The 288,358-nt window shown below is 45.6% G+C and overlaps 2 protein-coding genes, 1 long non-coding RNA gene, 1 other non-coding gene and 1 pseudogene across 6 annotated transcripts; 3 read left to right on the top strand and 2 right to left on the bottom strand.

Annotated features, from left to right (window-relative positions):
* Positions 1-36,947: 36,947 nt before the first annotated feature.
* Positions 36,948-45,478, top strand: RPL30 (ribosomal protein L30). Its single transcript, XM_088442705.1, has 5 exons — positions 36,948-37,010; positions 37,137-37,181; positions 38,693-38,838; positions 42,899-43,029; positions 45,381-45,478. Exons 2-5 carry the CDS (start codon positions 37,161-37,163, stop codon positions 45,431-45,433), a joined length of 351 nt encoding a protein of 116 aa, XP_088298831.1. The 5' UTR covers positions 36,948-37,010; positions 37,137-37,160; the 3' UTR covers positions 45,434-45,478.
* Positions 43,098-43,230, top strand: LOC148510662 (small nucleolar RNA SNORA72). The gene has a single exon (XR_015869384.1). It is a non-coding gene; the product is annotated as a small nucleolar RNA SNORA72 (small nucleolar RNA).
* Positions 45,479-61,710: 16,232 nt separating the features above from the next.
* Positions 61,711-182,568, bottom strand: MATN2 (matrilin 2). Of its 3 annotated transcripts, none has more exons than XM_088442617.1 (17): positions 182,396-182,568; positions 156,443-156,550; positions 129,435-130,004; positions 120,495-120,617; positions 118,154-118,276; positions 109,577-109,699; positions 109,091-109,213; positions 103,361-103,483; positions 93,342-93,464; positions 86,122-86,244; positions 79,339-79,461; positions 73,005-73,418; positions 71,574-71,726; positions 67,261-67,302; positions 64,995-65,081; positions 64,389-64,478; positions 61,711-62,540 (listed from the first exon to the last, which is right to left on the bottom strand). In XM_088442617.1, the coding sequence occupies exons 2-17, from the start codon at positions 156,546-156,548 to the stop codon at positions 62,485-62,487; spliced, it is 2,502 nt and encodes an 833-aa protein (XP_088298743.1). In that variant the 5' UTR covers positions 156,549-156,550; positions 182,396-182,568; the 3' UTR covers positions 61,711-62,484. The 3 variants fall into 3 exon arrangements, with proteins under 3 accessions (XP_088298743.1, XP_088298744.1, XP_088298745.1); XM_088442618.1 differs by lacking the exon at positions 182,396-182,568 and adding an exon at positions 182,253-182,358; XM_088442619.1 differs by lacking the exon at positions 182,396-182,568 and adding an exon at positions 182,223-182,358.
* LOC148510664 (uncharacterized) lies at positions 83,340-160,503 on the top strand. The gene is made up of 3 exons (XR_015869378.1): positions 83,340-83,445; positions 95,930-95,974; positions 160,329-160,503. It is a non-coding gene; the product is annotated as an uncharacterized LOC148510664 (long non-coding RNA).
* Positions 88,670-88,787, bottom strand: LOC148510665 (5S ribosomal RNA; annotated as a pseudogene).
* Positions 182,569-288,358: the final 105,790 nt, after the last annotated feature.

Here is a 288,358-nt window from a genome sequence, read left to right on the forward strand (position 1 = left end):
TTTATTGTCCCCATTGGCACAGCATGCCTCAGTCTTGGCAGTGCCCATGGCTCATATACCACCTTAGGCTTTTTTTCCCCATGTATTCCAGCACAATTTATGTTTCTATGTTCTTGTTGACTAATTATCCTAATCTAATGTCAGATTTACTCTCCAGCAAACTGTTATTTTACATTATTGCAATTTATTAAAGATAATGGTCAATATGTGAGATATCAATAGTTTCTAATCTGCTAAAACAAACATACACTCTAGGTAGTTATAACGTCCACGTGTCTGGAGTTGTGCATATCTGGGATAACATTGTGGAACAATAACAATGAGTAAGTGTTGGTGCTGCTGTATACACTTGGGGACCCTGTCCCCCATTACCACCTCTACCCCCGAAAATACCAACTATAGTTCTTACTAATTGTTCTTCCCATGTCTCAGTCTGCTCCTTTACAGTAACTATTTCCACTCAGTTAGTTTGTCTCTGGTTGACAGTAAAGGACTAATTGTCAGCTGTATTCCTAACAGTTTTCAAAACCCAGAGGTTGGACATGTTGTAATAGGAATAGATGGCAGCGATCAACTGCATTTAATTGTGCAAACGTTTTTACAAAAGTTCCATCGGGTTGGGTATGATACCCCGGCAGTCGGGATGCCTGCTGTTAAAATGCAGACAGCGGCATCCCGATGCTCGAAATCCCGACAGGGGTCGAGTAAGTATACTATCCCTCCCCTCTACTCTTCCTAACCCTAACCCTACCTTCTTGCACCCTAACCCTCCCCACCCCGCACCCTCCCCCTTCCCGTTAGTGCCTAACCCTAACCCTCCCCCCTTGGTGCCTAAACCTAACCGTCCCCCCTTAGTGCCTAACCCCCCCCAGTGGTGCCTAACCCTAACCTCCCATCCCCATAGCCTAAGCCTAACCCCCCTGTGGTGCCTAATGCTAACCTTCCTCCCTCCCCACGGCTAACAGACAAGGGCACCCCACTTACCTTCGATCGGGATGCCGTCTGTCGGGATTCCGGCGTCGGTGTGTAGGCTGGTTTTCGGGATTTAGCAGCCTATGTTTGGTCCCGGGTCGGGATTCCAATGCCGGGATTTCAACAGACAGCATCCCAGCCATAGGTATTTTGACTACATCCCATTCCATCCAGTAGCAGTGTGTCAGTAACTGGACGGGGTGACAGCAACATAGATTTTAGCCTTCAGTCCTTTGGAGTGTGGATTAGTGACCTTCAGTCTTATTTCCAAGGTCACTGTAACCTGTACCATTATCTGAAGACCAGACAGGATATCTCAGAGTTTTCAAAACATGAACATATAAAAATGCCAAACACATAGCTGAAAGGATGACAAATACATATTTATTTATAAGCTTATATACCTTAGTTCGGCTTTATTTTACTGCCCGTATTTTTGCCAAAGTCATCTTTGCGCTTGTAGCCCATTAATCCGGTGGGATTACACCATCTAAACATATGAACGCTGTCTCAGCAAATCTCAACTTTTATCGAGGCTCCAGATTTGGAATATGCTGTGATGAACAATGAGATAGATTTGTTTCCCTGACAAAACGGGGATAAGACGGTGTATGACCCTGTAACAAAAAGAGAGAAGTGCTTGCTGGTTATTCAATGTCATCACGTTCATTATCAAACAACAGGGCCTGTCACATTTAATATAAAGTGCAGAAGTAAAATGTGAAAGTGATTTAGTGAGGAGGACGCCCTGTGAAATTCCTGTGTATCTATCACAATCGTTTGGTTGCAGGAAACAAATTGTGAGAGACAGGCGCAGACCACACCTTACATTCACGGGAGCCAGTTTAATAGGATTGACAGATGCTTGTTGAACAGGTGAAACTCTGATTTTCCTCCAGGCATATTATTATTATTATTACATTTTATTTATAGGGCACAACAAGTGGTCTACAGCACCACACATACGTCAACAGTAGGACAGTACAAGGTACACAGAACATTACAATACAGTAACCAAAACATAAACAGAGCACAAGTAACAATTAGCACCACAATTCTCCATACACAATACAGCTGGGAATGTGAAGGCTGTCATTGAAGTGCTAGAGGAGAGGGCTGTGAGACAGTAGGGAGGAGGACCCTGCTCCTATGAGTTTACAATCTAGGAGGGCATATCTATGTTAATAAAACAGAAAAACAATAAGCATAGATTAAATATACATTTTATTTTATACACAGAACTGGCCACATGTGTGCCCATCTTTCTGCTTGGCCACGAGCTCCAAGTGATAGGGTCAGTGTCATATTTGGTCACCTAATAAAGTAAACTGGTTGCACATTTTCTTTCTCATCTTAGTTTATGGTTCATCTCATCCAATAAGAATGGGATTGAAATCCCAACAGTGAATGCCCGACACGATCAAGATCCCGACAGAGGCAGGTAAGTACCCTAACCTCCCCTGTGCTCATTCTAACCCTCCCTTAGTGGTGCCTAACCTTAACCTCCCCCTGTCACAAACGTGGAATTTAGGAGCTGTGTTCCCGGACTGGGCCTTGGATCTGTATTATTTGGCGCAGACGCTCGCTGGAGGAGGCTTGGCTTAATGAAGTTTCTCCGCATGAGAGGGTGCAGCGAACTGACAGGAGTTTGAGGAATGCGGCAGTAACGAGATAGCTGGGAAGCTACGTGGAGCGGCTGGATAGCCTAGGGTAGACGTTGGTAGCTGAGTGGCTATGTGGAGCGGCTGGATAGCAGTGGGTAGATGTAGGTAGCTGAGTGGCTACGTAGAGCGTCTGGATAGCCGTGGGTAGACGTTGGTAGCTGAGTGGCTACGTGGAGCGGCTGGATAGCCGTGGGTAATTGTTGGTAGCTGAGTGGCTACGTGGAGCGGCTGGTTAGCCGTGGGTAGACGTTGGTAGCTGAGTGGCTACGTGGAGCGGCTGGATAGCCGTGGGTAGACGTTGGTAGCTGAGTGGCTACGTGGAGCGGCTGGATAGCCGTGGGTAGACGTTGGTAGCTGAGTGGCTACGTGGAGCGGCTGGATAGCCGTGGGTAGACGTTGGCAGCTGAGAGGCTACGTGGAGCGGCTGGATAGCCGTGGGTAGACGTTGGCAGCTGAGTGGCTACGTGGAGCGGCTGGATAGCCGTGGGTAGACGTTGGTAGCTGAGTGGCTATGTGGAGCGGCTGGATAGCCGTGTGTAGACGTTGGTAGCTGAGAGGCTACGTGGAGTGGCTGGATAGCCGTGGGTAGACGTTGGTAGCTGAGCGGCTACGTGGAGCGGCTGGATAGCCGTGGGTAGACGTTGGTAGCTGAGCGGCTACGTGGAGCGGCTGGAGCGCAGTGGGAAGGCTACTTAGCTAAACTAAGAAACTAGTTGCACTGGCAACTTGTGTGAGCATTGGGGATCCTTTTATAGTGGACACTGGGAGCTGACAGGCTGAGAGAGAAGGAGAAGGCTCCTCATTGGTGGAAGTGGGGTCACATGGGCAATCCAAGATGGCCGCGCCCATGGACCAGAGGACAGCGCTTCCTGGAGGTAGTCAGCGGGGACCAGCGGTGAGCAGGAGCCGGCGTGGGAGCAGCACAGCAGCGGGACCCTCCAGAGGACAACAGCGTACAGCGCGGGAGCCGGAAGACAGCGCGGGTCAGCGCCCGCACAGGTAAGCGACAGGGTCTGATTCTGGGGTCTCCAGGCCGGCGTGTGACAGTACCCCCTTCTTCAAGAGTGGCCACCGGACACTTCCTTGGTTTATGAGGAAATTTCACATGGAACGCTTTGACCAGACGGGGTGCATGGACATTGGAGGCATTTATCCAGATTCGTTCCTCCGGACCATAATTCTTCCAGTCGATAAGGTATTGAAGACGGTTGTATCGACAACGGGAATCTAAGATTCTGTCAACTTCGAACTCCTCTCCCTGCTGTGTTTGAACACTAGAAGCTTTAGGCAGGACCTTCTGAAATCGGTTTAAGACTAGTGGTTTTAAAAGAGAAATATGGAAGGAACTTGGAATGCGAAGAAATGGAGGAAGCTTTAACTTGTAAGCCACAGGATTCAGGACTTTGATGATTGGGAATGGACCAATGAATCGCGGAGCAAATTTCATCGAGGGTACTCGGAGTCTTAGGTTTCGGGTAGAGAGCCAGACCATATCCCCAGGTCGGAAATTTGGAATCGCTCGTCTTTGGCGGTCAGCAAATCTCTTGTACCGGGCTGACGTTTTAGTCAGAGAGGAACGAACCTTTTCCCAGATGTTGGAGAATCGTTGAAGGGACATTTTGGCCGCAGGCACATCTAATGTGGGAAGAAGAGGGAAATCTGGCACTCGAGGATGTTGACCAAAAACTGTAAAAAAAGGAGTTGAGCTGGTGGATGTGTGATAATGATTATTGTGGGCAAATTCGGCCCAAGGAAGAAGTTCAATCCAGTCATCTTGGGAGGAGGAGACAAAAGTGCGCAGGAACTGTTCCAGGTCTTGATTGACCCTTTCGGTCTGACCGTTGGTCTGGGGATGATAAGCGGTAGAAAATTTGAGTTTTACCTGAAGGGCTGAGCAGAGTGACCTCCAGAACTTCGCTACGAACTGTACTCCCCTGTCGGAGATGATCTCTTGAGGAAGGCCGTGGAGCTTGAAGATCTCTTTTATAAAGCTCTGGGCGAGTAGAGGTGCAGACGGAAGCCCAGTAAGTGGTACGAAATGAGCCATTTTAGAAAAACGATCCACGATAACCCAAATTGTGTTGTGGCCCCGAGATGGAGGAAGATCAGAGATGAAATCCATAGATAGGTGAGTCCATGGCTTAGATGGAATTGCAAGAGGTTGGAGTTGACCGTGTGGAACCCGCCGAGGTATCTTGTGTTGGGCACATTTGATGCATGAAGACACATAAGACCTGACGTCCTTTTTCATCGAAGACCACCAATAGGACCGCTGGATAAATTCTAGGGTTTTATCCATACCCAGGTGACCAGAGAACCGGGAAGCATGAGCCCAATGCAGTAACCTCTTGCGGAGTTCCGGAGCGACGAAAGTCTTCCCAACCGGGGGTATAGAAGATAGTTGAGTAGAGGCGAAGGAAGCGGAATTCAAGATTGGTTGGGGCTGCTCCATGGGTAGGTCAGGGTTGCTCGTCATGGAACGGGAGAGTGCGTCGGCTTTGAGGTTTTGTGAACCGGGGCGATAGGAGACTTTGAAATTAAATCTGGAGAAAAACATTGCCCACCGGGCTTGACGAGGGTTCAAGCAATTTGCAGATTTAAGATAAAGGAGGTTCTTATGGTCAGTAAAAATGGTAATGGGGTAATGAGCTCCTTCTAGAAGATATCGCCATTCTTCGAGGGCTAGTTTCATGGCGAGTAACTCTTGATCTCCAATGGTGTAGTTCTTCTCTGCAGGCAAAAACTTCCGGGAAAAGAAACCACAGGGATGAAGTTTTTCATCTTTAAATCGCTGGGAAAGCACTGCACCGATACCTTCAGAGGATGCATCCACCTCCAGGATAAAGGGCCGGGTGGAGTCTGGTTGCTTTAAGATGGGAGCGGAGATGAAGGCTTGCTTAAGAAGTTGAAATGCAGAGGTAGCTTCGACGGGCCATATAGTTGGATCTGCTCCCTTGCGGGTGAGGGCTGTAATCGGAGCTACCAGAGTCGAGAAACCTTTTACAAACTTGCGATAGTAATTGGCAAATCCTAGGAATCTTTGTATGGATTTTAAGGAAGAAGGAAGAGACCAATCAAGAATGGCTTGTAGTTTTGACGAATCCATTTGAAGGCCTGTTCCGGAGATAATGTATCCCAGGAATGGTACACTCGAGACCTCAAACAGACACTTCTCTAATTTGCAAAACAGTTGATTGGACCGCAACCTCAGAAGGACTTGTTTGACCTGGTCTCGATGAGTTTGGAGGTCTTGAGAAAAAATCAAAATGTCGTCTAAGTAAACGACCACACACTTGTACAAGAGGTCCCGGAAGATTTCATTGACGAAAAACTGGAAGACGGCAGGAGCATTACAGAGGCCGAAGGGCATAATGAGATACTCGTAGTGCCCATCCCTGGTGTTGAAGGCCGTTTTCCATTCATCGCCTGGACGGATACGAATTAAATTATAGGCTCCTCTTAGGTCGAGTTTGGAAAAAACTGTGGCTCCCTTAACTCTATCAAATAACTCTGTAATGAGAGGAAGAGGGTAGCGATTCTTAATAGTTATTTCATTAAGACCCCGGTAGTCAATACACGGGCGCAAGCCACCATCTTTTTTTTTTACGAAGAAAAATCCAGCCCCTGCTGGAGACGTGGAAGGTCGAATGAAGCCTTTAGTTAAGTTTTCCGTAATGTACTCCGACATGGCCTGAGTCTCAGGGAGAGATAGAGGATAGGTTCGGCCCCTAGGAGGATTCTTCCCGGGAATCAGATCTATGGGACAGTCCCAATCACGATGGGGAGGTAACAGGTCTGCGCTCTGTTTGCAAAAGACATCCTGAAACCCATCGTAGGCTTTGGGCAGGTCTGTAGAATCCCGTACAACGGAAGATCTGATAGGTATTACCCGCTGAAGGCAACCTTTGAAGCAATTGGAACCCCAGGAGATTATTTGCATGGTGGTCCAATTGATTTGAGGTGAATGTCTCTGTAGCCAGGGTAATCCGAAGACTAAAGAATGAGAGGCTTTGGGAATCACTAGGAAGGATAGTTGTTCGGAATGGAGCACCCCAATGGTAAGTTTAAGTGGTGTTGTACGATGGGTGATGGTTCCACTAGAAATGCGACTACCATCGATGGCGGTTAAAGTGATGACTCGAGGCAACGCTTCCATGGGGATTTGATGCTTCTGGACAAATTCAGTAGTGACAAAGTTCTCTGCCGCTCCAGAATCCAGGAGAGCTAATACAGCTTTGGAACCTCGAGGACACTTTAAATGAGCCTGGATGGTGGAATCAGACTTCCTTTGTGATTCAATGGCAACTCCTAACTTAACTTCTCTTTCATAAGTTAGGAGGAGGCGTTTCCCGGATGAATGGGACAAGTTTTAACTAAATGTTGAGGAGATCCGCAGTACATACAGAGGTTCTGCCTCCGCCTTTTCTGACGCTCCTCAGCCGATAAATGAGAGCGGTTGACCTGCATGGGTTCTTCGCCCAGAGGAGGAGAGGGTAAGCGGGAAACTGGACGTGGCCTTCCACGATCAAATCTGCCTCTTTCCAAGGCACGCTCCCTGTGACGGAGATCCACCTTGTTGCAGAGGGAGATTAACCCATCCAAACTGGTTGGAAGGTCACGGGAAGCTAGGTCGTCTTTGAGCCTTTCAGAAAGGCCACTCCAGAAGGCAGCGATGAGGGCATCCTCGTTCCAATTGAGTTCTGAAGCCAGAGTCTGGAACTGGACTACGTATTGGCCGACGGTCCTGCTGCCCTGACGGAGGCGTAGAATATCAGCTGATGCGGAGGTGGTTCTTCCGGGTTCATCAAAGATTTTGCGAAATGTAGCAACAAATTCGGGGTAGTTGGAGAGCAGGGGATCCGACTTCTCCCAAAGGGGCGAGACCCAATCGAGTGCTTGGCCAGAGAGTAGAGAGATGATATATGCCACCCTGGTTCTGGCCGTCGGAAAGTTGGCGGATTGTAGCTCGAATTGGATTTCGCATTGATTTAAAAAACCCCTGCATAATTTGGGGTTGCCATCGAACTTGCTCGGAGGGGAGAGCTGAAGACGAGCAGGAGGTAGAACCGGAGGAGCAGGTGACACCACAGGAGGAGAGGCGGCTTGGGAGCCAGCGGGAGCGGGATGAGCCAGTAAGGACTGGATGTTGTCCAGGCGTGACGACATATCTTGGATAAATTGGATCAGCTGAGCCTGAGAGGTCTCCTGTCTTTCCAGACGGGATAGTACATCCTGCGAGGCTTCTATCCCAGATCCTTGACCACTTGCCGAGTCCATCTGGCCAGTGCAAACTGTCACAAACGTGGAATTTAGGAGCTGTGTTCCCGGACTGGGCCTTGGATCTGTATTATTTGGCGCAGACGCTCGCTGGAGGAGGCTTGGCTTAATGAAGTTTCTCCGCATGAGAGGGTGCAGCGAACTGACAGGAGTTTGAGGAATGCGGCAGTAACGAGATAGCTGGGAAGCTACGTGGAGCGGCTGGATAGCCTAGGGTAGACGTTGGTAGCTGAGTGGCTATGTGGAGCGGCTGGATAGCAGTGGGTAGACGTAGGTAGCTGAGTGGCTACGTAGAGCGTCTGGATAGCCGTGGGTAGACGTTGGTAGCTGAGTGGCTACGTGGAGTGGCTGGATAGCCGTGGGTAGATGTTGGTAGCTGAGTGGCTACGTGGAGCGGCTGGTTAGCCGTGGGTAGACGTTGGTAGCTGAGTGGCTACGTGGAGCGGCTGGATAGCCGTGGGTAGACGTTGGTAGCTGAGTGGCTACGTGGAGCGGCTGGATAGCCGTGGGTAGACGTTGGTAGCTGAGTGGCTACGTGGAGCGGCTGGATAGCCGTGGGTAGACGTTGGTAGCTGAGAGGCTACGTGGAGCGGCTGGATAGCCGTGGGTAGACGTTGGCAGCTGAGTGGCTACGTGGAGCGGCTGGATAGCCGTGGGTAGACGTTGGTAGCTGAGTGGCTACGTGGAGCGGCTGGATAGCCGTGGGTAGACGTTGGTAGCTGAGAGGCTACGTGGAGCGGCTGGATAGCCGTGGGTAGACGTTGGTAGCTGAGCGGCTACGTGGAGCGGCTGGATAGCCGTGGGTAGACGTTGGTAGCTGAGCGCCTACGTGGAGCGGCTGGAGCGCAGTGGGAAGGCTACTTAGCTAAACTAAGAAACTAGTTGCACTGGCAACTTGTGTGAGCATTGGGGATCCTTTTATAGTGGACACTGGGAGCTGACAGGCTGAGAGAGAAGGAGAAGGCTCCTCATTGGTGGAAGTGGGGTCACATGGGCAATCCAAGATGGCCGCGCCCATGGACCGGAGGACAGCGCTTCCTGGAGGTAGTCAGCGGGGACCAGTGGTGAGCAGAAGCCGGCGTGGGAGCAGCACAGCAGCGGGACCCTCCAGAGGACAACAGCGTACAGCGCGGGAGCCGGAAGACAGCGCGGGTCAGTGCCCGCACAGGTAAGCGACGGGGTCTGATTCTGGGGTCTCCAGGCCGGCGTGTGACACCCCCCTAGTGCCTAACCCTAACCTACCCCCGGGGGTGCCTAACCCTAACCCCCCCTTACCGCTCCCTATAACTCCCAGGGGGGGTGCCTAACCCTAACCCTCCCCCCTAGGGGTGCCTAACCCTAATCTCCCCCCCCAAAAAAAAACCTAACCCTGACCCCACTAGACTCCCTAATAGTAATCCTCACCCCCGCGGCTAATGCTAAGGGCACCCCGGATTTGATTTCGTTCGGGATGTCGGCCTTGGCGTTCCGGTGTCAGGATTATGATAGGCGTCAGTATTTCGACGCCTATCACAAATCCCTAGCGGGCATTCCGCTGTTGGGATTGTCACATGACTACATCCCCATCTAATCACATTTTAACTTTCATTTATCAGTACATTCTGTAAAATAATAGGTAGAAGCTAATTGCTTGCTTTGGGTAACTTATCCACCTGTCCTATCTCCCCTTGAGAGAGAATGATACTTAAGGTCTGAGTGATCTCGCAGGGCCCAGGCAGTGTCATGGCTTCTGCATATGAACCCATTCAAAGCAAGATGGCGGAACCCTCGGATTGAGCAGATTACAGCAGTACAGTGCTTATAATTAAAGTATATTTCCAAATATAACTGAAAATCCCTCTTGATTCAGCAAGTTTCTTCTCGCTCCTTCTGAGGTGGCCCGCTCTACAAATACTCAGTGCATGCTACATGACGATCCTTCCACTGGTATGTGTTCAGCATCCCGGCAGTCGGTATGCCGATGCTTACATTACCGGTGCCAGAATTTCAACGCCGGCATCCTGACAGACAGGATACCAAAGGTAAGCAACGGGGTGGGGGGAGGGTTTGGGTTATTGGCTAGGCACTAGGGGGAGGAGTAGTGTTAGGCACTAAAGGGGGAGGGTTAGGTTTAGGGTGCGGGGAGGGGGAGGTTAGGTTCAGGCACTAGGGGGGGAGGTTAGGATTAGGCACCAAAGAGGGAGTGTTAGGGTAGGGAGAGGGGTAGGGTTAGCATACCAACCAACAAGTGTCAGTATATTAACCCTATTGGGATCCCGGCATCGGGATTCTGTCCGCCGGGATCCCAATTGTCGGTATTTCAAACCAATTCCCTTCCATTTGCCTTAGTGGAAAGTTCCGGAAGGATGGGCATTGAATATATTGCTGCTTGTTTGAAACAAGCTCCAGAAGAAGCACGGAGAGCATTGTTTAACAATAGAAAATATTGGGAATATTAATTATTGTCAAATTTATTTATCTAAACACAAAACTAAGGGCCTGATTCAGAGGAGGACGCAAATCCTGTTACTGCTGTGTTTTTGTGTGCAGCGGAATTGACATATGCTAATGTTGTAGCCGCTGGGATTTGTACAGAGGGGCCTATTGGCTGCGTCTCTGTTCTGCCACTTGCGGAGAAAGAGGCACCATCATCCGCACATCAGTCGCTTCATTAATCCCCTGGGCGACCGTACAGTTGCTCGAAATGTTTGTCGGAACTAAGACACTGAGACTAGTACCTCAGCGTACAGGTCTCTCCACCCCTCCCTCCGAAAAAGGTCGCGACTGTCTCACCACACCCCGTGTACTCCCACAAATGCTCTCTACCTGTCAATCATTCTGCATCCAAAGCCACACTATGACTGCCATCTTAAATCCCTTATGGCACATACGCAGTAACATTCAGACACATGCGCAGTAGAAAAAACATTGGCCAACTTCTAAAACATTGCATGCACCTCTGAATCAGGCCTTCAATTTTTGCTTCTGAGTAGGGATGGCCAATTACCGGTCCCATATCAATATTCTAAATTAATACAAGATCGGCTTGTGTGAATTCATTCAGTAAAAATATCCAGCTGACAATATCAGTATTGTGCATTAACGATATTGCAATATTGCACATGTGCAATGGCAATCTGCAGCTGGTCTGGGACTGGCACTGCTGCTGTGAGAGGCTGAAAGAACCTTCTTGGTGTCTTCTGATAGATGCTCCCAGAGAATCTCAGGACAGCCTGTCAAAACTGGATTATTGGCTGAGACAAGATCAGTTTAAAATTGAATCGCAGCGACACCATCTTGAGACTGGCCGCAAGACGCTATTTTGCGAAATGGCCGCCTAAGCGCCATTTTAGATAAACTCACATTTTAGTACATGTGGCGATAATACTATTAGCATCATGCAAATGCATCTGTGACTTTTGTCCAGGAATGATGATGTTCGTCCATGTAAGATGACGTTTTGCCTCTTTCTGAGTTCCGTTTTTTGGGAGGGAAAAATCCGAACTCAACGTGCAAACTCGAACCTATCCGAGCCTGCACATCCCTAGTTCAAGTATAGATTCATTAGTTGGGGGCTCGTCGAGTGAAGTCACTTACCTACTCACACGGCACATACGTCTAGCGATATCTCAGCAAAGGGTGGAGTGGCCACATACAGGGTTTTCCTGTAACCGCTTTGTGCTGAAAGATCACTATCCGTTTTCGTGTGAGCCAAGGAAGCTGGCTAGAAACCAGGGACAAGAAAGGAAAAAGGGCCTGATTCAGACCCACTTGCGAGCGGCTGTCCGCTCGCAAGTGGGTCGATGGTCTGCACTGAGCATGCGCACGACGGAGGGAGCTCCGTCGTGCGCATGCGCCAGACACGACGAGCGAAGGACTTTCCTTCGCTCGTTGTGTCCGATCAAAGGGGGCGTGCTGTCAATGTTGATTGACAGCACGCCCCCTTTGGTGGGCGTGCCGGGGGCGTGCCTCCCTGACGGGGGCGTTCCCACGGGAACGCCTCCCGTCAGAAGCCGGCCCACTGACATCACTAGTGATGTCAGTGGGAGTGATTTTGGCTCTGATAGAGCCAAAATCACTCCGGAGCTTGCGGTTGAAAACCTCAACCGCAGGCTCCGGCTCGCAATTTCGATGGTCGCGATGGTCACGACCATCGCGGCCATCAAAATGCACGCTCGTATAGCCTGTGGGTGGTGACCCACAGCTATACGAGCGTCCAGGAGGACGCTCCATGAAAATGGAGCCCGGCCCTCATGCAGAGCGTGCGCTCTGCTCAGAGCGTACGGCTCTGAATGAGGGCCAAAGTTTGTTTTCCTTTGTTGATAGAACCGAACGTTTAGAGGGGTGCCGCAGTATTGAGTACGCGGCTGAGACGCACTTTTGCGTACGCAGTTAAAAAGTCATTATACGGTTGTGTGGTAGTCGCATTATTGTGTATGCGGCTGGTCGCAGAATAGCGTATACGTACTTCCGGTTCTGCTGCCACGTGTTTAAACAAAGCCGTTGGGGTTTACCTTTTTCAATTGTTATCAATATCTGGGTTAACGTGTATTTTTCTGCGCAGGAAAAAAGTGTGTAACAGTGAATATTTGTTGGACAAAGTTAAGGGTATCGTATGATCCTTAAGGGCTAGGTGCAAGAGTTAGTCTAGGCGCTCGGTAAGTAGCTTTACCTTTCTATACCCAGTAGCAGGTGTACATGTTGTCTTTGTTGTAGAGAGGTGCATGGGAGCGGCCGACATACAAACTCCCATAGGTGTGGAAGTTGCCTTACTAAATCTTATCCGGGTGTGGAAGTTGCCTTTTTCAAATCTTATCCAGGTGTGTGGGCGCCGCCGACTTAAATCGTCCACAGGTAAGTGAAAGTATCTTGATTGTCTTTCACCAGTTTAAATCTGTATTGAAAAGCGTAGGATTTTGTCTCAGAATGGGAGCCATGCAAACAGTAGAGATGTTAGACAATGATGTGCTGCTAATGGAGGCGCCGATCGGATCGGCCCATCGTATTATGCATACTAAGTATGGTACTTATGCAATAAGGTATTGTGATGTATGGTTTAAAATGATGATGAAGAGTGTTAGACCATTTCCCAGAATTGGTAGTTTTGATAAGGATGTATTAGATAATGTCCGGGATCACATCAGTCGGATGCGCTCCCGAGAGAAAAAGGTCAAATATTTTGAATGTTTAAAATTGTGGCAGCATGAAGGGGATGCATGTCTTAAAAATGTGCAAGCGACGCAAACTAGTGTTGCGAGCGCATTGCCAGAAAATACATCCGCGACGCTAAATTGCAATACGGGCGAGCCTCAAATTGGCGCGCACGTGCAGCAATGTAGCGTTGTGGAGAGTATTGCCAGCAGTTCACGCTCACCTCCCCCACCTTATGTGGATGGAGGTGCAAGTACAGTTACCAAAAATACCCATAAAAATGTAACAAGCAATTTGTACCCCCTCTTAAGCAACCATAAAGAAAATGTTTATGATGTGGATGATGAGCCTATTGTAATGTCTGCCATTTCCCATGCTGTGCAGATGATGGATGCTGCATCACCACAATCACGAGTGGTGCCGCCATCTCCATCGGTAACAGCAAGGGAAGTGTTAACACACTCTGCACCCGTAGAGGAAGTTGTTAATACCATACATAGCAGCAGCAGTTTAAACCCCCAGCGAGGTAACCAGGTCAGAGGTAGCAACGCTACCGGTCTGCATCCCATTCGGACAATAACTGTTCCGAACGGAAATGCAGATGTGAACGGTGTAGTGCCCACGAGGGAAGTAGTAATGAATTGTCCTTGGACAAGAGCGGAACTAAATTCCATCATAAATGATTTCCCCGATCCCAAAAAGGAACTAGCCAAATGTCAAAGATTTTTGAGAAATTTGGGTAGTTCTCATGAGCCAACTAATAAAGATTGGCGTGTGGTGTTAAGGGCCTGTCTGCCACGCAATACCGACGTGACAAAATTTATCACGGATTGTGTATTGGATGGTGATGTTCCCTTAACAGAACAAGTAAACCAAGGTAACATTTCCCGCATTGTGACTCAATTGGGTATATATTTTCCAGTAGTAGTTAACTGGAACAAAATTTTCACAATCAAACAAAAGGAGAGTGAAACTGCAGAAGACTATTGCGATCGGGCTCTGCAGGCTATCATCCAGTACACTGGGATAGAAGATATTAAAGATAGCACTCACCACAGGGGAATGATAGTCACGGTACTCATGGACGGTCTAAAAGAGAATTTAAAGACTCGGGTTCAGGCCTCACAGCCTGGCTGGAGGGGACTTACAATAGATAACCTCATAGAGTCTGCCATAGAACATGACAAAAACATCTCAAAAAAGAGGGAGATCCAGAGCGAAAAACTAATGGCTGTCAGTATCCAAGCTCTGGAAGGAATGACTGTAACATCACAGCCAACAGACACACTCGCACCTGCACACACACTTACACCCCACACAACAACAAACACAGCTCTATTCCGCTAACCCAATACAACCACAGGACCCATACTCATATCCCCCACAATACCCTTACCCTCCCTATCCTTATCCATATCCACCACCTTTACCCTCTGCTCAAACTTCACAACAACACATGTTTTCACGGACATGTTTCAATTGTAAACAAACAGGACACTTAAGTAGAAATTGTACAGTAAAATGAGTAGGAATCCCAAATCAGGGGAGATCTGGATAACCCCATAAGGGATATGCACAGAGGCCAGCAAATGTTGAACAGGCACCAGCTCCAATTGTGGCCGTAAATGCCTTATTGGAGAATGGTAGCCAACGCTAGGGGTCAGGTCATACCTGTAGTCTACAGATTCTCAGGTTAACGTGAAGTACTAGGGAAGAACCGGTCTTGATGGCTGATGTAGCTGGTACTGAATATCCTTTTCTTGTAGACACAGGGGCGACCAGGTCAGTGATGAAATCCCCCGTTAATTTACAGGTGACCAACGAGACAATACCAACAATGGGTGTAACAGGTAAAGTGGAACGTTATCCTTTAACAAAGTCCACAGAGGTTAGTATTGGGCCGTTGCATACCGGACATTCTTTCCTTCTGGCTGCTGTGACTCCTACTAACCTGCTGGGGAGAGACTTGTTATGTAAAATGGGATGTGTTATATATTGCACCCCTGATGGTGTATATTTAGATATCCCAGAGAGAATGGTATACGAGGTGCGGGATATGTTAGACACTCCTCAAAGGATAATGTATCACTCTACTGTTGTAAAAGAAAATCCATCACAGGTAGATGAAATGTTGTCAAAAATTCCAAATTCCCTTTGGACTAAGGATGGACAGGACACTGGTTTAATGGCAAATGTAAGCCCTGTAATGGTAAACTTAAAAAGCGGTAGGCAAGCTCCAAAAATTCCCCAGTACCCACTAAAACAGGAGGTAGAATTAGGGGTGTTTCCAATAATTGAGCGATTATTGCAACAGGGAAATTTAGTTTGTACAGCTAGTGTAGCCAACAGTCCCATCTTTCCAGTAAAGAAGAGTGGTGGGAGGGGTTATAGGCTGGTGCAAGACCTTAGAGGTGTTAATAAGGTAGTAGAGAGCCAATTCCCTGTAGTGCCAAATCCAGCTGTCATCCTGATGCAGATCCCACCAAATGCAACCCATTTCACTGTCATTGACCTCTGTTCTGCTTTCTTCTCTGTGCCTCTCCACCCTGACTGTCAGTACCTAGTCGCATTCACATACAGAGGTGTGCAATATACATGGACACAATTATCCCAAGGTTTCATAGACAGCCCCAGTATCTTCTCCCAGGCATTGCATGACTGTTTACAATCTTTTCAACCAGCCAATGGATCTGTTCTAATCCAATATGTGGACGATTTATTGCTATGTTCTGACTGGTTTATGTCATGTTTGAATGATACTAAACTTTTGTTACTTCATCTCTCGCATACAGGACACAAGGTGGCTAAGGACAAGTTACAGCCGTGCCAATCCAGAGTAAAATATTTGGGAATTATTTAACCGCTGTTACTGGAGGGTATTGCGTAACGTTAGCCACCCAATTTGGAGTAAAATGTTGCCCCTATGTCACCAATGATACCAGCGACCCCAAGGAGGTGATAGACCGGAAGATGGATGAAATTCTGCAGCTAAAGTGGGAATTTCGCAAGAACCATAACACTTCAGTGGCTGAAGTAGGGGAGAAGATAGAAGGATGGGTTTCATGGCTGAACCCAGTGAAATGGTTCTCAGGTCTAGGGAAATGGGCCCAGGAAGTGATCGCCCGCATAGACAAATTCTTAATCCTTATACTGATTGTCATCATAATAATTGGCATATGTGTCCGGTGTGTTCCTATTGTGTTGAAGTGTGGAAAATATAAAAATAGAGTTAAACGAAAGAATGAAATTATGATGGTGGCCAGTATGAATACCGAGGTAAATACAGAACTGCATTACAACCCTGAGCTGGGAAATACCATCATTTAATGTATTATATTTAGCCATGCATAAAAATGTATTATTGAAATGTTATTTTAAAAACACCTCAAATAATGTAAAGTCTCAATTCCCCTTCAAGACTGCTTTTATAAGACTGGTGCATTCCCACACCTTTCACATGATCTTCCAAGATCCACGGTGTGTATATAATAGTAGTTTTATGTCCCCACTCAAAGACACATTATTGATGGATTAAGAACCACCTTGTGCCATCCCATAATAACACTAAATAATATGTAAATGTAAGCCTAAATTAAATTCTAATAGCAGATTGTGATAGCATGTTGTTCGCTATCAAATGGTGGACTGTCAAAACTGGATTATTGGCTGAGACAAGATCAGTTTAAAATTGAATCGCAGCAACACCATCTTGTGACTGGCCGCAAGACGCCATTTAGCGAAATGGCCGCCTAAGCGCCATTTTAGATAAACTCACATTTTAGTACATGTGGCGATAATACTATTAGCATCATGCGAATGCATCTGTGACCATCGCCATAGGTTACGGCGATTCACCAAAAGACCATTTAATTACTTACTAATTATTACGTATTATAAAGGATATATATTTCAGAAATGGCTTTACAGTATGCCAAAATTGATTGCATTAGATGAATAGAGCAAATGGCCACGTCACAACTAGCTTGTGTAGATAAGCTTCCTGGATAGTGTTTGCCCTCACTACAGGCTCGAATACACACCTTACATTAGCAAGCTTCCTGCAATGACATGATTTCAAAGACTAGAGTGTCATCTTAGGTCTGTCTCTTGTAGCTGGGCTATTTGCATTTCACACAAGAGACTGGGAGAATAAAGAGTTTTTCTTTTGAAGTCTGGGACAGGTGGGGGGGACTGCTGATGGGGTGGGCATGTGGAGCTATCTGGCTCAGCATGTCACACTGCTGAGATGTTCACTTGGTGAGAGTTAGGTGCACCCTTCCTCATACACACATTGATACGTCTTTATGTCAGGCCCCGAGTACTCACACATTGCATATTCACACGTAAGGTTTGATAGGCTTTGGGGTATGTGATTTGGGTTGGTTCAGTTGGTTTAAATGCTGTGGAATAAAGATATTTGGTGGCTGGGGTTCTATACTTGTTGGGACAGCAGTGTTTGGGTTCGTACTGATGCATACTCTTTCAAAAGAATTCCGGTGCTATCGGTGTGGAGATCGCATCATGCATTCCCAACTTGTGGACCGCAGGGACTATGGGCAACAAGGTGTGTATTTTAGGAACAACTGTTAGGATGTAGCATGGGGGCGGGGAGGCGGAGACCCTCAGTTATTAGAGGCTGGGCGAGTCTATTTGAACCAGCCTGTTAAATGCACTGTAACATATGCTTCTCCCCTGGGAACCAATGATATCAGCGACAAACGTCTCTGTTGTCGTGTCTATTCTGGGGGGGTATAAATATGTGTGCTCAAACGCTGGGATTTTAGTCTTCTTGCTGAATGCTGAATGACAACGGGGTTTCTTGCTGATGCCTATCATCTGGTCCAGAAGTGCTTCGTATGTATACTGTACTTGTGGTCTGTATAATTCCTTTTGCGTCTAATTGTGTCTGAATCAATAGCGTGTAACTGACTGTACTTTTTACTTTAATAATACTTTGTGTTTTGGAACCACATGTTCTAAGTCTGGAGTCTCTATTTACTGTATGATTGCGTACGCAAATAAGCGTCATCCTTAGAGGTTTATAGGAAGGATTTTAGAAGGTATAGGCAGGGGTATATAGAGGTTCAAGTATAGATTCGTTAAGCCCTAAACCATACTTGCCTATGCTCCTGACCCCTGGAAGAGTAGGCAAGTCTCCCAGCTGGCGCCACCTGCCCGCCGTCCCTCCCATCGGCATCCACTTCTCCCCACCGCCACTGGCATTTGCTCCCCAATTGTATAAGTGGACGGACCAGGGGTGTGGGGGGAGATGATGCAATTTGTGCTGAATCGCATCATCGTGGACCCACCCCTGTTGCAATGACACGTTTGCACAGTCCCACCTCCCAAAAACCGCATCACGCCCTTCCCCCCACTGTGCCGACCTGGCTACCTCCTTGATGGCAAGTATGCCCCAAACAGATGCAGGAAAGAGGTGGAGGGTAGAAAGCACCCGGGTGGCGGTTAAAGATATATCTCAAAATTGGATTCAATCCACCCGATATTTCGCATGAAGCAAATAATTACAAATATAACTAATATATTGGGGAATTGCAGGGCTAAAAGTTTAAAATTTGCAATGTGGGCAGTTTTCTCTCTCACAGTACTGGCGTGATCTCCCCAGTCTGACTTTCGGTTTGCTACATGATTACACATCAACAGCATAGGTCACAAACTGTACAGAGGGTATTTATGTAAAGTTGGACATAGGTACAGTAGCTGCTAAAATGTGCTCTCAGGCTGACATTTATAAAAAGAAAAAAGAAAGAAAGCATTTGTGCTTTGCTCTGGTAGACTTTTACTAACAGATATATTCAGGCTATTGTTTTAATAAGTAGGATTATACAACATAAGGTCAGGTGCTTTCGATATTGAACAGAACATTTAATTACACATGAGTGGAAACAAACATACACTTGATTAAATTGCTAATCAAGGAACATGTTACTGAGGTAGCAGGGTGTTGCCATTATAAACTCCTTACATTCAGTGACCGTACATAACAAGGGTCCTGAAACAGAATGGATGTTTTTGCAGCTTACAGAGCTGCTCTGATTGGTCAGATCATGTATATTACATGGAATGTATGATCTGCACATCTAGGGGCTGATTCTGAGGTGTGAGTACAGAAAAAGAAAGAGCCAGTAACTGTGGGCTACATGCAAGAGCCAGTATTTACCCTGCATGTAAAAAATGAATTTATTTCCACCCCTTGCATAGCAACTTGGTTTATTCCAGATACAAAGGGCCTAATGCAGAGATGTACGTTCATTCGAGGATGAACGCATATCTCCAGTGTTCATGGGTCTGCATCTGCTCAGGACCATACTTACCTACTTTTAATATCTGCCCCCTGGGAGATGTCTGGGGAGCAGACACAGGTGGCCACTTTGAGGGGCGGGGACAGATTCCTATGTCATTAGGCCCCGCTCCATCATGGCAGACTGCCGCAAATCGGACTAAATGACGCAAAAACACATCAGTTAGCCCGCCCCCTCTATACGGAGCCGTGACCGTGATTCCCGGCGGTCATCTCCCCATCAAGCCATCTTCATTAGCAAGTGGGCGGGATGCGGGAGATGCAGATACTCTTCTGGCGGTGCAGGGGCTCCCCGACTCTTCTGGGAGCGTAGGTAAGTATGCGCCGCAGGAGCCGTTCTGCGCATGTGTAGAATGGGTCCTGCTATCTCGCTCGCAGACGGAGAAGGGGCGTGCCTGGTCGCCGTTAATGGAAACGGGGGCATGTCACCTCATTGTTCTGGGAGGGATGAGGCCAGGGTCTGTGTCGGCGGACGCAGCTTCCTGGCCTCTTGCATGACCGGGCACTGGCCAGGCTGCGGGAAGCTTCAGCTCTCGAGGGTCACAATGGTTCCAATGGTGAACCCAGCCTGCGACGTCGGTCACAGTGCTGGGATCACAACGGCAGCAGGCAGGTGCCTGACACCTGTATTTGCATCTGAGATGGATGGATTTGCACAGCCGCTTGTGTAAATTTGTCCATTTCTGAATCAGGCCTAAAGTTACTTGCTTATTTCACATTAGAAGATACCCCCTAGTACCTAAAGAATCACTTTTGTCTTTTCAGCCAGTGACTTTGGGCTCTATTTATCACAATCCACATCTAAGATGCGGATTGGCTGTGATAATATCGCAAATTTGCATTGCGATATTTGAATAGGATGTATCAAATATCGCATACAGGGACAGAGCTTGGGATACAGCTCTGGGCCTAATTCAGACCCACTCGCGAGTGCTGAGTGCTCGCAAGCGGGTCGATGTTGGCCAAGTGCGCATGCGTGAGACCCGAATAACGACGGCCAAGCCGTCATTATGGGTCTCGCACCAAAGGGGGCGTGCTGTCGATGGTGAGTAACAGCACGCCCCCTTTGGTGGGCGTGCCGGGGGCGTGGCTGCCCAGACGGAGGCGTTCCCATGGGATTGCCTACGGTCTGGGGCCGGCCCCACTGACATCACTAGTGATGTCAGTGGGAGTGCTTTTGGCTCTGATAGAGCCAAAAGCACTCCAGGGCTTGCGGCCACGACACCCTACCGCAAGGGTCTCGTCGCAAGCCCAATGGTCACGATGGTCTTGACCATCGTGACCATCATCATGGACACTCGCATAAGCTGTGGGTGGTAACCCACAGCTATGCGAGCGTCCAAGAGGCCGCAAAAAAAACCAAAAAAACGCCCCGATTCAGAGTGGGCGCTCGTTCAGAGCGTCCGGCTCTGAATCAGGCCCTCTGTCCCTGCGAATCCACTTCACACACTTCACACAGGTGTTCCATGGTGCTTGGTGCTCTGGTGAGCTCGGAGACCAGCTGACCGGAAGCAAAGAGGACCTCACCGGAGCACCGATTAGCAGTCTCTGGATGTAGGTATGTGTTTAAGTTTTATTTTAACTATTTTGTTTTTCTAAGTGATCAGCTTGTGGTTTATTAGACCACACAGCTGATCACAGGCTCCTGGCTCTGATCTGCCTGTTAGAGCAGAGCAGGAGTTGGGGAAACAGGGGAAAGCCTGGATGGCATTATTACCACAGGGCTTCCCCCGGTATTTTTTCACAATATATTTTTAGTAAATCTAAGCAGATCACATTTCCCATTACAACTATGGGAAATGCGATCTGCTTACTAAAAATATGCAAATTGCAGGGCTTGGAGTAGTTTTTCATGAATATATTTATGTGATACTAAAATAATGTGAAATGGGTGTGAAAATACCCTTTTTTAAAAAAAAATTTAGTAAAAATAATACTGATAAATGGGGCCCTGTGAGAGGACGATGCCAGAAAAACTGGCTAAGGCCAGTATCCAATTAGCCGTGGAAAATTACCGGGGCTATCCAATTAGCCCTGATGCCGGCACTTATCAAGGATTTTGTTTTGCCTTCCTCCGTGACAAAAAGCTCTCTACAAAAGGGGCGGCTGTCGATGTTGATCGACAGCTCGCCCCTTTTTGTAGGCGGGTCGGGGAATTGGTTTCCAAAACGAAGGCGTTCCTTAACGAACACCTACCGTTTTGTGGGCGGCCGCACTGACATCATCAGTGATGTCAGGGTGGAGTTTCCTGCTCTTTATCCATCGCGACCATCAACCTGGTCGGTCCTTAAGTTGTGGGTGGTAACCCACAGCTTACCGATTGACAAGGAGGCGGTCGTTCAGGATGCAAGCGGCCGCACAGATTCAGTGCGACCGCTTGCAACTAACGACCGCCTCTGAATAATGTCCTTTATCTTTTTTATTACTTATTATTTTTATACTTCACTACAAGTGACCCATTTTTGAGGGTTTATATATATTATTGAATTCAAATATCTGGAATTTATAAGCAACAGTCAGGATATTCACTATCATATGGATACTAAGGGCCTGATTCAGAGCCACTCGTAAGCGGCAGCTCGTTCGCTCTGAGCGATGTTTGCCCAACTGCGCATGCGTAAGGATCGTTATACGCATGCGCGAACCAGTCAGTGCGGCCGAAATTCATGTGCTCGCAAAATAGCGAATGCCTGCTAATTTGAGTGACAGAAAGAGGCGTATGTGGGTGGTAACAGGGGAAGGTGCTTGAAAACGGGGAGTGGAGATCCGATCGCAGGCGTGCTTAAAGGTCAAAACGGGCGTTTTATGGGTGTGCATATTTAAAACAGCAGCGTCATTGACCACGTCACTGGGTTATTTTATAGCCAGAACTGCTCGCAAAATTGTGGTAGTAAAAACCAACCACAAGAATAGCGAGCAGTTCATACCCTGTTCGATGTACTCGATTAATCTAATAAATAGCGGACATGACGTAGGATGCGAGCGGCCAGGGGGCGTAGTTTCCTAAAAAACTACCGCAAGTTTTGTACGCTCGTTCAGACCTAGAGGCGTGAACAGACCGCAAACAGCGAACGGTTCATTTGAATAGCCACCCCTATTTTCTGGACGAGCGAGCGCTAATTGCGTCCGGCTCTGAATCAGGCCCTAACTTACCTGCCTTTTAATGCATATCAAATAAAGAATTGGTTTTAAATGTATAATTCTGTTAAGGGAATAAGGGCCTGATTCAGACCCGCCTGCGAGCGCTATGCGCTCACAAGCGGGTCGATGGTGGCCCAGTGCGCATGCGCACGACAGAGCCAGCTCCGTTGTTTGCATGCGTACGACAGAGCCAGCTCCGTTGTGCGCATGCGCGAGACCCGGATAGTGACGGGCAATCCGTCGCTCCGGGTCTTGTACCAAAGGGGGCGTGCTGTCGATGTTGAGTGACAGCATGCCCCCTTTGGTGGGCGGGCCGGGGGCGTGGCTGCCCAGACGGCGGCGTTCCCATGGGAATGCCTACCGTCTAGAGCCGAAAGCACTCTGGGGCTTGCGGCAACGAGACCCTACCACAAGGGTCTCGTCACAAGCCCGATGGTCGCTATGGTCTTGACCATCGCGACCATCTTCCTGGCCGCTCGCTATAGCTGTGGGTGGTCACCCACAGCTATGCGAGCGGCCAGGAGGCCGCTCTAAAAAACCAGAGGGCCAGCCCTGATTCAGAGCGAGTGCTCTGTCAGAACGTCCGGCTCTGAATCAGGGCCTAAGAGTGCACCTAATACTAACTAACGGATTCCTTTCTTTCTCTTTTGAACCATGAAAAAAAACCTTGAAAACATGCAAGGCAGCTGGTTTTATTATTAATAAAGTGATAATCATATAGTTTAAAGTCCTACATTATACTAACACAGATAGCATGAACAACTTATTTGTGGTATCCTTGGTGTTCGTACTGCTCATGGTGTTTGATTAATTTAGGAGTCTGAAATGCATGATTATTGATTAAAATACTCCCTGATTTGCTAACAAGGCCTATTCAAAACATTTTATTTTCTGGTGATGAAAAAATCTTTTTAGCACAGTCATCTGTATAGTTGCCTATTCTGCCAAATTTGCAGGCATCTGAGAGAGTAGACCAGCATCCGGGATCCACCCACTTTCCTGGAGTGTCATGGATCGCGTCATTGTGGACCCATTTTCAGGGCCGTAGAGAGCTCAGACGGGCCCGGGTACATCCGGGAGGCCTCTCACCTGGTTCTTTCACAGCCTATGTGAATGTCCCCACCTTTGTGATTTGAATGTGGGTACAGCCCACTGAAAGGTCAGGAGGAATTCAGGCCAGTATAGGCCTGCACACATTTTCAAGGGAAGATTGATAGGTAAAATTTTACTTTGCGGGAACAATGCATATAATTATGGAACTATGGGCCTGATTCAGACCTGCTCGCGAGCGCATAGCGCTCACAAGCGGGTCGATGGTCGGTCAGTGCGCACACGCGGCGTGCGCAATGCGCTCGCCCCATAGCGAGTGAGAACTTCACTCGCTCCGGGGATCGCTACAAAACGGGGCGACTGTCGATGTACATACTGTCGTTAAGGGGATATAGGGCCTGATTCAGAGCCGGATGCTATTTGCGCTCGCTCGTTCAGAAAAAGGGGCCGGATATTTAAATAGAGCGCTCGCTCTTTGCGGTCAGTTGACGCCTCTATGTCTGAACGAGCGAACGAAACATGCGCTCGCTATTTTGTAAAAAACGCTTCCTGGCCGCTTGCATCCTACGTCATCTCCGCTATTTATTAGATTAATCGAGTACATCGAAAGGCGTATGAACTGCTCGCAGTGCTTGTGGTTGGATTTTCCTACCGCAATCATGCGAGCAGTTCAGGCTAAAAGAGAACCAAGTGACGTGGTCGATGACGCTGCTTTGTTAATTATGCACACCCTTAAAACGCCCGTTTTGACCATTTGACACGCCTGCGTTCGGATCACCACTCCCCGTTTTCAAGCACCTTCCCCTGTTACCACCCACAAACGCCTCATTCTGTCACTCAAATTAGCAGGCATTCGCTATTTTGCGAGCACACAATTTCCGACCGCAATGACTGGTTCGCGCATGCGTATTACAACCCATACGCATGCGCAGTTGTGAGAACATCGCTCGGAGCGAACGAGCAGCCGCTTATGAGCGGCTCTGAATCAGGCCCATAGTCAGGATCCCAGTGGTGACCATCGCGATGGTCACAATATTGGCTCCGACATCCCGACAGTCATCACAATACTGGCTCTGGAATCCCGATGGTCAGAATTCCAACGGTATTAGGGTTAGGTTTAGGCAGAAGGAGAAGGGTTATGCTGTGAGTGGGGATGGTTAGGGTTAAGCTGCCAAAGGGGACGGTTACAGTCAGGCTGCGGGAGGGGTGCATTAGGGTTAAAATACTTAACATTCGTCGGGATTCTGCTGCCGGTATTGGTACTGTCAGGATGGTCACTCGCGGGTTTTCCATGTCCAACCCTCATTAAGGTATGACCCTGTTATGTTCTCTAATTGTCCTTTCATTTTGAGAAACCATTCACACTTCTGGATATCCAAAAATTCAAGGAAAGTATAAAAGAAATACTTTTAATTTGTTTCCTTTCTAAAAATAGTCATACCTTACTAATTTGAGGTCAAGAAAAATGAATATGACTTCAGAATGTTTTTATTAGCTACAGTTTTTCAGCTACACTACTTATGTGCATCAGTCATATAGTTATTGTGAAAAGCAATTTTAAAATAATCCAATATTTTCTTGATACAACATAATTAACAGTGGTTTCAATTAAATCAATTGCAAACAGGAAAACAAAAGAAAATGACCTACAGCAACTGAAAGTACTATCTCACATAGGGCTCTGTTCATCATCACAATTTCTACAAAAGCAGGTGAAAATTAACATTCTCACCAGGTATTGTAGAAATTAAGTTATCCGATCATTCATCATAAAGGTAAAGCAGGAGATACCACAGATATCTCCTGCTTACCGGAATGGCCCGCTGTCCCCATACACTAGTATGGGGATAGAATTCATCAAGCTCCGAAAATACAATATTTTCAGAGCTTGACTGCGGGAGCATTCGCCATCTTCATATAGCGAGTGCTCCTGCTACCTTCCGGGTTGCGAAGAATGATCCTTTCGGATCCCTCCGCCCCTGTCTGGCTCCTTCTGCCGGACGCCGAGGCTCTTGTGTGCATGCGTGACCTGTAGGTCACACATGTGCACTAGTTTCACTGCTCTGAAAGGAGCAGGTAAAAAACTTGTGGAGACAGCTGATTTTCGGATCAGCTATCTATGCACCAGAGCAATGATGAAATGCTCCAGTGTTCACGTAGGATAATTAATTACCGCATGTTGAATAGAGCCCATAGTGTCCTATTCAGGAGGGAGCTTTCTCTTTGTCACTTGTGCTCCTCTTCTGGAGCATCTCTGGTCACTGCCCAGCAGTAGTCAGCAAGCATAGAAGCGATCCACCTACCCGGATATCTACCTTTCATTGCTGAGATGTCTTGATGGCATTGCCCACCATGCTCCTCACTCCCTGCACTGTAGCTGTCAGGGAAGAGTCCAGAAAGTGAATTTTGAGTGACATGTTGCAGCCTCATTGATGATACTTTTCTAGAAGGACGTTCACAATCTCAACATAGTTTCCAGCTATTCTGTTCCCCAAGAAGCCACGTACAACACCTTTACAGGCTTCCTAAGCCACTTTCTCATTAACCTGGAGGACGAGGTCAAAATTTTCATCCTTAAAAAGTTGACAAATTCGTGGACCAACAAAGCTTCGTTACCTTTAGGTCACTCAGAAGTAAAAATTCTCCTCTCAGGTCAGACTAGCCGACTCTCCCGCAATAGCTGAGAGGCCCCCAAAAATCGTGCGACGCTCCCAGCCCCCCACAAAAGAGGGCAAATCTCTCAGTTCAGGGGCCACTGGAGAAAATTCCCTCCCACCCTCCCGGCAGCCGTCCACTTAAGAGTGATAGTGGGCGGCCCGGGGGTGGGGGCGATGACGCAAATCGTGCTGAATCGCGTCACTGTATTTCCGCCCCGTGCTTTACAATTCCAGAAATCTTGGCATTGTATATTTGGGGACGATAACGCGATCATGCCACCACTCCCCCACCATTGCCACCGCCAAGCTCCCTGCAACGCCGAATGGGCTGCCACCTCCAGGAGGGAGCACCCAGAAAGTATGCATGTATGTCTCAGGTACTTGAAAGCTTTTCCATCTTTGTTCATCCCCTTTACAAAGTTCTTCATAAGTCTGAGTTTGATGTGTAAAGGGGCAGAAGAATTTTACTTCGATCAACCAGAGGACTGTGATGGGCATTTATTTCCATGGCCTGCAATGACTTAGCATTCCTGTATTCAGGTGTGCCAACCTGTATGTGCTCTAGATGCTAAGATTCTCTAGTATTTAACAAAATACCCCTACATCATCATCAATGGGCTATATCTCGGAACCGAGAGCTAACTGAGAGTTTTAATGTCATATTGGTTCTTCACATGCTGAAATCAATTAGAAGTCACTATTTTCACGTCAGAAACATTCTCACTGTTGCGCAGTGTTATCCGCTACGTATCTCTTTATCCACCTTTCCTATTCCCCCCGATCGTCCACTGCTCATTACCACCTTGTTTTCCCAGTCTACCATTGGCTGCTCATTTTGTGTGCTCGGCTGCCTTGTTCTGTATCACTGTTGAGCCTGAATCGTCAGTGTTAGTGCGCATGAGTGAACTGAAGTTCCTGCATGTGCACGAAGATCACAGTGTCTGGCAGAAGGAGCCAAACAGGGGCAGAGGGATCCGTATGGAACTGTTTTCGCAACAAGGACCTGCAGGGTTCCGGGAACAACCACCATCTGGCGTAGGTTCCGCTGTCAAGTTCCAAAAATTTTGTATTTTCAGAGCTTGATGAAATTAAGTTCCCTTACTATTGTATTGGGACATAGGGCGATTGACATATCCTGTATTAAGTTTGTAATAAATGGCCCGATACTTAATTTCTACAAAAGTGGGTGAAAATGTTAAGGGATAATGAATAGACACCATAGACTAATAAGTTCAGAAAATGCGTGAATACTGTAGATTCACTAGATACAAGTTTACCACTGCCTACATTTATCCCTGAGAGATGCAGAGACATCTAGTGGGCAAGAGAATGTAGCACAGATGACATTCATAAATCTAGGTTCGGGATTTATATTATTTTGACATTCATAATATCAGCATTGAACATGTTGACACAATCACCATGTCAACATTTAGCATGTCATCATTCAGAATGATGACATGGTCATAATGTCTTGTTAATGTAAGTGTAACCTAGTGTAAGTGTAACCTAATCCTAACCCTTAACCCTAACGTTTATCCTAATTCCTAAAGCTATCCCTAAACCAAAGCCTACCCTTAACCCTAATGGTCATGATGACATCAGAAACAGGTGGGCGGAGTTGGGGGCAGGGTCGGATGGTTAGCGCCATTAAGCCCCGCCCCCACACTGCAATTTGCCGCAAACTGCGCATTTTTTTATATGGGGCGGGAGGCCAAATTACGCGATTCTCATAGAATTGTGTCATTAGAGCCGTCCCCTACCTCTGGATCCACCGATCACCGGGAATATTTTCCCCATTCTGCCCACTTACCAGAAAGAATCGGGAGCCTCCTGCGACTTCCGGGAGGGTAGGCAACCCTGCCGTGATGATGACGTGATTTGCTAAGAGTCACTTCATCGCTGCCTTATCCCAGATGTTGATTAGACATTGTTGAAGGTAAAAAGGGCCGGTGCAAGGTTTACGGGTGCCCTAGGCAACATTTTGCCAACCAACCCTGCTCCCTCCAATTTATAATATGCCACACATCAGTCTCCCCAGTTAAATAACATGCCACACAGCAGTGTCCCAAATTCATAATATACTATATAGAATATTACACACAGCAGAGCACCAAAATCATAATGTACCTCATAACACTGCTGCAAATTCATAATATGCCACAGAGCTGTGCCATAAATTCATTATATGTCACTCAGCCATGAATTATGCCATTCAATTTTTTTTATGGACTCAGCGGCGCCCTGCAGTGCCCGGTGCACTTAGGCAGCTGCCTAAGATTGCCTAATGGTAGCACTGGCTCTGAAGGTAAACCATCACAGGATACAGATCCGCGAGGACACAATTTGCATTGCTCTGCCCCGTTCCGTCCACACGAACCTGGGAATACCGGCAAACCTTTGAGTGGGCGGGGCCGCGATGATGCATATCGTGGTGCTCTGCTTCCACCCCACCCACCTGCCTTCTTCTCTCTGTTGATATTAAAATGAACCTCTATATACCTGTACCTTCTAAAACCCTTCCTATAAACCTCTAAGGATGACGCTAATTTGCGTACGCAGTCATACCATAAATAAAGACTTTGACGTGGAATCTGTGGTTCCAAAGCACAAGTGATATTCAGGTAAAGTTCAGACAGTTACACGCAATTGATCAAGACACAATTTAGGCGCAAAAGAAAATTATACAGACCCCAAGTACAGTATACATACGCAGGCGCTTCCGGACCCGGAGATAGGCATCAGCAAGAGACCCCTAGTTATACAGCGTTCAGAATGAAGACTGAGAACCAGCGTTCGTGCACTCATATTTATACCCCCCCAGAATAAACAGGACAATAGGGAAGTCTGTTGCTGATATCATTGGTTCCCAGGGTAGAAGCATCTGTTACAGCACATTTAACAGATTGGTTCAAACAGACTCTCCCTGCCTCTAACAGCTGGGGATCTTCCTCTTCACGCCCCCTGCAACATCCTAAACAGCTGTTCCTAAAATATACATTTTGTTGCTTGTAGGCTCTGCGATCCATAACTCGAGAATGCATGATGCGATCTCCTCACCGATAACACCGGAATACTGTAAAAAGAATACGCATCAGTACAACTCCAAACACGACTTGTTTAGCATGTATAATACCTTAGTTATCAAATATCTTTATTTCTCAGCATTTAACTAACTGAACCAACTTAAATCATACACTTTAGAGCTTATTGAACCTTATGTGTGAATATGTAATGTGTGGGTATTCGGGGTTTGATATAAGGACGCTAGTTATTAATGGGTGAGATTTAAGTGCATAATTTCTCATACACGAAGTGAACATCCAGCAGTGTGGATTGCTGAGAGTTGTAGTTCCACATGCCCTCTGTCAGCAGGCCCCCACCTGTCCTGTGTTCAAAGGAAAAAAAAACCTCTTTTGTTCTCCCAGACTCTTGTGTGAACTGTGAATCAAGCTGTGAAGTTGGGGCCATCCTGTCTGTGTGTGGGGCTAAGACCTGTTTAGGAGTCAGACAAATCCAATTGTGTAGATCAATGCCTGGATTATATTACAATTGCCACAACTATACTTTATCTGCATCCAGGGATTCCCAATTTGTATGTAAAAATACCCATTGTCTATTCTACTTACTTTTACTCAGAAAGCTTGTTTTTCCAGTTGCCCTTGGTAGATTAACAAAAACATTGCCGTCTGTTCTTAGCTCCCGAGTTGTAACTTGAATTGACGCTGGTCACAAAATGGCGTCTTGCGATCTCATTTCCAAAATGGAGTCTTGCGGCCATTCGCAAGATGGCGTCGCTGCGATTAAATTTTAAACTGAACTTGTCTCAGCCAATTATTCAGCTTCGACAGTCCACCCTTTGATAGCAAACAACATGCTATCACAATCTGCTATTAGAATTTAATTTAGGCTTACATTTACATATTATTTGGTGTTATTATGGGATGGCAAAAGGTGGTTCTTAATCCATCAATAATGTGTCTCTGGGTGGGGACATAAAACTACTATTATACGCACACCGCGGATCTTGGAAGATCATGTGAAAGGTGTGGGAATGCACCAGCCTTATAAAAGCAGTCTTGAAGGGGAATTGAGACTTTACATTGTCTGAGGTGTTCTATAAATAACATCTTAATAATACATTCTATGCATGTCTAAATATAATACATTAAATGATGGTATTTCCTAGCTCAGGGTTGTAATGCAGTTCTGTTTCTACCTCGGTATACATATTGTCATTTCTGACCACCATCATAGTTTCATTCTTTCGTTTTACTCTATTTTTACATTTTCCACACTTCAACACAATAGGAACACACCGGACGCATATGCCAATTATTATGATGACAATCAGTATAAGGATCAAGAATTTGCCTATGCTGGCGATCACTTCCTGGACCCATTCCCCTAGACCTGAGAACCATTTCACTGGGTTCAGCCATGACACCCATCCTTCTATCTTTTCCCCTACTTCAGCCACTGAAGTGTTATGGTTCTTGCGAAATTCCCATTTTAGCTGTAAAATCTCATCCATCTTCCGGTCTATCACCTCTTTAGGGTCGCTGGTATCATTGGTGACATAAGTGCAACATTTTACTCAAAATTGGGTGGCTAACATTACGCAATACCCTCCAGTAACAGCAGTTAAATAATTCAACACCAGCCTGTGTTGCACCAGTTCTTTCTTGTACGCCTGCAACTCTCTCCCTGTATACCTGAATGTGTCATCGTACATCTCGGTGATATTATCTATCAATTTAGCAAGTTCCTGGATATATCTAAAATTTAATGTTCCCCGAGCGATCCTGGTGGGATCTAGTGCGACTAAAACTTGAAAGCCAGTTGTGTCACTGATTAACTGAGTGGCTTTATGTATATCACCAGGTACCATATTTCTTTTGCCTCTGTATTCATATTGTGTGTGAAGATATGGTGATGGTGTGTTTTTATGTATTCCCAGCATTTCAACATGTGTGAGGGTCATAACTTCTGGAAGTATTCTTCCCAAATAACATAACAATTACAATACTAAAATTGGTCAGGTACTCCCCTGATTGGCATTGCACTCCTCCTGACTCCACTCCATCAGCACTGCCATCAGCTCCCATTTCCTCAATCGGTCCCCCATCACAGACACAGAGTATCCCCAAACAGATCATCACGACAAAACTCTGGAAAGAAACAGAACTAGGATGACCACAGCAGACCACTCCATTGCTGGAAGCACTGATCTACACATTTCTTTAGCTCAGGTATCTCACCGTCACCTTTTTAATCCTTCCGGCACAATCTCGCAATCGACAGGTCCACGTTATCGGCCTAGTCTCTGCCTTGTATCTCCACCGGTTGGTTAACCTCCCTATAGTGAGTGGAATGGACCCACGTATCTTCCCCGGCCACCCTTTGAGGATGCTGTATCGTCAGATACGGACCTTTCCACCGATCAGTCAAACGACCTGAGCTAAAAAATGTTTGGATCATAACAAATTCTTCCAGATTTGACATCATGACAGTTTGCATTAAATATGTTACTTAATAATGGAAAATGAAGGAGGGTACTGCGCTCGAATGAAGGGGTATTTTGTGAGTGTTCCCAAAAAAAAAGAAGGTTAACAATCTGTCTGTTTTAGACTATTTATTAGGAGTCACACTGCTCCTATGTTGAACAATGGATATATGTCCATAGGTATATGTATATTAAGGGTACAGTTTGTGGATGAATGTCTGTAACGTTGGTGGTTACCGCTAACTGGTCTGACTGTCCCAAACCTAGGGTAGTTCCTTAGATAAATACAGTGTTTCAGTATATAGCATGCAGTGTGGTACGTGCTGTTTGCTCAAAAAAGGGTGAATCTGGCTTCAAAAGTTTAAGTTCTCTACGCGCGGTATGTAAGCAGTGTCTGGTGGGGCGGCGTCCCGTGTCCCCCAGGTGCACTTACTTACCCTCTGCGTCCTTGTTGTACACCTCCAGGTGTATTTGATCTCTTCCGCTGTGTCCTCCTGGTCTCCGATGTTCCTATAATGTTAGTTAATAACACTTTCAATTTCGGTTATTCTCATTCATCTTCGTGAGACCCTGCACAGTAACCTCATTATCATATTTTCACATGAGGCTGCCTGTTTGAACAGTATCTCAAAGGGGGGAGCAAATAAAGGAAAAGACAGTCTGGGATAATCTTAGTGTTATTGGTAATAGATATTGGTAATAGAAAAAAATGTAAACCTCAATGGCTTTGTTTAAACACCATGACAGGACAACCGGAAGTACGTATACGCAATTGTGCGACCAGCCACATAAAAAATAATGCGACTACCACACAACTGTATAATGACTTTTTAACTGCGTACGCAAAAGTGAGTCTTTTCTGTGCGCAAAACTGCGACTCAGCCGCATACTCAATACTACGGCACCCCTTTAAACGCTAGGTTCTATCAACAAAGGAAAACAAACTTTTTCCTTTCTTGTCCCTGGATTCTAGTCAGCTTCCTTTGCTCACACGAAAACGGATAGCGATTTTTCATAACACAGCGGTTGCAGGAAAACCCTGTATGTGGCCACTCCACCCTTTGCTGAGATATCGCTAGACGTATGTGCCGTGTGAGTGACTTCACTCGATGAGCCCCCATCTGTTGATATTAAAATGAACCTCTATATACCCCTGCCTGTACCTTCTAAAACCCTTCCTATAAACCTCTAAGAATGACGCTAATTTGCGTACGCAGTCATACCATAAAGACTTAGACGTGGAATCTGTGGTTCCAAAGCACAAGTGATATTCAGGTAAAAGTTCAGTTACACGCAATTGATCAAGACACAATTTAGGCGCAAAAGGAAATCATACAGACCCCAAGTACAGTATACATACGCAGGCGCTTCCGGACCCAGAGATAGGCATCAGCAAGAGACCCCTAGTCATACAGCGTTCAGCATGAAGACAGAACCAGCATTCGTGCACTCATATTTATACCCCCCCAGAATAAACAGGACAATAGGGAAGTCTGTTGCTGATATCATTGGTTCCCAGGGGAGAAGCATCTGTTACAGCACATTTAACAGGTTGGTTCAAACAGACTCTCCCTGCCTCTAACAGCTGGGGATCTTCCTCTTCACACCCCCTGCAACATCCTAAACAGCTGTTCCTAAAATATACATTTTGTTGCTTGTAGGCTCTACGATCCATAACTCGAGAATGCATGATGCGATCTCCTCAGCATTTAACTAACTGAACCAACTTAAATCATACACTTTAGAGCTTATTGAACCTTATGTGTGAATATGCAATGTGTGGGTATTCGGGGTTTGATATAAGGACGCTAGTTATTAATGGGTGAGATTTAAGTGCATAATTTCTCATACACGAAGTGAACATCCAGCAGTGTGGATTGCTGAGAGTTGTAGTTCCACATGCCCTCTGTCAGCAGGCCCCCACCTGTCCTGTGTTCAAAGGGAAAAAAAAACTCTTTTGTTCTCCCAGACTCTTGTGTGAACTGTGAATCAAGCTGTGAAGTTGGGGCCATCCTGCCAGTGTGTGGGGCTAAGACTTGTTTAGGAGTCAGACAAATCCAATTGTGTAGATCAATGCCTGGATTATATTACAATTGCCACAACTATACTTTATCTGCATCCAGGGATTCCCAATTTGTATGTAAAAATACCCATTTTCTATTCTATTTACTTTTACTCAGAAAGCTTGTTTTTCCAGTTGCCCTTGGTAGATTAACAAAAACATTGCCGTCTGTCCTTAGCTCCTGAGTTGTAACTTGAATTGATGCTGGTCACAAAATGGCGTCTTGCGATCTCATTTCCAAAATGGAGTCTTGCGGCCATTCGCAAGATGGCGTCGCTGCGATTAAATTTTAAACTGAACTTGTCTCAGCCAATTATTCAGCTTCGACATCTCCCAGGCACAGACTTGCTAAGCAAGTATGCCTGAGGTAGGGACATGGAGATATACAGTACACACTGGTAATTGAGGGAAGGGGAGGACAGGCAGACGACACTGGCATGCATGTTGTGGGATTCGTTGAGGCCTCACTGTCATACTTGCCAACTCTTCCCGATTGTCAGGGAGACTCCCTGAAACAGTAGCAATCTCCCTGACTCCCTGAAGAGTCTAGTAATCTCCCTGATTGCACCTTACCTACATTCAAATAGGATCATTAGTATAATGTCCCTGCATTGGTTTATAAGGCACAATGATCCCTATGGCTACATGTATTTTCTGAAAAGTTTCAACTATTTTCATCAACAAGTAGATCTTACTAACTGCAGTGGGGCTCATTTACATTTGGATATAAATACATTTTATGTCACGCCTCTCAGATGTAGAAGTACACGGCCATTTTATCGCTGCGCTTATAGGTGTTGCTTTCACAATCTCATTGCTGAAGCGCTGCAAGAGCAATGAGTTAAGAGGCACTGCTAAGATGCTGCAGAAGCAGTGAGTTGAGAGGCACTGCATGGACTGAGGTGAGAGGCACTGTTGAGGTACTGCAGGAGCAGTAAGGTGAGAGGCACTGCTGAGATGCAGGGGCAGTGAGGTAAGAGGCACTGCAAGGGCAGCAAGGTAAGAGGCACTGCCAAGATGCTGCAGAAGCAGTGAGTTGAGAAGCGCTGCAGGGGCAGTGAGGTGAGAAGCACTGTTGAGGTGCTGCAGGGACAGTGAGGTGAGAGGCACTGCTGTGATGCTGCAAGGGCAGCCAGGTGAGTGATACTGCTGAGGTGCTGTAGTGGCAGTGAGGTGAGAGGCACTGCTGAGATGCTGAAGAAGCAGTGAGATAAGAGGTACTGTAAGGGCAGCGAGGTGAGAGGCATTGCAGGGATGGTGAGATGAGAGGCACCGAAGGGTCAGTGAGGTTAGAGGCATGGTTGAGACGCTGCAAGGGAAGCGATGTGAGAGCCACTGCTGAGATGCTGCAGGGGCAGCCAGGTGAGAGGTACTGTTGAGATGCTGCAGTAACAGTCAGGTGAGAGGTACTGCTAAGGAGCTGTAAGAGCAGTGAAGTGAGGGGCACTGCTGAGGCACCACATGGCGAGGTGAGAGGCTCTGCTGAGGCTGAGCATAGAACAGGAACCACACACAAGGTAGTAGGAACTAGCAGATAGTAATAGTGGCATTGTATAGCGGGGGCAGGGCTACGATGACGCATCCGCATCACCAGGCCGTCAGCACCGGAATAGACCCTCACCGAGGGGGCAGCCCTAAGGTTGGCATGTAGGATCTACTGCATGAAGCGACTATGATGGCCTTACTGCATAATATGTATAGCTGCCATTAGCACCAGACAGTTTTTAAGACACTGGGGGAAATGCATTCAGCCTTCTAAAGAGTAGAGAAATGGGCAAGTGGAGAAGTTACCCATAGCAACCAATCAGCTTCCAGCTAGCATTTGTCAAGTACGTTCTATAAAATCATAGGTAGAAGCTGCTTGGTTGCTATGGGCAACCTCTCCACTTGCTGACTCTTCACTCTTTAGGAGGTTTGATGCATCTTCCCCCCATTTCCTATACACATAAAAGCAGGAATAGGAAAGCCTGGGCTTTGTCCCTGGCACTAGGGTTACAACTAGATCCCTTTTAGTCTCTGTACCCTGACACATGCATGCCGACATTTAGCTCCCTTTCGGGAGGGAGCTGTCGGGCTCTCACATCGGGGAGGGCGTGTCACTGTAAAAGGAGGCATGGCCCTGCAGATGGCGATGTTATTGGCATAGTGAAGCAGGTGGTGGGGCCACGATGACACGAAACGCGTCACCGCCCTCCCTGCTGCCGGGATTTATACTGTAACTGCAGTGAGGGGGGGGGGGGGGGTCGCCAGCGTCCGAGAGGCTTGCCTGCCTTTCGGGGGGGTGGGAGCGACAACCGATTTTCGGGAGGCTACCTGCCGAATCGTGAGGGTGGGGAAGTATGCCCTGACGTCATCAGCTACTGTCCGTCATTTCCTACCATCCACGTGGACATAGAGAGGGAACAAGTTTCTTCTCTAGATGGACTTTATAGGCACTTCCCTCACGGTTGGCTGTATTTCCCCTTCGTGCTAGGGACCTGGAAGTGACGTGAGTGTGGGCGGAAGTGCAGTTCCTGCCCATGACAGCCAGCTACAGAAGTACTTTGTTTGCCACGCTTCGGGCACGGTGGCTCACTACATGGTTATATTCCCCCTCTAATGCCCACTTTGATGGCAGGGAATGACGCTGGACACTGGCTGATGACGTCAGGGTCCTCTCCGTGGAGGAGATTTAGACATTACCCTTCCCTCACTGTATGTCACTCCCGAGTCCCTAGCGAGAAAGTAGAGCTTATTTCCCCTTTATGCTAGGGACCTTATAGTGACGCGAGTGAGGGCGGAAGTGCAGTTCCATGCCCATTAAGGCCACCTAAAAAAGAAAGTTGTCTGCTCGCCACGCTTTGGGCTTGGTGGCTCGCTACGCTTGCCACAAGGTTATATTCCCCATCTGTGCCCACTTGGATGGTAGGGAGTGACGCTAGACACCGGCTGATGACGTCAGGGTCTTCTCCGGGAAGGGGATTTAGACATTACCCTAGCGCGAAGGGAAAATAAATTCAACCCGGATTAGTAGTGGTTAAACTAAACGCACACCTGTCATACCGCTTGTCCCCGCCCCCCTGCAGTAACGGTGCGTTCCATCAGTGCGTGCGTCCCACCCGGGCCGTGCGTCTCACTCAGCCACGCCCATTCCCCCTCTCTCAGTGAGCCAGGCGGACCCAGTGTGAAAAGCGGTGCATTGTGGGCCCTCCTTCCTTTCTCGGTCCCCGGCCATCTTGGAGAGACACCTCTGGTGAGTGGGGCTCCGGGTAATGCCGGGTGTTTCCCGAGCTCAGGGCTCCGGCGTGGGTCACTGACAGCTCAGGGGGGTAACGCTGCCTGACCGCCTCCTGACCGTGTGTTTTACTGTCCTGTGCAGGTCCGGGATCCCCGCGCTGCAGTCATGGTGGCCGCCAAGAAGACGGTGAGTGCGGCCTGGCCTCTCACGTGGAGCCCCGGCGGGGTCTGGGCTGCTCCAGCGTGGACTGTCCGGGCTTCTGTCAGCGCATCTCCCTTTACTCTGTGCAGATCGCTGGGGCACAGGAGGATCACTGTATATTTATACCATGTGCCAATATGTCAGCTGCCAGCCACACATCACTGCATGCTGAGAGATGCTCAGATAGCGGCTTATACTATATGTGTGTGTGTATAATATATATGTATGTATGTGTGTGTGTGTATATATATATATATATATATATATATATATATAATTTTCTGTCTCTCTTGTGCATGATTAATAGGCTGCCAGACTTGTCACACTATATATTGCGCTCAATTCTATTCTGTGAGAAGTGAATAGCGCCGGGCATCAGTTCCTAGAGCCATTTAATACACCGTGCTGCTAAGCCCGACTGAGGATTTCTTCTCGCACCCTTTCGGGGATGCGAGCAGAAATCTGACAAAAGTCCAGGCGCTATGCTGTTTTCTGACCCTTGCGCTGGGATGTTAGGTTGGGGAATGCCCCTTCTCTCACCTTAAACAGGGTGTTTAGTCGCGAGAACGGGCATTCTCCGACTAAACACCGTGCTGAATTGAATAGCTCCGGGGGCTATCTCCCGGTGCTATTAACTTTGCGGGCAATTGAATCGAGCCCATAGTGGAAAATGCTAAAGACTGGTTAACCGGTAGTAGTTAGAATATGAAGTGTTTGGAGCGATGGAAATTGCACATAGTCTGATGGTCCTTAAAATTGTTTTATTTTTTTGTTGTTTTTTTTTTTTACTTTTGGGAGTCTTGAGTGTAGGGAGTTGCGTTTTTATATTGGGGATCCTTTATACGTCTTTGATCCCTATTTACCAGCCTAAAGCTGGCTATACACTAGTTAAATGACTGTAATCTGCCAGTCTATGGTACTGAATGATGGATCACAGCCAGAAAATAGCTGGAAATACTGTCGGGGATTATTTGGTGATCAGACCTGTCCGATCCACCTGACTTTCATTCAGCTGACTTCGGGCTGTGAATATAGATCGCCGCTATACTTAGTGTAGCGTATGGAGGTCCTGCTTCTGTCTGCTGCGTGATGTGGGGTATTGCACAGGCTCATTTTATCCCATTAACTATATATTTTGTTTATGCATCCATGGCTTGTAGTAGTAATCTGCCCTTTTTTGTCAAAATTATAGATTTATCAGGAGAAGGATTTTATTCTGACAAATTATTATTATTATTATCCTTATATGGCGCCACAAGGGTTCCGCAGCACCTTACAATGTACATAAACAAATGAGCACACAAGAAAACAGTTATTAACAGTACAAACAATGCAGGACAGATACATGATGAATACATTGCTGCATAACACTTAGATAAGCAGCATGGTGTAAGCAACCAAGGGTGGGGTACTGTTGTATAATTGAGGGAAGAGGGCCCTGCTCGTGAGAGCTTACAACATACTGATTTATTTTAACACAACTCCTTGTATTCTAGAAAAAGTCCCTGGAGTCTATTAACTCACGGCTTCAGCTTGTTATGAAAAGTGGTAAATACGTGCTTGGGTACAAGCAGACTCTGAAGAGGATCCGTGAGGGCAAGGCTAAACTGGTGATCCTCGCCAACAACTGCCCGGCTCTGAGGTGGGTTCTATATCTGTTATTATAAAATTGTATTTATAGGGCACAAAGTGTTCTGCAGCGCTGTACAGAGGCCAAGACCGTACAGGCTAAAACAGAATAGTACAAATGGCACTACAAATCTGATGCAATGTGTGACATTGAATTGTACAGTGTCAGCTGAGACCTGTAGCTGTCGGCGTGGGTGTCAATGAGTTCTAGGTAGTCTGAAAAAACCAACAGATGACCGTCCAGGGGCAGAGCCCAAGGAGGATGTGTAGCAGGTGGACCAAAGAAGTAGGTGACAGAACTGGAGGGAGGAGAGCCTTGCTAAAGCATATACTTACAATCCTAAATTGTTGCAATTTCTGTGAAACAGGCTTAACTGTATGCTGTGCCGGTGTTACCAAAACTAGGGATGGCCAACGATGACTAACAAGCAATAATATGCCATCGATGTTGGTGATCCAATACAGGTTGAGTCTCCCATATCCAAATATTCCAAAATACGGAATATTCCGAAATACAGAATATTTTTAGCATGACTGAGAAAGTGAAACTTTTTGCTTTCTAATAGTTCAATGTACACTTGCAGTTCCTCTTGCAAACTGGCTGAACATCATAGAAGATGTTGTGGCTGGTCATTCTGCCTTCTCCACTGCAATTTTAAAGCATTAATTTGCCTGTTCTGTTTTGCATTGATAAACAGCTGGGACTCCGGGTAAGGGAGGGAGCACTTTAGAAAAATCTTATGGTTCATGTTAGATTGTCTTTAAAGCTGTGGACACTGGGTCTTTTAGGAACTATGGTTTAGTGAATGTCTGTATAGCAGATTTTCATGGAAACTATTTATAGATGAAAATGAAAGATCGGTTGTCAGTCGGAGGTAGAAATTTAGCTTGCGAAGTTCTGTGTATTCTGTAGCCCAGGGGTGGCCAACCAGTCAGAGGCAAAGTGCCAAAAATTATATGTAGTGAAGTTAGAGCCAATATCATGCGCCTGTGTAAAAATGGGGCGTGACCTAGCTGTCATAAGGCCATGCCCCTTTTTTTTGTGCGCATGCCTTTGGTATGACATTTGCAGGAGTATGGCATTGTCACACCCCTGTGGTAGTGCCCCTTGTGCAGTGCCCCCTGTGGCAGTGTCCCCCGTTATGCAGTGCTTTCTGTAGTAGTGCCCTTTATGCAATGCTCCCAGTACTTACCTGCCTTAACTCTGGGCACCTCTCCTGCCTGCGCTGACTACCGGATCCAGCAGACGCGCAGGCTCCTCACATCGCAGGTGACTTCACCCGAACACTGCATGGCTGGGAGCGCTGGCCTCTGAAGTGATCGGAGGTTTCTTTAGCTCTGATAGCTTCAGGGGCCAGCATTCACAGTTGGAGTGGTGTAGCAAAAGGCCCCTGAACCACCGTGGGGTCTATGGGGGCAGTTGTGAGTCGCAGATTCATTAGCATCTACGCATTCACTGGGTGCTGAATTCTGCCGAGATTCTTCACAAAATAGATGACTATTTCCATGTGTCAGTCTTAGCAAATGCCTTGAACTGTTTTGACAGTCACTTAATGGGAGAGGCTTAAGTCCCTGTAATACAGGTGCATGCAACATGTGGCCTTCCAGATGTGCAGTTGCATATCCCAGCATGCCCTGCCAAAGCTTGCTATTAGGCCATGCTAAGACTTTGGCAGGGCATGCTGGGACATATAGTTCCATAGCGGCTGGGGCTGCATGTCGCGTACCTCTGCGTGTATTAGATATTCAGCTACTGAAAGTTTAAAGGGTGAAAGAAGTTCCTGTGAGCTCAGCTGATGCTATACCATGTGGATGTGCTATTCCAGCAATAAAGCATGAGAAATTCTGAAATGTGTTTTTTAAACATGTTTCCCACATGTAGACCTATGTATTATAATGCGATGTGGTTTCCTACTGCTGGATAGATATTTGCCATTTGTCCACTGATGTGTTAGACTTGTGTGCTACACAATGTTGATAAAGACAAGAGGGGCTGGTTAAGCTTTGCATGCAAGTGCAATGCTGAACGCAGATTCCCGATCATCAGGGATATGCACGTGCGCAGGACCCATTATGTGAGTGTGCAGAATGGGCACTGCATAGTCGCACGCAGCCCCTGCTGTGTCTCTGCCTGATAGGCAGAGGCATTCAAGGGACGGGGGCAGTCGGCGTTCCCGAAACAAGGGAGTGTCCACCCTGTTTTCCAGGAGTGGTAAGGCCAGGGACTGCATCGACCGACGCAGCTTCCTGGCCTCACAAGTTGGCCAGTTTAAGTAAGCTGATGGATGCGATGGTGTTCCCAGCCTGCGACCTCCATCACAGTGCTAGGATTGCAAATGCAGCAGGGGGTGTCATACACCTCCTGCTGTATTTGCTATTCGCAAGGACCGAATTGCAATCCTTTGGTATAGACTGCAGTAATTGTTACATGGTAACAGACTATTGTTCGTGGCTGGTTGTTCAGCTATGAAAACGAATTGTGTTCACACTGCTGGGCTCATTAATTGACGGTGATGTCCCAGGGGCATCTAGTACCTGTGCAGGGTTGTACGTAACCAATGCCTTTGGTGGGCGTGCTAGGGGCGTGGCTGCCCAGACAGGCGTTCCCATGGGAACGCCTACCGTCTGGGTCCGGCCCCACTGACATCACTAGTGATGTCAGTGGGAGTGTTTTTGGCTCTGATAGAGCCAAAAGCACTCCGGGCTTGCGGCAGACGAGGCCCTACCGCAAGGGTCTCGTCGCAAGCCCGATGGTAGCGATGGTCTTGACCATCGCGACCATCTTTTTGGCCGCTCGCATAAGCTGTGGGTGGTCACCCACAGCTATGCGAGCGGCCAGGAGGCCGCTGCTATATTAGGTAGGACGGCCCTGATTCAGAGCGAGCGTTCTTGTCAGAGCATCCGGCTCTGAATGAGGCCCTATGTCCCCAAAGGCACCTTAACTGTTCAGGTTTTAAAGTTATCCATACTTGAGCATAGGGGTCTTAGTTAATTCAACATTAATGGTGTGCTTGTTATCTGTACCCAGATTTAGCACTGGGTTAAGCAACTTATATTTTTTTTTTTTTAGTGACTTTAATTTTTAAAATTTTATTTTCCCCCTAAACACTGTAAAGTGGCCATACACTCAGAGTTTTGGTTTGGTTGTGTCCTTGGCTATCGGATCATTAACACATTTAAGCCCAGATGCAATGGTTCTGCTTTTTTTTTTTTTAAATAGCTTTTAGTGGTTCACACCTCAGTGTCTGAACAAAGCTATCAAACCCACAGTCTTGTAACCTATTGAACTGGTATGTGGGATTAGCACTTGTGGAGGTGCAGTAGGATTAAAATGGGAACTTAATACAGTGGGTACACAAGATTTTGTGATTCCATTAAACATTACACTGTCTATACAGGAAAGAATCTGCACATAATAGGTTCCATACTGTGACAAACCTTGGGATTTATGCTATGCAGCTATTATAGGCTACTATGATTTGCACAGGAAGTCTGCTGTGATTGGGGAAAAAAGTATTCCACCTCAATAACTGATGTAATCTCAGGTCTGATAACCTGAAAGGTTTACATATATATTTATGAATGTTAGGAGGTGGAAGGAACTGGGACACATACTCTAATATGACTGTAAAGAAAGGGGATGTGCTCTTTCTATGAGGCTTCAACTGTCTAAAGTCTGAGATGTGATCCTATGTCTCCTCCATTTACCTGTCAGACTATTCTATTGTGCACATACCCTCACCCAGGCTCCATAGTTGGTATCTGGCTTTGCTTAGATCTGTCATGGCCAATATCTTTTCACTAGAGTTTTTTGGCCTTATTTTTTTGGTGCATAGTGGGGGGTTAATAAATATGTGGAAGCAAAGTTTTAAAAACACTAATTTAGTTTACAGGAATGCTTTCCTACACTAGAATAATTCATTCATATGTGTTTTGTAAGTCTGAGTGGTGCCAAGGCTTTCTTACATTTGGGAGGGTCCTCTCTCTTTAGGTGTGTGTTTTTTTTTTTTTTTAAAGTCTTAATCATTGAAATATTGGAAGACAATTTTAATTGTAAGATGTTTCTTCCACAGAAAGTCAGAGATTGAATACTACGCAATGTTGGCAAAGACTGGAGTCCACCACTACAGCGGCAACAACATTGAACTTGGTACAGCCTGCGGTAAATACTACAGAGTCTGCACACTGGCTATTATTGATCCAGGTAAATACATGTCTGATGCTTCTCTATTGTTGCTACTTCCTCCACTGTGGCTGTTCGTGAAAGGTCCCGTGCGAATTTATTCTCGCTGGATTGATCTGTCTGTGATCAGCTCCGGGCTAGACGTTCGCTAGATGAATACTAGGCCGTGTCCTCAGTACTGGCCCTTTATCCAGTTCTGATGCTTAAAGGCTAGTTACACTTTGGCAGGAGGGTATATAGCAGTGAAAGGCCTATAGTAACTCTGTATGTGCACATTAGCCACCACTTCATCATTGACTTGTCAGGAGTTAGAAAACCTTGCCGTGCCCGACCATCCGTTTAACAAATCCTACAGCTTCATAAAAACACTTACAGACAAAGCTAACAGTAACTGCAGAGGTGTGAGAGAGGATGTGCTCATAAGCTCACAGTCTGCTTTGCAGTATACATCGTCTCTCAAACTATTGCTACTCAATGTTTCTTGTTGAGTTAATTGGACAATGGCTAAGAATCATCCAGTCGTTTTACTATTGCGGCATTGCTTGTGCAAAGTGCATTAAATATCTTGATGGAGATGAGACCTAAGGGCCACAATCTTTGAAACCTTTTCTTATTGCAATACTGTACAATCCCTTTTTATAAGGCTGCATTTCCATGGGGTGTAAGACATTGTAGACCAGGCATGTCAAACTCAAAATACCAACCGGGCCGAATATTCAAGGTCTAAAGGGGCCTATCCATTCGCAGATGTTTTTCTGAGCGATTAAAGACAAAAGATATCTATTGAAAATTCCGGTGGCTGTGCTGAAAGATATCGGTCATGTACATGACAGATTTTGGCAAGATGAACGATATCGCATGACATCATTCAGGGATTGGATTTTATTTTTCTCTGCAGCTGCTGCTAATCTTTTGTCGTTCGTCGTTTACCGCATATAAACTGCCAGAAATTTCTAATATCTGGCAGCGATATGCGATAATTGACCAACATGTTGGAGAGATGAAAGATTCAATTTATCGGCTGCGGGAGTGCGCATCTGTCATCGTTCAGGGCCTATCCATAGCAGATAAATTGAACGACTGAACAATATATCGTTCAATTTATCTGCTAATGGATAGGCCCCTTAAGAGTGTGGGTCGCAACAGTCTTATATGCAGTTTTGAAAGGTGTTTTTTTTTTTTTTTTTTTAAACAAAAACCAATGCAGTACCCCTTATGCAATTCCACCCTGTATTAGAGCCCCTTTTGCAATGCCCCATGAATTTGTGCCCATTATGTAGTGGCCCCACTCACCTGTCTGAGCAGTACTTGCCTTTCTTCACAACAGCCGCTGGGCACCGCTCCAGTCCATGCCGTCCCGTGAGGATGCTGCCGCTGACTGGATCTAATTAGATCCAGAGCGGCAGGCTCCGCTCGTCGCGAGTGACTGCATGAAGTCACCCGCGTGCTGCATCACTGAGAACGCTGGCTCCTGAAGCGATCAGAGGCTTCTGATCACTTCAGAAACCACGGTTGCCAGCCTGTAAAGAAAATGTTGCTATATATATATAATATATATATATTGTGTGTGTGTGTGCGCCCACACTCTGGAGCCGCAGAAAATGTTTATTTGGGCCGCATGTTTGACATGCCTGTAGACCTTCCTTTCATGGCACATCTGTAAGCATTGCTGCCTCGTGCCATGTTTTCAGCTCTGGTGAGGATGCTATCTGTGGATTGTGCGTTTCTGTGTTTATATGGCTTTCTTCTGAGTGTTCTAGATTCTGCCCACAGTCCAAAAAGTTACAAGGATTAATTGGCTTTTCATGAATTGGCCCTAGTGTCTGTGGTAGAGGCAGTGACTGATATAATAACTAAGCATTCTATGTAATGATGCTGTGTAATATGGGTTATATTTATCCCAACTGTTCTGGATCAATGATTCCTGACTTGTGGATATTTCCATTTACTTTGCAGAATACCAATATATAACACTATATAAAAGATAGATGGAACTGTTAGTCCTGCTATAGGGGAGACCAACCAATAACCTATATCGCTGACTGAATGTGAGCACCCTGCTTGCTAGAGCTTGAAGGAAAAGTAGCATTTGAAGTGTAATGAGTGCTTTAAGAACAATTTAAAATTCTTCCAATAGTCCATCCTCCTGGTGGTATGTGTGGTTTTGGGTTTTATTTCAAGTACAAATAGATTTACTGCTTTAAACAAATTGCATCGGTTTCAGGGGCTGATCCAATATTAATGTAGGCACAACCCATTAAGTCGCGCAGCATATATTTACTTGGTACAGACCACTAAATAATATACATTGACTATTAGATCTGTTATTCTATAATGTGAATGCTTTATTTACAGCCAATTCTCTCTTGCAGGTGACTCTGATATCATTAGGAGCATGCCAGAGCAACAGCCCACTGAGAAGTAAATTTGTGTTCCAAACTGTTAATAAATGACTGGTTTTCCCAGACAAGTCTCCTGTGTAATCTGTTCTATATGACTAATGCTGCTGCTCCTCTACATCTTTCCCATGTACTTGATGTCACACACCATCACCTGAGGCATCTGACCATGTGTGCACAGCGTGTAACATTGCAGTATAGCAGTCTTGCTTCATACTGGTCCTCCTGATTTCACCCCTCGTATGATGAGATTCTGGCTAGCGATGTTCAGGCTCGGATGTTTCAGAACCAGGGGCAGCTCTTTAGAAAGGTCTGAACTATATCATCCAACAACCCAAACTGTGTCCCATTGAGCATTGCAGACCGGGTGCATAGGTGAAACTCACTGATTTATGGGGGGGAGAGAGCAAGTTTAAATGAGATATTTACCTGTGACCTCTGTTCCCAATATTTGGGCTCTGCATTTATTTTTTTAGGCTCCAGAATGTGCAGTGATGCACCATCTTTATGGCCTAGCCCAATTTATCCACATTTCTCCATGTGCTTATTCATTTACCTCCTTGTCTCCTGCTCCCATCATTGTGTTCCCCAACTACTGTCCTCCATGCTAGTTTGCATTCATTGCTTTGCTTATTGCACTTGCCTTGGTCTCTAGCTACACAAGTGGCAACACCTCAGAACTGCAAATCATCCTTATGTTCTCTTTCATAAGAGAACAGCACTTATTCCAATTGCAAAACTAGATGTATCTAGCACAGTCAAAAGTATGAGTAATATTTTGATCACGCTATCTTAAGCTAACGTCACGTCGTCCAAATATGATAGAGCAGGACTTGCATCAATGAGAACACCTTTGGAATGTTATCAATTGACTGCACAACTATCTCTAGACCTAAAGTGCGCTGTTGGAGTTATCCTGGACTCTTCCCTCTCCTTCAAACCACACATTCAGCACGTCTCAGTCCTGCCGTTTCATCTCAAAAGTATTTCCAATATCAGACCCTTTCTCACCCAGGATGCAACTAAAACACTCATCCACTGACTGGTCTCTCCAGATTGGACTACTGTAACCTCCTGACTCCCACCTCTCTCCACTCCAATCTGTCCTCAGCGCTGCTGCTCATCTTCCTCTCCAAACTTTATACATTTGCCTCCCCTCTCCTACAAGCCCTCCACTTGCTTTCCCCTTCAAAGCCCAATTCAAGGTTCTTATACTCACAAAGCCCTCACCTAATACTCTCCCATTTACATCTGACCTTTCACACTTCTGCCAACTGATTACTTCCTCCCACTCCCGCCTCCAAGATTTTGTCCTTGCTGCTCCCTACCTTTGGAACTCTCCCTCTTCCTATAGGATGTTCCACCTCTACAAATTTTTCAAACTGGCTCTCAAGACCCACTACTTCATCAAAGCCTTCCAGCTCTCATCCTAACCTGCTCGTTCCTCCCTGTCTACCCCATCTGTGTCACACCCTTTTGTCTGCCCTGCCCCTTTAAAATGTAAGCTCTCACGAGCAGGGCCCTGTATCCTCTTGTGCTTCTCCTTATACTATCATCTGCTCCTCACTCGGGCACCTAACACCTGGTTGCTTACGGCCTGTTGCTGCTTTGAGTTATGATCACTAATACAGCAACGTATATAAGCCTTGTCCTGCATTGTATTGTACTGTTAGTCACTTATTTAAGGTGGCGTGGAACACTTGTATTGCCATATAAATAAAGGATGAAAATAATAATTGTAGTAAAATGCACTCACCTCACATATTCAATTCACACTTGTGCACTAACACCGGCAAGTCAGACTGGGCAGTGTAAGGTTCAGCCACTAAGTAATCTCTCCATGACCCTCTCCCATATTACAGTGCACCCAGGAGCAAGAGATGTTTGTAACAAGATCACATCTATGCATTTCACAATCTTTGCTGTCTAATGGTACATACACATGGTCAGACGAACTATTTTACCAACTACAAATTAATTTTGACAGTATTAAAATGAATGAAAATCTGACAGCAAACACATCAGATGTCAGATTGTTGCAGGGGGACGTCAGATTTTCTTTAAAATTTGAAGGAAAAATCTGACCGTGTATGCACCATTAAGGGTCCCATACATCAGGCGGCTGTTTCACTGATTGGGCTGGAAATGCTGATTGGCGGCCATCGAACGCTGGTCCGTTGGGGAATTTCATAAAAATCCCAGATTTGCTGATCGTGATCACATTTTGATGCCCTGAGGTCTAGGAATTGGGCATTAGCCCATTCCATTGCATATGTATGGGTGCCACTTGTCCCTCTGACTATCTTCCTATATAGATCTCCTATGAAGGGCTGTCAAGACTAGGTGGCTGTGTTTAGAGATACTTTATATGTTTTGCCTTCTGAGTTCAACCTCCAGGTTGAAGCCCACCACATCTATGCTCCACATTCATGTTGCTGCCCTGTATCATCCCTTAACTTATTGCCTATACTTTTGACTGACTTAAACTCTTCCATTGACAACCCCACTATATTTCCTGCCATAGAGCTCCTGTTACTGGGTTCCTCTATACAACTCGCACTGGTACAGCCTCACACCTACCTTACTCCCATCTATACTACTCACACTGGTACAGTCTCACATCGACCCTAGTCCTAACTATACTACTCGCATTGGTACAGCCTCACACCTATACTACTCACATTGGTACAGCCTCACACCTACCAGACTGTATTGTTGCATCATATCTGACCAGGTCCAGAGGCGTTGCCATTGTATTTCGCAGGTCTCTTCCTTTCCTCATACTAAATCAAGTAATTGAGCCAGGTGGAAGATATATAATATTAGATGTGACCATACATGGCACTAATTATACTCTGGCTAATATATATGCACCCAATGTAGAAACTCCATCCTTCTTTAAGACATTGCTCCAAACTTTAAAGCAACGTGACAATTTTCCATTAATAGTTGGGGGGGGGGGGGGACTTTAATACAGTAGCTGAACCCCCCTCCTCCCGGTGCTCCGACCTCACCTTTGTGGGACACTTTTCTGGCTTTTACTTCAGCCCTACAGATATCAGACCCCTGGAGACTAATTAATCAATCTGATCTTATACTTTTTACTCGGGAGTTCTTCGCTCCTTCTCGAGGTTAGATTGTTAACCAATGTATCAGAAATTAGTAAATAATGTCCTCGTTGCTAAGTTACACGATATCATTATTTCAGACCATGCTCCGGTCTCTATGGTGCTTGGTTTCCCCCATGCCCCCTCTGCGGATCATCTTTGGAGATTCCCATCTCATTTGGCTTCTGAAGATATCAAATTATTTCTTAATGCACGTTGGTTAGAATTTGTTGATGCCAACACTGAACATTGGCACTCTTCCCTATTGTTCTGGGAGTCGAAGACAGTCATGAGGGGCCATATTATTGGCTACGTTGCCAAAAAGAAAAGCGAATCTGAGGCCACATATCATTCACTCAGGGAGGAAGTTAATACAATCTTCGCGGCATATTCCTCTTCTCCGAGGGATCTCACAATGGCTTCCTATAAGCAGGCACGGCAACTTTTAGAGAATTTTCTGTTAGCGCAAGTCAAAAACGCCGTAAGAGATTCAAAACAAATACTATAGGTGGGGGGAACAAGGTCGGAAGACTATTGCGTCTGTCTCGCCCATGGAAGACTAAGACCCATATTACGGCCATTAGACATCCTCTCACTTGTAATTTGGTAACTAATTCAAGATGCATTATGGATCTTTTTCAGGATTATTTTGAAAATGTATTTCTACATCAGGGTCCATAGGGTATCCACAGGATACCTTGGGTATAGGTGATGACGTCAGGCATCGGGCACCATAGTTAAAGTTTTCAGCCTCCCAGGATGCACTAGGGTTCCCCTCCTATACCCCTCCCCCGAGCCAAGGCATCTGTTTCGTTTGGTGCCCGGCCGGAGTCTGATGCACCTGTTTAGAGGGGGGCTAAGAAGAACCCCTGAAGTTTTTCTACAATGCAGCTGTGGCTGCACATCTGGAAGTACAGCATGGACAGTCAGTTCTGACGTCCATGCTGTCTTTCTTACACCCCCGCTGGTACCAGAACGCCGGTACCGATCCGGTGATGCTGGTAAGCATCTGGGGTCACAGCTAGCTGTGACCCCAGATGTTTGGGACCATGGGCGGATCTAAGGGGGACAGCAAGGTAAGCAGCGGGGTCCCGCGGTTGGGACCCTGCTGAACATGGTCCAGAGTCCCCAGGCATGGGGCTCCCTGGGGACTGGCTGCAGCGTGGAGCCAGGTACTAACCTGCGCTTCCACTACCCCACTGGGACAGCGGACCGTGGCAGAGCGGTAGCGCTGCGGCGTCCCAGGGGTTAAATGCATGCCAGGGGAGCATGCCTTCCCTGTCTCACAGCCGGCGCCTCCCCCGCTGCACACAGCCCACTCTGCACACGCCGACTGGCCCTGTGGCAGCGCTCCTCCCACAGGCCGGCCTCTATGCTCGGTGGCCATCTTTACAAGCGCATGGTGAACGCTGCTGGAAGGGGTGGCATCGCGGTCTGGGTCCCCCAGCATACCTCTCCTCCGTTTGGTTCAGGTCTGTGTATGCAGCGCTGTGTCCTACCAGGCTCTGTGTCTGCGTAGTTGATTATCAGTGCTGATAGTGCAGGAATTGATTTTCTTTGCATTGTATGTGACTTCTGCTAGCGCTGCTGTCTGTACTTTAATTTTCTTCTGTCAGCCATTTCAACTGTCCCTGATCTTTTCTGCTAAAGCCCTTGCGGTGCGGTGATTGCAGGGTGGTCTCACACTATACTAACAAGTATCAGTGAGAGGGGTCACATACTTACCATCATGTCTGAGAGTGACTTTCCAGCTTCTGTGTACTACGTGCAAGGTACCGTTAGCGGAGGGGGAGGGTAGTGCGGAGGGGCTATGTCGGCAGTGTTATTTATTGGCGCGGCCAATTACTGTCACGGCACCGGTACAGGAGCCGCCCTGGGCTTGTTTCGCCAAAGCGCTTACAACCCTGGTGGGCCAGTTAGCTCCGCAGCCTGCGTTCTCACAGATGGGATTGTCCCAGCAGTCAGTGGTGTCGTCACCCATGCAGGGTTTCCCGAGTCAATTGATGGTACCCCACAGTCCCCCTATTTCTCCTCCCCAGGTCTCTCAGGAGCCTGCGTGGGTTAATTCGCTGACAAGTTCTGTACAGCACTTGTCGGACGTTTACAAGGGGAGTCTGTGTTGCGGCCGGTGGCGTCTCTGTCCGCTCCTTATGAGGATGACGAAGTGACGTCTGATGATGGGGAGATTCTGGATCTTCCGGACCAGGAACCTCTCCGCAATAAAGAGTCGGACGCTAGGTCCAAGGTATATATTCCTGGACTCATTCGGGCAGTCCGCACAGCTTTAGTGATTGAGGCCGAAGATCCTCCGGTGTCCACATCTAAATATGCCTTTTTTAAGGATATTAAGGGTGACTCCACAGTGTTTCCTCTTTCGGGTCAGTTAGTGGACCATTTAGAGGAGGCGTAGAAACAGCCTGGCAAACGATAGCCGCAGAGACGCTTGGCGGTGGCTTATCCGTTTGTGGATAATTATTTTTCTAAGTGGGAATCCCCTCCACAGGTGGATTCTCATGTGACACGCCTAGTCCGTAGTGCCACATTGCCCATGCCCTCCATGTCTTCCCTGAAGGATGCTACGGAACGTAAGGTGGAGATCTGCCTAAAGTCCGTTTATTCCCTTGCGGGGGGGGCAGCTAGGCCGGCTATGGCCATTTGTTGAGTAGCCAGAGCCATGGGCTGATAGTTTGGAGGCGTCTTTCGATTCCGACTGTTCGGCTGATCGAGTTGATAGGCAATCTCCGGGATTTGGCCACTTATATCAATGAGGCAGCCTTGGATATCAGTACCCTGGCGTCTCTGGATTTCTTCGGCAGCTGTAGCTGCTCGTCGCACCTTATGGTTGCGATCTTGGAAGGCGGACGCTGATTCCAAAAAGGGCTTGGAAGCTTTGCCTTTTAATGGAGAAGTCCTGTTTGGTCCAGACCTGGACAAAATTGTAGCCACGCTGGCGGCAGCCAAATCTGCATGTCTCCCGTCTGCTGCAGTTCCTTCCAGTTCCGGTACGTCGGCCTTATAGGGCCCAGGGTAGGCCTAAAGCACAGTCCTTTCCTCGACAGGCTGGCCTCAAAAAATCGGCCAAGCCCCGGAAGCAGGCCTGGAGTACCAGACGTCCGGCCCCTAAGCCAGATGACAAGCCTGCGGCCTGACGGTCCGGGCCTCCCTTTGGGGGATCCCAGAGTGGGAGGCCGCCTGCTGCAGTTCGCCCAGAGTTGGTTAGTTACCACGACAGACACTTGGGTTCTCGAGGTGGTTTCTCACGGGTACGCCTTCTCCTTTCGGCACAGGCCCCCGTCTCGATTCTTCACCATGGGTCTTCAATCAGACCTGAACAAAGCCTTGGAACTGCGGAAGGTTTTGCACGCTATGCTCCAGGCTGGAGTTATAGTGCCTGTTCCATTCTCCCAGAAGGGCCTGGGTTTCTATTCCAATCTGTTTTTGGTGCAGAAACCCAATGGGTCGTTTTGTCCGATCCTCAACCTCAAAGCACTCAAGTCTTTGCGGGTGCCGAGGTTTTGGATGGAGACCCTGCGGCCCATCATTCTGGCGCTGGAACCTGGGGATTACATGGTGTCGTTGGACATACAGGACGCATACCTGCACGTCCCTATTCTTTTACGCCGTCAACAGTTCCTCAGGTTTGCAATCCGCAGCGACCACTTTCAGTTCCGGATGTTACCTTTTGGGCTGGCGACAGCACCACGGGTATTCACCAAGGTGATGGCGGTCATGGCGTCCTCTCTGCGGCTGCAGGGAGTCCGCATGTTACCGTACTTGGACAACCTTCTGTTGGTGGCAGGATCTCCAGAGCTCCTCCGCCACTTGGACCTGACCATTGCGGTACTGCAACGGCATGGCTGGTTGATAAACTGGCAGAAGTCCACCCTGATCCCGTCTCAGAGGATTCTGCACCTCGGAGCCTTATTGGACTCCGGACAGCAAAGGATCTTTGTGATGGGGGAAAAGATCTCTGCCTTGCAGTTGAGGGTGCGTAGTTGTCTGCAGAATCGCCGTGTGTCTGCACTCAGCAATGAGGTTACTGGGCTCCATGGTGTCAGTATTCGACATGGTGGAATATGCCCAGTTTCACACCAGACCTTTGCAGCAATTGATCCTGTCCAAATGGAATGGACTGCCTCAGAGTCTAAAATCCCAGACGATGGTGCTCACTCCGGAGGTTCGCCTGTCTCTAGCCTGGTGGTTGCAGACGACCCATCTCAACAAGGGTCGTCCGTTCTGGGTGGCGAATTGGGTCCTGTTGACAACGGACGCCAGTCTTCGGGGCTGGGGAGCAGTCACTGGTCCACGCTTGTTCCAGGGCAGGTGGACTCGGGCAGAAGCGGAGCTTCCAATAAATATCTTGGAGCTCCGCGCGGTTTTCAATGCTCTCCAGCAGGCACATCGGGTTCTCCAAGGTCACCCAGTGCAGGTCCAGTCCGACAACGCTACCACTGTGGCCTACATAAATCGGCAAGGAGGAACCCGAAGTCGGGCGACTCTCGTAGAGGTGTCCCAGATCCTGGTTTGGGCGGAGCGCAATCTTCCTTCCATATCAGCAGTCTTCATCCCGGGAGTCCTAAACTGGGAGGCGGACTTTCTCAGCCAGGACGTTCATCCGGGGGAATGGTCTCTGCACCAGGACATCTTTCAACTTCTGGTGGACTCTTGGGGTCTTCCAGAGATCGACCTCATGGCGTCACGGCACAACAACAAGTTGCCGGTGTACGGGTCTCGCACAAGAGACGAAAAGGCGTCTCTGGTGGATGCTCTGTCCGTCCAGTGGACGTTCCGGTTTGCTTATCTCTTTCCTCCGTTTTCCCTTCCACGGGTAATCCGGAAATTCAAACAGGAAGGAGGGACGCTCCTGTTGATAGCTCCCGCGTGGCCCAGATGGCACTGGTTCCCAGAGCTTCAGGGTCTGTCCGTGGACATTCCTCTGCGGTTACCGTTGCGACCGGACCTCCTGTCATAGGGTCCTTGTCTTCACCCAGACCTGACTCGGCTGTTTTTGACGGCGTGGCTGTTGAGACGGCCATGTTAAGGTCCAGGGGGTTTTCCAGCTCTGTAGTGCAAACAATGCTAAGGGCTCGGAAACCATCCTCTGCAAGGATATACCATCGAGTGTGGCATACGTTCTTCCAGTGGTGTCGACCGAGAGGCTATGCCCCTCGGGAGTTCCGTCTGTCTAGAGTGTTAGCCTTCCTGCAGGCGGGACTGAACCATGGGCTTCGCCTTGCGTCTCTGAAGGTGCAGGTGTCTGCCCTGTCCTTCTGGTTCCATCGTAGGATTGCTGCAATCCCTGATGTGCGCACCTTTATGCAAGGTGTTCTCAGAATTCAGCCACCTTTTGTTCCACCGGTGGCGCCTTGGGATTTAGCTGTGGTCCTGAGGGCTCTCCAGGGACCGCCATTTGAACCACTGGGCCCAGTGGACCTCAAGTGGCTGACAGCTAAGACAATTTTCCTTCTGGCCATTGCTTCGGCCAGACGTGTTTCTGACTTAGGGGCTCTCTCCTGTAGACCCCCTTTTCTGATTTTTCATAGGAACAGGGCGGTGCTGCACACTCGTCCTGGTTTCTTTCCTAAAGTTTCCAGCTTTCACATCAACAAAGAAATTGTTGTGCCGGCTTTTAACTCACCCGATCTTTCAGTGGGTGAGGCCACTTTGGACGTTGTGCGGGCCTTAAGGATCTATGTTGACCGCACTTCTTCGTTTAGGAAGTCGGACGCCTTGTTTGTCCTCTATGGCTTCCGGAAAAAAGGGTTGGCCTGCTTTAAAACAAACTTTGGCGGCCTGGATTCGTATGGCCATTTCAGAAGCTTATCTTCATGAATGCCTTCCGGTTCCTTCCTCTGTGAGGGCTCATTCCACTAGGTCTGTGGGTCCTTCGTCGGCTGCTTGACGTGGTGCCCCTGCAGTCCAGATCTGCAAGGCTGCCACTTAGTCCTCGGTCCATACCTTTTGTGAGGTATTACGCGTTTGACACCTTTGCCTCTCAGGATGCTTCCTTCGGGCGGCGGATTCTCCAGCACAGGAGCGTCCACACCCTTAAAGGATACTGCTTTGAGACATCCCCAAGGTATCCTGTGGATACCCTATGGACCCTGTTGTAGAAAATATGAGATATGGTAAGAACTTACCTTTGTTATCTCTATTTCTACGAAGTCCGTAGGGTTCCACAGGACTCCCACCCTGTCGTACCTGTGCTGCAGATGGGCTTTGCTCTGGTCACCGGTTTTTCCGTCTCCCTCTGGTGAGAATGTGATTCTTGTGTGTGTCCAGATCTTTTTTCGCTCTCTTCCTTCTCCGGCCTATGGCTCAGTACGTAACTGAGATGCCTTGGCTCGGGGGCGGGGTATAGGAGGGGGACCCTAGTGCATCCTGGGAGGCTGAAAACTTAACTCTATGGTGCCCGATGCCTGACGTTATCATCTATACCCAAGGTATCCTGTGGAACCCTATGAACTTCGTAGAAATAGAGATAACAAAGGTAATTTCTTACCATATCTCATATTATTCAGGCCAACCGGTAGACCCAGACATCCAAAACAGTATATTACGGGAGGCTCATCTTCCACAGTTATTCCAAGATCAGAGAGATCAATTAAGCGGTGAGGTCACATTGGAAGAAATTTCACAGGCAATTAAAGGACTTGCCTCTCGAAAAGCACTAGCCCCTGATGGTATGTCTGGCGATTTATTACAAAATACTCCATGTTACATAGCGTTCTTCTGGCTTTGCAAGAACTCTTAACAATATACAAAGATTCCCGCCAATATCCTACTTTTAATGAATCGCATACCATTTTGTTACCCGAGATGGGAAGGGAGCCCCAACTTTTATGGTCATATAGGCCAATCACATTAGATAATATTTTGAAGTCCACATTTAATAAAGTCACGGCCAATCGCCTACAAACAATTTTGCCGGGTCTGCTTACGGATCACCAGTTGGGATTTGTAACTGGGAGACACTCAGTTTGGGCTATTCGATCGGCAATTGCAGCGACTGTGTCTTCAATGCATTCCTCACATTCAGATAACATGTTGTTAAGTCTGGATACGCACAAAGTGTTCGACGCGGTACTTAGCCCCATCTAATCTCCATTCTGGAACATAGAGCGTTTGACTCCGACTTTATTTTTTTACAGTTCCCCAACTACTGCACTATTAATTAACGGATTGAAGGGTGGTAAACTGGCTATGTATAGAGGGACGCGCCAGGGCTGTCCACTCTCCACTACTTTTTAACTTGTCACTGGACCCATTATTACGAATCCTCCAAACTTGGCCCACCTTTCACGGGATCCAAATTGGCTCACATGAAATAAAAATCTCAGTTTTTGCTGATGGTTTACTGCTTTTTAATAGAAATCCTCAGAATTCTTTACCGCTTATGGATAAAATGAATGCTTATGGTGGCGTCTCTGGTCTGGTGGTAAACGCAGACAAGTCTGTGGGGATGTTGTTTGGTCCAGACCGCTCCATTCCTTGGTGGGGAGACTCGGTCCCTATACAATGGGCCACCTCTGACTTATTTGGGTGTTACCCTCACCAGGAATCCTACTGATCTTTATAGCCATAATATAACTCGGGCAACCCAACACATAACCGAGGAGCTCAGGGGATGGGACTATTTTAGTATCTTGGCCGGACGAATTTGATCAAAATGATGACGTTTCCCAGACTACTCTACCTTTTACAAGTTTTACCCCTTCTCACCCAAAGGGATGCAAAATTGATTAACACAAGATTCCGCTCTCTCACATGGCTTGGGAAAAGACCACTTTAGCATGCAAAAACTATGCCAGACTAGATCCGGTGGGGGTATCAATTTTCCCGACATAATACGATATAGTCATGCAGCTCAGATGCGATATCTAATTGATTTGGTTACATGGAAGGGACTTCTATGCAAATACTCATCTCAATTTTTGCCCAATATGGGCATATCTAGTTTTCTACACATACTTGACCAAAATATACCAGGGAAACTTCAGGACAATCCTCTTCTTTGGACTACAAGAAGAGTCCTGCATATAATACGACATTGAAATGGGCTTAACGCTCACCAATCTTTACACATTCCTTTTTGTAAGAATCCAGAATTCCAGGGCAGCATGGCCTTCACCATTTGGAGGACAAGGGGAATAAACTCTTTAAATAGCTTGGTCCACCATGAGAAGAAGAGACCTCTTTTATATTCGGAGGCAGTGGATACATTTGAAATACATCGGGCCTTTCCGGTGACGTTTTTACAAGCACAGCATTATATCTCTACTGTTATAAGGAATATTGGGGATTCTGATTTGGGACAACTCCTTTGAGAAATTATTGAGTCGGGGACCTATCTGTCGGAAAGCTTATTATTACGTGTCCCTGGAAAATCCTGTAGACCATACTGCTTCTCAAACAGGAATGGGACAGTGGCTTGTTAATTTTCCCACTCTTTCCACCCAAGATCTCCTGCGTTTTCTCAACAACTCCTGTAGACTTTTGTCCTCCAAGTATGTATCAGCAATTGTTTTATAATGTGATTCATAGAACCTCTCTCCCTCCCAATAGACAATATCTCATGGGATTGACTTCCTCGTATAGTTGTCCTAAATGCCGTAATTCTGTGGCAGATTTGTATCACTCCCTCTAGGATTGCCCAATAATTAGAGGTTTCTGTTTGCAGGTGAAACGAGACGCAGAGAAAATGCTGATTAATTATGTCCCCTTTATGCCAGAATATTTGGATTTCCGCCTAAATCCCAACGTGTCTCTAAGGAAGGTAGAAAGCTCTTGTTGGCTATAAGCTCTGCAGCCAAGAGAACCATACTTCAAAATTTGGTAAACCCATGCCCACCTGTATTTAAGAGAAGCTTTACCACATCTTCCAGATGGACTGGGTGACCATGGGGGATATTCAATTGGTTGCAAGGTTTAGCGAAGCAAAAATCTTGCGCCCAAATTAGAAATACCGTGGGTATGCGCACGCCTGCTACCCGCTGTATTCAATTTTAAAACCCTGCGTTGCGTAAATTTAAATAAAAACAAAACTTCACTTACCTGGCCGGGGGTCTCCGCGGCTCATGGTGGCCTCCCCTCTTACTGGAGAGGGGGGTGCTGGGAGTCCCGAGGGCTCAAGGGGCTGGTGGGAGGGGCAAGGGCTCCTGAGATGTAGTTCTTTTGAACTTACTATACTATAAGCATTTTGTTTGTTTTATTTTTATGTCGTCGGAGATACGATCTTGACTGAACGGGAACATCTATATAGAGACGATGATCAGAGTTCAAGGAGGGTAATTTTTGGTATATCACATTTATATATACATCCTCCTACCTTTTATATACCCCTACTACAGAGCGCTGAAAAATGTGATTGTTTTTATTGTAGTTCTCCCAGCGCCCATTAAAGGGGGGCCACACATACCACGGGGTTCACACTCATGCACACACAGCCACTCATACACACTTACAAGCACCACACACACTACATACCTTGCTGCAGAAGAGTCGGCTCCCGACGCTGGATGAAGAAGACAGCACTTCGGAAGATGAGTTATTAAGGACTAATTAAGCTAATTGGAAACTTCCAATAGCTTAATTAGTCCTAAGGGGGGGTGTCGCCGGGTGCCAGAGCAAGTCCCACTGATTTTTCCTAAAAATATTTTAAATATTTTTATGGTCCGGGAGGCGGGTGACACATTCCATTCATTGTTCACTTTCTAAGTGAACATGTATATTAAACATATTGTCATAGTCACCCGCCCACAAAACCTTCATAGCTTCCATGTCTAATTACATCCCCTTTCACAGTCCACACATAACCTCACACATTGTCTTTCTTTCACATCCTCATGACGTTTGGCCGACATTCCTGTGTGACTGGATCATGCAGCCAACCAAGAATCTCTGCAGTCTGGATGGAGCAAAATGCAATATATAGCACCTATCCTTGTGTATCAATGCCTATTTCCCTGTAGATTGTAAGCTTGCGAGCAGGGCCTTCCTACCTATATATCTGTCTGTTATTACCCAGTTTTCTATTAATGTTCCAATTGTAAAGCGCAACGGAATATGCTGCTCTATATATGAAACTGCTAATAAATAATTCATAAATAGTTTGTGAAATACACATTATAACTTTTGAATGTTTTCAATACAGTGATTTGTATCCCTTGAAAAATTTTAAAATATTTTTCTTTGTTTTTGTTAGTACTGTAAAAGAATTGTACAAATGATTATGTAATGATTTCTCTTGCTTCAATAAAAATATAAAAAATAAATATGATCACCAATAAGTAAAACTTATAATGTAAGACAGTATACCACGTGACAGATATGTCATATCCAATATATATATATAAAAATTTATATAAGTCACTAGTCTTAGCAGATCCAAGTTCTATCACACGCTGACAGAGAATTTAGGTTCTGTTCATATGTAGATCTTTCATTCCTCCCTGGAAAGGTTTGATCTATATCTGGTATTCCTCGAGAAGGGGGAGAACGATGGTTATCACAGTCTAAGTTGTGTAGGTTCCCAAGTGTGGTCTTATATTAGTGACTATGTTTCTCCTTTTAGCTGAAAAAAGTGTAGATGGTCGTACCATACTCACAAAATAACAGTAGTTGCCACACATAAAAGTATCTTTTAATCACCGTTCCTTGATTCCAACATTCTTATGCAGGGAGATGGAGTGTTCACTCGTGTGCGTAACACCAGTAGAAAATAATGGGCATACCCGACTCACACTGGGAAGCATAGGGATGTGCATATAAAGGTATCTCTATAACTCCTCCCTTCTGATCTCTGTTCTCCCTGTGCCCCGTAGGGGATACCTGGGGTATATAAAGTGTATTGTCAGAAATGGGATAGAGTTACAACAATTTTATTGCATCATAAATACTTAAATCAACATAAAGTCAATACTGGTCAACATGGAGAAGGTGTAAAAATAGTATATAACCTGAGGCGTTACGATGAGCTTGGACTGTCACGCTTTAGGCAATAGGTCTCCAGGTAGACCAGTGTTCCACAGCCAACGCGTTTCGACCTTATGTCTTTATCAAGGTGTACAGGCTTGGGCTAGGGAGCTGACTTATACACCCTGGGATGCCCTCCCACCCAGTAGGGGTCGGGGTAAGGATAATTTAGCTGTCTTGCCAGGATATATACATTTATAAAATAGTACCTGCTGGTGTAAGCACATAAAAAAAGTTTATTTTAAAATTGTTAGTCACATACAGAAAAAGCGCTGCTAAACGATTTGTCCTGAGGGTACAATTAATAAATTACTAGTATACAAACGCTATGCGTTACAGCTTACGGAACGCATAGACTTCAGCCGGAAATGGAGTTCTTCCATTCCGATTTGTGTAGGTGAGCAGAACCAGGAATCCGGATACGGGTGGTTAACCCAGGAGGGAGGCTTGGCTCTCGTCTAGTGGAAGGATGGCATCCGTCCTTATAAGGAGGAGTGACACGCATGTCCTCCTTTGCGCTTCCGCGATGTCGGCCGAAGTGCGCATGGTCATCAACTTTGACCGTGCGTTCCACACTGATGGGAGCAATATAAGTTACTAGCGAATTCTGCGTTCCACTCCGTTAATGCTGTAGTATGCACACAGAGCCATTTCATTTTTCACAGTCATATAAAACTACTCACACTGATACAGCCTCACACCTATACTGCTGACACTGGTACAGCCTCACACCTATACTGCTGACACTGATACAGCCTCACACCTATACTGCTGACACTGATACAGCCTCACACCTATACTGCTGACACTGGTACAGCCTCACACCTATACTGCTCACACTGGTACAGCCTCACACCTAATCTACTCACACTGGTACAGCCACACACCTACAGTATACTGCTCACACTGGTACAGCCTCCCACCTATACTGCTCACACTGGTACAGCCTCCCACCTATACTGCTCACACTGGTACAGCCTCCCACCTATACTGCTCACACTGGTACATCCTCACACCTAATCTAGTCACACCTATACTGCTCACACTGGTACAGCCTCACACCTAATCTACTCACACTGGTACAGCCTCACACTGGTACAGCCACACACCTACAGTATACTGCTCACACTGGTACAGCCTCACACAATCTACTCACACTGGTACAGCCTCACACCTATACTGCTCACACTGGTACATCCTCACACCTATACTGCTCACACTGGTACAGCCTCACACCTATACTGCTCATACTGGTACAGCCTCACACCGATACTGCTCACCCTTGTACAGCCTCACATCTAATCTACTCCCATCTGTATTACTCACACCTGTTGTACATGTAGATTGCGCACAGATCTTTCTTCTACAGGAACAATCAAATTCTTGGATTTTTAGCCTTGCTTTGCCTTTGTGGAAACCCGCATGTGGCTAATGTTGATCTTAGCTTAAGTCAATGAGTGGTGATTCTGAAGCACTAACGGACTTGACAGAGGTGGGCTGGGGGCAGCAGATAGATAGGTGGTCCCTTCACTAGTATATAATCGTTTACATAAGTCCTTGGCCTGTGCCACACAAACTTACTAGGGCACAATGTGTCAGCAGCCGACTATTAGTATGTTTTGGCCACCTTAAATGTATGTTTGTATGTACAGTATGTATGGCGTTTTCATATTGCTATGGAATTTGTATATGACTTAATGTACCAAATTAACTTATTTGGTTCTCAATTTGGTAGTTTTTGAGATAATGTGCCCATCAAGGCTCTCTGTGTGAGCCACAAATGAAATCCAATCGGCATCAACCTGGTTATGATTGGGGTGGCAGGTAAATGTGGGTTGACAGTAGCTACACCGGTCTATGTTTACTATTATACATCAACAGCATACGGGGATCCTTGTGAAACTGATTTCCCGGGTGGGTGTGTGTGGGTGTGTGTGTGTGGTCAAATTGGCAACAGATTTCATGATCTAGCTAACGAACCCTTAAGCGGTAAGTGTGGCCTTGTTTAGCTTAGGAGGTAGGTATATTGTTCAAGCTATATTTGGCAAGTACACTTGTTGTATTATAATCTACACAGTAAATGTGGTATAGAAAATCTCCTTGGTGTCACTGATGAATATAATATGTCACCTGGGCCATGCAGAAATGCCAATTAAACAAATAAATGGAGCCACACTTCATATAACAAATAGTTTAATATTTATATTTCATAAAACGTTGTGACATCATGAGCTCAATTTTGAATTGACAAAACTAGATTTGGTCTCCGAATGGGTTTTTTTGTTTCCCGTTGTTTTGCTTCCAATGGAATTTCACAAATCTTCAGTTTCAGAACAAAATGGCACAAACTCTTCTGTGTGCTCTTGTATTTGGAGTCAAACATGCAATTACAAAAAGATATAAATAAAACAAATATTTGTACATTATACATTTCCGATGGTGTCCAGGTGGCCGTTATTTATATTTGTTTCCATCAGTAGGGCTGGTAAGGGGTCACGCTTGGTTTTATTTTCAGATGCGGACCAGTACTACAGGCTTGTTGGGGCCCCTTTAATGTGTCAGAACTGCAGAGTCATGAAATGGTCATAGCTATGACAAACCTGCAGGTAGATACAAGCACCAATTATTTATAACTAACTACATTCCTCCCCCGTAATAACCTATTGCACAGGTTCTCGAACTCGGTCCTCAGGACCCCAAACAGTGCATGTTTTCCAGGTCTCACAGAATCGTAAGTGCAATAATTAGCTCTACCTGTAGATCTTTTAAAATGTGTCAGTGAGTAATGAATACACCTGTGCACCTGCTGGGTGACCTGGAAAACCTGACCTGTGTGAGGTCCTGAAGACCGAGTTTGAGAACCTCTGACCTATTGTAAATATGCAGCTGGTGCTATGATAATTTTGGGCCACTTCTGCTTCCCTCCTTGCCCCTCAACGTCCATCCCACCAATGCCCTTAGCTTATCCTCTGTGCACGCAGCGGAGATCAAGTCTGTTATCTTTGTCCCACACGATTCTCCAGGTCCTCCATTCGTCGGGTGATCTGCTCCAGTGAGTTTACGTCAAGGAATAAACGACTATTAGTATCTCATATCTCTGCAACAGGAATGGGGTTATGCGTGTGTACAAAAGAAGGAACTTACTCATCCTCCTTTGAATTTATATCAGTAGCTTGTTTACCAATCAGTTACTTACATACCAGTGCTTCCTCAGATCACTCACTAGCCAGTGTCTTCCTATACTTTTACCAGTTAAGCAGAAGCTCTTAATTCTCTTATAGATTTTCATGTTGGAATCACAGTAGTATCTGGACAGTTACTTTGCCCGACTGCGTGATCGCTAAGCCTTGCCTCCTGGTGTGCTGCGTATATACACCCTGTGACTGGACTCGCCTATAAACCTCTTACTGTTCATGCTTTGTGTGTCCCAGAACATCAGGTGTAGAATATGAGGTGATATTCACAATGATGCTTTTATCGGGGGTGCAGGATTATTGTAAAATAATGTTTGTATACTGTAGACAGATATTGGTATGTATGCGAGACATGATATTACAGGGATGGGCAACCTGTGGCACTCCAGCTGCTGTGGAACTACACATTCCAGCATGCCCTGCCACAGTTTTGCTCTTAGGGCATGCTAAAACTTACAGGGCATGCTGGGATGTGTAGTTCCACAGCAGATGGAGTGTCACAGGTTGCCTACCCCTGCAATATTAGACAGCAGGGTAAGAAACAAAATAGAATTAAAAATTATAATGTCCCTGTACTTCACATGTAAAATAAATTGTTCACTTTTATTTAAAGGTGTTTAATGTGGGTATTGAGTTTTTGTTATTAGCATTCAACTCCCACCAGTCCAGTTTCGAAGAAAAACCCAGGCCTAGCCAACCTGTGGCTCTCCAGCCTGTTGTGAAACTACAAGTCCCAGCATACCCTCCCACCAATTAGCTGGTAATGCATGCTGGAATTTGTAGTTTCACAACAGCCGGAGAGCCACAAGTTGGCCAGGCCTGGAATAACCTGCGAATTAGCAGATCATCAGTACACAGAAGAACAGAGCATAAAGCTAAAACATTCCTCATCTTCCGTTAAAGAGGAACAAGGATGGAAAAAATGGCTGAACATATTTACGAATACACTTGAACATAAATACATTTTATATATTATAGCAGAAGAGTGCTAAAAATGATGTCATTGTGTTGACATGTAATTAGTGCCAGCTCCAGACGTGGGGCAGCGCAGTCCAGTCCAGTCCAAAATTCAAATAGGGGAGCCACACCAACTGCCAGTGAGCCCCAGCCAGTGATGTCTGGAAGGGCTGTTGGTGTGGCTCCCTTATTTGAATTTTGGACTGTGCTGCAGCCCCGCCTCTGGAGCCACCACTGCATGCAATGAGAAGTGGTCCTGACTGTGACCCCTCCCATCAGTGATATCACTTCCTAAGAGACCAGTAATAAGTAACACACATCTGCAGCCTCCAACACTTCTGTTACTTCCCATACTTATCACATACCAACCCAAGATGGAATCAAAGGCACCCCTGAAAATCAACCAATAACAGCATCACAACATCACCCACAGCCTAAATATGTAACTGTACAGACAAAAGGAGGGATGCGCAGGCCACATACAGAAAGAAAGAAAAACACTCAGTAGAGGGTAAAAGGACGTCTCAAGAACTAAATAGTATCATAAACTAAATAGTATAGAAAAATGGTAATGCTGAGGATAATCTATAATAAAATAAAGTGCTGATAAGAGAAAAAGAGATAGAGTGTAAATGATAGGGAGAGAAAAAGATAGGTAGGGGGGGTGCGCTGAAGAGAGAGAACCCAGACAGCGCCAGGGACATCTATTGTATATGAAATATAAAGTTAGAAATAATATAAAAGGATATATTGCTGAGTTAGCCTTTTGACTTCTTCCTTTGAATTGTACTGAAACTCCATTATATTCCTGCACTGGCATTGGTCTTCCGTGGGGTTTTCTGGTACATTAAATACATTTATGAAAAAAAAAAGTGAGAACATTTAGATTCCGTATCTGTATTCCAGAGAGGTTGACTTAATAAAGACAGATGATTACACAATTCACCATTACACAATGCCTGGGCAATTCAAAATGTGGGGACTTGAATAACTGGAACTCAGAGGTCACCTGCAGTCCTGCTAATTGGGGTCCTTATATAGAATACTTTAATACTACAGCTAGGAAGACTGAAGACGTAACATAAAACTTAAAAAAAGACTTTTGCTATGGGAAGAGGGATGGACCCAACTGCATGACGGCCAGCATACGGCCATGTTTAACCTATCCTGGTCTAGATGGACCCATAGATTATTTTCTACCATCAACTTCTGTGCTCCTAATTGAGAGCTCCATGTTGATAGGTAGAGTCCCGAGCCCCCTGTCGATGTAACAGAGGAGATAAAACATTGAAGGATCAAGAAACGACCCAGGAATTTTATGGAGTAGATGGAGAGAAGCCTCAGTGAAATCTCACCTTCTGCTTGTGTGGTGAATTTGACGGCGGACATGGAACAAGAGACTGTGATTTCACTATTCTCTCCTTTTAATTCGGAAGTATATTCTGAAAGATACAGAATTTTCCAGTGATGACGACATGGCAATAATGTAGGTCACAGCAATAAAATGTAAGTAAGATATATTTAAACACTTTAAGGTGATCTAAGAATTGTCTAGCGGTAGAATTGTCTGTTCCTGGTTCTTGTGGCTTAATACATTGCAGGCCTCACTTACAGTTGGACACCTTTTGCATCCTAATCGTATATATGTAAAACTTCTGAGACGGGTGAATGTTGAATCTCATAAATTTTTAGATACTTACAACTCAAAACACAGCAGTATTTTTGCATCAGCCATACAAGTGCATATACTTACGCCGCACAATGGGGTACAGAGACGGCTTGCCAGTACTTATGTCTAATCCAGCACAATATAATGTCATGAAATGTCACTTACACAAGAGAGAATAGAGTATTCATAATGCTATTAATAAGTGCACAAGTCATATTTTCCTTTTACATCTTGGGGGGGTTACAATGAGCCGCAGGGGGGAGGTGATGCATGGCCTAATCGCAGGCGGAATAGCCGCACCCCATTAAAAAAATAAATAAATAAATACACCAGCACTATGCGGGCTGAGGAGGGGGCGCAATCAGGGTGATTGCTCCCCCACACCCCAACACAGGGAGAGTAGGCCGCTGCTGCTCAACGCCAGCAGTCTCCCTGGTCATACTGCAGCCCGGAGCACAGCACGGCTGCTGACCGGTAAGGGGGGCGTCGGCGGCACAGCACCGGGCATCTCCAACAAGCCAGGGTAATTCCTGCCCCTCTCGGCGCCCCTGCTTATCGGGCACCTTTTTTTCAGGAGCTCAGCAGGCTCCAGAAAAAAAAAAAATGCCCGATACCTGTCTGTTTTTGGGCAGGCGCCGGCATTAACACATAGAATCTCCGAACTTATCACGGATCCTATGTGTATTCGCCTGAAAACAGATATTTTTGGGGGCAACTAAGACGGGACCTAATTGGATTGCTCAAAGGCGATTCATTAGTTAAAATCCCGTTTTATTTGCCCCGAAAAAATATTTCGGGTCTAATTGAATTCCCCCCTTAATATCAAATGAAAAACGCTCCGAGATCCATTATTTAGTATTATAAATCCAACGGTAACCTCCTCACCAGCAGTAGTCTAAATGAAAATAACATGTAAGTTACCTGCACAGACAGGTGGGACATGAAACAATACACTATCATAGACCAATGTGCAAACTGCCAATCAGAAGCAGCAAGATAGCCGCCACTGTCATCATCACCATGTATCTTTACACCGAGGCGCCAGTACATACACATAAGTAGTATCTGGCAATGCCTCCAAGTCTCCTTAGGTCCTGTCCCTCGGGCATGTGCTATATTTACCTGTTTGCATTATTACTATACTGAACTTATGCTTGGCTGCCTCTGTTCTAATACTGCAGGTGTAAGGGCCACACATTTCAGATCTGCACAAACCCAGATGCTGATACATGTAGGAACACGTGCATTACAGAAATATGTACATTTACAATAATTGCCGTATGACCAACTCTATATGAGGTCCGTCCTCAGTACATAGATATCATGAAAACTTATTCCCCAACTAGCAAAGGCAGCACTTGGGACCTGTAGACACCTGCATTAATTCCAGGTACTCTAGTATCATCCTGTGAGGGTGACAGTACTGCTATGGTTAGGTTGAATGCACAGTTGTCACTACTGGGAGTAATGTAATGTTGAGCCCAGGGTGTATGTTGCAGAATCCTTCATAGGAGGATAAGACAGATAAGTGTCAGTATTACATGCTGGGTGAGAGACCGTGATCTTCATCGTCACAGCCAGAAGCGTGAAGTAACTTCGTCAGTAGTAGAGGGCATCCTATTTAGCTGGAAGGTTTGGCAATGGAGTCTGTGTGGGATTAATATAATGTTCTCATCTGGGACTGCTGTTACAACCCAATGTCAGAAGCATTTAGAAGGCTAAGTCCAGGCCCCTGGCCAGCACTACTACTCCCTCCGACAGAATATTACAATATATATGTCACCAATCAAATATATTACGTAAAAATGCAGTAAAAGAGAATTAAACAGAAAGGCTGCCGCAACGGGCAGTGATTCAGGGACTATCATGCAGGTGGAACCACTGTAAAGAGGACAACCCCTATATTAAGTATTAGTAGTACTTATTTGAATACACCACTATACAGTTCTTACCTTGGTTGTAGATATCAGTAGTCTCTTTCCAATTGCTCCACCCTGAAAAGAGATTTGTGTTATCAATTGTCAGCAATCTGCACATGCTAAATGTCATTATATGTTGGATCAAGAACCTGAAAAATGAGGCAAATCTTATTTTAACAATTGATTTTTTCCCAATATGTCCCAATAATATAATATAATGTTCTCATCTGGGACCCCAGTATGTCCCTTTCACAACCCCAGGCCAAGCTTTTTAAATATATTGTGGGAAATTCATTTAGGAACTAGTTAGTGGTATATATGTGTCAAAGATTTTTGTCTAGGAAATTTGAGATTGTTATTGTCCATCTTGTCTTTCCCCATCTGTTCAGTGAAGAGCCGGTCTTCAGTGTCCCTGGGGTGAATGGAGGAGAGTGTGTAGGTCTCCAAATGCTTTAGGACAAATCAAGGAATAGGCTCCTCGCTAACAGATTGCAAGTGTGGTGCCAAAATAAAAGCATAGGGCAGCCTTCTAGCTGGGTCTCATTGCCTCGGGAATATCAGGAAAGGAGAACCGAAGAGGCCGAATGAGAGACAGTGGCTGAACAGGGAAAGTGAGAGGAGACCTGAATATAAACAGGTTCTTGGGGGTTTATATACTAAGCAGAAAATTCCAAACCCCAGTGCTTCCGATCATGTTTATGCCAAAAATTTAAAAGGACAATGCTTTTACTAGTCGTGTTTTGCCCTCGTCATTGCCCTTTTAACTTTTGTACATATACACTATTGGGAGCACCGGATTTTAGAACTCTACATTTTCAGGGTTTGCCTGCGTGAACCAACGACACCGGCTTGTGTAAGTAACACTGCTACGTCAGTAGCAGTCTTAGGGATCATAGGGACAACAGCTTTTCGGAGTAGCTGTCCCTGCACCAGAGCAATTCGGAATTACTCTACTAGTTAAGTATCCACGACCATTACTTTAGGCGAGTTGGATACTTAATTATTGGGTTGCAATTTTGGAACAGTGAATTATTACTGAAGCAAGAACTACAAAGTTCATAAAAAATGTTTTCAATAAAAAACAAAAAACACTTTTGCCCATTTTAGTTACACTTTATTTGAAGTATTACAATGAGCAAAAAGACTAACAAAGTACAATTTCAGTGGTTACTGCATAAAAACTTATCAGTGATAATTGTGTTGGAAAGTGATGAGAACGAACGTTGAAAAATGGCCTCAGCACAAGGCTGAGAAGAACCTCAGCAGCAAAGCGGTTAAAAATTCCCAATGCTTTGTGCAGCTCTTGTTGGAAAATCTGAATTAAGTTACGTGAGAGTGTGTATCAGGTTTTATACCCCTGGACTCAGGTAAATCCTCTTTCCAGGGGGCCAGATTCGGATGGTGGTGGGGATGGAGTTAGACCCAGTTTTTCTTTCTTTTTGAAAAGCTGTCCTGGGTGCTCTTTTCTTTCTGTGAGACATCTGCAGTTCTGGCGTAGTAGTGCTGTCTATTATTTACTGCTGCTATTTGTGTTCAACAGGAAATAATGCAAGTTACATATACATGTGGAATGCATTGCTGTCTTAAGCTGGGTACACACTGACAGATATATTGGCCGATCAATTGATGGGCCAATATATCTGGTGCCCGTCAGCCAGTGTGTACCCGCGATACGTCTGTGAACGACGTCGTTCGCAGACATATTGCGTCGGCTGTGCTGTACGGCTGATGGACAGATATATCTGCAGACATATCTGTCCATCGGCAAGTGTGTATGGGCGGTCTGCCAACCGCCCGTGCAAATACAGCGGCAGCCGAGGGGAGGGGGCAGACCTGCCCCCTGGCCAGCGGAACCCGAGGCTGCCTGGAAGATGATGGCCGTTCAGTGTATATAAACGACCATCATCTACAGATATATCTGCTAGGTGTGTAACCAGGGAGAATTGCTGAGAGCATCGATGTGGAGGAGTGAGTCACTTGTGTCAGAGACCAAACTCTTCCCAGGTCTAATCAGGACATTATCATATCACGTTGTATCACTAATGTTTTGGGCTGTAAGTGAAGTCAGAGATCTGCCCGGCTACTCAGTTACACGCTTGGCATGTTATTTCATGAAGTGGGGCTCCTGTGAAAACATTCAGGATCTTTATTTGAAAATAATAAATCCATAGGAGGGAGGTATTCAATTAGCCTGATCATTTTTCAGGGGAGAAAAACTGGACTTTTCCCAGTTTTTTAGCTTCGGGCAATTCACTTAGCAGGGACTGACAAATTTTTCTAAAATCTAGGAGCCAGGATGAAAGTGTAGGAGCCAGACCACCGTCCCCCCAGGTGTGAGTAAGGAGCACAGCTCTGTGTATTATGCAACCTTTATACACACTATACTAGTCCACAAAATGGTCACAGTTGAATGGATACAGTAAAATGGAGGCCCCCTCACTGCTCTGCACAGCTCCCCTGCTCCACCCCCCACCCACCAGTAATAACGGACCACATGTCACATAAAATAATGGTGGCAGAAAGTACAACAAAACCCCCCCTCCCCTCGTGGTCACACAACTATCCCTCTGAAGCCGCTCCGCAATCCCTGGCCACGCATAGACCCTACTAACGGAGAGCTCTATGCAGACGGAGATAGGAGACAGTAGAAAGCCGGGACGTACAGGAGGAACAGCGTAGACTGGGTCAGACAGCAGGGATCAGAGCAGGCCAGAATGGAGAGGAGTCGTCACTGCAGGCTGGGACGGACACAGGCACAGCAGTCACCGCAGGCAACACTCAGCACATGCACTCCTGTGCATGATATGAACATCGCAATACTATAGGCAGGAATCTCCACCGGAGCTAATGAGGATCTGCTGCCTCCCTCACTGCAAAATCTAGTAGCCAGGCAGCAAAATCTGGTAGCCATGGCGACCTGCCCCCGGTATTTGTCAAGCCCTGAATTAGAGCCTGTTTATTACCCCCCGAAAAATGATCTGTTCCCGGGCAAATGCACATAGAATCCATGGTAAGTTCATGGACCTGTGTGTTTTTGCTGGCGGCTTCCTGGAAAGGCTAATTATCGGGGATTTTTTTCTGGAGACTGCCGAGGTCCTGAATATAAAATCCCAGATGCAGCCGCGCTTCTTAGCTAACTGAATAGCTCTGGAGGATCAATTAACGCGCAGTAATTTACCACAGAATTCCCCCCATAGCGCAACAAGCACAAGTCGCTTTAAAAGAATTACAGTTTTGTTCATGTTTATACATTATTCCAAGGATTAAGCATAGATGTAGCTCTATTTTATACCAGGTCTATAAATGCATAAAATAAATATATGGTAAAGGCGCCAACCCAATAGATTTCCACTCTATACAACAAGACTGTTATAAATGTGTGTGGCAACCGCACTCCCTTTAAATATCAGGTGTCAGCTAGACTAAAGGTCAGATATAGATATTATCTGCAGATGATGGTCTTTCATACACACTGAACGGCCATCATCTGCTTGTGCTCTCGGGTCCCGGTGGCCAGGTAGGGGGTGTGTCCCGTCCCCCTCCTCGCGGCTGCCGCTGTGTGGGTACGGGCGGTCTGCAGACATACATATCTGTCCATCGGCTGTGCAGCACTGCCAATGTGATATGTAGGTGAATGCCGACGTTCACAGACATATCGCGGGTACACACTAGCCGACGGGCAGCAGATACATTGGCTGATCAAATGATCGGCAAATGTATCTGTCAGTGTGCACCCACCATAACTGAAGTAGCTGCCTTCTCCTGCCTTATGAACTTTGAACTGTTTTAGCAGATAAGCATTTTTTTTTTTTTAAATAATTCTTATTACTTTTAAATATGTCATTTCTTTTCCCCTGTGTATTTTTATGACTGACCTATAGTTTAGTGTAAGCTTTTTGTGGTATTTATTAAGTATATTAATTATCTGAAAGCTATATGAAACAACAAAAGGATTGTTTATATATTTGGCACAGCACATAGCACTTTTTAGCACTGTTTGCACAATTGGAGAGTAACTAGCTGCTGCTATAATTAATCTGTGCAGATTTATTGATTTTGATTATGTTGATATATGTTTGGCCCTTCTTTTTTTATACATGTGAATAAATTGTTTTAAAGCTATTTCTGGAAGCTAAAACTAATTATTTTATGTGCTTTATTTCACTATATATTTATTGATTAATATAGCACGTATATATATATTGCACATTTTTGCACTTTATTTTGCTAAACAAGTGGATATAGATTACCTATGGTTTGATTTTTCAACACGCCAGCCGCTTGGATTGACTATATGTAACTATAAATACAGAAAGTGAGAGGTGCATATGTTCTGCAAGCGTTACCTTCACAGATGCTGGATTTTAATTTCTCAGTGATATACCCCATTGAGCTGAAGTCGTCAGTATAAATAACATGTTTCTCTTGCGGAGCTGAAGCAATTTCTTGTAACTCCTCGTCGATCGCCTTTCCCACCCCGACGGCGTAGATGGTGATGCCTGAGAACGAGACAGAAAGAGTGCTGCATAATTACGTCATGGTTATTAATTCCTCAGCAACCTCCAAGTGCCCCGACATGACACCACTGTGAGCAATGAAAGAGCTGTAGAGAGAGGAGAGGCTTCTATAGCTACCGGCACTGTCAGAGACACACAGTAATATGCATTAAATGCCTGCTGCTCTCATATCATAACCATTTCACTGCAGCTACATGCAAACATAAGGTTAGAAAGTGCACCTGGCCCATAGCAACCAATCAGCTTCTGGTTATCATTTACCTGGCACAATCTATAAAACAGGAGCTTACTGGTTGCTATGGGCAACTTCTCCACTTTGTCGGTCAGGAAGGTTTGATACATCTCCCCCAAAGAGTGAAAGTTTTTGCCTTCCAGTGTTGACCTCTCTGTGGCAGCGATACAGCAACAGAGCGACTTGCTGTACACTCATTTTCTCCTCATACTGCGCAGCGGCAGAGGCCAGACCGCAAGTCGTGACTAACTGTCTGCTGGGACAAACACAGTCCTTATATAAGGAGCCCAGTTTCCCATTTTTTTTTTTTTATTGAATGGCCATAACTTTTCCTCACAAATAGATGACATCGGGTTAAGTAGTTCTCTCAGGGCCCTGCCAAATATCTCAGCCTACGGATGGATCTGCCCCCTGCAGCTTAATGACGTGAAATATTAAACATTTGCCGCTAATACGAAAACATACACCTGAAAGACGCATCCGGCCTGCCATGACTTGGGCAGAGATCGTAAATATACAGCTGGCAAGCAACGGTTCAGCAATTAGTGTCTTTATACATAGAAGTCGTGGGCTGCTTGGGGACAGGGGATCCACTGGTGGCTGCCTCAATGTGCTGAGACTTTCATCACAGCCAAGGAAAAATATATTTGGTGGATTTATTTGATATACATAAAACTATAAAACAACATGGATCAGAACTGAATTGAAATGCCAAATATACCTTTTGAAAAGAGGATTGCTAGTCATGTTCTAGAAATTAAACTACAGTATAAATACCACAATCTCAACTTTTGTAGGATAACAGGTTGCCATGACAATCTCGTTAAAGTGAGCAGTACCTAAGCTTTATTTGCTGATATAAAATGACAGGGTAATAAATGCCCTCAGTAAACATACCTGCTGCTATATAAGGAAGGGAAAATATTACAGCTCATCTTGTACTATAAAATATTATTTGAGGCCTGTTAAAAATCTAAGACAAGGAAAATAAAACATAGTTATTCCAAATAGTAATAGAGGAATATTACCGCTCTGCTTCGACCGGCCTGCCCAGTCTGAGACTTCATCTTGCGCCCGGCCGTCGGTAAACACGATGGCCACTCTTGGGACACCCAAGGATCGTTGTCTGGCGCCCTGTGCCTCGGTAAAACTTTTTTCATACATAAGCTTCAGGGCAAGTCCAGTCATGGATCCTCTGCCCATGTATTTCATTTGGGAGACGGCTTTCTTCATGTCTTTGGCAGAGCTGTACTGGGCCATTGTGAATTCTGTGCGGACGTGTGTGGAATATTGGACCAGCCCCACGCGGGCGGCTTTCTGCGAGATCTCTAGTGAGTCTATGATCCCATTTACAAACTGTTTCACAATTTCAAAGTTGTCCTCCCCGAGGCTTTTGGAGCCGTCAATAACAAACACCAAGTCGACTGGTCCTTCTCCGCACCCTGAAAATCAGCAATAAATAGAAAAAAAGAAAGCATAGATCAGAAAGTAATGAGGCCATAAATCTAGCCTGTGCTGGGGCAATTCTCCGTTCTGCCGACGCCGAGGGATCGGAAATATCCAACATGTTGGACAATCTCAATTCCCTGATTTTGACCCAAAAATGGTCGGAATCGGCAAGTTGGGGATTTTTAACATGTTGAATTCCTCAGATTCCCTGGTGGATTGCCGATTGATATTCGGCAATCAGCGTTTTTGATCACCGGATGGCGGATCGGCATAACAGGGAATCGGACCATAGATGTATGACTTCTGTCCAGGACTGAATGGAATGTATCACTTCAGTTTTGTACATTATATTATAGTGTAGCATAATAGATTTTCTAAGCATTCTTCAGGATATATAATGTTTTGGGGGGGATTTTTTTCTCGCGTCCGCAGGTCCCATCTAAAGCATAGGGCGATATTCAATTGTTTATGCCACTGGGCGCGAGTACCGAAGGGCCCATCACTTATCACTGCAAAAAATACAGGGGATTAGATTAAAGAGCCCAAAAGCCCTACTTTGGGTGGATTTCTGCTCGCACCTCAGGAGGCTTCGAGCAGAAATCTGTGATAAGTGATGGGTGCCCACGGGACTCGTGCCCAGCGGCTCCAACAACTGAATAGCGCCTGACGTGCTACAAACAATTGAAATCCCACCGTTGAGTTTTTACTGTAATACCAGCTTCTGCCACCAGAGTGTACTGCTGAGACATTTTTCTTATATATTTGTGTACAGTAAATAATAATAAAAAACATTCTACACTTTTTTTTGCCAGATAGCATAATAAGGTGGATGCAGCTGTAAAAATCAATTTAAAGCAATTTAAGCAGATTTAGTGATGTAGTATTGTACAATAGGTGATATTTCATTGTTCTATTTACAAAGACAAGCAATGAAGATATCCATTCTCTTTCATCAGGCCAAGCAATGCAAAGATAATAATGAAAGTTATACAATATGGTGAGAATTGTTTTCACTGTGTGGTTAGAGATCACCAGTCTCTTTGGCAGTTCTTGTACTTACTTAAATACAGGGCACATAAGTATCACTGCATGTTGGCTTCATCCAGTGTTTAATTACAGCATAAAGGAATACAAAATGTGCATTTACCATAGAGATCAAGGATATTTATTATACTACCTGTGTTCTAGCCGGATTTATTATGTACTTACTGCACTGCAGGTGAAGCACAAATAATTTATCTTGTGTGTATAAACTTTAGGATCTACATTTACTAAAGTGAGAGTTTGCCCATAACAACCAATCAGATTGTAGCTATTATCCTCTAGAAGCTGCTATTTAAATGTGAAGTAGAATATGATTGGTTGCTATGGGCAACATCTCCACTTCTAAAAACTCTCACTTTAGTAAATATACACCTAGGAGTAATTAAGTATCCGTCTGAGTAAAGGGCCCCATACATCTGCAATGGATTGATGCGATCCAGCGATGCTGCAACCCGGCATCGCAGGATCACAGAAATCCAACATGTTGGATTTTCCCGATTTGACGATCCCGATCAAAAAATGATCGTGATTGTCTAATCGGGGAAATTTAACATGGAAAAATTCAGCGATCCTGTGATGGATTGCTGAACATCGATGGTGGGCGGTCGGCGTTTCCACCCAGAAACGCCGGCATTTCCTATCGCATCGCTGGATCGTGACAATCAGTCGCTGATGTATGGGCAGCTTAATGTAGTGTTGTATTTGTACTAACAACTCGTTTTCCCAGAGCTTTTTAGAGGGCCGCTCCCTTCTTCTGGGCTGAGAGGAGAAAACGCAGTATTAGCACCTATCCAGACAGACAGTAGCCAGACATCAATTGTCTGTGGCTGTCACCAGTTTGCTGCATGGAAGCAGCCACGATGGCTATAAATGGAGAATGAAAAAGAGCGAAAGCAGATCCTATGACAACTGCGACACTTTGGTTTTTGCTGACAGTTTACAATCTTTCAAATATAAGAGTGCGGTGTCATTGGCCCCTAAGTCAAGGGAGGCCCGACCGCACACCCTGCACTCATTGAATAGACTTACCCTGTGACCTCCCCTGTAGAAGTCTCCAAGAAAATGACACAGGTGTGCGCATATGCAGCAGGGAAACCATCAGGGAAATGGCACCAGTGCCAATGTTCCGAAGGTATGCTCATGGGCAGGAGACTCTGCTCCAGTTATAGGGTATTCACTGTGCATTCACTGGCGGGAGAGAGAGAGACGCTCAGAGTTTGCACATGGGCCCTCTCCCATACTCGCCAACCTTATTAATTTCCTCTCCGGGAGAAGCCTGGAGAGGAGACCCAGGTGGGTGGTGATGGGGGTGGGTCTAGACAATGCGTGTCATCAGCCCCCGCCCCCTTGTTGTAATATTGCATGCTTAAAAAGGGGGAGGGCCAAATAACGAGATCATAGAATGGCCCCCTCCTCACAGAGCAGCGGATTGCGGTATTATTCTCCCCACTTCACTAGGAAGTGGGCAGGATGCGGGAGGAGTGCCTACTCTTCCAGAGTGCGGGAGGCTACCCAAAAAATCTAAAGCCTCCCGCAGGATCCGGGAGTGTATGCAAGTATGCCTCTCCTCCAACTGGGATGGTTGCCCAGCCCCCCCCTCCCCCATAAATACACCACCAATGTGGGTGCACTATGGCATAGGAGAACTTGGGATACTGTGTGGCATAACGTGAACTGGGGGCACTACAGTGTGTTAAATACATTTGTGGTGCTGGGAGTATTTACACATTATAGTTTTTAAAAACATTCAAGCATAGAATATTGACATTATTATTAATAGGGCCCCCCACAAGTTAGTTACCCTGGGTCCCCCACAAACCTTAATCTGGCCCTGTTCATCTGATACTACAATAGAAACGTTCGAGTCTGACTATGTAATAAGGCTTTTGAGGATGTGACTACTGACCAAATAAAGAAATAATATAAAATACTATAATGTACAGCCCTTGCTGGCTGCACAACGTACTGTGCTCTGCGGAAGGAGCCTCAAGTCTCCATTGTGCTGAGTATGACAATGTAGTGCCCTCCATAGCCCACACTTGTTACAAATGATTCCCAACCCCAATGTAATTATTTGCAATGCCTGTATAGTGTTATGTAATCACACAGATTCATCTGGGCAGCAGAGCATTAAGCTGGACACAGAAACAGATTATGTATCTAACATTTCTCACCAACTGTTCCGGTCTGATTTGTATTCTTTGTGGCGTCTGATTTGCTTGCACTGCCTAATCCTATTGTGCAATTTGTGGTTAATCAGTTTATGTTACTTAACCCCTTCTATTCTGTGGGAATAGGTGGTGCTGATGGAGAATGATGCAGAGATTGGGAGTGTACCTAGCATTAACCCCTGGGCCTGCTATCGTACATTCCTACATGTCCTTCCTAGATACCAATGTTCACTTTCTTAACACGGATGAATGAAATCTGCCTGTTCTCTGTCTGCTTTTTACTGAAAATGTGTCATTTGGTGTAGCGGTTAGTATTACTGCCTCACAGAACAGAGGTCATGGGTTCAATTCTCAGTCATGGTCCATATGTGCAGAGTATGTATGTTCTCCCTGTGTTCTGACAAAATTAACACTAGTGTGTATGTGCTTGTATGTTAGGGAATTTAGGGCCTGATTCAGAGGCGCACGCTATTTGTGTGTGCGCTCGCTCTGAATCAAGGTGTCCCTTTTTTAAAAAATTCCAGCCGCCAGGCCGCTCGCACAGCTGTGGGTGACCACCCACAGTTTGTGCGAGCGGCCAGGCGATGGTCGCGATTATAGCAACTATCGGCATTGCAAGGAGACCCTTGTGGTAGGGTCTCAGAACTTGCAATGCCAAGTGGACTTCCTGCTCTAATAGAGCAGATAGTCCACTACTGACATCACGAGTGATGTCAGTAGGGCCGCCCACAAACCGCAGGCGTTCCTCCGGGTATGCCTCAGTTTGTACAGCCACCCCCCCTCCCCGCCTACAAAACCGGGCGAGCTGTCGATCAACATCGACAGCCGCCCCGTTTTGTTGCGAGCCCCGTAGCGAGTGATTAGTCACTCGCTACGGGGCTTGCGCACGTGCGTGCGCATTGGCCCACCATCGACCTGCTTGCGAGCGCAATCAGGCCCTTAGATTGTAAGCTCCAATGTGGCAGGGACTGGTATCAATGATATATAGGGGTATATCTACTAAAGGCCAATTTTAATCGATTTAATAAAAAAAAATCGATTAACACTGATGTTTTGTATCTGGCGCTAAATCACGCAGTTACGAATGCTTAAAAATCCAGATAAAAAATTGTCTGCTAGTAAATGTGTTATTTAGCCCCAGAAACGCAACATCAATTTCTGCATCGATTTTAAATCGATTAAAATCGACCTTTAGTAAATATACCCCATAGTCTCTGTACAGCTGTATGCAAATTGATGGTGCTATATAAATGCTAATAATAATTATAATATTATTGGGTAGATAAAATGATGGGATGGATTGCAAGTTCTGACCAACAAAAGCAGTTTCTGTATAAATAGTCCAAAGATTCTGATCCTCTGCAGCCATTTCCCTGTCAGCATGGGGTAATACAGAAGAATATGGGGTATATAGTTTTATATAACACATCTGATTTATTAAGGTAAATCAGCCGCTGCCTATAAAGAATAATACATTTCCCCATGCCTGTTCTCAGAATAAATCATTATCAGGAGGGTTCCAGTATAAAGAAATGCCTCATTCATTGCCACCACTGACGTCTTGGATGTGCAAGGTGAGAACCAAGGGGTTTGGGGGATGTGGTAGGTGATCAGGGAAGATCTGAGGAGGAAGCACAACAGCTAAGCACGGGAGAAGTCTTGTATGTGGGAGAGGGAGGGGGTAACTAGTGCAGGGGGAAGACTACACAACAACCAATTAGCAAGAAAGAAACATAAAGAAAAGGGGCATTAATGCCCATCTGTACTAGTAAAACACCTACCATTGCGTATGAGCCGCCATGAGAATGTGATAGCCAGTTCCGAATATATAACGAAGATCTCTGTGACCAGGCTTTTACATGAGAGTTGTGATTACATTGCTGTAAAAATGACTGACGTCCTCACAACGCAGCCGAATGTCCATCCTGGGAGTAAGTAGGTACTACCGCCGGCCGCATGGCCCCAAGTGCCTAACCCTAACCCCCCTCTAAGTGCCTAAACCTAAGCCCCCCTTCCCCGCAGCCTAAACCTAAGTCTCCCGGGGGGTGCCTAACCCTAACCTACCCTCGGGGGTGCCTAACCCTAACCTACCCTCGGGGGTGCCTAACCCTAACCCCCCTTCCCTTAGCCTAAACCTAACCCTCCCTTCCCCTAGCCTAAACCTAACCCTCCCGGGGGGGGGGGAGTGCCTAATCCTAACCTACCCTCGGGGGTGAATAACCCTAACCCCCCTTCCCTTAGCCTAAAGCCTAACCCTCCCTTCCCCTAGCCTAAACCTAACCCTCCCGGGGGGTGCCTAACCCTAACCTACCCTCGGGAGTGCCTAACCCTAAACCCCCTTCCCTTAGCCTAAATCTAACCGTCCCTTCCCCTAGCCGAAACCTAACTCTCCCGGGAAAGGGGGGGGGGTGCCTAACCCTAATTGCCCCAGGGAGCCCTAAAACCTAACCCAACCCCCCTGCAGCTGTCCGCGCCCGGCTTACCTTCGTTCGGGTATCCGGGCGTCGGTCTTCTGGCGTAGGTCTAATTACAGGCGTCGACTTTTCGACGCCTGTCTTTAGTGCCTTGCCAGGATTTGACAGTCGGGAAGCCGGCGGTTGGCATTTAGACCGTCGGCTTCCCGACTACATCCCTCCATCCTAGCATGTATGTGTACTTTGCTAGACAACGCAAAACATTGCTGTTATACAGTACTTACTTCTGCATTTTTTCCCATCTTCTGCCAAGTTGTAACCTTCAGAGCATTTACAGAAGTAGGAGTTCTCCTTAGTTACACAGATATGCTCACAGCCATGCTCAGAGGTTCTGCACAGGTCTCTACCTGTGAATGAAAGAGCTTTTAGTTACCACAAGGCAGCTATAAAACGATAAAACAAACAATCTATATAATAATTCTGTAAGGTTCATACCGTCTCCTACATGCATACGCAGTGGGAGATGGGACGCCTGTTGTCCCTACAAGCGCCCCCACTGCAGGAGAGTTGGGACTAGACCTATCAGGGAAGGGGGTCCGATGCAGCGTATTATTGCACATTTTAAGGGGACAATTCAAGAAGATGTGCACTCATTTTGTCTTTTTTAAATCCATCTTATCCAGTAGATCATTGTTATCAATCTTGGTCCCCAGGACCCCAAACAGTTCACATTTCCCAATTTTAAAAGATCAACAGGTGGAGCTAAGTATTTCACTTGTGTTTCTGTGAGGATACCTGGAAAACATGCACTGTTTGTGTTCCTGAGGACCAATTTTGAGAACCTTGCGCAGTAGATTATAGGACCATTTGCAGATATTTGTGTTAGTTCAGTGTTTCCCAAACTCGGCCCTCAAGGCATCCTAACAGTCCAGGTTTTAAGAATAGCCATAGTTAAGCACAGGTGGTTTAATTAGTCCCTCGGTCAGCTTGATTTAACCATCTGTGCTCAAGCATGGATATCCCTAAAACCTGGACTGTTAGGGTGCCTTGAGGACCGAGTTTGGGAAACCTTGTGTTAGTTGTACAGCTGCCATGACTGGAAATAATATTTCACATGATTGGCTTCTCTGCAGCACGATTGTAAGAGAATAGTGAAATTATATTCATCTGATATCTCCAGCTCACGAGTAGATAGGTTAAAAACAACTGCACTATATATGCTAGCTTTTCTACCAGTGGGTAGCAGAGAAGTTAAAAACAATTAAAGGTTAGGGACAGATTAAAGTTTCCCACCTGACTTCCAAATTCCCAGGAGACTCAAGCTCTCCCTATCCTTTCCCATTGCAGGGGGAGCACAGTGTGATGTCATGTGTTTCCGCCTACAGCCACTAGAGAGCAGTGAATCAGAGCGAGAGTAGAGTCTTCTCAAGCTGGCAGACACTACAGTGGTTTGATCCCCAACACATTACCTCCTGCAATCAATGAAGAACAGATAGCCTCTGTGGAATGGTTCTTGAGGAAGGTGCAGAGCAGAGAAGCCACCTATGGTGTGACAGAGGTGAGGAATGCCAGCGAGTCTATCATTATTACATGCAACATCTACAAGTCTGGTACAAGCTGACTCCCTCAGTATCTGAATGATGGCCCCCCATACTAAGAATCAGCTGAGGTATTGTAACATTATTTATTAGCATCTATAAAAGAGGTAAGAGGTCCCTGCTCGCAAGCTTTGCAGTCATCTTTGCCATGTACCAGGTACCCTTCCATTCATAGACAGTTTTTTTTATAAAATATATTTTACTTCCATTGCAGCAACAGCACAAGGGACTCGCACATAACGGGTCTAAAAAGGTGTCGCTATCATCTGAGACCAGCCGCAAGCATTGCACAGATTCCTCCTGCACACCATGCACAATGTATAGGAGCACACCTATCTTCAGGGCTGTTGAGAGATCAACGGAGCTGGGTACTAGGGAGGGTGTGTGGCCAAATCGACAAAAACAAGATTCTCTGGTGGTAACTCATTCTGCCCCACTTACCTCTGTTCCCATAGACCTCTATGGTGGTGGTGGACTGTGCCAATTTATCAAGAATCCAAGATTTTATCCACAAACTAATGACATACCAGGATGGCTTTAGCTTAACTTGAAAAATGTGGTACAGGAAAGTCAGTGAGATGTAGCCGGGTCAAATCACTGTGCCCGCCTGCACAAATCACTATGCCCACCTGCACAAATCGATGTGCCCGCCTGCACAAATCACTATGCCCGCTTGCACAAATCGATGTGGCCGCCTGCACAAATTGCTTCCTCCTTTGCTCACAGAGCACCCCAGCATGATAAATAGTGATGATACATCACTGCGATATTCAGCAATACATAATGATAGTCACTGCAGCCAAGGTAAATCCACCCCTAACACTCACCAGCACAAATTAGCCACTACATGGATCTATGAGCCGAGCCAAGCAGGGACAACACTGGAGCCATGCAACATACATTTGTCTACTTAGTAGCTAGAGGAAGTGGAGCGGGCAAGGACAGATGAAGGTGGGCTTCCTTTCATAGGTGACGGTATAAATGCTCAGCCCTTGTGCTCAGAAGGTATAATGAAGACACTAAAGTGCTTTATATCCTTGTAATTGAATTAATCTAAAGGGCATGCAGTCACTATGTCATCATTTAAAATGCTGACAATCATGTAGACACCCCAATGTAGATATGATTTCAACACTGTAGAAATGTCGACTTAGAATGTGTCGGCATCTCCAGAATTTTTTTTTTTGCGGAGATTCTGGGATACTACAAAGAACCGATGAGGACGTGACCTAGGGCTTTCTCCTCTGCTGCTGCCCTTTAGCCCCCCGATGGCCCTCTCCGTTCCCTCACTGACAACGCACTTGTTTTTCTCTTCTTCGCTGTAAGACACTTTAGATCACAACCAGCAGCTAGCTCATCTCCCTCCTCTATACTCTTCCTCTCTCCCCCCCTCACCGGATATAGGGGGCTCCTTGCAGTAAGGTACCTCCACACAAACTCTTCCCTCTTCTTCGTCAGGGGATTACCTGCTGGTAAGCGTACTAACCTGTGGCAGCTTCTGTAGGGGTCTCACACATGCGCAGTGAGGCACTAGGCTGATGCGCTGTTGGTCTTGCACGAATCGCTGGAGGGGGGAGTTTTCTCTCCCCGACTCCTGCGGCCAATATGTTGATACATCTCAGCGTCATTGCCTCCTGCTTGCTTCCACGCTATTGTACATCTGCCCCACTGTGACTGATACACATACAGGGTTCGGATCCACAAGGATCCCCAGACAGTGCAAACACCTCAACCTCACCCCCCCCCTTAATTTTGCAAATAGAACATTTGATTAAAAAAAATTGTAACATCATTATCTTGCATGTTTCTTGATTTTATTCTTGTTTTTCTATTCCACTATTTCTAGTTCTAATTTTACATTGTTGTACTTCTGATTCTTACAACAGACATCTGTATATACCATGCATTCAGTCCTGGACTGTGTGTCACCTCTCTTTCCTTTCCTCTGAACTATGGGCCCGATTCAGAGATGGACGGATTTGCAGAGCCGCACACAAGCAGCTGTGCAGTTCTGTCCATCTCACATGTAAATGCAGAAGGAGGTGTCAGACACCTCCTTGCTGCATTTACAGTCGCAGGCTGGGATCACTATCGCGACCATTTAGCCAGGCTGCGGGAGGTGAAGCTTCCCGCAGTCTGACCGGGTGCTGGTCACTTAAGAGGCCAGGAATCTGCATCCACAGACGCAGACCCTGGCCTCGTCCCTCTCAGAAAACAGGGCAACACCCTCAGGGCCGGCCAGCCCATTATGCTAGGTACGTAGCCGCGTAAGGCGCCTAGCTGTAAGGGCGCCATCTCCTGAGTCCCGCTGCTGTCCCCTGCAGCAGCCGGCATTACAATAAGTCACACTGACTTATTATATTGTATGTCGCTCCGCTGAGCTGCCCGCTGCCAGTGCCGCAGCCAGTGAACACTGTCAGTGATTTACACTGACAGTACAGATACGGATGGAGGGGGAGGAGGGACCACTCTCTTTTCTCCTCCCCTCTCCTCAGCTCCTCCCCCAGAGTGACACAGCCAGGCTACTGGAGTCCGTGCCCGGCTGGAGGGGGAGGAGGGGCCGGGCTCTCCCCTTTCCACCTTATGTTCCCCGCTTTCCTCCCCTCTCTGATGCTGTGCTTGGGTGCAGGGGATCTGACGTCACGATCTTGTGACCGTCCCCGGCGTTACGTCTAACGAGGAGCTGCCATCCATACGCTTGCAGGGTAATGTCTAAATCCCCTTCATGGAGAGGACCCTGACGTCATCAGCCAGTTTCCAACTTTATTCTCTACCATGCAGTTCTGGGCCCAGGTAAGAAAATGGAAACACTGTACATCCACTGGCTGTCACCCTCTCCCGATCACCCACTGCTGTCACCCACTGCTGTCACCCTCTGCTGTCACCCTATCTCTGTCACCCTCTCTAATATGTATCTTTGGGTATAATTGTAGCTCAGCACCCAGGGTGGTCCTGCTGCATAAAGACTTCATACATTTTCATGTGGGGGCCTATGTGTGGTTTTCTTTTTTTCCAGCAAAGCGCTAAGTGTTTTATTTTCACATGGGGGCTAATGTGTTCTTTTTTCATGCGGAGCCTATGTATTTTATTAGTTGCATGTGGGGGCATATATGTTTGATTTTTCCATGTTGTGGCCTGTGTGTGTGTGTTTATTTTTTATCATGTGGGCCCCCCCACAGTGGGGGTTATTGTGTGTGTGTGTTTTTGGGGCCATTGTAAGGACTCTGTATGGTCTGAACCGGCGTCTAGCGGCAGCTCTCGAGGCTGCTCCCGGAAAGGATAACTAGAAAGTAGGTAAGTATGCCTTCAGTGTGTATGACTCATGACATTTTATAGACGTGTGCCTCTGTGCCAGCAGGCCCAATCAGGCCCATACACGTTAAACTCCTGGGGGTAAATTTACTAGAGGTTGATGCTAATCGATTAAACATCGATGTTGTGTTTCAGGGGCTAATTCACACATTTACAATAGACGATTTTTTAATATCGATTTTTAAGTGTTAGTAAATGTGTGATTTAGCCCCTGAAACACATCGATTAGAATCAGCCTTTATTAAATTTACTCCCTGATGTCCTTCCTGTTATGTTCTGAAGCCCTCAGTTTATTAATCTCTATGGAGGTCTAGGTTCTCTATTACCTGAGGGTTTGCCAGCAACCAATAAAGTTGTAATATAACCTCCATCTTCCCGCTACTAATACCTCTCCCTACACAGCCGAGACATCTGCTAGCTCTTCCCCGATTCACAGCACTGCTCTCTGCCAGTACTGTCTCCTGGAACTCTCTCTCTCCTAGCTCATTTTCCTGTAACTCTTGAGGTAAAATCCCCTTGTATTCTGTATTCATATCACAGTAAGGCTGCTGGCACATAGACACACGTCTATAAAATGTCATGAGTCATACACACTGAAGGCATACTTACCTACTTTCTAGTTATCCTTTCCGGGAGCAGCCTCGAGAGCTGCCGCTAGACGCCGGTTCAGGATGGGGGTGTCAGACTGATGATGCAGTAAGGCCCCCCCGGGGCTAAATGATGCAAATTTCTTTGTTTAGCCCCGCCCCCTACTCGCAGACCCGCAAATTTCCCATTAAATTCACTAGGAAGTGGGCGGGATGCAGGAGATCTGCCTATACTTCCGGGGATGCGGGGGGCTACCCGGAAAATCAGGAGCCTCCCGCGACTTCCGGGAGTCTAGGCAAGTATGACTAAAGGCCTGATTCAGAGCTGTGCACAAGTCTGTATTGCAGGCAAAACTTATTCACACTGCGCATGCATCCAAACTGAGCATTGAAGAAACTAGGGGTGTGGGAGTGGTGCCGTCGCGCCGTTGCTGCCCCACGGCAACTCCCTGGTACAGGACCCTGCAGCCAGTAGTGCTACTGCAGAGCAGCCTGGACGCTCCACCGTGCTCCCTGCCTAGCTGCCTGGACCATCCTTAGGACACTCTGGGCAGTGCTCTACTTCCTAGTGACCGCGGCGCCCCTCCCTACACGGGACATCATGGGTTCAGGGGATGGCACAGGGCGGCATAAAACCTTGCTCTAGCCCTGAAGCTGAGCATAAACAGCTCCAAGCAACTCATAATCGTATGTACCTCAGCTGTGTTGGCAGAATGGGTGTAATCTAGCTGGAACTCAGCGTTTGCACATAAGTGTTCGGAGGGCACGTGGCGTGCGTGTAGGGGGAATTGTTGGCTATTCGGAGGTCAGAGTCAGCAGTGATCTATTTGATTTCTGACGGATCTCCTGCACCAGGTAAAGGGCTAATTTAAATGCATGAGATAATGATGGATGCTACTTTACCAAGCGGATGAACGGGGCAGCGCAGCTGCATATAATATAGAGAATATATAGATCCACATTCATTTCCGAGCACGCAATGTCGCAGCATCTACATGCAACGCTGAATCAGGCCATAATTATATTCAGAGGAAGGCAAAACAACACTCCCAGCATGACAGCTGCCAATCACAGGGCAGATTCTAATTACCCTACAGAAGAATTCAGGCCAGGTAATTAATGTATCTAAATACTGGTCTGCAAAGGTAAGCTGTTTGTCTTTTAATTGAAAATTATGCAATAATAATACTAATTAATGTAAATAATATTGTTGTAATGTTTTACTATTAAGAATTCTATAATATTTCCTTTAAAAATCACAGACGAAACCGCCGATATAAACTTCTCCAATCTAATAATACTCCACAACTTGCGCAGTCTCAAAATATTTGCGGTGCAGCTTTAACCCCTGATTCTGTCGGCAAAGAGACTTGAAATGATTACGCTGACAGCTGGTTTTACTACATGGATATGTGCATGTCAGATCTCGGTGACCACAGGGATCTGCCTATGCCAGAACATTTAGTAATGATTCCTTGCGGACAGATTTATGCAGACAATAAACATTCTGGAGAAGTTATGAACGGCCCCCCCTCTCTGGCATGTCTGAGAACATATGAGAGCCTCTTACTTTGACATGTCTTCTTATCATCCCGCAGTAAATATCCCTCGAAGCACTGACACGTGTAGGAACGTTCTACGTTAACACACAGGTGCTCACAGGCGTGTTCATTCAAGGCACAGTGATCCACAGCTGAAATGTGAAATAGTTTTTTTTATTAAAAAGAAATGTGAAGAAAGCTAGCCTAAGCCACAAGGCCAGGATGTTATGTAAAGAAGCATTGTCAAAGAAAAATTGGGTTGTATACTGGTGATGGGCTGACAGTTGGCCACCATCTCGGGCTTGAGTTGTTGGTGATGGGCTTGCAGTTGGCCCCCACCTAGACCTTGAACTGTTTGTGACGGACTGGCAGTTGGACACCATCTAGGGCTTGAGTTGTTGGTGAGGGGCTGGCAGTTGGTCCCCACCTAGACCTTGAGCAGTTGGTGATGGGCTGCCAATTGGCCCCCACCTAGACCTTGAGTTGTTGGTGATGGGCTGCCAATTGGTCCCCATCTAGGCCTGTTTGGTTTGTGTTTGCACATGGTCTCACTGTGTTCGGCCCATTCTTTCTTTGCCACAATACCTTATTAACATGGAGGATAAACTGGAAGATGCTGTGAAATATTTCTATTACAATAAAGACCTATTACACAGTGCCACCTACTGTCCCTCCAGTACAGCTTCCAATTAAAACGTAGCCTTTATCTGTTGCTATACTCTGATCGCTATGTGGTATGTCTGTTTACATGCCTTATGAATAAACCTGTGGATTCATCTAAACGTGAGTGCTGTTTTTTTGTTTACTCTGCAGGCGATTAGCTTGCTAAGTGACAGGGTGTTTATATTACAACTTGTTTTGGACCTACTGTTGCACCCCCCTATACATATAGTTCCCACTTAAGACCAGTAGCACCTGCTAACATACAGGAGTACAGAGTGCTCGGCACATAAATGGTTGCAACAGGAAAAAAGACGCCAGCACATCCTTTATGCAAAAAATAGTGTTCTTTATCCGAGAATAATCACAAACTTCTAAAGAGCATGAATTCCATGAAATAACCAACAAAGGTGTTATGGCAATGGGTTAAGGCGTGAAGGGATAATCATCAGTGCAATCCATATTATTAGAGCATGTCAGCCACATGTAGTCAGGCCACAATATATACTCATCCATTATCACAGGGTCCCCATGCGGCATAGCACGCCCGACAGCAGCCGTTTCGGTGTTAACCTAACACCTTCATCAGGAACACTATTTTTTGCATAAAGGATGTGCTGGTGTTTTTTTTCATATATATATATATGCAAAAAACAGCGGCACTCACAGGACTTGTAAAGAAGACTCCAGACTCCCAAGGTCAAGTTCAACGTTTCAGTCAAACGACTTTTATCAAGAACCATAGAACAGTTAAATGGTACATACCTATATACCAGAGTACATCCCATAATGACAAATCGTGCAGCCTGCCCAGCGTCTCCCGCCGGATGAAGTGGCGTCATCAGTGCGGGACCCGCCTCCTAAGGATGACGCGGCTGCCGGGTGCATCGCTCCCATGGTGATGCTCCATAGCAACAGAGCTCACAGCGTGCGAGCGTCCAGCCGATCATGTGACCTCCCTCTTACATGCCGAGTGTGAACAGCATGCTGTGTGTTAGATGCCGTGATGACGGCAGACCTGACAACACAGCCTAAAATAGCGCATGTGCCAGACAATCAAGGACTGAATGTGATAGAATGTCTCAAACTTGGATAACGCTAGAGACAAGGTCCGCACATATAGATGTACTTTGAACAAAAGCGCAAGAGAGGTATACATATATGTAGGATCGGGTGCCTGGGCAGGATGTCATAATATATAAAGAACAAAGTGATATTATAATGATGATGGGTGCCAATGAACTATAATGGTACAAAACAAAAAACATATACACCAATGTGACAAGGTGTGCAAAAGTGAGCATAATACCTACAATGAAGCTGCGATAAAAAACAGATAATGAATGTAAATGGAACTAAAAAACATATAATAAAAAATGACAAATGCTGGGAACATAAGGATAGGATCACAAAGAGCAAAAATGCTCAATCTAAGCTAATTGAGCACGTAGAGAACAAATAACCAGATGTATGAAGTGTATACCAACTGAATGCATCTAAATGGGCTAAGCATGTGAAAATATATAACACAATGTATAAGGATGCAATAAAGCCAGAGACATCCAAATAGGCTCCCTAAGGCCATGCAATGAATCATATGCACACCATGCCAGTGTACCACAGGTATTACAAATATTAGAAGTGGATGCACCAATCTCGTTGCGTTATACCAATGTGAAATATAACCTGTATCAACAGGTCAATCATGAAACGAACTGTGCCACATAAATGGGGCAAAGATAAATGTCCATGCCACAACAAAGGTGGCTGATCAGCCTGTGGAAAAATTATTTTTTGTAATTAATCAGAACAAGAAAAATAAAAAATGAGAGTAAAAAGATTAGATCAGAAGGACAAGGCAAAAGACAAGAGGTAAGTGATGGATGGATCAGATGAGGCACAACTGTGGATCTCAGTATGTTACAGCACCAGGTATTCCCTGGGGGTCTCCCACCCAAGTACTAAACTGGCCTACACTGCTTAGCTTCAAAGATCTGACGGTATAAGGCGTATCCAGTGTAGTATGACTGTAACAAAAATGTATACAATCCAGATTATCAAGTCCTGGATCACTCTAAACATACCATCAAGAATAACAAAGACAGTGAAAAAAAATAAAATAAAATATCAAGTAAAAACAACACAGAGAAGAAACCAAAGTAGAAAAGGACAAACTAGATAGTGGGCCACTGAGAGAAAGAACATATGATGATGGGTAATAAATGCCCAATAAGTAATTGCAGGGTCAATTGACTCTGACAAGTGATAAAAATAATCTCACTTTCAAAAGAAACATGAGAAAGATAATTGTTCGTTAAGTCCATGGGGAGATACTGTGTTCATCTTTTGGATCCAGAACACCTCACGCTGAAGAAGTTTCTTTTCTCGGTCTCCTGCCCTCTTGTTAGGTGGAATATGATCAATGAATTTGTACACCAAACTGGATAAAGGATGTCTTGAATTCTTAAAATTACGAGCCACGGGCTCTCCAAAAAGCTACAGGTGGTACAACCAGTGCACCGGTAACATCCCGTTTTTTTGGCCAGAAAAAGCTGTTCAATTTTGTGTGGACCATAATTAACATCATTATGGACCAACCAGTCCTTAAGGTTCTTACCGCGTTTGTATCCAAGCATGATTCTAGAGTTCCTCAAAGGTTTAATGGAGTTATCGGTGTTAATAATGGGCCAAAGACGTTTTGAAGTAGAATGTTATGTTGATTTATGAATAACATAGTATTCATGTTCTTTGTTGTGGAGACATTTGGTGTAGTAGTCTGTTTGTTGCGTACGATGGCTCTCTGTTTGGCTAGATGAAGATCCTTGTATTTGTATGCTCGTTGTACGAATTTTTCAATCATGTTCTCGATTTCTTTATCAGCCAACTGTGGATCACTGGTGATTCTAAGTGCTCTTAGGAACTGCGAATATGGTAGACTCCTCTTAAGTGAAGTGGGATGGTGGCTCTGTGCATGTAACCAAGTGTTGCTGTCCGTTGGTTTATGACCAATCCTTATGGTTTGTGATCCTATCCTTATGTTCCCAGCATTTATCATTTTTTATTATATGTTTTTTTAGTTCCATTTATTTACATTCATTATCTGTTTTTTATCGCAGCTTCATTGTAGGTATTATGCTCACTTTTGCACACCTTGTCACATTGGTGTATATGTTTTTTGTTTTGTACCATTATAGTTCATTGGCACCCATCATCATTATAATATCACTTTGTTCTTTATATATTATGACAGCCTGCCCAGGCACCCGATCCTACATATATGTATACCTCTCTTGCGCTTTTGTTCAAAGTACATCTATATGTGCGGACATTGTCTCTAGCGTTATCCAAGTTTGAGACATTCTATCACATCCAGTCCTTGATTGTCTGGCACATGCGCTATTTTAGGCTGTGTTGTCAGGTCTGCCGTCATCACGGCATCTAACACACAGCATGCTGCTCACACTTGGCATGTAAGAGGGAGGTCACGTGATCGGCTGGACGCTCGCACGCTGTGAGCTCTGTTGCTATGGAGCATCACCATAGGAGCGATGCACCCGGCAGCCGCGTCATCCTTAGGAGGCGGGTCCCGCACTGATGACGTCACTTCATCCAGCGGGAGACGCTGGGCAGGCTGCACGATTTGTCATTATGGGATGTACTCTGGTATATAGGTATGTACCATTTAACTGTTCTATGGTTCTTGATAAAAGTCGTTTGACTGAAACGTTGAACTTGACCTTGGGAGTCTGGAGTCTTCTTTACAAGTCCTGTGAGTGCCGCTGTTTTTTGCATGTGTACATTTTGGCCTGTTTGGACCATCAGAGGGCACCCAGGCATTTGGATGTTATTTAACCTGTGGAGTGCCGGCGTTATTTTGAGATATATATATATATATATATATATATATATATATATATACACACACACACAGTCAGGTGCATAAATATTGGGACATTGACAGAGTTTTCATATTTTGGCCTCTACTCACCACCACAATGGCTTCGAAATGAAACAAAAAAGATGTGCTTTAACTGCAGACTTTCAGATTTAATTTGAGTGCAATTACATCCAAATCAGGTGAACGGTGTAGGAATTACAACGGTTTCTATATGTGCCTCCCACTTTTTAAGGGGCCAAAAGTAATGGGACTATCAACTCAAAAGCTATTTCATGGACAGGTGTGGGCTATTCTCTTGTTTTGTCATTATCAATTAAGCAGGTAAAAGGTCTGGAGTTGATTCTAGATGTGACATTTGCATTTGGAATCAGTTGCTGTCGACTCTCAATATGAGATCCAAAGAGCTGTCACTATCAGTGAAGCAAGCCATCATTAGGCTGAAAAATCAAAACAAACCCATCAGAAAGATAGCAAAAACATTAGGTGTGGCCAAATCAACTGTTTGGAACATTCTTAAAACGAAAGAATACACCGGAGAGCTCAGCAACACCAAAAGACCCGGAAGACCACGGAAAACAACTGTGGTGGATGACAGAAGAATTATTTCCCTGGTGAAGAAAAACCCCTTCACAACAGTTGGCAAAATCAAGAACACTCTCCAGGAGGTAGGTGTATATGTGTCAAAGTCAACAATCAAGAGAAGACTTCACAAGAGTGAATATAGAGGGTTCACCACAAGATGAAAATCATTGGTGAGCCACAAAAACAGGAAGACCAGATTAGAGTTTGCCAAACAACATCTAAAAAAGCCATTACAGTTCTGGAACAACTTCCTATGGACAGATGAGACAAAGATCAACTTGTACCAGAGTGATGGGAAGAGAAGAGTATGGAGAAGGAAAGGAACTGCTCATGATCCAAAACATACCACCTCATCAGTGAAGTATGGTGTTGGTAACGTCATGGCGTGGGCATGTATGGCTGCCAATGGAACTGGTTCCCGTGTATTTATTGATGATGTGACTTCTGACAAAAGCAGCAGAATGAATTCTGAAGTGTTTTGGGCAATATTATATGCTCATATTCAGTCAAATGCTTCAGAACTCATTGGGCGGCACTTCACAGTGCAGATGGACAATGGCCCGAAGCATACTGCAAAAGCAACCAAAGTGTTTTTTTAAGGCTAAAAAGTGGAATGTTATGCAATGGTCAAGTCAATCCCCTGACCTGAATCCGATTGAGCATGCATTTCACTTGATGAAGACAAAACTGAAGGGAAAATGCCCCAAAAACAAGCAGGAACTGAAGGCATTTGCAGTAGAGGCCTGGCAGAGCATCTCCAGGGATGAAACCCAGCGTCTGGTGATGTCTATGCGTTCCAGACTTCAGGCTGTAATTGCCTGCAAAGGATTTGCAACAAAGTATTAAAAAGTGAAAGTTAGATTTAGGATTGTTTAGTTTGTCCCATTACTTTTGGCCCCTTAAAAAGTGGGAGGCACATATAGAAACCGTTGTAATTCCTACACCGTTCACCTGATTTGGATGTAATTACCCTCAAATTAAATCTGAAAGTCTGCAGTAAAGCACATCTTGTTTGTTTCATTTCAAAGCCATTGTGGTGGTGAATAGAGGCCAAAATATGAAAATTCTGTCAGTCCCAATATTTATGCACCTGACTGTATATATGCAAAAAAAGTAAGATGATGCTTACAAATGACAAAATTTGTCTTTGAAAGTGCAATTTGTATAAGGGCAGCAAAATCCCTACTCACTGCCATGACTTACTCTCCACATAGTTCTCCACAGATGAAAGCCCATACTCTGGTGTCACGTCTGCATTGTTTCTTTAATGGGTGGATAGAAAATTGTGAAAACACATGCTTTACTGGCGGAAAGGGTGGTGTTAACTTAATACCTGGCACATACTGATTGGGGAGGGGGGTGTATATCTGGGTGATTATTGCTCAGGAAGGTGGCTCATTGAGGTCACAGATTACTGGTGTATTGTAAGGAATATTGATTAAGCCCCAAAATGGCGGCCTCCAGTGCTATTTTTCTGGAAAATAGATTCAGGAACTGTAGGTGGAGCAAGGGTGTATTTAAAATGGGTGCAGGGTGTGCGGTGCACACGGATCACAGGGAGGGTCGCACACCGCACACCCATATCTTCTAATACTTACCGCTCCGAGGTCCCGCGCCAGGTGTCTTAGCCCTGCACAAAACACCGGAAAGTGGCTGCCATGGCCATTTTCCCGCATTCGCAGTGAGGAAATCGCAGTAGACTAGTTTGTGCCCAGAGTTTACTGCTGCTGCGGTCAGCCGTTAGTCTACTGCCGGCCGCTGTGGAGAGAGGAGGGGCCCCTGTATGACGAATGAACACGGGCCCCCTCCTCTCTTAATACGCCCCTGAGGTGGAGCTACTCGGGGTGAAGCTATAGAAAAACAATTATATATGTATATAAACATATTATATACATATATTGGTTGTAGTATTTCAATAGGAAGGTGCTCAAAAGGGACTTTAAAATAAAACTCATCTTATGGAAAATACACTTTGGCTCAGGACATTACGTCATAGTTAATGAGAGGTTCCTCCTGAAAAATAGCACTGTGTGTAAGTGAAAGATGCTCTTTGAGGGCGTATTTATACGCTCTGGCCTATACTACAAATATGTAATACAAACATCTTACCACTACAGGTCCTCATGTCTTTGTTCAGGACAAATCCCTCGTTGCACTGGCACATATATGAATCCTCCGTGTTAGTACACACATGCTGACATCCATGATCTCTCTCAGAGCAGTGATCTACTTCTGGTAACAAAGACAACAGAAAGACATAATGTAAGGGCGGAAGTTACAAAGCCCTGAGTTATTGGCTGAGTGTCACCTTTTTCTCAGATATATTTTCACTTTAAAAACAATTGTTCAAATCGTAAAGATTAATAACTAGTCAGTCGCAGATAAAAGTACATCTTTTTATATTGTAAATGATGCTTAAATAATTCATGCATGCGATTATCCTGCCTTCTTAATAGTAAGTTCTTTTAAAATAAGTTTCTGGATCTATTAATGCCTTAACGTTTTTTAAACACTAAATAAAGTAACATGCTCAATCTACCCTCTCTAAGTGATGAGAGCCAAAGACATTTTCAATTATCATGATTGAAATGGAAGAGGTCAACTCAGTTCATGAGGTCACCCCTGGTAGGCGAGTGCCTGATGGAGTGTCAGTGCATTGAGCACAAACATATTGCACTGTGGTGGCTCACACTTAGGGCCGGATTCAGAGCTGGATGCTCTGAAAGAGCGCTCGCTCTGAATCAGGGCATTTTATTTTTTGTGCGGCCTCCTGGCCGCTCGCATAGCTATGGGTGACCACCCACAGCTATTGCGAGCGGCCAGGTGATCGTCGCGATGGTCAAGACCATCGCGACCATCGGGCTTGCGATGAGAACCTTGTGGTAGGGTCTCGTGGCCACAAGCCCCAGTGGACTTCCTGCTCTAATAGAGCAGGAATTTCACCTACTGACATAATTCGTGATGTCAGTAGGGCTGCCCACAAACGGCAGGCGTTCCTGCAGGAACACCTCCGTTTGACCAGCCACACCCCCCTCCCCGCCTTCCAAACGGGGCGAGCTTTCGATCACCAATTGACAGCCGCCCCTTTTGGATGTGAGCGCTAGAGCTCGCTCCGGGCTCGCGCGTGTGCACTGGCCCACCATCGACCCGCTTGCGAGCGGGTCTGAATCAGTCCCTTGGCACGATGGGGAGTTTATTTCCATGTATGCATTTTATTATGGGACTTTTTTCCATCTATTAGATTAAAAATGACAGTAAAAGTTGTATATTGCATATTGTAAGAGTATGGGGCAGCAAAGTTGGCAGAGTGGTTAGCATTAAAGACTCACAGCGCTGAGGTCATTCGTTAAAGTCCTGACCACTACACTATATGTGTGGAGTTTATATGTTCTTACCCGGTTTGCATCCAGGTGCTTCACTTTCCTCAAAAGTTCCAATAACATGGTAGGTTAGTAAACCATAGTGTGTGTGTGTGTGTGTGTGTGTGTGTGTGTGTGTGTGTGTCCTTCTTCCACGGTATGACGTGAATATGGTCTGCTGTAATTCTTCTGCTACATTTACCTAATTCTGCATCTTAAGCTGGGTACAGGTACACCCAATACGACTGTGTACCCAGCCGATGGGACAATGCGATGCAAAGATACATTGCGCCGTCTGTACACACTGCACGCTGTGGTGTAGGATGGAGCAATGTGCATGTAGCAGCATGGCGTAATTTATCACAGCGTCGCTGTACAGCACAGCAGATGGGACGATGCGATGCAAAGATACATTGCGCCGTCTGTACACACTGCACACAGTGGTGTAGGATGGAGCAATGTGCATGTAGCGGCATGGCGTCATTTATCACAGCGTCGCTGTGCAGCACAGCAGATGGAACGATGCGATGGACGCATGCACGCGCAATCGGGCATACACACTACACGGTCCACACAATATATCGTTCCGATCCGTGTTGGAACTATTGTGTGATGGATCGCATTCAGTTTACACAGCTTTAGTTTGCTTACTGTGTATGAGGTACTTAGGATGAGTGTCTTGGTGCGGCTAAGTCACATATTTCGTGACGCGCTAAACGTGACTATTTGGTGCGATTTGATGTGTTTTTAGAAACAAACGGGAGTAATTTACCCAAAACTGTCAAAATATGAGACACCAACTGAGATCTCTGTGAACTTGTATCTGCATATGGCTGCACCTTTTATTATAATTATAATGTCACAGTAATAATAGATTATTCCACAAGTTATATGACATGATTCTTATAGCAGGATTTCACTGCACTGACAGCTATTCATTCCATCCGGAGCACTTAAAAAAGAGTCATGTGCTACAAGTGACATCACAATTCTCTAAATATAAGAATATATATCACAATAATATCAGCATGTATTCATGTCACTTGTATAAGATTAATGTACTGTTTCTGTGCTTGTACCCTGCATACTGCTCTCCCACACTGATCCATATTACATCATTTTTGTTATCTGCAATACTCCCACCAAGCTGTATTCAATGATGCATGGAATTACTACACAACATTGGTAAATGTAAGGATATTTAAAAAAAAAATTAAAAAAAAATCGAGCCCTGGATTGAATAACATGAATGTAACTGGATCAACAACTTTTTTTCCAGGTTGGTTTCCTTTACAGAGATTCCAAACTGAACTGTTCTTTTAATTTTTCCACTCCCAGGTTTGAAATCGCTATGGGACATGATTACAGAGGTCATCCTACCATGTAAGTAACTGCTGCAAATCAGGCATTCACAGCTATAGGGCGGTGGTGGGACCTTTCCATCACTACAGCAGCACTGTAGCTCTCTGGAGAATAACCCAGTTGGGGGTAACTGATTACAGCATGAACTACTTATGTATGTGTGTGTGTTAATGCCCATTATTCAATTTAATAAAAAAATATATATATACTTTTCTGTGATATGAATGTGCATGGTTTGCAGAACTGAAAAAAACAATCTAGGCACAAGTATGCTGCAAAACTGTGACACCACCTCTAGGACGCGGTACATGAGCTGGGTAAGGTTTGGTCTATCTAAAGGTACCCATCTACTAAACGATTAAGTTGAGCGATTGAACGATAACGATATCATTATCGTTCATAAATTGTTTGCAAATCGTTTTCAAAAATGTCTAAAATAACCAGTGATGCGCGCTCCCGCTGATCGTATAGATATCTATCATCGGGCAAACATGCTGGACAACCCGACAATAACGTCAGGTTCAGCATGTTTGCAGATGATTGATGTTCCTACACTGAATGACTGCTCATTCAGTGCAGGCTCATCACAGACTGACAAACGACTGCACGATTACAGTGTCAATAATCGTGCTGTCGTTTTCATGTCTTTAAGTGGATGTGTGCCTTTAGTGCTACTTAACACTTAACAGGGCCAGATTAAGGTTTGTGGGGGCCTCGGGGCAACAATCTTATGACGGCCCCTACCAATAAAATTGTCAGTATGATATGTTGGCAATGTTATTGAAAAGTAGAATGTGTTTATCTACGCCATTTTCTACTTTTTGGGGCAACCCTTAATTTACACCCGGTTTGGAGAACAGTCTATTTTTGAAATGAAGGTCTGGGGGCATCTCAGCCATTTGGGATGTATTTGACCCTGGGGGCGCCTTGATGTCTTTTTTTAGCACTTCGTGAAAAATACTCTCATGTACCCAGTTTTACTGGCATTTGTAAGTCCGGCTTTACATTCAGGCTCTTCCCGCTGCCGTGGCCCCTCCCACTGATGACCTACCGGCTCTGCCGTGTTTCCTTGGCGTTAACCCCTATAGAACTCGTTATTTGTCATCTGATTTTCTACGCCATTCTGCTGAAACCATGCAGCAAGCTAGCTGCCATTGAGCAGAATGATTTATGCATAGACCTATCCCCTCTATAACTTCACACTTTATGTAAATAGTACATTCCGCTATACTTCTAGAGGTCCATTTCAAAACTATACATAGTCTTTTTGTCCCAGGGCCAGAGAAGGTACATGGTGGCGGGTAATTACGTTTTTTGCTTGAAGTGTCGACACCCGACAGCTAGATTCTTTCACCAATTTTGGGGGCGTAGAAAAATACATAAATCTGGGAATAAAATACTTTAATTCTTATTTTAGTTACCCACCTACATCTTTGGCGGGATCCTAGCAATGCTTTGTTGCAATTATGACAATTGGGATTTTGGCTCCGAGAAAGTCTTGCTTATTCCTTTGCTCACGATCATATAGACGGTGGCTCAAAATGTTATTTTTGAAACAACGACCTCTATAGGCAACTCTCCTAAGGAAACATTGTCTCTGTATTCAGTTTGACCGTTTGTGGGTTGTGGGGGGGTTTACCGGAGACTGTCACCGTATCTTGTCCATTATCTATTCTATTAATGACTAAGGGGCCCATTTATCAATGAGTTTTATCATACACAAAAAGTTTTAAAACTTGGTGCGTATGATAATGGTGCTCCAGGCAATCAGCTCCTAACTGTCATCTGTTTGAAAAATTATAGTTGGTAGCTGATTGGCTGGAGCACCATTTATCATATGCAACGAGTTTTAAAACTTGTAGCTTATGATAAAACTCATTGATAAATGGGTCCCTAAGAGAGCATTGTAATGTTTTGTATTGTTACTTTTTCATATAAGTATGTTGTTTGCTTTTTTATGTCTCTTTTCTTGCTGTCAATTTACAGATTATTTATTTTTTTGTTTTCATTTCTCACACCATGCATGAAGCTTTTTTGCAAAAATATATTTCCCTTTCTTTCAATATAGAACACTGGTGGGAGTCTAACCCAACCACCTCAGCACTGCAGCAATACTAAAGGTGCGTACACACGGGACGATTTTCTCCTTGAACGAAAATCATCCTGTGTATCCCCGGGAGGGGTGTGCTCAGTGTTATTAACAACGATTAACAATAATAATTAATAATTAATAACGATTTTGTTTAGTGCCGGGCTCCCTCCCTCATCCCCGAACATGTTCAACCTGACATTATCGTCAGGTTGGACAGGAGGTTCAGGCGATGAACGAAAACTACTAACTGCAAACGGGAGCGTGCATTTGTGATTTACGTTCATCATTTTAACTCAGAAACTAAATGATTTTTTGAACAACTGAACGATAACGACGTCGTTATCGTTCAGTAGTCCTAAAAAATCTTCCCGTGTGCACGCACCTTAACACTGGGCTGCCCACATTACAATCCACACCTGGGATCCCCTCATGTGACCAACTTGCTCTATTCCAAATTCGGCATTTTAAGAATGTCCTCCCTATTGGATATAGGTGCACATTACAACTTTTCACATCCGCTGAACCTGACACCGTAGGGTATATTTAGTGAGAGTTTTTAGAACTGAAGATGCTGCCCATAACAACCAATCAGATTCTACTTAACATGTAACTAGCACCTTCCAGAATATCGAGATCAGGTGACCAAGCCTCCCGGCGAAAAGCGCGTCCATGCTCCCGCTATTTGCAGACTACTTGCCACCCGCTACACACCCGCTCTGCAGTTAACTACATTTTGGACCACGGAGCCAAGGTATCTCTCTATCCTCTCTATCAGGCTGCCATGTCTGAGCACTCCAGCGAGTAGCTCCCCCTGCTATGCCGCTTGGTAACAGGGGAGAGCTGCAGCTGATTCCTCTATGAATGGTAGCGCTGCTCTTTTCTTCTCTCCCTGGATTTCACGCGACACTCCCCATCCTCTGATCCCCTGTTTGATCTAGACGGGGGAGATTAGAGGGGACCCCGCGATCTTGAACTCCAGCTCTTACTTCCTTCCCCACACATACAGTGCGCATTTCAGTCTCTTTTTTTAGATTCGACCCTCAGTGACAGCACTCCTTTTCAGGTGTGTGTCCAGGGCCAATTGTATATTTCCATTATACAATACACAGTTTACAGCCTATGAAGGGACATTATTCCCCCATGTGACCACACTGTTACTTTGTACCATAGGTATTTAATTTCCTTGAGCTGTATTTTGCCTGCAACCATAAAGATTTAATTGGAATACATCCCTATATTTACCTCATCTTTTCTTTTCCTCTATCAAGCTCTCTCATCTGGGTTTCCCTTCTGTGACCCCCCCTGCAATGTTTTGACAACAGGGGAGAGACACAGCTGACATCCCAGAAAGCAGAAGCATTGCTTTGTGTTTCCTCCGAGACTAACATACCAGTCACTCTCTCATCCCGTTTGATCTAGACAGGCGACAGCAGAAGTGAATGTGCGCAATTGTTTCTCACGTCTTACTTCCTTCGATGGTCCAAATGTATTATTCTGTCCTCGAGTACTTGTTTATAAGGTCCTACTCCCAGTCTCCCTAGACTTGACCTTGTTTTTTCACGTGAATTATCTAACCTATGATCATTCATTTATCTGAGTACAGATTAGCACTTATATTAATGTCTCTATACTTTGAACCATTCTGCTGACCTAACTCGTGGATCATTACTGCATCATACGTGTATAATTGAGTGTGTTGTGTTTTCCCTACTAATCAAGATCATCTAATTATTAATCAGCGATTAGGGTGTTGCATTACAATCTAAATTAAGTTTCGCCACATGCTTTATCTTCAGACAGAATTTTCTTTGAAACAACGTATTATATATCTGAATTGATTGATTTGTATTATAAATGTGATCAGCTTACTGACTCTATTTGACTTTAATTAGATACTCCGCAATATGAAAATGCTAATTTATTGTTAAGACTGAGCCCCATATCAATTAAGATCACGTATTGACTGTTATAATCCCCCGTGGAGTCTGACTTATATGTTGTTCTATCATGTACATTAATAATTCGTGATTTTTGTACACGTTTGTGGTCAATATTCGACTTCATAATTTGTTCAATTTATTTGACCACTTTTGTATGTGTCCTTTGATGTATTTTATGTATTTTGTAGAATCTACCTATATGGTATAATACTCTTTTTTAAGGTTCTACATTAAATATTAAGTTAATTATTATTAATTACCCCTCTACCTTCTAGAATATAATAGCTAGCATCTGATTGGTTGCTATGGGCAACACCTCCACTTCTAAAATCTCTATTTTATTAAATTTACCCCCTTGACTGGGCCCAAAGCACCTTAAAAATTCTCCAGGGTGGAGATCGCCTTAAGGTGCATACACACGTAAAGATTTTTTGTCCAACTATCCAACTAGTTGATTGGTTGGAATGAAATGAAAATCTGGTAAGGTATGGGAGTATCTGATGATCAGCAATTTGCTCCTAAATGCCCGAAAACAGATGAAAATGGTCGTCAGACAAGTTTGTTAAAAAATTTTTTATAAATTCTTTATTTTCAAAACAAAGACAGATTTTTGTATTATTGTGTTTTTTGTTTTCTATACAGTTCTATGTTTTGTACTTATTTTTTTGTTTGTTAAATGTTTGATCTAGGAATGTGCAGGCTCGGATAGGTTAGAATTTTCCCACCAAGTTCAAATTTTTCCCCGTCAAGAATCGGGTCTCAGAAAGAGGCAAAAAAGTCATCTGTGATGGACAAACATCATCTTCCATGGACTTTTCTCCAGGGATGATGATGTTTGTCCATGAAAGATGACGTTTTGCCTCTTTCTGAGACCCGATTTTTGGCGGGAAAAATCAGAACTTGGCGGGATAATTCGAACCTATCCGAGCCTGCACATCCCTAGTTTGATCTAAACAATTTGTTCAAACAATAGTTTTTGTCCATTTTCCGGCATTTGGGAGCAAATTGCTGATTGTCATTTGTTTTCATACCTTACCAGATTTTCAAAATCTTTACGTGTGTATGCAGCTTTACAATGAATTAAAACGTTCATTGAAACCAATCTGACCAGAGGCTTGTTCATGTTGACAGCTGTTTACAATTAAAGTTGACATTGTACTAAATGTGCACTGGCTGGTTTACAAACATCCTTATCACTTGTTTATGCTTCTCCCATGTTAAGCTGCAGTTTGCTTAAGAATCATATATTCCCAAACGCTAATTGGCTGCAGGTACAAATTCACCGGGAAATGTATCATAAATTGGGGCCAAACAGCTGTTTGTAAAGGACTTTTTTCTTTCAAGAAACCTTTGCATCTGTTATCCCATAAAAAGTGTTTTGGCTCAGAATAATGGCTCTTGAAACTGACTGGAGATTAAAGAACTGCTGGGTTATGATAACATCTTGATTATAATAAATTTAGCCTAGTTATTAAGTTAAATCTGTCACTATAAATACATACAGATGTGTCCACATACATCTATCCTCCGTGCACTACAAGTCATGTTGCAAATAACGCAAGAGCACCATGTGACTCTGCAGCGCTAAACGTCTTTTTGTGTGACTTCTTCCCTTTAAATGCGTCTTATTCGCACAGCAATGCGAATAGGACGCACGAGCAGCTTCTGCTGAATAAAATGATATGCGGCATGGCTATGTTCTGTGTGTGACTGCGGATATATCTGTACGCGAAATGCTACGTTACAGCAGTGTCACAGCCGCACACAGAATATAGGCATGCCGCATATCATTTTAATCAGCATAAACTGCTTGTGCTCGCATCGCTGTGCGAATAAGACGCATTTGAAGGAAGAATGTTGCACGAAAAGACGCTTGGTGCTACAGAGTCACGGCACGGCATGGCGTGACTAAGAGAGCTATTTAACATGCAAAGAGGCTAGATATATGTGGAGGGTGCAATCGGGAAGCCAAGTGCCTAAATACCAGCAGCCGGCTTCCCGACTGTCTTATCCCGGCAAGGGTGAAATGCCGGGCGTCTAGATGTAGACGCCCGCATTTCCCCGACGCCGGGAGACCGGCGCCCAGCATCACGATCGTAGTGATGCCGGGTGCCGCGAGCGGACAGCCGCGGGGGGGGGAGGGTTAGGGCTCCCGGGGAGGACTTAGGGTTAGGCACCACCCCGGAAGGGTTAGGGTTAGGCTAGGGGGAGGGAGGGATAGGGTTAGGCACCCCCGGGAGGGACTTAGGGTTAGGCACCCCCCCGGGGGACTTAGGTTTAGGCAGCGGGGAAGGGGGTGGTTAGGGTTAGGCACTTAGAGGAGGGATTAGGGTTAGGCACCCCTAAGGAGGGTTAGGGGGGTTAGGTTAGGTTAGTGGATACTTACCTATCCACAATCGGGATTTCCAGCGCTGTCGGGCTTCCGCTGCGTCACACTCTGCTTCTGTCGGGCTGCCGCTGACGGGAATCGAACCGCCGGCCATGAGGCCGACGGTATTTCATACCAATTCCTATGTGGATACAGTATATCTGATTTACAAAAAAAATGCACATATGCACACAATTATTATTATTATATAGATGTGCACAGTTTTGTCATTGACACAAATTACCCCACCTTCATGTCTCTTGAGCCTCTACTTCTGGCATAAAATATAATACATCCGGGACCAGATAGCCACAATTACAGCAGAAATCCCAATAGTTTGTAACAGACACGGTGTAAGTGACAATATAGGGAGGCGCAGGGCCATAAGAACGGCGCACCGACCAGTACCGTCGCACAGGGTGGGATGCCCTGGGGCATTACCAGATGTACTCACCCTATGCTACTACCAATGCCCTGCTCCGGCTCATATCTCCTACACTGTGTTGGAAGAGACATAGGGCGGGATGTATTAAGGTTGCGGTGACCATTCCGCCAGTCACCTCAACCTTACTAATCGCATATGTACTAATATATGTGATTAGTATCGCAAAGGACAGCTCTTGCGATAAGAGCTGTCCTTTGCGAAGCAGACGATGCCAGGTGAGGGGGTCTTCATGTGACCCTGCCCCCTCTGAGCCCCAGGAACTTCCTGCTGGTGACCTGAGTATGCTAAGTATTTTAGAAGTTTAAAGTAATATAAAATCTGAAAAAGGACTATGTAGCTGGGAACAGCAGAGGAGTCACTGTGATCCACTGTATGTGCCTCACCCTACTTCTAATACACTACAGAGAGACAGCTGTAACCTATCAGCATCACAAAGTTTACATATACGTAGAAGTATTTGGACTTCACTTGTGTTTTCCTGCCGTGTATAATTGCAGCCCTCGCTTTCCTTGGCCCCTCGTGCCTGTGTTTCTGGAGATATGACATCTCTATAGCAACTTACTCCGGCATGCTTTCCCGTTGCGGTGCAGAGCGTAGCCTTTCCGACATGTACACACAAATGAGCTGTCAGCGCTCACACATTCGTGTTCACATCCGTGATTGCCCTGTGCGCAGAAGTCAATTTCTGTAACGAGACAAAACAAGGAAAAGGAAAAATTCAAAACAAGGAAAAGGGTCAATTTGCTGCCACATGAGAGGAGACCTATGGAAGGAAGAATGGAAACTGGTTTTACAGGTTTAACTCTTAACGATATCGTTAACGATATTGTTTAATTGTTGATAAAATCGTTCACTTTCTAAGTTAAAACGATTATCGTTCATGCGCGTTCACGTTTGTAGTTCAGTCAGACTAACCAACTCAACTATTTTCATTAGAGGAATATGCAAAAATCGTTTGTGGTTCAAAAAAAATCGTTCATAATATTTAGTAAATTAACAATTTTACTAAACGATTTTTGTTCATTTTTCCCTTGAAAAAATGAACGAAGATCGTTTACTAAAATCGTTCATTTACAAAATCGTTGTGTGTGTATGCAGCTTTATGGTGCATACACACGGTCAGATTTTTCTTCAGATCTAAACGATAACGATTTTAAAGATCGTTCAATCGTTCATATCTGAAAGAAAAACCTGACATGTGGGCAACAATGAACGATGCGCATTCCCGTTTGTCAAATAATGATATCTGATGTGTTTGCAGTCAGTTTTGGACGATTTCCATTCATTTTAATACAGTAAAAACTCGCTCAATCGTTCGCAAATCGTTTGCAAATTGTTCAATCGTTCAACTGACATATCTGACCGTGTGTATGCACCATTAGGGGTCAATTACGTGCGATTCCGGCAATTTAGTGCTCGCCCATGCATGCGCACTTGGGCACCATCGACCCGCTTGCGAGCGCTCAGCGCTCGCGAGCGGGTCTGAATTAGGCCCACAGTGCACTATAGGAAGAGGAGTAGTAACAACCATTGATAAATATCCATGGCTATCACAAAATACACATGGGAAACAATACAGCAAATCTGTATAATAACTAGAGATGTGCGCCGACCCCCGTGTTTTGGTTTTGGATCTACCCTGGTTTTGGATCTGGACTGGTTTTGCCAAAACCTCACCTCTGTGTTTTGTTTTCGTGCTTTGGATTTGAATCTGGATTTTTTCTTAAAAAAAAATCATAAAAACAGCTAAGTTACATAAAATTGGCCTGTTTTTGTTCCTACAGTATAATTAACCTCAATAATATTTATTTCCAGTAATTTCCAATCACTTTTGACCACTCACAATATCATTTGCTTAATCTAGTTAAGGCCAAAAGGTTGCATCCAGCCAGCTGGCTAACTAAGCTAAGTGACACAGTGGGCGGCACTAACATATGGCAGTTCAGTTTCTAATTTCCAACATGGATACAGTGTGTTATACAGTGTGGGTTGGATACACCAATAGTGCACTTACTGTGACAGCAGTGTCGGCAGAGCGGGGTTGATGACTGTGACCTCATGGAATAACAGTGCTGCGGTACTGGCAGTGTCCTCAGTGAAGGGTACCGGTGATGTTGGCAGTGTGGGGGTGCCAGCGGTGTCTTTAGTGCAGGTTTGCTGGCTGTGACGGCAGTGCGGGGGTGCCAGCGGTGTCCTCATTGCAGGTTTGGTGGCTGTGTCGGCAGTGCGGGGGAGCCAGCGGTGTCCTCATTGCAGGTTTGCTGGCTGTGTCGGCAGTGCAGGGGTGCCAGCGGTGTCCTCATTGCAGGTTTGCTGACTGTGTCGGCAGTTGGGGGGTTGCTGGCGGTGTCCTCAGTATATGGAATGGCAGTGTTCTCAGTGAAGGGTACCGGCGGTGTCGGCAGAGCGGGGGTGCCAGCGGTATCCTCATTGCAGGTTTGCTGACTGTGTCGGCAGTGCAGGGGTGTTCTTAATGCAGGGTGCCGGCGGAGTCGGCAGAGAGGGGGTGCCAGCGGTGTCCTCATTGCAGGTTTGCTGATTGTGTCGGCAGTGCAGGGGTGTTCTCAATGCAGGGTGCCGGCGGTGTCCTCAGTGCAGGTTTGCTGGTGGTGTCCTCACTATGGGAGTGTCGGCAGTGTGGGAGTCACTGACGGTGTCCTCAGTACGTTGGGTAGGAGTGTCGGCAGCGGTAGTGTCGGCAGCGGGGGGTGCCGGCGGTGTCAGGCGGCGTGGGTTGGCGGGCGCCATCTTTTTTCCCTCCTTTATAGTGTTTTCAATGGGCTTAATGCTGATTGGCTGAGAGCCGTGACAGACGGCTCTCTCAGCCAATCAGCGTTAAGTCCGCTGAAAACAAAACCTCGCAACTCGACAGAGAGGTCGCGAGGTTTTGCCTCCGGTCAGGGAACCGGGGCAGGCAGGGAGATCCGAGCTGCACTCGGATCGCCCCGGATCCCCGAAATTCGGGTGGGTTCCGTTCTCAGGGAGCCGGACCCGCTCATCTCTAATAATAACATATTAGTACAAACATCATTGAGTTACAGCATGAGGGAATAGCACCACTAACAAAATACACCTGAAAACTGAATAACAGTTACAAAAGAATACAATAAAACGGAGAAGGGGGGGGGGACCGGTCGGTGCAGGGTTTAGGGCATCGAGTGTTCAACTTGTTCAACAAAACACCCGTCTGATCAGCTATAAACGTCGAATCAGAAAGCGTTTAAAGGCGTGCGGAGGCAGAGCCATTGGACAGTTTGTATAAATGCCAACTGGTATTGCCAAAAACCTTCATAACATCAGCCCGTGTGGCTGCGTCTAAAGACTCAGTATAGACGCCCCATTTATCATAATATCATTCCACACTGGTTTCCACATCTGGGAAGGTTGATCTCAACTCGAAATAGAGAATTTCCAACTGTGAATGCTTAACCTCATTTTATCACTCTCCAATTTATCACTTTCCAGAGATTAGTATATCGCCCCTTAAGACTGTCAGAACTTAGTGGGAAGAGCTTAGAGGTGGCCTGCGCTGGAAGGTGAGATGCCCATATGTCAAATTACAAAATAGCATAGGAATCACATGGGCAGGAAGCCTTGTTACTAGAAAGTTGACAAACGCTAAAAGTTTATTCCAGAACCGCGTGACCTTCCTGCACTCCCAGAAACAGTGATCAGTCGCTGTTGGAGAACTTATGGCAGCAGCTTGCTTCATCTGGGACAAAGTGTTTCCTTTGGGAGGGAGAAATATATGCCCTATTTATGAATTTTATGTGGACTTCCTTGCAATGACCTCTTACTGGTTTACACTTGCAGGAATGTAGAAGCTCCAATGCGCTGGGTGTACCAGACCTTATTTAATGACATAATGCAGGCCTGGCCAACCTGTGACTCTGCAGCTATTGGGAAACTACAAGTCCCAGCATGCCCTGCCACAGTATTACTATTAGGGGATGCTAAAACCATGACAGTTCATGCTGGGACTTGTGGTTTCACAACAGCTGGAGAACCACAGGTTGCCCTATCACATGTACACACACATACACTATGGCTATTTTTTGTCAGAGGCCAATTAACCTACCAGTATGTTGCTGGATTGATGGAGAAACTTGCTGTACCCGGATAAAAAAACAAAACGACATAAACATGGGGAGAACATACAAACTCCACACTGATAGAAACTTGGTTGGAATCAACCCAGAACCTCAGTGCTGTGAGGCAGCAAGGCTAACCATGGCACCAAAGTTAGATTGCATCCTAAGCTGCAGCGGTGCTTCTCGTTTACACGTGTCTGAGCCGCGCCGCACATTAATTCTGATTGTTACGCAAATGTGTACGGAAAACAAATTTAGACACATGGTGGCAGAAATGTGTGGGCCGGTGACTGGGAGGTAACACAGCGGTGGCTAAACAGATGCACGGAGATGTCGCTTCTTATGGGAGTGTCTCGGGCGTGTCACTGGAAATGGTTGAGTGTAGATGTAGAGACACACAGCTGCTCACGTAGGAGGCCATATACAGGTGGAGAGTCTGTACCTGCCATAGGCTGGTGCAAGTTTTGTTGGTGTGACCGATGGTGCACTTAAAGATGCACCAGACGGTAATGAGGGGGGGTCTCAGTCCTTGCACATTTGAACGTACAGATCTATACCTGGGAACGGCTTTGTAGCGGCATTAGCAAATAGACGCAGCCGCGACCGCAGCTAAACATGCAAGGTTGGCCGCGATGGCGTCAGAATCAAGCCCCCTATTTACATACATGCAACCATACGCCGCATCTGCTTATAAATGAACACTGAGGGGTCTATTTACTAAGCAGTGTTAGGAGACAGAGTGAAAAGTGATAAGAAAGTGATAAGGTGCCAGCCAATCAGCTCCCAACTGTCATCTTACAGGCTGTGTTTGAAAAATGACAGTTGGTAGCTGATTGGCTGGCACCTTATCACTGTCTTATCACTTTTCACTCTTTCTCATAACACTGCTTACTACATAGACCCCTGAATCTTTCTACTGCATAATCTGGATAAATGGATGGAGAGTAACATGTATGTAGCATCACGCATGGCAAACAAAGAGTGCTCTCTCCTCCCCCTGCAATTCTGAATTATAGCCCCTCTTACAAAATAGAATTGGATCTTGGCATTTTTGAGAATGAAGTGTTATTTTTTAACCCCTATCCTACTGAATAACAAACATAGTTTCATTAATTGGATATTACAAAGTGTCTTGCTATATACAAACTGATTCTTATGTTGTTTTCATTTAAAAAAGAAAACCGAAAAGCAAGTATTCTAGTGCAGTTCTAGAAAAAATTCTTAGAGTAATTAGCATTTTTATTAAATATCCCTTTCACTGCCTGCGACACTATTAGTGAGAGAGCTGCCTGTGATTTATTAGTTGTTTATTTACCCCTATCTGGTGCTTTTAACACAATTCTAATAAAATACTCCGACTTAAGCAAAATACACCAAGAGGTTCTGCCAGCACTGAAAGTATAATGTAATGCGGAGGAAGCCAGAGTTTGCAATGATCTTATCCCACAGAACAACTCCCAGCATTGACAAGGTTAATGAATTCCTTTTTATGCTTCTATTTAGAATAATAAATATTTACTACAACAAATATATTCAAATATACATAATAGAACATTCAATGTGACCCTGACCCACCTGCACTCATCACAATCGCATGAGCTGCAATTCATAAACAAATCACCAGCCCTGTCTTTAGATGGATAATGTCAAGAACTGCCCGGAGCAGGGATGACCATGGGTGGTCAAACCTATTGATGGTTTTATAACTTTGAGGTTAACCACCAATTGTACCATCGATAGATAACCCACCGAAGGACATTCCTAGACTTCGTAAAGAACAACAAAAAAATGGGACATGACATCATCAAATCAGAGCAAAAGCATATTAAAGGGATATTTATAAAAAACAGACAGAACATTTTTTTATAAATGTAAGGTAGAATCATAGGTAAGATAATATCACATTTAGATCTTTATTCGACACCGCAAGCCACTACCTATTAGTCCTGCATGGGTCGGGAACCACGCCCCTCTAGAAATGCTAGTAACACCAGCGCCCTTTGTCCAATCACAAGCCTGTTTACTAATACAGTCAATATGGCGGAACACCCTGTGCAATGGTCTATTACAGCACTCAACCAGCGGTGCGATGCCCACTGTTACACTAGTCTCTTGGGAGGAGGGGTAACAAACCGTTTTAAATGGCACAAACAATAGATATATCACATTGAATTCACTGTATATGGGAAACACATGCTTACTTGTGCAAGATTTCTTGTCTGGATTAAGTGAAAATCCTTGTCGACATCTACAGTAATAGGACTCATCGGTATTAACACACTCATGTTGACAGCTGTGACTAGACAAGGCGCAATAATCTGGTCCTGTGCGAAATAAACATGCAACTATTAATAATGTATTGTGCGTATGGTATAAACATACATAAATAATGCATTACACAGAGACCCCTGTGAGGTGCAGCTATCCCTTGTACATCAGGCTTTTGCTTCTCTAGATAACAAATCGATCATCTTCCCTAGTATGAAATTCTAACAATCCGTAGGAACAGCCTCTATATAGACAGCAGAACTTGGTTCCAAAAGGGCTGGGAGAATTGCGTGACTTTGATTAGAGTACGGCGGAACAAAATATCAGCAAAATAACAGTGTCATTGTCACTTTCCTTCCCAAGTTTAAGCTGACACCGACAATAACAGCAGAAAGAGAGGATGGCTTCGTTATGCTTACTCCGGCAAGTTTTCTCATCAGGATTCAGAATAAAACCAGGGCGACACTGACAGATGTACGAGTCGTTAGCGTTAAGACATTCCTGTTGGCAACCGTGGGTCCCCAAGGCACAATAATCTTCAACTAAAAGAAAACAAACATTTAATTTATAAACTATATTCACATCTATAATGGCAGCTGTAGAATCAGTTTTCATTTTTAATGATTTGGAGCCTGTCTGAAAGGAAGAACAAGGTAAGAGATGCAGAGAGCTGCTAACTAAATTATTTTGGAAGCTTGTCTGACAGGGTAAGATACATCCTCAACTCAATTAAACTAACTTTTCATTTTAATATGTTGTAGTACAGAATGCACTGAACTGTCTAACCATTCACTTTTCCCATTTCATACTCTAGGTCAGGGCTAGTCAACCTGTGGCTCTCCAGCTGTTATGAAACTACAAGTCCCAGCATGCTTTACCAGCTGATTGGTGGGAGGGTATGCTGAGACTTGTAATTTCACAACAGCTAGAGAGCAAAAGGACCAAGGTTCTCGACCTTGGTCCTCAGTACCCAAAATAGTTGATATGTTTTCAAGATCTTCTCACAGAATCTCAATTTAAATAATTAGCTCCGCCTGGGTATCTTTTAAATGTGCAAGTGAGTAATGAATACACCTGTGCACCTGCTGGGTGACCTGGAAAATGTGAACTGTGTGGGATCCTGAGGATATGTTTTAGAACAAGGGTAGCCAACCCGGTCTTCGAGAGCTACTAACAGTTCATGTTTTCCAGTCCACTAAGCAGGTGCACAGGTGTAGTCATTACTCACTAATTATTTCACTTGTGATTCTGTGAGTAAACCTGGAAAAGATACACTGTTGGTAGCTCTTGAGGATCATGCTTGGCTACCCCTATTTTAGAACCACTGCTTTAGGTCAGGGGTAAGCAATATGTGATACTCCAGCTGCTGTGGAACTACATATCCCAGCATGCCCTGCCACAGTTTAGCATGCCATAACAGCGAAACTGTGACACGGCATGGTGGGAGGTGTAGTTCCACAGCAGCTGGAGTGCCATGAGTTGCTATCCCTTCTGTAAGTAAATAGAGATGAGTTCACATACATCTAGTCTCCTGCCACGATAAACAACTCTTCTAGTCGCGCCCTGCCGTGGCGTGACTCAGTAGTGCCGAGCGACCGTTTTTGTTGTGCGTCTCTTTACCTTCTAATGCATCTTATACGCACAATGATGTGAATAGATAACACAAGCAGCTTCTGCTGATTAAAATGATATGCAGCATGTCTATGTTCTCTGTGCGTCTGCGGGTGGATCTGCATGCGAAATGCTACGTTACAGTGATTCAGCTGATACACCTGCACTCGCTCACAGAACATAGGCATGCTGCATATCATTTTAATCAACAGAAGCTGCTTGTGCTATCTATTGGCATCGTTGTGCAAATAAGATGCATTTGAAGGTAAAAAGACGCACGAAAAGACACTCAGTGCTACCAAGTCACACCGAGCTCCCGTGTTATGTGTGGCACGACTTGTAGCGCACGGAGGATAGATGTATGTGGGCACATCTGTATATTTAGAGTATATTTTGTAACTAACACCAGGTATATTCCCTTGACATGTGTGGCAACAGAGGTGGGGCGTTTTGTATTATATCATGTGCATCGTGTTTCATATTGATAGTGCAACTTTCTAATAACTATCCAGACAATATTCTTTCTTGTGTATATGACCCTATATTACATTATTATATGATGTACAATGTGACTTTCTCGTTATTGTTCATTATATTGTGCGGTGGATATATCGTTCAGTGCTGGCACCCTCCCTCATCCCTGAACATGCACAACCTGACGATATCGACAGGTTGGTCAGCAGGTTCGGGCGATGAGCGACAACGTTAATGACCAGCGGGAGTGCGCATCGCTGGTCGTTGACGGCATATCCACTGCACGATATTGCGGACGATGAACAATAACGACATCATTCAAATCATCCAATTTATCATGTACTGGATATGCGCCTTAACACTGTCAAGCAACATCTCTACTGTATGCTCGCCTAAAGCTGGCCACACACCAGACCCAACTTTCCTCCAACCATCCAATTAGTTGGTTGGTTGGAATGAAAATCTGGTAACGCATGGGAACACATGACAGTCTGCCATTTGCTCCCAAACACCAGAACACATAAAAAAGGTAGTTCAGGCAAGTTTGGTTAAATGTGTTTGATTTAAGGATCCTGTCCTAACAACAGCTTTCATCCGTTATCCGGCGTTTGGGAGCAAATGGCAGACTGTCATGTGCTCCCATACATTATCGGATTTTCATTCTAACCAACATACTAGTTGGATGGTTGGAGGAAAGTTGGTCTGGTGTATTGCCAGCTTTAGTATACACATCTGTACGCCTGACCTACGTTTTCAGCTGGTAACATCTTGTGTCATTTACAACTCAACATACCTACATAATTAAACTTTCCCTATGTACGTTTAGTGGCTGATTCTGTGTGAAATGTGAACGGTTCTGGTGGATTTCAGCTTATTGCACATGCACCAAAGAAGGAGAGAAAATGAGCCAATCACTGAGTCTTTTCTCTCGCAGCCCCAGAGCAAGTCTGATTTTTCCTTAAATTGTTATTTTAAGGAAAAATTGTAGGCACTTGCTTCGGAAACCCCTAACCCCTTAGCTTAATCAGTCCATAATGACTTACCTTCTGGCAGCACTGTCCTCCTCCTCTTCTGCCGCACCAACATGCTGCAGTCTTCCTTCATCTTCTTCCGGAGCACCCAGGACTCTGGCAAGTGTGCTGCTGGTGTTTGTGTGCTGTGTGTGTGAGTGTGTGGGGGGGGGGTGCTGCTGCTGGTGTCTGTGTGCTGTGTGTGTGGGGTGCTGCTGCTGTCTGTGTGCTGTGTGTGGGGGGTGCTGCTGGTGTTTGTGTGATGTGTGTGTGTGTGGGGTGCAGCTGGTGTCTGTGTGCTGTGTGTGTGTGGGGTGCTGCTGGTGTTTGTGTGATGTGTGTGTGTGTGGGGGGTGCTGCTGGTGTTTGTGTGATGTGTGTGGGGTGCTGCTGGTGTTTGTGTGATGTGTGTGTGGGGTGCTGCTGGTGTCTGTGTGCTGTGTGTGTGTGGGGTGCTGCTGGTGTCTGTGTGCTGTGTGTGTGTGGGGTGCTGCTGGTGTCTGTGTGTGTGTGGGGTGCTGCTGGTGTCTGTGTGCTGTGTGTGTGTGGGGTGCTGCTGGTGTCTGTGTGCTGTGTGTGTGTGGGGTGCTGCTGGTGTCTGTGTGCTGTGTGTGTGGGGTGCTGCTGGTGTCTGTGTGCTGTGTGTGTGTGATGTGTGTGTGTGTGGGGTGCTGCTGGTGTTTGTGTGATGTGTGTGTGTGGGGGGGGTGCTGCTGGTGTCTGTGTGTGTGTGGGGTGCTGTTGGTGTCTATGTGCTGTGTGTGTGTGGGTTGCTACTGGTGTTTGTGTGATGTGTGTGTGTGGGGTGCTGCTGGTGTTTGTGTGACGTGTGTGTGTGGGGGGTGCTGCTGGTGTTTGTGTGATGTGTGTGTGTGGGGGTGCTGCTGGTGTTTGTGTGATGTGGGTGTGTGGGGGGTGCTGCTGGTGTTTGTGTGCTGTGTGTGTGTGTGATGTGTGTGTGTGTGGGGTGCTGCTGGTGTTTGTGTGATGTGTGTGTGTGTGGGGGGTGCTGCTGGTGTTTGTGTGATGTGTGTGTGTGTGGGGGTGCTGCTGGTGTTTGTGTGCTGTGTGTGTGTGGGGTGCTGCTGGTGTTTGTGTGATGTGTGTGTGTGTGGGGGTGCTGCTGGTGTTTGTGTGATGTGTGTGTGGGGTGCTGCTGGTGTTTGTGTGATGTGTGTGTGTGTGGGGTGCTGTTGGCGTCTGTGTGCTGTGTGTGTGTGGGTTGCTACTGGTGTTTGTGTGATGTGTGTGTGTGTGGGGTGCTGCTGGTGTCTGTGTGCTGTGTGTGTGTGGGTTGCTACTGGTGTTTGGGTGCTGTGTGTGTGTGGGGTGCTGCTGGTGTCTGTGTGCTGTGTGTGTGTGGGGTGCTGCTGGTGTCTGTGTGCTGTGTGTGTGGGGGGTGCTGCTGGTGTCTGTGTGCTGTGTGTGTGTGGGGTGCTGCTGGTGTCTGTGTGCTGTGTGTGTGGGGTGCTGCTGGTGTCTGTGTGCTGTGTGTGTGTGGGTTGCTACTGGTGTTTGTGTGCTGTGTGTGTGTGGGGTGCTGCTGGTGTCTGTGTGCTGTGTGTGTGGGGGGTGCTGCTGGTGTCTGTGTGCTGTGTGTGTGTGGGGTGCTGCTGGTGTCTGTGTGCTGTGTGTGTGGGGTGCTGCTGGTGTTTGTGTGACGTGTGTGTGGGGGGTGCTGCTGGTGTTTGTGTGATGTGTGTGTGGGTGCTGCTGGTGTCTGTGTGCTGTGTGTGTGGGGTGCTGCTGGTGTCTGTGTGCTGTGTGTGTGGGGTGCTGCTGGTATCTGTGTGCTGTGTGTGTGGGGGGCTGCTGGTGTCTGTGTGCTGTGTGTGGTGCTGCTGGTGTCTGTGTGCTGTGTGTGTGTGTGGTGCTGCTGGTGTCTGCGTGCTGTGTGTGTGTGTGTGTGTGTGATGTGTGTGTGTGGGGGGGTGCTGCTGGTGTTTGTGTGATGTGTGTGTGGGGGGGGTGCTGCTGGTTTCTGTGTGCTGTGTGTTGTGCTGCTGGTGTCTGTGTGCTGTGTGTGTGGGATGCTGCTGGTGTTTGTGTGATGTGTGTGTGGGGGGTGCTGCTGGTGTTTGTGTGATGTGTGTGTGGGGGGTGCTGCTGGTGTCTGTGTGCTGTGTGTGTGGGGGGTGCTGCTGGTGTTTGTGTGATGTGTGTGTGGGGTGCTGCTGGTGTTTGTGTGATGTGTGTGTGTGTGTGGGGTGCTGCTGGTGTCTGTGTGCTGTGTGTGTGTGGGTTGCTACTGGTGTTTGTGTGATGTGTGTGTGTGGGGTGCTGCTGGTGTCTGTGTGTGGGGTGCTGCTGGTGTCTGTGTGCTGTGTGTGTGTGGGGTGCTGCTGGTGTCTGTGTGCTGTGTGTGTGGGGTGCTGCTGGTGTCTGTGTGCTGTGTGTGTGTGGGGTGCTGCTGGTGTTTGTGTGATGTGTGTGTGTGGGGGGGTGCTGCTGGTGTCTGTGCGTGTGTGGGGTGCTGCTGGTGTCTGTGTGCTGTGTGTGTGGGGTGCTGCTGGTGTCTGTGTGCTGTGTGTGTGTGGGGTGCTGCTGTTGTCTGTGTGCTGTGTGTGTGTGTGTGTGTGTGTGTGGGGTGCTGCTGGTGTCTGTGCTGTGAGTGTGTGTGGGGTGCTGCTGTTGGCTGTGTGCTGTGTGTGTGGTGTGATGCTGGTGTCTGTGTGCTGTGTGTGTGGGCTGCTGCTGGTGTCTGTGTGCTGTGTGTGGGGTGCTGCTGGTGTCTGTGTGCTGTGTGTGTGTGGGGTGCTGCTGGTGTCTGTGTGCTGTGTGTGTGTGGGGTGCTGGTGGTGTCTGTGTGCTGTGTGTGTGGGGTGCTGCTGGTGTCTGTGTGCTGTGTGTGTGGGGTGCTGCTGGTGTCTGTGTGCTGTGTGTGGGGTGTTGCTGGTGTCTGTGTGCTGTGTGTGTGTGGGATGCTGCTGGTGTCTGTGTGCTGTGTGTGTGTGGGGTGCTGCTGGTGTCTGTGTGCTGTGTGTGTGTGTGGGGTGCTGTTGATGTCTGTGTGCTGTGTGTGTGTGTGTGTGGGGGGGTGCTGCTGGTGTCTGTGTGCTGTGTGCGGTGTGATGCTGGTGTCTGTGTGCTGTGTGTGTGGGGTGCTGCTGGTGTCTGTATGCTGTGTGTGTGTGTGTGGGGTGCTGCTGGTGTCTGTGTGCTGTGGGCGTGTGTGTGTGGTGTGATGCTGGTGTCTGTGTGCTGTGTGTGTGGGGTGCTGCTGGTGTCTGTGTGCTGTGTGTGTGTGGAGTGCTGCTGGTGTTTGTGTGATGTGTGTGTGTGTTTGGGGTGCTGCTGGTGTCTGTGTGCTGTGTGTGTGGTGTGATGCTGGTGTCTGTGTGCTGTGTGTTTGGGGTGCTGCTGGTGGCTGTGTGTGTGGGGGGGGTGCTGCTGGTGTCTGTGTGTGTGTGTGGGGTGCTGCTGGTGTCTGTGCTGTGTGTGTGTGTGGGGTGCTGCTGGTGTTTGTGTGATGTGTGTGTGTGTGGGGTGCTGCTGGTGTCTGTGTGCTGTGTGTGTGTGGGTTGCTACTGGTGTTTGTGTGATGTGTGTGTGTGGGGTGCTGCTGGTGTCTGTGTGCTGTGTGTGTGTGTGGGGTGCTGCTGGTGTCTGTGTGCTGTGTGTGGGGTGCTGTTGATGTCTGTGTGCTGTGTGTGTGTGTGTGTGGGAGGGTGCTGCTGGTGTCTGTGTGCTGTGTGCAGTGTGATGCTGGTGTCTGTGTGCTGTGTGTGTGGGGTGCTGCTGGTGTCTGTGTGCTGTGTGTGTGTGTGTGGGGTGCTGCTGGTGTCTGTGTGCTGTGGGCGTGTGTGTGTGGTGTGATGCTGGTGTCTGTGTGCTGTGTGTGTGGGGTGCTGCTGGTGTCTGTGTGCTGTGTGTGTGTGGAGTGCTGCTGGTGTTTGTGTGATGTGTGTGTGTGTGTGGGGTGCTGCTGGTGTCTGTGTGCTGTGTGTGTGTGGGGTGCTGCTGGTGTCTGTGCTGTGTGTGTGGGGTGCTGCTGGTGTCTGTGTGCTGTGTGTGTGTGGGGTGCTGCTGGTGTTTGTGTGATGTGTGTGTGTGGGGGGGTGCTGCTGGTGTCTGTGCGTGTGTGGGGTGCTGCTGGTGTCTGTGTGCTGTGTGTGTGGGGTGCTGCTGGTGTCTGTGTGCTGTGTGTGTGTGGGGTGCTGCTGTTGTCTGTGTGCTGTGTGTGTGTGTGTGTGTGTGTGTGGGGTGCTGCTGGTGTCTGTGCTGTGAGTGTGTGTGGGGTGCTGCTGTTGGCTGTGTGCTGTGTGTGTGGTGTGATGCTGGTGTCTGCGTGCTGTGTGTGTGGGCTGGTGTCTGTGTGCTGTGTGTGGGGTGCTGCTGGTGTCTGTGTGCTGTGTGTGTGTGGGGTGCTGCTGGTGTCTGTGTGCTGTGTGTGTGTGGGGTGCTGCTGTTGTCTGTGTGATGTGTGTGTGTGTGGGGTGCTGCTGGTGTCTGTGCTGTGAGTGTGTGTGGGGTGCTGCTGTTGGCTGTGTGCTGTGTGTGTGGTGTGATGCTGGTGTCTGTGTGCTGTGTGTGTGGGGTGCTGCTGGTGTCTGTGTGCTGTGTGTGTAGGGTGCTGCTGGTGTCTGTGTGCAGTGTGTGTGGTGTGATGCTGGTGTCTGTGTGCTGTGTGTGTGGGCTGCTGCTGGTGTCTGTGTGCTGTGTGTGGGGTGCTGCTGGTGTCTGTGTGCTGTGTGTGTGTGGGGTGCTGCTGGTGTCTGTGTGCTGTGTGTGTGTGGGGTGCTGCTGGTGTCTGTGTGCTGTGTGTGTGGGGTGCTGCTGGTGTCTGTGTGCTGTGTGTGTGGGGTGCTGCTGGTGTCTGTGTGCTGTGTGTGTGTGTGTGGGGTGCTGCTGGTGTCTGTGTGCTGTGGGTGTGTGTGTGTGGTGTGATGCTGGTGTCTGTGTGCTGTGTGTGTGGGGTGCTGCTGGTGTCTGTGTGCTGTGTGTGTGTGGAGTGCTGCTGGTGTTTGTGTGATGTGTGTGTGTGTTTGGGGTGCTGCTGGTGTCTGTGTGCTGTGTGTGGTGTGATACTGGTGTCTGTGTGCTGTGTGTTTGGGGTGCTGCTGGTGGCTGTGTGTGTGGGGGGGGTGCTGCTGGTGTCTGTGTGTGTGTGTGGGGTGCTGCTGGTGTCTGTGCTGTGTGTGTATGGGGTGCTGCTGTTGTCTGTGTGCTGTGTGTGGGGTGCTGCTGGTGTCTGTTTGCTGTGTGTGGGGTGCTGCTGGTGTCTGTGTGCTGTGTGTGTGGGGTGCTGCTGGTGTCTGTGTGCTGTGTGTGTGGTGTGCTGCTGGTGTATGTGTGCTGTGTGTGTGTGGGGTGCTGCTGGTGTCTGTGTGCTGTGTGTGTGGGGTGCTGCTGTTTGTGTGCTGTGTGTGTGTGGGGTGCTGCTGGTGTCTGTGTGCTGTCTGTGTGGGGTGCTGCTGTTTGTGTGCTGTGTGTGTGTGGGGTACTGCTGCTGTCTGTGATCTATGTGAGGTGTGCTGCTGCTGTGTGTGGGGTGCTGCTGGTGCTGTGTGTGTGTGCAACATGTCTGTGGGAGTTGAGGGAGATGATGGGGGAGCGGGGCTGCACAGTCGGTAATCCCGGAAGCAGGCTGACTAGACTTTTTTTTTTATCCCCCTCTGGATTTTGGCTGCCAAACATTTTGATCCCCACTTTTTTTAAATGAAATACTGCGGGTATCGGGAGAGCTCATACCTGCGGTGATTCAAAACTGAACATGAGGTGCACAACATTTTTTGCAGGCAACATCCTGCACCAAATTAAATATGCCCCAAGTGTGCAAACGTGTCAAATTTTATAATCCAAGTGGTGAAGTGTATAGTGTTATTTCTGCTAAACTGCTGATTCATATTAAACCATATGGAACGATTTACAATTAATACACTGGCTGCAGACACGACTTACTGGTGCAGGACTTGCCGTCTCTATCCAGCTCATAAGCCTCATAGCACTGGCACATATAAGATCCAGGGGTATTCACACAGATCTGCGCACAGCCATGTTTCTCTGTAGCGCACAAGTCCTGAGCTGCAGGCAAGAAACATATATAAAATGCACTGAAAAGACAGCACCATAACTAAGAATAGAACATATATATATATATTGTTGTTTTACTGTCAGAGCTGCCCCTGGTCTGCTCCACCCCACGCGCACATTAACACCAGGACAATTCAAACCATCAAAGGAGTAGTTTTAGTTTAGGATTTCACAAATCACAATTAAATGCAAAGTTAGTTCGGCAATACTCCATCGGTGCAGTTCTGCTCTTCTCTCTGATTGAGCAATAGACATTGTCAAACACCAGCTGGGCAGGAGATGATGAAAACGTTCAGTGTTGGAAAAGACCGTCCTTAAGCAGAGAGCAAAGCAGTGCTAGACACGTGGAACGTACAGGGAGAATCTGCAATGTCACACAGTTTAGCAAGATCACGGGCACCGCTATACCAAAGGTGGATTTACACTTGATACAAGCATGCAAAAAAAGGATGTCCAAACGGTTGACTGTAGACATATATAGAGCAGTCACACTGTAGACGTCTGACATGAATCTCATCTGACAAATTTGTGAATATAATGTTCATAATCCTACGAACAGCTTCTGAATTCCACGTTTTAATAGTGGAAATTTTTTTTTTATCCATAAGCGCCCATCTGATAGTGTCACAATATGTAAGTTAAATTCTCACTAAGAAATCATCACAGCATTTTAGGTTCTTCCCTGTCACATCTTGAAGGCCAGTTCCGAGGGGGCATCTGAATTTCCCTAAGTAGATCTTTGATGAAGCTGATTAGCTTGAGGCTAATTAGCCACTGTAGACCCAAAGCCATAGCTAAAGTTAGGCTTATCTATAGGTCCAAAAGCTTATCTATAGGCCCACGCAGATTTTGGGAGATCATTGTTGTAACTTCCAGTGTTACTTATGTGTTGCATGATTATTGTTGTAAACTACATAAATTGTCAGTTATCCAAATGCTGAAATCTAGAAAGATAAAGGTATAAAGAAAGGCAACATAGGATTCAACCATGTAGAGCTCAAGTCCCTAAGAAGAAAACATCAGGCCTCGGTCAGGCCATCTGATACAGAGTGAAGTAAAGGTCCACATACTGTACATCTGCAATGTATTGGGCCAATTCTCCGATACCAGATGCCGGTACATGTTGGATTTCACTGATTTACCGATCATGATTAAAATATGATCATGATCAGCAAATTTGGCCATTTTAACATGGACAATTTCACCGATACCTCGAAGGATGGGTGATCATCGATGGTAACCGATCAGATTTTCCGACCGGCGATTCCGGTCAGATCGGGGTATCAGTGAAATGGCCGGCAGATGTATGGGGGCCTTTAGTCCAAACCTCTTCTTCAGAGATAGCTCCACTTCCTCATCACTGAAATCAAGATGTGGGAGGTAATATAGGTGCTAATGATTCAATATATGGGGGGTTACGGTGTGGGGGCACAAGTACTATAGTCAACGGCCCTCATTCAGACCCGCTCGCAAGCCCTGAGCACTCGCAAACGGGTCGATGTTTAGGGTCTGTGCACACGCAGCGGCCGAACTGCGCGTGCACAAGCCCCGGAGCGAGAGAGAAAATCTCTCGGTCCGGAGCTCATTACAAAAGGGACGGCTGTCGATGGTGATCGACAGCTTGCCCCGTTTTGTAGGTGTGGCGGGGCGGTGGTTTCACAAACGGAGGCGTTCCTTAAGGAATGCCTGCCGTTTTGTGGGCGGCTGCACTGACAATAGCAGTGATGTCAGTGGGGAGCTTCCTGCTCGATCAGAGCAGGAAGCTCCCTGGACTTGCAGTTGCCGAGACCCAACCTTAGGGTCTCGTCGCAAGCCCCGATGGTCACGATGGTCTTGACCATCGCGACCATCAATCTGGTCGGTCGCTAAAGCTGTGGGTGGTAACCCACAGCGTAGCTAGCGACCAGGAGGCCGCACTCAAAAAGTCAAGTGGCCGCCCTCATTCAGAGCGAGCGCCTCTGAATGAGGGCCAATGTGTGGTGCAATGTCACTGTAAGCAATGAGTGAGAGCGCTGCTACTATAATCAGTTTGTGAGGGTGCAGCAATTAAAATCAGGTACATGACATAGTGGAATTTGGAGATAGGGGTCCCAATTCCAAAAGTGACTCCCTGAAATGGGACCCAACTGCTCAGAATCCCGCTCTGCTTTGCAATACTGATCTGTACCCTATTCATCACTTCATATGAGATTGAAATGATCTGACTTACTGCTGCAGGTCTTCTCATCGGGGTTTAAAAGGTATCCTTGTTTGCATCTACATATGTATGAGCCCGGCGTGTTGATGCAGAAGTGATCACACCCATGTGTGGTTGTAGAACAGAGATGAGGTGCTGTAATAAAGCGAAAACTTGCAAAATAAAGATCATTATGAGAGTTTCAAAAGTGAAATACAATTCCAAGCACATATTTATAGAGACATTATATTTTTACACAGGCTCTTACACTAAAATATACAGGTACCTCACAACTGCACATTAAGCAGTTGTATAAACAGATAACACATTACTTTACATTCTCTGTATATGAAAGCTGTATAGTTTTCTTCTATGTTCACTTTCTCCAGCATGGTCAGCTGTCTTCTGGGCAGCAGTGATTAATCATGAGCACGAATGAGAGTGGGAACAGCCCATGTACTGGCGGAAGTGTGCTGACTGTGGGGGTCATTCAGACCCGCTCGCGAGCGCAGGACGCTCGCAAGCGGATCGATGGTGCCCTAATGCGCATGCGCACGACGGAGGGAGCTCCGTCGTGCGCATGCGCGAGACCCGCATAGCGACGGGGAATCCGTCGCTTGGGGTCTCGCACCAAAGGGGGAGTGCTGTCGATGGTGAGTGACAGCACGCCCCCTTTGGTGGGCGTGCCGGGGGCGTGGCTGCCAGACGGAGGCGTACTCATGGGAACGCCTACCGTCTGGGTCCGGCCCCACTGACATCACTAGTGATGTCAGTGGGAGTGATTTTGGCTCTGATAGAGCCAAAATCACTCCAGGGCTTGCGGGCAACAAGACCCTACCGCAAGGGTCTCGTCGCAAGCCCGATGGTCGTGATGGTCTTGACCATTGCGACCATCATCATGGACGCTCGCTATAGCTGTGGGTGGTAACCCACAGCTATGCGAGCGTCCATGAGGCCGCTCGAATTTCAGGAAGGAGGGCCCTGATTCAGAGCGAGCGCTCTGGTCACAGCGTCCGGCTCTGAATCAGGCCCTGTTGCTCCTGACAAACATTCTGTGACTTCATCAAGCTGCCAGGGTTCAGTACATTGGCTATAAGTGATCACATGCACTTAGTGTCATGGGAACTTCTGTCCACACCAACAACTTATTTAGATAATGCTATTTAAGACAAAACAGAGAGGAAAGGGCAGAGATTTATAGAGGATTCTTATAGATACAGTAGATAAACTGCAGTACCCATGCTCTAGTGCTAAAAATAGAGGTTTCAAAACTGCACAACAGATACACATTAAACAGAAATTAATATTCCATATTTTTTAAGCAGAGAATGAGACACACCTGTGATATAAAGTATATACTTTCCATATAGGCTGTTTTATTTTGAGAGACAAAAAGGGCGTTCCTCAGTGGTAGATTTCCCACTAGGCACATGAGGCATGTGACTAGGGGGGCCACTTTCTGAAGGTGGCTAAGTAGGCCCCACTGCATGAGAGTGCCCTGGTAGGCCGCTTGCCTGATTGGGCTGCCCAGATGCTGCTTTGGCTGTCTGGAGGCATCCGCACAGGGGCGCAGCTGGCAGTGACGGCACTGACGTGGTAAGTTGGGGCCAATAATGTTGTATCTAAGGGTGTCCTGTTCGCTAAATCCTCCAATGGCGATCCTTGCACACATGCTGGCTGAACATCCTGCTTAGCACCTCACCGATTTATCTCCCTTACCACTTGTGGCAGCGTTGTCTGAAACTGTTTCGTTATTGCACTTATTCTGGTGAACTAGTGGGCACTGCTGCAGCACCCTAAGATTACAAAATGGGTTTGGACAGGTGCTCCTTTGGTGCCAATTTACATGATCCCACCACCTTAGTCTAATGGAAGAAGCTGCAGGTACCCTGGTAGGGACAAGCAGTGTTGTGCTGCTGTTTCTCCAGGCCCGAGACTTGATAATGGTAGCATCTAAGATTCTTCACAGGCTCTAGAAGAGTCCTAGTAAACGTTGGTGATCCGAGAAGCCAACCACTGCAGTAGATCTCCCTTAGCTCTGAATGCTGACGCTTGTGGGCTGCATCCCAGGTGTATGGCCTCCAGCCTACTAGAGACAATATCGGCTCACAGATAGTGCTAGACCACAATGACAATGCCCTGGAAGTAAGTATAGGGTTTGATGTAACAGCCCAGACTAAGTGGAACCAGTGAAAATAGAGGTCTGACCCTCGTGGCTTCCTGCTGTATCTGGGAAGGGCAGAGGACAAGCCCCTGCACTATAGTTTTGATAAATGGAGGTACTCAGGAGAGAGAAGGTGGGCTGTGTGTCAGGAAGGAGAGATAGAGATTGTATCATGGTAGAAACAGTTCTGGTAACAAAACAGTAAGACACTTATAGGACCAGTAATAGCTAATCACCAGGTTATCGTACAACAGCAGTCTTAGGACCTCATTCAGAGTCTCTCGCAAGCGCTGTGCGCTCGCAAGCGGCCCGATGTTTTGCGAACGTGCATGCTTTGTTTTGCGCGTGCGCAAACTATTCTGTGCGATCGCAGCCTGCTCGCTCGCCCAGCAAAGACAGCCCAGTGAAATGAGTGACAGGAGAGGCAGTTTGTGGGTGGTAACAGGGGCAGGCCACTAATAACGGTGGAGTGGAGGTGACAATGCGGGCGTGCCTGAGTGTTTCAACGCCGTTTTCAAGGCGTGCATGATTAACATGCAGCGTCACAGTACATGTCACATGCCTGTTTTTTACACTGAAATCCTCGCAGTGCTTGCGGCAGGTTAAGGCAACCACAAGCGCTGTGATCTCACCGATGGTGCTCGATGTACCAATGTTTTACTACACTTCCTGGAGATGACGTGCGCAAGTGGGTGTATCAACATAGGCTAATGGGTGTCAGCATACACAGAGCGATTGCTCGCACAGCCAAAGTGGGTGTGCTTATGCCTTGGCGAGAGATCGCTTCCCATGGCGTCACTTTGAAAAATTTGCATACTCTGGATGCGAGCAAGTGGCCGCTTGCGAGAGACTCTAAATGAGGTCCTCAATGCGGGTATTAAAACCACCATTCCAATTGTCTGATTTTCAAAAGAAAATCATAAAACACGAGACCCCTAATAAAGTCATACATGTATGTAATGGCTATTATGTCATATGTATAAACACAATGGGGTACGTTTACTATGTGGTGATGTTCAAAGCAATAACATTAATATTATTATTAGGCTGTGTTTTGTATAATTTAATATTACTGACCCTTTACATTCAGCATCCATAGAGGTAGCAGTTTTGAAAAGCGCTGTATTGTATACGTTTCCTATCGTAGTCTTTTCACTAATCAAGTGCCTTAAAATCTAAATCAGCTGCATCTCACTATCTTTAACGTGGCTGTAAATCTAAATAAACATTCCCTAATCTGATATTGTACTCACTGAAACTTCCATGTGTGCAGTTTACACAAATCAGTTACCACTAGTTTCCGAGTCACTGACTTACATGTGCTCGTGTATTTATTATGGTGATTTATAGCTACATGCATTACTAGGTTTATGGGTTATTGTAGATGAAGTTCATATCTTCAAGTCAGTTTTTGGAGTATTTCCATAGCGGGAGTTAGCTGTAAATCAACCACAAATCCCTGGTGATCGATTCCCATCTACTGACATAGCGACCAGGATTTCTGCATCACAAAAGGGATTCTTGTGGTTTTGATGGCACGGTTATGAATGTCTTTCAAGGGAATGGCCATTTGTTATGGTGCAGTGCATGTGGTCTGCACTGGATCACAGGAGTCTGACAGGCCTCCCATACTCAGTTTGGGGTTAGTTAATGTCAAGAACTTAGAATAATCTCTTAGCTAAGAAAGTATTATTGTACAAGCACAGCACATCTAAGCCTTGTTACTCGAGCCAGCAGACATTTTATTCCGAACAATCAACCAGCACCAGATGGTTTAAATGGTTGAGCAGATGTTTCTAACTGGGAACTGGGACACACTAAACTGCATTTATTAAAGGTGAAATATAACAATGGCGAAATAGTTTTTCTGGTTGCTCCAAATTGTGGGTACACATTAAAAATTACCAGTGTACCTGTTGTCTTGATACAGAAAGGAGGCAGCCATTTTGTTGGCTGAACCAATAAACAGTCTGACATCACTAATTCACCACACGTCCAATATATTAAGCCATGCCCCTGATTTGCCCACACCATGTCCCGCCCAAACTTCTTTCTGTATTCAGAAATCAGGACAGTCCCACCAAAATAGGGACTATTGGGAGCCTCCCAATGGGAGGTCATCCATTACTGATGTATGGTAACTTCTCTGTGCTGACAAAACAGGATACAGAGCTATGTTGGGATTTACATCAATGTAACTTGGATCATAGGGATACAATGCACACAAGACAAGGGGCTATATTTACGAAGCAGCGGCTTTTGTAAGCCGCTGCTTCTCGCTGGGTTGGAGATGAATATTTAAAGCACCAGTCACATTCGATATAAAGCTTGCTTAACAATTAATGTGAATGTCGCTTTAAATGTTCAGCTCCAACCCACCGACAAGCGCTTCATAAATATAGCCCAGGGAGTCAGTCACTAATGTAAACTGGAAAGCACTTATTACAATTGATAGCTTTCTCTACAAATAAGCTTTCATTAACAAATACAAGATCACAAAACCCTAATATAAGTTTGCAGTCAAGAATATCAGATGCTTCCTGCAATCACACAATTAAAAGAAAGGTGTAAGCTATAGAACACATATTTTTAAAGGTATTTAAACATTGCATATATTTGAGGGCATTAAACCTATATGTAAAATAAAGAGTGCATGTGCTTACTGATGGAAATAGTTCAGGTTGGTGATGTAGCATTGTTTCTGTACACACCAGCGGATGACCTGAGTCCATTGGCGTATTAAAAGTAGGGATGAGCGGGTTCGGATTTCTGAAATCCGAACCCCCCCGATCCGAGTCGTATCCGAGTCAGGGTCGACTTTTCCCACCTGACTCGGATCTGAAATCGAAGCAAAACGTCATCATCCTGCCTTCCGGATCTCGCGGGTTTTGGATTCTATAAAAGGTCCCCGCGTCGGTGCCATTTCTCTCTCCGGCTGTCTACAGTGAAGAGGGAGGGTGGGAGCTAGGGCTGGCTGGGCTGTGTTGTGCTGTTGTTGTCCATAGGGGCTGTGTCCACTCAGTCCATAGGAGCTGACTGGGCTGTGTTGTGCTGCTGTTGTCCATAGGGGCTGACTGGGCTGTGTTGTGCTGCTGTTGTCCATAGGGGCTGACTGGGCTGTGTTGTGCTGCTGTTGCCCATAGGGGCTGGCTGGGCTGTGTTGTGCAGTCAGTTGTCCATAGGGGCTGTGTCCACTCCAAAGTCTACAGGGGCTGGCTGGACTGTGTTGTGCAGTGTCCCATAAAGGCTGTAGTCCTAGAGGGGTGCTGTAGTGTTGTCCAGGGGGTGATCTGTGCATCAGGGGTGCTCCCCCAAAGTGCACTCCACAAAAAATAAAAAATAATTTTCTGTGTTTGTGAATTGTGTGCGCAGTAGCCGCACGTGCATCAACAGTGTAACGTCAAGCGTGCGCCTGTGTCATAAGTAAAGGGGCGGCTGGCTTGACCGTTACAGGATGCTGTAATCCCCAAAGTGCACTCCAAACAAAATAAAAAATAATTTTCTGTGTTTGTGAATTGTGTGCACCTTGGCCGCACGTGCATCAACAAAGTAGCGCCAAGCGTGCGCCTGTGTCATATGTAAAGGGCCAGCTGGCTCGTCTGTTAAAGGGTGCTGTAACCCCCAAAGAGCACTCTAAACAAAATAAAAAAATATTTTCTGTGTTTGTGAATTGTGTGCACTGTGGCTGCACGTGCATCAACAAAGTAGCGCCAAGCGTGCGCCTGTGTCCGGCTGGCTCATGTCTTAAAAAACATTTTCTTCTGTGTTTGTGAATTGTGTGCACTGTACGTGCATCCTCAAAGCAGCAGCGCCAAGCGTGCGTCTGTCTGTTAAAGGGTGGTGTAGCCCCCAAAGTGTGCTCTACAAAAAATAAAAAATTCTTCTTTTTTTTCTGTCTTTGTGAATTGTGTGGGCTGTAGCCGCACCTGCATCCTCAAAGCAGCAGCGCCAAGCGTGCGTCTGTCTGTTAAAGGGTGGTGTAACCCCCAAAGTGCGCTCCCCAAAAAATAAAAAATTCTTTTTTTTTCTGTCTTTGTGAATTGTGTGGGCTGTAGCCGCACCTGCATCCTCAAAGCAGCAGTGCCAAGCGTGCGTCTGTCTGTTAAAGGGTGGTGTAACCCCCAAAGTGCACTCCAACAAAAATAAAACATTTTCTTCTGTGTTTGTGAATTGTGTGCACTGTACGTGCATCAACAAAGGAGCAGCGCCAAGCGTGCACCTGTGTCCCATAAGTCTGTTAAAGGGTGGTGTAACCCCCAAAGTGCACTCCACAAAAAAAAACAATTCTTTTTTTTCTGTGTTTGTGTGCGAAATGTATGCGCAGTAGCCACACGTGCATCAACACAGTAGCAGCGCCAAGCGTGCGCCTGTGTCATAAGTCAAGGGCCGGTTTGGACATCTGGTCCGGACTGAAGGACGTGCCAACAATTTCTGACATGTCTACTGTCACTGCATATGATACTGTCACCACTGACAGAATGGTGGAGGATTACATTGGTGACAGCATCCAAGTAGGGATGTCAGACAGTCCATACCTGTACTGGCAGGAAAAAGAGGCAATTTGGAGGCCCCTGTACAAACTGGCTCTATTTTACCTGAGTTGCCCCCCCTCCAGTGTGTACTCCGAAAGAGTGTTTAGTGCAGCCGGGAACCTTGTCAGCGAAAGGCGTAAGAGGTTGCTTCCACAAAATGTGGAGAAGATGATGTTCATAAAAATTAATTATCAACTCTTCCAGGGAGACCAGCCTCCAGAACGTACAGAGGGACCTGTGGTGGTGGATTCCATTGGGGATGAATTAATACTCTGTGAGGATGAGGATGTACACAACACTGAAGAGGGTGAAGAATCGGTGGATGAGGAGGATGAGGACGACATCTTGCCTCCGTAGAGCCAGTTTGTGCACGGACAGATTAATTGCCAGCTTGTTTTGTGGGGGCCCAAACGAACCAATGATTTCAGCCACAGTCATGTGGCAGACCCTGGCGCTGAAATGATTGGTTTGTTAAAGTGTGCATGTCCTGTTTATACAACATAAGGGTGGGTGGGAGGGCCCAAGGACAATTCCATCTTGCACCTCTTTTTTTTCTTTGCATTATGTACTGTTTGGGGCCTAGTTTTTCAAACTGCCATCCTGTCTGCCACTGCAGTGTCACTCCTAGATGGGCCACGTGTTTGTGCTGCCCACTCGTGTCGCTTAGCATAGTCATCCAGCTACCTCGGTGCAACCTTGTCGACATAAAAACACTATTGTGAGGTGTGAGGTGTTCAGAATAGACTGGAAATGAGTGGAAATTAAGGTTATTGAGGTTAATAATAGCATAGGAGCAGAAAAACCCACAAATTATGTGATTTTAGCTGTTTTTATGCTTTTTAAAAAAAAAAATACATATCCAAAACACAAAACCCAGAACCCAAAACACGGAAGGGTGGTTTTGGCAAAACCAATCCAGATCCAAAACACGAAGAAAGTTCCAGGTCCAAAACCAAAACACAAAAAGTGGCTGATACACATCCCTAATTAAAAGAGGAATGGATCCAGGTGCATTCCCCTTCCGGGGCCCCCTCCTCTCACCCTGGTGGCCGACAGCGCAGTAGACTCTGGGCACTAGTCTGTTTCCGTATTCCTGATTTCCCTACTGCGCATGCGCAAAACGCCAGGAAAATAGCAGTGGCAGCCATTTACCAGGAGATTAATGCAGCGCTGCTACAGCCGACGTGGGACTTCGGAGAGGTAAGTCTTAAAAAATATGGGTGAACCCATTATAGATACGCCCCTGCCTGTTACTACGAACATGCCAGTTACTTAACCAGTCAAGGGGTTTTACTGACGGTGTGAGCTGTATACACTGGTGTCATACAGTTCACCAGCTCTTGAGTGTATTAGTGTTCCCGCTGTTTTAGTGGGGTGCCTCGCCCGGCCCTGCCCGATTTAAAAATACTAAAATGCACCCTGCCCTTATGGCGGCACCCCACTGAATCAGCCTACCGGGTGCCGACCCCAACCTCCACGAAAGTGCCATTTTTGCAGGTAGCAGTGCAGGTAGGGTCAGTATCTTATGCCATTCATGTGGAACCCATTAACATTTGCATTAATAATTGCACATTTAAATCAGAAATCCCATGAAAATTTTTTTTTTTTATACCTATTTAGGCTGCTATTAATAATTTATGATTTCAGACTACCATAGCAACCACAGTCACGTGATGTAGGGAGTATAGCGGCTTTTGAATGCCCCTCTGAGCTGTCATACTCCACCCTCTTTCTGCCGTCACAGGAAATGCTGGGAGCTGGGAGCCTGTTTCTGTGTGGCAGACTGACTCTGTGACTGGCAGACATTCTTGTTTGCCGACCAAAGACATTTTCAAAGGCAGATAATAATTTGTAATCTAGTCAAGAAAAATAACAGATGCATGCTTAGCAGGTAATTCACTTTCTATTTATATAAATAGTTATGTGCTCTCTCCTGCATATCCTGGACTGTAACAATGTATGCGGTGGTTTACCTGGTAGGGGCAGTGCTTAATGGTGCATCATGATCTTGGTGTGATGATGTCATCAAGCAGGCCTCTCCCAGGACTGAGCGACAGCAATTATAAGAGGGGGACTTTTATGTAAGTTCTCCCTCATTTAAACCCCGGCATACTTAAGTAACACAACAATTAGTTTGCTCTTCTTTAAATGCACAAAACGCATACAGCCTAAAAAATTTGCTTTATATGGCCATCCATGGAGAATATTGCAAAACCATCTACGGTACTTTTACTGCATTGCTCATTTGTTATATATTGATATACAGTATATACTTACCACAAAGCTTATTCTGGAAAACAGATGTCAATGTTTCAATCTGGCTGAAATTGGCCACCAAAAAGACATGTTCCTCATGAGGTTCACTTCCGATAGATTTCAAGGTAGTCATGTCAACTCGGCCCACGCCAATTGCAAATATTAAAATTCCAGAATTCCTAGCTTTGGCTGAAATTTCAGATACAGGATCCTGCGGCCTGCCGTCAGTTACGATCATGGCAATCCTTGGCACATGCTGATTTACAGGGCGTGCCCCCTCAGCCTCAGAAAAGGCGATGTTCATGGCATACTGAAGGGCCAGTCCGGTCATGGTGCCTGTGGCAAGGTGCATCATCCTCTTGACCGCACGCTCAATGTCAGATTTCTTTTTGTAAGTCTTCAGAGAGAATTCATTTTTTACCGTGCTGCCATATTGCAGCAGACCCACCCTGGTGGCATCTGGGCCAATGTCAAGAAATTTTAGCACAGTAATCAGAAATTCTTTCACTTTTTCAAAGTCGTACGGACGGACGCTTCTGGAACTGTCAATGATGAAGACAAGATCGAGCGGCTTACTCTGGCAAGCATCCTCTACAGGGAAACAATTCAAATAAAACACTGTTAGTGTGCATAGTTTAGCAATGAGAAAGGTTTTATGTCAGGTGACACACGCTCAATTAATTACACAATTATATCACAGAACACACAATAGGATACCTGCTGGCTGCATATGGTGGAGATGGATATTTTGTGGACTGAACCATTGTTCAATGCAGTCTATAAACACCTGACTTCACGAATGGTGCACATACAAACTCTACAGCCAATTACGTGATTTTTTTGACCTAGCTGGTCACAAATTGCAGCGCTTACTGGCTCCAAATTCACACTGATCCATATCAACATCTAATCAATATTGTCGAACTATCGTCTGAGTAGTTGGTCAATCTGGTAAAAAGAAGACTTCATTTAACTATGTATTCCGTCACTGTCTAGCCAGGCTAATCCAGCCGTGTATGTTTTTTGCTGTATCATTATAGTCGCGTCTTTTAGATTAGGCCACACATATATGTGTCTGTACATGTATGGTAAAATCGGACATGCAGCTAGTGGGCTGATGGCCTGAGTGCTGGAACGCCCTGTATATTGGTACTTAAACCATGGAGTGATATCACTAGTTATTAGTGAACCAATTACTTATTAACTGCTGTGTAATGCCTACTGGTTCAATCAGTACCATTGCTAAAATTGGTTCAGTAGGTATATTGTAAGGACCCAATGAACAGTTGAATGTAATGATGCCACATTTGTGTCAGTCATCAACTCCAAAAACTGCGCCATATTCATGTCGGTAGCTAACATATTCCTAAAAACCAAGCAACCGTAGTAACCAGTAATGTGCACAGGTACACATCTCATGGGGTTCTGATTATTGTCCCTCTTCTTGGTCCCCACGAGGTTCCATACCCGCACACTGCAAGTCAGAAGGACGGGGAGGGCTTGTGTGAACATCTCATCTGTACCCCTATAAGCTAAAAAAACCCATTAAAATGTGATTACAAACCTCAATAGACGCAGTTAGCAATACGGTGCCTATAAGGGTATTCCCTCTTGTGTTTAAGGTCACGTTCTGAAGACAAGAATATTATAAGAGAGTAATAAAACAGAATTAAATGGGCTGTGAATTCATATAACTGTATATTTTAATGTGCTAGCTTGCGTAGAAGCCAGCTGTAGCAATAAGAGGACTCTTAGGAGAAAAACCCTTTATCCAGATATAAATCTGAACTTTGGGTTTTCAATACATATTATTAAATATGAAAAAGAAAACAGAGACAATTTATATAACCACGTATTATAGAGATTACAGTGAATGAGAAAGGATTATGGTAAATTATTTGCAAAGTCCTTTTCTTTTTTTTAGAGAAGTCTCTTGGGAAACTAAAGTGAAGTTTTCCTGTGGGAAAAAGGCATGAGCGCACAAAATGGGAAATTAAACAACAAAAATACCCACACGATCATATGAAGCGATTAATGTGTGATTTTAAAGCCAATTAAAGGCGACAGTTAGTTCGACTATAAGGTCCTGTATACTGCAAGTATGTAGGTTGATACTTTTAATGCCATAAAAAAAAAATAGTTATAATTTTTTTTGTATGTCAAAAATGTATGTAAAACTGAATTTCAATCACTGGAGTATCAACTAGCCCAGTAAGTGCTGGCTACATAATCCAGTTATCTAAAAAAAACAAAAAACATTTGTATGACAATTGATTAGATATGATCAAATGTTGTAAACCAATTTGATCAATAATTTGTTAATTTTGTTTATTTGTATTTAAATCCTAAATCTAGAACGTTGAAGTTCTCCATTATCTTGCAATGTCTAATGAACAGAGGGCCTGATTCAAACCCGCTCGCGAGCGGCCAAGCCGTCGTTATGGTCCTCGCCCTCTCTCTCTGATAGAGCCAAAAGCACCCCAGGGCTTGCGGCAGCGAGACCCTACCGCAAGGGTCTCGTCGCAAGCCTGATGGTCGTGATGGTCAAGACCATCGGGCTTGCGACGAGACCCTTGTTGTACAACCTGACAATAACGTCAGCTTTAACATGTTTGCAGATGATTGATGTGCCTACACTGAACGACTGCTCGTTCAGTGTAGGCACAGTGTTCAGTGGGCCTGATTCAGACCCGCTCGCGACAAAGGGGGCGTGCTGTCACTCACCTTTTGTGGGCGTGGCTGGCCAGACGGAGGCGTTCCCATGGGAACGCCTACCGTCTGGGTCCGGGCCCACTGACATCACTAGTGATGTCAGTGGGAGTGCTCTCGGCTCTGATAGAGCCGAAAGCACTCCAGGGCTTGCGGCAACGAGACCCTACCACAAGGGTCTCGTCGCAAGCCAGATGGTCGCGATGGTCTTGACCATCGCGACCATCATTTTGGTCGCTCGCTATAGCTGTGGGTGGTCACCCACAGCTATGCGAGCGGCCAGGAGGCCGCTCCAAAAAGGAGGAGGGACGGCCCTGATTCAGAGCGAGCGCTCTGTCAGAGCGTCCGGCTCTGAATCAGGGCCAGAGGCCCTGATTCAGAGCCCAGGGCCAGAGGCCCTGATTCAGAGCCGGGCGCTCTGACAGAGCGCTCCCTCTGAATCAGGGCCGTCCTTCTTCATTTGACCACCCACAGCTATAGCGAGCGGCCAGGAAGATGGTCGCGATGGTCAAGACCATCGCGATCATCGGGATTGCGACGAGACCCTTGTGGTAGGGTCTCGTTGCAGCAAGCCCTGGAGTGCTTTCGGCTCTACCATGGGAACGCCTCCATCTGGGCAGGCACTCACCATTGACAGCACGCCCCCTTTGTAGTGAGACCCATAGCGACGGCTTGCCCGTCGCTATCCGGGTCTCGCGCATGCGCACAACGGAGCCAGGTCCGTTGTGCGCATGCGCACTGGGCCAACATAGACCCGCTTGCGAGCGCTCAGCGCTCGCGAGCAGGTCTGAATTAGGCCCAGAGGGCCTGATTCAGAGCCGGACACTCTTTCAGAGCGCTCGCTCTGAATCAGGGCGGCATTATTTTTTTTCTGGACCGGCCTCCTAGCCGCTCGCTAAGCTGTATGTGACCACCCACAGCTTTTGCGAGTGGCCAGGTGATGGTCATGACCATCGGGCTTGCGATGAGACCCTTGTGGTAGAGTCTCGTCCATCGCAAACCCCAGCTTTAATAGAGCCGGAAGCTCATTACTGAGGCCGCCCCCCAAACGGCAGGCGTTCCTTCAGGAACGCCTCAGTTTGGCCAGCCACCCCCCCTGCCCGCCTCCAAAACGGGGCGAGCTGTCAATCACAATCGACAGCCGCCCTGTTTTGGTGCGAGACCTGTAGCGATGGAGCGCCCGTCGCTGGCCGGGTCTCACGCAAGTGCACACCGGAGCCGGTACCGGCGTGTGCATGCACAGTGGGGGACCATCGACCCGCTTGCGAGCGCTGTGCGCTCGCGAGCGTGTCTGAATCAGGCCCAGAATCCATTCCCCTCCAGTCTTCTTGTCCGCGCCGACCTCATACACCCTGACGCCCTTTTGCGTCATGCACTCTGCCTTTCTGCATGACACTTGTTTGTTCCCTATAATGCCTTACATACAGTTATCCCATTGTCCTGCGATCAGGACTGTTGTTCCAATTTGTGCTGCACACCGTGGTGGTAGGTGTCTCCATCATATGCGGCTTGGGGAAAACAAGCCACCAGGAGCATAGTGACCTACAGATTGCAGAGGCCACGTTCCTGTTCCGGTGTCGGAACGTATGATTTTTGCATCATTTTTTCATATTCATGAATTCCCTGTCTCTTGCATACTGGAAGTATTTTAAAGTAAATAAGCAATAATAATATGAATTGTTATAAAAACTGAAAGTTATTCAAGTGTATGTATTATATTTGTGGAACTGTCCTGTCAGATCTGTAATGTGTGAAGGCGCATATCCACTACACAATATGAATGAATGATTGAACGATTAACGACACTGTTATTGTTCACTAATCGTGCAGTGTATATGCCGGCAACGACCAGTGATACGCGCTCCCGTTGGTCGTTGTCGGCATCTGTCATCGCCTGAACATACTGCCCAACCTGACGATATCGTCAGGTTGTGCAGGTTCGGGGATGAGGGAGGGTGCCTGCACTGAACGATATCGTTCAGTTTGGGAACATTGGGCCTGATTCAGACCCGCTCGCGAGCACATAGCTCTCGCAAGCGGGTCGATGGCCAGGCAGTGCACACACGGGCGCCGTGCGCAAGCCCTGGAGCGAGTGAGAAATCACTCGCTCCAGGGCTCGCTACAAGACGGGGCGGCTGTCGATGTTGATCAACAGCTCGCCCCGTTTTGTAGGCGGGTCGGGTGGGTGGCTGCACAAATGGCAGGCGTTCCCGAAGGAACGCCTGCCGTTTGTGGGCGGCCCTACTGACATCACACGTGATGTCAGTAGTGAACTTCCTGCTCTGTTAGAGCAGGAAGTTCACTGGGGCTTGTGGTGGACGAGACCCTACCACAAGGGTCTCGTCGCAAGCCCGATGGTTGCGATAATCGTGAACATTGCCAGGACGCCCGCTAAAGCTGTGGGTGGTCACCCACAGATTAGCGTGGGGCCTGGAGGCCGGGGTAAAAAGAAAACTGGCCCACCCTGATTCAGAGTGAGTGCTCGCAAATAGCGAGCGCCTCTGAATCAAGCCCATCATCCACTGCACAGTATGATGAACGATTGAACGATAACGATGTCGTTATCGTTCAATAATCGTGTAGTGGATATGGGGCTTGAGAAACAATTGTTAATTTTTTTTTTTTTTATAAATGATCTCCTTAAAAAAGAATCAAACAGGAAAATGTTTTATATTGACGGGATGTTACAGAAATTCTTGTGTGGCGAACTTAGCAGTAAGTGCATTTATATGGGGAAATAAAAGTAAAGTAGGTGCGCCTCTCAATATGGGGTAAGCAAATGGCATTCTTGAACTTGGAGAAAACATATTGTCATGTTACAGAGGATGGTGAGTTACATTATCTTACTCCAGTGCTGTGGTGTCACATGCATGTAACTGCACATTGTGCCTCCTACAACGAATCGTGCATTGTGTACGGCGCGCGATGTATCGTTACATCACACAGTCACTGGGTCGCACCATCGTGTGATGTGTAACCAGCTTGTCTGCCTAACCTAGCCCCGTCTAGTTATACCCATTACCACAGAAATTGCCGCTCCTTTTAGGATTCCAGAATTGTTACGGTACTTCCAAAACCGGTGGCTCTGATCTTAATCAAATGCATCTAATATTAGGTCTGATACTGAGTCGTTCACATCTCTCTTCATGGACGCAAACAGCGCATGCACACAAACGACTTTACGCATTTTTGCGTATGCTCAACCTATTCTGAGTTTGACGCAATTGGCCAGATCTATGTTTCCATGAAATAGGGCGTTTCAGAGCAGGAACTGGGCGGTTGCAGGGCGATCGCACGTTAACACCCGACTTGCGAGAGAGCCATAGGCGTGAATCAAAAGCTCTGTGTGATTCTGAGTGGTGCGTACGTTGCAGGGAAGCCTGTTTGTGTCGGGGCTGGTGGAAGTGCAGATACTAAAATCAATGGGCGCCAAGCAGGGGCTGGCTGGCAACTTTTAGCCTGGGGGGCAAATGCATGCAGGCGGCCCTGGCAGAGGAGTAGCATGTAGCCAGGGTTCCTGGAGCACGTGCGTGCTTAGGCGCCCCCCCCCCCTCAATTTTTCCAGGGAGGAGGCGGGTCCATATGGAATTAATGTAAAGTAAAAATAAAGATATGGGGCAGCCCCCTGTAGTGGTGCCCATATGCAGTGTCCCCTGTGCCCCAGGAGAGGAACCCCTTATACAGGCCACCAGTAGTGATCCTCCTATGCAGTGCCCCTTATACAGTGCCCCCAGTAGTGGTCCCCACTGTGCAGTGCCCCTTGTGCCCCCAGTAGTAAGCTTCTTATATAGTGTCCCCAGTAGTGGTCCCCCCTATGCAGTGCCCCTTGTGCCCCCAGTAGTAAGCCCCTTATATAGTGCCCCCAGTAGTGGTGCCCCCAGTAGTAGTCCCCCCCTTGTAGTGCCCCCAGTAGTGCTCTCCTCCTTGTAGTGCCCCCAGTAGTAGTCCCCCCTTTGTAATGCCCCCAGTAGTAGCCCCCCTTGTTGTGCCCCCAGTAGTACCCCCAGTAGTAATCCCCTTGTAGAGCCCCCAGTAGTGCTCTCCCCCTTGTAATGCCCCCAGTAGTAATCCCCCTTGTAGTGTCCCCAGTAGTGCTCTCCCCCTTGTAGTGCCCCCAGTAGTAATCCCCCTAGTAGTGTCCCCAGTAGTGCTCTCCCCCTTGTAGTGCCCCTAGTAATGTTCTCCCCCTTGTAGTGTCCCCAGTAGTAGTCCCCCCCCTTGTAGTGCCCCCAGTAGTGGTCCCCCCCCTTCCCACAGTACACACACACACACACGTAATAAATAATTTAAAAAAGCACTTACCTGAATCCCCGCTCCCGCCGCCGCCATCCGCTCCTCCGTCTGTCCTCCCGGGCCGGGCCGCTCTGCACTATGGGAGAGACGTCATATGACGTCTCTCCCATTACCCACTGCAGGAGCCGGTAGATGGAGCGGCTCCTGCAGTGGGTGCAGCGGCAGTCAGTGAGAGTCTGACAGACTCTCATTGGCTGCCACTCAAAACAAACACACAGCTGCCGGTGCTGGCGGCTGTGTGTTTGTAACTGTGTAGCACTGACCGAACTCCGTCCAGTCAGCGCTACAGGCGCGGTGCAGCTGTGTCACACAGACGCAGACTGCCCGCGGCCCGCATGGCGCTGCGGCCCGGGGGGCACATGGCACCCTGCCCCCCGGACCAGCCCGCCACTGGCGCCAAGGGTTTCCACTTGCACACACGTGATCCACCACCGCATTAGTTGAACAGAATCTCACATTAGCATGAAGTAGTAAATCAGGCTGGCGTGGTTGCCCACAACTGCAGTCACTTTGCGTTCATCTCAGCCCTATTCTCACCCTTCACTTCCATCACGAACACAATGGCACAAGGTTCTGGAGGACACACTGTATATTAAGTGACGGCCTGTTGTTTATTAAACATGGTTTGAAATTAAAAGCACTTAAAAGTGAAAACTAGATTTTGATATTAGATTGCAAGCTTCTTGATAACTTCAAAAAGTTTACGATATCTGTCTTCTCTTGTTGCTGTCACACGGCGATATTCTCATGTTACATGTAAAATGAAAACCGTATGCTCTGACGCAAGCTCGTAATAAAAACGGATGAGATTATTTTTGGCATTATGCAGAGAGCTGAATTTCTCCAGTTTCTTTCTGCACTTCTCAGTTTTTTTCATCTCCGTTCCTCAGCATAATAAATTAAAAAGGGAACAATTCCCTGCTGAGGCCTAGTTCTAGGGGCAGAGAGAAAATCAGACATATTGGGATCGATTCTGAGCTGGGATCAAAACAAATAAGCAAGTAACTTTGCACCTGGAACAAACCATGGGGCATATTCAATTAGACGCGAAAAGTTGGAAAGGTTTCGACTGCCATACTTTTCGCCAATATCACGTGTTTTGGACGCGAAAACTTTTCTTGTGTGGCCCCGCTATTCGCCCTATTCAATTCCAAAGGACGCGAAAACGTAACCTGAAACAGGCGAAACGTCCTGTCAGATATGGGGAAATCAGCCTGACACCCCCCAAAACAATGCACTAACATTGGGGATCATTGTAGATGCCCCGGAATAGCCCTGCTGAAACTATTTGGGGTACTTAAATGCTCTCATTAGCTGTTAATTTGCGTATTTGCATAAGTGGTGAAGAATAGCATTTAGCAGGTTTTTTTGGAGAAAATAACTAGTCCCAGCAAATTTGGGGTACATGAAAATGGGTGCTAGCATGGTTAAAATTTGCAAGTGAAGTGAAGTTTTAGCAAGCACCTTCAGCACGCACCTGCAATCAAAAAAACACCTCCCTCATACAGTCTAATTTGCTACTTTTTAAGTTTCTAACTTTGTACTTTTTCACTCCCTTTTTCAAAGTCATTTTCTTTTTTTTAGGGGGGAGGAGTTTAAGGTTTTTTTTCTTTTACGCAGTTCTCCTTTGGGGGGCTGACCCAAGGGTACAGAGTGGTTTCCCAACCTCTGCACCCCAAAACCGCAATTCTGCACTTTTTTCCGCCTTTCATAGGCGTATCTTTTTCGCCTATTCCACTGCATTGACTTTCCGCGTACGCAAAAAGTCTTTGGAATTGAATACGGAGATAAGTTTTCGCCTGGCGAAATTACGTCATCCGCGATGCTTTTCCGCGGAAAACGGCTTTTCACGTCTAATTGAATATGCCCCCATGTTGCAATACAAGGGGTGATAATACATTTCTATGTTTGCATGCTGGGTAAATACTGGCTGCTGTTGCATGTAGGCTACAAATGCTGGGCAGCTATATTTTTACACTGTAATTTAGATTACAGTTTGGACACGTCCCTCCCAAATCTAAATCTCTCTGCACATTTAGCATCTGCCCCCACCTGCACTATAACATGGTTTTACCCAGGTGCAAAGTGGCTGGGGTTTTTTTGCTTTACTCCCCACTGATTGGTAGTAGTTCATTTTCTTCCATTAAAATGGCATGACTGAAAATTATAGAGTGCAGTAAGCAAGCCGACATGGTGTGCATCTGCAGACAAATACATCAATATTTTGAGATGATGGGGCCAGAATCTGCACAGTTCAGTTATATCATGAATTATATACTTTTTATAGTAGAACAGCACACGACAGTAGGTGCATTTGACATGTACTTATTTTTTTTTTGTAATTATTCTGTGCGAAAGTTTCTCCAATTCTTTATTATTTGGAGAGACAAGATCCTAGCTCTTTAATGAGTTTAGAGCTTTGGAAACGCAGTGGCTATAAGGATGAAGCTTGACAATTTGGTTGTGTAATACCAGGGGAGGATGTACTAAGGTTGCACCATTCCGCCAGTCACCGCAACCTTACTAATCGCATATGTACTGACATATATACGATTAGTATCGCAAAGGACAGCTCTTGCAATAAGAGCTGCCCTTTGCGAAGCAGCTGACGCTGGGTGAGGGGGTCTCCTTGGGACCCTGCCCCGTCCGAGCCCCAGGATCTTCCTGCTGGTGACCTGTGCAGGAAGTCCCTGGCTCCTCCTCCTCCTCCCTGCACCCGGAAGATTAGGAGGAGGAGGAGGACCCAGGAGGAGCACGGGCCGGTGACCAGGACACTCAGGTGAGTGAGGACCAGTGCTGGGCGACTGCGGGGTGGCGGCGAAGCGTCGGATGCGGGGTGCGGTAAGAAGCCCATAGCATACCTCCCAACATGACCCTCTCCAGGAAGGACACAATGCTCTGGTCCTGGACTTCCCTGGTAATTTATGATTGGTGGAGGCTCCAGAGGTGGGGCTGCAGCACAGTCCAAAATTCAAATAGGGGAGTCACACCAACTGCCAGTGAGTCCCAGCCAGTGATATTTGGCAGCGTGTGAAATGACAGTTGGTGTGACTCCCCTATTTGAATTTTGAACTGCGTTGCAGCCCCACCTCTTACCAGGGAAGTCCAGGACCAGAACATTGTGTCCCTCCTGGAGAGGGTCATGTTGGGAGGTGTGCCATAGGCTTCTATATGGTAATGCCAGGTTTTTCTGGCGTTACCCTCCGCACCTATAATAGGGCGCTGGGGCTTAGTACATATGGAAATGCGGTAAAAACACAGAAAACTGGGTTTTTACCGCATTTTTCCTATAGTACATCCCGCCCCTAGTGATGAGACTATTGCTATGGCTACCAGTGATGCAGGCTCAGAAGAGTTTGGATCATTCTAGAAGGGGCAGAAGATACAAGAAATGACGGGGAGAGGTTGAGAAAAGTGGAGGCACCAATGAATTAGGAGCAAGTGTTCTGAATAGGGATGGCCATCGACAATGAAACCATAGATGGTCAATGGTTCTATGTTTGGAGATGGTGCATGCACAGATGTCGTTCTGCAGCCACTCAAAGCAGAGAGGACAGGAACTTCCGCCATCAGACCTCCGATATCGATTGCTAAAACCATCACCACCAAATGCAAACCATTGATGGCTTGCATTCAGTGATGGTTGATGGCCATCCTAGACCTGAGCTGCAGAGGGAGTGCTGGATGCAACCAATTACCAGTCACCTTTCCCCTATTTAAGAGGACTGTGGGTCTTATTCAGACCCGGGCGCAAGCGCTGAGCGCTCGCAACTGGATCGATGGTTAGGCCCTGCGCACGCGCAGCGGCCGCACTGCGCATGCGCAAGCCCCAGAGCGAAAGAGAAACTCTCTCGCACCGGAGCTCACTACAAAAGGGCCGGCTGTCGATGTTGATCGACAGCTCGGCCCATTTTGTAGGCGGGGCGGGGGGGTGGATTCACAAACGGAGGCATTCCTTAAGGAATGCCTACCGTTTTGTGGGCGGCCGCACTGACATCAGCAGTGATGTCAGTGGGCAGCTTCCTCCTCGATCAGAGCAGGAAGCTCCCAGGGGCTTACGGCTGCCGAGACCCAACCTGAGGGTCTCATCGCAAGCCCCGATGGTCGTGATGGTCTTGACCATAGTGACAATCACCCTGGTCGGTCGCTAAGCTGTGGGTGGTAACCCACAGCTTAGCTAGCGACCAGGAGGCTGCACTAGAAAAATCAAGCGGCCGCCCTCATTCAGAGAGAGCGGTCGCTTCTTGCGACCTCCTCTGAATTAGGGCCTGTCTCTATTCACAGGACAGGAGTCTGATAAAGGCATGCTCCCAGTTTAGATTGCAAAGTTATTTCCTCTTAGAGACACATAGCAATTTCCATTGCTAAGAAAAATCCGATTCTCTATCCATTTTATTCACAAGTCTTTGGCAAATAATTGTAAAAGAAAAATGCACATTTTACAGAAAAACCACGGATGCTATGGCCAATTATTTACAATGTGAATTAATGGAGCTCCCACGTGTCCTGGATTTCTTCCACTTTGTGCACTGAAAATCGTTATGTTGGAACATTTGTTTTCTGATAAATAACAGTAATATAAAAAGAGGTGTAAATGAACCCAAGGGTGATACTTTGCTAGTCTCTATCTCCCTCTTTCCGTCTAATAAACAAGTAGGAATCCGCAAACTGTTGACTTCCTTGTGACATTAATATACTACTGCGCACAAATGGTCTTGAGAATTGTGTGGTGCAATACACCTAGATTAAAAATGTAAAACTCACAAAGACTAGGAGATTTTTGGATCCCCATGTTGGATCCAGCATAAAGAAATGATGCCCATTGCTCAACATTACAATGGGCAATTTGGGACACTTTAGACTGACTTGTAGTTTGCACGGACCGTGCCCCGCCCCAACCAACCGTGTCTCCCATCGTATATATAACTACATCCATTCAATGCTTTATACCACAGAATTTGGAATTACCCAGGAAAAACGGGATGCAGTTATTAAGCCGGTTGATGGGTTGCCGGCAGTCGAAATATCGACGCTGCAATCCCGCCGCGCGGGATAATGTCGACGCCAAAATTCTGATGGACATCAGGATACCGCCGTCGGTATCCTGACTGCTGGAATCCCGACCACCAGAATCCCAAACGTCCAGGGTAAGTATGAAGGTAAGCTGGGGATGGGGGTGTTAGGATTAGGCACCCCTGGGGGGAGGTTAGGGTGCCGGAAGGGGGGGTTAGGCACCACTTGGGGGGACAGGGTTAGGCACCCCCCGGGATGGTTAGGTTTAGGCACCACTAAGGGTGGGTTAGGGGGGGGACAGGGGAGGGTTAGGTTACTTACCTAGTCGCGTCGGGATCTCCTGCTGTCAGGGTTCCGGAGGTGGTGTGTAAGGGGGCACGGGAACTGGCACAGCATGGGGGGGCGCTACTGGGAACACTGTACAGGGGGGGGTGGCCTCTACTAGGGGCACTGTATAGGGGGGGCTGCTACAGGGGGCACTGTATGGGGGGAGGCTGCTACTGGGGGCACTGTATAGGGAGGACTACTAATGGAGGCAATGCATAGGGGGGACTACTACTAGGGGCAATGCATAGGGGGCTACTAATGGGGGCAATGCATAGGGGGGATTGCTACTGGAGGCAATGCATAGGGGGGCTACTACTGGGGGCAATGCATAGGGGGAACTACTACTGGGGGCAATGCATAGGGGGACCACTACTGGGGGCACTGTATAGGGGGGATTACTACTGGGGGCACTGCATAGGGGGGACTACTACTGGGACAATGCATAGGGGGAACTACTACTGGGGGCACTGCATAGGGTGGATTACTACTGGGGGGATTACTACTGAGGGCACTGCATAGAGGGGACTACTACTGGGGCAATGCATAGGGGGGATTACTACTGGATGCAATGCATAAGGGGGGACTACAACTCAGGGCACTGCATAGGGGGGACTACTACTGGGGGCACTGCATAGGGGGGACTACTACTGGGGGCAATGCATAGGGGGGACTGCTACTGGGGGCAATGCATAGGGGGGACTACTACTGGGGGCACTGCACAGGGGGGACTACTACTGGGGGCAATGCATAGGGGGACTAATACTGGGGGCACTGCATAGGGCGGACTACTACTGGGGACACTACATAGGGGGACTACTACTTGGGGCAATGCATAGGGGGGGACTACTACTGGGGGCACTGCGTAGGGAGGACCACTTCTAGGGGCACTGTATAAGGGGCACTAATGGGGGCACTGCATAGGGGGACCACTACTGGGGGCACTGCATAGGGGGGCCCAAAGCATATTCTTGCACCTGGGCCCACCACTCTCTACTTCCACCACTGACTAGGAGGTCAGGTACAAACCATCGGTGTAACGTGAGACGCACACAAAAGCCATCATTAAATGATATGATGGCTGCATTTAAGCAGAACGAGGCGCCAATAAACCGCCGGACTATGCACTTTATCTGCAAAAATAAAGTTTCTTTATGCAGGATGGAATATTTCAGTCAACGTGTAGGGTGGAGCATGAGCAGAAACTAAGACTTTCCAGAATTTGCAACAAGCTATGAGGTTGCCTGAAGCCTGCAACACTTCAGATGGGGCTTAATCGTTTTAAGAAGGTCTCTTGTATCAAACAATGCAAAATCCGCACATGTAATTCACTGCATTGAAGTTAGAAAAAGATACTTGAAGTAAAAAACACCATTGATGTCCTTTTATATTTCTTGAAATATAAATAAGTGTAAAGGTGCCCACACATATACCGATGTGCTCACCATACGATTTTATGGCCAATTTCCTCATGAACTTTCACGGGAGCTCCCTTGCCGTCTTGATCACGATTTTGGAAAAAAGACACCCAATCTGTCTTACGATCTCACGATCTATCGGATCGTACGTATAGTGAGATTGGCCATAACAAATCGTGAGTTGAAAAAAAAAATAAAACAGGCTCTTGACTATTGGTGGGAAATTTAAATAGCCATAACAATGGGAGGGGCTAGCTAGGGAGTATAAACAGCAGGCGTCCTTTAAACTCTGTGTACATTCAGCTCTGCTACTAGATGAGGCTAGGTGTATTCCTGCTGAATCCTGTACATTGCTACTGTGCTCTTTGTATTTGGCTTGCCTTATACAAAGTTTATTCTACCTGCAAGTGTGTGCTACCTACCTGCATTTTATCCTGTTCCTGAATTCTGTACTGATGCATCCCTATCAGTATAGAATGTTGGTCGCTGAAGCTGGGGTCCGGGAGATTAGGAAGAGGGCCCAGCGAAGAAGGACGAGAGCATGCTGGACCAAGGAGTGGCTGCTACAAAGGGATACCCGCTCTCACATGTCCCTGCTGATGGAGATCAAGGAGAACAACCCGGACGACTATCGGAACTACCTGCGCATGGATGACGCCAGCTTCCAAGAATTGCTGCATCTGGTGACCCCCCACATCAAGAGACAGGACACAAGGTGGCGGAGGGCAATCCCTGCTGAAGAGAGACTGGTGGCTACCCTGAGGTACCTGGCTTCAGGAAGGTCACTGGAAGACCTGAAGTTTGGGACACATCATTCCGGAGACCTGCAAAGCCATCGTAAAAGTGCTACAGTACCACTATTGCAAGGTAAGTTAAAAAAACACCAGACATTGGTTTCTTGTGCAAAGAAAAATTTTAATTTTAATTTTTTATTCAACATAAAGCAAAAAATTGCCTTCTTTTAGTACAATGTGCACTGACCTGTAGGCAACTGAAATTGTGCACTAAACTGTGTGCAATATCCTTTTTTTATAACAATTTTACAAAAGAACATTATCACCAAATTTTAGGAATCCCAATAGGTAGCCGGCTGTATGTGATAGGGTGGGTCAGACGCCAGTTTGAACAGGCTATACACACATGGCACAAGTACACATTGTGGCCCTGGCTTCCAGCAATGTGTACTTGTGCCATGTGCGTAGTGACCTTGTCCAAATGGCGTCATCACCACCCTATCCCATGCAGCAAGCACCTATTAGAATTCATAAAATTTGGTGATATTAAAATCAAGAAAAAATTTACATCTCTGTATATTGGGGCGACTCATCTGCTGCATCCAGCAGAGCATTATACAAGGTGGTGCTGGTGCTTGGGGTGCTTGGTGGGGGAGTAATATCTAACTGGGCAGGGGGGGGCGGACATACCTATTTGGGGCAGGGGAAAATAGCATTGGATCTGCAATGTATGTAGAATTTGAGATATTTTTGCTAATACAGCGACTCAAGAGGTCGTAGTTTAACCTTAAAAAATTTCTTTGGATATCTGCATCCAGATTTCTCAATGTGCTGTTCACATGAGCTGTGAAATCATCTATTGCATCTGGGGGTTTCTGCAGCAGCCGTTCTGCGTTTTGTAAAAAATGGTCCTCTCGTTCTGTAAAATTCTCCTTTCTGCCTTTTTTTTTCTTTTTTTGGGGTTGTTGAGAAGATGAGGGTCCAGGTGGAACTTGAGTTTCCACTTGTGTGCTATTCTCCGGATCACTGTCACCACCGAGCAGACTGAGGTCCGGTGTGGATGTTAAATCAGGGTCTTGGGTGGGAGTCTATATAGGAAAAAAAGATATAAAAAATATTATAGTCATGTTTTAACATCTTTTTTACTATTTTTACAGTTTCCTAACACCGTGGAGGAGTGGACCAGCATCGCGGAAGATTTTGAACAACGTTGGAATTTCCCTAACTGCGGAGGAACCATCGATGGGAAACACATCCGCATCAACCCACCTGCCAACACCGGATCATATTACTACAACTACAAAGGAATCTTCAGCATCGTTCTCATGGCAGTGGTGAATGCCAACTACGAATTTCTGTTTGTGGATGTCGGCAAGAATGGCCGTGCTTCGGATGGTGGGTCCTTCAAAAAGACGGTTTTCTACCAGAGACTCGCCAACAAAACTCTCAACTTGCCCTCATTGGACCAGACAAAGCACGGCCTAAATTACGTTTTCGTTGCAGACGAGGCTTTTGCATTACATGAACATGTGATGAAGCCATTTGCACACATCCCGGGCACGGCGCATTGTGGAAAATGCGTTTGGAATAATGAGCAACCGCTTCCGCATTTTCCACACCACCATCAATCTACATGTGGAGAAGATAGACTGGGTCGTGATGGCGTGCTGTGTGCTGCACAACTTTCTGCGAAGAAAATCTACTCAACGAGGAATAGTCCCAGCTAGACCAGAAGATGTAGGACCCCTGGAGGACATTGAACATTTGACATCTGTGTCTGCACCACCAACTACAACAACATCCACCGCACATGCCAAAGAAGTGAGGGAGGAGTACATGACCTATTTCAATGGACCAGGTGCTGTACCATGGCAGGAGGACTGTCTGTGAACTACTGACTAAATTGAACATTTGGGATTTAACAACAAAAACATTAAGGATTTTGGTTTAAACTGTGTCACTACTTACCAAGACTTCTGCAACCTCCTCATCTCCCTCACGCTCAGACATCAAGATGATTGATTCCCTTTGAGGCTCTTGTTCACTGATGAATGACATAATTTGGTAGTAACACAGCGCAGGAGTATATATTTCATCTGTAGCCGCTCCTGATTTTTTGGAGTCATCCACCTTCTTTTTTTCTTTGATGTACACTGTCCTGAGATTTTGAATCTTTTGACGTAGTTTTCAGGTCTGCATCAGATATGTATTTTTTCGTATACACCAACAGTTCCTCGAGTGCGGCCAACTTGTGCGACTTATTGTGGTACTTCCGAGAACTGATCTTCCACAGACAGTCTTTCGAGTGCAGGATTTCAATGAATCCTGTAACGAATTCACGTTCTGAATCCATGGACATTATCTATGAATAAGAAAAAAAGGACATTTAAATATTTGTGTATATAGTTTTGTTAAATGTAATGTTGTTATAGTTCACATTTTTAATGTTTTAATATTTTCTTTTTTACAGGTTTTTAAAGTTTGTTATGGTATTCTAATCATGTTTTCTTTTACAGGAATGTTATGTGTTTATTGCTTGGTAATATAATGTTTTTCTTTGTTTGACAGTATGGGTTTTCCACCTTTGGGCCTGTCGTTGTGGTAGAACTACAGATCCCAGGATGCCCTAAAAACAGTTTCAAAGGTGGGTGGCAGGTCATCCTGGGATCTGTAGTTCCACAACAGCTGGAGACCGAAAGGTAGAAGACCCCCAGCTTTAAATAATGTGTGTTTTTAAATGTAATGTATGGTGATTTTTTTGTAAAATACGTGTTTATTTATTTATTTTTTTGATGTATTACACACATAGGTGGGCAGTGGGAGCTTAATGCATGACCCAGCCACCCCCCGCCTCAGTACGGCGGGCGGTGGCTGGATCATGCATTTATTACCTGGGGGCACACATTGGTGAGCAGTGGGGGAGCTTAATGTATGACCCAGCCACTGCCCGCCTCAATACGGCGGGCGGTGGCTGGGTCATGCATTTATTACCTGGGGGCACACATTGGTGGGCAGTGGGGGAGCTTAATGCATGCCCCAGCCACCGCCCGCCTCAATATGGCGGGTGGTGGCTGGGTCATGCATTTATTACCTGGGGGCACACATTGGTGGGCAGTGGGGGAGCTTAATGCATGACCCAGCCACCGCCCGCCTCAATATGGCGGGCGGTGGCTGGGTCATGCATTTATTACCTGGGAGCACACATTGGTGGTCAGTGGGAGCTTAAATGCATGACCCAGCCACCAGTGTGGTTGCAAACTGTACAAATACTCACCAAATATCCAACAAAACAAGACTTCAGTGTGCAGCTCCCAAAGTGCGACTGTCTTGCTCCATACACGATGCTGCACAAGATGGCGATGGGGCGTGTCCAGGCTTCTGTCAGTCAAATTCCGCATTGTGTGATGAATCGTACGATTCATCGTGAGGAAAAAAAACCTCACGATCGGCTTCCATCGTGTTCATGGTTGGCTAATCTGCCCTACAGCACGGCAGATCAGAAGATGCAATATACGACGAGCGGGGACGCGCATCGACATCGTGCTCGTGAGTATAAACTCACGATTTGTACTTTTTTTAACCAATTCGTCGTCACGATTCGTCGAAATCGGCCAAATCGTGTAAAATGTCGCTATGTGTGTGGGCACCTTAAGACAAGAAGTATAATGGATGATAAATGGCAAAATTTGCAGTTATGATTTTCATTCTTGCGACTGCTACAAATGTCTAAGAGCCACATTCAAAAATTGCAACTATGGATTCAGAGCTAGATAGTGTAATGTCCCAGAAGGGCGTATAGCTGGGTATGTATTGACCCATAAAATATTGTGAATATGCAGGTGACTGGCAGCTGATGACTCCATCTTTTTTGTGTCTCTGCTTTGGACAAAGCAGTTACATTCTTTTTACATAAAAAATCCACAAACATAATTGAAGAAAAAAATGCTCTTGAGATCCTATCTATAGTATATTTAAAGAATTCGATTCAATTAGACTAAACACAACAAACCCAGACAAACCCAGAGCTCGGAATCTGTGTATTTTTTGAAGGATCTTGCCACAAAGCTTGGTTGAATTGTATATGAAAAGTGCCATTAGCATGTTGCATCAACCAATTGAGAATCTTGGCTGAGTATCAACATTATAATGACATTTATTGAGCCAATGAGTGTGATGTACATCTTGGTCTGTGCAGTAGTGTAGTTTACCAGTGGGAGCTGCTGCCGGGACTCAGGGCTTCATTCAGAGCCGCTCGTAAGCGGACGCTCGTTCGTTCCGAGCGATGTTCGCACATCTGTGCATGCGTACGGATTGTAATACGCATGCGCGAACCAGTCAGTGCGGCCGAAAATCGTGTGCTCGCTAAATAGTGAATGCCTGCTAATATGAGTGACAGGAGGAGGTGTATGTGGGTGGTAACAGGTGAAGGTGCTTGAAAACGGGGAGTGGAATTCAGAACGCAGGCGTGCCTAAAGGTCAAAACGGGCGTTTTAAGGGTGTGCATAATTAATAAAGCAGCGTCATCGACCACGTCACTTGGTTGTTTTATAGTCAGAACTGCACGCAAGATTGCGGTAGGAAAAACCAACCACAAGAATAGCGAGCAGTTCATACGCCGTTCGATGTACTCGATTAATCTATTAAATAGCAGACGTGACGTATGATGCGAGCGGCCAGGGGGCGTTTTTTCCAAAATTACGACCGCAAGTTTTGTTTGCTCGTTCAGACATAGAGGCGTCAACAGACCGCAAAGAGCGAACGGTTAATTTGAATAACCACCCCTTTTTCAGAACGAGCGAGCGCAAATAGCGTCCGGCTCTGAATCAGGGCCTCAGCTCGCTTATTCTGGACTGTGGGGTCTATTTACTAAGCAGTGTTAGGAGACAGAGTGACAAGTGATAAGGTGCCAGCCAATCAGCTCCCAACTGTCATCTCACAGGCTATGTTTGAAAAATGACAGTTGGGAGCTGATTGGCTGGCACCTTATCACTTTCTTATCACTTTTCACTCTGTCGCCTAACACTGCTTAGTAAATAGACCCCTGATTGTGATCTTACCTGCGAGGAGATACAGTACCCGAGCCTATCCCAGCTCCCGACGACCCTGGTTAAGGCACCATATTCACTTGTCCTCACTTGTGCTGTATAGAAATAAACATTTATTGTGCATCTTCATCCTTTTTCGGGATCCATTATTGGTCTTTGCTCACACTGAACCCAAACATGTTAGTATTTGTGTTCATAGTAAACAATAAGCTTTTAGAACAATTTATGGTTTGCTTATTGCAACCTGTCCCGTTTTTCTTTCTCACTGAACGCCTGGAACAATCCCTCAAATAGAAGAAAGGAGAAGCTTCCACAGGATAATTATATCTAGCTAAATGTAATAACTCACAAATACATTACATATAAACTTTATCTGTCTTTCCTAATTGGATAGCATACTGAAAAAAATACTTGAGAGATGTTTTATTAGACTGTTGTAGCGAGCCGGCCAAACAAGCATTCTGCATTTACTCATAATACCTTGGTTGGCTCCGTTGTATTGTGGTTTACGGGTGACAAATTACGGAACTTTTGCAGAGCAAGGAATATGATAAAAAATCAACAACAAACAAACACAGAAATAAATGTTAAATATGCATCAAATTTAGTACATGTTTATACAGGTTCCCTCAATGCTCCGTGGTCCAGTGATGTTATTCCCTCTACTTCAATGGCAGGTCTTTCAGACACCAAGGTGTCTATTTACTAAGCAGTGTTAGGAGACAGAGTGAAAAGTGATAAGGTGCCAGCCAATCAGCTCCTAACTGCTATCTCACAGACTGTGTTTGAAAAATTACAGTTGGGAGCTGATTGGCTGGCACCTTATCACTTTCCACTCTGTCTCCTAACACTGCTTAGTAAATAGACCCCTTGGTGTCAATGTGCCTGAGTTGAAAGTTCTTGAAGAAGATGTGCTAATGTCGCCACATGTTGTAAAGGCCCATCTTATGAAGACACCAGAACATTATTGAGCCATTGGAGTTATTGGGGTAGTGAGGGGAACTTGCTGGATCAAGGATCAACATACATCTGGTAAATCTGTTCTGCAAACAATTGTAACTCATTTTGCTGATACTTTAGTGCTCACACCAGGGTTAACAACGGAGTAGACAACCCTTGTATTTTGCGCTCACTTATAACAACGCCATCTGGTCTGTTTGTCCTTCCTTTTTTCGAAATGTTAGAAGCAGACAAAACTGCAATGGGTTTCTTTAGGAAAATCGATAAACGCAACTCGCAGCGACAGTTAAAAGAATGTGCATATGCTAAGTTAAAATCTTTAACTTATCAGCCCAGGGACTGTACCAGGAGAATGGAGACATTGGGAACCATTGCACCAAAGCTCTTCTATAAATACACAGTAATAAATATCATCCAGTATTACACTGCCTGCTGTCAATCACTGGGCCACAGTATTTTCTGACATAGGGCCTGATTCAAAGCCGCTCGAAAGCGGACGCTCGTTCGTTCCGAGCGATGTTTGCCCAACTGCGCATGCGTACGGATCGTAATACGAAAATCGTTTGTTCGCTAAATAGCGAATGCCTGCTAATATGAGTGACAGGAGGAGGCGTATGTGGGTGGTAACAGGGGAAGGTGCTTGAAAACGGGGAGTGGAGATCAGAACGCAGGCGTGCTTAAAGGTCAAAACGGGCGTTTTATGGGTGTGCATAATTAATACAGCAGCGTCACTGACCACGTCACTGGGTTATTTTATAGTCAGAACTGCTCGCAAATTTGTGGTAGGAAAAACCAACCACAAGAATAGCGAGCAGTTTATACGCTGGTCGATGTACTCGATTAATCTAATAAATAGCGGACATGACGTAGGAATGCGAGCGGCCAGGGGGCGTAGTTATCCAAAAAACGACCGCAAGTTTTGTTCGCTCGTTCAGACATAGAGGCGTGAACAGACCGCAAAGAGCGAACAGTTCATTTGAATAGCCAGCCCTTTTTTTGGAACGAACGACCGCAAATAGCGACCGGCTCTGAATCAGGGCCATAGACTCTTCCCAGGATTGCGAGACACCTCTAAAGACAACAAGGACGTGAGGCGCTTCCATGGACGAGATGGTGTATTTTGGCTGAATGCTGAGTTTGTGAGATAATTAGTGGAAGCGTTAGCTTACTATAAATGAATCACAGTTTTGCATTCAAAAAGGATGGTTCATTCAAGCAGTCAATAAAATAAAAATCCCTCATTTCAAGCATCTGTGACAGATTTGGTAACTCAGCACTTGTTATATTTTTGTTGTTTTTTTTTTACGGCCCAGGATAACTGGCGCAGGTGCCATAAACTCGCACTCAGCTCTCGGCTCTAAGAAGTGTTACCTACAGTAGTGCGGTTCTGAGGTCACAGCAGGACAGCGATGCAAGTGGCCTGGCAAAACGCTATATACACATCAGTTTCCATCACCATATTTAACATTGTCACGGGAAGCAAAGTTTCACAGATCTGAATTGCGTTCAGCCACTTAATGCCCCTATGGAACAGTGGGACCAGAAGCACCACGTACAGTGCCTTGCAAAAGTATTCACCCCCCTTGGCTTTTTACCTTTTCTGTTACATTACAACCTGTCATTTATTTATTTATTTTTATCTGAATTTTATGTGATGGATCTGCACAAAATAGTCTAATTTGGTGAAGTGAAATGAGAAAAATATATCTAAAAATTAATCTTTATAAATAAAATTCTGAAAATTGGCGTGTGCATACCCCCTTTGCTATGAAGCCCCTCAAAAGTTCTGGTGCAACCAATTACCTTCAGAAGTCACATAATTAGTGAAATGAAGTCCACCTGTGTGACATCTAAGTGTCACATGATCTGTCAGTATAAACACAGCTTTTCTGAAAGGCTCCAGAGGCTGCAACACCACTAAGCAAGAGGCATCACACCATGAAGACCAAGGAGCTCTCCAAACAAGTCAGGGACACAGGGCCTGATCCAGAGCCGAACGCTCTGACCAGAGCGCTCGCTCTGAATCAGTGCCCTCCTACCTGAAAATGGAGCGGCCTCCTGGCCGCTCACATAGCTGTGGGTGGCCACCCACAGCATATGCGAGCAGCCAAAAAGATGGACGCGATGGTCAAGACCATCGCGACCATCGGGCTTGTGACGAGACCCTGCGGTAGGGTCTCGCTGCCGCAAGCCCAGGAGTGATTTTGGCTCTATCAGAGCCAAAATCACTCCCACTGACATCATTATTGATGTCAGTGGGGCCGGCTTCAGACGGTAGGCGTTCCCATGGGAATGCCTCCGTCTGGCAGCCACGCCCCCGGCACGCCCACCAAAGGGGGCATGCTGTCACTCACCATCGACAGCACGCCCCCTTTGGTGCGAGACCCCGAGCGACATATTCCTCGTCGCTCGCCGGGTCTCGCGCATGCGCACGACGGAGCTCCCTCCGTCGTGCGCATGCGCACAACATCGACCCGCTTGCGAGCGTCCTTTGCTCGCGAGCGGGTCTGAATGACCCCCACAGTTGTTGAGAAGTACAATTCTGGGTTGGGTAATAAAAAAATATCCAAATCTTTGATGAGCCCCCGGAGCACCATTAAATCCATCATCATCAAATGGAAAGAGCATGGTACCACAATAAACCTGCCAAGAGAGTGTTGCCCACCAAAACTCACAGACCGGTCAAGGAGGGCATTAATCAGATAGGCAGCACAGAGGCCAAAGGTATCCCTGAAGGAGCTGCAGAGTTCCTCAGCAGATACTGGTGTGTCTGTGCATGTGACCACAATAAGCTGTACACTTCATAGAGCTGGGCTTTATGGAAGAGTGGCCAGAAAAAAGCCATTACTTAGTGATAAAAATAAGACGACACGATTTGAGTTTGCCAAAAGGCATGTGAGCGACTCCCCAAATGTATGGAGGAAGATGCTCTGGTCAGATGAGACTAAAATTTAACTTTCGGCCACCAAGGAAAACGCTATGTCTGACGCAAACCCAACACATTCCATCACCCCAAGAACACCATCCCCACAGTGAAACATGGTGGTGGCAGCATCATGCTGTGGGGATGTTTTTCAGCAGCAGGGACTGGGAAACTGATTCGAGTCGAGGGAAAGATGGATGGTGCTAAATACAGGGATATTCTTGAGCAAAACCTGTTTCAGTCTGCCTGTGATTTGAGACTGGGACGGAGGTTCACCTTCCAGCAGGACAATGACCCGAAGCATACTGCTAAAGCAACACTCGAGTGGTTTAAGGGGAAACATATAAATGTGTTGGAATGGCATAGTCAAAGCCCAGATCTCAATCCAATTGAGAATCTGTGATCAGACTTGAAGATTGCTGTTCTCAAGCGGAAGCCATCCAACATGAAGGAGCTGGAGCAGTTTTGCCTTGAGGAATGGGCAAAAATCCCAGGGGCAAGATGTGGCAAGCTCATAGAGACTTATCCAAAGCGACTTGCACCTGTAATTGTCACAAAAGGTGGTTCGACAAAGTACTGACTTTAGGGGGGTGAATAGTTATGCACGCTGAAGTTTTCTGTTATGTTGTCCTAAATGTTGTTTGATTCACAATATAAAAAAAACACAACTTCACAGTTGTAGGCATGTTCTGTGAATGAAATGATGCACACCTTCACACAATTCATTTTAATTCCAGGTTGTGAGGCAACAAAATATGAAAAGTGCAAAGGGGGTGAATACTTTTGCAAGGCACTGTAACTAGCAATCACTAGCAACATTTTTTAGGGTGGAACCGGCAATGTGTATTTTTGCCACTTCAGTGGCCCCCACTTTGCTCTTATGAGACTGCAGGAAGCAGGCGCACACACGGAAGCAGCCCCCTTTGGAATTTCATTTCCACTGTGAAAATAATTGTAATACTTTAGAGTTATCACTGTGTAACTGCAAGCGCACACAGGACTCAACTGCACACTTTAATGGCCATCAGGTCACACTTAGCTTACCATGTGGGACAGTTAATTGGATTTGCAAAGCTACCGGTGGGCGTCTCAATACAAATCAGCACAGCTGTGACATTTGCATATTTACACACAGCAGCTATGTGCAAATTCGCTGCTGCAGCAGCATAAGCGTCTATCTCTGAATAAGGCCCTCTGTGGGGCTGATGCAGATTTAAAATAAAGTCGGGCGTAAATGCTCCCACATTGCATGCCCTGTATATGAAGTGCATATTTGCCCTTATGCAGGGTATTACGCATCACAGCGCCTGGCCTGTCCCTATCGGTATGCTTGTTTCCTTACTGTCATCATCTGTGCACGCTTACATCCTTGATGCACAAGAAACGGCACAGATGGCGTACTGGTTAGCATTACTATGGAAGAGTTAATCCATGAATCCTATGCAGCGCTCCATCAAATAATAAAAGCCTGCATTTGCACAGTTAAATCCTAAACCTCTCACCCCAGGACTCAAAGGGAAAAAACTAGGGGACCCAATGAACCTGTAAATGAATGCTAGGAATACATATGATGGGTGTGCTATTTGTGAAAGTGTGGAAAATATATATACGTACTTCTCTGGACACGGTAATATGCTGTCACCGGTTCACTTGTCCGTAAGCATTGGGAATAAACATTATCATTAACGTGACTGGCCCTTGTAACTCCACACATGTTATTAGGGAGTAAGGAAACTGCATATAAAATAATAGCTTCACAGATATTTATTAAACACAACATAACGCAAGTAAAAAACATTAAAATCTAAACAAAATAAGAAATAAAGAAGTGACAGACGTGGATTCCTCCCAAAGTCCAAAATCATACTGGTGGGTTATTTGGATTCTGACCAAGAAAAGTGTATATATGTTTGTGTCTGTCCATATGATAGGAAATATAGATTGTAAGCTCTAACCAGGGCAGGCAATGATGTGATTGACTAAATATTTCCTATAATGCACTACGGAATAGGTGTGCCCTATAACAATGAATAAAACAGGAATAATAACACTTAAGCACAGCTCTGCGTAGCATGCAATTACGATGACATGCCCTCTGAGCTTTGCCCCTTCAGCTGGAGATGAAATGTACAGTGCGAAAACGCCCAAGAGACGTATTCAACTCTGTATTTGCAAGGTTTTAGTCAGGGGCGTTTCTAGAGAGGAGGGGGCCTGTGTGCAGTCTCCGACACGGGCCCCCTCCTCTCTATCCGGCGGCCGGCAGCGCACTGAACTGTGCGCGGCCAGTGCCGGAGTTACATACTCTGGGCACTAGAATGCGTCCAGAGTCTATAGAGTATGCGCAGGTCACCAGGAAAATGGCTGCAGCGTCCATTTTCCCTGTACTGCACATGCACAAATGACGGGAAAATGGCCACTGTAGCCATTTTCCAGTCGTTTTTACAGCGCCGGATGCCCGCACTGACGTGGGACTCCGAAGAGGTAAGTAATACTATGGGTGCAGGGTGTGCTGTGCGGGGCACCCATGGACCCAGGGACCCGTGTGCCCCCCACACCCTCCACCCATTATAGATACGCCTCTGGTCTTAGTATAACGCTAAATTCCAAACCAGTGCATGAAGAGGAGTGCAAACATTTTTTCTACCAACAGAATACTTTACTTTAATTCATTATAAGACTATTGCTACATTATATATGAGAGAACTGTAACAGAAATCGCAAGAATGTATTTTGAAGATTGATCTACTTAATAAATACTGATGTGAGTTTATGCATCATATGTTAGAGTTTAACAAAGAACCAGTAGGTGAAATGCGTGAGCCTTACTTACAGTTACACATAAGTGCATTTACACACTGCAAACATTTGGGACTTTCTCTGGGAGATCCCGGAGGGGAGGTCCAAGTGGCGAGTGACGGAGGCATTGAAACGCATTTTGCCTCATCATGGCCCCGTTCCCATTGTACAAGTATGCACAACTAAAAGATGCATTTCAATATAAAATCCTTGCACCGTGCACACACCTTGCATCCATAGAGTTGTACGTATCTTGCACTTGCAGGTCCTTGCACTTGTAGAGGCAGATAAGGAGTGAGAAGACGCAAGGTCGGCAGGCATGCTTTGCAATGTGTCTTACTTTGAGCTACATGGATTAATATATATACGTTAGCTATATTACATTTCTGCATGTATTTTGCATGCAGCATGAACCATCTTTAATGCTGAAAAACATGTTTATTTTACGGTAGATTTGTCACTGGATAGATTCTGTGTTTACTGGTTAATTTCTAATAAAGAAAAGGATGATAGGGCACCTTTAGAGAAAGTGTTTGAAAAAAACACATCCACATTTATTGTTGGAAAACTCTCAGACTATCTACTGCTTCAGAGCCCCCTCAGCACAACCAAACGTCACATTCTGGGCTAATAAAAAAACACAGAGGCAAAGGTGCAGTTCCCTTTTTTGTGGACTCAGCATTCAACCAATATTTGATGATATCATATGTTTTTGAATGAGTGATCAAGCCCCAATACAAAACCCTCTAGCTGTATCTATGACAGCGGCTGTCTGAGACTGGGGATCTAGATGTAATGTCTGGAACTGACTTACTTAATAAATTAGCTTGGATTTCGGCTTCGGTTTGTCCAACGGATTGTCGTTTCACTACCGCCTCTGTGGCCAGAAACAGCAGCGGGAGCATGACGCACGCATTCATGTCTGAAATAGACAGAAATAATCATGGATGAAATATACATACAATTGCCAATGACTTTAAGCAGTGCCAAACCCCACAATGCACATATAAGAGGATGATAGCCCGCAAATGATTTTATATATATCCAAATGGCCCTTGGCAGAAAAAGAGGTTCCCCACCCCTGCCTTCTTTCGCCTCTTTACCAAAGAAGCAGGAAGCACTAACGATGAGATGTAAACACAGCCTGTAAACTGACAATTAGGAGCTGATTGATTGGTACATCTCCCACAATGTCTGGCCTGGTAGCCATGGTTGTTCTACATATTTTTTTTTTTACATTATTTATTCAAACTTTTAGGAGCCAAAGGAAGAGCAGGTGGGTCGGTGCTAGCAACATTTCCCTGTAGGTAGATGTAAATGTCCACTGTATTACAGCATCAGCTACGTGTGTGTATAATAACAGGCCATTACGTGGGTGACTGCAGAGGTAACTACCTAAGACACTGAGGATCACATTAGATCTCCGTTTGGAAATATCCTGTGCATATCCATCTGGATTTAAACAACTATCCACACATGGACTTCTGAGGGCTCCGAGTGTAGCATATGGAACTGTGGGCCTGATTCAGAGCCACTCGCTCTGACAGAGCGCTCGCTCTGAATCAGGGCCGGGCTTTTTTTTTTTGGATTGGCCTCTTGGCCACTCACTTAGCTGTGGGTGACCACCCACAGCTATCTCGAGCGGCCATGATGATGGTCGCGATGGTCAAGACCATCGCGACCATCGGGCTTGCAATGAGACCCTTGTGGTAGGGTCTCGTGGCCGCAAGCCCCAGAGAGATTTCGGCTCTAACAGAGCCGGAATCTCTCCACTGACATCACTCGTGATGTCAGTGGGGCCGCCCCCAAACAGCAGGCGTTCTCATGGGAATGGCTCCGTTTGGGCAGCCACCCCCCCGGCCCGCCCACCAAAGGGGGCGAGCTGTCACTCAACATCGACAGCTCGCCCCCTTTGGTGCGAGACCCGGAGCGATGGAGTGTCCGTCGTTAGCCGGGTCTCGCGCATATGCACGACGGAGCCGGCTCTGCCGTACGCATGTGCTGTGGGCCACCATTGACCCGACTGCGAGCGCTCAGTACTTGCGACCGGGTCTGAATCAGGTCCTGTATACCAATAGGACCATCCCTTGGTGATAGGACATGGCAACTATACATTGGATATAATACGTTTCTCATATTCAGACTGACATTATCTTATACTCATCTTCCGGAAGTATATACAGGAATAGGCATTATTTAACCCATTAATCTGTTGGAAGAGGCTCATTGCTAATTTTTTCATTGCTCATTTAGGGGTCTATTTACTAAGCAGTGTTTGGAGACAGAGTGAAAAGTGATAAGAAAGTGATAAGGTGCCAGCCAATCAGCTCCCAACTCATTTTTCAAACACAGCCTGTGAGATGACAGTTGGGAGCTGATTGGCTGGCACCTTATCACTTTTCACTCTGTCTCTTAACACTGCTTAGTAAATAGACCCCTTATTGTTACATTTTAGTGTCACATGTACATTTGACCATCCATTGATTTTATTAAAGTGTTTTATTTCATGTTTATTCATGTATGTTATTGACACACATACATTGTAGCGCTGCTACCCTCTTCCATGTACCTAAGACACCGCGGGCCTGATTCCCTAAGGTACGCAACTGCGATTACGCACGCAATCTGCTGATTATTTCACACTGCGCATGAGTACGAATTGCAGTGAGTGTGCGTGAACCGGCCGCCACTGCGATTGTGCAAGTGTGTGTGAGGCTGCGATGGTAATTGATTGTACTGATGGTTTCGCTATTCTGCTAAACATTACAGAGGTGTGTAAGGTAAAGTGGGCGTCCTTATGTTTTGCTGAGTTTGCCATGCGATCGCAATGGATTAGATTGCTGTCGCAGTTGAACTGCGTGCGTAGGCACTAGTGAATCAGGCCCATACTTATCTACTCTTCATGAATTTACAGGAGACTCATGAAGACCAGGAAGGGGCAATGGCACACATGTGTTGGTAAGGAATAAGTGCAGCTACACAAAAAGCCACAATATTATTAGAGAAAAGAAGTAAAACTGAAGCTGCTGTACAAGCGAAACAGAGCAGTCAGTCCTCCCAGCTGCTATAGCCATCTTGTCTTAAAGATATTAACAGACCCTCTGTACAAAGAAGCTATAGTCGTCGACAACGAGGCCTTTGGTGGGCAGACAGAGTAAAAAAACTCTGACGAACTCTCTATTAAACTTTTGTTTAAATACATTTATACTGCGAAGTTACTTATACAATGTTTGCCAACCTTTGAGGACTTTAGTAAATATTTGTCCTGGAACCAGTTTAAGGAAAAACCTTCTCAAGTTACAGGCCATATAAAGCCATCAACATTTGTCTATTTTAATGGACCCATTAAAACAGGAGTTCGTTGCAAACTTGGAAGATGTCCCTGAGTTTCTTGGCAAGATCATTTACATAACTTCACAATAAACTCGCATGGAGCGCTAACATAAACCACAAATTGGAGTTTCCATCCATGCAGTCATTAAACGCTCAAAGCCGCTGATGAACCACAAACAAGGTATGAAAGGTATGGCTGGTGGTGCCTGGGGTTCTGAAGAGCTAGTTCATTTTATTGTACAATCTGATGGTTTGCATTGAATTTCCAGCCGGCCACCACATCCTGGTCGTTAAAGCACTGCCGTGTTTATGTGGTAAAACTGGCCGAAGATGCCATTCATCACCTGGTTTCTGCATCAGCACCTGGAACGGATTCCTTTCTTCCCTTCTTTGTTACATAAATCGAAATTAAATCTACATATGTCTATGTGTGTCCATCTTCTGCTAGTCAAATTCGCACCCTCGGTACCTAAGGGACCTTCCATTCATCACTTAATTCATCATGTTATAAATTACAGTTCGCTATGAACAGAGGCGATGGTTATTCCCCGTTAGGTACTGTATGATGGGTAATGAGACCGCTGACTCGTTATACTGAAACAGAAGATCATCTAAAAAGAACTTTACCCTGGGGGGATGGATATTTATATTATTTATTATTATTATTATTATTAGGAAGCTACAGTATCTTTGTAGGTGTTGAAGGAAAGATAAATTCACACTGTAAGGGTAACAGAAAAAGCGTGGACGTGCAGCAGCTGATGCAGACTTGTAAGTGAAACGCGTCTGGCCAGATATATTACTCAAAAGAAATACTCTGAATAATAGTGTATTTTTAAGAACTGACCAGCTGCATGGTAGATGCAATCTTTACCACACATTTTTATTCTTCCTGCCTTTATAAGTCAATATTTGTTAAAAAGAATAATGTGACCAGGTCAGGGACCCGCTCAACAAAAATAAAGTGGCCGCTGAGGGACCTGGCAGAGAATGGTCGGAGCCGATGCAGGAAAACGGTTATCCCCAGATGCAAAATAGGCAGTCGTAGCTCCAGACTATGATGGCGCTGTGAAGGTTAAGTTCCGGCAATGTGACCGCTGCGCTGGGACAAGTGCAAAAAAACATGTAATTATTTTTAGTGTACCCTGCAGCCATGGGCAAGATAAGTCCCAGGCTGCAGGGCTGTACTAGGGTCACTGTGTGGGGACACTGTGTGCTGCAGAATGCTGGGCATTGGGAAAGTTAGCTTCCGTTATCGGCTGCACAAAAGGGGTTAAGTCTCCATGCTAGGCAACAGGAATAGTATATGTAATGTGCGGGACTGTGAAATGTAGAATATATATTTAAAGCAACATGTTTTTTTTTAGACAAACGTAATGTTGAACGCTGGAGCTGGGAAACCTAGAACCTGAACAACAGTGCAAGGAGGAGTGAATCCCAGCACTGCACACAGAGGCCAGTGCAATGTATATATGTATAAGTTATATTAAAAAAATATATATACAGTATATGTTCAAAACACAACACCTATAGGGCGCTAAATACCATACAGGTTTAATATTTTAGTGAATATTCAATATGTCCATCAATATGTACATGATTAAACAATTTCAGACCAATGTGTCTCTTAGTTTGAATTGTTCTTCCTGCTTGAGCCAACAGATAAGTCCTTTATTACTGTGTTGGGAGTCCAAGGAGTTCTGTCAACAAACCCACTCACCAAGGAATCACACAAAATAAAGCCCATTGGCCACTAATTAGTAGGAAGCAGAATAAAATTTTATTCTTGATATTTAAAGTTGTATAAAAAATTTCTAACATCATGCAATAAAAATGTGTCATCAGTAACGCCACTTTTGAAAAACTGGAATTCAATCCTGCCGAAAACCCTTCCGAGTGTGAGCTCGATGGCAGGGACTTTTCAAGTTGTGGCAATTAAACATGGCACACAAATCCTACGCATTGCATACCTCAAAGAGGCTTCTTCAGGGTATTGGATCTTTAAAGGGTGATACATATAAAATAAAAATAAATATAGCGGAAGGTACAATAATTAAACAATCCATTCCACAAATTTATCATTTCAAATACATTTACAATTGTATACGATGAAAATAAATATAGCAGATGGTACAATAATCAAACAATCGATTACACAAAATTGATAATTTCATATAAATTTACAATTGTGTATGGTCACTTAACTGTAACCCTTATCCTGAGGCGGTATAATTAGATGATGCAACTGGACCGTCATAATAAGATCACTTTCCACAAATAATATTACAGAATCCCAGCACTGTGCACAGAGGGCCTGATTTAGCAAGGATCGCAACTGTGATTACGCATGCAATTGGACGATTGTTGCGTTCTGCGCATGCGTATGCATCGCAGTGTGTGTGCGCGAACTAGTGAGTATGGAAACCCATCACTGAGATGCCGTACGCCGACCGAGTACTCACTGCGTGCGATGAGGTTAGCGGTTCCTGAGTAAGGTCAGAGCTTGTGCAAGTGTGCGTGAGGCTGCGATGGTACTCGATGTTACCGATGGTTTTGCAGTCTTGCTAAGTATTACGGATGTGTGTAAGGTAAGGTGGGCGTCCTTATGTAGTGCTGCAATGGCATAGCGATCGCAATGGATTAGCATATCATCGCAGTGAGACTGTGTGCGTGATTGCAGACGGGATCGCAGTTGCGATCCATAGTGAATCAGGCCCAGACCAGTGCAATGTATATATGTTTCAGATGTATAAAAAAAACAAATGGAATATACTGTATACACAGCAGTTACAGTCAGAGATCTGCAGGAAGGACTAATAATAGTATGCAGCCTCCTGAGGGTCGATTGACTCAGGAGGTGCAGAGAGAGCTGGCAGTTGCAGCCAGCTAAGTGTTACTCTGGAGTCCTGAAGGCTCCAGTCTCGGTAGCAGGGAGACTGTTGCCCCAGGGTTTAGCTACCTACTCTTTGGAAGCCATTTTAGGTAGGGATGTGCAGGCTTAGATTAGTTCAGATTTTCCCGCCAAATTTCTGATTTATTTTTTTCCCGCCAAAAAATCGAGTCTCATAAAGAGGCAAACCGTCATCCTTCATGGATAAACATCATCTTTCATGGACTTCTGTTGAATTTGGTGGGAAAAACCGAACTAATCCGAGCCTGCACATCCCTAATTTTAGGCCAGTCCCTGGAGCAGCTCTCTTCTAGGAGGGAGATGAGAAGATAACATTCAGCCTCCTAGGAGGGATTCCAACCCCGCGGCTAATTGCCCGCGCAAGGAGATTCAATCAGCGGGGTTTATTCCCCGGCATTAAGCTACAGAGATGGACTTTTCCTTGCAGCTTCGGGAGCTACAAGAAAAAGTCCGTAAGAAAAGGCACCCTCTAGAGTAGGGGTGGGCAATAAGCGCCCCCCCCAGCTGTTGTAGAACTACACATCCCAGCATGCCCTACCATAATTTTGCTATTTGACCTTGTTAAAAATGTTGCAAGGCATGCTGGGATGTGTAGTTCAACAACAGCTGGAGGGCCGCTTACTGCCCACCACTGCTCTAGGGGTTAGTACGCAGGGAACACTTTACGCGGAATCAGTGAGTTAGTGCACGTTGATACCTGGTTTACCGCACAGCGAAAATGTTATTTTATTTGACTTGCGTTCCCCCTGTACGGCACGGGAAATCAGCCATGGGGTAAACCCTGCAGCGCTTGCAATTCCGCCCCTCTAGACTTCCTGGACCCTGGCTGTGGTCAAGGATTGGACTTTCTCCCCAGGCAGCCCCATGCACAGTGCATGCATCCTCCTCGATTGTTTTACAGGGGCTAGATTACCCAGTGCTGCATAATGTGCCAGAAATGAATAAAAAAGGCTCTCTGTGAGCGCATATGTATACATCCTCTAACATCTAGAGGAGTATAACTTCTGTATGCTGCAGTACAAGTGCATTTTTAAAGACCTATTATTGCAGCACATAAACTTTCTCACCTTCGAAATATGCCGCATCTGCTTGTATCCTGTGATAAGCAGGAAAGCGCAAAACGATTTTCCATTCTCCAGCTGTCTTGAGGTTGAGCCCAGTGTCTCTAAGCTCAAGCCAGCTACCAAACGCAGCACTGGTCCATAGCGAGCGGCCAGTGGGGAGTTACCCAACACAACTAGGAGGTGTTGAAACAGCCTGACTACACATACCCAGAAGTGAGCAGGTCCAGTATCCAGTGTAGGAGTCTCATGGAAGAAGCAGTTACGTACAGTGAGAAGGAATCTCTATACCCAACTCAGGGCATTCCAGGAGTATAGTGATCCTTCCCAAAACTGTACCCCTCCCTGCACCTGCTTTAATAGCTCCCAATCCCCCTCAAAATCCAATTGAAACTCCTTACTCTAAAGCTGGGTACACACTATATTGGACGATTTCACGATTTCTGATGAGTGGGAATGACAAATCGCCCAGTGTGTAGGCACTATCACACGCTTCCGTGAGTCGTTCACCGCATCTTCCGATCTGCCTGCATTCCAGGCCAATCTGAAGATATCGTCAACGATTTTGACCAATTCGTGCAGTGGACGATGAACGATATGTTGTTCCGAACTGCCTGACCCACACGTCACCTCAGACACTCCCTGGTCGTCAGGTGTTTACATAGCAAACGATATATCGTTCACGACCTAACGACTAAATGGCGAACAATATATGGCCTTGTCATTTGAAAGATTGCATGGTGTGTATGCACTATATCGTTTGCTCAGGAGTTCAAGGGAAACCGGGACGACCATCGCGTCATTTACATATCGTCTAGCGCAAGGTTTCCCAACCACGATCCTCAAGGCACACTAACAGTCCAGGTTTTAAGTATAGCCATACTTGAACACATGAGACTTAATTAGTACCTCAGTTGTTTTGATTTAACCATCTGTGCGTAAGCATGGCTATCACTAAAACCAGGACTGTTAGTGTGCCTTGAGGACCGAGGTTGGGAATCACTGGTCTAGCGTGTACCCAGCTTCACATATAAAGCACTAAGAGCCTCATTTATCAACGTGTTTTATCATTCACAACAAGTGATAAAACTCATTGTGTATGATAATGATGCTCCAGCCAATCAGCTCCCAACTGTCATGTGTTTGAAAAATTACAGTTGGGAGCTGATTGGCTGGAGCATCCTTTATCATATGCAACGAGTTTTAGCACCCGTTGTGAATGATAAAACTCATTGATAAATGAGGCCCCATATCACTCCTCCCCTCTAACCTTATTTCTATCTGCACTCCCTCCCACCTTATCTGCTCCTCCTCCGACCGCTGCCTCACATCCACCCTACTCACCCACTATGCATCCATCCCAGTTTACCCTCGTTTGTCACCCCTTCCCCTCAGTATGTAAGCTCTCATTAGCACTTGTTCTCCCCTTAGCACTGTCCGTGTCACCAGTTATTTGCCCCACCCAATCTGTGATTTTACAGTAATGTAGTTACCTATGTACCTACGCTGTGGTTATCTGTTGCATTTTGTATTCATGCTTGTATACTCGGTCATATCATATATACAGCAATTGGGACACTTTGTACAATTCTAAAATACCCAATAATAAAATACATTGAAGAAATAGAGGGAGAGGAGTTCAGTATTTGAATTCCGGGAAATCACTGTGTGCATCTCTGACGTGTTCCTAACACCAAGCAATTACACCTAAGGGTCTTTAAAACAACATTGATTTCTGTATTTAAAATATATTAATAAGTGGTAACTGAATCACTCCTGATGCTGAAAATGTCATGTATCTCATTTCAAATACACAGCTGCAAACCAGGAGGAATATTAGGTCAGCTATAGAATGAGGTGTGGGGTGTGTAGGGTGGGAATATGCACAATTACTACAGAAGTTCCAGTAGGCTCCTATATTGCTCATACATGTGGCTGATCCAAAATGGCAACTGTTATTCTTTGAAATGCATATACCAGCGGTTCTCAAACTCAGGCTCTGAATCAGGGCGTCTTTTTTTTTTTTTTCATGGAGCGGCCTCCTGGCCGCTCGCATCGCTGTGGGTTGCCACCCACAGCTAATGCGAGCGGCCAGGATGATGGTCAAGACCATCGCGACCATCGGGCTTGTGACAAGACCCTTGTGGTAGGGTCTCGTGGCCGCAAGCCCCAGAGAGGTTTCGGCTCTAACAGAGCCGAAAGCTCTCCCACTGACATCACTGATGTCAGTGGGGCCGCCCCCAGACGGTAGGCGTTCTCACCGGAACGCCTCCGTCTGGGCAGCCACCCCCCCGGCCCGCCCACCAAAGGGGGCGTGCTGTCACTCAACGTGCTGTCACTCAACATCAACAGCACACCCCTTTGGTGCGAGACCCGGAGCGACGGAGTGCCTGTCGATATCCGGGTCTCGCGCATGCGCACGACGGAGCCGGCTCCGTCGTGCGCATGCCCTCTGGGCCACCATCGACCCGGTTGCGAGCGCTCAGTGCTTGGGACCGGGTCTGAATCAGGCCCTCAGTCCTCAAGGCACCCTAACAGTCCAGGGTTTAAGGATATCCATGCTCAAACATAGGTGGCTTAATTAGTACAACAGTCAGTTTGATTATACTATCTGTGCACATGGATGGATATCCTTAAAACCTGGACTGTTAGGTTGCCTTGAGGACGGTGTTTGGAAAACCCTGTCATACTGTATACTGTTGTACATGTTATGCATCTGCCTTATTATTTACCCCACTGTATTCTTTGACCTGTGCGTACACTATAGACTCTGGGCACACTCTAGTGACCAGAGTCTATAACTCCTTCTCTGGCCGCGCACAGCTCAGTGCGCTGCCGGCCGCTGGGTGGAGAGGAGGGGGCCCGTGTCGGAGACTGCATACGGGCCCCCTCCCCTCTAGAAACGCCCCTGGTTTTGATAGACCGTGATAGGCCATGTTCGCTTATGTTAATATTTTTCAACAAGATATAATACAAATAGTAAAAATCCTGCAATCTGCATACCTTCCAAACTTTTCAGATTGCGATAATATAATGCTCCTGCTTTTCCCACTTTTTTTCAATTGCAATAACCCAGGGCAAAAAAAAAAATTATACTAAAGTTCCTTTCTTACACCAGGTTGTCTAAAGGTCCCCATACTGTACATCAGTGATGTATTTGGTCAATTCACCGATCCCCAGATGCTGGGGTTGGGGCATCGATGAAATCCAACATATCCAAATATGATCAGGATCTGCAAATCTGGGATTTTTAACATGAAGAATTTCACTGATTCCCTGATGGATCGATGATCATCGACGGCCGCTGGTAGGCCTTTCCGCCTGGCAGACCAGCGGTTCTGGTCTGATTAGGGGTTCGATTAGTCAACCGCCTGATGTATTGTGCCCTTTACCCTTATATATAGTCAATGTTATTCACTTCACCTGTCAGTGGTTTTAATGTTATGGTTGATCAGTGTATATATAATAACTTTGACTTATTTGACTGATTTTGGCTGGACAACACAGTTTGCTGACCCCTATACTTGCAGTACGAATTTACAGCAGACACCTGGAGAAGTGGCATATTTATAAAGAACACGACTTATTTGAAAACTATCACCAGTTATCAGATTCCAAGGAGTCTATTTACTAAGCCTTTGATGGAGATAAAGTGGACGGAGATAAAGTACCAACCAACCAACTCCTAAATGTCATCTTTCAAATGCAGCCTGTGACATGGCAGTTAAGAGCTGATTGGCTGGTACTTTATCTCTGTCCAAGGCTTAGTAAATAGACCCCCAAATTTCACAGGTTTATTCCGAGTGATCACACAATTTCATATCAGTTTGAACTATAAGATCAGTTAGATCAGGGAACTACAGAGCGGTGATATCCAAACAGGAGACAGGTTTTACAGGAGACAGGTTTTATGTCTCCTTTCTAAGGTGTCACCCCTACATTAATCACCTCCCTAAAATATACATAGCACTGTGCACCCCACCAGGGAATCCTGTAATATCAGGTGTTGCTCACCGACTGCTAATCATTCGCTTTCAGCAAATTATATTTACAACATCCCTGATTCTTTGTGAAAAACTACATTTAGTGAAAAATATTGAATGGCACAATAATAATTATTTTATTACATATGATATCCAATCGTTATGCATCAACATAATATAATATACTACATCCAAGTGACAGAAAAGTCGCCAAATGCCAGCTCACAAGAGATGCTGGGGTCTCACAGACGCAGAGTGAGTTCATTAAACTTTTCTTGTCTCACAACAATGTATTATTCAATCACCATTTTTACATTTTAGGCACTTGGCAATACCAGCTTCGCCCTGAACTTTTCCGTATTGGTATGCTGCAGGAACATCTTATTTGGGGTGATATGAGCATGTATCATACCCTATTTAGCGTTCTCGCTGGGCTATTTTTCAAAAGGGCAGAATGGGCCTTGCCCTTTTGGCCCGTGCTCTGCTAAAACAACATGCCATCGTCAACATGCAGCGTCCCACGGGTGGGAAAAACTGCGGTGCAGAGCTCACCGCCGGTGAATAGATCCATTCACAGAAAGGGGAGAGCTTGGGGGCAGCCCAGGATGTCCGTAAGTGCTGGGCACGCCCCCAAGAGAGAGGAAAAGAAAGTGCGTATTATTGACACGTCCCTATTCCCGTGGCCATGTCCCCTTTACGGGTGTGCTAGAGTGCCCTTTCTATGGCACGGCGTCGGACCTACAATGAACACTATTATTTACGGTGAACAACATTATTCAAACATGCACTTTTTTTTAAAACGGATGCTACAAATAATTTCTTATATTAATGGAACAGCTGCAGGAGTTGGTTAAACAACAGAAAATGGTCCTACAATCAAAAACTTAATGAACAAGCTAATGTTCTGTTTGATGCCTTCAGAGGAGAAAAAGGATTTCTAACTTCTCTTCTTCATGATGCTTATACAACATCTTTAGGGAGGCAGCAATGATAAAACAAATCAATGAAGAATAAAAAAAAGAAATGAGTACAGAAAAATCAATGTCATTAATCTCCAAATGTAACAGTTCTCTCTATCTATTTAAGAAAATGGACCAAAAAAATGTAAATAAAGCAAATACTTAAATTAAGAATACCAAAATCCTTAATATAAAAAAATAAAACAGCACTAGAGCAGCACAGTGGGTCAATTTTCGGTCGATTTTGGTGAATAGAACCCATTTAGAACTTCAAATAGAACTTCAAAAAGAAACCAATGCACCATTGAAATCAGAATGGAACACAAAATGGATTGTAAATGATCTGTATTATGGGAACTCTGCGGTCGATTTTGTGGGGATGTTGGTTCTATTTTGGTCGAATTTAAATGGAACCAAAAAGGACTTTAGGTAAATTTAACCCCCCCCCCCTCAAAAAAAACTGGATCAGTATTAAGGGCCATATTCAATTTGGGAGCGAAAAGTCCGTGCTCGACTTTTCGCTCCACATCGCAGGTTTTCCAGGGATAAAGTATCGGGTGCGTGCCCACTTTATCCATGTGGTAAATTTACCCCCAGGTCCATTGTCCTATGCAAATTCATAGTGCTAATTAGCCAAACAATTCATATATTTTCCAAGCCTTATGAATATCCGGTTTGCATTGAGGCAGGATTGTTTAATTATAATTTTAGGGGTGTATTCATAAAGTAGTGAAAAGTCCTGTTTAGCTGAAAACAGGGCTTTTCAAAGCTTTCGGCGATTCATACAGGGGGATACCGTGAAGAAGGGTATTCCTTCTCCAGCGGCACCTCTGCTTCATGTAGGAATCGCATCACCATACTTTTGTATCGTGAGCACCCTCTCCTGCGGTACAGATTCGCCATCTGAGGATGGCGTAATCTGTACTGCAAGCCGAACAGAGAAGGGAAGCGGCATACTTCCCTGCTGACTCTTGCCCCTTTTTCCCAGCATCCACTGCTGCAGGTCTGGCCTGACCTGCTGCTCTCAGACGCCCGCGCAGTAAGAATACAGGCATATCAGGCTCCCGATATGTCTGTATTCTCACTGCATATAGGGATCGCGGAGGGGCTGGACAGCGCCCGAAGATGCCGGACAGGTAAGTGTACATGAATGGCTACTAAACATCACTATATATTGTATCGATGTGATGCGATATATAGTGATGTTTATCGTCAGCCACTTCATGTTCTTTAAGAATAGACCCCTAGGTCTTCTATTGTGCACATAAGAGACCATTTTATATTACACAAGATCATACAGTTGAATTTTGAGCCTTTATATGAGATTTAAGTGATATTAATTATTTTACATTTTAAATATTTTTCATGTACAACAAAATGTATTTTCTATATTACTAAAATTAATGTAATTTTTTTTTCGGTAGGACTACATATGATATTGAATGCACAGCCAATTACTTGAAAAGTTGGGCCTGATTCAGCAAGGAACGCAGTTGCTAATACGCACGCAATCGGCCGATTGTTGCGTACTGCGCATGCATAAACTTTCTATCGTCAGATGATAGATGTGACCCATAAACTTAAACTAAACTTAACTAAAATAAACACATGAGACCAAGTTATGCCGTTTAGATTAACTGGTCAGCCTAATTTAGTTACAATGGTAGGTATGGTGGCATGAGAAAGAACGGCAAACAACCAGCGTCCACTTGTCTTAGGCCAAAAGTATATATCACAACTTACGAGGGTCAACTATCCCAGACAAGGGCAAGTGTGATCTTAAAACTTGCAAGGGCCAACTATCCCTTTCAGAGCAAGTGATGCAGCCCCAACACCCATGCCAATGCACCATTCATCCTGCTCGGTCGAGAGGTGCCGCTGACCCCAATAGGGTGAAATCAGCCTAATCAGTGCATTGAAGGGGTGCGCACCGCTATTATTGCCGCATGATGGATGCTTCAATATTGTCGGTTTTTCTCGCCACAGCGATTCTCAGTAAAGTACCAGCCCGCCACCATACTAACTAACTAAACCCCTTAATACCGCAAATATGCCTTCCAGAAACAAAAAATGACCCTCCTCATTGAGATGTACCCCATGCCTACAAAAAAGATGGGCATCCTGGATCCGAATTAAAGGATGATGCACCACTAGCCCTCCCAACTCCAGCACGTGCCTAGCCACCCATTTGTTCACTTTCCTCCTGGACCTGTCCAAAGCCACACTATCATAACAATAGCGCCAGGAAAGCCTGGCGATGATAGAGGACCATACCAAAAGGCAGTTAGGCCATAGCCGAACCACCTCCCTCAAGTCGCGAACAATCGCATGGCGCAGCTCTAAAGAAGTTTGTTGACCCAAATCATTGCCCCGAGATGAATAATTAACATTTACACTGAATTCAGCCACTGACCTGTGTAAGCTGCGCAACAAAGCTTCCCACAGCATGCCCCTCTGCCCCAACCACCTGACACTCTTCCAACGCGGGAACACACAGAGGAATCCTCTGCAAAGCGCGACTGCCCAGCCCAAAAAATAAAAGAGTGGCCAATACATCAAATGGGCCTAGTGTCCTGGAAACCTGCAAATATACAGAAATATAATAGATGAGTATATATGCAACATGTCAAATCATAAAGGAGGATTGGGAGGCTGGGAGGGGGGAGGAAGACTTGACCCGAGGTGAAAACCTACAAAAAACCTGCTGGATCTTTTCTATTGTAAACATTTTCTTTTTATAGCTTCTTTTATTTATTCATTATTAATTTTATTTTAAGCTAACCAATCAATGTCCAAAGCAGGGCAAAAGACAGGGCAAAATCTCTCAGAAACCCCACCGGAAAGGCAGCGAGTCAAAACTAATAAAGTATAACAATTTATGGTTCCACACGAACATATCTTCTGTAGGCATTGGATTTCCATCTTCCGAGAGCCTGGATCTCCTGTTAAAAAAGACCCGAGAGGCCGCAAAAGTTGCGGCACCTATTCTAAACGAATGGGTGCCGTAATCCGAAAGGGAAAGCCCGAGGTGCCGTATGCAGTGATGGAAGACCGACCGAAATTGGAATTTAGTGAGAGGAGATCCATCCTAATGCCGGCAGCATTAGCCGGCAGAGATCATATTGGGAGGCCAAGTGAACCGGACAAATCCTATCATCAGGACAGGACTTCAGGGACACCCAGCGACCCCTACCCATCTGATCGGTCTTAGAACGCCGAATACGGCACAACATCGTATCGCGCAGCAGAATGGGTTGAGCGTGAGTAGAGGGGGTTGAGCGTGATGCGAAGCCACGACCAGCTCGCTGATGCGAAAAGCCCCGTGAAAGGCCATCGTAAAAGCGAGGTGGAATAAATGAACCTCGAATTGCGTGGAACAAATGACCGTCAAGCTTTCAACTAGCCGCGCTAACAAATCACTGATCATCCACGGTAGGCATGGCGCGAGACCAACCCCTAAGGGCCCTTTGTATTAAAAAACCCTTAATGATGTCTCTCTGTCCCCCTAAGCGCAGAAAAAATTGAATCCCAGTAAGTCTCTGGGCAACATAAGCCCGCAACCTGCCGGAATCAAACAAAAAACATACAAAAGTGCCCATATTAGCATAACGAGATCTACCTGACGAACTCCGTCCTTGCAAAAGTTCTCCCACTGTTGCCAAGATGTCTGGTAGGAACTCAACGTCTGTGGGGCAACGGACCGACGTGCGAGATCTTCCATTCTGGTCTGATGATCTGCCAACAATGAAATGGACAAGGCTCACCACTCAATGCCGCGTACGGTGCTAATTCACGAAACCTCTGCCAATCCTGCCTGGAGAGCGCATCTGCAATGGAATTGTCAGTACCCGGTACATGACGAACTGTAAACAGTATGTTAAATTGCAAAGCGCGCAAGGCTAGCCAAGCAAGGAGACGCAGAACTGGTAGCGATGACGATCTTTGATTATTGATCGCATGTACCAAAACATGATGGAACGGTCACGCAACCGATGACACCATAGCTCTAATGCCACCACTATGGGAAATAGTTCCAGCAGGAGCAAGTTCTTGGTCAGTCCTGCCAGCACCCATTCCGCCGGCCAAACCGAAAAACACCAATCACCACCCAAAAAAGATCCAAAACCTGAGGATCCTGCAGCATCCATTAAGGGCTGCAGGCGAGCATTAGGCTAAGGATCTGCAGGCCAGACGCGCACCCCATTAAAATCGCACAAAAAGGTCTCCCAAACCGCCAGGTTCAGTTTTAATTCAGCCGACAGCCGCAGAAAATGGTGCGGTCGATGTAGACCTACCAAGGCCCTATGCAGCTTGCGACAAAAAATCTTCCCCATTGGGATAACGCGACACGTGAAGTTAAACAGTCCGAGCAAGCTTTGACCTTGACGAAGTGTCACCTTCCCCCCAGCTAACACTAGGAGGATAGCATCCTGCAAGCGACGCACCTTGTCCGGCGGCAGCCGGCAAAGACCCTCCAAGGTATCAATTTCAATACCCAAGAAAACCAACTTAGTCGCAGGGCCCTCAGTCTTGTCGTGCGCAATAGGAACCCCAAATTCCGAGAAGAATGCTTGCAATGAAAAAAGGAGGCGTTTGCAGCGATCCAAATCGGCTGGATCCAGGCACAAGAAGTCGTCCAAGTAATACGCTATGATTGTCTCCCCAGACCCCACTGCGACACACCAATGGAGAAAGGAACTGAAACACTCAAAGAATGCGCAGGAAACCGAACATCCCATAGGAAGACATTTGTCCAGGTAATAGCCATCCGGCAACCGAAACCCCATGAAACTAAATGATTCCGTATGCATGGGCAACAATCTGAAAGCGGACTCAATGTCCACTTTTGCCATCAAAGAACCCGGGCCTGCCGCATGAACTAACGCTAACGCAGAATCGAAGGACTGGTACTGCATGCGGCAGACCTCAACTTCTATGGTGTCATTAACTGAATTACCTGACGGGTGTGACAGGTGCTGGATTAAACGGTAACTCCCGGGGGCCTTCTTGGGAACAACACCCACAGGTGAGAGGACAAGATTGGGAATCGGAGGTTGCATGAAAGGCCCAATCATGCGACCCAGCCCAACCTCCTTCATAACCTTGTCCTTAAGAACGTGAGACAAATCATAGGCTGAGCGTAAACTCCTAGAGGACCCGGAACCCACTGGCCGAATTATTGGAAGCGAAAACCCCCCTGCAAAACCCTTACTCAAAAAAGTGGCATCGTCCCGCACAGGATACCAGTCCAGCCATTTTGCCATGGCATCCAGACGGATGGGAGTTGCTGCTCTACTTAGAATTCCCGCCCCCTGCCCGTTTGGCAGTGGGTGTTGTGGCGGCAGCCTGAGCCCCTCCTGGGCTACGGGAGCAGTCCTTACTGGGGTGTGTTACGTCGCAGCCCAGACACTGGTGTCGAAAACGACACCTGTTTCCCAGGGTACACTTCCCGTTATTATACGCGTAACACTTACGCTTGTTCTGCCCTCCGCTGGCTGCCCTTGGTGCCGAGGGGGACGAGGGTTGAACTGGCCGCCCAGGGAACTGATGAGAAAGGACGCGTGTAGGCTGCGTCACCTCCATCCACACCTCAACATCTTTACAACCTAGGTCCATGACCTTGACCTGATCCTGTTTGCAACGAAACTCCTTGTCGTATTGACGCCACGCCGTACCCTGTGAGGACTTGTATAGGCCGTGTATCAGATGCAAATACCGAATCACGTTAGTACTCGGACGGGCTTGATTTAAGATAGCAAGCCGAAAACACACAAAACCCAGATATCCAATTAGTGTAGGACTTATAGGCCTCAAGCCCAATACCCCCTTTTGCCTTTGCGGTCGCAAGAGCTTTTTTCGCCGTAGCTGTAAGGGTGAACATTTCTACGTAGAGCCCTTTTTTGATTCGCTGCTTAAACGTGGTACGCATACCTCGCGTGACTGCTGTAGTAGAGCAGTGTTCAACAACATCAGGACCTGCTCCTCGATCTACACTGGTACTACTCCCTGAGGACCGTTCGCTAGAATGCCTTCGACAACGTGAGCGACGTCTACGAGACCTCCGTGCCCTTTTACGCCTAGCCTTACGCGAACTATCGCTTGAAGAGGAGGAGTAAATGGAGCTAGACCCGCAGTCAGATGAACTGGCACACTCACCGGAAGGACCGACAATGGCATTGGTGACTCCAGTACCTGCGCTAGCTGTGACGTCAGCTGCCGCGCTTCTGGTCGGGGCTGCGACCATTGGTACCTCCTCCAGACTGCCGTCTGTAAAAGAAGAGACTGAGGCAGCATCAGCCTGTTTGGGCTGAGGAAGGGAGACAGCAGAGGGAGCGAAAGAGACAGAGGGAGCTGCTGGCATAGGAGTGAGGGAAAGGCCGCGAATCCTGCCTAACTGCTGCACCAGAGGGCCAAGCTGCGTCTGCACGGCGGATGCCGCTGACGTAGAAGGGCCTCCAGTGTCAGCAGCGTTTCCGTACTGCTGGGTCAAAAGTGGCGTCAGTGCACCCACCACAGACACCAGCAGACCGGCAATGGCACCAGCATCCAACAAGGGAGCACTCCCAGATGCCACAGACCCTGCAGGCATAGCAACCGCCTGCGCAGTTGCCACCCCCCCCAGGCCTGGAGGAGCTGGCTGCCACAGACATGGGGGACCCCATGTCTGAATCACTATTCCCAGTAGAAACAGAGGGCAGCACGAGAGGGGGAGGATTAACCTGCCTGTCACTGTGCAGGCGCTGGCTCCGCCCCCTTCATCTCCGCAACCCGTCTGATTCTATACTGGTCTGCTTGCAAGCCAGCGCCATGACAGGCACGCTTATGTGGCCGTCCGCGCCGCCCTTCCCCCCGGACATCAGCCGACCCGAGCTGGGCGGCCACCGGGGGACAAAGGACGGGCAGCGTGACTCTCTGTGAGTGCCCACGGGAACAGCGCTGTAGTGTGCCTGGCCGCTCCCGATCCCCGCCTGCCCCGGTCCCTAGTCACGCTAGTACTGGCGACTACCGGGGGACAAGGGGCAGGCGGAGGCAACTTCACTGTGCGCTAGCGGCACCTTCGCGCGCCCGCGAACACAGCGCTCTCCGCAGGTGAGGAGACCGAGCCTGACCCTCCCGACTGCCGGGAGGGCAGGCAATGCTGCAAAGGGGGGCCCACATATGGCGCACCGGACCCGGTACCGTCTGACAGACGGGTGGGTACCGAGCGTGCACGCTGGGGGCGGATCATTACTACAGAGCTAGAGAAGTTAAGAGAATAGATATAGAGAGTAGGGAAAGAAATAAGGTATAGAGAGTAGATATAGAGAGTAGGTATAGAGAAGAGAGTAGGGAAAGATATTAAGTAGGGAAAGAGGAAGAATAAAACAAATGAAAAATCAGAAAACAATCAAGAACAGATCTGCCAAGAAAACTGCACTTCCCTTGTCGCAGATCAAATTCAAAGAGGCAGATTTACAATATCAGATTCCCCACACCCACTCACTTAACACGCCCCCTAATCTATCGCCCTATCACATCTGCCTACCTGCTGTCAAACAAAAAACAAACATCTTTAACTTTATTAACCCCCTCTATCCCTGACCAGAAGTTTATGTGCCCTCGGTTCTAGCCCAAACCTCCGTTATATTATGCACAGGCCACTGCAATCGGGACTGTGATCGCAGTGACTACGCAGACCCATAGCAGAGTGATTGACAGGATGTACCATTTGCGCGGGGGGTGGTAACGGGGTGGTTGGCAAAACGCAGGTGTGCCAGTGCGTTTGAATGCCATTGCAGGGGCGTGATTAAATTTGCTGACGCCTAAATCCCGAAGCACTACTAAAGACCGGTGCCGTAATCCAGACATGGTATGAGCTGCCGATGTCTAAATCCCGACGCCTGGCATGGTACAGCCTGTAAGTACAGGTTTACGCCTCGGGGGGGCGGGGGTTTAGGTTTTGGTACCAATGGGGGGGGGGATTGGCATCACCATTTAGGATTAGGCACTAAGGGGGAGGGTTAGGTTTAGGCACTAAGGGGGAGGGTTAGGTTTAGGCACTAAGGGGGGAGGGTTAGGTTTAGGCACTAACGGGGAGGGTTATGCTGCGGGGGGAGGGTTATGTTAGGGTGCAGGAAGGGAGGGTTAGGGTACTTACGGAGCCCCTGTCGGCATGCCGTTGTCGGTCTTTAGAACAGCGGCATCCCGACCAACGGCATGCCGTATCACACCCTGTAAAACTATAGTAAGACTAATAATCACAATACTAGTAATACCGCCACCAGCAGACAACACACAGCAATATAAGGTGGAGTATAAATGCTAAAAGTAAAAGAGCCGACATTCCCAGAGAAGACCTAGGTGCGGGTAAGTGCCCCATTTATTACTTTTATATACAGTGGCACCTAAACATTTGATATATCTGCAATTATACATTTAAAAATATATTGTTTGCAAATTTTGGGGGCACAAATAACACAAATAGGCTGCCATGGGGTACCCAGGTGGTAAATGAATGAGAACCAGTGCTCTCAGAAGTGGGCATATATACAGTCAGGTGCATAAATATTGGGACATTGACAGAATTTTCATATTTTGGCCTCTATTCACCACCACAATGGCTTTGAAATGAAACAAACAAGATGTGCTTTAACTGCAGACTTTCAGATTTAATTTGAGTTTAATTACAACCAAATCAGGTGAACGGTGTAGGAATTACAACGGTTTCTATATGTGCCTCCCACTTTTTAAGGGGCCAAAAGTAATGGGACAAACTAAACAATCCTAAATCTAGCTTTCACTTTTTAATACTTTGCTGCAAATCATTTGCAGGCAATTACAGCCTGAAGTCTGGAACGCATAGACATCACCAGAAGCTGGGTTTCATCCCTGGTGATGCTGGGCCAGGCCTCTACTGCAAATGTCTTCAGTTCCTGCTTGTTCTTGGGACATTTTCCCTTCAGTTTTGTCTTCATCAAGTGAAATGCATGCTCAATCGGATTCAGGTCAGGGGATTGACTTGGCCATTGCATAACATTCTACTTTTTAGCCTTAAAAAACTCTTTGGTTGCTTTTGCAGTATGCTTCGGGCCATTGTCCATCTGCACTGTGAAGCGCCGTCCAATGACTTCTGAAGCATTTGACTGAATATGAGCATATAATAATGCCCGAAACACTTCAGAATTCATTCTGCTGCTTTTGTCAGCAGTCACATCATCAATAAATACAAGGGAACCTTTTCCATTGGCAGCCATACATGCCCACGCCATTACACTACCACCACCATGCTTCACTGATGAGGTGGTATGTTTTGGATCATGAGCAGTTCATTTCCTTCTCCATACTCTTCTCTTCCCATCACTCTGGTACAAGTTGATCTTTGTCTCATCTGTCCATAGGATGTAGTTCCAGAACTGTAATGGCCTTTTTAGATGTTGTTTGGCAAACTCTAATCTGGTCTTCCTGTTTTTGTGGCTCACCAATGATTTACATCTTGTGGTGAACCCTCTATATTCACTCTTGTGAAGTCTCCTCTTGATTGTTGACTTTGACACATATACACCTACCTCCTATAGAGTGTTCTTGATTTGGCCAACTGTTGTGAAGGGATTTTTCTTCACCAGGGAAATAATTCTTCTGTCATCCACCACAGTTGTTTTCCGTGGTCTTCCGGGTCTTTTGGTGTTGCTGAGCTCTCCGGTGCGTTCTTTCTTTTTAAGAATGTTCCAAACAGTTGATTTGGCCACACCTAATGTTTTTGCTATCTCTCTGATGGGTTTGTTTTGATTTTTCAGCCTAATGATGGCCTTCTTCACTGATAGTGACAGCTCTTTGGATCTCATATTGAGAGTCGACAGCAACTGATTCCAAATGCAAATGTCACACCTAGATCAACTCCAGACCTTTTACCTGCTTAATTGATAATGAAATAATGAGGGAATAGCCCACACCTGTCCATGAAATAGCTTTTGAGTTGATAGTCCCATTACTTTTGGCCCTTAAAAAGTGGGAGGCACATATAGAAACTGTTGTAATTCCTACACCGTTCACCTGATTTGGATGTAATTAACCTCAAATTAAATCTGAAAGTCTGCAGTTAAAGCACATCTTGTTTTTTTCATTTCAAAGCCATTGTGGTGGTGAATAGAGGCCAAAATATGAAAATTCTGTCAATGTCCCAATATTTATGCACCTGACTGTATATCATTTTGAGTTAGTAATTTTATAGTAGTGCTGATAATGTACGTTTTTGTGGGGCACATGTAGGTGATTGCACAGCTATTGTGTATTGTTTTTCTATGTAGTTGATGACAGTGGTGAGCGGCGCTAATCACAAAATGTATGGAAACTTTTTTATTACTAAACAGATGACAGACGACTGTCACAGGGTGTGGTATGAAATGCTGACATTCAGAATCCTGACATGTGCAGAAAGTCAACATGGAAGGGAGGCGGACATGTTAAATTGTCGACACTGATATGTTGCCGACATTGCCCGTCCATGCATTTTTCCATAGCAGTCTTCACTAACCCTAAACTTAACTGCGCCCTAACCCTAACCCTAACATTGGCAAAAATCGGGTGTCAACAATGTGTCTGTTGACATTCGCAATGTTGACATCAATTTGTCATGTCGAGATTCTGTCATGGTTGACACTGTGGATGTCGACCTCCCATGTCGACATTCAATGGTGACATTCAGATCATGTCGACATTTTGAATGTATACCCGGACACAGACTAACTTAATGTTTTGCATCCAGGATTCATCCTCCACAATGAAAGAAGAGCTAGCTGTTGTGTTCCCAGTATGCATCTATGATCCTTATGTCATTCTTTGTGAACAACTTGTTACCCATATGCTCAGGTGCGTAAACACAACAGAGCATGGGGGGGGGGGAGATCTTATTTGTCTGGAAGCTGGAGGGTGTCAGAAGGGTTCTGGTTCAGATGAGGGACAGTTGTGCGGCGTATACTGTAATTCTTTTACACTGCGCAGCTTCATTTCAAGTGAATACTTGACGTTCCTATGTTGATGAGTATAACTTCTGCTATTTTTTTTATCTTATTTTCATCTTATGTGACCTCTCACTGTTTTTCTGAGTCTGCAGTATGTCAAAAACGATATCACGCAGGCAAACTGTTCTAGCCATGTTTATACTCATATATTTGTGTGTGTGTGTGTTATCTTCCTGTACATTTTACAGGTTCCTCCCAAATTCTAGTGTCCTTCCAACAAAGGATAGTGGAGAGCAAGCACTCTAATAGGGGTATTCAATTGCTGGCGATGTCCGCAAAATGCTGTCAGCGCGGTGTAGAGACAGTCAGAACAGCCACACTCCCCCAACACTTGAAGGTAAGCAGTCTAACCCTAACCATTCCCCTAACCCACCTTTCCCTCAGCCTAACCCTAACACTCCCCCCGCAGCCTAACTCTAACCCCCAGAGCCTAAAGGGGCCTATCCATTACCCGACTTTGTGAACAATCCGACCAAAACCAGGAGGTTTTGGTCGCATTGTTCACAAAGACGGGTAATGGCTAGCCGGCAAGGACCAGCGTTGCGCATGCATGCTGGGTCCTTGCCGACCCCGACTGTCCAGATATAGGAGGTCGGGCTCCTGCACTGGATGACGTTCAGTGAACACCGTTCAGTGCGGGCACCGCACCTCGGCGACCTGAAGGTCTGAACGCTAGACGTTCAGTCTTTCTGGTCGCCTAGTGGATAGCCCCCTAAACCCTACCCCCCCTGCAGCCTAACCCTAACCCTCCCCCTAGTGCCTAACCCTAAACCCTTACCCCAACACTTACCGTCGGATTGCCGGCGGTCAGGATTCTGGCGCTGGGATTCCGACTGCTATCGGGATCCCGTTACCGTCTTTCTGAATGCCAGCATCCCGACCGCCGGGATGGTAACTACATTCCCCCCAGGGGTGCAGGACTGGCGACCTTGAGATGCCGTATTCTACTACAATGAGCACAGCCGAGCATGGTAGCCACGCATCACAGGGAATTTTATAAATATAGCGTAAATTCCTAAAATAAAATCGTGTGGCATTGCTGGGTGGGTGTGTGTGTGAATTTAGAGCCTGGTTCAGCACAGGACAGAAATGCAAAACTTCCACGCATGCAGCTCTGCAATTCCGTCCTTGTAATTATGATAATGCAGCAGGAGGCATCACTCCTCCTGCATGCATTACTTATCCAAGGTGCATCCAAGGACGCAGCATCGGATAATCTGCGTTAACATCGGAAGGCTAAGTGACCCCTGGGGTCACGTAAGCCGTCCTGCTGCAGATACAACAGAGAGGTCAGGAAATCTCAGTCAACCGGGGGGGGCGACACGCCTCCATTTCGGGAAACGGAGGCCGTCGCCGCCTCATCCCCGTCCAGAAACGGCAGCAGACTGTCAATCACTGACAGTCTGTTGCCGGACTGCACGCGAACACACAGGACCTGTACTGCACATGTGCAGTTTGGGTGTGGCGCCTGCGCCGATTCCGGACCATCGGAAATCTGCGTGCACTGCTGGATAAGGCCCTTAGCGTGGACCTAGCTTTCTCAATATAGTTTGTATAGATTTGGTAGGATGTCACCCTCTTCCAACTGGAAATTGTTATCAGTGAGAGGAACACTTGGACGGCAGAGCAGGACAATGGGATACAGTGTGTCTGTGAATGTTGCAGAGTTGAGACTCATGAACTACAATGCAAGCTGTCACTGTTTACATCATAAACTTATCTGAGAGTCTGTGGCTAATTGATGCTTGCACAGCTTCTTTCCTCCAACCAGTGTTCACTGTATCTGAGAGTAATGGAAAGAGCTTTTCCTGTAGGCGGATACAGGTGGACAAGAGCCAAAGCTTTTCCCATCCTTCTCCAACACACCCCCATCAGTTTACTTGTAGCCAGGAGTAGAATTCAGACTTTGACAGCAACTTGTGGATATTGGCAAAAGCCCTCACAGCGGTCATGTCCTCATCCCAAACCAGGGGAACAGACCCAAGAAGTATATCTGCAAAGCCCCAAACATGCAGAGAATGGACACCACATGCATGACATCATGCGTTATGCACTGTGAAGTAAGGGTTAACCATGTCATTTGTTTTTTCGCAGCAGATCCAGACTCAGTTTAAATAAAAATGCCAACGAAATGTGCATCCGATTAGGATTTTTGGTGAATTAAAAGCCTGAAGCTATTTATATAATTGCATACACCCTTTTACATCATAGAAGTTGTCAAAACCTGCACTGTCTGGCATAGCCTATACTGCAAGGGTTGGAGGCCGGTGTACAGGGTTACATGTCACAGCCTGCTCCAGCCATGATGTAGCTGTGGTAACAGGTTACTAAATCTTCATCACGTACCCACTATCCCAACAGAAAGTTCTGGGGCAATTCAAAACTCTATGAATAAACTTCCCTATCTGCCGCAAACACAAATACAACTTCTGGCTTCCATTATATAAAGAGAACAAGTAGTAAACTTTAAATTGGAAAGTGAATTCCCTGGAATTCCATGTTAAAAATTAACATCAGTGTTAGAAAAAGGACCCGTCATATAAATGATTTATATGGATAGGGGGAATCCACCAGCAACTGAAACATTAGCCTGCCCTGCTCTCTGTCATAGGGCCTGATTCATTACCGTGCGCAACTGCAATTACGCACGATTGTTGCATTCTGCGCATGCATCTCAGTGCGCATGTGCGAGCCAGCCACTGCGATCGAGACTGTCATCGCAGTGACTATGCAGACCCATCGCAGAGTGATTGACAGAAAGTGCCGGTTGTGGGTGGTGACAAGGGGGTTTTCGGCAAAACGCAGGCGTGCCAGCGTGTTTGAATGCTGCTGCATGGATGTGCATAAATTAACCATTGCGAGGCCATACGCAGCCTGAGGACTCATAGTGTGCGATGAGGTTAGCAATTCTGAGTAAGGTATAACCATTGTGCAGGTGTGCGTGAGGCTGCGATGGTACAGATGGCTTCGCAGTCTTGCTAAACATTACGGATGTGTGTAAGGTAAAGTGGGCGTCCCTGTGTAGTACTGCGGTGGCATATCGATCGCAATGGATTAGCATACTATCGCAGTTGAACTGCGTGTGTAATTCGCACTTGCGAACGGTAGTGAATCAGGCCCATGGTAAATTACCACACATTAAAAGAGGGTCCAGTAAACTTGCACAAAGCATTTACTAAACAAATCCAGAAACAGTATAATGTTCTGGGCATATGCGTCTCCTCCCCGCAGAGCACAATTATCATTCACACATTGCAGCTCACTATTCATCCAAACACTACAGTACACTACTGCACTTTCTCTGCTCAGACGTGACAGGTAACTGCATTAGAACTCAACACTGTACTCACTGTAATGTGCATCTACAAAATCACACTCACACTTGCACGGTCTTGACACTGGAGCTCTGTGCGCGCTAAAGTCTGTGGCGCAGCGCAGCGCGCTCAAGGTTCCCAAGGCGCACTCCAAGCCCTGCAACACCTGGCCTGGCCATCCCAGACCCCAGCAATGATCACCTCCTTACCTGCTCATGTGGATGAAGGGAGGGAGAGGCAGCTTTCAGAGTGCTCCGGAGAAGCAGCAGCAGACGACACACAGCTTTCTATTTCCAGTGTCCAAAAGATGAGAAGCAAGTTTGCCCCCCTTGGGAAAGTCCAAGCATGGAAAGAACCGCCCCTCCTTTCCACCAGGGCTAGTAACCGGGCATACTGTACAACCCAGGCTGACAGCATACAGGACATGCCAAGGCTGCTGAGGTGGGATACTGTAAAACATAGGGGCTGGCTCACTGAGGGTGAGCGCTCTTGGATCAGAAGTGTGTTATTCCAGCAAGTGAGCCTGTTTAGCCACTAACCCATCTGTAATGTGAGCACTGAGCAGTATGAACACCCTGCATTTCTGTGTTGCATTAACATATTTGCATATTCAAGTTAAGTGAATAATATTATTATTTATTAGTAGTATGTAAAACAGAGAGGCAAACCCTGCCTTTCTAGCCAGCAAAGGTGTAGGTTGGCTCGTTTTAGGAATAGACATCGAAGATGATTTTTTTCCTTCCACAATGGGAGCGTTATTTTCATTCGATAGCGGCTTTCCGATGATTGCCACAAGTGAATGGTGCAGAAGCAATGCTATTCCGCTGCTAAAATACAGAGGGCAGGATGCATGACGCATCACACACGGGTTTGCAATGCATTCTGCCGGTCTTCGAATGCATGCCGCCGTTGGTAACGCCAGTATGCAAGACGATCACCGCAAAGGACCGCTCTGTCGGTAAGAGGGGCCCTTTGCAAAGGAGGGACTTCCGGGTCTATGACCCAGAAGCCTCTCGGTAGCCTTCTGGGGAGGGGGGGGGAGGTGCTGGGTGCTGCTTCGATTGGATCCCTCTATCAGCACTCTGCGGAGAGAGGCTCATAGGCTTCTATTGGTAACGCCGCCTGGAAGATACTGTTACCCACCGCAACCAGGATGCACTCCGGGGCTTGGTGCATATGAGAAATGCGGTCAACCCGCATTTTGTGGGTTTGACCGCATTTCTCCCCTTCCTGCATATTGCCCAGAATCTCTCTCGTGCATACGCAAACCATTGCGATATTACTTTTTATCTAATGGTTTTGTTGCGTTGGTTAATTACTATGGCATCTCAAGATTTTATATTGAAAGCCTGTTCATCAGTCGATGCCGGGCTTCCGATGTCCGCCTTGTTTTGATATGCATAAATCTGGTGACACTGTACAAGCGGCAATAGCATCAGCCCCTCCACTGGGTTTAGGAAGTAAGGCACAAAGTTGAATAATGCCGTTTATTTCAGTTGGAAATATTACTTTCCCTTCAATGGATGGAAACGTTTACAGATGTATTTTAACCGTTACATGTCTCTGGAATTTAGCTGTGATTTTACTTTCATGATCTTTTCTTTTTCAGACCTCACCGTCAGTAATGAAGTGGGGGAATGCAGGGCTGAGCCATAAACTCAGACAACTGGACTGGCTTCTTGGAGAGTCACTTAAGTATTTTGCAATTTATGCTTTTCATTGTATCTAATTACTAACATACCATTAATTTAGTTGTTTTAAGAGAGTCATTAAAGAAAAATGACAGGCAACATGTTTATTTTGGGATGTAGTCACCATCCCAGCGCAGATAATGCCGGCGGATAAAATCCAGGCACCAGATTCTGAAATAGTCAGAATCTCGGAGGCTGCGATCCCGACCGTGAATATTAGGGCTAGGTTTAGGATTAGGGGTTAGGGACGGTTAGGGTTAGGCTGCGGGAGGTGAGGGATAGGGTTAGGCTGTTCAAAGGTAGGTTAGTGAAAGGGTTAGAATACACTTACCTGCATGCATACTCAACCCATTTATTTTGGAGATAACTCTTATCCCCCCTCAATTGAGAGAATCTTGGTTGACCAATCTCTGAGGTCATAACAAGAAACAAACTCTGCTGGCTCTATTAGTGATCTCTTCACCAGATTGTCAGCTTATGCAACTTTGAATGAACATGCTTAATGCAAATGTGTTTATACAGCTGACTGGATGGCTGGATCTGGGTCACAACTGTCATCCAATCACCTTTACTGGCATATTTGCATTGACTCAACTTTTAGCCCTGGATAAATGACCATATATGACAATACCCCTTTACACCCCTCTTCCACCTTTATAAGTATAAATGTTATCCAAAGTTTTTGAGCATGTGCAATTGGAATATATGCAAGATATGCTCCTGAAACAGGAGTATGTTCTGCCTAGTATCAGACACAGGGGTATAGTTACGTAGTGTCGGCTTTTGCAAGACACCGCTTCTCGGCGGGGTTGACATCAACATAAAGCAGCACTAATATTGAATGCGAAGCCTGGCACGTTTTATACCTGATATTAGTGCCGCTTTAAATTTTGAGATCAAACCCACGACAAGCAGTGCTGGGACTGACGGCTCTAGGATTTCGTCACCCGGGTACTTATTCTGCTGCGTTCTGCCCTCCAATGTTCTTTTGCTAAACAAGTTGGCCTATCGAAATTAATAGGCATTTTTTAGGGGCGGCATAGGCAAACGCAGGGGGGGTTTCCGGCTGCCTGGCAACCCCCCTTCCCACCACACACCATGACCACAGTAGAAATAGTAATATAGAATTTTACTAGTGCTGAATGTTCAGCCAGTAATAAATAAACTATGCACCAACTATGAGATATGGAAAACATGCACTGTTAGGGATGGACTGATATAGAGCCTAATATATACATATATGTCCAGGGCAGTGCTAGGTTCTCCTGATGCTCCTCCAGGCTCCCGAACTTGCTCCAATAGTCTGGAATGGTGCACACTGCTAAAATAAAATAAAAACATTTAGCTCAGACAAGAAGGCCCTATGGCCGCATGAAATGGCTTGCTGTGATCGCTGGTCCTGTATATGCTGGAATTATGACACACAATACACTTTGTATGATTCATATTAAAGCTGGTTAAGTACTAACTCTTCATTGCCTGGCCACACTCACTCTAAAATCAAGCATTTGGAAACCCCCCTCTAGAAATCCTGCGTTTGCCACTGGTATGTTATGTCGAAGTTCAGAATATCGGCAGTCAAAATGTTGTCGCCAGAATGTCGGCACATTCTGAATGTCGACATGGAAGTTATGGCGACATGTTGACATACGCAATGTCAACATAGTCATAATGTTGACAATGTACATGCCGACAGAGTATTTTCACTATTTAAGCCCTAAACCTAGCACTAAAATGTACTGTCGTCATTGTGATAATAGTTCACTAATTTCCCATCAATAAAGGGGGCATGTTTTATTGCTTATTTATTTGATGGATCTGATTTTTTTTTCATTATATGTCATATCTATGTGGATCTTTATCTTTGTTATTACATTTACGGTTTCATTTATTAGAGTGTGTCTTTTTTGATTCACCTGATTAAGCAAAGTCTATGTCGACGTTTAGAACAAGTCATCATTTCTGAATGTTAACATCATGACTGGATACTATCTAGGAGATGCCGCTGAGCATTTGCCTTACAGCAAGCCATGTTTTATGGCCAGCAGAAAAACAACTCGGACAAAACAGTTTATGTTTATTTCTCCTGCAACTGTCACACAAGCAGTTAAAAACAGGCAGAAAACTGTCTTTTTTTTTTCAGGCACTGTGTTTGCTGCCACCAGGAAAAACGCTATGAAACTATGGCCCTCATTCAGAGCCGTACGCTCTGAGCAGAGCGCACGCTCTGAATGAGGGCCGGCCTCCATGAAAATGGAGCGTCCTTCTGGACGCTCGTATAGCTGTGGGTCACCACCCACAGGCTACACGAGCGTGCATTTTGATGGCCGCGATGGTCGAGACCATCGCGACCATCGAAATTGCGAGCCGGAGCCTGCGGTTGAGGTTTTCAACCGCAAGCTCCGGAGTGATTTTGGCTCTATCAGAGCCAAAATCACTCCCACTGACATCACTAGTGATGTCAGTGGGCCGGCTTTTGACGGGAGGCGTTCCCGTGGGAACGCCCCCGTCAGGGAGGCACGCCCCCGGCACGCCTACCAAAGGGGGCGTGCTGTCAATCAACATTGACAGCACGCCCCTCCGTCGTGCGCATGCTCAGTGCAGACCATCGACCCACTTGCGAGCGGACAGCCGCTCGCGAGTGGGTCTGAATCAGGCCCTATATTTCCCCAGACGTTTTTTGGCCACGGGAAAAGATGTCATGTGACACCACCCTTACGTCTTGTGCACATTGTAATGTTGGCACTTTCATAAGAGACTTAGCGGTCTATTACTAAGCGGTGTTAAGAAACAGAGTGAAAAGTGATAAGGTGCCAGCCAATCAGCTCCCAACTGTCATTTTTCAAATACAGCCTGTGAGATGGCAGTTAGGAGCTGATTGGCTGGTACCTTATCACTTTTCACTCTGTTTCTTAACACCGCTTAGTAAATAGACCCCTGGGCTTGATTCATTACAAATCGCTATTGCGGTCACAGCTGCGATTACGCACGCAGTTCTGGTAAGAAAATATGCTAATGTTTGCAACTGCTCAGCCAGCACAGGGACGTCCACTACCGCTTTCTCACATCCGTAATACCTCGCAGTCCTGCGTAAACATCAATAACATTGAGTAACATCGGAACCTCGCGCAGAATTACAGCAGGTCTGACCTGTCTCAGAAATTGCAAGTCTCGTCGCACGCAGTGAGTAATCAAGCTGCGTATGCCGTCGTAGTGGCTAATATATGCACGCCCAGGAAACAGCGTTCAAACGGACAGGCACGCCTGCGTTTCTCTGACCACTCCCCCAAACGCTGACGTCCCGTCACTCACCCTGCGATGGCTTTGTATCTGCTTACGTGATCGCAGTCCAATCACAATGCTAACCTGCACACGAGCACTGCGGTGCACACGCTTTCGCAGTACGTACCATCGGCCCGATCTGCGTACGCGGTTGCAATTGCGAATCATGCTGAAGTAGGCCCACAGTCATTAATTGATTTCAAAATGCATTGCATCTTAGTGTACTATGGGCCTGATTCAGAGCCGGACGCTATTTGCGAACGGTCGTTCAGAAAAAGGGGCCGGCAATTTAAATTGAGCGCTCGCTCTTTGCGGCCTGTTGACGCCTCTATGTCTGAGTGAGCGAATGAAACATGTGCTCGCTATTTTGTAAAGACGCCCCCTGGCCGTTCGCATCATACGTCATCTCCGCTATTTATTAGATTAATCAAGTACATCGAAAGGTGTCTGAACTGCTCGCAGTGCTTGTGGTTGGATTTTCCTACCGCATTCATGCGAACAGTTCAGGCTAAGAAACAACCAAGTGACGTGGCCGATGACGCTGCTTTGTTAATTATGCACACCCTTAAAACGTCCGTTTTGACCGTTTGGCACGCCTGCGTTCGGATCTCCACTCCCCGTTTTCAACTGTTACCACCCACAAATGCCTCATCCTGTCACTCAAATTAGCAGACACTCGCTGTTTTGCGAGCGCACAATTTCCGACCGCAATGACTGGTTGGCGCATGCGCATTACGACCAATACGCATGCGCAGATGTGCCTGATTCATTACGGATGGAAGTGAGCGTTTGGGGTTGTTAACGTGGGGGTGGTCAGCGAAACGTAGGCGTGCCAGTCCGTTCGAACGCCATTACAAAGGCATGCATAAATTAGCCACTTTGATGGCATACGCAGCTTGTGTACTCACTGAGGGCCTGATTCACTACAGATCGCAATACTGCGTACGTACACAGTTCAGCTGCGATAGAAAGCCACTCCACTGCGATCGCAATGCATAAGGACGCCCACTTTACCATACGCACATCGGTACAATCGAGTACCATCGTCCCCATATGCACACTTGTACTAGTCCTGACCTTACTCAGAAATTACAGCCACACACACGCTATGAGAGCTCAGGCTGCAAAGGGCTACGCAGTAGATCATTTATGCACGCCCCTGAAACGACGTGCAAACGCACTGGCACGTCTGCGTTCGGCCGACCACCCCCCATCACCACCCACAAACGGCATTTCCTGTCAATCACTCTGCGATGGGTCTGCATAGCCTCTGCGATCGCAGTCCCGATCACAGTGACTGGTTCACGCACGTGCTCTGCGATTCATACGCATGCGCAGAATGCAACAATCAGCCGAATGCGTGCATATTAGCAACTGCGATCCTTGCTGAATTAAGGTGCCCATACATCAGAGAGGGGTTTCCGCGATCCCGAGACGCGATCAGAAATGACAATCTGCCGAGTGGAAACGCCAGCCGGCCACCATCGATGTTCAGCGATCCGTTGCAGGATCGATTAAAATTTCCATGTTAAATGTCCCCGATTAGACAATCACGATAATTTTTTGATCGCGATCGTCAAATCGGGAAAGTCCAACATGTTGAATTTCTGCGATCCTGCAATGCTGGGTTACAGGATCGCGGCAATCCATTGCAGATGTATGGGGCCATTTATGACCCTGAGGCCCTGATTCAGAGCCGGACGCTCTGACAGAGCGCTTGCTCTGAATCAGGGCCGGCCTTCTTGTTTTTTAGAGCGGCCTCCTGGCCGCTCGCATAGCTGTGGGTCGAGCGGCACGGCCAGGAAGATGGTCGTGATGGTCAAGACCATCGCGACCATCGGGCTTGCAACGAGACCCTTGTGGTAGGGTGTCGTTGCCGCAAGCCCCAGAGAGAGATAGAGCCAAAATCTCTCCCACTGACATCATTCGTGATGTCAGTGGGGCCGGCCCCAAACGGAGGCGTTCACATGGGAACGCCTCCGTTTGGGCAGCCACTCCCCCGGCCTGCCCACCAAAGGGGGCGTGCTGTCACTCAACATCGACAGCACGCCCCCTTCGGTACGAGACCCGGAGCGACGGTTTGCCCGACGCTATCCGGGTCTCGCGCGTGCGCACAACGGAGCTGGCTCCGTCGTGCGCGTACACACTGGGCCACCATTGACCCGCTTGCGAGGGCATAGGGCTCGCGAGCGGGTCTGAATCAGGCCCTGAGTGCGATGAGATTAGCATGATTAGCGATGAGATTAGCATGATTAGCGATGAGTAAGGTCAGACCTGTTGTAATTGTGCGTGAGGGGCCGATGTTACTCAATGTATACGCAGGATGGCAAAGTATTACGGATGAATCAGGCCTAATGTACTCTACTAGCGCTTTCACAGGCTTTGTGCCTGATTCAGAGCCGGACGCTATTTGCGCTCGCTCGTTCAGAAAAAAGGGGTGGCTATTCAAATGAACCGTTCGCTCTTTGCGGTCTGTTCACGCCTCTAGGTCTGAACGAGCGAACAAAACTTGCGGTCGTTTTTTGGAAAACTACGCCCCCTGGCCGCTCGCATCCTACGTCATGTCCGCTATTTATTAGATTAATCGAGTACATCGACCAGCGTATGAACTGCTCGCTATTCTTGTGGTTGGTTTTTCCTACCACAATCTTGCGAGCAGTTCTGACTATAAAATAACCCAGTGACGTGGTCAATGACGCTGCTGTATTAATTATGCACACCCATAAAACGCCCGTTTTGACCTTTAAGCACGCCTGCGTTCTGATTTCTACTCCCCGTTTTCATGCACCTTCCCCTGTTACCACCCACATACGCCTCCTCATGTCACTCAAAATAGCAGGCATTCGCTATTTAGCGAACAAACGATTTTCGGCCGCACTGACTGGTTCGCGCATGCGTATTACGATCCGTACGCATGCGCAGTTGTGCAAACATCGCTCGGAACGTACGAGCGGCCGCTTACGAGCGGCTCTGAATCAGGCCCTTTGTCATAACTTCATAACTTTTACCAAGTGTTTTAAGATCGTGAATCCAACTGAAAACTTTGAATTTGATCCAAAGTAAACAGTGTCAAAAAGTGTTTACTAGGCTTTTATGATGGGGTGAATGCCTAATTCTAAAGCCCCTGTGTATGAGTCATAAGCCTGGACTTACCCCATCAAACTATAGTCCTCCTTGTGCTGCTATGTCTGAATTCTAGGGATAAAGGGCCTGATTTCGACCCGCTCGCGAGCATATAGCACTCGCAAATGGGTCGATGGTCGGGCAGTGCGCACGCGCGAGAACCTCACTCGCTCGGGGCTCGCAGCAAAACGGGGCGGCTGTCGATGTTGATCGACACTTCGCCCCGTTTTGTAGGCGGGTCATGGGGGGGGGGCTGAACAAATGGAGGCGTTCCCGAAGGAACGCCTGCCATTTGTGGGTGGCCTCACTGACATCACACGTGATGTCAGTAGTGAACTTCCTGCTCTATTAGAGCAGGAAGTTCACTGGGGCTTGCGGTGGACAAGACCCTACCACAAGGTTCTCGTCGCAAGCCCGATGGTCACGATAATCGCGACAATCGCCAGGCCGCCCGCTAAAGCTGTGGGTGGTCACCCACAGATTAGCGAGCGGCCTGGAGGCCGGGGGAAAAAAAAAAGGCCCGCCCTGATTCAGAGCGAGCTCTCGCAAATAGCGCCTCTGAGTCAGGGCCAAAGTATTAAGTAACATTATGAGCTAAATCAGAGGACATACTACAGGACTGGCAATTACATACATTAGTTTGTAGCACTACATCAAATGGTTAACCAGCGCTGGCACCAAAGGTATAGTGTGCAGTGGTGTTACAGGGTATGCTGAAAGCAGAATAGCATCTCTGTAACTGTCAGAGGCCTTTAAAATTCCTGGCTTTCATTTCTTTCATTTTTTTTTATCTTTCCCGGCACAATGAATGAGAAAATGTGGATGTAGGTGCCAAAACAGGGCTATGGAGAAAGCAAGAGAAATTCAAGAAGGCAGGTAAGACTTGTAGCATGCAAACACTAGTCTTGACTGCACAGAATTAGGGATTTTCTCACTAAATAGTGATAAGTGTGGCATAACATACAGTACTGTGCAAAGTTTTAGGCAGGTGTGGAAAATGCTGCAAAGTAAGAATGCTTTCAAAAATAGAAGTGTTAATAGTTTATTTTTATCAATTAACAAAATGCAAAGTGAATGAACGGAAGAGAAATATAAATCAAACCAATATTTGGTATGACCACCCTTGGCTTCAAAACAGCATCGATTCTTCTAGGTACACTTGCACGCAGTTGTGAAGGAACTCGGCAGGGAGTTTGTTCCAAACATCTTTGACAACTAACCCCAGATCTTCAATAATGAGTGTCTGCAGGCAACAGTGAAACATGGTGGAGGTTCATTGAAAGTTTGGGGCTGCATTTCAGTAAATGGAGTTGGGGATTCGGTCCGGATTAATGCTGAGAAATACAGGCAGGTACTTATCCATAATGCAATACCGTCAGGGAGGTTTTTTAATAACACTGTCATATCACTATTCTCTCATGTACATGACACTTCATTATATAACATACAAATAGTTTAATGTAGTATGTACATTTGTACACCTGACATAGAAACACTAGATAGATCTTTAGATACATGCGATTCAAAGTACACATGACCAAAATTTGGTGATGTTTAGGGGTGAGCGGGTTCGGATTTCTGAAATCCGAACCCCCCCGAGCACCCCCGATCCGAGTCCGATCCGAGTCAGGCTCGACTTTTCCCGCCTGACTCGGATTCTGAAATCGAGGCAAAACGTCATCATCCCGCCTTCCGAGTCTCGCAGGTTTTGGATCCTATATAAGGTACCCGCGTCGGCGCCATTTTCTCACTCGGCTGTGGACAGTGAATAGGGAAGGGTGGGAGTTAGGGCTGGCTGGGCTGTGTAGTGTAGTGTAGTGTAGTGTAGTGCTGCTGTTGTCCACTACTTCAAAGTCCATAGGGGCTGGCTGTGTTGTGCTGTGCTGCTGTTGTTAATAGGGGCTGTGTCCACTACTTCAAAGTCCATAGGGGCTGGCTGGACTGTGTTGTGCAGTCAGTTCTCCATAGGGGCTGTGTCCACTCCAAAGTCCTGTGCAGTGTCCCAGTCCTAAAGGGGTGCTGTAGTGTTGTCCAGGGGGTGCTCTGTCCATCAGGGGTGCTCCCCCCAAGTGCTAAAAAAATAATATATTTTCTGTGTTTGTGAATTGTGTGCGCAGTAGCCGCACGTGCATCAACAAAGTAGTGCCAAGCGTGCGTCTGTGTCATAAGTAAAGGGCCGGCTGTCTTGACCGTTAAAGGGTGCTGTAACCCCCAAAGTACACTCCAGTCCAAACCAAAAAAAAAATTATTTTCTGTGTTTGTAAATTGTGTGCGCAGTAGCCGCACGTGCATCAACAAAGTAGTGCCAAGCGTGCGCCTGTGTCATAAGTAAAGGGCCGGCTGGCTTGACCGTTAAAGGGTGCTGTAACCCCCAAAGTACACTCCAGTCCAAACCAAAAAAATATATATTTTCTGTGTTTGTGAATTGTGTGCGCAGTAGCCGCACGTGCATCAACAAAGTAGTGCCAAGTGTGCGCCTGTGTCATAAGTAAAGGGCCGGCTGGCTTGACCGTTAAAGGGTGCTGTAACCCCCAAAGTACACTCCAGTCCAAACCAAAAAAAAAATTATTTTCTGTGTTTGTGAATTGTGTGCGCAGTAGCCGCACGTGCATCAACAAAGTAGTGCCAAGCGTGCGTCTGTGTCATAAGTAAAGGGCCGGCTGTCTTGACCGTTAAAGGGTGCTGTAACCCCCAAAGTACACTCCAGTCCAAACCAAAAAAAAAAATTTTTTCTGTGTTTGTGAATTGTGTGCGCAGTAGCCGCACGTGCATCAACAAAGTAGTGCCAAGCGTGCGCCTGTGTCATAAGTAAAGGGCCGGCTGGCTTGACTGTTAAAGGGTGCTGTAACCCGGAAAGTACACTCCAGTCCAAACCAAAAAAAAAATTATTTTCTGTGTTTGTAAATTGTGTGCGCAGTAGCCGCACGTGCATCAACAAAGTAGTGCCAAGCGTGCGCCTGTGTCATAAGTAAAGGGCCGGCTGGCTTGACCGTTAAAGGGTGCTGTAACCCCCAAAGTACACTCCAGTCCAAACCAAAAAAATATATATTTTCTGTGTTTGTGAATTGTGTGCGCAGTAGCCGCACGTGCATCAACAAAGTAGTGCCAAGTGTGCGCCTGTGTCATAAGTAAAGGGCCGGCTGGCTTGACCGTTAAAGGGTGCTGTAACCCCCAAAGTACACTCCAGTCCAAACCAAAAAAATATATATTTTCTGTGTTTGTGAATTGTGTGCGCAGTAGCCGCACGTGCATCAACAAAGTAGTGCCAAGCGTGCGCCTGTGTCATAAGTAAAGGGCCGGCTGGCTTGACCGTTAAAGGGTGCTGTAACCCCCAAAGTACACTCCAGTCCAAACCAAAAAAATATATATTTTCTGTGTTTGTGAATTGTGTGCGCAGTAGCCGCACGTGCATCAACAAAGTAGTGCCAAGCGTGCGCCTGTGTCATAAGTAAAGGGCCGGCTGGCTTGACCATTAAAGGGTGCTGTAACCCCCAAAGTACACTCCAGTCCAAACCAAAAAAAAAATTATTTTCTGTGTTTGTGAATTGTGTGCGCAGTAGCCGCATGTGCATCAACAAAGTAGTGCCAAGCGTGCGCCTGTGTCATAAGTAAAGGGCCGGCTGGCTTGACCGTTAAAGGGTGCTGTAACCCCCAAAGTACACTCCAGTCCAAACCAAAAAAATATATATTTTCTGTGTTTGTGACTTGTGTACGTGCATCAACAAAGGAGCAGCACCAAGCGTGCGCCTGTGTCCCATAAGTAAAGAGCCGGCTGGCTCATTTCTTAAAGGGTGGTGTAACCCACAAAGTGCACTACTCTCCAGCAAAAATAAAAAAATATTTTCTGTGTTTGTGTGCGCTTTAGCCGCACGTATATATCAATATAACATAAATGGAGGACCAAACTTTCTCCGATAAAAATAAAATAGGGAAAGATCAAGAACCACTTCCTCCTAGTGCTGTTGCTGCTGCTGGGAGTTGTTCATCATCCGAGAGAGGAAGTAGGAACATCACTACTTTTACTAAACAATTGACCCTCCAACAGTCCCTAGCGATGAGGATGAAGTACGACAGCAGTCATCCTGAAGCAAAACGTATAACTGAGGCCTTGACTGCTATGTTGGTGTTAGACGTGCGTCCGGTATCCGCCATTCGTGCAGTGGGATTTAGACAATTGATGGAGGTAGTGTGTCCCCGGTTCCAAATCCCGTCTAGATTCCACCTGCATCCTCAAAGCAGCAGCGACAAGCGTGCGTCTGTCTGTTAAAGGGTGGTGACACCCTCAAAGTGTGCTACACAAACAATAAAAATATTGTTCTTTTTTTTTCGGTCTTTGTGAAATGTGTGGGCTGTAGCCGCACCTGCATCCTTAAAGCAGCAGCGACAAGCGTGCGTCTGTCTGTTAAAGGGTGGTGTAACCCTCAAAGTGTGCTACACAAACAATAAAAATATTCTTCTTTTTTTTTCTGTCTTTGTGAATTGTGTGGGCTGTAGCCGCACTTGCATCCTCAAAGCAGCAGCGACAAGCGTGCGTCTGTCTGTTAAAGGATTATATCGGTGACAGCATCCAAGTAGGCATGTCAGACAGTCCGTACCTGTACTGGCAGGAAAAAGAAGCAATTTGGAGGTCCCTGTACAAACTGGCTCTATTTTACCTGAGTTGCCCCCCCTACAGTGTGTACTCCGAAAGAGTGTTTAGTGCAGCCGGGAACCTTGTCAGCGAAAGGCGTAGGAGGTTGCTTCCACAAAATGTGAAGAAGATGATGTTCATAAAATGAATTATCAACTCTTCCAGGGAGACCAGCCTCCAGAACGTACAGAGGGACCTGTGGTTGTGGATTCCAGCGGGGACGAATTAATACTCTGTGAGGATGAGGATGTACACACTGAAGAGGGTGAGGAATCGGTGGATGAGGAGGATGAGGATGACATCTTGCCTCCGTAGAGCCAGTTTGTGCAGGGACAGATTAATTGCCAGCTTGTTTTGTGGGGGTCCAAACGAACCAATCATTTCAGCCACAGTTGTGTGGCAGACCCTGGCGCTGAAATGATTGGTTTGTTAAAGTGTGCATGTCCTGTTTATACAACATAAGGGTGGGTGGGAGGGCCCAAGGACAATTCCATCTTGCACCTCTTTTTTTTCTTTGCATTATGTACAGTTTGGGGCCTAATTTTTCAAACTGCCATCCTGTCTGCCACTGCAGTTTCACGCCTAGATGGGTCACGTGTTTGTGCCGCCCACTCGTGTCGCTTAGCATAGTCCTCCAGCTACCTCGGTGCAACCTTTTGGACATAAAAACACTATTGTGAGATGTGAGGTGTTCAGAATAGACTGGAAATGAGTGGAAATTAAGGTTATTGAGGTTAATAATAGCATAGGAGCAGAAAAACCTACAAATTCTGTGATTTTAGCTGTTTTTATGCTTTTTTTCAAAAAAATACAGATCCAAAACACAAAACCCAGAACCCAAAACACGGAAGGGTGGTTTTGGCAAAACCAATCCAGATCCAAAACACGAAGAAAGATCCAGATCCAAAACCAAAACACAAAACACGAAAAGTGGCCGGTGCACACCCCTAGTGATGTTCCAGATGTAAAAGTGCATCACACTCTGAAACAGACCCTATATGGGCATTTGCTTTTGCTATTGTTACTGTTCTCTGTTATCAGTTTACCACATAAAAGAGGCTAAACGTATTGTGTCTCAGTATGATTACTGAAAGTGTCTTTTGCTTAGGGTAAAAATGTACAGCTCTATTTCAAGTATCTTCAGCTCTGCTTAGCTCTTGAGGAGTAATATTTCTATATATTGATATTTATAAGCAAGCTGATGAAGTTGTGGGTTCCACAAGGAAACGCATCAGGTACACTACTTACAGACTATCACTGTACTGATCTTTACAACATCCTCATAGCTTAACTATAAGTGGCACATTGCACATACGAGTCGCTATACAATTGATGACAGAACATAGACATAGTGAACAGGATATGTTTTACTTTTCTCTAACAATCTTCTGCATTATACTGGTCCACCATACATTCCAGCATATTGTATAATTCTCCCTAGCTAATTAACTGGGAGATGTATCAAGCGGTGAAAAAGAGTGGAAAAGTGGACCGGTGGAGAAGTTGCCCACAGCAACCAATCAACTTCTACCCATCAATTTTTTTAATGCAATTGGTAAGTGCTGCCTCAAAGCTGATTGGTTGCTATGGGCAACTTCTCCACTGATATTCTTCTCCGCTATTTTCACTGCTTGATACATCAACCCCTTAGCTCCTTCTCCAAAGCTGGAGCACACCTTAATTAGAGTAGGGGTTGTTCTCCTCAGTATTAATCCCGTATTGCCAAAAGTGTATGAGGGGGAAGGGAAATGTCTCTGTGCTACAGAACCTATTAAGTACGCAGGATCAAAACCTCATGTCTAACTACATTATTAGTAAAGGATATTCTTAGATGCAGTGTTATTAACATATACAAAACTGACATCAAATCATCTCCTAATTGAGCACTGAGTAATCTGTCTCTCAGTTCATACATGTACTGTTATTATGCAGTACACCAATTTGTAATTATATGACCCAGAGTGGGTGCTACTATTATGTAGCAATAATTATTTTGGGGTGAGCGTTTGGGAGTGGGGCCCCTGTGGTTGTTCTGGCTGGACCTTTCTCATGGCATCACCACTTAATTCACATATAATATTTTTTCACTTCTCTATTCGTTTGTATATTATTTATGTCATTTTAATTCTTTTACATTTCATTAACACTTATTGATTTATCCTTACACATATATCCTTTTACACTTCACTATCACCTTTTTTTCCCTTTTTGTGTGATGCCCTGGGGATGGTCCTTGGCTGGAATTTTTTGGGGTGCCTTGCTTCTCAGATGTGAACCCCTTACTGTTAGGGACGCTGGTTATAGAGGAGCCTTGACGTCGGCCCAGCGCTTATTCATATATTTGCAAATGTATGTAAACCAATACCTCTGAATTTCTATTATCATGTAGGATTCAAGTATTTTTGATTTATCTGCAGTGAGCTGGGTGGCAATTTTCTTTTTTCTGTGTTCAGTGTAAACCCCGCCCTTTACAAGCACCTGTAGTATATCATTAAGCTGATTGAGCAAATACCGTATTTTTTGCTTGTAATCTGTAGCCATATAAATGGCAAAACCAACATGTGTTTTTATTTAAGGGGCAATTAGGGGGCAGTTAAATGCAATTGAACTCTACGCTGGTCATGACATGTAATGGAACTTAGAGTAACAGGTCTGTGTTTTATAACTGTAAGAATGTAACAGGCACGTATGAAAGCTCATCTGTATTCCGTCTATTTAGAAGCTCTGTTGGTAGGGGAACCTCAGGTCTATTTAGCATTGTCTTTGTTCACAGCTCATGTACTACGTTATTGTTGTTTAATAACATGTGCAAAGTAATTTAAACAAATACTCCAGTGTAATTGGTGGCCAATAGTAAATTCGCTGTAAGGATACACTTTTTACCCTAAATACACAAATTTCTACAAAGGAGGCAACATTGTTCAATGAATCTAAGACAGAAGGAAATTAAGTCATCTTTGCCTGTACTTTCGAGAAAATTGTTGTGGTGAGGTGACAGAGTGTGGACTGAGGGCCTCATTCAGACCCGCTCGCAAGCATATTGCGCTCACAAGTGGGTCAATGGTGGCCCAGTGCGCACACGCGGTGTGTGCACTGCGCATGCACGAGCCCCAGAGCGAGCGCAAGAAGCGGCTGTAACAGCGCATGCGCACCACTGATTACGGCTGCGGTAAGGTATGTATAGGCAGGGAAAAGTATCTATTTCCCGAAAAACTGTCATCGCAAAAATGACAGCTTTTCGGAATAGATAGTTATGGGGAGGAGGAATGATGAATTCCCCCGGCACTTAGGTAGAACTCCATGCGAGTTCTAAACCTAATTACCTCCATCGAGTTTTAAGTAATGATGAATAGGCCCCTATGTTATTGTAATTTTTAATATGTGTATGTCTGTGTGTGTATATATATATATATATATATATATATATATATATGTGCTTTTTTGTCAATTCCGCACTCTCTTTGGGGAGATAAGTGCTGGCGTGCAACATCAAGTTGTGGTCCAGGTAGATCCAAAGAACCACCAATATACAAAATATTTTTAGGGGTGCACTCACCAGACTTCAAACAAGAGCTCAAAAAGACAGCTTCATTCCATAGAACGCTAATCCAACGTTTCGGTCCTCTTGGGAACTGTGAGAGGAGAGACATCATGACGGATTAAGCCTTTGGAGGGCCCAAGGCACTTAAGACAGGGGGGCCCTCTCCCTCTTGTCAGCGATGCCCCCCTGAGCGTACGTGCCTCCTACTCCCGCACCTCCATGAGGCAACAGCACAGGTCATACCTGCACTCCTGCAGCAGGGGGCAAACTCCGGGCCTCCTCCCGGGCAGTGCGGGGACTGATTCTGCTCATCTCCAGCCTCTGCAACAGGCAGTAGCTCTCCCAGCAGCAGTCCAGCAACTGTTGCCGCGCTGCAGGTGGGAGTGCTCCTACTACTGCAGCCGCGCAGGTCCTACAATTACATACCTTTGTTGGGAGGGAGCTGAAAAGGGGGTGTGGCCTAATTGTAAAGGGGGCGTGGTCTGACGACACCCCCCCCCCATTTACATCACTAATGGGGCGTGCCCAGCATCTCCGAGATGCCTGGCAGCCCCCGGGCTTCCTCCCCGTACTCTGAATAGATGCTGTGCGCATACGCACAGCGTCTATTCTAGCTATGTATAGACGCTGCTCTGCATAGCAGAGCAGCATGTATGCTTCCCCCAACTTGCGGCCCGCGGGCGGGACAGTCCCATAAAAACGGGACTGTCCCGCTAAATGCGGGACAGTTGGGAGGTATGCAATTACCAGACTGACACGCGTGACAGAGTGACTGTGGTGTGGTCCCTTGTATACACCTGTTTCTGGGCCTTGTCATCGCGGCTCTGTCCAGGGGCCCCCTATGCCCCCCAGCCCCCTATGCCCCCTATGCATAATCTCGTCAGGATGGTCACCTTTATTAGAGATAAGACTCCTAGTGGAAGGACGTCTCCACATATAGACTCAAAAGAGGTCAAAGGTCTACTAATCAACATTGAACTAATTTTAGAATGGAAATGTCTAATTTGTAAAAAATGAAAAAAATCTTTGGATGGAATTGCTACTCTATCTTGAATTTCAGAAAATTGTGGAAAATTATCTATAGTGATATCATTTAAATAGTAAATATCACCCAATGACCAAGCAGTAAAGGACGATTTGCAATTGGGATTGTGGAGTAATGGTATCAAAGGGATGGGCTTGGAGCTAACTTGAACCGTCTGTTGACTAAGTCCCAAATTGCTAAAGAATGGGAAATTACATGGTGGGAAGAAACTATCCGGGGGCAATGAATCCTAGATAGCCATAACAGGGAAGATACAGTAGTCAGTCCCATCTCCTCGGCTTCGATAGCTACCCAGATCCTCCTTGCATTAAAGTTACACCACTGAGCACAATGAGAGAGCGGCGCAGCAAAATAATATTTTTTAAGATCAGGAATACCCAAACCTTCTCCCCTGGAGGGACGCTGAAGCAGCTTAAGTCTAATCCGTGGGCGTTTCTGGTTCCATATGAAATATGAAGTCTGATACTGAGGGAATTTGAAAACGTAGGGGGGGAATATAAATTGGGAGGGTCTGAAATAAATACAAGAGCCGAGGGAGAACGCTCATCTTAACAGAATGAATTCTGCCTATCCAAGAGATAAAATAGTTGGACCAGTCATGCAAATCTAGCAGACAAGGAAAGTTTAATACTATCTAGCAGACAAGGAAAGTTTGCCTGAAATAGCTGATGATAGTGATGGGTTAAGAAAACACCAAGGTATTTGAAATCGAGAACTTCAGTCTTGGAAACATTAATTTTATAACCCGAGTGTTGAGAATATAAATTTATTTCCTATAGAAGTGAATTTAGGGATTGGTCCGGGTCAGTGAGAGAAACATCATCGGCATATAATGCAATTTTATATTCAGAGGGGCCTGTGGATATTCCAGAGATAGAGCTATTACAACGGATCCTTGCCGCTAATGGTTCCATAACAAGTGCAAATATTAAGGGAGAAAGGGGGCAACCCTGCCGAGTACTGTTAGTGATCCCAAAACTATAAGAGTAAACACCATTAACCGAGACCCGTGCCATGGGGGAACGGTAGAGCGCCGAGACACCATCTATAAATTTGCCCGAGAAGCCCATTTTGTCTAGGACAGCAAATATAAAGGGCCAAGAAATGCGGTCGAAGGCCTTCTCCGCGTCTAGAGCTAAAATCAAGGAGGGGAGTTTCCACTTATGAATAGAGTGTATCTAAGATTTTAGCATCAATTTTCAGGTCAACGATCAATAATGAAATCGGCCTATAGTTAATACAGTGAGTAGGATCACGATCCGGTTTGGGGATCACCACAATATCGGCCCAGGTCGTATCAGGAGCAAAAGAAGCGCCCTCTAAAATATCATTAAATAAAGATATAAGATGAGGAGCAAGTTCCATTGCAAATAGCTTATAGTATTGGGCTGCAAACCCATCAGGTCCAGGGGCAGCAGAGGAACGCATTGATCTAATGGCAGCTACTGTCTCTTCATCTGAAATACGGTCATTAAGAATATTTAATTGGGATTCTGAAAGACTAGGCAGGGGAGTAGAGGACAATTATGAGCGTACCCCCTCGGCTCCAGCAGGAGTGGGAAGTGGAGAATCTAATAAATTATAAAGGGAGCTATAAAAGGTCCGAAATTCCTCAGCCACAACTTCAGGATCATAGGCAAGAGAACCAGAAGACGGGGAGTGCAGTTTGTCTATCGCACTTAATGCTTGCCTGCGATACAATTTATTGGCTAATAGTGAATCAATTTTGTCAGCTTTATCATAAAAGCGTTGACGAAGTTTTTGCAAGATAAGCGCAGCGCGTCGAGACAGAAGGGCATTAAGCTGACCTTGTAGTTTCTCTATTTGGGTTAGCACGGAGGCGCTAGGGGATGTCTTATGTTGAATCAATAGTACTGAGATTTGTGACTCAAGGGAATGAATTTTTTTCCTAACCACTGAGGTTTTAGAAATGAGAAAACCCCATATGGGCTTCCCAAAGGATACTGGGAGTAATATCAGGAGAGGTATTCTCAAAATAGTGGGTCACCGCCAGTTTTATTTCTAGCAAAGCGGGGGGATGTTGTAAGAGGGAGTCATCAAGGTGCCAATTATACTTCCTACGAGGTGAACGATATACATCTAAGAATATAGACACCCGCATGGTCTGTCCATGTAAAGGGGGAAATACCGGCTTCCGTAACCAGGGAGGTAATAGGGGGGAAATATGGATCATATCGATCCTGGAGTAATGTTGATGTGGAGCTGAAAAATTTGTATAGTCCTTGGCATGGGGATGTTTTGTCATGTGATACTCTTGTTAAAACTCTTCACCTATCATGTAAGCTACTCCCTGCTATTCAGTATCAGGAAATGTTCTTGAATATATATCATAAAGCATATTTCTCCACACATCACCAGTTTCTAGCAGGCATGTCTTCTTCAGCCTCTTGCCCTCACTGTCAATTCATTGTGGCAGTTTTTTATAATTATTTCTGGAATTGTCCTCTCCTGAGAGTCTTTTGGCTGCAAGTGAGGAAATTCGCCCTAGAGCACTTGGTGAATTACATACCATTTACGGATGTATGTGCACTATTTGGTATACTTCCGGAGGGTCAGCGAGTGGCGAAGGGTTGTAGAAGGCTACTACTTATTATTAGCGTTCAGACATGGATCGATGTCACACCTCCGACGCAACGACTTTCTGAGGAAAAGCTCTTCCATGTATTTAACATGGGCTGGTTCAAAACTACATTAGAGAAAGAAACTCGTGTTCCAAATTCTTTCAGACTTGGGAAAGCTATGTTGGGACCTTGACTGTAGATCAGAGGCATAGAATTCACGAGTCACTGAAATGACTTCGGATGCTATCGGAGGACCCTCCGATTCGGTTTTATTTTTGAGGGGATCACCCCTTCCTTTTCTCACCCCCCATCTTGGTTTCTTGCTCATGCGGCCATGCTCCTTAATTATTTCTCCTTAAGGTCTTCTTGATGTAGACTGCAGAATGGTAGTTTTTTTCTGACAGGATGCACAATTGAAAGAGTCATTTTACACTTTTATCTTTTGTTCCAAGACAAGAACATTCTTTTTTTTTCACAATAACTGTATTTTTTTTTAAATCAAGTATTTTTTATTTAACGTTTTGAAAATACACCCAATAAAAGAATAGTAATAATAATAAAAGCAGGTGCGGCAAGTATGAAAAGTAAATTTTGTGACATATACATACAGACAAAGCAAAGTATAAGGTATGGTCATATTATTTAGGATATACATTCATGTCTCAGGTAACATATGAAAAAAAAGAAAACATAACGAGTACCCGAAGGTGCCATTCGGGTTCCCGAAGCAGGAGCTGGAAACCAAAAACAACAAGAATAGGAGGTGCATAAAAATACCAAGAAAACCCTATACAGTTTGAGTCTCCCATAACCAAAATGCTTGGGACCAGGGGTATTTTGGATAACGGAATATTCCGTATTTTGGAATAATTACATACCATAATTATATATCTTGGGAATAGGACCCAAATATACACACAGAATGCATTTATGTGTTATATACACCTTATACACACAGCCTGCAGGTCATTTTATACAATATTTTCAATAATTTTGTGGCTCAAACAAAGTTTGTGTATAGAAATGAAATTAATTTGTTTCATATACCCCTTATACACACAGCCTGAAGGTAATTTTATAAAATATTTTTAATAATTTGTGCCTAAGACAAAGTTTGTGTACATTGAACAATCAAAAATCAATGGTTTCATTATCTGAGTCATGCCAAAAATATTCCGTATTTTGGAATATTCGGTATTTCGGAATATTTGGATATGGGAGACTCAACCTGTATAAATGTCCCACCATAAGACTGACCACACCCACAAAAATAATAAAAATAATAACTAAACAAATACAATATACACCCAAAGCAAACCTACCCTATAACCCCCCACCCTGTATAGCCTATCCCCAAATCAGGTATACCTGGATCCCACATTTTCCTCCCCCCTAACTAAACTAACCTACTACTAACAGTCCCCCCTCCCTCCCTCCGAATGAAAGGATAGATATTCGGATAACTGACTGGGGCAAAAATACAAAAATGGTCATGTTCAGGACGAAGCAGGCAGCCGGCTCCTCCCATAAACTACTTTTCCCATTTCTGTAAAATAACTAGAAATATATACAGAAATACTGAAATATAATAGGCTAAAAAACAAACAGATTACGTATATCTAAGATGCTTTGACATAGAAACTACCTTTACCAGGAAAGTAGGGTAATCCCATAAAATAGACAGAAGCTTAGAAATAGCCACAGTAAAATATATATAAAACAGAATATCTAGATATAGCAGGAGTCTCATATAACAAACATATAACCAAATAAAATATAATAATCACAAATTATATTAAATGACATACAAATACGTGATAAAAAGGATATATATAAGAATACTATAAAGTACCAGGCAATTACATGAAGCCCTAATTAACCCACCAGTTAATAAGGACATTAGAGTATTAGCTCATTTAAATATAAATAAATTGTTACGGATGATATAGTACCCATTATCACCTCCTATTAGGGCAGTAATTGTACATAAAGAATATATAAATATTTATGTTTACATGATACAGTATGTATATATGTATATACCTTATTGATTAACAAATATATTATATAAAGTATTTTTGTAATTGTGTAGTTGTATAATTAATGTGTAAACTGTGAGGAAGTTAGTGCAGGAGACCAAGCATGCAGGGTAGGGGCTAGTGTTTTTTAGTGTAGGAAAGGTCTCGAGGGGTTGAGGAAAATGCCAGAAGTGGCATGAGATGGCTCTGAAGGAGCTCGAGACCCAGATATAAAGGGAGAGCCGTTGCACTAACGGTGGTCTGCCGTTCCCCTCTCCAGTGCTTGTCCCTCTGACTTACCGGGGCTGCTTAAAGAGCTATAGTATTGGAAACAACTAAGAGTCTGAGAGGCAGAGACCAGTGTGGGGCAGCCCATGGTGATCGGTGTTTAGCGGCGATTGAGGAGAAAGGTGGTGGTGAGAGAGACAGGAGCAGAGGAAGCCGGGGACTGCTAGCTGTTGTTAGCTGAGTGAGTCACCAGCAGCAGCAGCAGAACGGATAGGCAGTAGCTGCCAGTATCCCTTCCTGATACCCCTGTGGGAGGCCAGCTCTCAGCCTGACAGTGCAGTGGCCGTGCAGCACAAGAGGAGGCAGAGCATCAGCTGTTATATAACGCGGTGCAGTGAGTGAGTACAACCCCTTTATCACAGCACACTCACCTAGAGGCTCCCCAGCCAGTCATTCAGGGACAGGATTGCCGGATCCATATTTAGTAGAGAGGAGGCTTATTAACTGTGCTCCTCCTGAGACCTCCTATATCGCAGCTAAAGTACTGAAAGTTTCCAGCCATATGCTGTTATTGCTGCTATGCTTCAAATGTATAAGAGTTAGGCAGCAGCTAAGAAGTCTGGAACATTAACCTATAAGGTAGGGGGAGTTATCAGTCCAAGCAAGAATATTAATGCTGAAATAGTTAACCACAGAAGAAGGAGAGCAGGAGCAACGATAAAGCTGCAGGTTATCTCCGTTTTGCCAGTAAGATAACAAGCTGTTATGAGACGCAAAGCTGACACAGTATAAGTACTGAGTTTCAATTTGCAAGAGATACATTTAATTCAAGGGTTAGGGAAACAATTGTAGCTAACTCTAGTTACTGTCACTGTAGTGGACTAGTTAACGCTATAATACAGGACACAAACTTCTGCACTAACATCTGCAATCTACTGTAATATTATCGATGTATTAATCCTAAGCATCTTTCTTGGAGACTATACCATTTTTATTTATGTAATTGGAACTGTGCCAACATGAGTAACACTGCAGCCAAAGGCTTAGCAGTAATCTTTCCCTATCAGAACTACTGAAAGTGGCACAACCTTTACTGGACACTAAGGACTCCTACAGTACTAGACTTTGAAATATATATATGTAGATATCTGTACTGACAGTTATAAGTGGTGAGAGTTACTGTTTAAAGATATAACAATTGTATGAATTTGTGTAATAGATGGTATTTTTATTATCCAGTGTACCTATATAAGTGGAATATACCATATATGAATATGTTAATGTGGGCTAACATCATTTTATAAAATTGTAAATGAATATATGTATGTCTTCTGTGGATGTACTTACCTTATGGTGTGTCGAAGTCCAGCTTGCCAGGAGTAAAGGATTAGGAGACAGGTGGTTTGGTTTGCAAAAGGCCATAATTGTGAAGTATTGTTTAAGGTAAAGCACAATCACCACACACACTATCCAATAGAATATTCATATAGTTCATCATATCATTAGGCTTTCCCGGGTGAGCCAATAAAACATATACAATATAACCTGGGTGGAGGCACTGTTATATATAGCGTGTAACAGAGGGTTACATACAGAAGAATCTTCAAATATACTATGGCAGGTAATATCTTACTAACAACTTGCATATAATAACCGGTAAGGCAAAATAATAGATTGATGCAGATCAGTCCGGCCAAGCTTCGGTCCCCTGTGAAAATGCACCATAATGAGCAATCCTGTTCCAGCATGCCCGAAAACCGTCAGGGAAGTACATAAAATATAACAGCAGCAGGTCCTGGAGCCACAGCAGACCCCATAGGGCTAAACATCTGAACTTGGCCTATGCAGAGAGAACCACAATCATATGGAAGGAGAAATACATGAACCGATTTTCCTCAAATGGAGTGTGAACTGCAGGATCAAAAAATGGTGATTCAGACATCTCAGTCTCCTCCCGGGGTTGCCAAGGGATACAGCAGGAAGCAAGAATATTCATTTGTAAATCCCCAACTTTGCTGATAAGTCTTTGAGCAGAGGCATTGATAGCTTGCAGGATCTGTTGTAGAGAGGCCTACATGTTTGTTTTGTACAGGTGTGATGATAACAGAAATCAGCAAGGAGTGGGTGTAGGAGCTGAGTAATGGAGGCTAGGGTGGGGCCCAAACAAGAATTATACGACCAATGATTACAGTGTGGGCAATCTTGCAAAGAAACTGCCCCTCCACATGTACCCAGGATCCAGCAACCTTAGTGAAGCAGGGCAGGGACTGTATTTAGCCTCCTCACCTAAAATGGCCGCAGGACAGACTGACAGCTTGGTACGTCAGTAAGTAGTCAGAGCACCCACCCACAGCCACGACCTTCGGACCACATATATCAAGCACCAGACAGTGAGGGCCGTCGTGGACCAGGCAGCACAGGAGTGCTGGGAACAGCGCAAAGGGAGACACTGCCGGAACCTCAGCTAGGCCAGGATACTGTCTTCAGCGTCAGAGCCGGTAAGTATAATTAGCAGGCACGCAGGGGGACAAAACTACCCCTGGAGGTGAGTGATATGTAATGCACCTGTGGTTCAAGTTTCATCCCAATACCACCAGGGGAACAGGATAAGAGACGGATATTTAGCAGGAGCTCATGCAACCAGCTGCCTGCTCCGACCAGAGCCAAGCCACGCCCTCCCACAAGAACTGTATTACTAGTTTATTGTCTATGCTGAGTGTCTAGCTATCCACAGCTGCGCTGTGAGTCTTTATTGGTATTGGAATTGGATGTACAGATGTGTCCACAATCCACATACACCTTTCCTAAAATCGAGCCGTGTCACCAAATGTGCCATGCCTTTGAATCTGTGTATAATCCACGCCTTGTGATTTTCTTAAAATTTGCTACTTTAATCTGCTACTGTATATGAATACTTTTGCAGTAAAAAAAATGTTGGGATCTATCTAATTGCTACTCGTCGTGGTGCATCTTAGCCGTAACGGCATCTTGTGCCAAATGAAGAAAAAAAGGAAAGGTGTATGAGGACACATCTGTATTTGTTTGTATGTACTATCTGTTTGCAAATGGACTTTGTACGATTTGTTTTCATGGTGTTTCAATAAACATTTCTTTAAAAAAATGAAAAACCCGGAGCATATGTGTCTGTCTCATGGTCAGCGTGGAACGTATTTGCATGCCTTACTGTACTTTTGCTGTGCTTAAATATCCCTCCAGCCTTTGCGCCAGAAATAACTCCAAAAGGCACCTCATTTTGCTTGGCTGTGGGTTCTGAGAAACGTTTGGTGCTGCAGTGGAAAAAAGCTTCATTTGCTGGGGAAAAAAAAGTTGTAAATTGTGTTTTTGTCCAACTCTAAAATGAGCCCCTTGATGATGTAAAGGCAGGACAAATACTATTGGGCATATTCCTGGCCATACGTGTACTACCTCGCAGATTACATGGGGGTAAATTTACTAAGATGGGAGTTCTATTTAAGAAGTGATGTTGCCCAGAGCAACCAATCAGATTATACTTCTCATTTATCCAGCACCTTCTAGAAGATAATACCTGGAATCTGATTGGTTGCTATGGGCAACATCACTTCTTAATAGAACTGCCATTTTAGTAAATTTACCCCTAAGTGTGAGATTCTCAAAAATGTCCAAGTGGTCTGAATTAGACTGTATTTCTCCAGTTAGAAGGAACAGACATGTTCATGGCACAAACTACAACAGACCCCAATTCCAACTCTGTGGTTTATGTGTCAAGCTGTGAAAAGCGTGGAGAAGTGCACCCAGTGGAGAAGTTGCTCATAGCAACCAATAAGTTACATAATAAATGCTACTTCAAAACTGATTGGTTGCTATGGGCAACTTCTCCACTGGTCTACTTCTCCACACTTTTCACTTCTTGATACATAAACCCCAATATGCTCCAAGCTCGAGCTCGGATTTAAGGTTCACGGTTCGCATTAAAATTTGTGGCTTTATTTAACAAAAAAAAAAAATTATATAAGACTTTAAGATAATAATACATTTAAAAAATAAAACATTTGAATTTTATTTTAGCCTATATATTATTGGGGGAGTGGGGCAATATTATCACATTTTACCAATACCAGGGGACATACCCCGCAAGTAATTGATCGTGCCTCATGAGGAATAGCTACTAACTGAATCAGCCTTTTTGCCCGCACGGTGTAGACTGGCTTAACGTGAGCTAACCCATTGATTCCGCAGATGCTGAGGCGCCAAGGAAAAATCCTGCCTCTGGTAATTAGTGCGTGGGGTTCCCGCAGCTAATTGAATCAGGCAACGCGATCAATTGGCTGCAGGGTAAAATCCGTGGTTAATTGAATTCCCCTCACTAAAGCTGGGCATACACGACCAGATAAATGCCTGTCAGACCGACAGACATTTTATCTGGCAGCATGCCAGCCGCAGATGTCCTCGGCATACACTCTTAGATATCTCACAGTGTATCAGCCCGACATCTGCGCTCCACCCCCGGGGGAGGAGATATTTCCCTGTTCCTTCCATGGGAACACAGGAAATGTCTGTCTGTCGGCCGCTGCTGGGCATACACTGCCCGATGCGGCCGACAGTTTACCCCATAAATATCGGACGGACATGCTGGACAACAGAGCAATATTTAACCCTCGGTCGCCCGCACACACGCTACAATTATGGGGGCGATCCGCGGATATCGGGCGGATCGCCCCAATAATTGTAGCGTGTATGGCCAGCATTAGTATTATATTGTAATTCAGATGAAAGCAGTTTTTGGAGAAATATAATGATAAGGGACAACAAGGGTTAAAATAATAAAGTTATTTTTATTCAACACAATAAAACTCTGCATTGTTCTGTTATTCTTAATAGATTCCAGTTATTTAACTAAAACAACATAAATGCATATTGTAAGCTTTGTAAATTGAGTTCAGCAGAGTGGAAATGTGTTTACAAGAGGGAGAATGTAGCTTGATATGACAACTGTATAACTACACTCAATAAACTGCTGGCAAATGAAACTCGGGATTAGAAGCATTTTGTTTTAATAACTTAGCACTGTGGAATGTAGTAATAATTATTTAATCATAAAACCAAACTCCGAGAGCTGATGCAATTTCTGTGTAGCTTTACCTAACTATGCAGCCTGTAAGTGATTTTATAAATATTACCATACTACAAGGAATACACCCTGCTATTTTACTTCTCAGCAAGAATGTATCATGCAGTATAATATATACACATTACACATTATTTTAATAGTACATATTATTTTAATGGTGTAATTTGATGACTGAATCAGTCTTTTGTTAATGAAGTGAACAGTGGACATGGTTAAAACCTGTAATGTGTTTTATAGAGTTATGTTCGTAATATGAAATGGAGTATCATATTTCCCAAATTTCCTGATTTTAGCGGGATACTCCCAATTCTGGGGAAAAGCCTGCTGTCCTGGCAACCGGGACCTAGATCTGACTTGTACAGGAGTAGAAATTGCCCATAGCAACCAACAACAGTTGGGAGAGGAGTGGAGGGATACTGGGGGCGGCCTAGCACCTTAGGCATAAGACATGCCCCCATGGCTGACCACACCCCTATCTTGCCAATTCCTCCTTGTGTAGTTGGCCGCCTCTGTATATTGATTTTGTCAACTCAAATTTTTGGAGGTATGGGATCAAGTATTTTCAGAAGTATTTCACTATACAAATTGCATTTCAGATGCATTTTGAACAACATTCATATCCTGCGTGTCCATGTTTGCCTCTTTTTAAAGTGAGCAGGACAGAACAACCTACAGTATGGCGAATGAAATCAGATTATCTCATAACAGCACAGAGTATTTCAGGAGAAGTGTGGGCTAATTAGAGCTGAGTAGTAGAGTGTTGGTGTCAAGATGTGAAGTGGTGTTAAATGCACCTCTGTATTTAATGATGTTCCTTAGTGTCAGGTTCCCACAATGAAACTCATCCCTGACATCAGATGCTGGCTAATGAAAAAGTACACAATGTCCGTGTCATATATTGGGGGTTCTTGTAATGAAAGAAAGTTTAAATTTAGCCATAGGTGCTTGTTTAACACTTATATTGAGACTTACCAAACTTTCTAGATCTACTCCCAAGCAGTACCTTTTTGTCCTGAGCTACAGTTAAACTTGCACTTCAAACTTACAGAGACCAGGCTCTGGTTTTATACACTTCCTCCTATAATATATATTATATGTAATTCATACTTCACAATTGTTATTACACTGATACCTATCTTCTCCAAATTGTTCCCTTTTGAGTCTGATATATTGACATTAATAAAACTGTGAATAAATGTATCCACTTGCTACCAAACAAGCTTTGTTCATAGATTTATAATAGTGACCACCACTGTGTTTTAAGTAAGATGATGGTACTCATAAAAAAGGTGCCGGTAATCACCTACATTTACAAGTGGGTACTAGATTTATACTAGCTTCTACACTCTACGAGGGGAATTCAATTGTTGCTTGGGCACCCAACGGAGCTATTCAATTGTTGCTCCGATCGGGTGCGAATGGTGCAGTTATCGCGCTTGTCGCTAAACCCGTCTAAAGTACTGTGTTGGGCGCCCAAACAGCCGACTTTTTGTGGATTTCTGCTTGTCACTTCAGAAGAATGCAAACAGAAATCAGGGTGCCCGCTGCACTCGCACCTGATCGGAACAACAATCGCTTCTGGAAGTAGTTATAAGAATTAAAAATTAAATTACAAAAATTGTGCTGCTATTGTGCACCCCTGAGTGACCCCAGGATTATTAGGAACTATATGGAGCAATTAAATTGTTGCTCTGATTGGGTGCAAATGCCGCTCTCACACAGATTTCTGCTCGCACCGTCCTGATGTGGTAAACAGAAATTGGCGAAAAAGTCCTGGCTGTGGATGCCCAAACTTCTCTTTGGGTTTGCTAACTAGGATATTTTCGGGTTTAGCTGTTTTATGTGGCTGCACTAATTTGGGCTCCACAGGCGCAAAATGGCACGGGTGCCCAAAAACAATTGAATATCGTCCCCCAATCTCCCGTCACTTTAGACGGGAGGTTGGGGCGCCATAAAACTATTTAATCGCCCACATTGTATATTTTGGTGTTTTTAATAATCTGTGGTATTGTGAGAAAGCCTGACGTGTTGCCAGGGGCGTATTTATAATGGGTGCAGGGTATGTGGTGCACACGGGCCCTGGGTCCAGATGGGGCCCACCCCTCTGAAGTCCCACATCGGCTGTAGCGGTGCACAAAACACCTGGAAAATGGCCACCGTTTTACTGTAATTTTGTGCATGCGCAGTAGGGAAATCGCCGGGAAAATAGCGCCCATGCCATTTTCCCGGAGACCTGCGCACGCACAGTAGACTCTGGGCACAGACTAGTGCCCAAAGTTTACTGCTATGGTGATACGCCCAGCTGCCGGGAAGAGAGGCGGGGGCCACGGACGGGGAATGCACACGGCCCCCTCCTTTCTTAATACGCTTCTGCGTGTTACATGTGTGTTTCTGTGCACAATGTAAAAGTCCATCCTTTAAACAAATTGTATGTGGCTATTTGGAATGTTGGGAGTTACATCTGCTGTAATTGATACAGTACATTTCTAAACTGGTTCCATGATTCTTATCCGAGATGTTGTCCGTCTGATTTCTCGGATTGGGAGTGAATTAGACAATCAGGTGTAATAACGTCATGAATGAAAGCATGACTGTTGCTTGGATGCAGAAGAACAATAAATAAAACATAGAATTACAAAATGGCTGCACGAAGTAACATTGCTATAAAAGGACATAGAATACAGTACTGGACTCACTGCCTAAATACACAAACTCTCTCCTCATTAGCTGTTCAATGATATAAAATGGGTGAAGTAAGTCAGCTCCCTCCTGTATGTGGTAATTCATTTCCTAATGTAACTTTAATGTAAATGGTTATGATCTATAATATCCTGATATATCTGCATAGTTAAAGGAAATGGCTGCAGGTATGCAATGTGACCTCCCAAGCTTTTATTCACTATGTTGGACTCTAAACACACTAAGGCCCGTATTCAATTTGAAACGTCAAGTACGGATCCGCGTTAAGTTACCGCCGATGACGTCATTATCGCCTGTTTTGGTTTTACCCTGTATTCAATTTGAAAGACTTTCCGCCTAGGCAGAAAGTCAATGCAATGTAATAGGCGGTAAAGTATCGCCTATGAATGGCAGGCTGAAAAAAGTGCAGAATTGGGGTTTTTGCTGTGCAACGTTTCGGGAACCCCCATGCAGCCTTCAGACAGTCCCCCAAAGGTAATCTGTGTCAAAAAACAAACAAAAAACTTAAGGACACCCCAAAAATTGACTTTGAAAAAGGGGGCGAAAAAAAAAATGTGGGTGTTACAAACTTAAAAACTAGCAAACTTGATTCTGGGGGGGTCCCCAAGTATGCCCCAGGTGTTTTTTTGATTGCAGGTGTTTGCGGCAGGTGGATTTTGCACGATTTTTTCAACTTCACTTTTTCAACTTTAAATATGCTGTCCCCCATTTTCAAGTTCCCCAAATTTGCTGGGATAAGTTATTTTCTGTAATAAGTACTCCTAAATACTATTCTGCATCATGTATAGAAAACCGCTATTTAGCAGCTATTGAGTCCATTTAAAAACACCAAATACCTTCAGCAAGCCAAATCGGGGGGTACCATAGTGAACTCCCATGTCAGAGCATCATTTGGGGGGTGACAGGCTGATTTCCCCAAAAATGACAGTACTTTCCGCTTGTTACAGTATCGCTGGGTGCCGTTTGCGCGTACTTTGAAATAGAATACGGGTTAAAGCGTGCATGCGCATGATACTTTAACGCCTACAAAACACGCAAAGTCGGCGTTAAGTCCGGGCCGAGTTAACTTAACGTGGCTCGGCTCAAATTGAATATGGCTCTAAGCCGTGTCTCTGTTAACAGAAGTAGAGAAATTTCTCCACGGATCTAATCCTGACATAGGAGCAATGAAGTTTGATCAGATAGATTGAGGTGTGCCATAGGTCTTCATCTGTCTGAGTCGGGAGAATCTACTGATTTCTCATTTATCACTAGAGCTTGCTAACAGGTAACAGAAGGATGTCTTAACCCTAAATTATGGAGACTACCCGCTATTCTAAGGTAATCTGAGTGCCCTTTGTTGCTCACACCCACAGAATGTCGATTTGATCATCTACATACTAATTGTAGAAGGTCTGTTCCATCTCCACAATTCGCACAGTCGAAGTCTGGGAGTGAACCCCAATGGCTCCTACTGCTAGGGAGACGGGACAGACCTGGAAAAGGAGGACCGCTGCCGAGAACAAGGTAAGTAGCCAGGACGGAAAGTGGATCAATGGGGGTGAGGGGGATTTGGGATGGAGCGGAGGGGGTATGCACAGTGGGATGGAGTGACAGGTAAAGGGTTGGTACCTCAGGATGGAGCAGCGTGGGTCAGAACAGCAGAGAGGGGGCGGTATCTGACAGAACTGATGTATAACAAAACCAGAAGCACATTAATACTCATGCCAGGCGCTACAATTAGGCAGCATAAGGCAGCTGCCTAGGTCAACATGATATTAGGAGCCACCACTGAATGAGGCAACAGATGGAGGGCAGAGGACATGTGAGGGTAAGCTGGTGAAAAGAGAGGTATGTGAAGGAAAAGCTGGTGGGCAGAGGAGTATGTGAGGGAAAAGCTGGTGGGCAGAGGAGCATGTGAGGGAACAGATGCTGGTGATTTGCATGCTTTCTTCCTTTTTTTTCTTCTCTTATTTAAAAAGATACAAACCATTAAAACAAAGGACTGTGGCCCTGATTCAGAGCCGGACGCTCTGACAGAGCGCTCGCTCTGAATCAGGGCCGTCCCTTTGAATTCAAGAGCGGCCTCCCGGCCGCTCGCGAGCGGCCAAAATGATGGTCGCGATGGTCAAGACCATCGCGACCATCCGGCTTGCGGCGAGACCCTTGCGGTAGGGTCTCATCTGCCGCAAGCCCTGAAGTGCTTTTGGCTCTATCAGAGCCGAGAGCACTCCCACTAACATCACTAGTGATGTCAGTGGGGCTGGCCCCAGACGGTAGGCGTTCCCATGGGAACGCCTCCGTCTGGGCAGCCACGCGCCCGGCACGCCCACCAAAGGGGGCGTGCTGTCAATCACCATCGACAGCACGCCCCCTTTGGTGCGAGACCCATAACGACGGCTTGGCCGTCATTATTCGGGTCTCGCGCATGCGCACGATGGAGCCACCTCCCTCGTGCGCATGCGCACCTGGCCAACATCGACCCGCTTGCGAGCGCGCGGGTCTGAAACAGGCCCTGTATTCAATTAGAGGCAAAAATCCTCTAGTTGAATATCTGTATACCGTCTGTTTTCAAAGCATCTCTATATTCAATTCCTGGAGTTTTCGTCTAAGTGGAGAATTACCAGGCGAAAACTTTTCTCCATGTATAGGCAGGTGAATTGGAAATGCAAAATCTCTATTTTGGGGTGCAAATGTGGGGATTTGGTTCAGAACCCATTAGTCACCCCCCTAATGACTAATCGATTAAAAAAAAACTTTAGACACTTTTTAAGAAGACCCCAAAAATGTCAAATGTGTTGAAAAATGGGGGGCCTGGTACTTTGGGGGATAATACGGATTGGACAGGTGATTTTGGGATTGCACGAGGCTGCAGCAGGTGTATTTTTCAGATTTTTTAAATCTTCACTTTAGAGACATCAAAATATGCTAGTACCCATTTACATGTACCCCAACTTTAACCTCGGTAGTTATTTCTGAAAAAAAACTAGCTTTCTATTATTTTTCAGCACTTATGTATATAAGCAAATAACAGCCAATTCTGACACGTTAAGGACACAAAACACCTTTAATTGGAGTCAGTGCAGTTTTTTCTGGGGTACTCACTGATTCCCCCCAAATCTTAGGCACTTTTCACCAGTTTCGCTATTCGCCGATTTCACGTTTTTCCATTTTCGCGTCTTTTGGATTTGAATACGGAGATAAGCAGGAGCACGCAGGGAAAAAGTATCGCCTACAAACAGGCGAAGGCGGCGAAAACATTGCGGCTCGACTTTTCGCGGCTAATTGTATCCGGACCAAAGTGGTTTATTTCGACAAGATTTTCTGCATAGGTCTGTAATCTAATATTTGGAGCCACAGTCTAGAAATCCTCTATTTGCCACTGGACAGCAGTGAAGTCCGTATCAGACATCAGAACATCTGCCTGCAGCCTTGCCAGCCAATCAATCAGAAGTTATTATTTTCATTTTGCAAATGTCAAGTGTGCAAGCGACTGGGAACATTGTATCAGAGGAGGATGGGCAGTGGCGGGCTGGGCCGGGGTGCAGGGTGCCATGTGCCCCCCGGGCCGCTCTATCACCAAGCATCGCGGGCCGCCTCCTCAGAGACAGCAAAGTGCCCTGGTGGTCCAGTGTGTTGTGCTGCTTTGTTGCAGCCACATGATCTTACTGGGTCCTGCAGGCAGCTGCATGGCCACCACCAGGATGAGGGCTGCTGCTGTCAGTCCTGCCTGCACCGTGCAGCTACTGATGAGTGCCACTGCGTGTCTTCCGGCGCAGTACACTAGTGACATGCAGTAAAGTTTTTTTTTTTCACAAAGACCCGGCGCGTGTGACGTCATGCGCGAAGCAGGAGAGAGAAGAGGAGCCGAGTGAGCAGAACAGAAGCTTGCTTGGTAAGTGCGGGGACTGTCTGGGGCCATAGAAGATGGGCTGCTGGGGCCATAGAAGATGGGCTGACTAGGGACAAAATGGGTTGACTCTGGATTCAGAAGGGGGTTTGCTGGTTCTAGGGACACAAGGGGGGGCTGCTGGGGCTGGCTATAGACATATAGACACAGAAAGGGGGTTTCTGGGGACACAGAAAGGGGGCTGCTGGATCTGGGGACATAATGAGGACTGCTGGGGCTGGCTGGGGATAGAGAAACAGAAGATGGGCTGCTGGAGATGGGGACACAGAAGGGGGGCTGCTAGGGATGGAGACAGAAGATGGGCTGCTGGAGATGGGGACACAGAAGGGGGGCTGCTAGGGATGGAGACAGAAGGGGGGCTGCTGGAGCTGGGGAAACAGCAGGGGGCTGACTGGAGAGACAGAAAGAATACTGCTGGGGCTGGCAACAGAGAATGGGGGCTGGCTGGAAATGGAAAGACACTGCAGAAACATGTAGTGCAGTGAAAGGAGAACATTGAAGGGGAGGGGAAGGGGTGCTGGGCCCAGACCTGCCTAGTGACTCTCTCACCCTGTCACCCACAACATCTTCCCCACATACACTTACCTTATCACCTACTAGATTTGCTCCTGCACACTCACCCTGTCACCTATAATACCTGTCCCCGCACACTCACCCTGTCTCCTATAATACCTGTCCCCGCACACTCACCCTGTCACCTATAATACCTGTCCCCGCACACTCACCATGTCACCTATAATACCTGTCCCCGCACACTCACCCTGTCACCTATAATACCTGTCCCCGCACACTCACCCTGTCACCTATAATACCTGTCCCCGCACACTCATCCTGTCACCTATAATACCTGTCCCCGCACACTCACCCTGTCACCTATAATACCTATCCCCGCACACTCACCCTGTCACCTATAATACCTGTCCCCGCACACTCACCCTGTCACCTATAATACCTGTCCCCGCACACTCACCCTGTCACCTATAATACCTGTCCCCGCACACTCACCCTGTCTCCTATAATACCTGTCCCCGCACACGCACCCTGTCACCTATAATACCTGTCCCTGGACACTCATCCTGTCACCTATAATACCTGTCCCCGGACACTCACCCTGTCACCTATAATACCTGTCCCCGCACACTCAACCTGTCACCTATAATTCCTGTCCCCGCACACTCAACCTGTCACCTATAATTCCTGTCCCCGCACACTCACCCTGTCACCTATAATACCTGTCCCCGCACACTCACCCTGCCACCTATAATACCTGTCCCCGCACACTCATCCTGTCACCTATAATACCTGTCCCCGCACACTCACCCTGTCATCTATAATACCTGCCCCGCACACTCACCCTGTCACCTATAATACCTGTCCCCGCACACTCACCCTGTCACCTATAATACCTGTCCTCACACACTCACCCTGTCACCTATAATACCTGTCCCCGCACACTCAGCCTGTCACCTATAAAACCTGTCCCCGCACACTCACCCTGTCACCTATAATACCTGTCCCCGCACACTCACCCTGTCACCTATAATACCTGTCCCCGCACACTCACCCTGTCACCTATAATACCTGTCCCCGCACACTCACCCTGTCACCTATAATACCTGTCCTCGCACACTCACCCTGTCACCTATAATACCTGTCCCCGCACACTCAGCCTGTCACCTATAATACCTGTCCCCGCACACTCACCCTGTCACCTATAATGCCTGTCCCCGCACACTCACCCTGTCACCTATAATGCCTGTCCCCGCACACTCATCCTGTCACCTATAATGCCTGTCCCCGCACACTCACCCTGTCACCTATAATACCTGTCCCCGCACACTCACCCTGTCACCTATAATACCTGTCCCCGCACACTCACCCTGTCACCTATAATACCTGTCCCCGCACACTCACCCTGTCACCTATAATACCTGTCCCCGCACACTCACCCTGTCACCTATAATACCTGTCCCCGCACACTCACCCTGTCACCTATAATACCTGTCCCCGCACACTCACCCTGTCACCTATAATACCTGTCCTCGCACACTCACCCTGTCACCTATAATACCTGTCCCCGCACACTCAGCCTGTCACCTATAAAACCTGTCCCCGCACACTCACCCTGTCACCTATAATACCTGTCCCCGCACACTCACCCTGTCACCTATAATACCTGTCCCCGCACACTCACCCTGTCACCTATAATACCTGTCCCCGCACACTCAGCCTGTCACCTATAATACCTGTCCCCGCACACTCACCCTGTCACCTATAATGCCTGTCCCCGCACACTCACCCTGTCACCTATAATGCCTGTCCCCGCACACTCATCCTGTCACCTATAATGCCTGTCCCCGCACACTCACCCTGTCACCTATAATACCTGTCCCCGCACACTCACCCTGTCACCTATAATACCTGTCCTCGCACACTCACCCTGTCACCTATAATACCTGTCCCCGCACACTCACCCTGTCACCTATAATACCTGTCCCGCACACTCACCCTGTCACCTATAATACCTGTCCCCGCACACTCACCCTGTCACCTATAATACCTGTCCCCGCACACTCACCCTGTCACCTATAATACCTGTCTCCGCTGTTGAATCGTAAATAAATCTTTAGTACATTCCTGCCTATAAACCTCTAAGATTCGCCTGCCTAAAACCTCTAAGACAAAACCTGCCTATACCTTCTAAAACCACAAGATGTCGCTAATTAGTGTTGTGTTTAATTATACCCTTAATAAAACTCTAAGACAGTTGAATAGCGGTCCAACGCGCTAAAGATTATTATTCAGGTAAAAGTACAGATGTTACCACGCTATGATCTAACAATGAGCGCAAACTAAATTGTACAAACATTAGGTCATAAGGTACAGTCAATACATACGCGTGCGCTCTGGGACCAGATACCGGCATCAATAATGAGACCTTCGTCGAAACAGCATAACAGGAACACCGCAGACTGGCATCCTGTTTCAGAGCACTCACATATATACCCGTACTGGGATAAGCAATACAATAGAATACGTTGGCAGGTTCTCATTGGTTCCTCTTCTTGCTTCTTCCGTTACGGTACAATTCATAGGTCAGTGCAAAGACTCAACCCAGCCTCTAACAGCCTGATTGTGTTCATCTTCCCGCTGCATAATAAATCTAATCTAACTATGGCATACAACATTTCAAGAAGTTATTCTCTCTAACATTCATATTTCATAGCTGTATGTTCTGATCTCCTCACAGATGCCACCGGAACGCTGTGGGAACAGAGTAGATCAGTACGGCACCAAACACGGTCCAATTGTCGTTTACTAAGCCATAGTTACAGAAAACATTCATTTCTTTATATGCTGACATTGCGATTAAACCAAGTAATAATCATTCCTTTTGCGCTGCGGGACCATTGCTTTTAAATGGGTATGCGGGGAGAAATGACACTAAATTGTGTTGTGTGTTTGAGGGTCTGTGGGGCACTTAACGACCAGCACTAAGTTGGAAAGGCTTCTGTGTATGTGTGTAAGCATGCCAGTATGGGTTTGGGAAAGGTCACTAAAAAGCTGGCTGTGCGTCTAAATAGCTATTTTGCGTTGTCCTATGTTTAACATGAAGTGCAGGGAAAACACCACTAATTTGCTACTTTTTGCTACATCGCATATGTGTTAATGTGAATGCATGGGAAAACACCACTACTTTGCTACTGCTCAAATATAAGTTTGTGGTGATTTTAATGTGTTGCAAAGTTATTTTATGTCTGCTAAACACCGTCGGTAGGTGTTAGGGGAAGATTGTTAAAAAGCTGTTCATGCTACTTTTTAGCAACTTTGCGTTGTGAGTAGCAAAATTGCTACTTTTATCAATTTTGCACTGTGGATTGTGTACTATGTATTTTTGACAAAATGGCGCTTGTGTAAGCTTTCCTTTCTAAAATGGAGTCTTGCTGCCATTCACAAGATGGCGTTGTGCAGGTTTTCCTGATTGGCAAACAGATTCTGTCCTACCCAATTATTCGGTTTCGACACCGCACACTCACCCTGTCACCTATAATACCTGTCCCCGCACACTCACCTTGTCACCTATAATACCTGTCCCCGCACACTCATCTTGTCACTTATAATACCTGTCCCCGGACACTCACCCTGTCATCTATAATACCTGTCCCCGCACACTCATCTTGTCACTTATAATACCTGTCCCCGGACACTCACCCTGTCACCTATAATACCTGTCCCCGCACACTCATCCTGTCACCTATAATACCTGTCCCCGCACACTCACCCTGTCACCTATAATACCTGTCCCCGCACACTCACCCTGTCACCAATAATACCTGTCCCCGCACACTCACCCTGTCATCTATAATACCTGTCCCCGCACACTCACCCTGTCACCTATAATACCTGTCCCTGCACACTCACCCTGTCACCTATAATGCCTGTCCCCGCACACTCATCCTGTTACCTATAATACCTGTCCCCGCACACTCACCCTGTCACCTATAATACCTGTCCCCGCACACTCATCCTGTCACCTATAATACCTGTCCCCGCACACTCACCCTGTCACCTACAATTCCTGTCCCTGCACACTCACCTTGTCACCTATAATACCTGTCCCCGCACACTCATCCTGTCACCTATAATACCTGTCCCCGCACACTCACCCTGTCACCTACAATTCCTGTCCCTGCACACTCACCCTGTCACCTATAATACCTGTCTCCGCTGTTGAATCGTAAATAAACCTTTAGTACATTCCTGCCTATAAACCTCTAAGATTCGCCTGCCTAAAACCTCTAAGACAAAACCTGCCTATACCTTCTAAAACCACAAGATGTCGCTAATTAGTGTTGTGTTTAATTATACCCTTAATAAAACTCTAAGACAGTTGAATAGCGGTCCAACGCGCTAAAGATTATTATTCAGGTAAAAGTACAGATGTTACCACGCTATGATCTAACAATGAGTGCAAACTAAATTGTACAAACATTAGGTCATAAGGTACAGTCAATACATACGCGTGCGCTCTGGGACCAGATACCGGCATCAATAATGAGACCTTCGTCGAAACAGCATAACAGGAACACCGCAGACTGGCATCCTGTTTCAGAGCACTCACATATATACCCGTACTGGGATAAGCAATACAATAGAATACGTTGGCAGGTTCTCATTGGTTCCTCTTCTTGCTTCTTCCGTTACGGTACAATTCATAGGTCAGTGCAAAGACTCAACCCAGCCTCTAACAGCCTGATTGTGTTCATCTTCCCGCTGCATAATAAATCTAATCTAACTATGGCATACAACATTTCAAGAAGTTATTCTCTCTAACATTCATATTTCATAGCCGTATGTTCTGATCTCCTCACAGATGCCACAGGAACGCTGTGGGAACAGAGTAGATCAGTACGGCACCAAACACGGTCCAATTGTCGTTTACTAAGCCATAGTTACAGAAAACATTCATTTCTTTATATGCTGACATTGCGATTAAACCAAGTAATAATCATTCCTTTTGCGCTGCGGGACCATTGCTTTTAAATGTGTATGCGGGGAGAAATGACACTAAATTGTGTTGTGTGTTTGAGGGTCTGTGGGGCACTTAGTGACCAGCACTAAGTTGGAAAGGCTTCTGTGTATGTGTGTAAGCATGCCAGTATGGGTTTGGGAAAGGTCACTAAAAAGCTGGCTGTGCGTCTAAATAGCTATTTTGCGTTGTCCTATGTTTAACATGAAGTGCAGGGAAAACACCACTAATTTGCTACTTTTTGCTACATCGCATATGTGTTAATGTGAATGCATGGGAAAACACCACTACTTTGCTACTGCTCAAATATAAGTTTGTGGTGATTTTAATGTGTTGCAAAGTTATTTTATGTCTGCTAAACACCGTCGGTCGGTGTTAGGGGTAGATTGTTAAAAAGCTGTTCGTGCTACTTTTTAGCAACTTTGCGTTGTGAGTAGCAAAATTGCTACTTTTATCAATTTTGCACTGTGGATTGTGTACTATGTATTTTTGACAAAATGGCGCTTGTGTAAGCTTTCCTTTCTAAAATGGAGTCTTGCTGCCATTCACAAGATGGCGTTGTGCAGGTTTTCCTGATTGGCAAACAGATTCTGTCCTACCCAATTATTCGGTTTCGACACCGCACACTCACCCTGTCACCTATAATACCTGTCCCCGCACACTCACCTTGTCACCTATAATACCTGTCCCCGCACACTCATCTTGTCACTTATAATACCTGTCCCCGGACACTCACCCTGTCATCTATAATACCTGTCCCCGCACACTCATCTTGTCACTTATAATACCTGTCCCCGGACACTCACCCTGTCACCTATAATACCTGTCCCCGCACACTCATCCTGTCACCTATAATACCTGTCCCCGCACACTCACCCTGTCACCTATAATACCTGTCCCCGCACACTCACCCTGTCACCTATAATACCTGTCCCCGCACACTCACCCTGTCATCTATAATACCTGTCCCCGCACACTCACCCTGTCACCTATAATACCTGTCCCTGCACACTCACCCTGTCACCTATAATACCTGTCCCCGCACACTCACCCTGTCACCTATAATACCTGTCTCCGCTGTTGAATCGTAAATAACTCTTTAGTACATTCCTGCCTATAAACCTCTAAGATTCGCCTGCCTAAAACCTCTAAGACAAAACCTGCCTATACCTTCTAAAACCACAAGATGTCGCTAATTAGTGTTGTGTTTAATTATACCCTTAATAAAACTCTAAGACAGTTGAATAGCGGTCCAACGCGCTAATGATTATTATTCAGGTAAAAGTACAGATGTTACCACGCTATGATCTAACAATGAGCGCAAACTAAATTGTACAAACATTAGGTCATAAGGTACAGTCAATACATACGCGTGCGCTCTGGGACCAGATACCGGCATCAATAATGAGACCTTCGTCGAAACAGCATAACAGGAACACCGCAGACTGGCATCCTGTTTCAGAGCACTCACATATATACCCGTACTGGGATAAGCAATACAATAGAATACGTTGGCAGGTTCTCATTGGTTCCTCTTCTTGCTTCTTCCGTTACGGTACAATTCATAGGTCAGTGCAAAGACTCAACCCAGCCTCTAACAGCCTGATTGTGTTCATCTTCCCGCTGCATAATAAATCTAATCTAACTATGGCATACAACATTTCAAGAAGTTATTCTCTCTAACATTCATATTTCATAGCTGTATGTTCTGATCTCCTCACAGATGCCACCGGAACGCTGTGGGAACAGAGTAGATCAGTACGGCACCAAACACGGTCCAATTGTCGTTTACTAAGCCATAGTTACAGAAAACATTCATTTCTTTATATGCTGACATTGCGATTAAACCAAGTAATAATCATTCCTTTTGCGCTGCGGGACCATTGCTTTTAAATGGGTATGCGGGGAGAAATGACACTAAATTGTGTTGTGTGTTTGAGGGTCTGTGGGGCACTTAGCGACCAGCACTAAGTTGGAAAGGCTTCTGTGTATGTGTGTAAGCATGCCAGTATGGGTTTGGGAAAGGTCACTAAAAAGCTGGCTGTGCGTCTAAATAGCTATTTTGCGTTGTCCTATGTTTAACATGAAGTGCAGGGAAAACACCACTAATTTGCTACTTTTTGCTACATCGCATATGTGTTAATGTGAATGCATGGGAAAACACCACTACTTTGCTACTGCTCAAATATAAGTTTGTGGTGATTTTAATGTGTTGCAAAGTTATTTTATGTCTGCTAAACACCGTCGGTAGGTGTTAGGGGAAGATTGTTAAAAAGCTGTTCATGCTACTTTTTAGCAACTTTGCTACTGCTCAAATATAAGTTTGTGGTGATTTTAATGTGTTGCAAAGTTATTTTATGTCTGCTAAACACCGTCGGTCGGTGTTAGGGGTAGATTGTTAAAAAGCTGTTCATGCTACTTTTTAGCAACTTTGCGTTGTGAGTAGCAAAATTGCTACTTTTATCAATTTTGCACTGTGGATTGTGTACTATGTATTTTTGACAAAATGGCGCTTGTGTAAGCTTTCCTTTCTAAAATGGAGTCTTGCTGCCATTCACAAGATGGCGTTGTGCAGGTTTTCCTGATTGGCAAACAGATTCTGTCCTACCCAATTATTCGGTTTCGACACCGCACACTCACCCTGTCACCTATAATACCTGTCCCCGCACACTCACCTTGTCACCTATAATACCTGTCCCCGCACACTCATCTTGTCACTTATAATACCTGTCCCCGGACACTCACCCTGTCATCTATAATACCTGTCCCCGCACACTCATCTTGTCACTTATAATACCTGTCCCCGGACACTCACCCTGTCACCTATAATACCTGTCCCCGCACACTCATCCTGTCACCTATAATACCTGTCCCCGCACACTCACCCTGTCACCTATAATACCTGTCCCCGCACACTCACCCTGTCATCTATAATACCTGTCCCCGCACACTCACCCTGTCACCTATAATACCTGTCCCTGCACACTCACCCTGTCACCTATAATGCCTGTCCCCGCACACTCATCCTGTTACCTATAATACCTGTCCCCGCACACTCACCCTGTCACCTATAATACCTGTCCCCGCACACTCATCCTGTCACCTATAATACCTGTCCCCGCACACTCACCCTGTCACCTACAATTCCTGTCCCTGCACACTCACCTTGTCACCTATAATACCTGTCCCCGCACACTCACCCTGTCACCTATAATACCTGTCCCCGCACACTCACCCTGTCACCTATAATACCTGTCCCCGCACACTCACCCTGTCACCTATAATACCTGTCCCCGCACACTCACCCTGTCACCTATAATACCTGTCCCCGCACACTCACCCTGTCACCTATAATACCTGTCCCCGCACACTCACCCTGTCACCTATAATACCTCTCCCCGCACACTCACCGTGTTACCTATAATACCCCCGCACACTCACCGTGTTACCTATAATACCCCCGCACACTCACCCGTTCACCTATCATACCTGTCCCGGGATGTAGATTATTATTAATATGTACATGCGTATATATTATACACACATGTACAAATATACACACTACATAGATATAATATATGGATAATAAATAATGTAAATGTGTATAACATTTATACTCTATCTTTCTATAGTTTTCTGTCAGTTTTTTTTTTCATTGACAAACCAGGGCCACTTGCTTGTGTTTGCCCCCCACCCTGAAAGTTGCCCCTGAGGACTGAAGCTATATCTAGAGTACAGAGTATCCTTGCACCAACCCTGTTACTACAAGCCTTCAGCAAGAAAAATTCCACACAAGAAATAAACTTCCTGTTGGCAGGGACAAGCAAGCAAAAGAAAAGCAGGATATTTTACAGGATTCTCTGGGAGAATATAAATGTGTTGACAGAAGCAACTACTATCCTATAAAACAAGGGATTGCATCATGGCAGGCTTTATTACGAAAGATGACACAAGTGCACAATGTGGGGACAAGTCTTGCCATGTGTAAGAGTGATCAAGCAGATAGAGAAGTGGGAAACAGTAGGGAGATCACATACTGGAGAGACCCAATGAGAATGGGGCACCTAGTGGAGATTACCAGTGAGGAGGGAGTACACAGAATGGAACTAGGGAAGAGAGGTGGGGGAGCGTAAAAGGAGGAGGTGCGTACATAGTGGAGAGAACCGTGGACGAGAAGCAGGTGGAGAGTATCCTGGAAATGAGCAGGGATCCTGTGTGTAGGTTTATGCTTGTGCAGCACAACTATTTGTACAATGATGTGGGCAAATTTTGGTGCACTTAGTATGTAGACTATACCGTGCATGTGTTTTTTATTCTTATCTTAACAAACATGAAGTAAGTGAGGGATCATCCATTACCCTATTCTAGCTTTTAGCACAGAACCCAAATTTATTTAATCCACCCCTGGTGTTGTCTGCACACAAAATAACAGCGGACAGCGTCTTAATATGTAGAAAGATGAATGGGGTTAGAGAATAAGGAAGGGGAGAGGAAGGAGTGCTTTTCTGCAATGTGGCCGGGGGTGTGTATTTTGTCAAGAACAGGTAGGAGAGAGCAGGACAGTCTGCTGACTGTCCAGATTTTGTATGACTGCCCTGCTCAGTCAGGGCTTTGTCCTCACAAGGACCTTTGGTGCCCTGGACCAGAAAGAGTATTGGCGCACCCCCCGCCCCTCTCCCCCATGTCATTTTTCAAACAGGGACATAAGACTCGTGCCCCCAAAAATAGGTGTGGCCTCATGGGGAAGGGCATTGCAAATCTAATATGTCCCGTACAATAGTGAAGGGGTACTGATCCCAGTGTAAAACTGGTATCCAGGTGTCACTGCCAAATACAGTGTGAATCCAATAGCTGCAGTGATGACACACAATAATTACGCAGTATAACTACAGGAGCTCTAAATGTAGGAGAGCACTGGTGAAGCTGCAGCAGTAGAACAGCTGTGCGCAAGTCTGGAGCCGGCAGTGTAGATCACCAACTGTAGGTATAGAAAGAGTACTACTTGTAGTGTATAGGGGAGATCTGTGTATGGCACACTCACCGGCAAAGGTACTCAAGGCGTCTGGTTCCAGGGCTGCCATCACCTGGGTCGGGAATCGGTAGCTGTATTCAGGGCTGCCATCAGAAATTGTGGGGCAGATAGTTCCATGTCTAAGGTGTCTGACTGCCATGTGAGAGGTGATAGTATGACAATATTTTGAAATATGTGACTTAAATAAAAGAGGATGAGACTGAAGGTGCTTGTGGATGTAGCCAGATGGAGGGGGAGTTAGCCAGGGAGTAGATAGGGGCGGCCAGGAGATGCTGGGGATAGAATAAGAGGAAGCCCCAAGTGAGAAGGATTATAAACAGAAACTTCACATGCCTGAGCAGCGCCCCCTGCCCTGCGGTGCCCTGTGCCATGGCACATCTCGCACCACCCTAGTTACGGCCCTGGCCATCACTGCAAGGGCTGTAGCAAAAGCTTGGAGATATGTGCCACTTTAGACCACCCTTCTTGTGATGGGAAAGCTGCTTGCACCTAGCAGTAGGGCACACAGCATTGCCAATGTATTTCAGACGGATAGGGTGGGTTTGGAGAGCAGTTTCACATTGAGATGATACTCATGCCCCTTGCACTATGCCAGAAGGGAAGAAGAGGTGACGGGATAGTTATTCTTCTTTCTATCTGCCAATTCTAGTGACTGGCCACACCCCCTCCAGTGACTAGTCACACCTCCAGTGACTGGCCACACCCCCTCCAGTGACTGAACACCCCCCCTCCAGTGACTGGACACACCCCTTCATAGATACCATAGGTGCAGCTGCTATGGGGTCCAGAGCTGAAGGGGCCCATTTTCCTTGTCAAAGTTACATGTGTTATATACTTTTTCACCATTGGGTGGTACATAGGGGCCAACTAGCGCACACAGGGGGGGTTCCTGAGTACCCAGAAACTCCCCTGACAGACTGGAGAGCAGGCATAATCTTCTTAATCCCGCCCCCTTGCAGAAAAATGCCGCAATTTACGGGTCAATCGAGATTAGGCAGAGCCAATATGACATGATTCGATTAGAATCGCATCATTTGGCTTCTGCCCCCACCCGATTGACCTACGAATTGTGGCATTTTGTTGCTAGGGGGAGGGGTCTAATGACATGGTGCCAGCCTGCCAGATCGACAACCCACAGCTGCTGCAAGGTAAGTGTGTGTGTTATGTACGTGTGACTTTTTGGTGCCTTGTGCCAGAAAGAGCATTGGCGCCCCCCCTATATTTTAAACAGGGACATAACGCACCCTAAAAAGGGCCATGGCCTCATGGGGAAGGGCCAGGGAAGAGATAGGGGAGGCCAGAAGATGCTGGGGATAAAATAAGAGGAAGCTACAAGTGAGAGTGGTAATAAATAGAAAATTGACAGGTCCACACAGCGTCCCCTGTCCTGTGGTGCCCTGTGCCATGGCACAGGTCACACCACCCTAGTTACGGCCCTGGACATATGTATGTGTATATATATATATATATATATATATATATATATATGTGTGTGTATGTACTATATACATATATATACTGTATATATATATATATATATATATAATTATATATATATATATGCAAAAATAAAAACCCGGCACTCACATATAGGGGGTAAAGTCCTACTTGCTAGGGTGCCTTTCCAAAGTGTATGCAACACTCAATGTAGATAGGAAAAAAGGACGGCATATCCTGTGTTTGCCCCTGGGGCCCTTACAAACTTTTGCAATGGGGCCTTCAAATTCCTAGTTACGCCCCTGCCTTTCAGTGTGCCCTACCATTCCATTCTCCTTGTGGGCCCTTCTTGCCACAGTCCGACTCTGTCTAGGAGAGACTGACCCTTACACATATACATTATACTTTCATGGAGAACAGATGTTTAAGAGCCGCATAATTTCACAACTTGTGAATATAAATTACTACTTGCCAACTATGACACAACATGTACTTTAATGTAGGAATTTTCAGTGTTTGATACAGTTTGCCAAGAAACATGTAACCTCGCTCATTTGTGTTATGTATTTTCATTACATTACCAGAAGAACTAATTAGCAGAAATGCCCTTCGATTAATGTCAGGCAAGCGCACTCTGTGGGGGCAAGTCAATTAGAAACAATTGCCACAAAGTTACCCCTTGCGGCCACCAACATTACATACTTTCCTTGTACGTCATAGATGTGCGCAGTAAGATGGCCAGTGTTGGGGTACCATAATTGTTGGAGATGCGTGCAGCCTCACATTACACCCGACAAATTGCAGAGAGCTTTAACTAGGAAAAAAAGAGATTAAGGGCAGAACCAAGGCAAGCGGAAGTCCAAACAGAGATTGAGGGCTTGATTCTGAGGTGAGAGAAAAGCAAAAAAAGAGCAAGTAGCTGTGTAACTGGACAAACCATGTTTCAATGCAAGGGTAGGGCCGCCGAGAGTCGATACGTGACTGGGTACTGGGGGCGTGACCAATCTGGGAGGTGTGGCAATGTCCCTTAAAATATTACTATGCGCTGCAGCATGAGCTGAAGAGGGGGACAATGTCCTCCTGAGCAACTGTTTCTGGCCTCCACCGGGCTCCTCCAACAAGCTTGGACCTGGATAATTAGTACCCCCTTTCCCGTGGCACCCTGGTGTAAGGGGTGAAAATACATGTATTCATTTATTTGGCATGCAGGGTAAATACTGGCTGCTTTTGCATGTAGCCAGCTTGGCAGGTTTATTTGTTACACTGCAATTTAGATCTGAGTTTGGCTAAGGCCATCTTAAATCTAAATCTGCACATTTTATAACTGCTCTATCTGCAGTGTAACATGGTTTTGCAAAGGTGCAAAGTTACTTGCTCATTTTTGTATTACTCCCACCTCAGAATCTGACCAAGAGTTGATAAATTGGTCATGTAATACTGCCCGTATATGGAATATACATACTTCATCATTCAGTGACGTGCGGTGAGGTCAACGGCTGGGGAGGCACACATGGAGATGGGTCTATGGGCCTGATTCAGACCCGTTCGCTATATGCGTGCGCTCGCAAGCGGACCAATGGTCTGCATACGCGCATGCGCACGCTTCGTTCTGCGCGTGCGCAAACTACTCACTGCAATTGCATACTGCTCGCTCGCCCTGCAAAGACAGCTCAGTGTAATGAGTGACAGGAGAGGCCGTTTGTGGGTGGTAACAGGGGCAGTCCAGTAAAAATGGGGGGTTGGAGATGCGAATGCAGGCATGCCTGAGTGTTTCAACGCCGTTTCAGAGGCGTGCATAATTAACAGGCAGCGTCATAGTACACGTCACTTGGCTTTTTTTGACACTGAAATGCTCGCAGAGCTTGTGGTAGGGTAAGGCTACCACAAGCACTGCGTTCGCATCCGATGGTGACATTGTTGCATTGAAATCAGTTCAGATACATCTATTAGAATATAGATGGCAGCACTAATGGGATATAGTGAAATAAATCTCACAAAAAAAAAACATGCATACAACAATCACAAATATTCCAAATCTGAAATTCTATAGAGATGTAATTTTGTCTAGCATAGCATAAAATATTAAGTTACCATCCATGTCACGATCAGGCCCGCACTCAGAACTCCATCCAAGGCCCGTATTCAATTAGAGGCGAAAAGCCGAGATCGTCCAAAAGCACGATTTTTTCGCCTCATACGCCTGTTTTGAGGTAAAGTTATCACGCATATATATTATATTAATATATATATATATATATATATATATATATATTAGAGATGAGAACCGGACCCGCCCGAACATGGCAATTCTGAGTCGGATCCGAGTCCAGCTCAGGCTTTCCTGCCCGACTCGGATTGTGCTATACCCCAGTGTATCCATATAAGCACTGTGACGCTGCAGGCCGTACCCCACCAGTGTATCCATATAAGCACTGTGACACTGCAGGCCGTACCCCAGTGTATGCTTCCGTGCCCCAGTATATTCATATAACCACTGTGCCGCTGCAGGCCGCACCCCTGTGTATCCAGATTCCATATAAGTACTGTGACACTGCAGGCCGTACCCCAGTGTATTCATACAAGTACTGTGAAGCTGCAAGCCGGACCAAGGTGTATCCATATAAGTAGTGTGATGTTGTTGCCGGCCGTACCCCAGTGTATTCAGATTCCATATAAGTACTGTGACTTTGTAGGCCGTACCCAAGTGTATCCATATTCCATATAAGTACTGTGATGCTGCAGGCCATACCCGAGTGTATCCATATAAGTACTGTGACGCTGCATGCCGTACTCCAGTGTATCCATATAAGTACTGTGACGCTGCAGGCCATACCCCAGTGTATACGTACAAGTACTGTGACACTGCAAACCGTACCCCAGTGTATCCATATAAGTAGTGTGATGTTGCTGCCGGCCGCACCCCAGTGTATCTAGATTCCATATAAGTACTGTGACTTTGCAGGCCGTACCCAAGTGTATCCAGATTCCATATAAGTACTGTGATGCTGCAGGCCGTACCCCAGTGTATCCATATAAGTACTGTGACGCTGCAGGCCGTACCCCAGTGTATCCATATAAGTACTGTGACGCTGCAGGCCGTACCCCAGTGTATCCATATAAGCACTGTGACGCTGCAGGCCGTACCCCAGTGTATCCATATAAGCACTGTGATGCTGCAGGCCGTACCCCAGTGTATCCATATAAGTACTGTGATGCTGCTGGCCGTACTCCAGTGTATCCATATAAGTACTGTGACGTTGCAGGCCGTACTCCAGTGTATCCATATAAGTACTATGATGCTGCTGGCCATACCCAAGTGTATCCAGATTCCATATAAGTACTGTGACGCAGCTGGCCGTACCCCAGTGTATCCATATAAGTACTGTGACGCTACTGGCCGCACTCCAGTGTATCCAGATTCCATGTAAGTACTGTGACAGTGCTGGGCGTACCCCAGTGTATTCATACAGATACTGTGACAGTACAGGCTGTACCCAGTGTATCCATGCATATATATATACCCTTTAAGAAATCACAATACCAGACAAGAGGTTACAATACAAATTATATATATATATATTAACAATATTAGAAATGAACCTCTATATACCCCTGCCTGTACCTTCTAAAATCCTTCCTATAAACCTCTAAGGATGATGCTAATTTGCGTACGCAGTCACACCATAAATAAAGACTTAGACATAGAACCTGTGGTTCCAAAGCACAAGTGATATTCAGGTAAAAGTTCAGACAGTTACACGCAATTGATCAAGACACAATTTAGGCGCAAAAGTAAATCATACAGACCACAAGTACAGTATACGTACGCAGGCGCTTCTGGACCCAGAGATAGGCTTCAGCAAGAGACCCCTCGTCATTCAGCATTCAGCACAAAGACTCCCAAATAGTGTCCGTGCACCCATACTTATACCCCCCCAGTATAAACAAGACAAAAGATATGTCTGTTGCTGATGTCATTGGTTCTCAGAGGTGAAGCATCTGTTACAGTGCATCTAACAGGCTGGTTTAAACAGACTTTCCCTGCCTCTAACAGCTAGGGGTCTTCCTCCTCACGCCTTCTTCAGCATCCTAACAGTTGAATCTAAAATATACAGTTTGGTTGCTTGTAGGTTCTGTGGTCCATAACTCGAGAATGCATGATGCGATCTCCTCACCGATAGCACCGGGAAACTGTGGAAAGAGTATGCATCAGAACAACTCCAAGAATGACGTGTTTATCTTGTATAATTCCTTAATATCTTTATTTCTTAGCATTTAAACTAACTGAACCTTCTTGAATCATACACTTTAAAGCTTATTGAACCTTATGTATGAATATGAAATGTGTTGGTATTCAGGGTTTGGTATAAAGACATATTTAATGTGTGTATGAAAATGCATTTATCTCTAACTGAGTGAACATTTTAGCAGTGTGGCATGCTGGGTTAGATAGTTCTACATGTCCTGTCAGAAGCCCCCCCCCACCTTTCCTGTGTTCAAAGGGAAAATACCTCTGTCGGTCTCTTGTGTGAAAATGCAAACTACAAGAGACATTCTAGCCAGACCACCCGTAGTGAGCAAACACTATGCAGGAAACTTATCTACACAAGCCATTTGTCACCTGGCCACTTGTTTATCAATACTATAAAGCCATTTCTGGAATATATCCTTTATAATACGTAAAGTAATGAAATAGGCTTTTAGTGAATCACCGTAACATATGATAATGGTCACAGATGCATTCATATGATGCTAATGGTATTATCGCCACATGTACTAAAATGTGAGTTTATCTAAAATGGCGCTTAGGCAGCCATTTCGCAAAATGGCGTCTTGCGGCCAGTCGCAAGATGGTGTCGCTGCGATTCAATTTTAAACTGAACTTGTCTCAGCCAGTTATTCAGCTTCGACAATATATATATATATATATATATATATATATATATATATGATATCAAAGCACATCATGTATCAAAATACAACAATTTATTGCAATCATAAAAACAGTCCACAGCAGTGTGTGCATCAAATCATGCAATTAAATCCACCGAAAGTATAACCAGTTCATACAAAGATTATATATATGTGTGTTCAATTTATTTTTATTATGCATTTACTATAGCTTTATTCATTATTGGAACTATAGGAATTGAAAAAGAAAATGCAAAAATATCGTAGATATGGGTGTTTCTCACATTCTCATTTCCGCCAAAATATACTTTATACATAGGACGCTAAAAAAGAATTAAAACAAGTTGATATTTGCACGATGTCTGACGGAAAGAAAAGGAACCTTTCCACATTTTTGGATACATATGCCCCTAGTGAGAAAGCTGTACTTAGAGTATTGCAGTGCACATGTCTATGCTTCTGTCTGTGTGTCATATACCAGTCTGTGCAGTCCTGGAGGCAGTAATCTCCTTTAAGGTCTGCATACTCTTTTTCATTCGGCTACCTCGGCGCGTTATGCGTTGGTAGTGCCAGCACATAATGCAAGTAGACTGGGAGAGGAGTGCGCAGGCGCATTGAAGTTCTTATTCCGACTTTGGGCCTGATTCATTACGGATCGCTATTGCGATCACAGCTGCAATGACACATGCAGTTCTGCTCCAAAAATATACTAATGTTTGCAACTGCTCAGCCAGCATAGAGCCGCCCACTACCGCTTTCTCACATCCGTAAGACCTCGCAGTCCTCTACGTATACATCGGTAACATCGGCCCCTCACGCAGAATTACAGCAGGTCTGATCTGTCTCAGAAATTGCAACTCTCATCTTATCCAGTGAGTGCTCAAGCTGCACATGCCGTCGCAGTGGCTAATTTATGCACGCCCATGCAACGGCGTTCCAACAGACAGGCACGCCTGCGTTTCTCCGACCACTCCCTCATCACCACCCCCAAACGCTGATGTCCCATCATTCAGTCTGCGAAGGCTTTCTGTCTGCGTGCGTGATCGCAGTGCTATCACAGTCCCTGGCCTGCGCACGTATATGTGCAGTATTCACCATCGGCCGATCTAGATACGCTATTGCAATTGCAATCCGTGATGAATCAGGCCCTTTGATCCTACCCCCAATTGCTTGGTGAATAGGGTACCTTGCCAGACAATCTTCTCCTCGCTCCTGTTGTTTCCCTACTTAAACCTTGCTTCCTGGAGACACCTATTTATCAAGCATTGACTGTTATCTGGATCTGCACTTCTCTCAGAACCTGTATTTCAAACCTTGTGGGTTAAATCGGGGCACATGCTATAGGTTAGGGAACTTTTTTTACCTTTTACCCCAAAATATATTTAGATACATCGACTTTAGTAGTGCCCCCATATAATGCCCCTGTAGTAGTGCCCCCATATAATGCCCCTGTAGTAGTGCCCCATATAGTGCCCCTGTAGTAGTGCCCCCATATAATGTCCCTGTAGGAGTGCCGCTTGCACAAAAAAACAAAAAACAAAACACTTCCCTTAATCCCCGCTCCTGCATCCGCCGACGTCCTGTCCGCCCGGCTGCTCCTCGGAACTATGGGAGAGACGTCATGAGGTCTCTCCCATAGTGCGCATGGAGAGAGGCGGAAGCTGGAGTTCAGGAGAGAACTCCAGCCTCTAGCTAACGCGGCGCTGCAGGGAAGGAGCCAGGCGCCCGCTGGTAATAAAATCTCAGCGGGCGTCCGGCTTAGAGCCTCCCTGTGGCACAGCCGGGCATGCATATGAATCATTCTATATTTTAGAATGATTCATATGCATGCCCGGCTGTCCGTCCATTACCCCCAGGAATTTCATTTTTACCCCATGTGGGGTAATTTACCCCTGTTCCCCGACCACTGCTTTAGGTGAAGAAGGGAGGTGGGCGCCAGAGTGGGAGCACCGATCACAAGGAGCGGTGGTGAGCACTGAGCAGAGAGGATGAAGTTTAATTAATAATAGGGATTATGCAATTGGAAACACTGGCCCTGATCCAGACCCGCTCGCTGCCGCAGGCAGCTCGCAGGGTCCGTGGGCGCGTTTTTTTTGTCTTTTTTTCTCTGGCCGCTCGCAAAGCTGTGGGAGACCTCCCACAGCTTGTGCGAGCGGCCAGGAGGCAGTTGCGATAATCGCAACCATTGGCCTTGCGACGAGACCCTGTGGTAGGGTGCCGGCTACCGCAAGGCCGAGTGAACTTCCTGCTCTAATAGAGCAGGAAGTCCACTACTGACATCAGTAGTGATGTCAGTAGGGCCTCCCACAAATGCCAGGCGTTCCTAAGGGAACGCCTGCGTTTGTACAGCCACCCCTCCTACCCGCCTACAAAATGGACATTGCTGTCACTCACCATTGACAGGCGCCCCATCTTGTAGTGAGCCCCGTAGCGACTGAGCTTCAGTCGCTGGACGGGGTTCGCGCATGCGCACACCGGACGCAGCGCATGCACAGTGGGGAAACATCGAGCCGATTACGAGTGCTGTGTGCTCGCAAGCTGCTCTGAATCAGGCCCACTGTCTGTAGTTTATGGAGGTCACTGATGCTCTCTGTATAATATGGCAGTCACTGTGATGTTCTCTGCATTATATGGCAGTCACTGTGATGTTCTCTGCATCATATTGTGGTCACTGTGATGCTATCTGGATAAAATTGTGATCACTGTGGTATTGTCTGCAATGTTATATTCATTATTTTGTGGTCACTGATGGTCTCTGCATAATATGGTGGTCAATGCAATGTTTTCTGCATTATATGGTGGCAACTGTGATGCTATCTGTAGTATGTGGTCGTCATTGTGATGTTCTCTGCATAATATTGCAGTCACTGCAATGCTCTATGTATTGCAAGGTGGTTACGGTGATGTTCTCTGCTTTATATGATCCAGTTGACAGAAAGCCTACCTTCACCCTTGGTCACTACGAGGTCTCTCAGATGTGACCTCACCAATTAACCACTAACAGACCCTCAGCTGCCAATTTATGGACTAGGGGGTAGGGGGGGTTAAGGTGCGCTCTCCCTGCTAATAGTGGTGATGACTTGTGTGTGTTTGTGAGTGATGTTAATTGGAATGTTTCTTCTGGTGGTGGTGGTGTTTTGGGAGTGAGAAGGAGGGTGTGATTGGGTATGGAGTGTAGTTTGGAGTAATGTGAAAAGGGGAATAAGATAGGATCAAAATGAGGCCAGCGAGACACAGTAGTTTGGAGCAAAATCTTTTATTGAGTAGTCACAATGCTGCTCTGCTGAGATCCCGGGCAGGTGGGTGGGGTTCAATGATTAGTGGTGATGAGACTGGGGAGGTAGGTGGATCCTTTCAGGGGGCTCCTTCCCATGCGGTTCAGTGACCTTACACGTCACCCCTGCTGGACCTATGGTCGACAGTCTAGGAAGTCTCAGGGGGTGGGGGGATGTGTAGAGTGGGTTGGAACACCTGTGCGGCGTCCCGCGTGTTGGTGCGAGTCTTGGCAGTACTTACCTACTGGAAGGTTTTTTGTTATGATGATGTAGGTCGACGTTTCGGCCGTTGCAGATAGGTTGGAAGCTACAGGTTTGTTGGTGAGCTGGATCAGCGTGTTGCTGGTGTGCTGTAGGTGCACGGCTGTTCTGATTGGTCTGCGGAGGTCAGCGACTGGAATGTGCAGCTGAGGTTGGCTCTTGGTCATGTGGAGCCAGAGGTGTGGATGGGTGAGCCGCTGGGAGGCTGGGTTGCAGCGTGTGTGCTAGGACCACCCCTGGGTGGGGAGGGTGGTCTGCCCGGGATGCTGATAGTAAAAAAGCCGGGGAGGAGGGGGGGATGTGGAAGGTGTGACCGGGATGGAGCTGGTCACTGGCGATGTTGGCTGTGCGGACTTGCGGCGGTCCCACGTGGAAATGGGGATCGACGGTGGAGACAACCCTGGCCAGGAGTCAGTTGTTGATCATGTCTGGGGGAGGGGGGCATGGGGGAAGAGGCTGGTCTGGGGTGGAGCCAGTCACTGGAGAGGTGCGGACCAGCAGGTGGGTGGGCTGAGAGCTTTCTACACTGGCGGTCCCTGGTGGGAATAGGGATCTTTAGTGGAGGTCAGCATGGATCAGTGTCAGGTTTGATGTGAGGGTCACCAACGCGTTTCGGCACAGGTGCCTTCTTCGAGGAGGTGTGAGAGGACCAATGCTTCTGAGGTTCTTATGTAGTGCACTTCCAGGGGTGGGGGTGTGGTCAGGTGACTCACGGGGCCAATGGTGTGTTTGAAAGGTAATGCGGTGGAGGTGTGTTCAGGGACTTGCTGAATGATGATGCGGTGCAGGTGTGTGCAGGGACTAGCTGGAGTGAGAAGTGTAATCAGATTAGGCCAATGGTGTGTTTGAAAGGTAATGCGGTGCAGGTGTGTGCAGGGACTTGCTGAATGGTGCTGCGGTGTATTTCACTCATGCACCTGTTCTCTAGACAAGTTTGTTCTGAATGATACCCATTACCTTGTTTTATATGTCTCTGTTTGGATTACAATTCATACCTACTTGACAAAATGAAGCAACTTCTACTATAAGGAGTCTTCAAGACCTGTCTCCTCATCTGTTTCAGCAAGTACTATTTCCAAACACAACAGATCAGCCCAGTAGGTCCAGATTTTATTTAAGCCTAAGACCATTAGTAAAAAGAGCGAATGGGTTACCATTTTGTAGAAAGTATTTTCAATTATAAAATAGAAATTATGTTTGAGACAAAATAACCATACCATGAACTCACACAATTGACTGTTCCTTGTTTCTCCACATGTTGCTGTTATTTGAAGTAGAGATCAAGGACATTCATGTGTGGCATTAAGAGTAGGATTGACCATCGACCATCAGTAGTCTTATGTCAATGGTAACTAGATTTGCCATTGATGGGAGGCCGAAGATGGTGTACATTGGTGGAGAAATCCCAATGGCTAATACTGGCCCCATTCTTCGCATGTGTGAAGTAAAACTATCAACCATCGATGGCAGAGCTTCAATGGAAAAGAGTTCTTGGGCTATAAGTGTCAATCTACAGATACAATTGTAGATTTAGAGCCTCTTATGCAGCAAGCTCATTACCTAGTACCTCACATGGAGTTTAGCCGTGTGATGCCATTTGTATTTTTATAAGTTCCAGATAGCTTGGCTTGCATGAAAGAAAGCAGTTTCATGTGTGCTTCATGCACCAAGGGCCTGATCCAGGGATGGATGCAACTGCAATCGATTTTGCGTCTGTTGCCAGAGTCGTGTTTTAGAGTCTATTGAAATGCTAGTATCAGCTCTTCCCCTGGTGTATAAATGTGCATCTGAATGTGCAAGGACTGAGATGCCACTTTTTACATCTCTGCATTCTGTAATACCACCTGAGATTCTTTAGATGAAACCCTCATTGCACCATTGCTCACACCATCAACACCAGGGGTGTAGCAACGGTGGTTCCAGTGGAGCTCCTGGTCCAGGCCCCTGCTCCGGCCAGGGTGCCGGAAATCAGCCATCCGATAAAGGGCAAGGCACCTACCGAGCAGAGCCTGAAGCACAAAGAGATCAGTGCCTTCAGACATGGGGCATAATGTAGGCACGTGTGGCTCTGTCACGTTTCCAGTATGGAGTCACTTTGTGCACCAACTCCCCTCTCTTCCGTTGGATGGCTGACTTCCCACACCCTGCAACAGTCAGGATGAGTGGAGGAGATCTTAGTAGGGGGAATGTGTGTGTGAAGGGAGGGCAGTTATGTTAAAAGGAAGAGCTGTGTATCATACTTGCCGACTATTTAATATTCCTCCCTGGGAGAAGCCTGGGGAGGTGAAGCAGGTAGGCAGAGTTGGGGGCGGGGCCGGTCAAATCGTGCCGTTAAGCCTCGCCCCTGGCGGGAATCGTTTTGTTAAGTCCCGCCCCCTCATGTGATTATGCATATTTCAACTAGGGGGCGGGGTGATTCCCATTGCGTCATTAGGCCCCACCCACAATGCTCAGAACTATCGATCCGCGCTAATATTCTCCCCATTGTTCCCACTTCACTAGGAAGTGGGCAGAATGCGGGAGAAGTGCCTGCCCTTCTGGGGGTGTGGGGTTACCCAAAAAATCGTGAGCCTCCCATGAAAATCGGGAGGGTAGGCAATGGCATGTATGAGTGTGCGTGGGGGTTGATCTGTTTGAGGAGGGGAGATCTTTGTGTTTGTGTGAGGGATGGGATCTGAGTGTGTGGATCTCAGTGAGTGTGGAAAGTTGTGTGTGTGTGAGGGGAGGCTAAATGAGGGGAGAGAGCTGTGTGGGGATTCAGAGTGAGGAGGAGATCTGAGTGAGGAGAGAGTGCTGTGTGTGGGGTGAGAGCTGTGTAAGGGGAGGTAATCTAAGTGAGGGGGAGAGCTGTGGGGAGGGGGATGTCTCAGTGAGGAGGAGATCTGAGTGAGGAGGCACGCCGCATGTGTGAGGAGAGAGAGGTGGTAGAGCTATGTAAGGGGAGATCAGTGGAGTGAGGGGGAGAGCTGTGGGTGGATGGAGCTTTGTGTGTGTTTGAGGGGAGGAGAGCTGAGTGAGGGGGAAAGGTATGTGTGTGTGGGGGGAAATGTGTGAGGGGGATAACAAAGAGGGAGGAGGAGGCAGTCCAATCTCATCATTGGCTTCTCCTATATTCCACCTCTGAGGTAGGTCCCATCTACCACCCTGGCCCTGACGTCAGCCGGCCCAGTTCGCTCGAAGGAGAGATCATGGTGGCTGGGTCCTTTCTGCTGAGAGCCTCAGTGGTGAGTATGGTGAAGTCATGCCTGACTGCTCTAACACCACATGCCAATAAGGGACACTACTATGGAATGTGTATAAGGGGCACAACTGTGGCACAACAGATTTAAGGGGCACTATTGTTAGGTATAATGTGAATAAGGGGCACTACTGTAGCATAATGTGAACTATGGGCATTACTGTGGCATAATATGAACTGTGGGGACTACTGTGTAGCATAATGTGAATAAATAGCCAAAATGTGGCATAACATGAATTAATGGGCACTAATGTGTGGCATAACGTGCATTGTGGGCATTACTGTGTAGCACAATGTGAATAAGGGGCACTACTGTGGTGTAATGTGAATAAAAGACACTATTGTGTGGCATAACATGAATTGTGGGCACTACTGTGTGGCTTATATTTTATTGGTGGAATTACTTTAGTGGGTTGTAATATATCTAGCCATCCATACCCCAGTTTGATACTGGCCCTAATGTTTACTTTTATTTCCCTTTAATTTGCCCCTACATGCCGAACACCCCCCCTACCTGGCACACTTGGAGACTTGGGGAGTGCACAGTAGCACACACACGCTCCAGGCGCCATGGCTACACGCTATACCCCTGATCAACACTTGCACCAGCATTATGGCAGGTGTAATTTCACAGTCTGATTCTGTCCTACTATGGTTGTTGATAAGCATTTGGGGACGCAGCCGCTTTCACGGACATGCCCGTGACTCCCATAGCATGCCCATGAGACAGACTTTTTTTGCGTTCACTTCTAGCCAGTCATTTCCCGATTTCTAATACCATCTCTCCCGATCGCAATAGCATCTTTGTGCAAACACTCTGCTACATGTATGCACCGTAGCAGTTTTTAGAAATTTCCTAGCATGCGCATTTGCTAAAAATCGGGCAACTACGTGAACATTGACCCTGCGCGCGCATTGTGTGCGACTCAGCATCAGTACCCAAATGTCTTAACACAGTAATAGTTGTTTTATCCTACTAATGCTAATAATTAGGAATCATACTTACAGACGTTCTGGCTGCCTCCTACAGGTCAGCACAGCAGGGGGCGTGATTGCATCATCGTTGCCCCACCCTCACTTTACAGTGCCAACATCACAGGCATTGTAAAGTGGGGAAGTGGAGCTACAATGCCGAGATTGCAAGGAAGAGGGGGGGTTCAGTTGCCCAGAAACTCCCTCCAAGCCAGCAGCTTAAATCATGACCAAAATAGCTATATAGTATAATATGATTTTGCTAGAGCTGCTGCTACAACATGCAGTATAAGGAACTGTGTGGAACTAAGCACACTATTAGCACACCAGACCAGACTATAGCTAGTTAAGTGCTCATTATGGCCCCTCCTCGGGTTTGCCACACTATAAAATGAAGCATATGAAATCCTGCGTTTTCCCCGAGCGTCATCCGATTTTAGGGAGCCTCACCCCGTTCCAGGAGAGTAGGCAAGTATGCTAGAATTCTAGAATAAGTTTGAGATAAAAATTTGAAGGGTGAAAAAAACGTTAATGTGAAAAGTCAACGCTCAATCTTCCATATACATATAGCTTACAGCACAATGGAGAGCTAGGAAAAGCCAGTAAGAAAACCTGCACTCTCTGCCATGTTACACTAATGCACAAAGCTTAGCCAGGCTTTACAGCTATGTAATGGGAGAGTCTTGTATGAGTTTAGTTTAAATGACTCTACAGAGACCACGGAGTAACTTTTTCCAGTGCTAATGAAAGAATATGAGATACAAACAAAATGAAACGTGCACCTGTTTATTTCTACATTAAATTCAAGAAATTACGCTTTTCTATTAGGGCGGTAAAGAACACATATTAATTAATAGTATCTTGTTTTTCTATATACTGCCAAACTTCTTTGTCCAGGTAATCCACATGGGTATTGTATAACTGTATATGATTTGCATTGTATGAGAAGATGCATCTAGGCACTTTTTTAAATTGATAATATGGTTTTTGTGTGCGCCATAAAAAGAAATGTAAACTAGTTTACAATGTGCTGATTTTAATGCATCACCAAGTGATTAGGGCCCTCATTCAGAGCCGCTCGCTATTTGCGGTCGTTCGTTCTAAAACAAGGGGTGGCTATTCAAATGAACCGTTCGCTAATTGCGGTCTGTTCACGCCTCTAAGTCTGAACGAGCGAGCAAAACTTGCGGTTGTAATTTTGAAAAATACGCCCACTGGCCGCTCGCATCCTACGTCATGTCCGCTATTTATTAGATTAATCGAGTACATCGACCAGCGTATGAACTGCTCGCTATTCTTGTGGTTGGTTTTTCCTACCACAATCTTGCGAGCAGTTCTGGCTATAAAATAACCCAGTGACGTGGTCAATGACGCTGCTGTTTTAATTATGCACACCCATAAAACGCCCGTTTTGACCTTTAAGCACGCCTGCGTTCGGATCTCCACTCCCCGTTTTCAAGCACCTTCCCCTGTTACCACCCACATACGCCTCATTCTGTCACTCAAAATAGCAGGCACTCGCTATCTAGCGAACAAACAATTTTCCGCCGCACAGACTGGTTCGTGCATGCGTATTACAATCCGTACGCATGCGCAGTTGTGCAAACATCGCTTGGAGCGAACGAGCAGCCGCTAACGAGCAGCTCTGAATCAGGCCCTAGGTCTTCTCCAAAGCACAATGCTCTTGCAAGGCGGACAGATGATCACAGCTGTCCTCTACTCCATTCACCTGTACAGATTTAGGGGCTAAGGGCCTGAATCAGGTTGGATCTCAAGGTTGCGTTCGCACGCACCCCGTTCGCTGTAAAAATATGCTAATGAATGCAATTGCACGGCAGCTCTATACCTAGATTCCCAACACTGTATAAAGCCGCCCACTTCCCATGACATGCATCCACAAGTCAGCAAAAACATCAGTAACATCGAGTAACATCGGAACCATCCGCACAGTTGTGGTTGACCTGACCCTACCGCACAAACTGCTAAACTTCCTGGCGCCGTCTAGACTTCTTGTAGACAGAAAGAGAAGATTCCACACAGAACTGTGTTCAATATGTACCAACCATATTCTATTTTATTAACACATATTGTTATAATATACTTTTGTTGATGGTTCTCCCAAAGCCCCCAAAAATGTACCATCAAGGAAAAGAAGAAGAGACAGTAGGGCTTGTCGTTGGGGCATCAGTGTGTGAGATTACGTTGACTATGCTGTCACCATTAGGTGGTCAGATGTTGAAACTAAACACTGTTATAAATTTAAAAGCCATGCAGAATACTGTGACATACCATATACCGGCAATTAAAAATCCGCTATTTATGGCTTGATTAATGCTGTGATGTTTCATAAGTGTAAACAACTAAACTACAATTATGCATTACTTTTTGTGAATTGTATTTTATTAATAAATTGGACTACTCAGATGAGATAGTCCTACAATTATCATTGCTCTGTCTGTGTACCTGGGCGGTCATGATTCCTTAGTATAATTCTACAGCCATACCACACTGGATACAAAAATGTGGCGCCCAGTACTGAGAAAAAATAGGCAGGGCCCCACCCCAGGGTATGGGACAGAGGTTGGCGGAGCTGTGGATAATGTGGGTGGAGCTACTTTTAAGGGGTATTAACATTTGGGCTGTGGGGGCAGTTGTTATAACTGAGGGGGGGGGGCGGGCGCAGGGAAGGCTGCCTGGACTGGGGCTGGCTGGCTGGACTGGGGGAGGGCACAGGGAAGGCAGGCTGCCTGGACTAGAAGGCTGGCTGTACTGGGGAGGTGGGCAGTCTCACTGGCTGGACTAGGGGGGCAAAGGGAACACTGTATATACTGTGTGGGGAGTACAGGGAAGGCAGGCTGGACTGAGGCAGAACAGGGAAGGCAGGCTGTCTATACAAGAATACTGGCTGGACTTAGGGGGACAGGGAAAGCAGGCTGGATTGGGGGGGCACAGGGAATGCTAAATGGACAGGAGCTGGGGAGCAGGGAAGGCTGGCTGGACTGGGGGGGTCTCAAGAAATGCTGGCTGGACTGGGTGGGGGCAAAGGGAATGCTGGGTGGACTGTGGGTGGAGAGCAGGGAAGGCTGACTGGACTGGGGCAGGGAAGACAGGGTGGGTGACTGGCTGGACTGGTGTTGGGCGCAGGGATGGCAGGCTGGCCAGACTAGAGGGCTGGCTGAACTGGGTGGGAGGGAGGCGAGCAGCAGGGAAAGCTGGCTGGCTGGACTGGGGTGGGGGAGTAAGGCAGGGGTAGCATACCTTGTTTAGAAAGAGAGGGTTCCTGGGTGGCAACGGTGCAGAATACACCGGGCAGGCGGTAGAGTCAGAGCATCGGCGCCACGGCATTTGGAATATGGAGCCAGCGGCGAGCCAATCACAGCTCGGCTCGCAGAACGGCAGCCAATCAGGAGCGGCTGCTCTTGATTGGCTGCTGTTCCGCGAGCTGTGATTGGCTCACGGACGGCTCAATATTTAATTCAAGCTCAGCCTATGCTCTGTCTCCTGTGACTGTCAGCCACCCAGTGCATTGCGCACCGCTGCTACCCAGGCCCCATCTCTCTCCGGGCCCGGGACTGGATTCCCGGCAGTCCCCCCCTGATGGCGGCCCTGGATACATCCAATCTCCTCTGATCTTGGAAGCTATGCAGTATTGGGCCTAGTTACAGTAGTACTTGGATGGGAGACCACCTGGGAATACTAGGTGCTGTAGGCTTGAACACATGGGAGAAACTCTGGGACAGTGTGGTACACAGCACAGTATTGCTATAATATGTTCTCCAGTAGTCAATAAATAAGATCAATAGCACTTTATTTGTATAGAGTGTCACCAGGGACACTAATATTTTCGCCACAGTCTAGGTGTTTTATCTTACATCTAGAGTTAATATAATTTTCATATATTGTAATACTACCATTTCATTGTTTGACATTTATATGTAGTGTGGGTGCCCCCCAAGACAGATTTTAATTATACTATACATTAAAAGTTATATTTTATTCTAGAGTATATATGAATTTATGTTAAAGAGTGCCCCAACGACAAGCCCTACTTTCTCTTCTTCTTTTCCTTGATGGCCATCTAGACTTCTGCCAGCGTTTGCTATCACAGGGGCTTAATTATGCACGCCCATGTAACTGCGTTTCCCTGACCACCCCCCGTCACCACCCTCAAACGGTCACTTCCTGTCAATCACTGTGTGAGGACTCTGCGTACTCACTGCAATCGCTTCACGATCGCTGTGGCCGGTTTGCACACACGCACTGCGTCTTAAATGAATGCGCAGAATGCAAACACCGGCTGGCTGCTTGCGAATGCAACCTTGCGATCCATCCTGAATCAGGCCCGGAGTCCCCAAATTGCAGGCATAAAAGAGAGTACACTTAAAGGAGCTGCAATTGCCTGCATATGCAAAGTAACAACTATTGGAAGACTCGCACAGGTCTGCCTCAGTAATATATGCTCCAGGTATACATTAGGCATAATCACATACACTTACATACATGGTTGTTAGCTGTTAGGTTTCAATACAATTTACAAACAAACCTTGTCCAATAAATCACATACACCTGTCCACAGGGGCGTATCTATAATGGGTGCAGGTTGTGCGGTGCACATGGCCCACACCGCACACCCTGCACCCATATAGTCGTTATGCTTACCCGTCCGTTGTCTCCAGATTGCTGCGCTGCAGTACTCGTCTGGCGCTGCAGAGCAGCAAAAATCACTGAGAAGCCTTGAGGACGCCCCGAGCGGATGCACCGATTACAAGATACCAGTCTGGAACGTCCAAAGGACGCTCCAGTCAGCACTGTTGCAGCAATACTGGCTGCTTGGTGGAATTCCAGGCATCCTGTTAGCCAGTACCAAGGGCCATGGGGCAAGAACATCACAGCACATGTCTAGTTATGGGAAATAATACAGCTCTGACATATATAAATCTGTGTCCAAGCCTATATGTGTTCATATTTGCAAGAACACGACCATACTGTACTTAGCTTATGTCACAATGACCCTTCCTTCACCCATCCCAGCTCTTCAGGGGTATGCAAGTGGTGTCATCACCTAAGGTGTAGGGCTCTGGGGGCGGAACCTTTTTTTGCTGATAACGGCACCCTGCAGCCAGTAGCAGTGCTGTCTGGAACGTGCTAAGGTTGCTCTGGACAGTGCTCTACTTCCTGGTGCCGGCTGCCCTCCCCTCTCATCTTGACGTTATGACATCACATGTTCGGGGGCAGGTCCGGAACATGGAGGCACAGAGCAATGCACGAGTGCCAGAATTGTGAAAATTTACATAGGCGCCTATACATGTGGCTGATTGCTGAGCGTGCGCACAGAAATTTGTCGAAGCTGGGAAACTGGCTGAGACAATATCAGTTTAAAATTGAATCGCGGCGACGCCATCTTGCGACTGGCCGCAAGACGACTGCTTGGAAATGAAATCGCAAGACGCCATTTTGCGAATGGCCCCCAAGCGCCATTTTAGATAAACTCACAAGTACATATGGCGAGATTACTATTAGCACCATGCGATTGCATCTTTCATCATTTTTCATATACACAGTAATACGCACAATTGCGCTGTTAACTAGTCGCATATTAGCGAATGCATAAGATCCTATATGAAAACGCTGTTTAGTAGCTAAATGCGCACGCATCTGTCCCCAGTTAACTAGCGTCTTTATATCAAACCCCGTATACTCACACATTACACATTCACATACAAGGTTCCATAAGCTTTAAGGTATAAGATTTAAGTTTGTTCACTTAGTATAAATGCTGTGAAATAAAGATTATTTGGTAACTAAGGTTTTATACATGCTAAGTAAGCCGTGTTTGGTTTTGTACTGATGCGTACTCTTTCAACAGAATTCCGGCATTATCGGTGTGGAGATCGCATCATGCATTCTCGACTTATGGACCGCAGAGACTTCAAGCAACAAAATGTATATAATATGAACAACTGTTAGGATGTTGCATGTGGCGGGAATCTAAGGACCCTCAGTTGTTGGAGGCTGGGTGGTGTCTATTTGAATCTGCCTGTTAAATTCTCTGTAACAGATGTATCCCCCTTGGGAACCAATAGCATCAGCAACAAACTTATCTATTGTGTTATCTATTCCTGGGGGGTATAAATATGTGTGCTCCAACACTGGGTCTTTAGTCTTCGTGCTGAATGCTGATAGACGAGGGGTTTCTTGCTGATGCCTAACATCTGGTCCGGAAGCGCTGCGTATGTATACTGTGCTTGGGTCTGTATAATTCCTTTGTGCCGAATTGTGTCTGGATCAATAGCGTGTAACTGACTGTACTTTTACTTGAATAATACTTGTGCTTTGGAACCACAGATTCCAGGTCTTAAGTCTTTATTTACTGTTGACTGCGAACGCAAATTAGCGTCATCTTTAGAAGGTATAGGCAGGATATTAGAAGGTATAGGCAGGATATTAGAAGGTATAGGAAAGAGTGTATAGAGGTTCTGATCCAGAATCGTTAGTTGGGGGCGCGTAGTGAAGTCACTTGCCTGCTCACACGGTACATACGGCTATCGATATTTCAGCAAAGGGTGGAGTGGCCACATGCAGGGTTTACCTGCACCCGCTTTGTGCTGAAAGATCACTATCCATCTCCGTGTGAATCAAGGAAGCTGACTAGAATCCAGGGACAAGAGAGGAAAAAGTTTGTTTTCCTCTGTTGATAGAACCTTACGTTTAAAGGGGTGCCGCAGTACTGAGAACGCAGCTGAGTCGCAGGTTTGCGCTCAGCAAAGACGCACTTTTGTGTACGCAGCTAAAGGTTGTCATACGGTTGTGTGGTAGTCGCATTATTGTGTATGCGACTGGTCACACAATAGCGTATACGTACGTCCGGTTGTGCTTAGATAAAGCCGTTGAGGTTTACATTTTTCAACTATTATCAATATCTGGGTTAACGTGTATTTTTCTGCGCAGGAAAAAGTGTGTAACAGTGAGTGTTTGTTGGTAGGGGTAACTTGTTCCCTACAGTTAAAGGTACCGTATGACCTTGAAGGGCTAAGTGCTAGTCGCTCGGTAAGCAGCTTTACTGTTCTATAAACAGTAGCAGGTGTACATGTTGTCTTTGTTGTAGAGAGGTGCGTGGAAGTAGCTGACATACAAACTTCCATAGGTGTGGAAGTTGCCTTACTAAATCTTATTCGGGTGTGGAAGTTGCCTTTTTCAATTCTTATCCAGGTGTGTGGGCGCCGCCGACTTAAATCGTCCACAGGTAAGTGAAAGTATCTTGATTGTCTTTCACCAGTTTAAATCTTCATTGAAAAGCGTAGGATTTTGTCTCAGAATGGGAGCCGTGCAAACAGTAGAGATGTTAGACAATGATGTGCTGCTAATGGAGGCGCCGATCGTATCGGCTCGTCGTATTATGCATACTAAGTACGGTACTTATGCGATAAGGTATTGTGATGTATGGTTTAAAATGACGATGAAGAGTGTTAGACCGTTTCCCAGAATTGGTAGTTTTGATAAAAATGTATTAGATAATGTCCGGGATCACATCAGTCTGATGTGCTCCCAAGAGAAAAAGGTTAAATATTATGAATGTTTAAAACTGTGGCAGCATGAAGGGATGTGTGGCTTAAAAATGTGCAAGCGACGCAAACTAGCGTCGCTAACACATTGCCAGAGAATACATCCGCGACGCTAAATTGCAATATGGGCGAGCCGCAAAATGGAACGCACGTGCAGCAAGGTAGCATTGTGGAGAGTATTGCCAGCTGTTCACGCTCACCTCCCCCACCTTATGTGGATGGAGGTGCAAGTACAGTTACCAAAAATACTCATAAAAATTTAACAAGCAATTTGTACCCTCTCTTAAGCAACCATAAAGAAAATGTTTATGATGTGGATGATGAGCCTATTGTAATGTCTGCCATTTCCCATGCTGTGCAGATGATAGATGCTGCATCACCACAATCACGAGTGATGCCGTCATCTCCATCGGTAACAGCAAGGGAAGTGTTAACACCCGCTGCACCTGTAGAGGAAGTAGTTCATACCATACGTAGCAGCAGCAGACTAAACCCCCAGCCAGGTAACCAGGTGAAAGGTAGCAGCGCTACCGGTCTGCATTCCATTCGGACAATAACCGTTCCAAATGGAAATGCAGATGTGAACGGTATAGTACCCACAAGGGAAGTGGTAATGCATTATCCTTGGACAAGAGCAGAACTAAATTCCATCATAAATGATTTCCCCGATCCCAAACAGGAACTAGCCAAATGTCAAAGATTTTTCAGAAATTTGGGTAGTTCACATGAGCCCACTAATAAAGTTTTTCGTGTGGTGTTAAGGGTCTGCCTACCACGCAATACCAACGTGACAAAATTTATCACGGATTGTGTATTGGATGGTGACGTTCCTTTAACAGACCAAGTAAACCAAGGTAACATTTCCCGCATTGTAACTCAACCTGGTATATATTTTCCAGTAGTAGTTAACTGGAACAAAATTTTCACCATTAAGCAAAAGGAGAGTGAATCTGCAGAAGATTATTGCGACCGGGCACTGCAGGCTATCATCCAGTACACTGGGATAGAGGATATTAAAGATAGCACTCACCACAGGGGAATGATAGTCACGGTACTCGTGGACGGTCTGAAAGAGAGTTTAAAAACCCGGGTTCAGACCTCACAGCCTGGCTGGCGGGGACTCACAATAGATACCCTCATAGAAACCGCCATCGAACATGATAAAAACATCTCAAAGAAGAGAGAAGCCCAGAGTGAAAAACTAATGGCTGTCAGTATCCAAGCTCTGGAGGGAATGACGGTAACATCACAGCCAACAGACACACTTTCACTTGCACACACACTTACATCTGAACAAGTATGTGCCCTCACTAACCCCACGCAACAACAAACACAACTCTATCCCACTAACCCGATACAACCACAGGTCCCATACTATTCACAAACTTCTTATCCCCCACAATACCCTTACCCTCCCTATCCTTACCCATATCCACCACCTTTACCCTCTGCTCAAACCTCACAACAACACATGTCTTCACCCGATCCACGAACATGTTTTAACTGTAAACAAACAGGACACTTAAGTAGAAACTGTACAGTAAAAAGAGTAGGAACCCCAAGTCTGGGAAGACCTGGATATCCTCATAAGTGATATGCACAGAGACCAGCAAATGTCCAACAGGCACCAGCTCCAATTGTGGCCGTAAATGCTTTATTGGAGAATGGTAGCCAACGCTAGGGGTCAGGTCATACCTGTAGTCTACAGATAGTCAGGTTAACAGGAAGTACTAGGGAAGAACCGGTCATGATGGTTGATGTAGCTGGTACTGAATATCCTTTTCTTGTAGACACAGGGGCAACCAGGTCAGTGATAAAATCTCCCGTTAATTTACAGGTGACCAACGAGACAGTACCAACAATGGGTGTAACAGGTAAAGTGGAACATTATCCTTTAACAAAGTCCACAGAGGTTACTATTGGGCCGTTGCATACCAGGCATTCTTTCCTCCTGCCTGCTGAGGCTCCTACTAACCTGGGAAGAGACTTGTTATGTAAGATGGGATGTGTTATATACTGCACCCCTGATGCTGTATTTTTAGATATCCCAGAAAGAGTTGCACACGAGGTGCGGGATATATTGAACACTCCCCAAAGGATAAAGGGCCTCATTCAGAGGCGGTCGGAGGATGCAAGCGGTCGCTCAGAAACTGGGCGGCCGCTTGCATCCTGACCGCCCGCCTCTGTTGCGGTCGTTAGGCTGTGGGTTAACACCCACAGCTCTAACAACCGCTCCAGTGATGGTCGCGATGGTCAGAGACATCGCGACCATCGGGGCTTACGACGAGACCCTAGAGTAGGGTCTCCCTTGTCGTAAGCCCCGGAGAGCTTCTGTCTCTGTCTGAGCCGGAAGCTCTCCACTGACATCACTAGTGATGTCAGTGGGGGCCTCCCCCAAACGGTAGGCGTTCCCATGGGAACACCTCCGTTTGGGCTACCACCCCCCCGGCCCACCTTCCAAATGGGGCGAGCTGTCAATCAACATCGACAGCTCGCCCCCTTTGGATCGAGACCCATTACGACCGGCACTGTCGGTCGTAGCGGGTCTCACGCATGCGCAGGATGGCCCCGTTGTGCGCATGCTCTGTGGGGGGCCATCGACCCGGTCCGAGCACATCGGCGCTAACGACCGGGTCTGAATGACCCCCAAAGTATCACTCATCAAGTTTAAATGAAAATCCATCCCAGTTAGATGAAATGTTGTCCCAAATTCCACATTCCCTTTGGACTAAGGATGGACAGGACACTGGATTAATGGCAAACGTAAGCCCTGTAATGGTAAATTTAAAAGGCGGTAGGCAAGCTCCAAAAATTCCCCAGTACCCACTAAAATAGGAGGTAGAATTAGGGGTTTTTCCAATAATTGAGCGATTATTGCAACAGGGAATTTTAGTTCGTACAGCTAGTATAGCCAACAGTCCCATTTTTCCAGTGAAAAAGAGTGGTGAGAGGGGTTATAGGCTGGTACAAGACCTTAGAGGTGTAATAAGGTGGTAGAGAGCCAATTCCCTGTAGTGCCAAATCCAGCTGTCATTCTGATGCAGATCCCACCAAATGCAACCCATTTCACTGTCATTGACCTCTGTTCTGCTTTCTTCTCTGTGCCTCTCCACCCTGACCATCAGTATCTATTTGCATTTACATAGAGAGGTTTACAGTACACATGGACACGGTTACCCCAAGGTTTCATAGACAGCCCCAGTATCTTCTCCCAGGCATTGCATAACTGTTTACAATCTTTTCAACCTGCCAATGGATCTGTTCTAATTCAATATGTGGACAAATTCTTGCTATGTTCTGACTCGTTTATGTCATGTTTAAATGATACTAAACTTTTGTTACTTCATCTCTCGCATACATAACACAAGGTGGCTAAGGACAAACTACAGCCGTGCCAATCCAGAGTAAAATATTTGGGACACTGCCTAACCCAGGGTTTATGACATCTTACAATGGATAGAATCCAGGCCATACAAAATATGACACTGCCGCAGAATCAACAGCAAATTCGTACCTTCTTGGGAATGTGTGGATACTGTAGAATGTGGATCCCAGGTTTTTCTATTTTGGCCTTATGTTTACAGGAATTAGTCTCTTCCTCAAAGCCCGATCGTGTTGTACACACAGAGGAATCAGAGCAGGCTTTCCAAATCTTAAGGATAGTCTGACAAAAGCTCCTGCATTGGGAATACCTGATTATGAAAAACCTTTTGATTTGTATTGTATGGAAGCCGATGGTTGTGCTGCAGGTGTCCTTACACAAAAACATGGTGATGCCAGTAGGCCCGTAGCATACTACAGTGCCCAATTGGACACTGTGGCAAGATCACTCCCCACCTGTTTGAGAAGTGTAGCGGCTACTGCTCTATTGGTGAGTAAAAGTGAGGACGTAGTATTGGGTCATGATATGATTGTCTACACTCCCCATGCTGTATCTGCTCTGTTGCTCAGCTCAAACCAGACACGTCTCTTCGGCTAGGTTTACCAAATGGGAACTAGCACTAATCGCACCCGCAAACATTACTGTTAAACGTTGCAGCACGCTGAATCCAGCAACGTATTTACCATATGTACAACATGATGTACAAAGGGTGGAAGGAGAGGAGTAGCTGGCGGGAGGTGAGTTCAGCAGACATAATGATACGCACGATTATATGACATATCTGAATCAGACCTTTACTGCTAGACCTGACATACATGACACACCTTTAGAGACTGTGGATGTGACTTTTTATACGGATAGGAGTTGTCATAGACAAACAGACACAGGTGAATTATGTACAGGTTATGCTGTTGTAAATGACACAGACATCATAGAAGCTAAGCCTCTTGGTCCTCCTCACTCAGCCCAGGTGGCAGAGTTAGTAGCACTAACTAGAGCGTGTGAACTGGCAGCAGGCAAATCTGCTAACATTTACACTGACTCGAGGTATGCGTTCGGGGTGGTGCATGACTTTGGGGCTCTATGGCATCTGAGAAATTTTATGACAGCAGCAGGCACACCAGTTGCACATTCCCGACACATAAAACATCTTTTAGAAGCAATCCAACTGCCCAAAGTGGTGGCAGTAATTAAATGTAAAGCCCATACATGTGAGGACGATCCGGTGTCACTGGGCAACAACAGAGCTGATGAAGCTGCAAAATGGGCAGCAGGATTAAAAATGTTTTCTCCAACTGAAAAAATTATGTCTTTCCAAACAATTGATATGCTGAAATTAATTAAGATGCAAAATTTGTGTTCAATTCAGGAAAGATCCATTTGGAAGTCCAAGGGATGTGGGCAAGAGTCCTCCAGGCTCTGGAGGTACGGACAAGGTAAGCCAGTAGCCCCCAAGGCATATTACCCCAGCCTGGCTGAGGCAGCACACGGTCTGACTCATCTGGGCAAACAAGGTATGTGCAAGTTGGTGAGAGCATACTGGTGTGCACCAGGTTTTTCTTCACAAGCAGAGAAGATAGCAATGTCCTGTCTGACCTGCTTGGGGAAGAACATAGGATAGCGATCCCTACCGAACCGTCCCACATTCCACTGACTGATGGACCTTTCCAGGTGACACAAATTGATTTCATCCAATTACCACCCTGCAGGAACCTTAAGTATGTATTAGTGTGCACTGACATATTTTCTAACTGGGTTGAGGCCTACCCAGTGGCCACTAATACTGCTGCGTTTACTGCCAAGAAAATAGTTCAGGAATTTGTATGCAGGTACGGTATCCCTAAAATCATCAAGAGTGACAGGGGTACTCATTTCACAGGTGATGTTTTTCAAAATATGATGGGTATTAATAGCCGACTTCATACCCCTTACCGACCGCAAGCCAGTGCCAAGGTAGAGAGGATGAACTGGACTATTAAAAATAATTTAAGTAAAATCATGGCAGAGACTGGACCTGGATTGCCAGAAGCGTTACCTTTGGTCCTACATAGCATAAGGACCACTCCTAGACCTCCTCTAAATCTATGCCCATTTGAAATATTGTACGGTAGACAACCTCATTTGATTATAAGTCCACAGGAAGACCTGAAGGGTAACAACGAGGTAACTGTAAAGTATCTTATATCAATGAGTAAGCAGTTAAAGGAACAGCAGCAGAAACTGAAATTGTTGTCTAATGATATGCCTTAAACTAACTGTCATGATGTTGAACCAGGAGAATATGTAATGATCAGAAATTTCTTGCGTTCAGGTTGTTTGACTGATCGGTGGGAAGGTCCGTACCAGGTGCTGCTGACAAGTACTACATCTTTGAAGGATGCCGAGAGAGATACCTGGGTCCATTCCACTCACTGCAAAAAGGTCAATCAACCGGTGGAGAAACAAGTCGGAGACAAGGCTGAAAGTGTGGACCTGTCGCTCGCGAGCTTGTTCCGGGAGGATTGAAAAGGTTGTAGTGAGATACCTGAACTAAAAGAAACTTGCAGGTTTTGTTGTGACAATGGACGGGCCTGCTGTGTTCATTTTCATATTCTCTTTTAGAGTGTTCACCATCTTGGTTGGTTCGGGAATATCCAGTTTCTGTGTTGGGAGACCGATCGAGGAAATGGGAGCTGATGGCAGTGCTGATGGAGTGGAGTAAGGAGGAGTGCAATGCCAATCAGGGGAGTGTCTGACCAATCTTAGTACTGTTATTGTTAAAAGAGCTGTCATTCCGGATTCTCGTTGACGGTGTGGAGGTTTATCATCTGAAGTTTCCTGTATTTGTGAGCTATGTGGGTCCCTAGTTGATGAGAACTGTATTCAATGGTGCCAACCTAAATATAACCCGTACAGGGGTGGGTATCCTTTAGAGGATTATCATAGCATGGTAGGCAAAGTGTTAAATCAAACTGATTGCTGGGTGTGTTCACATGTGCCACAGGGACAGCATAATGTAGGGTTGGTGCCATTTCCGCTGAATATCATGGAAATTTTAGAATTACAGAAAGGGAAAACATTGGATGGAAAGTTCCTCTCATCCAAACCACCTCATTTCAAACAATCAATTCCAAGTAGATAGATCACTTTTGTGTTTAAACATAACCAACCCCAATAAACCCAAGAGTTGGGAAGTGACTGGGAATAATCAGACAATGACATTCTCACAAAGAGCTGATAATGAGTCCATAAACCATGATATGTTTCGCTCAATTAAATCTGGTGGGTAACATTTTAGGTAACGGTATACATTGAGTTCCACCAAATAAATTATTGGTAAGGTGCCAAATGGTTATTGTGCTAAAATAATACAGCCAGAGACTTGCATGAACCAGATGGAAGACCCAGAAATAGGATTCTTTGCAAGAGAAATGTGCTTAATGATAATGATGCATACCATCCCTTATGTTCTCCCTGAAAATGTATATTTTATATGTGGAAGAAAGGCATATAAATGTCTCTCCCCGAGTTCCGAAGGTTTGTGTTACCTGGGAAGAGTAGTTCCAGAAATTATGACCCTCACACATGTTGAAATGCTTGGTATACATAAAAACACACCATCACCATATCTTCACACACAATATGAACACAGAGGCAAAAGAAATATGATACCTGGTGATGTGCATAAAGCCACTCAGTTAATCAGTGAGACAACTGGCTTTTAAAGTTTTAGTCGCACTGGATCCCACCAGGATTGCTCGGGGTACATTAAATTTTAGGTATATTCAGGGACTTACTAAATTGATAGATAACATCACCGAGATGTACGATGACACATTCAGGTATACAGGGAGCGAATTGCAAGCATACAAGAAGGAACTGGTGCAACACAGGCTAGTGTTGAATTATTTAATTGCTGTTACTGGAGGGTATTGCGTAACGTTAGCCACCCAATTTGGAGTAAAATGTTGCACCTATGTCACCAATGATACCAGCGACCCTAAGGAGGTGATAGACCGAAAGATGGATGAAATTCTGCAGCTAAAATGGGAGTTTCGTAAGAACCATAACGCTTCAGTAGCTGAAGTAGGGGAAAAGATAGAAGGATGGGTTTCATGGCTGAACCCAGTAAAATGGTTCTCAGGTCTAGGGGAATGGGTCCAGGAAGTGATCGCTAGCATAGGCAAATTCTTGATCCTTATACTAATTGTCATCATAATAATTGGCATATGTGTCTGGTGTGTTCCTATTGTGTTGAAGTGTGGAAAATGTAAAAATAGAGTAAAACGCAAGAACGAAACCATGATGGTGGTCAGTAATGACAATATGAATACCGAGGTAAATATAGAACTGCATTACAACCCTGAACTAGGAAATACCATCATTTGATGTATTATATTTAGATGTGCATAGAATGTATTATTGAAATGTTATTTTTAGAACACATCAGATAATGTAAAGTCTCAATTCCCCTTCAAGACTGCTTTTATAAGACTGGTGCATTCCCACACCTTTCACATGATCTTCCAAGATCCGCTGTGTGCTATAATAGTAGTTTTATGTCCCTACCCAGAGACACATTATTGATGGATTAAGAACCACCTTGTGCCATCCCACAATAATACTAAATAATATGTAAATGTAAGCCTAAATTAAACTCAAAGAGTAGATTGTGATAGCATGCTGTTTGCTATCAAAGGGTGGACTGTCGAAGCTGGGAAATTGGCTGAGACAATATCAGTTTAAAATTGAATCGCGGTGACGCCATCTTGCGACTGGCCGCAAGACGCCTGCTTGGAAATGAAATCGCAAGACGCCATTTTGCGAATGGCCGCCCAAGCGCCATTTTAGATAAACTCACAATTAAGTACATATGGCAAGATTACTATTAGCACCATGCGATTACTTCTTTCATAATTTTTCATATACACAGTAATACGCACAATTGCGCTGTTAACTAGTCGAAAATTAGCGAATACATAAGATCCTACATGAAAACGCTGTTTAGTAGCTAAATGCGCACGCATCTGTCCCCAGTTAACTAGCGTCTTTATATCAAACCCCATATACTCACACATTACACATTCACATACAAGGTTCCATAAGCTTTAAGGTATAAGATTTAAGGGCCTGATTCAGACCCACTCGCGAGCGGCTGTCCGCTCGCAAGTGGGTCGATGTTGTGCACTGTGCATGCGCACGACGGCGGGAGCTCCGTCGTGCGCATGCGCCAGACGCGACGAGTGAAGGACTTTCCTTCGCTCGTTGTGTCTGATCAAAGGGGGCGTGCTGTCGATGTTGATTGACAGCACGCCCCCTTTGGTGGGCGTGCCGGGGGCGTGCCTCCCTGACGGGGGCGTTCCCAAGGGAACGCCTACCGTCAGAAGCCGGCCCACTGACATCACTAGTGATGTCAGTGGGAGTGATTTTGGCTCTGATAGAGCCAAAATCACTCCGGGCCTTGCGGTTGAAAACCTCAACCGCAGGCTCCGGCTCGCAGTTTCGATGGTCGCGATGGTCAAGACCATCGCGGCCATCAAACTGCACGCTCGTATAGGCTGTGGGTGGTGACCCACAGCTATACGAGCGTCCAGGAGGACGCTCCATAATTATGGAGGGCGGCCCTCATTCAGAGCGTGCGCTCTGCTCAGAGCGTACGGCTCTGAATGAGGGCCTAAGTTTGTTCACTTAGTATAAATGCTGTGAAATAAAGATTATTTGGTAACTAAGGTTTTATACATGCCAAGTAAGCCTTGTTTGGTTTTGTACTGATGCGTACTCTTTCAACAGAATTCCGGTATTATCGGTGTGGAGTCGCATCATGCATTCTCGACTTATGGACCGCAGAGACTTCAAGCAACAAAATGTATATAATATGAACAACTGTTAGGATGTTGCATGTGGCGGGAATCTAGGGACCCTCAGTTGTTGGAGGCTGGGTGGTGTCTATTTGAATCAGCCTGTTAAATTCTCTGTAACAGATGTATCCCCCTTGGGAACCAATAGCATCAGCAACAAACTTATCTATTGTGTTGTCTATTCCTGGGGGGTATAAATATGTGTGCTCCAACACTGGTCTTTAGTCTTCGTGCTGAATGCTGATAGACGAGGGGTTTCTTGCTGTTGCCTAACATCTGGTCCGGAAGCGCTGCGTATGTATACTGTATTTGGGTCTGTATAATTCCTTTGTGCCGAATTGTGTCTGGATCAATAGCGTGTAACTGACTGTACTTTTACTTGAATAATACTTGTGCTTTGGAACCACAGATTCCAGGTCTTAAGTCTTTATTTACTGTATGACTGCGAACGCAAATTAGCGTCATCTTTAGAAGGTATAGGCAGGATATTAGAAGGTATAGGCAGGATATTAGAAGATATAGGAAGGAGTGTATAGAGGTTCTGATCCAGAATCGTTAAATTTTACTATGTCTGGCGCCCTGACCACTTACACATAAACATCCCACTCCCTATTGGGCAGAAGAAGAAGTACATACCATCACTTTATACTGATGTGCATTTGTGTAATGTGTAATCATTTTAAGCAATTTTGTAAAGATAAAAAATATGACAAAGCTGATATATAGCAGCCATCCACAGGCACTGGGAAGTCATTGCTGCTAGCAGAGGCATGGCAAGATACGAAAACTAAAGGTTCACATACTTTCCAATAAAGACAGATCACTGTGTTCAATAAACACATTAAAATCTCAGGATTTCATATAATAGTTAATGCAAATTAATAAATATATTTCTTATAATATACTCATTATTTATATTATATATAAAGTCTGATGCTGCTACTGTATGCTGATATTAATACTGGCTATTTATAGTCATATAATAGATGATTTACATGATTCAAAATTGCACACAAGTCCGCTTTGTGGTGGATCTCGTGAATTTTATAAACTGTGCCTGCTTCGGAGTCTGCGTACACAACTGAGTAACTGCGGGAGATTCAGAGTAGTATTCAACTCTACACCACTTGCTGATGAGTGGTTGTAAGTGGGTCGCAACCTGGCATTCTCACGTAGTATAAGTGTTCTGTGGGGTTGGGTACGGGATGCCGTGCTCAGGATCCGGGTCAGTATCCAGGATCCCAACAGGGTTAGGATACCAACACCTGCCAGGAAGTACCTTAATCCTACCGCTACCCCTAAACCTAACCCTCCCTTCCCGCAGCCTAAACCTGACCCCCCGAACCCCAATACTTACCGCTGGGATGCTGGTGCCGGGATTCTGACTGTTGTCGGGATTCCGACACCTGCATTCTGAGCCCCGGCATCTAGACTAGGGATGTGCAGGCTCGGTTCTACTCGGTTCCGTTCGGTTTTTTTTACCGAATCTTATTGGCTATCCAAAACTCGTGACAGCTGAAACCCAATAAGATTCGGTAAAAAAAACCGAACGGAACCGAGTAGAACCGAGCCTGCACATCCCTAATCTAGACTGCAGGGATCTTAACTACATCCAGTTCTGTGTCATGGATGTGTAGACGGAATTGCAAGCTATTAAGATGTGCAGATATATCAGATGCACCAAGGATAGGACTGGTGTAAATTCATGCTGATAGTGATAATTGCTACTTTCACAAGTGGATATATAGGGTCAGTTTGGCTGCATGAGCCAACTCTGTACATATGTGGTCATCTGCAGTTATTGCCAGTCACGCAACACAGCCGCAGATGTGGGCCATAATATTCAAAAAATAATAATTTTTACTCAAAGCTGTTTGATGATATGCTGTATAGTATATATTTTATAATGGACCTCACACCTAGTTGACTAGCATCTGCAGGGATCTTGGTAACCTGTACTTCAGGGCTAATAATTACTGTTGTGTATGCTCTTCATATTTCAACCAGTTTCAGGTTAATTAACCTGTTTAGTGGGAGCTTACTGAAGAAGTCAGATAGACTGGTGAAACACGTTTCATACAATAAAGAATGTGATTAATTATCTATTTTATTCCAGTCTCTAGTAAATTTCAACCCCCTTGTTATCTTTAACCATGTTTTTATTTCACTCTTCATTTTATCAATGAAATCACTTTTTTAAGAACACTAGTCTTGACAATTTATACACAAGATATATTAGAACTGTAACTGAAGCGTCTTTGGCCCATCAAAACATACCCAGCTGTCTACATATTACATTTGTTGCTGGCAGGGGTGAAATCAGCAGTTGATGGGCCTCACAAATGAAAACTTATGGCCAGGGGACCTCCAGGAACCTAGTACTGCATAACTAAGCAGCTCCAGAGGCCTCTATTCTATTCTTTTCTATATTTTCTAATTCTGTCATTCTCTCACCTCAGGATCTATTATAGCAACCTACTTAGAAAATATTTTCGCCTTTTTAATACATCAGTGATTGATGTCCTATTTGTTATGTGTATTGTCAATTGCTATGTGTATTGTCAATTGTCTATTTAGTCCTGAGGATCAGAGTATATGTATGTTTATATTTAATCTCTATATATGCATTGATCTTTCACCTCAGGATCCATTATAGCAACCTACTTATAAAATATTTTCGCCTTCTTAATACATCAGTGATTGATGTCCTATGGTTATGTGTATTGTCAATTGTCTAATTATTAGAGTGTATTAATATCACTCATTTTAGAGGGAATAAAATAAAGGTTACATTTTACTTATTCATCATCTATTATTTATCTTTTGGACTATTAGTATCTATTATTATAATTACTATATTTTCAAGAGTGCCCCAAAAAGCTAGTTTTTGTCTTGCGTTGCCTCTTGCAATAATGTTTGTATGTGGAATACACAAATTCTTTGGGTGCACCACCAACAAAAGGGTCAACAAATAAATATCAAATGATTGACCATTATCTTGGTTTTCTTTATACTAATTATATTATACTTTCGGTGCGGATTCTCTCCATCTATCAGACTCCTCATAACCTGTCAACAAGATGCTCAGCTACAAAATTAAATCAGAAGTTTAAGATTGCTATTACTCAAACACTGTTGTAGTCATCTGAATTATGGGCACGCGACAGTACCTCCAAAAAGATCTTTCTCCCGTATATTACTTTATAACAGAAATTGTCCTTAATACTGTAATATAAACTGTTTATATGACAGTACACACACACCAAACAAAAATGAGGCTCACAACCATGCACTTGTGATGAGATGATAACACTTTAAGAAGATCCATTTCATTTCAATCCAGCATTTTGTAATAGAGGGGCCTATTCATTATACCTAAAACACAGATGGAGGTAATTAGGTTTAGAACTCGCATGGAGTTCTAACTAATTACAGGAGGAATTCATCATTCCTCCTCTCCATAACTATTCCGAAAAGCTGTCATTTTTGCGATGACAGCTTTTCGGGAAATAGATACTTTTCCCTCACTACACTGCATTACCGCAGCTGGAAACAGCGCTGCGCATGCGCTGTTACATCTGTAAAACCAGCACATGCGCAGCACTGCAGATGCGGTAAGTTAGTGTCCTTCCCCCCCTTCCCGCTCCCCCCCCTCCCCCGTTCAGCACTTACCTGTCCGCGCAGCAGCCTCCGGCTCCGTCTGTTATGCTGTCACATGGTCTCCCAGCAGAGCACACTACTGTTTAGGATAAATTATTACTACCTTTTTTTTTTTTCCTCAACTTTATTGTGTTCTGCCTGGAGACCAGAGCGCCGGAGGGAGACACTGGGGGACCTGCACATGCTGATACAGGTAAGTGTTACCTGCTATTCGCCACCTCACAGTGGTGAATAGTAACTCCATCAAATTCCGAAAATACATAATTTTCGGAATTTGATGAATACCATAATTTCCATATCCCCATACTAATGTATGGGGAGTGTGGAAATTAACGCAGGGGGGCTTAGCAAGGAGATATCAGTGATATCTATTGTGCTAAGTGTGTTCATGAATACCAAAATAACGTTATTTAAGGAAAATGTCCTTAAAATCGTTATTTTAGTGTTGATGAATAGGCCCCTTAACCTCATGTCTTAAATATGTGAAATCCCTCCAAAAAGTGAAGGCTGCCATAAAGCCGCTAAGAGACTAAGGGGTCTATTTACTAAGCAGTGTTAGGAGACAGGGGGCCTGATTCAGAGACGGACGCAAGTGGACGTTCGCTCGTTCGGCGTACGAGCGAGAAAATTAAATTCAAGCGCTCGCTCGTAAGTTCGTTCATAGCTAATCTTCCGCCCCAAAGTCTCCCAACCCCTCCTCTAGCTAACGAATGATCAAAATAGCGACCGTCCACCTCCAAATTTGGTTGCAGGGAACGCTCGCACAAGTCCAAACCGGAAGTGGGCCTGTCATTTATCGTTTGCTTGCTATTTCATTCTGCCCACATACTGGAATCGATTTCTAGCAATCAGTATATTAATTAGCTTAATTGTTATTCACATCTTTGCAATCCGTTTTTTTTTTCAATGTCAATAAACTTTATTATTTATCGTGTGTGTCATTCCTTCCGCTGAATACATTTGTTTGTACCAAGGGGATGGTTTGTCAAAATTAAAAGTTGTTTTGAATGCTACTATTGTTAGCGGAAGTTTATATGCAGATTTTTCATCTTTATAAATAATATTTAAATTAGCTAACGCATGTCACTGCCTCAAGCCTATAATAATTCACATTATATTTGTGAGGGTGTAGGTCACATGTCTCCTAAAATAACCAATACAATGCGTTCTGTTATATTTCAAAGTACATTAGCCAATCAGATTTTTTCTGGGCCCTTTATTAAAACAGTTTTTTTGCACACAAATCATTGCCATCATGAGAGCCGCAGCCTTTACAAGACGCAAACTCCTGGTCCTCATAGAAGTGATGGACCGGAGGATCACTATTCTGCAGCCCCCCATCACAAACCAACGCAAGCGGCTCGCCTATGCGGAGGTGATGCGCCGCCTGCAATCGTTGGGCTACCGCCGCAATATTGGTCAGCTGGAAAGGCGGTGGTCGGATCTCCACCGCAGGTCCCCCCACCTTTTGGGCAATTTGCGTGCGGAAATACGTGACAGTAAGTTTTTTTTTTTTTCAATGTAAGCCTCCCTGCGTGTGCATGTTTGCCATCTATCCCTGTTTTTTTTTTTTGGACATCCTTGCGTGTGCATGTTTTCCATCTATCCCTGGTTTTTTTTAAAAGTCATTTTACATTTTGGACTGTGTAAATTGATAATAAAACCCTAAAATAAAAAAAAACAAAATTTTTTATCTATCATTTAGGGGCTGAGCGCAGAGTCCGACGTTGACGAATCCAACATCATCGCCCTCGTCCCCTATCCCCCACTCCAACCCAATACTCCTCTCCCCAACCTTCACCAAATTCCCCCTCCAACTCAGACCGCCCAGTGCCTGAGGCCCATCCCTGTCCGATAATTCCCATCCCTCCCAATTCACCCACCCCTCCACCCCCCCCTCTCTTTTCATCACCCACCCCTCCACCCCCCCTCTCTTTTCATCCCCCCCCCCTCCCCCCCTTTCTTTTCCTCCCCCTCCACCCAGATTCAAATCACCCATCCTACCTCGGACCATCACTGGCCCACCTCGGAGGAGGACGATGTGTTGCCTACAGGACCAGGCAGCAATCTGACCGGTATGGTTTCCTTTTTTTTTTACAATTTTTTTTTGTTTTTTGGGTGATGTTGTCCTTTTGCCTGTGCATTTCCAATTTGGAAAGTATTTCTAATGTTTTGGATATCTATCTTGGCCCAACAATGTATAGGATGTTTTTCCACATATCACACATGTCCAAACACTCATACTTGTGTCTATCTATTTTACGGGAGCAACAAATGTATTGTTTTTGCCTATTTCGCCTTTTTTAAATTTTTAAAATGTTTAATTTTTCAAGTTAGTATTTATCTAATCTTTGTGTTTGCCATTTTTTTGGCTTAAATGAAAAATGTAGATATTTGGTTAAACTAGAGTCTGATTTGTAAGTTGTTTGGTAACATATAAATTAAGGTGTCAGTTTAGTTATCCCTTTTTTGTTTTTAAAACACAGAGGACCAGAGGCGTTGGCAAGAAATGCTGGATGGTTTACAAACCTTGAAGTCACATCTTGTCGGCATGCTTGTGGTTGTTGATCACTTGGTGGCGGTCCTGCGGCATGAATTTTTTTTTTTTTACACACTTAAAATGTTTGTATAAATAAAATATGTTTGGATTTCTTTACGTCTCATTCCTTGTCTGTAAATATTAGATTCTTTAACCTTACATAAGTCGACTATTGGAGCATGTTTTTTTAAGTCATGTAAAGGTGTTTGTAGAAAGCTCAAGTAAGTATGTAAGCTGGCACATTAAACACCTAACAATACCAATAGGTTTGTCGAATTAGCAGAGATTTTTTTGATTTTGTGGTGGGTAATGTAAATATTCTCTAAAACCTGCTTAGGCCTAGATTAGAAAACATACTGATTCACCATAATACCTTTGGTGTTTGTTTTTAGCCACAAAGCATGCTAAAATACTTTATATTTTAACACATTACAGGATTAGCCATTAAGCAAGTTTGCCTTTTTTGGACCAGGTTACACTTGCTTGTAATTTACCAAGGAAAAGTCTTTAAAAGGTTAGCCAAAAATTTAATCCACACAAACAAAATAAACATAGTGAATTTTGACAAGCAATTAACACAGTGAAAACACACTTCAAAAAACAACCAACACCAAAAAAAAAAAAACAACAACAACCACACCAATCAAGAACTGTTTGAAGAAGTAGCAGGCCAACATGAATTCCAAAATGAGGTGAAAAAATAATTGTTCCAGAAGTTAGAGCCAATGTGGACACATGAAGAAATTTTTGGGGATCAGGTAGTAGTCATCGTTTGTTCGGGTAATTTAATAGAATAAAAGACACCCCAAAAAAAAAAAAAAAAAATACAATTGGTCATTGAAATCTTACATGTCTACATAGTGTAAATTCAAGACATTATTAGCAAAAATTACCTAAAATATCTGGCCACCACATCATCGCGTATGGCCCCCCCACATACTGACCTCCGACCAACCTCGGGGGGGCCATCCTCAGGCAAGGCATCCTCTGGCTGCATTGGGACACCACTCCTTATGGCGATGTTGTGAAATATCCCACACAGGACCACAATTTTTGAAACCATAGCCGGCAAATACATGAGCTCGCCACCAGAGCGGTGGAGGCATCTGAATTGGCCTTTTAAAAGGCCGATACAGCGCTCCACCACCTGCCTGGTGGCTGTAAGTGCGGAATTATACTCACTTTGTGGCCCTGGTGTGGGAACCAAATAAGGAGTGAGCAGCCAGGGCGTGCAAGGGTAACCACTGTCCCCTTTGAAAATATAAAAACACAAACATCAGGACCATTGTGTAACAAGCTTTGCATTGGTTGCCACGGAAGGTGTCAACTTACCCGGTGGGAGGTATCACATACCACCATTACATTCAGTGAATTAAAGTGTTTTTGGTTCCTATAAATAGCATCCAGCCTTGCTGGAAGCTGAAGTGGTATGTGAGTGCCATCCACAACCCCTATGATGTGTGGGAAGCCAGCTATTTGGTAAAAATTGGCCTTCGCCACACTAAGGGAACCCATATCCACTGGCATTTGAATAAAATGATGGAGGTGTTTAAAAATGGCCTCCATCACTGCCCTCAGGATCCTTGAAAAGGAGGATTGGGAGATTCCAGCAACTATTCCCACCGTGGTTTGAAAGGATCCTGAGGCACAGAAATGTAACACCGACATTAATTGCGTAAGTGGTGGTATTGCTGTAGGACTGTTAATTTTCCATTCAAGATCACTCTCTATTAATGAGAGAGTGTCTAGGATGATCTTTGGAGGAAGACGGTATCGTCTTAAGACCTCATCATCTGGCATTCCAAAAAGGGTGACAGGTGTTCTATATATCTGGGGCCTTGCATGCCTATGAGGCCTACGCCTGGGACGAAGTTGAGGTTGGTCGGGTTCTGGAAACATGGCCAAGATAATACGACCAACATCAACCTGAAATGGTAAGCCGGGTAGTTATTGTTTGAGACAAATGTGAACCAAAAAAACAACTTATCTTTTCCAATCAATCCAAAGATGCTTACAGGCCGGGGTATTGTCATGATTTGAAAATCCTACATTTTAAACGAAAAACAAAAATCTATTTTTATTTTTCCCAAAAATTTTAATCTAAAAACATTTTTTAAACCAAAAATATATAGAAGGGAGCACACATTAGTTAGGAAATGCACGCTACATTTACACTGGTATTCAATATTGGAGCGTTAAGTCCCTTATTGCGTTAATATCGCAATTCTGACGTCATTATCGCAGGTTTTACTTTTACACTGTAGTCAATATCAAAGAGTCGAAGTGATAAAACGGGGATAAGTTTTCACCATTGAATAGGTGTTGAAAAAAAGACCAGAATTGGGGTTTAGGGGTGCAGACTTGAGAAAAATAGCCTGCACCCCTGAGATTGACATTTAACAAAGAACTAGTTAAAAAAAAAAAAATGGACACCCCAAAAAAAAAAAATTGGGTGGGGAAAAAAAAAACATGGCCAAAAATTGTTAAACAACAGCCAAATATGTACAGGGCTATTCTGCATGTATGCAGCAGGTGTTTTGAAGAATAGAATTATAGCGGCAGGTGCACAAATGCTGAATTTACAAAAACTTACTTTCGGGACACCAAAATATGCTAGTACCCATTTTCAGGTACCCCAAATTTGATGGGACCACTTAAAAAAATTTAAAGACTATCCTAAGTGCTCTTCTGCATCACTTGTTCAATGTCGTTAAAAAAACACCTGCTGCGGCTATTTAAATACCCGACTTTCAATTAAAGGCTAAAACGGGGGTACCCAGTGTTCCCCCATGTTTTTACAACTTTAGGGGGGTCTTACAATTATTTAAATGAAAACTTCGTAACTTTACGCAAATCCAACTTCGGAGTTTCCCGTTTTCGTTAATTTTATATTGAATACGGGGATAAGCGGGAGCGCGCACCAGACTTAACGCCAAAAACACTCCGATAGGAAACGTTAACTTCGACAGTGAAGTTAACGTTTCATATTGAATACCCCTCTTAGAGGGGTATTCAATATGAAAGGTTAACTTCCCTGGCGAAGTTAACGTTTCAGAGCGGAGATTTTGTCATCGTAAAGGTATTGTGCGCGCTCCCGCTTATCCCCGTATTCAATATACGCCGCTATAATTCTATTCTTCAAAACACCTGCTGCATACATGCAGAATAGCCCTGAACATATTTGGCAATAAATTTTTTGGGGTGTCCATATTTTTCAAAAAACCTTTTTTAAACACAGTTCTTTTTAAAATGACATTCTCAGGGGTGCAGGCGATTTTTTTTACGCCTGCACCCCTAAACCCCAAATATGCCCTTTTTATCAAAAACTATTCAATGGTGAAAACTTATCCACGTTTTTTAACTTTGACTATTCCAAAATGCGATAAGTTTATGATATTGAATACGGTGTAAAAGTGAAATCAGTGATATTAACGCACAAACGTTAAAAAGTGCTATATTAACGCAAAAACATACTTATCGCACCCATATTGAATACCCCTGCTAGTGGTAAAACATGACTTTAAATTTGTTACACCAAAAAAACATTAGTACGCTAAATAGTTTGCATTTTTCACTGGTTAAGAAGAAAACATTAGTACGCTAAATAGTTCGCATTTTTGACTGGTTAAGAAGAAAACATTAGCATGCTAAATAGTTCGCATTTTTGACTGGTTAAGAAGAAAACATTAGTACACTAAATAGTTCGCATTTAAAATTCAAAACAACTCTAACTATATTTCACTAAAGAGTACGCTATATTTCGTGTTAAGACATGATTGTTTAAATTAAAATTAAAACATTACTTGGCAAAACATATGCGAAGACCAACACATCAAAATTGTAACTTCATGAACCCAAAAAAACTTACCGCAAAGCGGTCACTGTCCAAAGACTTCAATAGGGCAATGCCAAAATAACTATAAAAAACAAACAAAAAAAAATAAGTACTAACATTTGGTTAGTAGATCAATTTTTTAAAAGGAGTTTTTAAAAAGACTTACTCAAAAAATAACCAAAAAAGAAAATAACCAAAAAAAAAAAAGCGAACGGAAATTCCAAAACTCAGAAAAACAAAAACAATACCAACTCCAACAAACCGCCTCAAACCACTAATCACTCCAACAATCCACTCCTCCAAACTAAACCTCCAACATTCATCAACCGCCACCTCAACTCGAGTCACAACAAGCCATAAATAGTCTTTATTTTCCCGGTCAAATTAAGGACAGATCATAGGAGCGCACAATCAATGATGCAGACAAATAATGAGGACGCATGTATAAATACGTCACTGAAATTCACAAACGGTCTGCTGTAGTTCAAGTTGAGGAGATCATAATGGCTACAGAACAGCAAAACAATGGGCAAGAGGAGCCCGGTAAGTATTTGTCTCTTTTGTATTAAAGGATTATTTCTAACAAGAATTTTGTGAATGTTTGACATCAAAATTTAAACAATGTTTTTAACAAAAGGAGTGGAGGATGCCATGTCAGAGGCTGCTGGGCGTAGTCAGCCGAAAAAAACAGACCAAAAAAAAAAGGCAGCCACAATTCACAAGAAAGGAGATGGAGGTTTTGGTACAAATGTGTGTTGATAACCGGCCACAGGCAGAAAGGAATATGGGTGCAAGCCAGAAGTGGAAAATGTGGGATGATATAGCCAGTGCTGTCAATAGGGTGGGTGAGTTTGACCGTGCAACCCGGGATGTCAAACGCCGATACGTAAAAACTAAATTTTAATAAAAAGTGGCTACAGGGCCAAATACTGCAGGAATAATGCCAACTTTTTCACCCACAGATGGACTGATTTTAAATATCGGCTGAAACAAAAACTGGCTGAGAGGACTAGGCATGCAAGGGGGACAGGTGGGGGTCCCACCCCTGTGTCATTGGAGCTTAATGACTTGGAAGAGCTGGCACAGGGGTGTGTGCAGGATGAGGAGGTGTTTGGTGTGTCCAACATGGATACGGACATGCCAGACTTTGCGGCTCCTCATGTTGTCCAAGGTAAATGTTGTTATGTTACCAACTCTGAAATGTGTTTGTGACAATATGTAGATTCTAATGTTACTCTTTTCTCATTTTTCTCACAGAGACACAGGCGGATGAGTCTGCTCCAGAGGGGAGCCTTGGCCGCAGAATTTCTGCTGGCTTTGCAGGGGAGGAATCAGTAGATCCGGCTGGGGACCCTGCAGAAGCCAGTCCAGGGCAATCCCCCTCGCAGGCAGTGGTCCTCCTCCAGATCTCAATTTTAAATCGGATCACCACACGGAGATTCTGCTGAGGATGGACGCCAGTCTGCTACGGGTGGCGGAGGCCATGGAGCAAAATGCTGCGGCCAATGTGGCCATTGCTCAGGCCCTGGCCGAAAATACCGGGGCCAACATCAGAATTGCCAATGCCCTGGAGCAGCTCGTTCGTCAGCACATGGTGGAGCCGGCCTCCCTTCCTGCCGGAACATCAGGATCCTCCATCTCTGGCACAACAACAGCCATCCCTCCAAATGTGCCTAGCCCTCTGCCTAGTCCAGAGGCCACAACATCTGCCTCTGGACAGGCCAGCCAAAGGACATCCCGGACCCGGTCAGGCTCCCACCCTACCCCGGCCAAACGGGCCAAAAGGCGATGACAGCACTGGCTAATTTTCCCACATTCCTTCTGTGCTTGCCCCATATTCCTTAAGGGCCAAAACTTCCACTTTGAACACTTTGCAAAAACAAAATGGATGCGATTTTTCGTGGCCCATTACAAATGTTGCAAAAACACAAACATGATGACAATATTGTTCCAATAACAAAAATCCAAAAATAAAATGCATAAACAAATATTTTACAATAAAATTGGTACGCTAATTGATTGTCTAATCCAGAAATTAGCAGCTGAGTAGTTCACCTGCGTACGGTTTTGGGCTACTAAAAAAAACAATTTGCTAAACACATTACAAGCTTGTTTTCAATTATAAGTTGATTGTTTTTCTTGCACAAAATGATAAATCAATAAAACATCGAAGAGGCACGGGAAGGAGGACGAGACCATCGTCATTGTGGTAGAGTATGCCAGACCACAAGCTGAGTGAGCAGTTTGAATGGAAAGTGGATCAGACAGTGACGTATCACTTGTTCCGTTCACATTGGCCGTTCGCATGAGATAATTTATGGACACCCAAAAAACGCCTCGACACGCCTGCGTTTTCCAATCTCCACCCGTCAACGCCCAAAAATGGCCTGTTCTGTCAATAACATTTGACATGTCACTTCCTGTTCGCTATTCGAAGAACAACTAAAAAAATGATCGCAATCAGCCGTACACACATGCGCAGTGTTACACCGGCGCATGCGTGGTTTCACAACATCGGAACGCTACGAGCGTACTGCCGCTTACGAGCGGCTCTGAATGAGGGCCAGAGTGAATACTTATAAGAAAGTGATAAGGTGCCAGCCAATCAGCTCCCAACTGTCATTTTTTGAAACACAGCCTATGAGATGACAGTTGGCAGCTGATTGGCTGGCACCTTATCACTTTCTTATCACTTTTATGAGGTCTATTTACTAAGCAGTGTTAGGAGACAGTGTGAAAAGTGATAAGGTGCCAGCCAATAAGCTCCCAACTGCCATCTCACAGGCTGTGTTTGAAAAATAACAGTTGGGAGCTGATTGGCTGGCACCTTATCACTTTTTACTCTGTCTAATAACACTGCTTAGTAAATAGACCTCATAGAGCCTGATTCAGCAAGAATCGCAACTGCTTATATGCATACAATCGGCCGATTGTTGTGAACTGTGCATGCATCGCAGTGCGCGAACCGGCCACTGCTATCGGGACTGCGATCGCAGTGACTACACAGACCCATCGCAGGGTGATTGACAGGAAGTGCCATTTGTGGGTGGTGATGAGGGGGTGGTCGGCAAAATGCAGGCGTGCCGGAGCGTTGGAACGCCGTTGCATGGGCATGCATAATTTATCCACTGCGATGTCCTACACAGCCTGAGTACTCATAGCGTGCAATGAGGTTAGCAATTTCTGAGTAAGGTCAGAGCTTGTGCAAGTGTGCGTGAGACTGCGATGGTACTCGATGTTACCGATGGTTTCGCAGTCTTGCTAAGGGTTACGGATGTGTGTAAGGTAAAATGGGCGTACTTAGTTGTGCTGCGGCGGTATAACATATCGCAGTGAGGCTGTGTGCGTAATCGCTATTGCAATCGCAGTTGCGATCTGTAATGAATCAGGCCCATGAACCCCACGCACTGATGCCAGTGGCCATTTTGTCCAGGAAATGAAAGACTCCCATCTTAGACACCACATATTGTATGAAGCTTAAAATGAAACGTCTTTGCTGGATTTTTCAAAAAGAAAAACATATCTCTGGGAATAAGTAGATACGTCACCTTTGCCCTTCACCGGGAACAGAGGCGCCTCAGAGTACATGTTGTTACAGTGTGCTTGGTTGGCCCTAGACTCCCTCACAGATTAGTAGAATTTGCTAATGTTTTACCTCAAGCGCACAAATCTCCTACATCTTCATGTCACTGACGGATCTCAGACTGTCTGCGATCACACACTGCCTGGTAGACAAGAGGCATACAAAGGATCCTGCTCAGCCGCAGTAGATTGTGTTTTAAATACTACTGTATGGGACATGTTCAATTGGGTGCAAAAATAGCAAAAAACCCACACATGCGAGGTTTTTCCAGCAGGTGCGGGTTTTTTTGCTATTCAAATAGCTGCGTATTATTTATTTTTTACGCAACGGGAGTTTTTTTTTCACGCACCTCCAGAGCAAGTGTGATTTTTCCTAAAATCGATAATTTTGAGAAAAATCACCTGGATTTGCTCTGGCTCCCCAGTGGTACCCCCCACTGAGCACTAATTAAGCAATTGGAAATTACCAATTAGCTTAATTAGTCCTGTTAAAAAGAAAATAAACCTGTTAAAAAGAAAATAAAAAAAACTGCATGGTCCCACCCCTCCCAAATTATTAACCAACCCTGGGCTTTTAGTGACCCAGTGGTGGTTGTGCAAAATACAGGGGACAAACAACGTAGGGGCCCCCTGTATTTTTCGCAACCAGCACTGGGCTCTGATCCGGTCCTGGTTCTGGAAATACAGGGGGAAAAACTGAGTAAGGTTCCCCTGTAATTTCCAAAACCAGCACCAAATTTTTACTAGCGGGGGGGGGGGGGGGTTAATGCTACAGCCAGGGAAACCCTTTCACCAGGTCCCCCAGCCAAAGCATTATCCCTGACCACTAGTCAGCTCAGACCAGGGATCTCAGGGGAGCTGGGGACCCCCCAATAAAGGGGTCCACCTATCGAGGGCATCCCAGGCCTAGGCTGATAGCCCGGGGCTATCCCCGGCACCCCTGGAGCAGTGGGTGCTAGTTTGATAGTGTAAAAGTGTGGTGCAATTAAAGAGTTACAAACATTGTCTTTTGCTGTGGAACTACAGGTCCCAGCAAGCCTACCTCGCATGCTGGTACTTGGAGACACACACCGTTGAAAGTAAAAGTTTATTAAAACATACATGCACACACACTATCTCACATATGGGCCTATTCATCAACCGATAAATGGCCCGGTAACCATGCGGAAACGCTAGTTTCCAAATTTTTAAGTTACCAGGCCATTCATCATTAGGGGTCCGTTAAGAAAACGTAAAGTTTTCGGAGTTTGCTGCGAAGAACAAGCGCCATCTTCAGACGGCGCTTGTTTATCTGTAGCCGCCATACTTACCACGGGGACAACTTCTTTTCGGAGCAGTTGTCCCCTCACCGGAGCAATGATGAAATGCTCCGGTGTCAGGCTTCCCCCATCGAAGGCCGTATGGCCTCTGATGATGAAGTTTAGAACTCGCTGCAAGGGATAGTTTAGTATCCAACTTGCAGCGAGCTCTAAACGTCATCACTGGAGGCCATACGGCCTTTCGATGATGAATTGGCCCCATACTCACCTATGTATCCCTGTAGCCATCAAGTCCAGTAGAATCCATAGAGTCCCTGTAAAAAAGAATCCATGTATGTTTTAATAAACTTTTACTTTCAATGGTGTGTTTGTCTTGTGTTTATTTTAATATTTCTATTACTGTGGAACTACAAGTACCAGCGGGCCCGTAATGCCCCGCATGCTGGTACTTGTGGTTCTCCAAGTACCAGCATGCGGGGTAGGCTTGCTGGGATCTTTAGTTCCACAGCAAAAGACAATATTTTTTATTTTTTTTTAATATTTCTTTTATTCATCAGAGCAATTATATAGTATACATACAACAAAAAAATAATGGTAAATAATAAATGGAACAAATGCCCACTAATGGCAGTAATATATAAATAGTATAATATAAACACATAAAAGTATTTCCATCGCAAAACAGAACCAAGATATGGCATATTTTAGTCAAAGTAATATTTTTACCTCTTTACCAGCACCACACTTTTACACTAACAACCCGGCACCCACCGCTCCAGGGGTGCCGGGGATAGTCCTGGGCTCTCAGTCTAGGCCTGGGGTGCCCTCGAGAGAGGGGACCCCTTTATTGAAGGGGTCCTCAGCTCCCCAGGGATCTCCAGTCTGGGCTGACTAGTGGTCAGGGGTAATGCTTTGGCTGGGGACCCGGTGAAAGGGTTTCCCTGGCTGTAGCATTACTTCCCCCCTCAGCCAGAAAACATTTGGTGCTGGTTCTGGAATTTACAGGGGAACCCTACTAATATTTTCCCCTGTATTTCCAGAACCAGGACCGGATCAAAGCCCAGTGATTGTTGCGCAAAATACAGGGGACCCCCTATGTCGTTTGTCCTCTGTTTTTTGGCAACCAGGACTGGTTCTGAATAGCCCGGTGCTGGTTGTGCTTAAATACAGGGGACCCCTACGTCATTTGTCCCCTGTATTTTACACAACGAGCACTGGGTCACTAAATGCCAGGACTGGTTTCTCTTTTTTAGGGGGGGGCACGCTGTTTTTTATTTTATTTTACACAGGCTGTAATTTATTTTTAAACACAGCAGCACAGACGGGTCTCGCTGATCCTATTAGTGCTTCTGTGTTTATTTTTTTTTACAGACAGCTACATGAAGCACGGATCTCCCAAGCATCCAGTGGCGTAACTAGGGTATTTGGAGCCCAGGGCAAATTTGAAAAGGGAGCCCTCCCCCCTGATGTGCGCACGACGAAAAAATGGGCGTGGTCACTTAAAAATGGGGCGTGTCAACATGACACACCCCTTTATTTTCACACTGAACATTCCTATCCATATGCACCTTAACCCCAGTAGTACCCCTTATACAGTACCCCCAGTATGGAGTTGTGGTCCCTCTTATGCAGGCCCATAGTAGTGCCCCTTATACAGTATCCCCAGTAGTGGTCCCCCTAAATGCAGTGCCCCATGTAGTGTTCCCCCTTATGCAGTGCCCTTTATATGGTGCCCCCAGTAGCAGTCCCCCCCCCCTATGCAGTGCCCTTTATATAGTGCCCCCAGCAGTAGTCCCCCCCATGCAGTTTTCCCAGTAGTGGTCCCCTTATGCAGGCACCCAGTAGTGATCCCCCCTATCCAGTGCCCCCTGTAGTGGCCCTTCCTATTATTGCCCCCAGTAGTGGTCCCCCGAGTGCAGTGCCTCTACTAGTAGGCCCCTTTTATAATGCCCCCAGTGGTAGTTCCCCCCCAAGTAGTAGTCCCCAGTAGAGGTTCCCCCTCCCGATTAAGTGCCCCCAGTAGTAGCCCCCCCCAGTAGAGGTCCTCCCAATAATGGTGCCCCCACTCACAGTAGAGGTCCTCCCAGTAGTAGCCACCCCCCCTCCCCCGTTCTGCAGATAGGTTAAAAAAATAAATATATGTATATATATATATATATATATATATATAAAAAAACATACTTACCTGCTGCTCCCTTCCGCGCCGCCGCCCGCCAGTCCTCCCGGGCTGGCGTGCTCAGCATTATGGGACAGACGTCATGACGTCAGTCCCATTACCCACTGCAGGAGCCGGACGGAAGTCCGGCTCTTGCAGTGGGTGCTGCTGCAGTCAATGAGAGTCTATCTGACTCTCATTGGCTGCTGTTTAACACACGCATCACCTTGTCGGGCTGCCGCTGTCAGGATTTGAATACCTACTACACCCGCCTGAACAGCAGTCATAGTGACTACAGAAAATTACTAAACTTGCCCATAAATTCCTTGGGAGTCCCCTGGTTGCAGTGAAGAATCTGTGGGATTTCATTTCTAGGGCAGCAGGATTTACAAGGCAAAATTAGAGCTTGAAATGGGACTCAGGGGTGTAGGTAACTATGGAGAAGCAACTAATACCAACATCACTCTCTGAAGGTGCAGGTGGTTTGTGATCCAAATATTCATAAAATGAGTGATGAGTTAGCTATCCTGGTTCATGTTACGACTCCTATATCCTGCATATATCAGAGAGGGAAAATTCCAGAGGGATGGCTACTGTATATGCAAAACAAACCATTATTTTGTACATTGTATGTGCATCTGTGTGTCATTTCAGGTGATTCAGGATATAAGTTTTGCTCTTGGCTTATGGCACCTCTGTTGAATTCACAGCACAGATATAAAGGAGCAAATACAATATAACAACTAGTGATGTGATAAAACTTACATGTGGACTATTGGAGACTGAGTCAGGTGCCTTGATAAATCTGGTGGTGTGCTTCTCTGATATTGTAATTTCTTGATGTCTGTTGCACATTCTGTTTTTATATCATTATAGGCCTTTTACTATATCAGTACCTCAAGGAAGCAGTAGTCCTTGGACCATTAGCTTTTATACAAAAAACATGGTGGGAAAAGGGGATAGGTCAGCACAGAATAATTGATAACTACTTGACATGTAAGGAGAAGCAGAAGGTATGCATGAAACATAGTAAGTGATAGTTAAGTGAGATAATATTTTAAAATTTTTGTTTATACTCAAATTCCATTTTTTATGTCATATTATTTTGTGATACTAGGAAATTGTTTTTTTTACCATGATTGTCTGCAATTGAGAGACCAGGAAGTTGGGAGTTGTAACCTATGACACCCATGTTCTGTATTTGGATTGATTAATAAAAAAAAACATGCATTTCTTCATTGCATTAGATGGAAATTTTCATACTTTGCAAAGCTGACAGCAAGTGAGTAAGGAATTAGTCCATTAACAATCCGTATTTTTTTACTCACCAGTTTGGGCTGCAGATTAAGGTGCCTATTTATCAAGTAATATTTGGGGGATATTCCCAGAAAACATCAATTTTCGGGGCATATCCGCAAATATCAAGTGCTGCGAGGCCCCAGAGAATAAGGCACCATGCTGTACGTTTTCTGTAACACTATACAGCTGGTCAGAAGAGTTGGGGATGGGATCCCAGCGGTCAGGATGCCGGTGGTCAGAATAGCGACACTGGCATCCCAACAGTCAGAATCCTGACACAACCATGTACAGTAAATATACTACCACTAATCCTTAACCCTCCCCCTAACTCTAACCCTCCCCATCCCGCAGCCTAACGCTTACACTCCCCCCGTGCAGCCTAAACCTAACCCTCCCCCCCCACAGCCTAACCCTTTCCCTAGTGCCTAACCCCTAACCTTAATAACTACCATGGGGATTCCAGCGGTCGGATTCCTAAATTTCGGAATCTGACAGCTGTTGGGATTCTGGCGCCGGTATTCTAAGCACTGGCCTCGCGACCGCCAGGATGCCAACTATATTCAGACCAGAAGGCTGTAACAAATTTAATGTATAGAGACTCTGCTATCCTTTATAGAGACTCTGCTATGTATAGAGACTCTGCTATCCTTTATAGAAACTCTGCTATCCAACTGGTCTTTGCTGATACTCTGGCTACTGTAGCGTACTGCATTTCCCCCACCTACCATCAATGTGACTAAAGCTAGCCTATGTGACACCACTTTTAGATTTTTTTCCAGTGTTGCTTTAATTTTACCCGGTGTGCAGTTTACTTTATACATCGTTTGGAAATAAAACTACATTTGAACACAGGGCGTGATGTATCAAACCGTGAGAGGCCTTTTTACTAAGCCTTAGATGGAGATAAAGTGAACAGAGATAAAGTACCAGCCAATTAGCTCCTAACTGCCATGTCACAGGCTGTGTTTGAAAAATGACATTTAGGAGCTGATTGGCTGGTACCTTATCTCCGTCCACGTTATCTCTCTCCAATGCTTAGTAAATAGACCCCTGAGAGAGATAAAGTGGAGAAGTTGCCCATAGCAACATATCAGCTTCAAACTGTCATTTCTTAAGGGTCCTATCCATTAGAAGATTTTTATGTCAAAGACCAAAGACTTTTCCCGCCATCAAAACGTCTTTCATGCAAAAAATCTTTCACAAACATGAAAGACTTTGTGAACGATATCTTTAAAGACCAAGGACCAAGGATTGTCGCTGAAAAGACAAGAGAGTGGAAATTTTTAATGAATGGAGTGAATATTCATTATAGAAGGTGTTTCCTTGATGGGTTACAAAAAGATACATTGGTGGGTCAGTGGGTTCCCCCTGCATGGCCGCTGACCACCGGCACCCGATCCCCCTACCCCAGTGCATATTCATTGGTGGGCAGTGGGTCACCATCCCCGTAGCCCCCTGTACCCTCAATTCCACCCCAGTACTTGCCTTAAAAACTTGAAATACAGCGTGGTCCCCCGGTGTCAGCTTGCTGCTACCCCAGGGCACAGGAGTTGACTGGCGGCTGCTGGGAGTGTCCAGGGAGTGGCTTCGCAGCAAAAACTCGTTTGCCATTTGCAGTTGGTCGTTCACTGCATATCCACTGAACGACTTTTTTAAAGTCGTTCAGCAATATACAGAAATTTTTGGTTTTGGTCGGATAGTTCAAAAAATCGTGTAATGGATAAGCCCTTATAGACTGTGCTAGGTAAATCACAGTTAGAAACTCATAAGTTGGAGTCGGACAACCTCTCCACTTTATCTCTCTCCAAGATTTGACACATCTCCCGAATGAGCTGCCTTTCGTTGAACAATAGTTTCCCAGATCTTCTTGTCCTCTACTTCATCTAATGCTAATGCACATGTCTCACACACTCTTGTGACACTTACAGGCTAATATACTGGTGGTATTATACACAGTCAGCCCAGGGGTTAGTAATTTAATTATTAAATATTTGTTTCAGGAAATTTTTGTATAGTTCAAAATAGAGATGTGCGCCGACCCCCGTGTTTTGGTTTTGGATCTGGATCTCCCCTGGTTTTGGATCTGGATTGGTTTTGCCAAAACCTCACCTCCGTGTTTTGTTAAATTAATTTAAAATGTCAGGCAGCAATGCCCCAACCAGCACATAATGGAAAGGAAAAAGGTACAAGATGGAATAGTCCTTGGGCCCTCCCACCCACCCTTATGTTGTATACGAAACAGGACAGTTTAACAAACCAATCATTTCAGCAACAAGGACTGCCATCATCAGCGTCATCCCCATCAGTGTGTACATCCTCCTCTTCACACAATATTAATTCGTCCCCGCTGGAATCCACCATAGGCGCCTCTGTAATTTTTTTATGTAATTGTTGGTAGAGGTCTTCCTCGTGGAATTTGTAATTCATTTTAATGAACATCATCTTTTCCACATTTTGAGAAAGTAACCTCCTACACCGATCACTGACAAGGTTGTCAGCTGCACTGAAAACTCTTCCGGAGTACACACTGGAGGGTGGGCAACTTAAGTAATACAAAGCCAGTTTGTGTATGGGACTCCAAATTGCCTCTTTTTACTGCCAGTACTGAAAGGGACTGTCTGACATGCCTATTAGGATGTTATCTCTGAAATAGTCCTCCACCACTATGTGAATGGAGACCGTATCACACATAGTCACGGTAGAAGACATGTCACTTGCAGGCAGTTCTCTCAGGCCCGACCAGATGTCATTTTTTGGTGAACGATCTGCATGACCAGCAGGCATTCTGTAAGGAAAATTTAGTTTTTTCCTGGCAGCTGATGGCGTTTCACATGCAGCTGCAGCTGACAATTTTTTTACCAACAGCTCTTTGCATAGTTTTAGATTTCGGTCTGTTGGAAAAAAACTCACAAGGTAGGACTTAAACCTAGGATCCAGAATGGTCGCCAAAATATATTTTTCAGATTTCAATAGATTGACGACTCTTGGATCCTGCTGAAGTGAATCAAGGGCTTGATCCACCAGTCCGACATACTTTGCGCAATCGCTCCGTTTCAGCTCCTCCTTCAGTTTCTCCAGCTGTTTTTGCAAATGTCTGATGAGGGGAATGACCTGACTCAAGCTGGCAATGTCTGAACTAACTTCACGTGTGGCAAGTTCAAAGGGTTTGAGAACCTTGCACAATACGGAAATTATTCTCCACTGCACTTGAGTAAGGTGCATTCCCCCTCCACGGACTATGTCATAGGCCGTTGTATAGCCCTGGATGGCTTTTTGCTGTTCCTCCATCCACTGAAGCATATAGAGGGTAGAATTCCACCGAGTTACTACAGTACCTCTTGCTTCAGCTGATGGCATGGCAAATTTAACAGTACCTGCTGGTCATGCAATCTTTGACAAGCGTTTGCCGAATGTCTAAAATGTCCGGATATTTTGCGGGCCACCGAGAGCATCTCCTGCATGCTCCTGTCATATTTAAAAAAATGTTGCACCACCAAATTAATTGTGTGAGCAAAACATGGGACGTGTTGGAATTCGCCCACGTGTAATGCTCTCACAATATTGGTGGCATTGTCCGAAATCACAAATCCCGAGGAGAGTCCAAGTGGGGTAAGCCATTTAGCAATGATTTCTCTGAGATTTTCTAAGAGGTTCTCAGTGGTATGCCTCTTAGTGAAACCAGTTATACAAAGAGTAGCCTGCCTCTTTATCAGCTCTGTTTTGGTAGATGTTGATGCTGCTGTTGCTGTTGTAGGCAATACAACTACCCAGTGGGCTGTCACAGTCATGTAATCCTTAGTTTGCCCTGTCCCACTTGTCCACATATCAGTGGTCATGTGGACAGTGGGTACAACGGCATTTCTGAGGACATTAATAAGGTTTTTTTAATGTCCTTGTACAGACTTGGAATTGCTGTTCTAGCAAAGTGGAATCTAGAAAGGATCTGGTAGCGAGGACACAGGACCTCAATTAACTGTTGAAAACCCATTGCAGTAATGGCGGATGCTGGATGCACATTTAATACCAGTATAGCTGTTATGGTGTCAGTAATCCGCTGTGCAACTGGGTGATTGCTGTCATACTTGTTTGCCCTTGCAAACGATTGTTTGACAGTTAATTGTTTTTTGGAGGATACGCTACAAGTAGTCTTCCTTCTGGTCCCCTTCTGGGATGAAGATCCACTCACAGCAACAGCAGCAGCAACAGGCGAGGTCATCAAGGATCCTTCTGAGGAATCACGGATAGGAGAGGAGTCAATCGTGCTTCGAATAACAACATTGAATGCAGCAGGATTACTCCCGATGATGAATGAGTATGTTGATGATGCAGGTGTTGGTGATCGAAGGTGCTTGGATCCCGCAGAGAGGGAGCAGGTAGGTGACACTTGACTTGTTATGTTTGAATTTTGGAACTTGGTGAAATACACTTTGATATATGATGAATGCTCTCCAAGTGACATACCTAGGAGGAGGTTCCTAGGTGGTTTAGGACCCTCCCTCTACTCACTTTTGCTTTGCAATGGTCACATATGGCTTGACAACTGTTGTCCGGATTGGGGTGGAAATAATTCCACACATGAGAAGTGGATTTTTTTTGTCTTCTGCTCTGGCATGACAACAATTTTTTCTTTTTCAATTCATGGGCAACAGCTGTTGCCTTACTTACACAAAGGACATCCTCAGCATCAACATCCTCATCACCAACATCTTCATCATCAACATACTCATCATCAACATCCTCATCATCCTTAGCACCTTCGACTACCAAAATATCCTCCTCCTCCATGTGAAATTCCACAGAAGCATCCTCGATGACTACGTCTGCAAGATGTTGACTGCCCTTCCCCACATTTACAGAGGGCACACAAATGTTGGAACTTGAAGGATCTGCCAGTACGCTAGTATTTAGGTCTGGCTCACACATGGCAACCGCGGACACACTTGCACTCTCCTCAGGGATTTGTGATTTCGATTTCTCAGGGCACACAGTTGTTTTTTCCGGAGCTGTCTTACTCATCTTAACAACTTTCAATTTTTTAATGGTACCACCACCACTACTACTAAAAGCAGAAGGGCTATCAGAATCAGAACCAGCAGTCTTCCTAAAGAAAGGTCAAGGCCTTATCCTTTCCTTGCCACTTTGTGTAGTGAATGGCATATTGCTATTTTTTGGTTTATCTAAAGGCAAATTTCCTCTCAATTTTTTTTCTTCACTTCAGTAAAAGTAGCTTTACCATATGACTTAAGCCCTGGGGCATGGGCCTTCATAGAGGACGAGGAAGTTGACGGCCTTGCACTGCTGGCGACAGCTACAACATGTGGTTCTTGGCCTTGTCATGTGACAGCCCTCCATATTTTCTGCGGTCTTGAAGCAGTGTCACAAGCACCAATAATGTAGCCAAGGTGAGGTTACAAAATTCACACACGTAAATAAATAAAATAAATTGACAATATATGTTTTTTTTTTTGACGGTCCAGAACTTGGGCCCAGAGCACCGATTGATGACGACTGGAGTCGGGCAGAACTAGGTTGCGTTGCTGTATCCTGTGCGGCTAAGCCTAACATGCACACGCAGAAGATAAATTGACAATATATATCTATTTATTTTTTGACGGTCCAGAACTTGGGCCCAGAGCACCGATTGATGATGACTGGAGTCAGGCAGCACTAGGTTGCATTGCTGTATTTTGTGCGGCTAAGCCTAACACGCACACACACACAGAAGATAAATTGACAATATATATTTTTATTTTTTTTGGACGGTCCACAGAACTTGGGCCCAGAGCACCGATTGATGACGACTGGAGTCGGGCAGCACTATGTTGCGTTGCTGTATTTTGTGCAGCTAAGCCTAACACGCGCACACACACAGAAGATAAATTGACAATATATATATATATTTTTTTTGACGGTCCAGAACTTGGGCCCAGATGGACACAGCAGACAGGAAAGCACCAGCCCAGAATCGATCAGCACCAGCCCAGGACACAGCAGACAGCACCAGACAGCACAGCACCAGCCCAGATGGATCAGCACCAGCCCAGATGGACACAGCAGACAGCACAGCACCAGCCAGATGGATCAGCAACACCAGATGGACACCGCAGACAGCACAACACCAGCCCAGAATGGATTAGCACCAGCCCAGGACTCAGCAGACAGCACAGCGGACAGCACAGCACCAGCACCTCTCCCAGCCCTACACTACCCACCCTCCCAGTTCAGTCTCCACAGCCAGAGTGAAATGGCGTCCGGCCGCGTGGTCCCTATATACTACATAGATCATAAAGACGAAATCTTGCGCCCCGCGAGATTTCGTCTCTATTGTTTTGCCTCGGATTGAGATACGGGGTCGGCGGAGGAACCGAACGCAGGTTCGGGTCTCGCCCCAGATCTCAAACTTCTAGTTCATCTCTAGTTCAAAACCAGCCGACTGTAACGTACAATTTAACTTTTTTTTTTTTTTAAATGTAATGCACTCATTACTACCTGTTAATATTTAATATTTCATTTATTAATATGTATTAAATTAATATCTGTGGACTCTTTGAAATGCAAAAATGACAATATATCCGAGTTCGGTGAACATGTGAGCACGACGCACTTGTTCAGCAGCAACGTGTCCCCAGACATTATTGTAAAATATTGGGCTTTCATGCAGGTAGTGTTTTTCACTGCAGCAGTGCACTCACAGAACTAGTCATGTGTCTTTATAGCTGGCCTCTGTAAATTATGTAATGCTCTTCACCATCCCCACATATCATTGTCTGGACAGCAGCAGAGTCTCTATACATGATATCTGTTACACCCTTCTCTGACCAGCTGTATAGTGTTACGGAATAAGTACAGTATGGTACATTACTCTCCGGGGCCTCCCTGCTCTTAAAGTGACATTAAATCTACTTTGTGGAGCAATGTAAATACAGGTTGAGTCTCCCATATCCAAAATGCTTGGGACCATGGGTATTTTGGATAACGGAATATTCTGTATTTTGGAATATTTGCATATCATAATGAAATATCTTGGGAATAGGACCCCAATAAACACACAGAATGCATTTATGTGTTATATACACCTTATACACACAGCCTGCAGCTCATTTTATACAATATTTTTAATAATGTGTGGCTTAGACAAAGTTTGTGTACATTGAACCATCAAAAATCAAAGGTTTCATTATCTCAGTCATGCCAAAATTATTCCGTATTTCGGAATATTCTGTATTTCGGAATATTTGGATATGGGAGACTCAACCTGTATAACTGTTTTACCTATTCTGGTAATACAAGAATAGCTCTGAATAATCAAGACTTTATTCAAATGTTGTGCACAGAACACCAGCATATTTTCGTTAATACGTCTATTGCTGTTAGGGTCTAGTTAACAGCTTTGGTTTCCCCCCATACATATTGCAGCGATTTGGATTTTTTTTTTCAGGTTTGTTGTATATTAGATATTAAGCACTTACATGCAGGCTACGTTGAGTGTTATATGGCTACAGTGAAATTTCTTGTTTCAATACAACTTTAAGCTTTATATACTTATGCAATAGCACCTACAGTATTAATAATATGAAATTTGGCATTGACATGTGAAGTTATCTGGAAACGGTTTTAATATTTGCTACACTGTCCATACATGCCTACTCTTCCGGAACGCAGGAAAGGGTCCCAGATCTCGTGTGGCTCTACTGGACACCCGGGAGAGTAGTAAATTCTCCTCTAGGCAGCCTCCGGGCAGCCAATGACGTAATTCACACTGAATTGTGTCATTGTGGCCCAGCCCCCTGCATTGTATCACACATCATCCCCCACGCACTCACGTATGTTGCACCGCGTGATCACCACGCTGACCTTGCTGCTTCCTCCTGGAGGAGAGGGGGACTTACATTCATACAGTACATCTATATAAACATTTACAGTTTGATACACACAACACATTATATATTAGGGGTGTGCACCGGCCACTTTTCGTGTTTTGTGTTTTGGTTTTGGATCTGGATCTTTCTTCGTGTTTTGGATCTGGATTGGTTTTGCCAAAACCACCCTTCCGTGTTTTGGGTTCTGGGTTTTGTGTTTTGGATCTGTATTTTTTTAAAAAAAAGCATAAAAACAGCTAAAATCACAGAATTTGTGGGGTTTTCTGCTCCTATGCTATTATTAACCTCAATAACCTTAATTTCCACTCATTTCCAGTCTATTCTGAACACCTCACACCTCACAATAATGTCCAAAAGGTTGCACCGAGGTAGCTGGATGACTATGCTAAGAGATACGAGTGGGCGGCACAAACACGTGGTCCATCTAGGAGTGGCACTGCAGTGGCAGACAGGATGGCAGTTTGAAAAACTAGGCCCCAAACTATACATAATGCAAAGAAAAAAAAGAGGTGCAAGATGGAATTGTCCTTGGGCCCTCCCACCCACCCTTATGTTGTATAAACAGGACATGCACACTTTAACAAACCAAACATTTCAGCGCCAGGGTCTGCCACACGACTGTGGCTGAAATTATTGGTTCGTTTGGGCCCCCACAAAACAAGCTGGCAATTAATCTGTCCCTGCACAAACTGGCTCTACGGAGGCAAGATGTCGTCCTCATCCTCCTCATCCACCGATTCCTCACCCTCTTCAGTGTTGTGTACATCCTCATCCTCACAGAGTATTAATTCATCCCCGCTGGAATCCACAACCACAGGTCCTTCTGTACGTTCTGGAGGCTGGTCTCCCTGGAAGAGTTGATAATTCATTTTATGAACATCATCTTCTCCACATTTTGTGGAAGCAACCTCCTACGCCTTTCGCTGACAAGGTTCCCGGCTGCACTAAACACTCTTTCGGAGTACACACTGGAGGGGGGGCAACTCAGGTAAAATAGAGCCAGTTTGTACAGGGACCTCCAAATTGCTTCTTTTTCCTGCCAGTACAGGTACGGACTGTCTGACATGCCTACTTGGATGCTGTCACCGATGTAATCCTTTAACAGACAGACGCACGCTTGTCGCTGCTGCTTTGAGGATGCAAGTGCGGCTACAGCCCACACAATTCACAAAGATAGAAAAAAAAAGAAGAATATTTTTATTGTTTGTGGAGCGCACTTTGAGGGTTATACCACCCTTTAACAGACAGACGCACGCTTGTCGCTGCTGCTTTGAGGATGCAAGTGCGGCTACAGCCCACACAATTCACAAAGACAGAAAAAAGAAGAATATTTTTATTGTTTGTGTAGCACCCTTTGAGGGTGTCACCACCCTTTAACAGACAGACGCACGCTTGTCGCTGCTGCTTTGAGGATGCAAGTGCGGCTACAGCCCACACAATTCACAAAGACAGAAAAAAGAAGAATATTTTTATTGTTTGTGTAGCACACTTTGAGGGTGTCACCACCCTTTAACAGACAGACGCACGCTTGTCGCTGCTGCTTTGAGGATGCAAGTGCGGCTACATCACACACAAGTCACAAACACATTAAAAAAATAGTTTTTTATTTTTTGGAGCACTTTGAGAGTTACACCACCCTTTAACAGACAGACGCACGCTTGTCGCTGCTGCTTTGAGGATGCAAGTGCGGCTACAGCCCACACAATTCACAAAGACAGAAAAAAGAAGAAGAATATTTTTATTGTTTGTGTAGCACACTTTGAGGGTGTCACCACCCTTTAACAGACAGAGGCACTCTTGTCGCTGCTGCTTTGAGGACAGTATCATATGCAGTGACAGTAGACTTGTCAGAAATTGTTGGCACGTCCTTCAGTCCGGACCAGATGTCCAAACCAGCCCTTGACTTATGACACAGGCGCACGCTTGGCGCTGCTACTATGTTGATGCACGTGTGGCTACATCGCACACAAGTCACAAACACATTAAAAAAATAGTTTTTTATTTTTTGGAGCACTTTGTGGGTTACACCACCCTTTAACAGACAGACGCACGCTTGTCGCTGCTGCTTTTAGGATGCAAGTGCGGCTACAGTCCACACAATTCACAAAGACAGAAAAAAGAAGAAGAATATTTTTATTGTTTGTGTAGCACACTTTGAGGGTGTCACCACCCTTTAACAGACAGACGCACGCTTGTCGCTACTGCTTTGAGGATGCAAGTGCGGCTACAGCCCACACAATTTACAAAGACAGAAAAAAGAAGAATATTTTTATTGTTTGTGTAGCACACTTTGAGGGTGTCACCACCCTTTAACAGACAGACGCACGCTTGTCGCTGCTGCTTTGAGGATGCAAGTGCGGCTACAGCCCACACAATTCACAAAGACAGAAAAAAGAAGAAGAATATTTTTATTGTTTGTGTAGCACACTTTGAGGGTGTCACCACCCTTTAACAGACAGACGCACGCTTGTCGCTGCTGCTTTGAGGATGCAAGTGCGGCTACAGCCCACACAATCCACAAAGACAGAAAAAAAAAGAACAATATTTTTATTGTTTGTGTAGCACACTTTGAGGGTGTCACCACCCTTTAACAGACGCACGCTTGTCGCTGCTGCTTTAAGGATGCAGGTGCGGCTACAGCCCACACATCTCACAAAGACAGAAAAAAAAAGAAGAATATTTTTATTGTTTGTGGAGCGCACTTTGAGGGTTACACCACCCTTTAACAGACAGACGCACGCTTGTCGCTGCTGCTTTAAGGATGCAGGTGCGGCTACAGCCCACACATTTCACAAAGACAGAAAAAAAAAGAAGAATATTTTTATTGTTTGTGGAGCGCACTTTGAGGGTTACACCACCCTTTAACAGACAGACGCACGCTTGTCGCTGCTGCTTTGAGGATGCAAGTGCGGCTACAGCCCACACAATTCACAAAGACAGAAAAAAGAAGAAGAATATTTTTATTGTTTGTGGAGCGCACTTTGAGGGTTACACCATCCTTTAACAGACAGACGCACGCTTGTCGCTGCTGCTTTGAGGATGCAGGTGGAATCTAGACGGGATTTGGAACCGGGGACACACTACCTCCATCAATTGTCTAAATCCCACTGCACTAATGGCGGATACCGGACGCACGTCTAACACCAACATAGCAGTCAAGGCCTCAGTTATACGTTTTGCTTCAGGATGACTGCTGTCGTACTTCATCCTCATCGCTAGGGACTGTTGGAGGGTCAATTGTTTAGTAAAAGTAGTGATGTTCCTACTTCCTCTCTGGGATGATGAACAACTCCCAGCAGCAGCAATAGCACTAGGAGGAAGTGGTTCTTGATCTTTCCCTATTTTATTTTTATCGGAGAAAGTTTGGTCCTCCATTTATGTTATATTGATATACAGTCAGGTGCATAAATATTGGGACATTGACAGAATTTTCATATTTTGGCCTCTATTCACCACCACAATGGCTTTGAAATGAATCAAACAAGATGTGTTTTAACTGCAGACTTTCAGATTTAATTTGAGGGTAATTACATCTAAATCAGGTGAATGGTGTAGGAATTACAATGGTTTCTATATGTGCCTCCCACTTTTTAAGGGGCCAAAAGTAATGGGACAAACTAAACAATCCTAAATCTAACTTTCACTTTTTAATACTTTGTTGCAAATCCTTTGCAGGCAATTACAGCCTGAAGTCTGGAACGCATAGACATCACCAGATGCTGGGTTTCATCCCTGGTGATGCTCTGCCAGGCCTCTACTGCAAATGTCTTCAGTTTCTGCTTGTTCTTGGGGCATCTTCCCTTCAGTTTTGTCTTCATCAAGTGAAATGCATGCTCAATCGGATTCAGCTCAGGGGATTGACTTGGCCATTGCATAACATTCCACTTTTAGCCTTAAAAATCTCTTTGGTTGCTTTTGCAGTATGCTTCGGGTCATTGTCCATCTGCACTGTGAAGCGCCGTCCAATGAGTTCTGAAGCATTTGACTGAATATGAGCATATAATATTGCCCGAAACACTTCAGAATTCATTCTGCTGCTTTTGTCAGCAGTCACATCACCAATAAATACAAGGAAACCAGTTTCATTGGCAGCCATACATGCCCACGCCATGACACTACCACCACCATGCTTCACTGATGAGGTGGTATGTTTTGGATCATGAACAGTTCCTTTCCTTCTCCATACTCTTCTCTTCCCATCACTCTGGTACAAGTAGATCTTTCTCTCATCTGTCCATAGGATGTTGTTCCAGAACTGTAATGGCTTTTTTAGATGTTGTTTGGCAAACTCTAATCTGGTCTTTCTGTTTTTGTGGCTCACATCTTGTGGTGAACCCTCTATATTCACTCTTGTGAAGTCTTCTCTTGATTGTTGACTTTGACACATATACACCTACCTCCTGGAGAGTGTTCTTGATTTGGCCAACTGTTGCGAAGGGGTTTTTCTTCACCAGGGAAATAATTCTTCTGTCATCCACCACAATTGTTTTCCGTGGTCTTCTGGGTCTTTTGGTGTTGCTGAGCTCTCCGGTGTGTTCTTTCTTTTTAAGAATGTTCCAAACAGTTGATTTGGTCACACCTAATGTTTTTGCTATCTCTCTGATGGGTTTGTTTTGATTTTTCAGACTAATGATGGCTTGCTTCACTGATAGTGACAGCTCTTTGGATCTCGTATTGAGAGTCGACA

Source organism: Taudactylus pleione, unplaced genomic scaffold (genome assembly GCF_031769625.1).
Source record: "Taudactylus pleione unplaced genomic scaffold, aTauple2 ptg000314l, whole genome shotgun sequence".
NCBI lineage: Eukaryota > Metazoa > Chordata > Amphibia > Anura > Myobatrachidae > Taudactylus > Taudactylus pleione.

What these genes read in the sequence shown, in the direction of transcription:
- RPL30 (XM_088442705.1), top strand. Translation starts at nt 37,161, where the DNA reads ATGGTGGCCGCCAAGAAGACG. An exon ending in TGGTGGCCGCCAAGAAGACG is followed by an intron (nt 37,182 to 38,692) that starts GTGAGTGCGGCC and finishes CTTGTATTCTAG; the next exon opens with AAAAAGTCCCTGGAGTCTAT. An exon ending in ACTGGCTATTATTGATCCAG is followed by an intron (nt 43,030 to 45,380) that starts GTAAATACATGT and finishes TCTCTCTTGCAG; the next exon opens with GTGACTCTGATATCATTAGG.
- MATN2 (XM_088442617.1), bottom strand. Translation starts at nt 156,548, where the DNA reads ATGAATGCGTGCGTCATGCTCCCGCTGCTGTTTCTGGCCACAGAGGCG. An exon ending in AGGCCGGTCGAAGCAGAGCG is followed by an intron (nt 71,727 to 73,004) that starts GTAATATTCCTC and finishes TCTCGTTCTCAG; the next exon opens with GCATCACCATCTACGCCGTC. An exon ending in TACTGATATCTACAACCAAG is followed by an intron (nt 65,082 to 67,260) that starts GTAAGAACTGTA and finishes TGTATCTTTCAG; the next exon opens with AATATACTTCCGAATTAAAA.